This window comes from Hypanus sabinus, chromosome 19, assembly GCF_030144855.1.
Source record: "Hypanus sabinus isolate sHypSab1 chromosome 19, sHypSab1.hap1, whole genome shotgun sequence".
Lineage (NCBI taxonomy): Eukaryota > Metazoa > Chordata > Chondrichthyes > Myliobatiformes > Dasyatidae > Hypanus > Hypanus sabinus.
Window position 1 is genome coordinate 24,605,588 of NC_082724.1, and position 288,358 is coordinate 24,893,945.

Sequence of the window (288,358 nt, forward strand, 5' to 3'; positions counted from 1 at the left end):
TCAGACATGGGTTTGTAAAAATTAGACGAAGTTTGTACATTGCCACGATAGCAAATTTCTGAAAGTCTCTATTGATTCTTCTCATTCTTGTGTCACTTTTCCATATCAGCTTTTTCAAATAAAATTAAGACTTAGACGACAGCTTTTGATTATTGGAGTAGTGGAAAACGAGATTTAACGGCGATTGTATTCCGCAGACACCCTCCGAAAGCAGCATTGTAAATAGTCACATGGCCGCCTCCTGGGATGTGGGAGTGTCGGGGTGTGGGGATGGATTGTCAGTTTACCTATGCGTTTTAGACTGTCTAGTGCCATCTGCTGGGAGTAGTTGGCAGTACAGAATTGCACCCTGCTATGACTTGGGTAAACCGCATAGCAGACGCCACGAATAATCGCTTGGGCAAGGTATTTGAAGTGCCGAGGATCATAAGCGGTCACTGAAAATCCCACCACAAATACTAATCACATTTCGTGCAGGCAAGAAGTAGCCACTTAATAACACGGTTCATGGCGTTAAACAACGCGCCTTTTGACACGCTCTCCCCTCGCATAGTTTTTGTTGGAATGTCTTAATGCAGTTCATAAACTTGTTAAAGAAAGAGTACATTTTATTGGAAAGATTATTTGTGATTGCTGCCACCAAATTTTATTATTGTGTGAAAGGTATCGTTAAACAAGCCGTGAAGCAAAAAACTCTCCTGGCACCAATAACTTCAGGTTGACCTTAACATGATCTTGGTAACAATTCATTTACTTTAATTAGTCGTTAACACAAGAGTGAGACTTTTGTGGCTGTTTATATTTCAGTGGGTGCACTCTCAATATTCTTTTAATATATGTATATATAAACAAACACAAATAGAGACATTCGTTAACACTTGCTTCCATTCCCAAACAGGATCTGTGCACAGCGGTGTGAGTTTCACGCCCGCGATCCCGGAAGTGGACAGATTATAAAAGGGGAGGCGACAGTATGAGTACGCATGTGCAGAGGAGGGAGCCGGAGCTGCAGCACCAGCCCCAGCCTCAGGAGGACAAAGACGCCGAAATGCCGGTGACCGAGAAGGACCTGGCCGAGGACGCGCCATGGAAAAAGATACAGCAGAACACGTTCACCCGTTGGTGCAACGAGCACCTGAAGTGCGTGAACAAGCGCATCCACAACCTACAGAGCGACTTGGCGGACGGGCTGCGGCTCATCGCCCTGCTCGAGGTCCTGAGCCAAAAGAAAATGTATCGCAAGTATCACCAGCGACCCACCTTCAGGCAAATGCAGCTGGAGAACGTGTCCGTTGCACTCGAGTTCCTCGAAAAGGAGAACATCAAGCTGGTATCTATCGGTGAGTGTCGTTGTGTTGCGAAGCTCTCTTCGCCTTTCTGCACTCTGTCTGGGCTCTGTTGAAGAGTTTTTAAACTTTGCCTTCAAATGAATCGCGACAAGGTGTGGCTCCTGACCCGGGATGTTGTCTCGCACTCCCGTAACTAACTTTTTCTCGCCACTTTAATCTTGTTCTAAATGCTTGCTAACCATGGTAACTAACATAACCTGAGGGTTTACATTAGTTAGATCAGAAACGTCACGGCGCATTGGAGATGTCAGTTTTTGTTGTGTGTATTTGCTGTTAAAAGTGCTCGGTGAACCAGTGGTGGATGTGATGTTTATGAATGTTGCTTCTGTTTGAAGTAACCAGCTGCCAAGTCCGATTGTCCCAGTTAAACAGCCCTGGCAGTCCAAAGTATAAATTAACAAGGTCAGGGCTTTTTCCTCGTTGATCTGTATGGAAAGCAGTTTTTCAACCCAGACGCATCAACAAATGAGCACCAATTTTGAATTAGAACATTTGTGTTTCTTGTTTGTCGTATAAATCCGGTACTGTACAGGTTCTCTCTAATCTGCAGCCTTTGATCGGGAGTAGGGTGTGGTACCTTTGGGTTCCGACGCAGACGGAGGGAGGGTTCCTCACGCCCTGGTGGGTTCGGCCGCCCGTACTCAGAACTCGTACTTCCAATTGTGTAACTGCATTAAAAAAACCCCTGTATTTTCCACCCTCGGTGATCCCTTCGCATCTTGTGTTGTGAGGATTATTTTCCGGGGTATTAATTTTGGCGGGAGCCCCTGGCTTAGGTGGGGGCTGAACTTTCGTTTTAACAGACGAGTTCGAGCCTTAGTTTGTTTCTGTTTGCTGTAATCCTGGCTGGAATGGGGTTTTTTAAATGCCCCGTTGAGCAATATGAATGTTCAGTTAAACATTAGTTGGCGGGCGTACCCTGGAAAGCTGTGCTCTTTCACTGAGGTTCAAAACCTAGAGTTCCGAGATGTCTGTAGGTCTGCACACAAAATACCAGAACCTGGTCTGATTGGTGAGTGGGATCAATTTCTGGTACTTTGGATCAGTTGATACAAAACAAAGTTTACACCATTCTGGCTCAATTCTTTACCTGTTTGAGGTGCTTTACTTTCAGCAGCCTTCCATGTTCACGCAGCACGTGAAAAGCGTCATTACCATCCTCATTTGAACCTGAGGGGGCTTTACTTTTTACATCTTACATTTTACCAGGGAGCTAGGGCTTCTCTCTTTGGAGAGGAGGATGAGAGGAGACATGATAGAGGTGTACAAGATATTAGAAGGAATAGATAGAGCGGACAGCCAGCGCCTCTTCCCCAGGGCACCACAGCTCAATTCAAAAGGACATGGCTTTAAGATATAAAGGGTGGGAAGTTCAAGGGGGATATTAGAGGAAGGTTGGTGTGTGGAATGCACTGCCTGTGTCAGTGGTGGATGGAGGCAGATACACTAGTGAAATTTAACAGACTACTAGACAGGTATATGGAGGAATTTTAGGTGGGGCAGTAGGAGCCTCCTATTTATAGGAGGCAGGGTTTAAGGACGGCACAACATTGTGAGCCGAAGGGCCTGCGCTGTGCTGTACTATACTATGTTCTATGTCTACCACTCAACTGACTTGCAGCTTTGCACCTATTGAAGGGACTGGCATATCAATATTACTCAAAACTTGATTTGCTTGAAAGGCAGCAATAAACACTATTTTATTAATCAGCTGGAACACATGCCACTTGTATCTATTCAGTGCCTTGAGCTGCAGGTGCCGAGGGTAAAACAAAGCTGCTCCATTTTGCCTAATCCAGCTTTTTCATAACAAGCGTATGGCAGTGCTTGTGTGCAGTTTTTGGAACGCACTTGGATCTGGTCGTGCCAGGAAGCATTTGTGGAACGTGAGGGTTTGTATTTAGTGTGGATACACGTTTCATGGGGATCTGTAACTGCTGTTCATCCTGCTGATGTACATCTGTCCTTAAAAGGATAAAGTAATTGTAGTGTTCCTCTAATTAGTGGCTATGATTCAGAGCTATGTAGCAAACTTAACATGACAGCCACTCCACTCCCTCTGATCTTTCAGTTTCAGGATCTCCCTTGTTGTACTGCATTTCACTTGATAGTGATTTTCCTTTCAGGGTGTTCTCAGTCTATGAATTCATCTTTCTGGTTTGTAGTATGCTCTTTGTTACACAAATAACATCTACTTTTTTGGGATTAGCTATCTGTAGCTTTGTCATTTGCCTTTGCTATTGGTCAATTGAGAAACCAATTGTGAACGTCACCCGTACAATGAAAAAAGTGTTGTCTGATTAGTGTATTGCATTTTTTCCCCCACATCTAGGGGACAGGTGTGTATTCATGTGGAACTTTTGCAGTAAGCATTTCATGAGCAGCGGAGAACAAATCAGATTGTCTCCTTTAAGACCCCTCCCAAACTTTCAGCATGTTGAATCTTGAATTCTGTTTTTGTGCTCGAACCCCATTGGTGGTCCCAAAGGGTTGGAAATGCTAAACAGGCCAGGCAGCATCTGTGGAGTGAGAGACAGTTAATGATTAATTGCTCTGATGTACTTTGTTTCTGTTTGGTATAGATGTTGCTTGGTTACCTGCATAGTTGCATGGTTTCTAGTGAAATCATTGACAATTAATTTCTTTCATAGAATCTGCTTGATCTATTGAGTACCTGTGCATTTTGCTGCATCTTCACATTATCCCCACCACATGAATACTATTTCAAGCTGAAAGTGGGGTAAAAGTAATTTTTCCAACTTTGCTTCTTAACTCTCGTAGCCCATGACAAGGTTTCGACCTGCTATTTGATAGCTCATATGGGATACATAATGTTTCTGTTGTAAAGGGGCGGGGGAACAACATTTTATTGAAGAATATCCATGTATTATTGGGTCTAGCCTGTAATATGAATGCATGGTTTAGAGTTGGTCACATTAAGTGCATGTTTTAAACTGCACTCATTAAAAGAAGCGATTTAGAAACTTTTGAAATGTTCTTTTGAACCTATAAATGTAATTTTACTCAGGGGTAGGACTTTAGAGCCTTAATTAATATAGTTCCACTTCCCTAGATTTCAATCGAAGGTGATACAGACTAAGCAATGAATTAGCTGGATGTGTTTTGATCAAAAAGGAGTCAGGAGAGCTGATTAAAGTTTGAGCTGGACCTGGTGTGTGAGAGTTGAAATGAAGTCCCCTGAGTTACAAATGCCTAACGTGTGCAGCTCATTCACACGAACACTTGGGATGTGGCATTTGTTGGTTGCTGCAGGGTTCCAGCCACCTTCTGCTGCGAGGGAACTGTTTGCAGCCGTATCGTTGGCACCTTGCAGAGAAATCGAAATGGCTGAGTTGGACACCGTGGTTTAACTATGCCTTGGCCTATGATTTAGTTAAAAATGTTGCCAGGTAGCTGCATTTCTGACTTGCAAAACTGTTCGGGTTATGAGCAGTTCACAGAAAAGGGGCCCTGTCATAACCTAGAGAGGACCTGTAACCCTGGCTTGAACCATATAACCGCAGATGTAATCTGACACCTGGTTAATTTGATCACATGTTGGTCTGCCATCAGCAACATTTTTCATACGTTATGAATGTGCCACCGCTCTGAGGGGCCGAAGGGTGTGGGGTAGCCCCCTCCTTTGTGAGAATCGCAAGATCACTATTAAGTCAGTTCAGGAGACCAGGAAATGAGAGAAAGACATGCAGAATCCACAAGGAGTTTGGAATGTGTCCTGGCCTCCGAAAAGCAGAGCCATTGATAACGGCTATTGTCTCTTGGAGCCGGGATTGTGTATTGAATACTGTACGATGCATCGAAGCCCCCAGGCAATGAACTGAGGGGGGGAGGTTGGTGGAGGGATTGCATCATCCCAACCTGATTGACATCTGAGACCCTGTGAGTCAGGATAAAAAGAGGGTCTGTGGGAACAGCCCCTCAGATGCACCAGAAGAAACGCTAGAGATCCCGTAATAGCGAAAGCCGGTGGGAAGGCCACGTGCGTCCGTTTCCATCTGCCCTGGAATCGGTAGTCCTTTACCACGGAAGAATGGTTTTTAAGCTAACAACGGGGAAATCAACTCCCAACGACTCTCGAAGGATTGGCATCATAAAAGGAATGGGCAAGTTTTAACCAGTCTTTCTCTCCAACCAGAAAGCTGTAGCTTGAATGAACTGAGTGACTTTTTATATTTCCATCAGACAATACATTAGCCCCTAGACAACGATAGAGCTACTCCTTATTGATTATTGCTTTTAGATTTAGTATTGATGATGTATATTTGTATGTTTGCATTGATATTATTTTTGTATTTTTATCAATAAATACTGCTAAAAATAGTACCATCAGACTTCAACGGACCTCTCTATCTTTGCTGGTAAGTGACCCAGTTACGGGGTACGTAACACATAGAATTGTAGAAATCTAAAGCACATTACAGGCCCTTTGGCCCACAATGTTGTGCCAACCATTTAACCTACTCTAGAAACTGCCTAGAATAGCCCTGTACTTTTCTAAGCTCCATGTACCTACCCAAGAGTCTCTTAAAAGACCCTATTGTATCCACTTCCACCACTGTCTCTGACAGTGCATTCCACGCACCCACCACTCTGTATGGGGAAAAACTTGCCTTTGACATCCCCCGTACCTACTTCCAAACATCTTAAAACTATGCCCCCTCATATTTCACATTACTGTCTGCCTCAAATAAGGTTACCATTGTACTTGGTGTGGAATTACTTTATCTAGTACAAACTAAATTGGAAGGTGGGGGGAGACACCACCGAACATTTGTACATTTCGGAGCAACCCACCTGTTAGGATCACTTTGAGGTTACAAAAAGATGGGCTTTAGTCTGGAGATGTGACTTTTAAGAGGTGAATATCTGCAAGATTCTAATCACTCTTTATGTGGAAAGCACAAGGGCAGGGAATCTAGTCTGTAAATCCGTTGTTGCGTTTTGTCATTGATGAAGTGGCTGGCTGAGTATCCCTGGTTGAGATTATAATGTTGGGTGTTCAACAAACCACTGAGTATGAGCTCTAGTTTATCCAGCTGAAATCTGGAAAGCAGTGCATGTTGAATGACGCTATTTGCTGCATCTGCAAGTTGTGCAGGTGTAAATTCCAAAGCATTGATGTGGCAACTGGTCCCAAGTCAGGGTTATAAATTTGATGTCTCCTTGTTGGGAAAGAATCAGGCTTATTATTGACGTGAGTCATGAAATTTGCTTTGTGGCAGTACAGTGCAAGGCAAAAGTTACTGCAAGTTAGAACAATAGTGCAAATGAGGAATAATGAGGTAGTGGTCATGGAATGTTCATAAATTTGATGGCAGCGTGGTTGAAGCTGTTGCTAAAATGTTGTGTGTGTCTTGTGGCTCCTGTACCACCACCTCCCTAATGGTAGTAATCAGAAGAGGGCATGCCTGAGATGGAGAGGGTCCTTAATGGATGCCTTTTCTTGAAGCACTGCCTCTTGAAGACACTCTCTGGCTGAGTCTGTAACCCTCTACAGCCTTTTGTAGTCCTGTGCATTGTCATCTCCGTACCAGACTGTAATGCAGTCAGAATACTGTAGGATTTTGAAAGCCTTTATACTAAATCTGTTCAAGCTTCTAATGAATTGGAGCCACTGGAGTGCTTCCTTAGTGATCTCATTAATGTATAGGACCCAAGAGAACTTCTGATGTTGACACCCGGGATGTTGAAGCTGCTTCTCCTTTTGCCCTGCTGACCCCTCAGTGAGGGCTGGTGTACGTTCTCCCAACTTCTCCTTTCCCAACTCCACAGTTAGTTCCTTGGTCTTGCTGACTTTCAGTGTGAGGTTTTTGTGACACTCTTTGACCAGTTGATCGGTCTCACTTTTGTATGCCTCCTTGTTGCCATCTGAGATTCTACTAGCAACAGTTGTCATTGGTAAGTTTATAGTTGGTGTTTAACTCCACCTAGCCACGCAATCATGAGTAGAACAGCTGGCGAAGCACACATCCTTCTAATTGTCAGCAAGGAGATGTAATTACTGATTCTCTGACTGCGGTCCCCCATTAAGGAAGTTCAAGAGGGAGGTGCAAAGGTCCAGCTTTTAAAGCATCTTGAGTAGTACTGAGGTGGCAGCCTGATATATCTTTTGCTTTTGTCTGTGCTCCAAAGCAGAGTGAAGAGCCAGTGAGATTGTCTGCTGTAGAACTATTGCTGCAGGTCCAGGATCTTGCTGAGGCAGTTCATTCTAGCCATGACCAACCTCTCAAAGCACTTCATCACAGTAGACCCGACTGCTACTGGGTAATGGCTTGCCCTCCTCCTGGCGATAGTAGGGTTCCTGCTCTCTTGAGGCAACTGGAAAACTCCAACTGCAGCAGTGAGAAGTTGCAGATGTCTTTGAGTACTGAGATTTTCAGTACCCTCTCTGGTGCTTCATTGGGGCATGATGCCTTGCACGAGTTCTTGCACTGGCCTTCAAGACAGATTACAGGGTTGCCAGAGTCTATGGGCATTTGTATAGGTGTAGTATTATTCTCCCTTTTAAAGCATGCTTAAAATTTGTAGAGTTCATACAACTGAAGTTTTGTTTTTCTAAATTTTCCTTGCATACAAAGTAGGATTCTGAAGATGCAGTTTAAGTGGTCTAATGTACTTTGAACATGGACTAAAAAGGAATATTAATATTTGGATCTTTGGTTAAATGAAAGCAGTCTGTGGCTTTTGAGTGTAATACTATATGCTCATTAGTCGGTTAAGTAAACAATGAAGGCGGGTACACTTCCTTATTTTTTTCGATTGCTAGATACACAGTGCTTCCATTAATTAGCACCTTCCTCTTTTTGAGTGATTCATCCCAGTGTGGACTCTTGGTTTCTTGCGTTGGGTATGCATGGAGTGGTTTGCTGTTCCATCAGGCAGACACTTGAGTATCTTGCATTATACTTTTAAAGAACAGCCTTGCCGCAAGATAAAATCTGGCCCAATTATCTTTGTACTTGATCGTCACTGAAGACTGATGCATTCTAAGAGTGGTCTATGTAAAAATATAATACATGATTGTATTCTTAAAAAAATTCATTTGCCTTTGAGGGGAAGCTTTTAAGGGTGAATTACTATAGAGTATTTAAAACCTATCCAGTGTTGCTGCATATTGAGTCTGCTATCACAGGTTGTAGTAATATTAAAGTGTAGGATTTCAATCTTGTACTGTGGCTTCTGTCTTTGGGTAGAGAAGGCTTGGGGTGGAAGAACGGGCATCCAGATATCAAAACATTGGACTGTTTTGATATGCTCAAATGGGCACATGGTTTCTGCTGGCCTTAAAAGTAAATGCAGCTAGGTTGATGAATATCAATCTGTTAAAACATTTGAAATATGGCAATGGATTTGTCTGGTGTTCTAAATGCTATCTGATCTGATTTTTGATTTACACTCAACATTTTAGCTCTTCTTATCCAAAATTCCATTTTTTCTAGCCTTAAACTTAATAGCTATTATTTATGACCCTTGAACTTCAGTCATCAATGTACATGGCAGTCTCTTATTCCAACGTTGCCTCCAGGTTCTAAGTATTTGCTTGGCATTTGCCCTGTCAATTCTTGTTCTTCCTTCCTTTCACCTACCTCCACCTACCAGCTTCAACATTTATTTAACTCCCGTGAGTGTAGGCTTGGCTGTCTCAAGCTTTCTCCACAAGATGACCCCTTGATGCCAAGAATCAATCCGTTGAACTTTCTCTGCGCTTCTGCCAAGTGAAGTGAAGGGGACTAGTGAGGGAGGCCACCAAGCGACCTATGACAACTCTGGAAGAGTTCAGCAGCTGAGATAGGAGAGATTGTATGTAACAATTGTTGCTTGGGTGCTTCACCAGTTGCATTTGCATAGGAGAGCGGCAAAGTGAAAGCTGCTTTTGAGGGGGAAAAAGAACTCGCGTGAAATCTTGGCTAGTGTTTGCTAGAAGGTATGGGTGAGACTCTAAAGTCTGCTGGGAGAAGGTTCTGTGGTCTGATGAAACCAAAATGGAGCTTTTTGGCCATCAGACAATTGTTACGTTTGGTGCAAGCTGAACATCATCTCTACCATGAAGCACGGTGGTGGTTGCATTGTGCTGTGGAGATGCTTCACTGCAGCAGGCTGTGGAAGGCTTGTGATAGTAGAAGGTAAAATGAATGCAGCAAAATACAGGGAAATCCTGGAGGAAAACCTGGTGAAGTCTGCAAGAAAACTGCAACTTGAGAGAAGGTTTGATTCCAGCAAGGCAATGATCCCAAGCATAAAGCTGAAGCTATACAGGAATGGCTTAAAAACAACAAAGCTAATGTCCTGGAGTGACCAAGTCAGAGTCCAGACTGCAACGCAATTGAGAATTTGTGGCCGGAAAAGAGCTGTTCACTCAATCTGCCAGAGCTTGAGCAGTTTTGCAGAGAAGAATGGGGAAAATTGTTGCGTCCAAATGTGCAAAGCTGAGAGAGACTTAACCACAAGGCTGTAATTGCTGCCAAAGTTGCATCTACTAAGCACTGACTTGAAGAGGGTGAATACTTGTGCAATCAATTATTTTGTTTTATTTGTAATTAATTTAGATCACTTTGTAGAGATCTGTTTTCACTTTGACACAATTTCTGTTGGCCAGTGTCAAAAGAGCCAAATAAAATCCATTGTGATTCAATGCTGTAAAACATGAAAACTTGCGGGGGGGGGGGGGGGTGGTGTGTGAATACTTTTTATAGGCACTGTACCCTATCTATGCCCCTCACAACTCTGTATACCTTTATCAAATCTCCCCTCATTCTTCAACACTTCAGGGAATAAAGTCCTAACCTATTCAACCTTTTCCTTTAAATCGGGTCCTCAAGTCCTAGCAACATCCTTTGTAAATTTTCTCTGCACTCTTTCAATCTTAGTGACATCTTCCCCCTGTTGGTAGGTGACCAAAAATGCACACCATACTCAAATCTTGCCTCAACAATGTCTTGTAGAACTTCATAATATCCTATCTCCTGTACTCAGTGTATTGATTTATGAAGGCCTGTGTGCCAAAAGCTTTCTTTACGACCCTATTTACCTGTGATGCCACTTTCAAGGAATTGTGGATCTGTGTTCCCAGATCCCTCTGTTCTATTGCACTCCTCAGTGTCCTACTGCATATGTAAGACTTACTTGTGACGCCACCTTGGAGCCTTGTGAAATATGTTGCTAAAGTCTACCTAGACGACATCTACTGCCTTGCCTTTGTCAGCTTTCCTGGTAACTTCCTGGAAAAACGCTATAACATTGGTTAGACACGACCTACAACACAAAGCCATGTTGACTATCCCTAAACTGTCCCTGTCTACCCAAATACTTGTGTATCCAGTCCCTAGAAATCCCTTCCAATAACTTTCCCACTATTGATGTCAGGCACACCACCTATAATTCCCTGGTTTATTCTTGGAGCCTTTCTAAAGCAATGGAAAAACATTAGCTGTCTTACTGTCCTCTGACACCTCACCCTTGGTTGAGGATACTTTAAATTGCCCCTGCAGTTTCTGTACTTGCCCTCCATAGGGTCCGTGGGAACATCTTGTCAGGTCCTGGGGATTTATCTACCCTAATTTTCCTCAAGACAGCAAACACCACCTCCTCTAAGTGCATATGGCTTATGAACTCACTGCTGCTTCGTCTCTATTCTAGAGTCTGTCAGTCTCCTGATTAAGTACTGGTTTGGGGGGGGGAGGGGTAATGTCAATTTAAGAAGTCCCCCATTTCTTTTTGGCTCTAATTTCTGCACTGATTTCCAGTGGTCTCTTGCTGTCCTTCTGTTCTTAATATATCTGCAGAAGCCCATGGGATTCTCCTTCCCCTTTTCTGCTCGAGCACCCTCATGCCTTCATTTAGCCTCCTGATTTCCTTAAGTGTTCCCATTCATTTCTTGTGCTCCTCAAATACACACTTGCTCTTTCCGCCTATACTGCTATACGCCTTGTTTTTCTTTACAGGGGTCTCAATATATCTCATACCATGGTTCCCTTTTATTCTAACAAGAACATAAAACTCTGCCTTCTTAAAATTTTAAAGGCCTCCCACTTACCATGTATACCTTTTTGCCAGGAAACAGACTGTTCCAATCCACACTTGCCAGATCCTCTCTGATACTATCAAATTTCTCCAATTTAGAATCTCAGACCAGACCTATCCTCTTTCATAATTATCTTGAAATTCACTAGCTGCAAAGTGTTCCCCTATACAAGCCTCTGTCACCTGCTGAGTCATTCCCTATCAGGAGATCTAGTATCACACCTTCTCTGGTTGTAATCTCTATGTGCTGATTAAGGAAACTTTCCAGGGCACATTTGACAAAACTCAAACCCATGAAACCCTTTTACAGTTTTTTTTTGCTGCAACAGTCTGCAATCTCTGTACAAACTTGCTCCTCTAAATTCTATGGGCTATTGAGTGGTCTGTAATATCTATTAACAGGGTCATCCCTTGCTGATACTTCAGTTCTACCCAGACGGCCTCACTAGACAAGCACTTCATTCTGTCCTGTCTGAGTACTGCCGTGACATTTTCCCTAACTCCCTTCCCTTTAATCCCTTCCGCTCCATTGCATTTAAAACAGCGGAATCCCAGAACAATGAGCTGCGAGTCCTGCTCCTCCTGCAACCAGGTTTTACTAATGGCTACAGTGTTATAATTCCGCGTGCTGATTATGCCCTAAGCTTAGCTTTTCTGCCTTTCCTACAGTACTCCATGCACTGGAGTATACACAACTCAACATTAGATCCACCATGCTCAGCCTTTCGATTCCTGACCCAACATTCTAATATGTTGGAAGATTGTACCAAATGCATCCACTTTCTGCGTCACTAAAGTGCACAGAATTGGATTCAAAATATTTGTTACCCTTTTTCTCAGTAATTACCTGCTTCCAAGGCATCTTGAAGCACTAAAAGATGACTGATGCTGTCTCTAAAATCTACCAAATTTCGCTGGATCTTTTGAAAAACGTTAGATAACTCCTTGGGACCGGATGGCATTGACCCTGGGTTACTATAGGAAGCGAGGGAAGAGATTGTTGCACGTTTGGCAGCGATCTTTGCATCCCCACAGGCCACAGGAGTAGCAGCAGAAGATAGGAGGGTGGCAGATGTTATTCCTTTTGCTCAAGAACAATGATGGGGATAACCCTGGGAATTGTAGACTAGTGAGTCTTGCGTCAGTGGTGGGCAAACTATTGGAGAGGCTTCTTAGAGGCAGGGATTATGAGCGCTTGGAGCAGCAGAGTCTGATTAGGGATAGTCAGCATGGCTTTGTGAGCTCAGGTTGTGTTTCATGAGGCTGAGCGGTGTCTTTGAGGTTGTGACAAATCGCTCTGAGTATAAATGGTATTTATTAAAGCATTTGACAGGTTTCCTCTCAGAAACTCAGAAGGCATGGGATCTATGAACATTTTGCTGTATGGATTCTGAACTGGCTGCCCACAGAAAGCGGAAGGTGATAGAGGTAGCATGTTCGATCGAGAGGTTTGTGATCAGTGGAGTGAGTTCTGCAGGGCTCTGTTCTACGAGCTCCGTTCTTGCATGAGGCAGTGAATGGCTGGCTGGTAATTTTACAGATGATATGAAGGTCGTCCATGTTATGGTGTAGAATGGTTTAGGTTACAACAGGACATAGACAGGATGCAGAGCTGGACTGAGAAGAGCCAGATGGATTTCAGTTAGGACAATTATGAAGTGGTATACTTTAAGTGATCTTGAGGGCAGTATAAGGTTAATGGCATGTTTGCAGTGTTTTGGAACAGGGGGATCTTGTACCCACATCCATAGATATCTCAAAGTTCCAGCGCAAGTTGATGGGGTCGTTAAGGAGGACTGTGGTGTGTTGCTCTTCATTAGTTGGGGAAATTGAGTTCCAGAGCCATGAGGTAATGTTACAGCTCCATAAAGCTCTGGTTACATCGCACTTGGAATATTCTGTTCAGTTCTCATAATAAGAATGATCTGGAACCTTTAGGGAGTGCGGAGCAGATTTACCAGGATACTATCTGGACTAGAGAATGTGTCTTATGAGGAAAGGTTGAATGAGATAAGGCTATGGAAGATGAGAGGTGGTTTGACAGAGGTGTCCAAGATGAGAAGCATAGAATGGACAGCCAGAGGGGAAATGACCAACACAAGGGGCCGTAATCTTAAGGTGATCGGAGGAAGTGTATGGGAATGGCAGACATGGTTTTTTTATTCATATAGTGGTAGCTGCGTGGAATGTGCTATCAGGCTGGCCGTAGCAGCAGATACTTTAGGGATATTTAAGAGACATAGATGGAAGAAAAGTGGAGGGCTATTGGGGAAGGATTAGACTGATCTTAAGAGCAGGTTAAAAGATTGTCACAAGATCATGGGGAACAGGTCCTGTGCTGTGCTGCTCTAGTCTGTTCTAAACAGATTTGATGGACAAGAAAGCCAGTATCCTCATTCCAAGTGTTAATGCACTCATCAGCCTACCATTCATTGGCCTACTGTCAGAGGTTGGAGACACTATGCTGAGACATGGAGAAAAGTTTGGTGAAACTGCTCAAATATATCAATGGCATTCCCCATTCTTGTGACTACCATAACACTCTGAATTTTAGATCCTATATTTTTGACTGCTTCAGTCTGATGTGCTTTGTGCTATTCAGAATGAAGACATGAAATCCATTTCCTAGTTCCTTATGGTTTGTGCAGTCATTATTAATGGAGTGTTATATGGCATTTGTTGATGTGGTTTCACCCCCCTCCACCCCCACAAGGTTATAGAGGAGTGTATTGTTAACGCTGCTGCTCCAGGAACGAGAGTTCCAAGATTATATGGTTGTTTAATATGTACTATATGCATTTGCTTTCCCTGTGATCTTTGAATATCCCATTTGATTTGATTTCATCCCACATCCCAAAGGGCAAATTGACTGCTGTGAGATTATGCCACGATATAATCGGTGTTAATGGACGTAGTTACAGAGATGCATGAAAATGAGGAAAAGGGCAATGGGATTGCTCTGTTGGGAGCCAACATGGTTGTAATGGGCTGAATAGTCTAATAATGTAATGAAGTATTTGTAGAAGTGCTGCATCTCAATATGGTATGGGGTGGCTACTGCACAGGACCAAAAAAGCTACTGAAAGTTGTAAAATTGTTTAGCCTCCCTAGTATCCAGGACATCTTCAAGGAGTGGTGCCTGAAGGATGATGTCCATTAGTAAGGACTCCCATCACCCAGGACATACCCTCTTCTCATTATTGCGGTCAGGTAGGAGGTACAGAAGCCTGAAGGCACGCACTCAACACATCAGGAACGGCTTCTTCCCCTCTGCCATCCGATTCCTAAATGGACACTGAACACTGCCTCACTTTTTATTCAATATTATTCCTGTTTTTCATTATTTTTGATCTATTTGTATACATAATGTAATTGATTTGCTTTTTCTCTCCACGTATTGTGCTGCTGCTAAGCTGACAAGTTTCATGACACACTGGTGATAAAATCTGATTCTGATTAATTGCTTAAATAATCTGCTGGTGTCACCTTCAGTATTTGTGGGGGTTTCTGCTTGCATTTTTTTGGTACCAACTAAATTTTTGTTTCAGTTTCTAACATGTATTTCCCCCAAACATAAGATTTATGATTTAACTGATGTAATATTTAAAGCTGAAGTGAAGTCTCGTCAGTACTATGTGGAGAAGAACATCCTAATCCATGAAATTAATGCTATTATCAAGTTTATGTACTTGAGCAATGCTGAATAGTACACACAGACACACACACATCCCTGCCTCTTGCTGTGCATGGGGGGGGGGGGGGAGGAGTCACCTGATTTATCCTGCAGTTTTCTTAAATGGCTGGTTTGAAAGTCAGCTTTTTGGTTTACTGTGACCTGTTTTTGTGTAATGTTTCTTTGTCCCTTGCGGAGAACTTTCAACTTGCAGAGAAATTAACATTCATGTGATCTTATTTCCATTTTAAATACCTGTCCTTTGCTTATTGACGTAACTAGTGCAACCAAGGGTGCCATTTACCATATTTCCTAATTTCTCTCTGCTGGATGACTTTTATGACATATGCCAGTGATAGTGATTCTGATTCAGGAATAGCCTTAATTACTGAATGCCAATCTTTTCAATACTAATTTGAATGCTAGATAAACCTGGTTTCAAGGAATGTAGTTCCCATTTTGCTGCTTTAGATTATATTTTCTTGCAACTTGCATGTAAGATCTCTTGTTAGGTGCGAGAAAGGTCTCCATTCCTACTTGCACCATAATTAGAATTTGATCTTGTAGCATATTACAGGCTTGGTACTTTAATTATACTCTAGTACTGCTAAAACTCCCACTTGCTGCAAACACCACAATTTGCAGCATTTTACATACAGTTTGAGTCTGTCCTGGAGGTTAAAGAATGGTTTTCTGTTCTGGTAAAAGTATTTTTATTACTCCTTTGCATGTGTTCAATTTTTTTTGTAAATTGATCTTTTAAGGACACCATGAATCAGCACTGATCCATCACTGTCTTCTTGCTATGGGTATTCCTACAATGTTGTTTGACTTGCTCTCTACTTTGTCAGAGTTGACCTGGTTTGGATTGAGTGGCAAATGGAATTTGTCTGCTTTCTTTTTCTCCCCACCTCTGCCTGTAAAACTAACTCTGCGTTTTTTCACGTGGCTAACATTGCCAAAATGCTGTAATATAATACCTTGTGTAACTCGTCGTTGCAGCAAAGAGTAAGTGGGTCACACTGAGATTTGCAGGAAGATGTTTGCTGGTTGGTGTTGCTTAAGCTTGCTTTATCCAACTGAGATTACCAGGTATTTACTCCCCCCGCTCCTGCGCCCCACCCCATTTAAGTAAAATCCCTGTCTGGAGAAGTGGATGCTGTGTGACTCACTTAAGGTGTGACACTCCTCGTCTGTCTCAACTAAAGGTGGTATTTGCCTCTCTGCTACACCAGAGCTTTTAAAGTTGACAGACTGAAGTTGACTCTTTAAATTGTTTTGCTAACTATTCCCCGATTTCACCAATCCTGCTTTCACGATCATTGCCATAATCCAGTTCCATGGGTATTTTTTAATCTAATGCTTGTGTGATAGCATCCAGTAGGAGAGATGGCTTTTAACAAAGTATTCCTATTTAAAGTTGCCTCTGGTTTCTAAATAGGCTTCCTAAGCAGCTGAGGTTAAGTAGTAAATACCAATGCTCAGCTATTGGCTCTCTGGAGATGAAACTAAATACAGTACATGCTAAAACCAAAGTACTCTTTCCTGAAATGTGCATATTTGCCAGAGTTGGTCCCAACTTCATTAAATTCCGTTTCACATTCCACCAGACTGCCCTTCAGAATAATTGAACAAAAACAAATTTTAACCTGGTTGATTTATGATCTGCCTTTGTGCTTGGCGAAGCTTGATGGTTTGTGGATTATTAGTGAAGCCAGTGGCATTCTGCATATTTAGGATGCAGATGTTAAATTCTCAGCTTTCCTTTTTTACACTTTGGTCAGTTTCAGTGGAATGCTACTTGGACCTGTCAAATACCTGTCTTAAAGCTGGTGTTGGGACTCAAACTGAAAAGAGCTATTGTCCTCAACACCCACTCATTCTCATCTTTTAATTTATGATTTGCTGCTGGCAGAACTCTTAACTACTACTGTTGAAAAGTTTGCATGACTTTCTTTTGTGAGATAAAGGGTAAACGGAGCTTTTGCTTTGTCTTTCAATGTGCAAGTTGGCTTTAAAGAGCACCCCACCCCCCCACCCCAACTCCCAGCCATGCCAACAAATCTATAGTACATTGGATTCGGGTTAATTGGGCCATCGGTTAATCAGGCAGCTGCTTATTTGGGATAACTTAAAGAACAAAAACTAATTGAGAAAATAGCTGGGATTTCCTTTGTTTATTTGGTACACTATGCGGAGCGGTTTCTAACTAGCGTCAGTCATGTGCAATTGTGCAGCCGTTAGGTTCACACTCTCTGCTTAGAGTGAAGAGTTTTTAAGCAGTATCAGTTGCATGTGTTTATATATTTTTTAAAGTTTTTTTGGTCACTAGTTGGTGAGAAATAGCAGTAAGATGATTCAGAACTGATTGCTCCCCGTGGTTTCACGCATTGAGGCTTAGAGATACCAGAAACAGCTGGACGTGAAAATGAAACTATTTCACTATTTCAGGTTAGGAATTTTGAAGGATTTGAAGGTATCGACAAGCATCTTAAGTATTACAATGAAGATTTGGAGGACGCAATCATCGAAAGTATTGTATGAAGGCAGTCCATTATCTGTACTCGGTGTCTGCGCTGATTTTGTTCATTTACAGTCAATCAAGAATACGGCAGCGTACATGAGATGAATTTCTCCGTCATTGATTATTAGGATTATTACCAGTTTTATTGTGCTGCAGTATTCTTTTCTGCATTTCATTTAAATATATTTTGTTACTTGGTCAAGTGGTAGTTTGCCTTTTCTATACAGTTCTACCTATTTCCATGAAACTTGGCTAATTGGGCCAGAATGTACTGGTTGTGACGTGTCCCAACTAACTGGCATCCATTGTATTTGGAATCTTGGTGTATTAAGAATCTGCTATGCAATGAATCAAGCATTACTCTGAGACACTACATAATCATTTTTTTAAATTTAGGATGCTTATTATATCGAAATATTATGTGATTAGAGAAAAATAATAGCTTCTAACCCCAACATTAATGGGAGATTCAGGTTCTCCTTGTTTACCTTTAATTTATCTTCTGCATTTTCTGTTGCCTTGTGTATGTTTGTGAAAAAAGACTTTGACAGGAGTTGTGTAAAAGACAATAATCTTGGGCCATTCTTCATGGGATCGACATGCATTGACTAGTTTAACTACCTGGTTAAACTTAGTTGGTGCATTGGTGCACCCCCCCTCAATGTTCTGCTGATGTAATGAGCTACAGTATTGGTTACTGAGCTCTGGTAGCGGATTTCTTCCTAAAATGTGTAACTGCCTCTGAGTGGCATCTGCTCAATCCAGGTTCCGACAGTCCAATTGTTTGAACTGGTTATGTCGATCATTATTTCCTATAGAAGTTCATCATTCTGCCATTGAGCATTTTGGCAATTCTCCTCAGAACTTGTAGTTCTGTGACATTGTGGCTTCGGTTGACTGTGATCACATTGTGTTCAAGCAGGTCAAATCAGCTGCAACTTTTGTGTCAAGTATAGGCTGGACTCTTCGGCTTTTTAAAAATATTTTGAGTTTGGAAATTGTGGTGGGTAGTCAAGTTCTTCAAATTTGTGACTCGAGTAGCAACATGGATCATCAGTATGCATGCATGTTGTATTTAAGGAAATCTGGCTTCAGTAAACCTCTGCCAGTTTTCACTCATCCAGCTGTTTTGGCATCCGTTGGAATTCGGTTACTAAACGTCACATGTTTCAAAGGCTCGGCCATCTGGAGGTGTTTTGATAAACATTAGCATCCAAAGTTGCTGGGGCCTGTGGTTCTTTGCAACCCTTCAACCACCTGTAACATTGCTAAAGCATGCCACAACTTGTGTCTCTGAAACTGCCTTTGAAATGCTGTCTTTGCATGTTCAGTTAGTGTTGTACTTGGTCAAATCTAATTGGTTAAAATAGATTGTGTAATTGGTACTAGGCAGGTAATATAACAAGAAAGCATCTGCAGTACCGTCCAAATTGTACTGTAATTATCAAATCTTTGAGACTAAGTAGATTCTTTGGCTAGGTTACAAAGTTCAGTTACGATAAGCTGCTATTTTTAGTTGCTTTCCACCTGGGAATTGTTTGAAACTACGTGAAGTGGCACTTTGAACATTTTGTTTACTCTCTAGGTGCAAAAAGTCCAGAAATTAAGCCTAAATATGAAGTATTTTCGATTTGCTTAGAGTGAGTACATTGCTGCTTGGGCAGTACTGCAGAGAAATTTATGTTTTGCCCCATACTAACCTTGGTCTTAACTTGGAAATGAAGTTCTAACTTTTTTAGTGACTTGTTGATTGACAGTTTTTCACGTCTTGTTCTTGAGGAAAACTAGCATTCCATCAAAGCAAAAAATATACGTTCCTTGTTTTTTTAAAACCATTTTAGATGCCGTAAAACTAAAAATGTGGGATGGACCAGGTTGTACAGTGCATTGTGCTAAAGAAGCCAATATTTTGATCTGTTTTGTAATACTCTAATTCTGCTTTGATTTTTGGGGAAGAGATGCTTATGAACACTTCCATACTCAGCCATTTGGTGGATATCAGTACTTTATCATTTGTGAATGGCTTTAAACATTGCAGATTAGACAGTAAATCAGAAGAACACTTGAACATTGGTTCTATTTGGTTACGAGCTGTCTCCAAGTTGCCATGTTTACAATCAGTTCTGCTTGTCCCTGCTGAAATTTTAATTGTTATGCAAGCAAATATTAATAAAACATTTCCTAAATTGTACAGAGATTCTGGAGAGGAGGCTACTTCTAAGTGATACATGGAGAAATTACTACTGTGGAGTGATCAGAGCTTTCATTCACTGCAAAATCTCTGGCTTGTAACGCCAGACGGTTTGAACTTGAGTGAAAACCAGTCACACTAGTTTTCTCCTGACCAGTGTCCTGCCCTGTTGCTGAATATGGGTGAGGGTAATTCTGTTTCTTTTCATTGGTTTGCTGTTAGACTGGGGCCTGTGTATGGGCTTGTAGTCAAATCTCTGGTTGACTACTCCTGCCAGGTACAATGCTGCCTTTCTTGGGAGGCTCTTAACTGCAATGAAACAATTTATCTTGGGTCTGAACGTTTGAACATTTTGGGTGGACTGGTCACAAATGAACAGTTCATGAATTGGCCGTTGAATATTTCATCTCTCTTGCTATTGGAATGTTAATACAAACTCCACCTGCTGTGCCAACATTGGAATGGTTTTGAAGTAACTGTGCAAGCTGGAGTTTGAGATAAAACTGTATTAAAGTCGCTTTGCACAATTGTCATTATTGCATGTAGTCTCCACCCTACAGCCACAATTTGAATTTCAGTTTGATTTCTACTGTTACGAAATCCCGTAACTGGATCACTTACCAGCAAAGATAGAGAGGTCTGTTGAAGTCTGATGGTACTATTTTTTTTACAAATCTTTATTTATGAAGGGGCACAAAAATAAGATTAGTACAAACATTCAGATAATATACGTCATCACTACTCAATCTAAAAGCGCGAGTCTAATAATAACCATCAATAAGAAACAGCTCGATCGTTTGTCTAGGGGATAATATATATTGTCCAATAGAAATATAAAAGTCACTCAGTTCCGGCAGGCTTCAGCCTTTTGTTGGGGTGGGGTGGGGGGAGAACTGCTGGGTTTTCACTTGTTGGAGAGAGAGAGAGAGATTGGTGAGAAAAGAAACTTGCCTAGGTCTTTTATGAAGCAAATCCGTTGAATCGGGAAAGTTGGTTCCCCGTTGTGAGTTCAAGAACATTGATTCTGTGGTACTGGCCACTGGCTCCCAAGCAAAAGGGGAACCGAACGCACGTGGCTTCCTTCCAATGGCTCCCCGCTACTACGGGATCGATAGCGTTTCTTCTGGTGCGTCTGAAGGGGTTGTTCCCCCAGACCCTCTTTTATACTTCCTCACGGGGTCTCAGATGTCAATCAGGTTGGGATGATGCAATCTCTCTCTCAACCAGCCCACTTTGCCCGAGGGCTTGCACATAGCATAGTCCCCAATCCACAAACGTGGTCTCCAGGAGACAATGGTCAATGTTGTATTATTTTGCATCGCGGTGGAACGAGGTATTCGGCACGTCTCTCTCCCATTTCCTGGGTCTACTGACCCCCCCCCCCCCAACTAGTGCTCTTGCGATTCTCACAAAGGAGGGGGTTGCGGACATAACACTACCAAGTGATCCTAATGGGTTCCCTTTTTTCACACAATTATCAGTCACAAAATAAGTTTGTTTTTGTTTTGCAAAACTACCTGCAATAAAGAACCTCTGCCATCAGATTTATTGAATAACTGGGTATCTCTGCCAGCATGTGCTTTATATTTGAAACCCTTGCATGTGACTATCATCTTACAACCCATCCCTAGCAACTGTAAATTTGCATTTGTCCAATTTGTTTTGTAGTTGCCCTCTAAGTATACAGTTGGGGAGTATCTTGCTTGTGTGTTATTCAGCTCCAGGCAATATTTTCAAGGGAATAACTGGTTTTAAACCCTCATCTGTTTGTGTCATTCCTAACATGGGAAGCCATTTTAGACCATTTAGTCTATACTAAGAGGATTCCCAGTTTTCCCTATCCCCCCCCACCCCCGACCTATTGTCCACATTGGCATCAATCTACACAATAAGGGTAATTTGAAGTAGCTGATTTTAATGTACAACTTGCAAAACCTTTGGATGTTGGAGGATATCCATTTGATCATAGACAATGTGTAAACTCCACACCTCTATAACATGGGGGGGGGGGAGTGGTGGTGGTGCATGTTTAGTGTAAAACTTGGATTACTTCAACTGTGCATTGGCTGGTGTGCTGTAAGAACCAAAAGACTAAATATCAAATTACTTCAATTTAATTAGAAGCAGAAAGGCACCTGCTTGAAGATATTTTACTGTTTATCAATTGTGTTTCAATTAGCTTGTATCTGGTCTGTCTTTGTTTTCCAAATCAAACACAGCAAATTGCCTGGAATCTTACCAGCAAAGATTCTGAAAGTTGTATGGAGAAGAGTAGAGGGAGAAACAAAAAAGTTAGAATCCACAGGTAAGAGGTCAGTTTAATTGTCCCAGAACTGCAGAATTGGCATGGTCAGTGTGCAGCTTACCGTCTATCAAAGGAAGTCCTTGGAGTAAATATTAGACACAAGGTTAACATGAGAAATTAGATTCTATAATACCCTCAATACTCAGAGCCTGGACTGACACCTTACTGCCCTTTGTCTTGTTTATTATTTATTGTAATGCCTGCACTGTTTTGTGCACTTTATGCAGTCCTGGGTAGGTTTGTAGACTAGTGTAGTTTTTTTCTGTTGTTTTTTGCGTAGTTCAGTCTAGTTTTTGTACTGTGTCATGTAACACCGTAGTCCTGAAAAACGTCTCATTTCTACTATGTACTGTACCAGCAGTTATGGTCAAAATGACAATAAAAATGACTTGACATTGGCACACATTTTTTGCTAAAGCAAAGCTTAGGAAAAGTGAATGTCTTCTTGTTTGTATTTCTTTCTACCTGTTGGTCTGGTGGAATCTTTGGTGCCTGTCAACTCTGCAGCCATCTGAAGCTCTTGAAAGCTCAGTGAGTCATTGCCAACCTCTGGCTAGTTGTGTTTCATTGGCTATTATTGTCTTGCTGATTCTAAGTTGTTTACAATTTATTCTTGATCTCAAACGGGCGCAGCATCACCCAGATGGACAGCTATCATTGTCATATACTGATGTCCAGCTCTATTTTGGTCCCTCAACTACAGCACTGGACAAACAGATTTGAACAGTGTTTTTTGTTTTCGATTTAACATTGGGTGATGGAGCAATGGTTCATTCCCTCATGCACACCATGGATTCATTGTCTTCCTTAGCTACTCTTCCCCAGTGCCCTGTTCCCAGGGTGGCAAGAGAACACAGTGGACATCTGTTTAACGTCAATGGAGGGAAGTTTAGGCGAGATGTCAGACATGGGTTCTCAGAGTTTTATGTGGCTGTTGTGCATTGTCGGGGGTGGTGGTATAGGCTAATAAAATAGGGATAGTTTAAGAGACTCTTGGCACATGGACGAGAGAAAAATGGAGGATTATGTGCTGTGTAGGAGGGAAGGGTTAGATTGATGGTGGAGTAGATCCCTCTAGGTTGGCATGACATGGGCCAAAGGACTCACGCTGGGCTGTACTATGTGTGCTGTTAATACAGATGCTCTGTGCTCTTAGCACCTTGTTGGACAGGAACTATCTTGCATCTCTCTCTGCTTGTCTCCACCAGCATCTGCTAAAGCACTTGCTTTGTCTGTGGCATGCAGATAGGGGAATGTCATTGAACTGTGCAGCATAATGGACTGCAAAGCCTGGAAACCTATGTTAGTGGCAAGTGACTAGTGCATAAATGTGAGATGTACTGTGGGAAGGGTTCGGTGTGGAGCAAGCGCAGCTCAGAGTGAAACAAGGAAAACAAATTATTCAAAGCTGCAGGCCAGCCAAGCAATTAATCTGGTCAAAGTACTGGTTTCTAGGAGCCTGGAATTCAAAGTAGTGACATTGTACAATGTTCAGCATGAGTATAGAATAAAGTTTGTGCTTGCAATATTTTTTTGGAGCACCGGCATGCTTTTATGGTGGAACTGAGATTTACAGATAAAAGAGCAAACAAGTTTAAATGTTAAGAAATCAAAAGGTTATTGTGTCGGAATATCAAGCTCCAAATAGTTTAAGCAAATGGCCTTTTGAAAGGAAAAGCATTCAGTTCATGGGAATAAAATTTTGAAGGCTAGCATCGGGGGCGGGGGTGAAATAGGAGGTGTCCTTGCCAGGCTGATTGAGCTGTGTCATCATTGGGTGCTGTATTCAGTTCAATTATTTCCCTGCCTCCAGGCTTGGCCATTCTCTTATTTTCCTTATAGTGATCCATATTGGAAACCAGCTCTCTGACTGCCGTGCATTTGACTTTGATATCCTCTTCCTCATGTTTAAAATTTAAAATATTTAAGTGCTGCTAATATTGCTGCAATCTCCTTGTCCCAAAATTCCAGAATTTGGGGCATCTCCCCACCCCATCACATTATGACTTTGCTAATAGTAAATGAAGTCAGGTGGAACTGCATGTCCTTGTTTAAGACATAGAATTGTACAGCAAAGCAACAGCCCCTCTGGTCCATAATAGCTGTACCGATTTAAAGTACACGTTGTCTATGTCCTTTCATTCCTCACATGCTTGTGTGTTTATCTAAATGCCTCTTAAATGTTGCTATTTGACTATCAAACTCCTCCAGTTGAAGTTGAAGCCAACTAACTGTATTTGCCTTTCTGGATAATTGCTGTTTTGTTTATAAAGTACCTTTTTTTTTGGAGATTTGTTAGATTTGTACAGAAACAAGATACTAAACCTGTAAGTACCACTGTGTGGTTTTAGTTCTTGACACAACCAATATATCTCCAGGTCTATTGGAAAACAAATTGCAAGTAGTTTTATTACACACATCTACCCTTTTATTTCATTTCCCTCTTGCAGGAAAAGTGACTTCACCGATATGGAATGCATTTAGCTAGGTACAAAGAGTTTCACTCACAGCTGCTTTTGTCGAATGGTTGGCAGAAATATTATGTGGCAGAATCAAATTCTGGCAACTTTCGTAGCAGTAAATTTTAAGTTTGGGATGCTTTCTGTTTCTTCAGCCCAGGCTTGTTTAACCAGGGCGATGGAGAATTTGAACAGGAGGTTCCAAGAAATGCAAATAATTTTCTTCACATACTTGGGACATGCTGGCAAATAGGTGACTAATTCCTTGGAGAAAATGTGAGTAGGTTGTGACTGCTGATGTTCTGAGTTGTCTGGGTAAATCAGTTGTTGAGATTAGCCTCCCGTAGCTGAATAGTTGAACTAAAGTTGCACTTCCCTCCATTATGAATCCATCATGTCAACTTGATTTTAGTTGTATTAAGGTCACTGTTAGTTATGAAATGGGATATGTTAGCTCTATATAATCAGATGGTTTTTAAGATTTACTTGTGCAACAATCCTTTGAAGACTCGTGCATTCTGTGCTGGGGCAGCTTTTCCTGTTTTCAGGAAGCAGCATCCTGTGTTCGGTGTGCTTTGTCCTGATGGTGAGGGCAGTGGGAAGCAGTTGCTCCTGCTGTTTGACTTCTCTGCCCAGCTAACAGTAGCAGTCTTTGCCAACAATTGATTGATTTCTCATAAATAAATACACACTGGCTGGATAGTGTAAGAATTATTTTCTCGTGTGCAGAATGAAATAATGAAGTGTGTGTTTAAAGCTTCCTACTATATAACAAAGCTGTTTTTATTGGATAGTTACTGGAGAAGTTTTATTTGGAGAAAGTGACCTGCTAGTCTCTTGTAGAAGAGGCGGGACAAGAGGAATGATTGTAGCTGGTGGTGTGAATTTTCTCATAACCGCATTCAATGTGGTTTTCAGAAATAACTTCTCCACGTTGGTGGGAAGTTTCAGCCCTGACTTGGTAGGGAAATAATACATGCCATCTGAACAAAGCTTTTTGATTGTGCAATTTGAAATTAATTTCTGAACAATTTTTTAAGAACTGAATTGAGTTACCTTTGTATGTCTCCTTAATTAAGCTTTCCCTTTCTTTTTAAAAAAAAAACACTGATGTTCCAGCACTGTCTATTGGTACTCACTGAGACATGTTTTTTTTTAAATGTTGTCTTTCCTGATACCAACATAATGAACTTCACTACAAGCAGTTATATATTGGGAACCATGGTAACTGAGATGACGCACACAGAACTCAGCAGGCTGGGCAGCATCTATGAAAAACTTCCCAGCTCTTTATTTCACTCCTCCTCCCCTTCCTGGTTTTACCCATCACCTTGTGTTTCTCTCTCCCCTCCCCTCACCTTCCTACTCCGACGACTCCTCTCGTGTGTGCATATGTGTGTGTGTGTGTGTGTGTGTGTGTACACGTACGTGTACGCTGATTGAATTTCCAACATCTGCACACTTACTCTTGTTTATGATAAATAATGAGCTGTTAAGGACTGGCCAAAGGGAGATAGAACAATTTATTTTAATTGGATATCTAGGTGAACTTATCGCAGTGATAATCTACTTCAAAGAATCAAAAATCATTTTTTAGGTGTGAGGCTCTTGTTTCTTTCAGATCTATTGACTATTAGTGAATCACTACTTTTTGCTAATTGCTCTATTGTCTTATTTCTCAAAGTTCAAAGTAAATTTGTTATCAAAGTGCGCATGTTACCATATATTACCTTGAGATTCATTTTCTTGTGGGTTTTCACAGGAAAATAAAGAAATCCAACTGAATTTAATGGAAAAATTGTGCATAAAGACTGAGAAACTGCCGAAGAGAAACTGTACAAATAAGAAATGATACTGAGAATGAGTTACAAAGAGTCCTTGAAAGTGAGTTTGAAGGTCATAGGATCAGTTGATTGTGGTGATGAGAGGGTGATTCATGCCATGATGGTTGTAGGGCGGGGGTGTCAAACTCATTTTAGGTCATGGGCCGGATTGAGAAAAATGTGACTTCATGCGGGCCGGATCAGTTGTGCACGCGCGAATGCACGCACGCGTGCTCCCACAGCTTTCGTTGCCTTCATTTTTTCAACCTGCTCTCGTGTCTCAGTCTCAACTATATCTAAAATTGTTTCACTTTACAAATTTCGTTTTTTTATGAAGCAGATTGCCTAGCAAGCATTCTTTTTATGATTGGTATTAACTTACAGATTACAAGAAAGTAGGCAACGAGAAAGAAACGATGCTATTTTGGCATTGTTTTGGGAGCCATACCTTTTCCATTAATAAACCGTTTGAAATCTAGCATTAGCAAACACAAATGTAGACATAAGGCAAGCACGAGCAATTGTGCATTGTGGGATTTGTAGTATTAGTGGTGCATGCAATATACCGGCGGGCCAGCTCTAATAGAGAAAAAAATTATTCATTAATGATATTCAGGAAATAAACCAGGGAAACCAAATAAACACTAAAAGCCCTGAAAACCTGGTACCTGAATAAACTCAGCATTAGCCATATCATATGCCATAGGGCTTCGATTACAGGGGCCAGCTTTAATAGTAGTTAGATATTATCTCACAGGCCAAAGATAATTCCACCGCGGGCTGGATTTGGCCCGCGGGCCTTGAGTTTGACATATGTAGGGTGACAACTGTACCAGACCTCGCAGTGTGGGACCTAAGGCTCCTATACCTCCTGCCTGATGGGAGTAATGTGAAGAGAATGCGGCCTGGATGGTAGGTGTCTTTAGATGTGGTGTTATTGTGACAGCCCTCCATGTAAATCCTCTAGTTGGTGGGGAGGACTTTGCCTGTGATAGACTGGGCTACATCCTGCACTTTCTGTGGTTTTGAGGCATTGGTGTTTCAGCGCCAGGCCATAGTGCAACCACTTAGAGCTCTACACTGTGTATTTATAGAAGTTTGTCAACGTTTTTCATGATGTGCCAAAATTTCAGACACTTCTACATAGCAATAATAGTAATAATACTTTATTGATCCCGAATGGGAAATTCTTTTAAGTAGAGGTGCTTGCATACTGGTTCCAAGACAGATCCTCTGGACATCTGGCTGCTTCCTGTAGTCAATAATCAGTTCTTTGCTTTTGCTGATGTTGAGTGAGGAGTTGTTTTAGTTGCACCACTCAACCAGATTTTCTATTTCCCTCGTATATACTGATGTGTCACCACCTTTGATTTGCTGATGGTGGTGAAAACCAATTGCTAATCTCAGGCCTGAATAAATCTGGAAATGTGGTAAATGCCAATGAGCTCCCTCCCAGAATGCACTCCCGCAGCCCTTGGTGCTAATATTAATGCAAGAATATGAAATAGTGGCAATTCCTCACTTTACAACTGAGAGGGTTTGAGGAGGCTGAGGGTCTGAGTCTTACTTATAAGTAAGACTTTTAACGTGTGCTACAAAATGGTTATTTTAATTTTTTGGGAAATATTTTGAAATTTGATATTGCTCTTTATATTCTGGCACAGATGCATTCTAGTCAAAATTCTTTACTGGATTAGGTGTTTGAAGTTCAGCTATCCATCCTAAAAATCCAAGTAAACCTTGAAGTAAATGTTAGAAGTGAACAGACACTTTCTTTCGTTCTGTAACTTTCTCCAGACCACTGTTTAAAAGTATAATAGCAAATCCTAAATTTCCAGTAAAACAGTTTTGCATACTGCACAGGATGTGCTATGTTTGTGACTCTGGGCAGGAACATCTGGTCTTTAGAGGCTTTAAAGTCCATTCTTGTGATTACTCGTATATTGTTGAAACCCTATCGAACAGTCCAGGAATAAGACTTGAGTGAGCTGGAAAAAATTAATTCTGATGGCTGGGTAGTAGAAGCCACTATCTGCAATAAAGTTGGACACATTCTTTCTGCAGTTTGCATTGCTTGAGTGAGTAAGGATTGTTATGTGGATTGATGGAGGAAAATACAAGCAAAGAGAGCCAGGTTACAGGAGAAGCTTTTGCAGTTTTTCGGGTCTATTGAATAAGGAATTGTTGACAGATTTGGTTGTGTATGGCTACAGTGGTAAAGAGCACAAATGATTGCAATAGCCATCTTTCCACAAGCATTATTAAATGAGAATTTATACTTCATCAATGTCAGGGTCATACCATACCCACTTCATTTTGTATTTATCTTGAGTGGAAGTATGTTGTTTAACATCTGTACAAGGTGGGATATCATATATTATCCCGAGCAAGAGTTACAGCAATACTCAGCAAGTCGGGTAGCATCTGTGGAAATGAGTGAACAGTTGACGTTTCAGGCCACGACCCTTCTTCAGGGCTGAGGAGGAAAGTGATAGACACCAGAATAAAAAGTTTGGGAGAGGGAAGGAGGACCAGCTAGAAGGTGATAGATGAAGCCTGGTGGGTGGGAAAGGTCAAGGATGGAGAAGGAATCTTACAGGAGAGGAGAGTGGACACCATAGGAGAAAGGGAAGGGGGAAATGATGGGCAGGTGAGAAGAAGGAAAGGTCAGTGAGGAAGGTGGGGGGGGGGGTGGAAGAATTTTTCTTAACTGGAAGAAGAAATCAATATTAATGCCATCAATCTGGGCAGCTGCCAACCTGAATATAAAGTGTTGCTCCTGTTTGTTCTAACTTGACAGCTGCATTGGTTCTATTGGTCAATCCTGCCTCAGCCCAGCACTTTTTATCCATTGCCACTTCGAGGAACAAAGGAGGCTATGGCACATAGCACAGTAATGAACATAAAACATTTTTGAGGTGTTTAGATAGGCACGTGAATGTGAGGAAAGTGGAAGGATGTGGACATTGTGTAAGCAGAAGAGATTAGTTACCCATTTGTTTGATTGGTTTGGTACAGCATTGTGGGCTGAAGGGCCTGTTCCTATGCTGTTCTGTTCTATGTGTTGGAGATGGATGAAGATGAGTTACCTCATGCACATCCACAAATTGTAAATAACCAGGCTTTGTATTCACTGGTGAATGGTCACGAGGAGTATATGGACCTGTGCAATATTTTTGTCTCGCCTGTTTATAGAGATTAAGTTTGAAATGATGCCTGCATGTTCCAGATATTCAGTGATCAATAATATCTAGTACTGTGACTTGAGAACCATGAAAACTTCACTTTTATCACCTTTTTTCATGCACCCGCAAAGGTTTTGGGGAAGTATCTAATTAACAGCTGGCTACTTAAGGCCAAATGTTCCACAGTAAAGCTTCAGGTTTAGATGTGGGCTTATGTAATCAAATAAAGGGTAACTAGCTGACTTGCTGAGATTCTTTAGCATTTGTACTGTGGAATCTGGTTACTAATCCAGGTAATGTTTCATTCCAGATCCAATAATTCATTCATGATTTTTCAAAAGAATTGTTCTTTTGTTTAAATCCAGAAGTTTTGGATGTTGGAGCTACTCCAAAAGCTTCAGCGTTGACAACGGCTTATGGTTTTCTCATAGCTTTGGGTGCGGTTTGATTTAGCTCATGCTTGTAACTTGATTTGCATCGTAGGCTTAGCCCTGTATGGAGTCTTGTTAATTAGGCCTAGAACACGTGAGCTTTGCACTGTGGAAGTCCATGGCAAAGGTGAATCTGAGCAGGGTATTGGCCTCACTTGATCAAAATGCAAGATGTGACTTAATAATGTTCAGTAGTTCCAGGGAAAAGATGGAACAGCTATAGAAAAGGTATTGATCCAGATTCTATTGTCGTCATGCCTCATCTTCAGTTGGTTGCTAATTTTACTCTTAACCTTTACCCTTGTGCACTGTAAATGTAGTTCATTTTACCACTAAGCATTAAAGCACACTCGTATTGGAGAATTGATTGAGGAAGGCAGCCTATAGTATTTCTTGGTTGTTGGATGAATGGTGGGTTGGATTGCAAGTGGGAAGCAGAATATTGGTTATATTGGATAAAGTGAGAAGCGGCAGAATCTCTTTTCCTTCTGTTATTGAAAGTTTGCAACTTCACAAGGGTGGCAACTTGCTTGGGGTGGAGGGGGAAAATTGAACAGAATGCAGAATTTCTTTGATTATGCCAATGCTGGAAATCCAAAGCAACACACAAAATGCTGGAGGAATCCAGCAGGTCAGGCAGTACCTGTGAAAAGGAATAAACGGTCAGTGTTTTGGGTTGCAACCCTTCAGGACTGAAAAGGAAGGGGGGAAGATACCAGTATAAAAAGGCAGGGGGAGAGGAACGATGCCTAGCAAGAAGGTGATGGGTGAAGCCACGTGGGCTGGAGAGGAAGGAATCTGATAGAGGAGAATGGACCATGGGAGAAAGGGAAGTCGGGGTACCGGGGCAGATGTTGGTTAAGTGAGAAGAGGCCAAAGTGGGAATAGAAAAAAGGGGGAAGGGGAGGGAAAACCTTCTTTACTAGAAGGAGAAATCTATGTTCATGTCATCACGTTGAAGGCTACCTAGATGAAATAAGTGGTGTTGCTCTTCCACCCTGAGAGTGGCCGTGGCACAAGAGGAGGCCATGGACCAACATGTCAGAATGGGAATAGGAAAGGTTGGCCGATGGGGAAATTCTACTTTTGGTGGGTAGACCAGAGGTGCTCAACAAAGTGGTCCCCCAATTTATGACAGATCTCATCAATATAGAGGAGGCTGCATTGGGAACATTGGATACAATAGACGACCCCAACAGAATTGTAGGTGAAGTGCTCCCTCACCTGGAAAGACTGTTTGGGGTCCTGAACGGAGGTGAGGGAGGAGGCTAATGGGCAGGTGTAGCAGTCTGGCCGCTTGCAGGAATAAGTGCCAGAAGGGAGATTAGTGGGGAAGGATGAATGGACATAGAGTGAGTGATCCCTGCAGAAAGCAAAGAGTGAAGGAGTGGGGTTTGGTAAAAATGTGTTTGGTGGGATCCCTTTGGAGATGGGGGGGAGGTGGAAATTGCAGAGAATATTATTATTGGATAGGGAGGTAGGTTAGGATAGGAGGAACGCTATTTTTGTTAAGGTGGGATATGATTTGTGGGAAAGGGAGGAGATGCAGGTGAGGGCAGCGTCAATGGTGGAGAAAAGGAAACCCAGTTACTTGAAGGAGGACATGAAAGTCTTATCTCTGCCGTATCTGTTCCCAGGATAAAGGAACTGAGAAGGGGATACCATTTTTACAGGATACAGGGTCGGAAAAGGTATAGTTAAGAGAGCTATGGGAATTGCTGAGTTTATAAAAGATGTCAGTAGGCAATTTGTTTCCAGAGATTAAATATGGGGAGGGAGGTGTCACGGTGGAAACATAAGGCAAAGTTGATGAAATTGATGAGCTCAGCATGGGTGTATGAATCGGCTTCGACGGATTCATTAACATAGCGAAGAAAGAGTTGGGGAGCATTACCAGGGAAGGTTTCAAGCATTGATTTTTCTACATAGACTATGAAAAGACCAGAGTAGCTGGGGCCAATGCGGGGGCCATGACTACGCCTCTAGTCTGGAGAAAGTGGGAGGAACCAAAGGAGAAATTGTTGTGGGTGAGGACTGGTTTTGCCAAATGGAGGTTGGTGGTGGAGGGGAACTGGTTGGCTCTTTTGTTGAGAGGTGGGGGAGTAAAAGCTTTAAAGCATTTTTGATGGGGGCATAGCCTGGTGGTCAGGGCCAGGGAAAGGAGAGTTGCTGAGATTGAGAGCCTGTGAAGTCTCATAGATGTCGGTGGTAAGGGACTGAATCAAGGGGGATAGAACGAAGTCAAGGTATGAGGACACTAGTTCCGTGGGACAGAACGTTGGGCCTACCTGGGTAGTCAGGTTTGTGGATCTTCAGAAAGAGGTAGAAACGAGCAGAGTGAGGTAAGGGAACTGAGTTTGACATACTGAGCTGGTTGATGTTTCCTCAGCAGTTAGAGATGAAAAGATCGAGGGTAGGCAGGGAACCCGAGTAGACCTCCAGGAGGAGGGTTTGGGATGGGAGAAGGGGTCATCAGTGTGGGGTGGGGAATTCTTGCTAAAGGAGTGGGCTTGGAGATGGAAGAAGAGATCAGTGTCGTGGCAGGTGCAGATGAAGGGGGACAAAGACCAGGCCCTTGCTGAGGACAGCACATTCTGCCTCAATGGAAGTAAGAAGGAATGGTGAATACACGGCTGGGATTAGAACTGCCCCCCCCTCCCCCACCTCTGATGCATCAAGCTCTTTTCTTCTTCCCCATCCCTGCTCTCATCCCTGTCATGTCTTCACCATTCCTTCTGACCTTCCCCTCCCTGAGTGGAATCGCACCATGACCTCTATCTGTTATGCTCAATGCCCTGACATCGTGCCAAAATCTGACTTCACTGCCCTTTCTACCTGTGACACCCCTTTCAGTGGTACAAGGTACTGTGCATTTGTACTTTGCTTTTCACTGTGCAAGTCCACCCTGTTTTTGACTTCTCAATAAAATGCATCACCTTGCACTTTATTAGAATTAAACTCCATTTGCCAACACACTGCCCAGTAACTCAGCTGATAAGATCCCCCTGTAATTTTTGAAAATCAACCTTCATTGTCTACTGTACAATCTATTTTAGTATCATTATCAAACTTGACTATGATTGTGCGTAGGTCTCCAGTCAGAGAAGCTGCTTTCTACCGCCACCGTCTGCTTTCTACCGCCACCGTCTGCTTTCTACCGCCACCCTCTGCTTTCTACCGCCACCCTCTGCTTTCTACCGCCACCCTCTGCTTTCTACCGCCACCCTCTGCTTTCTACCGCCACCCTCTGCTTTCTACCGCCACCCTCTGCTTTCTACCATCAGGCCAATTGAGTATCCAACCAGCCTCCATGCAATCTAACCTTCCAGAGTGGCCTGCCATGGAGAACATTATCAGAGACGAGACATTGCTGGCTCATAGATCCCAGGTTTTCTTTGCTGCCCTTAAATGCACAACATTCACTATTCTCCTGTCAACCAGCATCTCACCCAGTGATGCAAATATCTTATTCAGGGCTCCTGAGATTTCTTCTCTCACCTCCCCTGGCATTTTTGGATAAACCTTGTCAGATTCTATGATTTGACTTGCTCCGCCTTTACTGTAATGTAGACTGTTCCTAAGACCTTCTAGTTACAAAGTATTAATCTCTTCAGTGTTTTGACAGTTAGGGACCTTGCCCATCTCCTGTAGCTCCACACAAAAGTGTCTCCTTTTGGTCCTTGAGGTCCCTATTCTTTCCTAGCTTTAGTGATGCAGTAAGGTCTGTAAGTGTACCTTCCAGTCTGAATGTCTTGCGTAATCCCATTTTCATAAATATTAAACTTTCCTTGGAGTTGTGATCTAGAACTCTCTTGCAATGTTTGGCTCTTAATTTTATTGAAGCTTCTTTACTTGAATTGTAACTTTATGGATACTGAGTTTGAAGGACCTTTGAAGCATTTTGCAGATGAGAAAGATATGACCGCAAATATCACTCTGCTCTTTAAGAAGGGAAGAAGGCAAAAGAAAGGAAATTACAGACCAGTTAGCCTAACCTCAGCAGTTGGGAAAGTGTTGGACTCTATATTCAGGATGAGTTTTTGGGGTACTGTACTTGGAAACTAATGATAAAATAAGTTAAAGTCAGCATGGTTTCTGTAAAGGGAAATCTTGCTTGACAAATCTGTTAAAGTTCTTTGAGGAAGTAAGAAGCAGGGTTGGTACAGGAGAGGCTGTGGATGTCATTTACTTGGATTTTCAGAAGGCGTTTGATAAGGTGCCACACATGAGGCTGCTCAGCAAGATAAAATCCTGTGGCATTACAGTAAAGATACTGGCATGGAAAGTGGAATGGCTGACAGGCAGGAGGTACTCAGGAATAAGTAAATCTGAAATGCTCTGCCACAGACCGTGTGGAGGCCAAGTCTGTGCATATGTTTAAGATGGAAGTTGATCATTTTCGGATCAGCCATGATGGAATAGTGGAGTAGACTCAATGGGCTGAATGGCCTAATTCTGCTCCTGTGCCTTACGGACTTGCAAGGTTTTATCTTAAATAGTTGGGGGTATGACCTGTTTTATGTAATTGCAGTTTGAATCTTCTCAAACTCCAGCTACAATAACTTTTATATTTAATAAAAATGCTGGATAGGAGAGGGCCAGTCAGATTTAAAGGAAATATCAGAATTTCTAGTTTTGGGATGGGGCAAATTCATACACGAATGATCAGTTCTCCCTTTCCCCATGATGCCTGACCTTTTGCACAGTTTTGGAATTATGAATTTTGTTCTAAGATAGTACCATGTGTTATCAGTTAGCACTACAGCATGAAAGATTAACTTTGCTCTAAAATTAGAATAGGGAGCACTGCAGAAATGGCAAGCTGTCTACACGTGGCTCATCCAATAGTTAATGGCTTTATGATCTGTGGAGGAATGGGAATATGCTGAAAGTTGTCATATTCTCAGTGATCTGAATGGCTTGCGTTGTTAGAAAACTCTTTGCCATTGGGCTGATTAAATCTTCCCCCACCAAATTACCTACCATTATATTTAAAGGCACATTTTTCTTCCAGTATTGTGTAGAGTTTAATCTGCATTTGTTCTTGGAGTAAACAGTGGAGGGTGGAGAAAGGACTTTGAGCTGATAGAGGGAGGTGCAGTGAATGAGGGGATGTTCTCTGCTAACATGGGAATCTTCTCTTTGACTTTTGAGGTCATGGGCGTTTAAAATCTAACTTGGTCTTTTGTGTTTGCAATTGGCACACTTAAATGTTAACGCCTTTAAAGCTGCAAGCACACCATGGGGCCTGTTCAGATTCTGGTGATTCTGGCTGTGACAAAACGGTTGAAAGGTCTGCCCCATTTTTGAATTGAATTCATTCTGGAGCTGGGCCCGCAAATAAATTGAACATCCCAAGTTTTCTGATTAATCTGCTTGCAAAAGCACAAAGCCTAAACTTGCAATGAAATTGCTGTATCCTGCCTAGTTACCCACTGTCCTTGATTTATGAAAGTTATCTTGAGGTGAATCCATTATGCAATCTGGAGGGTAAACATCATGCTTGCTATGGCTACAATATTCAGCCAAAGTCTTTGAACTGCTGGGATGATGAGTTGGAAATGTAATGCAAGTTCTCAAGCCTTCAAAATTGTCCCTAGCATTGATGAACAATAGGTTAAATTAGTGCAATATTGTGGAATTTCATCAATTTTAAGACTGCATAAATGTTGTACAAAGTTTAAGAGTTTTGCTTAAGTTTTCATGTGTTTGGAATTGGATATTTAATTTTGACCAAATGTTTATCTGTTTTAACATGTTCATATGTGAGGAAGGGTGGTGGGTGGTGAAATGGATCAGTGCCAGTTGAATTTTGCAGTGGATTACATAATCACCTGAGTTATGATTTTTAAATTGTTGGAAATTTGTTACTGAAGTGATTTTTTGTTTGAAATTTCCCAACTAGTTTTACTGTATATTAAAATGCCTGTAATCAGAGGTCTAGTTGGTTCAGACTTAATGCAATGCTTAATTTTTCATAGTTGGGAAATGTATTGTATATTAAAGTGTTTAAATAGATTTTAAACATATGAAACTGCTGTGTTCTTTTTGAAATTTTAAAGTTCGAAGTAAATTTATTACCAAAGTACATATGTCACACATACAACTCTGAGATTAATTTTTCTTGCGGGCGTATAATAGCCATAATAAAATCAATGAAAGACTGTATCAATAGGGCAGACAACCAGTGTGCAAAAGACAAACTGCAAATACAAAAAGAAGAGGAAAAAGTAGTCAGTAAGTAAACAATAAATGTAAAGAATTTGGGATGAGCGTCCTTGAAAATGAACCTATAGCTTGTGGGAACAGTTCAATATCTCATTTAAAACTTGTATGTGACACAGGCTCTTGCGTCAGTATTTCCACTTGCAGATTAACTATGGCATGATTAATCCTGTCACGTACCCTTCCCCTTGTCCCAAACTACTTGTAGCCTGTCATCTGTGTGCTTTAATCTTGGCCATAATGGTTGCAACTCAGGCAAGGCACCTGTGGATTTGAAGATTTTTGTTCTTCCTGCATGTCGATCTGCTCAACTTTTAATTCCAGTAGCACAGTCCTCATGATAGTGTGGGTTTCCTTTGGGTGCTGTGGCTTGCCCTCGCATTACGAACATTTGTGGTTATGGCCAGCGACTGGTGGACATGCCGTGTTGGAGGCATGGCCACACTTTTGAGCTGCACCCAGCACAACCTACTGACTGTTGGTTGCTGACACATTGCACAGTATTACAGTGTACAAGTGACAAAGCTAATCTAGCTTTGCAATTTGTACCTATCAGTTCAGAAGTGGTTTTGGTTGTGCTGAGTTGGTCTGTGGTGCAACTTCATGTCCCAGTTTCTTGCAGTTTATAGGTTTAAGGCATCAGTTTTCCAAACTATTTCTGCTTAATTACATCAAAGTTGTTATTTAAAGTGTCATCTTAATCTTTCCCAAACATTCTGAAAGACTGTGGCATTGGAGAAATTATACTGAACGGGCTTAATCTTCTGAGTAATGTACTAATCAAACCATTTGATATCAGCATTCCGTAGGTTGTATCTTCTATATCAACTGGCTTGTGATAACATTTTTAAAGTACAGTGACATTTTTAGATGATTTTTATCCCTAATTTGGATCTAGTGTGTTTGATTTGTTAAATTAGCAGTCTGTGACGTGACTAGTGTCATTGACTAGGTGAAAGTTCTTCCGTTAAGGAAGAGGGGGAGAAGTGTTAAAGGCCGATCGCTAGTTGATCTGGATCAACGGACCATGGACACCGACAGCACATTCCAGGCCATTCGGCCCACAGTGTTGTGCTGACCATGTAATCTACTCCAGAAACTGCCTAGAGTTTCCCTACCGCATAGCCCTCTATTTTCCTAAACTCCACGCGCTCCATCTAAGCGTCTCGTAAAAGACCCTATTGTATCCGCCTCAACCACCTTCATTGGCAGAGCATTCCACACACCCACCACTCTGTGTGATAATATAGATGGACGCATCTTGCCACAGATTTGAGCGCACGGTTTAGTTTGAAGAGAAAGCTAAATTCTAATCGTTATCCCATCCCTGATGGCTGCTGTCTGGACATGTCACCGCTCTAAAAGTGTTGCTCTGAATTGTTGCATTTCTTTTATTTTGGCCGGTTGATTAACCTTGAGGCACTTTCGATTTCTACGACGACTTGCTGGATGAAGGTACAAAATGATTTCTGGTAAAGAGTATGGTTGCAAAAAACCTTGTATAATTTTGTTTCTTTTTTAAACTCTGGCTACTTACGTACATATAACACGTTGGAAGGTTACTTTCTGTCTAGTTTGGCAAGGTTGGTAAATTTACTTGGGTTCATTGAAATGATGCTTTTTTTCCCTATAGACATGACTCATTAATCATTGCACATCTTTCAAGTGCTAGAAATTTACAACGATGTTGTCCCAAGGGTGGTGTTAAATCTACATTAAGTGTGGTATAATTGCAAGTACCAATTATAATTTCTGTTGTGAATCAAGAAGAACTGTGCATGTTCATCACTGCTGGGTTGTGTGACCACCTAATTCACTCTTGGGATAGAATGTTTAAAAGGTAGGTAGTCCACTGATTCCTGTGCTAGTCCATCCAGTTCTCCAATGAACCAAAATGGAGTTCTTCCCTGGTACAGTAACATTTGTTTTGAGCATGTCAAGTAACTTAGAAATCAAGATTCTATATTTATGTGGTTCCCTCCCACAACACCACCACCCAACCCCACCATTTAACCTTAGGCCAATCATGGGCCACTCTTGCAATAGTGAATTAACCTACTAATTAGTATGTCTTTGGACTGTGGGTGGAAACCCCTGCCTTCCATGGGGAAGATGTAGACTCCTTGGAGGATATCAGAACTGAAATCTGAATTCCAATGCCCTATGCTATAATGGGATCATGCCTGCCACTACACTACTGTGTGGCACCCAGTGTGTAAACATCCTTTAACTAATGCTCATATCAATACTTTAAAGCCACGAGGCATTTTCTGTTTTTAAATACTTTATTGATCCCAAAGGAAATTACAGTGTCACAGAAGCATTGTGCGTGCACAGATATAAATATTAGAAGTAGAAAGAATAAAAATAAGTTACCACAAACATTCCAACAGGAGGGAGTCATCACTTTCTTGGCTCATTAGAGTCTAATGGCCGAGGGTAAAAATGACCTCATAGTGTTCTCTTGGAGCAGCGTAGTTGTCTTAATCTATCACTAAAAGTGCTCCTTTGCTCAGCCAAGGTGGCATGCAGAGGGTGAGAAACGTTGTCCAGAATTGCCAGGATTTTCCAGAGGGTTCTTTGTTCTAACACAGCCTCCAGTATGTCCAGTTTGACTCCTATAACAGAGCCAGCCTTTCTAATCCGTTTATTGAGGCTGGTGGCATCACCCAGGTTGATGTCATTGCCCCAGCACACCACAGCATAGAAGAGTGTACTGGTGATAACAGACTTGTGGAACATGTGAAGGAGAGGCCGGCTTACTCCGAAGGGTCTCGGTCTCCTCAGGAAGTAGAGGCAACTGTCTCTGTGCTCCACTCAAGTCTGTCATCCAGGGCCCCCCACCTCCCCCACCCCAGGTGCTTGTAGTACCACACCACATCCATATCCTCACCATCAATAGTAACGGGACAATGCAGGCTTGGTCTTCCTAAAGTCCATCACCATCTCCTTTTGTCTTGCCGATTGTTGAGCTGCAGATGATTCAGCTTGCACAATTTGACAAGGTCCTCCACCAGGGCCCCTTATTCATCCTCCTGTCTTATTGCTGAGTTATCAGAATTTCTGCAGATGACATGACTCAGTGTTGTATCTAAAGTCCGACGTATACAGGGTAAACAGGAAGGGAGCCAATACAGTCCCCTGTAGGGCCCCAGGGCTGCCTATAGTCATGTCTGACACGCAGCTCTGAAGCCTCATGTCTCTCTAAATATCCTACAACTAACTTAATAGATTCCAGCTTTTCCCCAATGGGACATTAGACTAACTACTCAATCACCCTCCCTGTTCTCTCTTGCATTCCAAATTTGATCAGATTCAGTTTGTTATTGGACTGTTTAAAGTGTGGAAAAACAGAAGGGTGTCTCTGCGTGAATGCCATGCTTGAATGCTGGACTAGCCATGACCTTCCACGTTTGCTCTGCATATCACTCCCTTCATCTTGGCATTCATGATTCAAGATTTGAAATTTTGTGCCATAAATTGCGCCCAGAATTTTAATGCTCTGTACTCGAATCTACATTCATTAAATGCTGAAATATTGAGTTGATGCTTGAGGTAATGTCTCAGTTACAAGGCTGAAATATAATCTGAGCTCCTGCAAGAGCTGGTGCAGCTTACGATGTCATTCACCGACTTTCGGATCTGCCTGTCCCACTACGGACTGCAGGAGCTGCATGAATTTCTTGATGATCCCAGATCCTTGTCTACTCCATTGAACATTTGCCATGGACTTGAAGTTTGTAATTCAAGCACTGGAGTAAGATTCTACTTCCTAGGACCATGTGAATATTCACATCTTGTTTTGATTTGAGGTGGCTGTGAAGAGCTTAACATTAATAACTTGTATATCGGTTTTTAGGTTATTTAGGAAGTTAAAATGCCACTAAATCTTTGAGCAGGAGGAGAGCCAGTGATCAGCAGTCTTGCTGTTGAGACTCCTATTGCCCTTTTGTTTTTGAACAGTTTTTCTTCAGTGAACACAGAACAGTACAGCACGGATCCTTCAGCCCATGTTATGCTAACCTTGTAGCCTACTCCAAGATCAATCTAATGCTTCCCTCCTTTTTGGCCCTGTATTTTTTCTTTCTTCTCTGTACCTATCTAAGAGTCTCTTAAATATCTTTGTGCCTCTACCATCACCGCTAGGTGCGTGTTCCATGTGCCCTTCACTGTTTTCTTTTTTAAAAAAAACTACCTCTTGCATCCCTCCTATATGTTCTTTCAATCACGCTTAAAATTATGCCCTCCTCTGTTACACCCTAGGGAAAATGCCTCTGGCTGTTCACTCTGTCTCATGTACACCTCTATCAAGTCACATCTCTTGCTCCAAAGAGAAGAGCTCATTTGCCACCCTCCAATCTTCTGGTACTGTTCCTGTGGCCAGTGAGGATACAAAGATCATTAGCAAAGTAGTATCTTCCCTCATTTCCTGTAGTAATCTGGGCCCACTATCCTAATGATTTTCCAAATTTTCAGCACCTGCTCTTCCTTCACATCAACGTGTTCCAGCTTACTAAACCGTTCTAAGTTGATCTCACATTTGTTGAGGTCCCTTTCAAGGCCAAATAATAAAGCAAAATATTCATTAAGGACCTCTCCTACCACCTCCAATTCCAGGTGCATTTCATCTTATCCCTGATCAGGCCTGCCCTCACTCAAGTCCACTTCCTGTTGTTCATGTGTGTGTAGAACTCCTTGGGTGTTCTTAATCCTACTTGCCAAGGCTTCCTCGTGTGCCGTGCCAACTCTCCTGTACCCCTTAAGTTTCTTCCTGGCTACCTTGAAGCTCCCAAAGTGCCCTGTTTTCTGTCCTTCTAAATCTGAAGTATGCTTCTTTGTCCCTCTTGATAAGATGTCCCCCATCTCTTGCCAACCATAGCTCCTTCACCCTACCATCCTTTTCCTGTCGCAAATAGGGCAAGCTATCCAGAACCCCATGTATGTGCCCATTGAACAAGCTCCTCATTCTTACTGTGCAGTGATGATCCAAAATTTGTAGTGCTGTTTTTAAGTAATCTTGAATTGATAATTATTGTTCAAGCTGTCCTCCAGATCCTTTACAGTTACTACGTTTGTACATTAAGTTTGCTCTTGATCAGCTTTTGGTCCAAATGAACGCTGAATGTCAGATGTGAAGGCTGGTTAATTGTTTATTTTACAGGTAGTATTCAGCTTCTGTGAAACATGAAGCAGCCACACCTGGTTTTCGCAAAAGCTCCTCCTTGGATCAGTTGTAACAGGCCCAGATATCACTGCCAGATCTGTGGTGAATGACTTCATTTCCTTTTTAGGAGATGTGCTGTCTTGTAGGGTGGAGATTCAACTCCTCCAAAGGAGGTGCACGGTGCTTCTTCCCTCTGCTAGTCTGCAGGTCACCCTTGGGCAAGGTGTAGCACCTGCTTAGCCCCTTGATCAGGGCTGTGTGAAGCCATGGGAACAGGTGGTGGATGGTTGTAAAAGCCATTGATGCATATAACAATCTCTGAAGAGTATTGATAACGGCTGGGGTTACCCATCTTGTAAAGACACTGCCCAGAAGAAGGCAAAAGCAAACTACTGTAGAAAATTTGCCACGAGCGATCATGGTTCTTTGAACGACCATGATCGCCCAAGTCATACGACATGGCACTTAACGGAATGAGCGAGCTTTCATATAATGGTGAGGAATTAATTGGTTGACAAATTTTGGTTACATATCAAATGAATAGCACCATCATTGAGTCACACCAACCTTAATCTGACCATGGGGTGATTACTATTCTAATAAACACTCAGTAATCTTCATCTCCTGTTGTCACTGAGTCAAATATCCTTGGAAGAAGTAAAATGTTGCAATGGCAATAAACAAAAGCTTGGTTCAAAAGCATTTCCTGTTGCATAACATGCCAAGAGGGAGGATGATATCACCAGAGGACATCTTTCCAACTGCAAACTGATTTGAACGTATTTTGCTGTTGAAACAGCGGTGAGCCTTAAAGTGTACCGAAGGCCCATCGTGTACCCGATAAAATGGCTTTATCGTCATTTTGCATTGGGTGCAAGTTTTAAAAGATGGGTGAAGGTTTGGGATGCAGTAGTAGAGTATTTGCTTCAAAGTTATTTGGAGACCATGGAAAATTTTGATGATAAATACCTACCTCATCTATAGAACACTAAACATGATAGCAACATTTTGTTGTGCTTTACATGAAGCTACAGATTTAGTTTGGTTTCAGATGCAAAGTAAGAAATGCCAACTGTGCTGCTTTTGAACAATGATACAAGTTGTGTATAGTATAGTTATGCTTAATACTTCGACTCTAGGGCTTCCTTTTAAATATTTGCAAATGTGGTGCATTGTATTCTTCCAAATGTTAGTTTACTGCCATATCAAACAAGAGTAAATGCACCTGTTAATATTACGACTATGCCAATTGTATTATATTTCACCTCTGTACATGGCTATCTCCCAAAATAACCTTTTATCGTATCAAGTATTAATTTCTTAAACCGAAACTGATGTTGCTTGTTCCTGTACATAGCATCTTGGGGCTTTAGGTAAGGAATCGATCACATGCAATAGTGTGGTCATTGGAGACCCACGCAATGCTTCAAGCAATCGTGTTTGAGTTCAGAAAGCAGTGGCTAGTCATTATTATAACAGTAATGAGCAGTAAGGCAATTCAAATCTGTTCTTCAGGCACATGCTGGAAATCCAAGTAACACGTAAAGGGTCTCGGCCCAGAATGTCGACTGTACCTTTTCCCATAGACGCTGCCTGGCCTGCTGAGTTCCTCCAGCGTTTTATGTGTGTTACTTGTCAGAACTGTTCTGCTCATTGCAGCTTCAGGCATTCAGGCTTGGAGATGCCAGAAATGGCTGGGAGTGAAGAGACAATTTAGGAGTTAGGAGCTTCGAAACATTTGAAGGTAGCAACAATCATCTTGAATATTACAATGAAAATGAAGATTTGGAGGATGCGATCATCAGCAGCATTGTAGGAAGACAGTTCATTATCTGCACTAGGTGTCTGTTGATCAGTCAAAAGAACACTATGTGAATAAATTCCTCCATCCATAAGTATTAGGAACTAGAATTTTACGGTACTGTAGTAATATTGTTCTATATTTCATTTAAATACATGTTTTGTTACTCATTTCATGACGGCCAATCAGGGTAGCGCTTAATTGGGCCATAATGTGCTGGTCCCAATGTGTCTCAATTAACCAGGATCCACTGTATTCAAGCTGAGTTTATTGGTCTTTTTTTAATATTCTTAATTCCTGTGCTGAAATAGCACTTTGTAATGGGGGTGGCTGTGATTACTTTTGGCATTAAAGTACTACTGTATAAGTTAGACATAATTGTGTAGTGCTTAAATCATCTGGAGGCCTGAATGAGGTTTAAATTTCACCACGATACTTAGGAAACTTAAGTTAATGAGTTTGTTTTTTTTTAAAGGAAAAGATCTGTTAAGTATCCATAATGTGGCTGTATAATAGTTCAATATTTGTATTATCTGCAATCAGATATCAGCAACAAGGTCATTTATGGATTACACACAAATGGCAGGTTAGGCTGCATCTATGGAGGGAATAAAGAGTCGACGGTTCGGACTGTCTTTTCCCCCTCCATAGATGCTGCCTGACCTGCACAGTTCCTCCAGCATTTTGTGTTACTCTGGATTTGCAGAATCTGCAAAACCTCTTGTGGAGTATTTTTGATCAACATTTTGTGGAATAGAAATTAAGAAATGGCTTTGTTATACAAGTTTTTTCCTCCACTGTCCTTACACCAACTAATGAATTTTTTGTTTTGTTTTTCAGATAGCAAAGCAATTGTGGATGGGAATCTGAAACTCATTCTCGGACTGATATGGACTTTGATTCTTCATTACTCCATTTCTATGCCAGTTTGGGATGATGAAGGAGCGGATGATGTAAAGAATCAGACACCCAAACAAAGACTACTGGGATGGATTCAGAACAAGCTACCTGATTTGCCAATCACCAACTTCAGCAAAGACTGGAAAGATGGAAAAGCCCTGGGTGCCCTTGTTGATAGCTGTGCCCCGGGTAAGCAGCTCGACAAGTCTTATTTGAAGACAAGTGTGCAATCTTTGGCATAACAGTGCCTGGTATGGATATAGCTGTTGAACTGATTGTTTCTGACATTGGGCAGTAGTTCTTTCAACTAAGTGAAAAATGTGGGAAATGTCTAGTTCTCCTTTATTCATCCTTCAGTGGGAAGTTAAACTACCAGTCCAGAAATGTGGCAGAAACTGCCCTGAATACTTCTACGGACCATCAGTACTTAACATCATGGGGATGGATTTTTGATTCCTGATGGCAGTGTTTCTTTCCTGCATTGCCACAGGCCATCGAAACGAGTCTTATCTTTAAATTTTGGGTCTTAACTTTATTTTACATTTGACCTTTTATTAGTGACTTTGGGGTAAGGGTATGATTTAATTCTTTCTTTGAAATAATCCAATGATTTTGTTGTCAGCTTGTTGGCAGCTTTCAAGAGATGACTTGTATAATGATTTTCAAATTATTTCTAGTGCCAGTTCTAGGTATAGGAATTTTGCTTTATACACATACTGATGTAACATTATGTCTGAATATATGATGGTGTCAATAATGCTCTAATGATTTGCTGGGTTTCAGGCTTGTGCCCTGACTGGGAAATTTGGGACACTAGTAAACCAGTGGAAAATGCACGAGAAGCTATGCAACAGGCAGATGACTGGCTTGGAGTACCACAGGTAAGTTAACACCTTTTTGTTAATTAACTTTGTATCCGTTTCTAGTGTAGAGTCATTTACTTGGGAATTACTTGGAATGAGCATAATTACTTAATATTTTGGGTCTAGTCTTTTTGAGCAGAGCTAGGCAGATCAGAAGTTTCGAGGTGCAAAAGATTATGAAGGAACAGAATATAAAAGTTCTCATGGGGAGCCGAGTAGAGGAGACTAAATGACAAGGGTGTTGGGAGCAGGGAAAAGCAAAAGGGTGGAAGTGAGATTATATGAAACGTTAATTCCCAGTTGGAAAACCAATCGAAACGTGAGCCTTGAGGATTGAAAGATGAATGACAGGAGTGGATTTTGCCTTGCCTTCCCTTAACCAAGCCGTTGAAGATGTGCCTTAAAGTTTGCTGCTTAATATCAGATATTAAAACACTCTAGTTTCTGTGTTTTTAAATAGGAAAGTTAAAGTTAATTGTCTTCAATATTGCAGACTTCAGTGAAGTAGTTAAACGGATGACAATTGGCAGTGTTTGCATCCCATCTTCAATTTGGTGCCTTTTCAGACAAAAACTCCAGACCTTACAGTTTATGAAGTATCATTTGTTTTAAACAAAATTTCTGTTTTTGTATTGAAGCTATTCACAGAGGCTTTCTGAATCTGAGCTAAGAACTTTTACAGCCTTCATTGGCTGCCTTCCAGTTTGGATATTGATCCAGTAGTGTATTTCACCAGTAAAATAACTGAAATTAAACTGAAAATAACTGAAGCACTCCTGTGCTTAGTGACATGGTGCAGGTATAAATCAGCAGTGCTGAAACAATGGTTTCTTTTTCCATTCATTTTTCAGATTGTATATTTTGCCCTTAGTATGATACACCACTTGAACTTGCGCTGGCCAAATGAGTCATTCCCTCAGGGTGGGGTTTGGGGCGGTTGGTGGGGGCAGTGCAGGGAGCTGAGCAACATAAGTTTTGTTTAAATTATGTTATGCAATGTGGTGCATCTTTTTCTGAATGTATGAACTGAGATTATTTTCTGTAATTCTGTAGTTTAATATTTGCGTCATTAACTTTACTCATTAAGACAACTCAACTAATGCAGCTTAAGAATAAAGTCAGCTAAAAGGGTTTGCCTATCTACTACTTTGTCAGATGCTTAAAGTTAGACTTCACTGTAATTGAGCTGTCCCTTGTTTTAGTAACGATGAACCAGCTTTTACTTCAGTATGAACGTAGTTTTGTGGAAAGGCCATTCATAAATGTTACAGTCTGTGCAGGCTGAAATTCACATCCTTTTTGCAGAAGATAAAAATGGGTTTTTGAGTACTTTTAAAAAAAAAAACAACACAGCAGTATTGGAATTCCATAAATTCTGAAGCGGAGCTCAATGTTCCTGTCATAGCATGAATATTTAGCCTGGTGGTTACACAACAGGGAAAGGGTCCTGTTATTTTCCCTCTTTCTACTCTGTCTGGAAATATTACTGGAAGCTGAGTGCCTGAGCAAAACGCATTTCAGTTTTTGAAGGATAATGATATTGCTGATTCAACTTTCACTTTGTTCCTGGTCACACTTTGTATGGAGAATTTTACAGATTTTGTAGTAAAATGATCCGGGAGTTTTTGATAACATTTTGTATCACCAAGTTGTAACCAGTAAGCTAAAATACTGTTTGGAAAGTAGCTCCAGTTTGGAAGTGGAATTGCTTTCTGTAATGTACTAAGATAGAATGGACATCAGATGTGACGCAGTGACTTGAGACAGAACTAGATAAAACAATAATGCAGAATAAAGTGTAATGGCTACAGAGTACAGTGCAGCTAAACATTATGGTGCAATTTCATAAGTAGGTATATTCTGAGGTCAAGAATCCGATCGTACTGGGGGCCATTTAATAGAATTATACAGAAATAGAACCAAAACAAAAGCACAAATATGAGAAAATCTGCTGATTCTGGAAATCCAAAACAACACAAAAAGTGCTGGAGAAACTCAGCAGGTCAGGCAGCATCTGTGAGAAAAGAGTAGATGTATGGTGTATCAGGCCGAGACCCTTCAGGGCTAAGTACTTTTAAATGCATTTTGTTTTAACCTCGTGCCTTTGATTTAAATGTTTATTTTTGGAACCTGTACAGTGATGGGTAAATGAAAACAAGAAATCCTACTGGAAATGTGAACATTCTTTCTTAAAAGTCAATGGTGTAGATTTGCCTTGAACAATTAGTGTTTATAATTACAACCAAGTTTTGCTGCCGGTTCGAGGGTGAATTGAAATGTAACTGTCTAATTTATCTTCCAGGTCATTGCTCCAGAAGAAATCATAGACCAAGATGTGGATGAGCAGTCTGTAATGACCTATCTGTCACAGTTCCCCAAGGCTAAACTGAAGCCTGGAGCCCCCTTAAAACCCAAACTGAATCCCAAGAAAGCAAGGGCATATGGTCCAGGTAGGTCTAAATCTCAAGCACATTAACAGCTTCTGTGGGTGTTCAGTTTGAAAGTGCAAACTCTTATTGTTTTATCCCACAGTCTTAACCCAGATTTGGTGTTTGCAATAAAAAAAAATTTGCTATAAAAATATATTTCAATGCAGTTATTTATTGACACTTAATGTATCCATAGGAATCGAAGCTGTGGGTAACGTCGTGATGCGTCCCGCAGTGTTCACTGTTGAAACCATCAGTGCTGGCCAGGGTGAAGTGATGGTCTTTGTGGATGACCCAGAAGGTCAACGAGAAGAGGTAAATGAAATCTCTGTCCAGTGATTGAGCTAGTAAATGTTGCAAAGGCTTATTGAAATTGTAGTGCCATTTTCAAATTATTTTGGTTTTGCACTCTCCTACCTGTTTTCACTAACAATATTTTCAGTACATTTAATAATTCAACCTCTGTAGTGGTCTGGTATGGCATTTTTTTAAAAAAAAATAAGTCGCGTCCTTCTAATTCTTCAGTCTTGATCTGAAACAATGCCCATTAATTCCAGGTTTCTCCATACGGGAAAACTTCGGCATATACCCCGCTAGTTGCTGTTTTTGGTTTCATTAGGACTACCACTTGCTCTTGATCTCACTGAGGATGGGCGTAGACATTCTCAGAAGGCTGCTATTTTGTACCAAAAATTGGCAGGTGAATCTTTGAATTCCAGCGCTAATTCCCACCTACAAGTTGGTGCTGGTGAAACACGGCAGCATTGCAAGCAGTTTACCAAAGTTCCAGTGTACTTCTGCAGCCTGTAGTTTCCCTTTAACATACTTTTGAACCATCTTAACGAGCTAGTGACCTCACGATTTTCTGAAGAACTTAGCAGACTTAGCTGTCAAACATGCTGGTATAGCACCACGAAGAGGATGAAGGTGCACCGCCACAGCCGAGAGGGAGGGAGGAGAGGATTCCAAGCCAGACTGAAATGCCAAGGTATGAAACTTCCTCTACCCAGCATCTTGTTACCAAATGTACAGTCACTGGAGAACAAGATTGAGGACCCAAGGATTACTGAATCAGAGGAAATTGAAGAATTGCAGCCTTCTGTGTTTTGTGATGACGTGGCTCACCAGGTATGTTAGTAAGACCTGAAGACTTCTGTATACACCAAATGGACTGGACTACTGATTCAGAGAAGGCAAAAGGTGGGGCCTGTGTCTGATGAAACTCTTGGTTACTCACCCGATCTGAAACATCTAATGATTAAGTGCTGACAGTTCCACTTGCCAAAAGAGTTCTTCTCCATGATCTTGACCGCACCAAATGCTGATGTTAATGCAGGCACGCGAGGGATTGAATGCCACCATCAGCAGACGAGAAACAGCCTAGTCTGACGCCATTCAAATTGTTGTTGGGGACTTCAGTCGGGCTTGTTTGAAGAAACCTGCTCAGTTGTCACTGATTTGTCTGGAAGCCCTGGATGAACCATGAGATCTTCAATCTGCTGAGGCCAGATCCTTGACAATTCAGGTCTGGCAACCAAATTAAATACAGGAGGTCCAAGTATGATCTCCGGAAAGCCATCATGCGTGTGAAGCGGCAATTCCAGACCAAACTTGAATCGATGAGGAATGCTCAGCAGTGTTGGCAGGCCTTGAGTGCTATCACCTCTTAGTGATATCAAGTGACATAGATAACGACAGGGCTTCACTTCCAGATGAGCTCTATCTTCTATGCTTGCTTTGACTTTCAAAACATGGAGGCATGCCAGTGTTATTAAACCTGATTCTGAAACAGTAACAATGTAATTGTGTGAATAGGCACTGTAGAAAATCAGAAAACATTGAAGCATATAATCGCATGAAGAAGTATCAGTATTAAGTGCACATTTAAAAATAAAACTAGCTTTTTAGGCAGTAGTTTCAAATAATTGAGACAAATATATTTTTGACTGCTATTATAAATGCAAATTCTGTGGCAATAAAGAGTGTGCCCTCTCCAAGAAGTGAATTAAATTTCCTTTCAAAATATGAGTAAGTATCAGGTATTTAATGGAAGTTGTAGTGGTAGATAGTGATGCAGTGGTACAGCATGTTTAGGCATTTCAGAGAGATGACCCCACTGCAGTAACTGCAGCCATTATGTCATATTTTATTAATATTACAAGACCATGAGATGTAGGAGCAGAATTAGGCCATTTGGCCCATCGAGTCTGCTCTGCCATTTCATCATGGCTGATCCAATTTTCCCCTCAGCCCCATTCTCCTGCCTTCCCCCTGTATCCTGACCTATCAAGAATCTATCTACCTCCACCGTAAATATACTTAAAACTTGGTCTGCACAGCTGCCAGGGGCAACAGACTCCACCAATTCTGCACTCTCCGGTTAAAGAAGTTCCTCCTCATCACCATAATGAAAGGACGCCCATCTGTTCTGAGGCTGTGTCCTCTGGTCCTAGACTCTCCCACCATAGGAAGCATCCTCTCCATACCCACTCTAGTGAGGCCTTTCAACATTCAATAGGTTTCAAATAGGTCTCCCCTCATTCTTCTGAATTCTAATGAATACAGGCCTGTGCAAGTACCTTTGGTTAGTTCAGTGATATGGGCCATTCCCCCCCTCCCCCCACCCCCCGGGGACTATGCCGGATTTCACAGGGGCCACTGGAGCTTCTGAGTGGGCCATGATAAGTTTATTGTTTTCAAAATAAATTTACATAAAATGCATTATTTTGATACTTCAAGTTATTGCTGTAAATGCAAATGCAGTAGCTTGGTTCACTTTTTAAAATTTATCCTGCTCTTCATTGTAATAGTTTGCAAGTTTGGCAGTGCTTTTCCTTTCATAAAGAGAACATTCATTGCTTGATTGGATGTTGTATATTTGGACTTTCAGAAGGCCTTTGACAAGGTGCCATACGAGGCTGCTTACCAAGTTAAGAGCCCATAGTATTGTAGGAAAGTTACTAACATGGTTACAGCATTGGCTGATTGGTAGGAGGCAGTGAGTGGGAATAAAAGGATCCTGTTTGGTTGGCACCAGTGACTAGTAGGGTTCCGCAGGGGTTGGTGTTGGGACCACCTCTTTTTATGCTGTATATAAATGATTTAAATGATGGAATAGATGGCTTTGTGGCCAAGCTTGCAGATGGAGGGGCGGGTAGCATTGAGGAAACAGGTAGGATGCAGAAGGACTTAAATAGATTAGGAGAATGGGCAAGAACATGACAAATGAAATACAATGTTGGAAAATGCATGGTTATGCACTTTGATAGTTGAAATAAATGTGCAAACTATTTTCTAAACGGGGAGAAACTACAGGAATCTGAGATGCAGAGGGACTTGTGCAGAACACCCTAAAGGTTAATTTGTAGGTTGAGTCGGTGGTGAGGAAGGTAAATGCCATGTTAGCATTAATTCAAGAGGTCTAGAATACAAGAGCAAGGATGTGATGCTGAAGCTTTATAAGGCTGAGGCCTCACCTTGAGTATTGTGAACAGGTTTGAGCCCCTCATCTTAGAAAAGATGAGCTGGCATTGGAGAGGGTCCAGAGGAGGTTCACAGGATGATTCCAGGAATGAAAGGGTTATACGAGGAATGTTTGTTGGCTCTGGGTCTGTACTCATTGGAATTCAGAAGGATGAGGGGGGAAGATCTCATTGAAAACTTTCAAATGATAAAAAGCCTAGACAGTAGATGTGGAAAGGATGTTTCCCATGGTGGGAAGTCTAGGACAAGTGGGCACAGCCCCTTTCACAACAGATGTGGAGAAATTTCTTTAGCCAAAGGATGGTGATTTTGTGGAATTTGTTGACGCATGCAGCTGTGTAGGCCAGGTCATTGGGTGTATTTAAGGTAGAGATTGATAGGTTTTTAATTGGACAGGGCATCAAAGGTTACCGGGAGAAGGCCAGGAACTGGGGTTGAGGAGATGGAAAAAAAAGGATCAGCCATGATTGAACCGTGGAGCAGACTTGATGGGCCAGTTGCTCATATGTTTTATGGTCTTATTGTTTTGACTTAAGTATTTTTAATCATGGAATCTTGTTTATTACAATTTGGTATATTGCTCTCTAAAATGAGGTTTTTGTGCAAATCTAGTTGTTACATGTCAGCATCCATCGGAGTCCAAGTGGGTTCAAGACTAAATGGAATGAGTGCTTCACTTCAGTAATAATGTTCAGGCAACACAATATCTATCACCAGAGCTATTCATAAAACTGCATTGCAGCCTCTGGAACAAGGGAGTCTTCCTAGTATTAGTGCTAATATTCACACAACAATTGCTCAATTATTGCATGTGAAATTGGTGACTCTTGTGACCGAATCTGGTGAGAAGAACTAGGTTGGCCTGAAAGCTGCTTCAGTTCATATAACAGCATATACAACATCAAAAGATTTCACAACACATGCCAGTGATAATGAACCTGACTCTGATTCTGATGTGCTTTCAGATCCTTTTTTAATATTGCACTTCTGAAATAATATTGCTATAAGGTGATCAGTGAAGACTTTGTGGTTCTAATACTTTAAATTTCAACAGGCAAAGGTGACCAACAACAATGACAAGAACAAGACCTACTCTGTAGTTTATGTGCCAAAGGTTGCAGGCCCTCATAAGGTGAGTGCCAAACTTGTGACTATTGTTGTGGCTCTTTATTGGAGTATTTATCTGAACTGACCTTGTTATCAGGGCTGTTCTGTTAATCTTGCCTTTCTGACCCTCCCTCCCTCCTGCCGCAGTCTGAAGAGATGATAAGGCACCACTTTGTTTCTCTTGTAGAGGCCTGATTGTGATTACTTGCAAATGGTGTAGGAAGCTGAAACTGTTGGTGGTTGTCATGGTGATAGCCTGTGCTTTGACTGGCCCAAATTCATACTGATTTTTGTGGTCAGAACAGTAAGAAAGTTGTAATACACTAAGAAACTGTTGTAGGAAATAATGAAGGATCACATCTGCTTTAAAGTTGAAAGGCTAAAGGCTGAGTGGAACAGGAATTTCTGCTGGAATGAGTCACAATAACACAGACAGCGTAAAAAAGGACACTTAAGCACATTCAGTCAGTGATGCAATCACTTTGTAAGATTACTTTACAATAATCCTACAATAATTCTCTGTTTCTTTACAGATTACAGTTCTATTTGCTGGGCAGCACATATCTAAAAGTCCTTTTGAAGTCAACATTGATAAGGCCCATGGTGATGCCAGTAAGGTAACAGCACGAGGACCTGGCTTGGAATCTTCAGGAAATTTTGCCAATAAGCCCACTTACTTTGACATTTACACAGCAGGTAAACTGATATCTGAAGACAAAGGAGCAAATAAGTACATGTCTCATTTATTCCCCCCATAAAGTAGTATGCTTCAACTCATCCTTTGTATTTTAATTGTATTGGTCAACGTGAGCATCTTGGATAGATAATACCCAAGTCAGAAACTGGATATTGTGTTTTGAATGTGGATAAAATTCTTTTAAGCTATTATACTTATTGAGATGCAGTGCAGATTAGGCTCTTTGAGCCTTGCCGTGCTCTGTACCCCAGATTTAATTGGAGACTAATCACAAGGACAATTTACAATGACCAATTAACCAACCAACTACTTGGTCTTTGGAATGTGGGAGGAAACCGGAGCACCTAGAGGAAAACCACGCAGTCACAAGGAGAACATAGCAATTCTTCACGAGCAGTGGCGGGAACTGAACTCGGGTTGCCTGCACTGTGCTAATCACTATGCCACCCTGCTGCCGCTAGTATGCCTTAGTGAGATTGGGAGCACAACTGAGTAGAGATTACTGAGCAGGTTTCTAAACTTCCTGCTTGGAATTTGCAGTTGTCTGTATCTTCTGACACCAATGTTTAAAGTCACATTGAACTTGAAGGTTTCAGCTCTTTAATCACTGTTTGAATCTTCAGGTGATTTAGAGTGCAAGTTAAAATACAAATATGCCATCTGTGTTTCTTGAAGGTGCTGGAGTTGGCAATGTTGAGGTGGTAATTGTGGATCCCCAAGGTCATAACATCGACGTGACAATGGAAGATAAGGGGAATAGTACCTACCGGTGCAGCTACAGGCCCTCACACCCAGGGCATCATACAATCCGAATAGTATTTGCTGATTCACCTATACCCAAGAGTCCATATTCTGTCAATATAGGTGAAGGTAGGTAATGTGTTTACTACTTCTAATAGAACAGTTATCCTAGTTGTAAAAGTTGATAAATGGTGAGAAGCATGCTGCCAACTTTAAAGTCTGTAAGACTGGAAGTATTTTCCTTTGGAGAAAGATGACAATTGAATATTTTTGGATGGAACAGCCACCTGTCCAGAAATTAATCAAAATTATGCTTTCTGTACCAAGTCATAAGCTGAAACTTTTTAAAATTTCTGAACCATTTATTATTCCTTGAAGTATCCTGGAGGCAAGGTTCTGAAGAAAATACGGAGTCGATCACTTTCCCTACTGAAAGTCCAGTGTTTTTGTTAACCTGGAATTCCAGATCAGAATGACATCTGCAGTATGATTTTTGCCAATGCACAGTGACTTTGATTTCAATTCTTGGTTGTAATTTACAATAACATTAAAGGCATTATTCAATTCCCATCTTTGCCCCGGATCCCAGTTCCCTGAATGTATTTACTGCAAACAAAACTTCTATCAGTGATGTACTGCCATCTCCATGCTGAGTTGAATAGAAGTTCTATAGGGTTGTAGGTAATTATGCTTGTATAGAAAAGGGGCTCCTGGGCTTGTTTCAATCAGATATTGCTGTTAACTTGTTTGATATACAAGTGGTAGCTATTTCCTAGTATTTTTGATCTGTGACACTTTTTATTTTTAAGCTTGTAACCCTGGTGCCTGTCGTGCTACTGGGCGAGGACTGCAACCGAAAGGACTGCGAATTCGCCAAGTTGCTGACTTCAAAGTCTTTACGAAAGGGGCTGGGAGTGGTGACCTGAAAGTAGCGGTGAAAGGCCCAAGTAAGCTCTCGGTTTTGTGTTCTTTCATTATAAAGGGGTTTACGAATCACTTGACTTTTCCTGCTCAAACTATTGAAAGAGTTGTGGAGGTGGTAAATAAATATACCCCTCACCCTACCAGGTCAGTGCTGAACATGAACCACCATTGACACTAATCCTATAGAGATTGTGAAGTGTACAGTTCTGATAGCCTCACGACAGAAAAGTTGTGATTGCATGAGGGGATAAAGTGAAGATTTAATGATGATCAAGAATGGAAAATTTGTAGCTCTGTGGAGAAGATTGGGTAAGGTGTTTTTTTTTACTGGGAATTGAAGTGTGACGTGATGTGTGTAAAAACTGCAAAAATGCCAGAGAAAATAGAAATATTGGTTTTCCTCAGTAGAGGGATAAACTAAGCAGGAGATTAGGTAAAAGGCTGGAGGTCATATGAGATTTTATGAGGTAGAGGCAGACACCTCTTTAGTTTTGAAAAGTACCAAAGCAGGGTTAGTGGTGCATCTGATACAGCTGCCGCTTCGTAGAGCCAGAAACGCAGGTGCTGTCTTGCATAGAGTCTGCGCATTCTCTCTGTCTGCATGTGGGTTTTCCCTGTGTGTTCTGGATTTTTTCCAAATACCAAAGGTGTGTGGTTTGCTAGGTAGCTGTGGGCAAAGTTTGCTTTCAGTCTGGAGTTACAGTATCTCTTCATGATGTTTTTAAATGGAGCTCTGGAGCACCATTTAACTTTACATTGTACTACAATCTATTAGTTATTTCTCATTTTCCTTGAAACTATTTAATAGGATTACGTTACTGTATGGTACTTGGTTATGCTGAATGAAAGTTTTGTTGGAGGCAAAGGTTTTGACAGTTAATGTCAAAATGAAGTTCAATCTTAAGACTAGAATTGGATTCTGAGGCTTCTACAAATTAAATTTAACGCTTTATGGGAAATCAGTGGAGCTTCTGTGAGTTTTAAATTTACCTTGAAAGGATGAAATAAAATGAAGGACACAAACCTGTAATAGGAAGCCAGTGTAGAAACTGACAAATCAGTATCAAATCCTCTTGATTATGGCTTTGGCTTCTAGAAATAAGGTTTCCTGGTGTTCCTGCTCTTTCAAAGAACCCTTGGGTTGTGCAGATCGGGATCAGTAAAGTGGCAGATTGTTGCTCCCCCTCTGGGTTTTGTTAGTTTTGCAAGGCAGCTGTGTTTAGTTGTAGGTGCATTTGAGTGGGAAGTATTGTCTTTTTTTGAGAATGGTGTAATTCAGTTCGTTTTTGGGTTCCCAAGTGGAGAGATGAAAGTCTGTGTATCATCATGACTATCTGGCAAGAATGTGTTGTAACAAACCTTGCTGGTTTGTCCAAACGTGCTGTGTTTTTCTGTGAGACTGAACTTCTTTCTGTTGATCTGTCTCCTTTGACAGAAGGCGTGGAGCATCCTGTGAAGCAAAAGAACGTTCTGGATGGAGACGATGTCTTCTCTTATGAATACTATCCTGTTACACCTGGAAAACACATCGTTACTATCACTTGGGGTGGCCATAACATTCCTAGGAGGTGAGAGCAGATAGCTGATGCATTGGTCGATTGCTTCAGCCTTCAGAACTGAGTCTTCCGCATTGTGGGTGCATTTAATTCCCAGATTTTATATTTGGGAGCACTCGCTCTTGTCGTGTTACTTGTTCTGTGCCATTGTGACTTGAAATACAGTACATTCAGTGGAATGGAAGCTGTTACAGAATCCATTTCTCCATGTTCAAATGGAACCTCCCGTGATGCTGGGCACCAAACTTGTAAAACTACTTTGGCTTCAAACAAAAATTTATCCCCCTCCATACTTCCAGTCTAACTATGAGTGTGGTAAACAGGAAACATTTTGAGATTGGATTCTAGCTTGGCTAACGGATGCCCTGGTTTCAACTTGCATGCTATTCTCATCTGATGCTCAGGTGACTTTCAGTTACCATAAACCCAAATTTGAGCAGCTGTGGAAATGTGAATTCTTAAGACAACTTTAAAAGAAATAACCTGGTTGAATGTAAAATGGAATGAAATGTTTTAACACTATCTTGTTTTTTGCCTAAAATAACCAGGTTTGACAATTTCAATGACAATTCCTGCCTGTGTTGACATAAAATCACAAATCTCTCGATGGTGCGGTTTACAGGGTTGACCGTCGTAGTTGGGATGTGCTTCGTTGATATTATGTTTATTCTATATATTTATTTATTATGCCCGCAAGAAAATTAATCTCAGGGTTGTATATGGTGACCTGTATTTACTTTGATAAACTTGCCTTGAATTTGATTGGAGTAGACCTGATTGCTGCTCCAATTTCACTTTACACTCTCTTCCTTTAGTCCATTTGAAATTGATATTGGTCCTGAAGCGGGTCCTCAGAAGATCAGAGCCTGGGGGCCAGGTCTTGATGGAGGAATTGTTGGCAAGTCGGCAGATTTTGTAGTGGAGACCATTGGAACAGAAGTTGGTGTGTTGGGTAAGGATGTTGACCACTAGTTCCTTACAATTATTGCTAAATTTTGAGACTAAGGTTGTGTTCTCTCATGTCAATTGGCTGAATATTTTTTAGTAAATTGATTAAAGACACAAGATCAAACTTTTAAAAGGCTGTTTGTCAATCTAGACTTTGACCAAAGTATTAGATTGCCAAAGTTGCATCAAATAGGGGAATGGGTGAGTTTATAGATCACAACTAAAACAAAAAAAAATTCACCCACTTAAATTTAGCTAACTTGTTTGTCTTAATGAAATAATTAGAATTGGTTTGTATCCTGAGATGATCAGGAATGTGGAAGTAACAATGAATCAAGGTAACTGGGCTCAAGTACTGTAAATGTTTCGCAGGTTTTGCTGTCGAAGGACCTTCTCAGGCCAAGATTGAATGCGACGATAAGAGTGATGGCTCTTGTGATGTCCGTTACTGGCCTACAGAACCTGGTGAATATGCTGTCCATGTTATGTGTGACGATGAGGACATTGTGGATAGTCCTTTCATGGCCAATATCCAGCCTACGTCAAAAGCCTTTAATCCTGATAAGGCAAGTATAATGAATGCTAAGCATTTGATTTTAGAAATGCATAACTTGCTCTCCGTCTTGTTCAGTGTAATCATGTTCCTGGCTAATTCGATTAACCAGCTTGCCTGACACATGAAATGCAGTGAGTGCGTATGTAGGGTTATTTACTCTGTGGTTGAGCCTGGATTCTGGGGTAGTATATGATGTGTGGGTCCTTCAAGCACTGATCGAGGCTCTTGATCGAATTCCAGTATTTGGGCTGAAGTTTATTTGGATTAACTAGGATTTGTTGCAGAAATGTGGAACTCCGAATATAAGAGAATACAACACATTGCAGGCCCTCTGGCCCACAACGTTGTAGCAACCTTATAACCTACTCTGTGATCAATCTAGCCCTCCTTTCCTGCATAGCTCTCCGTTTTTCTAGCATCCGTATGCCTACCTAAGTCTCTTAAATGTCCCTAGTGCATATGCCTCTATCAACACCACCCCTGGCAGGACAACTCATACCTCCCCCATGTATTAAAAAAAGTTAACTCTTGACACCTTCCTTAAACTTTTCTCCAATAATCTTAATATGCCACCTTATATTAGCCATTTCCATACGGGGCATAAAGTCACTGAGTCTCCACACAATCGATGCTTCTTATCATCTTGTGCAAGTCTATCAAGTCATATCTGACCCTCTTTTGCTCCAAAGAGGAAAGGGCTAGCTCGTTCAACCTCAATATGTGTGTGCTCTCTAATCCACACAGCGTCCTGGTAAATCTCTTCTGCACCCTCTCTAAATCTTGCATATTCCTCCTATAATGAGGTGGCCAGAATTGAACACAAGTATTCCAATTCTGAATACGTATTCAGAAATGATGAGATGAGTTGTGCATTTTTGGTGACTGTCTGGGGACACTTCAAGGATGGCTGGAGGTTGTACTGGGTAACACTTTGTTTTCCTCCTTCCAGGTTAAAGCTTATGGTCCAGGGTTGGAGAAATCTGGCTGCATTGTTCATAAACCAGCAGAATTCACAGTAGATGCCAAAGATGCTGGGAAGGCTCCACTGAAAATATATGCACAAGTGAGGAATTTGTTTTGTGACTTTTGTTGTTCTGCAAATGAGTTGACATTAGCTCTACTGCCCAGCTATTTTTCTGGAAATATACTAATTATGTAAGCTATGCGATCAATCTGAAAATCTGCTTGAAATATGAGAGAAATGTGAATAATCCTTTGATATTTGAAGAATGATTGGGCTATAGTTAGCATTTCAAAGATTGCAGTAGCATTAGTGGCAGTGAATATCTAAATATTTTGTAACTTTTGAATTTGATTATTGAAAATATTCAGTTAGATAATTTAAAATGGGGCTGTGTGGAAAATGGAGCAATTTGATTGTAATGAATATTGCCTAATAGCATATTAGAATTAGATTTTGGCTTGGCCAGCTGCTTGTGTGTTTGAATTTACAAGCTTGAACAATGTTGGCTATGCTCCGGTGTTTTGAATTAAAACTCCACAAGAGAACACTTTTGTTACCTTGAATACCAAATGTAATTTGCAGAATTACTCGCATTCATTAAATCCTTTTAATAAGAGAATCCCGCAGAACGAAAGGTTTTTGATTGATGCCTGTCTTTTGTATTTGCTCTCAGGATTCAGAGGGTATTCCTGTCAACGTTCAAATAAAGAATAAAAGTGATGGAACATCAGTCTGCTCTTACACTCCGACCAAACCAATCAAACACACGATTGCAATCGCTTGGGGAGGAGTCAACATTCCAAACAGCCCATTTAGAGTAAGTGAATTTCCTTGCACTATGTCTGTCTTATTCCAAGGGTCTTGCCTTTAGTGAGGACACTTTGACCTTTAGCCTGTGTCCAAATTTCAGAATGCCGTGAATTGTAATCATTTCCGATTTTCAGGATCTGAGGTTAAATTCCTCTTCAGTATTTTCTCTTGTACAGGTGTTGATGGTAAAACTTAGCAAGACTGCCTTAATCATATTTGACTTCAGAGATATCAATATCCTGTTTTTGTTATTGAATGACCCTGTACAATTACTCATGGTGCGGGAGCAGGAGAAGTCAGTGGAATAGGTTATGAACCCATTGGAATCCTTTACCTCCAGTGTTCATTTACAAGTACGCTTAACAAGTCTGCCGTATTTAAACAGTGGCTTAATGTTTTCTACATTGGTTTTCTTTCAAGGTTAACATTGGCCAAGGGAGCCATCCGCAAAAGGTGAAAGTGTTTGGTCCTGGTGTTGAAAGAACTGGCTTGAAAGCTAATGAGCCAACTCATTTTACTGTAGATTGTTCTGAAGCTGGGGAAGGTAAGGAAGGTTTGATACTACTATCTTAAGCATTCCATAGTGTTGTTCTCAGTTGCAGTCATGCTCTAGAATTTGCGGAATATTTCTTTGCTCTCCTCATCCTGAAAGTCATATCTATGGCTATAGGACTGGGTGAGAAACCTAGTACAGTGGATTCCGGTTAGTTGGGACAGCTGTTAAAGAACAAAAGTTAATCAAGAAAATAGTTGTGGTTCCCTTTATTTATTTGGGACATTATGTCACTTAATTGAGACAGGAGATCTTTGCCAAAAAGTTTCTGCCATCAGTCACATGCAATTGCTCTGAATGTTAAGACACTACCCAGTGCTTATAGCGAACAGATTTTAAATGGCGTCAGTTGAATGTGTTTATGTTCAAAAGGCAGTGATTTTTGTTACTGATAGATGGCAAGAAATAAGCACAAAGTCAATTTAGAACTTTTTTTGCTTACTGCGGTTTCAAGCATTCAGGCTTGGAGATGCCAGAAATGGCTGGGAGTGAAAATAAAGCGATTTCACTTCAAGTTAGGAACTCCAAGGAGTTTGAAGATATCAACAATCAGAATCGGGTTCAATATCACCGGCATGTGTCGTGAAATTTGTTGTTTTGTAGCAGCAATACTTCGTAACACATTATAGTAATGAATTATGATTTTTAAAAAAGTATATATAAAAATTAAGTAGTGCGGGGGGGGGGGGGAACAAAGTACTGAGAAACACTCATGGGTTCAGTGTCCACTCAGAACCTGATGGAGATGAAGAACCATCTTGAATGTTACAATGAATAATAAGCTTTAGAGGATGCAATCATCAAAGCATTGGGCTTGAGGAATTGAGGTGGTGCATTGAATAGTTCAGTTGTCATATCACTCTTGCCCCTTATCAATTATCGAAGACAACTATCCTAGCAGAGGAGCCCACGGGAATAGAAAAATCCCCTGGATTTGATTGCTTTTTGGTGGTCTATTTGCAGAGTAAAGGGTAATAGAGGAAACTGTTTAGACCAGCCTTTACTAGGGAAGTCTTGAATGTTTTTCTATTTTCAGGTGATGTCAGTGTCGGTATAAAGTGTGACGCTCGTGTAGTCAGTGACTCTGAGGAGGATATTGAATTTGATATAATTACAAACCCGAATGATACCTTCACAGTGAAGTATACACCACCAGCAGCTGGACGTTACACTATTAAAGTTCTGTTTGCTGGCCAGGTTTGTACCCCGAGACTAAAATTACTGTACTCTAAAGGTTGGTTCTACCCGTTTGTTGAGTAATCAGCTAACCTACTCCTTCTCCATAGGAAATTCCCATTGGCTCTTTTAGAGTAAGAGTGGACCCATCTCACGATGCCAGCAAAGTTAAGGCTGAAGGCCCAGGATTAAGTAAAACTGGTAAGAGTTGATGATTACTCTTAGTTCCCTGGGAGGCGCGAGTCAGTTGCTCTGACCTAATCGCAACTTCCAGCTCGGTGACTGCTGAATGATGCACGAGTTTGGGTCAAGCATTTCACCAACGTTAACAACTGCAAAATCATACTTCAGTAATATGCTGTAGCAATCTTGTAAACAGCTGAATAGACCCAATTATAGTAAAATATTACAAAGTTCTTTAAATGAAGTAAGGTACAGAGGCTTGCTTGTATCTTGTGACAATGCACTTAATTTAAAATTTTGTTTAAAGGTGACTGAGACTGATTAGACTTGTGCATTTCTATTAGCAGTGTTTCTAGTATGTAGTTTCTTCTTTTCTGACCTGGTGTTTTTGAGCAGTTTCTGTACTGTCTCCGTTTGGGTTAAACTTTCTTTAGCTTGACTAATGCATTTGTAAGCGAAGAAACCCGCTCTACTACTAGAAAAGATTTAAGGCTCTGCTACAGAATCTCCTTTTGTTCAACAGCAGCCTTCACTGAGTAATGGTCAGTTAACTACTTTAAACACTGCTTCATTGTTTTACAAAGCACTAGTTATTTAAGAAGAAATGGCAACCACGCTTCAGTACTTTGGGGCGAAGGGTATTTCTGTGTTGTGATGTAATATTAAGCTTTGGGTCAGCCACAAATACGATGCAGTGGAAAATGTGGTTAAAAGTCAATTAATGCCATTGCATAACTTGATTATCCAAAGTGGTTAGTTCTGTACCCTTCTGTTGTCAAAGGTATAAATCTGTCAAGGGTCCTGAACCCGTGGTCTCCCTGTTTCAGAAGTATCTTTGGTCTTGCCTCCAACAATCTTTCTGCCACTAACCTTCCTCCACAAAATCGACATAAGATGTGCCAAAACCCATCTGTCTGTCTTTCGTTTGCCTGGTGCACTCTTTTTTTTGGAGGAGAAAGTTCTCCATGTAATGCCTACTAAATAAGCAAGTTACTATTTTATTCCAAGCAACTCTGAATAATTATACTTGCAACTCAGCAGATGTGCTGTTTAAATAGGCATTTAATGTTAACAAGCTGTTGTACACTGTTCTTGATCCTAAGAAAACAGGAAACCCATTTTTAAAGAAATTCTAACCAAGTTGAAGCAGTCATAGAAAATCCTAAATGGTGCAGCTAGTTGGTGAGGATTGTGAAATATTTTGATCTAGGATTCTAGGAATTTTAACATGAGTAGTTTAACTTAATGTTCAAAGCAGCGATGATTCACCTTCTGTTTGTACATGAAGTTGGAGACTTGGCTGGCACGTTTTAATTCAGTTGAGGAATATCCATTCCATCCTGGATTGGTACTTGTTGGAAATGTGGTTTTTGATTAGTTTTGTCTGAGACCAATTGTCAGAATTGAAGAGGGTTTTCAGTTTGAAATGATGCAGGGTCTTTTGGTCTAGATGGCATTTGTTCCTCTCTGCCTAACGCAAGTTTCCAGCACTTTCTATCTGATTTCTAGCATCTGGAATTGTTTTTTCATTTACTGTTTGTTTGCAAGTTATATTGGTTTTAAGGCTGGGGGCACTGTTGCTGTTATTGCTGTTGAGGCTCCCTCATTTGTGCTTAGTTTTTCCTGGTCCTGGGTTGGATCATTTTGATGGGGGAGGAAGTATAGGTTATTGGTGTTAAAATGCTTGTTCAATGGAAAGTTTGAGTTGCATGCTGCATTTTTTTTTTCAAAAGGGTGGAATACTCATGGAATACCTGACCTCACTTTCTCGGTTAAATAACTTTCTTTTCAATGGCAGGAGTGGAACTTGGAAAGCCAACTCATTTCACGGTGTTTACAAAGGGTGCTGGGAAGGCTCCACTAAACGCCCATTTCACCGGACCTTCGAAAGGAGATGCTGTTAGTGACTTCGAAATAATTGACAATTATGACTATTCTCAGACAGTCAAGTACACACCTCTACAGCAGGTGAGCTATCATTTCTTTTTCCCAGGCAAGAATTTGTGAATAGTCTTCAAGGACATGCTGCACAATGACTTGAATGCTTCTCTAAATGTGTGTGTGTTTTGGCAGGGTAACATGAACATTGCTGTGACCTATGGTGGTGATTCAATTCCCAAGAGTCCCTTCAACATCGAAGTAGCATATCCACTTGACATGAGCAAAGTGTTGGTCAATGGCCTTGAAAATAGTACGTATCTTTTTCTGTCTTGATGTCATGTATTTGCACTTTTAGTCCAGTGAACTTTGAACAGATGTGTCTTGGATTAGCTTTGGTGCTTAAATCCTTCCATGATGACACTCTCGGAGGTGGAGCTTTCAGCATCTGAAAACTGAGCCTGGTGAGAATTTAAAGCAGTATGTGATATAGTCGGTCATGTGCTTTAATGCGATCTCTGCACCTGACACTCAGCCCACTTACTAGTTCCCACTGGAGTTCCCTTGCTCCATTTTACCCCGACCCTCTTTTAATCAGCTGAATTGCCAACAAATTTGTGTTCACTAAAAGTTGCATGAGTTGCCATTGTGAATCAAGACTGACTGCTATTTGAATCAAAACACTTATTAGAGTGCATTACAAAAATTATATTTAAAAGAACCTGCACTAAGGTGGTTCTTTAGTGCACCTTAAGAAGTAAAGGTTCTTAAGTTCCTTTAGAACCTAAAGGAACCTAAAAATTCCCAAGTGGATTTTTTTTTTATTGTTGGCACCAAGATACAAAGGAAAACTTTATTTTTGCTTATCATCCATTCGGATAATTTGAAAGCAAGTATATTGAGTTGAAAATTTTAACAAAATTCTCTTCCTGGACTTGTTGAACATTGCTGTACATTGATTTGGAATCTTTAAATTTTTAATAGGTGCATTTCAAAATTATGTTTCTGCTTGAGCGCTGTGGTTTTGGGGATCATCAGAATTGTTGGGTGGGGGGGGGGCATTAATTCCCTGCTTGTGTACTTGGGAGCAATCTGGTTCATCTTCCTCCATTAAACCACACAATTTTCTCTTGTGTGTCCGTTTCCTTTTAAAAGTCCTTTTCTGAGTCTCTGAGCAAATTCCAGCTCTTTCCCATCTCTTACATCGCCCCCACTCCTCCCTCATGCATTTTGCCCTTTATTGTGGTGTAACTTGGTAAATGTTAAGTTATTTTACTGTGCCTTTTATGGGTTTGCTTGTTACTCCTTTGCCACAGAAAAAAACAATTGGTAATCATGTCCATGAGCAGAATTGTATCGTGCAAGATTTAATTAATACAAGAGTAAAGTGGTGATGGAAATGCAAACTGATAGAATAAAACCAAATCTGATACTGATACTCCATTCTGATATTTCCCCCCCCCCCCCACCCATTACTAGGAGTGGAAGTTGGCAAAGATCAGCAGTTCCTCATTAATACAAAAGGAGCTGGCGGGCAAGGTAAAGTGGATGTGAAGATCTCCAGCCCATCTCGGAAATCTGTGACTTGCGTTGTGGAGCCCGCTGCCAGTAAGGATGCATGTGTTGCTAAGTATATCCCCAGGGAAGAGGGGCCGCATACAGTAGATGTGATGTATGATGGAAATCCGATTCTGGGTAGTCCGTTCACTGTGGAAGCTGCACTGCCCCCTGATCCTTCCAAGGTAAATCAGTTGCCAATGGTTGAAGTATTTTTGTCTTGATGCTTTGCAAGTTTGAATCCAGGAAAGCAGTCGTTAACAACAAAATTGCATGGCACTGGTAATAACAGTGGAAATTCAATTAGCTGAGCTAATGTCAAACATGTGTAAAAGCAGTAAGTCCTATAAGGCAAACAGTGAAAAATATCAATTTGAAATTGAACTAGCGTGTAGAGATGAGCACAAGTTGTCACTTTTACACTATTTAAAGTTTGCTATGTAGACCTTGATATCAGAGCAAAGCACACAAAATGCTGGAGGAACTCAGCAGGTCAGGCAGCATTTGTTTGAGAGGAATAAACTGTTCACCTTGCCATGGATGTCTGTGGAGGCCAGGCCGTTGGGTATATTTAAATCAGAGCTTGATACTGAGTAAGGCAGACAAAGATAATGGACAGAAGGCAGGAGAATGGGGCCGAGAGGGAAAATAAAACAGCCATGATTGAATGGTGGAGCAAACTAGATGGGCTGAATGGCCCAATTCTGCTACTATGTCTTGTGGATGTTTCAGGCTGTGACACTTCAATTCAGCTGCTGTTTGTACTCCTTCCTGCCCCTCCCCCACTTCATGCTGGCTCCTTCTCTCTTCCTTCCAGTCCTGATGATGGGTCTTGGTTTAAAATATTGGCTGTTTATTCCACTCAATAGGTGCTGCCTGGTGTGCTGAATTCTTCCAGTGTTTTGCTTTGGATTTCCAGCATCTGCAGAATCTCTTGGGTTAACACTTCAATATCAGATTTGTGCTTGCTTTACTCTGGCGCAGAACAAGGGAAATCTTTCACTATTTCAGAAATTGTGAATATCCAGCTTCCCTGACCTGCTGTTTTCTGTTAGTGATATTTCCTGAGATTTGTTCCAGTTTGGCTCCCAGAGGAGTTGGTTTCTGAGGCAATCTATAATCTTGTTCACTGTTAAAGCATTGAAGTCAAAAGTTAAGCATTATCTTGACCACAGAGCAGGGTTACTAATGAGATGAACAAAAGCCTGTCTTAATTACTTAAGAATTTCTTGATCTTTTGCATTCTATTTAAAATCTTCAACTTTGGTTTGTGCTAATTAGCCACTCTACCAGTTGTGTTGTTGGACAATTTTAGAGTGACTGTAATGGGAATTATTCCATGATCGATAACCAATGAATATTTCTGTGTGCAGGTGAAGGCATTTGGGCCAGGCCTCAAAGGCGGCCTTGTGGGCAAATCTGCTGATTTCACCATTGACACCAAAGGAGCTGGTACTGGTGGTTTGGGTCTCACTGTGGAAGGCCCATGTGAAGCCAAGATTGAGTGCTCAGATAACGGCGATGGAACCTGCTCAGTCTCTTACTTACCAAGTGAAGCTGGAGAGTATCTTGTCAATATTTTGTTTGAAGAAGTTCACATTCCAGGCTCGCCATTCAAGGTAGACGTGACGTTGCCTTTTGATCCCACCAAAGTTACAGCCTCTGGTCCTGGCTTGGAACATGGCAAAGTTGGGGAAGCGGGGCTATTCAACGTCGACTGTTCGAAGGCCGGTCCAGGAGAGCTGACCGTGGAGCTGGTGTCAGATACAGGGCTTAAAGCTGAAAGCCATATTCAGGACAACGGTGATGGCACTCATACAGTCAGCTACATACCCCTTCAGCATGGTCTACATACAATAACACTGAAATATGGTGGAAAGTCTGTGCCCAACTTTCCTTCACGGCTACATGTAGACCCAGCTGTAGACACGAGTGGTGTGAAGGTTTATGGACCTGGAGTTGAGGAACGAGGTAATGGCTTTTTGTATCTCTTTCACTGGAAGATTTTATAATGATTGTATTGTATCCATAACATTTTTCCTCTTCGTGTCACAACGCTGAAAGCAATGGCATTTATTAACCTCCGTTTCAGTGGAAGCTGCTGCCACCTGGAAAGAACTTTTCAATAATCTGGACAATATGATCTGTATCAAACATTTACTCAGATTGCTTTAAAATATTTCTGCTGTAATGAGCAGATTTGTTAGTGGCCATGAAACACATGGCCAGTAGGGACTGGACATCCATTGCATGCCACCTCCTTCAAATACTAAAATACTTGGGTAGATTCTGTAGAGAGAGTCAACAGTGCAAGTCAGTGACTCTTCTGAAGCTGTTAGCTCTGGACTACAGAATGTTTCCAGCGTTTTGTTTTGGTTTGACTTGCCAAATGTCGGAAGTTAGTTAATGTGAACAATCAGTGAGTCGGCGGCCACACGGTTGCTCCTGAGTCCTGATGGTTGCCGGGTAAAGTTTCTACTAACCCCTGGAATCTGGTATTCTCAGCCAGCACTGCATGATGGGGATTGTCTGAAAATTTTTTTTTTAATGATTTATAACCAATTTTTAAACTGAGCCAGCTTTTAAACCATTGAATCAAACAAAGATCATTGGTGTAGTAATGAACTCACCATCTTGCCTAAATAGTTTTAAAATACTGTTTTCCCCCCTCCCCCTTATTTGTTAAATTAACAAGGGCACAGTAAGTGCCCTTAGGAAATCCCCAAACTGGAGTATCCTGAAACTCACTGAGAAGATGAATATTTGGTGGACTGTAACTGGAGAAACAGCATAATTCTGCTCATTAACCTGTTGCACTTTTTGACTCTGGTCACAAGGTATCTTGTGGAGAGTATAGAAAATGTAGCGTCTGATTTTAAGATTTTTTTGTTTTGTTTTTCCTCAGCCATCAGGAAAACCAATGGATGAATACATGTTCTGTTAGTTGAATGTTGAAAGGCTTGGACAAAGTTGGCTCAAAACACATTGGGGGGGGGTGGGGGGAGGCTTATCAGTGAAGGATGAAGAAAGCTGCAGTGTCTTGGTGAATTCCTAGTGGATAATTTCCAAAGGGTAAAGCTTCAAACAAACAAGTCCAGCTCCAGCTTTAAAAGACCAAGTAATTTGCAGCTTCGGAAATTATCTGAATCTTGTGGTGATCTCTAAGGAGTTTATCCAAAATTGTAGTTAGCATTTCAGTATAATTCTACATATGGCAATGTCCAATGGATGTGTTAATTGTAAATGGCATCTTTGCTTTCCTTATTAACAACTTTTAACTGTTTTGAGAATTATTAATTAAAAATGTTTAAATTGGTTAAATTTCAACATGTGAGCGTATTGGAAATTTATAGCTCCTCTTGTTGAAAACATTTGGGGAAATGAATAACTACCTGACTTTCTTTAAAATGTGGCCATTTTTCCATGTTTATCTGCAAAGATTAAATATGGATGAAAATGTTTCTCCTTCAATATTTTGCTAAAGCAGCTTTTCTAATGCATATGGAGTCATCTCAGTTGATCCACCTAGGCTCTTGGGGACTATTGAACTGGTCTGTGGAAACAGGTAATTCAGGGAAACTGGGGAGCTTCAGAGACTTGGCATTACCCATTTAAGATTGGTTATTTTGATACAAGTTGAAAATTTCAAGATTGGTAACTTACTAAGTAGTGTATAGCCATATGCATCAGATTACTGCTTCTGAAAATAATACTTTTTTCGTTCGTTATAGGAGTGTTTTGTGACGCCACAACAGACTTTACGGTGGATGCTAGTTCATTGACTAAGGTTGGAGGAAATCATATCAAAACAAACATTACAAATCCTTCAGGAGCCCGAACAGATTGTCTAATTAAGGATAATGGCAATGGGACATACGCAGTGGAATATACTCCATATGAAAAGGGTATGGTGGAAGTTCATCTTGTGTTAATGTTGGAATTATGAACAATTGGCCTTGAATCCTTTTCATTTAATGTGTCTCCCCATAACTTTTTTGCTGTTAATGAAAGAACTTAATAAGTAATTTAAATATTTATGGAAATATACTTGGACTAAAGACTGCAATTTTAGGTCGCCATTATAGTAATAAGATAAAATTCTGACTCTGAACTTGTGGTAGTTTCCAGATTGACAAGTCACCAGAAGACCAAACTGGTTTTATTAGGAATCGGTATTCCTTTTTTAATGTTAGAAAATTGATTAATATAATTTATACTTCATCACCCATAATCCCAGAATGTGTTATTTCATTAGATGCTGAAAAAGCTTTTGATAGAGTTGAATGGACATACTTATTTAACGCTTTGAGATATTTTAATTTTAGTCCTAATTTTATATCATGGATCAAACTAATATATTATAAACCTGTTGCTTCTGTTCTTACAAATAATTACAGATCCTCTTTTTTTTTTCAATTATCTCGTGGTACGAGATAAGGTTGTCCCTTAAGTCCTTTATTATTTAATATCGCATTAGAACCTTTAGCCATTGCTATTCGTGAATCTCCTAATATTTTTGGTATTACCCGTAATGAGAAGTTATACAAGTTATCACTTTATGCTGATGACTTGTTGTTATATATTTCTGATCCTGACAGGTCTATTCCCGCTATTTTATCCTTGTTGGCTCAATTTGGTAATTTTTCTGGTTATAAACTAAACTTGGATAAGAGTGATTTATTCAAACTTTATTGAACGATAGGATACCATTTAAAATTGTTACTGATAACTATCTATTTAGGTATAAAATTTACCAAGAAATATAAAGATTTATTTAGACTGAATTTTTTACCTAAGCTCCATCAAATTCAACAACTTACTACAAGATGGTCTCCCCTATCCTTATCATTAGTTGGTCGGATTAATGCTATTAAAATGATGATTTTACCGAAATTTTTATATTTATTTCAAGCTTTACCAATTTTTATTCCTAAATCTTTTTTTGATAACATTGATTCAAAAATTTCCTTATTTGTGTGGCAAAATAAAAACCCCAGGTTAAGTAAAAGGCAATTACAAAAATCTAAAAAAGATGGTGGTTTAGCTCTACCTAACTTTAGATTTTACTATTGGGCGAATAATATCCGTAACCTAATATATTGGAAATTAGATTTGGATTCACCATTGTGCCCACAGTGGGTAAATTTAGAATGCAATGAGGCACAGGGATATTCTCTATTCTCCGTTCTTGGTTCTTCTCTTCCTGCTGATTTAGTTAAATTCAATAAACAGATAACTAATCCTGTTGTCAAACATACATTACGAATTTGGTTTCAATTTTGTAAGTTTTTTACTCTGAAAAACTTTGTTCTTGATAGCCCTATTTTACTTAATTTTTTTTTCAAAACTTCTTTGACAGATCAAGCTTTTAGCATATGGAAAAGGAAAGGTATAAAATGTTTTCATGATCTTTTTTTTTGAAGGTAGTTTGATGTCTTTCGACCAACTTTCCAACAAATTTAAATTACCTAAATCTAATTTTTTTAAATATTTACAAATCAGAAATTTTTTACATAAAGTTCTACCATCTTTCCCCAATTCAACTTCAATGGATTTCTCAGATTTGATTTTTACCTTAAATCCTTGTCAGAAGGGATTAGTGGCTTTTATTTATAATATGATTATGAAGATACAACCAGAAATATCAGGTAGAATTAAACAAGAATGGGAAAAAGAACTTCAATATAATATATCAACAGAAAAATGGGAAAAAATTTTACAAATGGTTAATTCTTCTTCTATATGTGCTAAACATGCTTTAATACAATTTAAAATTGTACATAGAGCTCATATGTCTAAAGATAAGCTTGCTCGATTCTATTCTCATATTAACCCTCAATGTGACAGATGTCATTCAGATGTGGCTTCATTGACCCACATGTTTTGGTCATGTCCCACTTTACATAACTATTGGAAGGACATATTTGCTACCATTTCCTCAATTTGGAATATCGATTTACAACCTCATTTTATTACTGCAATTTTTGGTATACCAAATGAGGATGGTAATCGGTTTTCCCCTTCAATTAGACGAACGATTGCTTTTGTAACATTAATGGCCAGAAGGTCTATATTACAAAATTGGAAAGAAGTAAATCCTCCTACCACGTTTCAGTGGTTCTCTCAAACTATTTCTTACCTGAGCTTGGAAAAAATTAGAAGCACTATTTTTGACTCATCAATTAAATTTGAAGAAACTTGGGGACCGTTCATTCGACATTTTCATATGAATTAATTTGGCCCCTTCCAGACCTCCTCTTTACTTATTCTTGTTCAGGTATGGAGTTTCGGAGTTTTTGACACTATCATATACAAATAAACTGTTATTATTGCCCATGTTAGTTTAGTTTAGTGTTTTTTTTCTCAATATATATTTTTTCTTGTATTTAATTTTTTTTTCTTTTGATTGTTTTTATTTTTTTCATATATAATTATTATAGGCTTGATTGATTAATGTACTATTTTTGTTGATATTTAATAGGATATTGTTATCTTATTATTAATGCAATTTCAAGTCTATTGCACTTATAACCTATTCATTATTATGTTATGTTTTTTTTATATATGAAACTTAATAAAGAGATTGAAAAAAAAAGAAAAGAAAAGACAAGTCACCAACTTGTAAATAAAGATTCTGTTCTCTTTTGTTAGCCCAGCACACTCAGTTTTCAGTCTCTGGGAAAGTAATTTCTCATCTGTAGTAAATGGACTTCAGTTTTGTAGCACAGCAAAACACTTCAACATTCATGTATAGCAAGCAACTGAGAAAGCAAGTATTGGTTTTCATTGCTGAAGGCTCTGAGACCAGGAGTATGTGTTTTACTACAAATTGTACACAGGACCTTGCTGAGACGATGCCTGGCATAGCACATACAGTTTAGGTTTCTTTACCTAAGAAAGGCTATACCTTCCACTGGAGCGCAGTGAAGGTTCACCAGGAGGGACTGTTTTATGAGGAGATGAAGTGGACTCTCATTATGCATCAGAGTTTTGGGGGGAGAAAAGAAAGATCTGTCTGAAACTCTTAATTCTGATGGGCTTTGATACATTGGATCCAGGAAGGGTCTTTACCCTGAGAGCAGCTTCTAGAGGAAGGGATTAAAGTCTCATGTTGAGTAGGGCAGAACGGAGATGAGTCGTCAATTTGTGGAACCAGAGACAGTAGAGGCAAAGCCGTGGCATATTTGAGATTGCTAGCTCAAGGGATTTGGGGAAGGAACAGGAAGGTAATCTCAAGATGGGGCACATGCCATGATGGTATTGAGCATGTCCTGCCAATCAAAAGGCCATATTTATTTCTTCTGTTAAATGTGTAAAATAGTAAACTCTCCTGCTCAAGTGTTTCTGTTTGTGAAATGCCTTTTTATGCAGGGATGCATACTATTGATGTAACCTATGATGATGCACCAGTTGCTAATAGCCCATTCGCAGTAGGAGTCACAGAAGGATGTGATGCTTCACGTGTATCTGCAACAGGACCTGGACTTCAGGAAGGCTTGACCAATAAGGTCAATAAATTCTCTGTAGTAACAAGGTAATCTTGCATTTCTCAGCTGTTGTTGGATAAGATTCTGAAGTTAGTTTATCCAGATTCAAAAGCATATCAATACAAATAAGTTCTGTTCCATAAAATGCATGATTTACCTCCCCCGCCCCCCCCCCCCCCAACTAAACTCTTTGTTTATCAGAGTTTCTTGACTCCTGGAAAATTGCTTGTCAGTCATTTTCTCTTTATATAGGCTTAGACTAGGTTGTAAATCTACGTGATCCACATTGGTATAAGTGCAGCTTTTCGACATCTTCAGATTCTCTTATCTCTTTGTCTAGCAATTACACAATTTTGGAACAAAGCTATACATTACAGCTTGCCTGTTAACTACCATAGATTTTCGGCCGTATAATGGAGCAACATTGCAAGTGTCTTTAAGTAGATCAATTGTAATTCACATCACATACCACTTGACAATACAAAAAAAATCCATTATAACTAATTGATTTTGAAACCAGCTCATAACTAGAAAATCTTGTGATCCAGAGGGGCAGGTATCGGTGGTCTTGGAATTACTGTTGAAGGACCTTCAGAAGCAAAGATGTCTTGTAAGGATAACAAGGATGGCAGCTGCAGTGTTGAATACATCCCCTACACTCCTGGAGACTATGATTTAAATATTACCTATGGAGGACATCACATTCCTGGTAACATCTTTTAGTCTGTTTCAATCTGGTTCCTTCAGTTTTGATTATGGCATTTTCCAAGATCATAAATAGCTAAATCACTTCCAGTAATTGGAAGCTAATTTCACAAGTTCTTGTTGGAGGATTGTTGAGTCATCATGACACTCAATACTGTTACTACTTTTAAAAGTTTGAGTGGTCTTGCTGTTTCAAATGGAGATTGTTGAATACCAGTATGTGTAGGTTACAATACATTATGTGAGCAACAGACATTTTAGAAGCTTTTTTAAAATCTTGATGTAATCAGATTCTACTTTTTTAAATTATTTTAACTTTCAATTATGTTTGGACTATAAAACTAATTTTTTTAAGAACTAATGCTCAATGTCAGTCTTCAATGTGAGATCGACTGGAATGTGGCTTGAGCATTTGTTGAGTGTAGAAATTGTTGAATCTGATGTCAAATATGATTTTCCCATTAAGCTTTCGATTTCAGTCCCTCATTTTGTATATTGCTCACCATTCCAAAAGCCATTGAATAAGTTCCAAAGACTGAAATGTCCCCTCTCCTGCAGGCAGTCCATTCAAGGTACCAGTGAAGGATGAAGTGAACCCCAGCAAGGTACAATGCAATGGACCTGGTCTAAGTTCAGGTGTACGAGCCAAAGTTCCCCAACAGTTCACTGTGGACTGTAGCAAGGCTGGAAAGGCTCCTCTTCAAGTAGCTGTGTTAGGACCTAAAGGTAAGGTCATAACATCGAGCGCGCTCTGCTTTCCCTTTGATTAGTAAACTAGATCGTTGTGTAAGCTGGCCTGTAGGTGGATGTACCCACAGGACGGTGAGGAGCATTGGTCTTAAACAGTAACGATTGAAGTACTGGTTAGTCAAGTGAATCACTTGTCAACTTCCAGTGACAAAGCTCGTATTTACTGCAAGTAAAAGGTTTTCTATTCTAGTTTATGAGAGACAGCACCAACCATGGCACAGTCCTTTGAAAGTGATTGCAGACTTCTTTAAAGGAGAGACCAAGGGCGATGTCAGTGAGCCAGGTTTGCATTTGAGTTTGATAATTTCAGCAAGGCAAGAAAGGTGGTGGGTGTCCATTGCACTGGTCTTATCTGCTTTTGTACTAAGAGCCAAAGTAGAATTTGCTATGCCTAATGCTTCAAATCGTTTGTGTTGTCACTCTTAACTTACCTTTCTAATAAGCTTGACTTTTTAAAAATAAATCTATTTATTTAGATTTAACTTGTTCCAAGACTAGAGCCACTAAGAAATGCATGTACTGTACACCTTACAATGTTGACATTTCTGCACAGCCCAGTAAAAGAATTAATTCTGGCTATGCTTCTGAATTGGAAGTAATCTGAAATTTTGAGCAGATTTCTTCAGCTTATAGTGTTATAGTTATGATAAAAAATTTTAAAAACATTTTTGCTCATTGAAAGTTTTAGGTTTGTGTTTGCTTCAATGTGTTCTATTTACTAGTTGAAGAAATGTTAACTTGGCCCACACTAGCTTTAACATGAAATTTCTCATAATCTGTTCCGCTTCCTGCATTTAAATCTGTTGCTGTGTGGACATAGGACAGTGCAACATAGGAACACAGCTTTTGTTCCACCTTGTACTGAGTGTAATGCCAATCTAAACTAATGCCATATGCCCACACGTTCTGTGTCTCTTTGACTCGCTGCTACTTCACGTCTGTCTAAATGCCTCCTTAACTGCCATTAATATCTGCTTCCAAGGCCCATGGCAGCACACTCTTCTGTGCCTCTCTCTACTTTTTTATCTTTTGGGTTTCTATTCGACCTCTGCTCCAGGGAAAACAATTGTAAGTTTTTCCAGCCTCTCCTTTGCAGCTAGTGCATGCCAAGCAGGGTGACATCCTGATAAATCTCTTCTATGCCCTCTCTAATGTCTCCACGTTCTTCCTATGTAGTGGCAATCAGAACTGCGCACAATCTTCTAAATGTGGCCTAACCAAAGTTCTTTATTTGCAGCTGCAACAAGTCTTGCCAACTTTGATATTTAATATCCCAACTCACGAAGGCGAAGATACTGTATGCCTTTACCACCGTATCCACTTGTGTTGCTCTTTCAGGGAGCTATGGACTTGCCCCCCCCCCCCCCCCCAACATCCCTCTGCTCGTCATTGCCACTAAGTATCCTGCCATTTACTGTGTCCTTTTGCCTTTGACCAGGTTAAAGTCTGTCTGCCATTTCTCCACCCAAGTTTCCAGCTGATCTATATCCTGCTGTCTTCACTATTCACAGCTCCAGTAATCTTCCTGTTGTCTGAAAATTTGCCAATTGAGCAACCTCCAAGGGGTTCCAGCACTGATTTTTGCAGAACACCACTGGACACAGATCTGCAGCCAGAGAAATGTCCCTCCATCATTATTGGCTTCTATTAGCAAGTCATCTTTGTACTCAATTTGCAAACAAATTGTGGAACCCATGTTATTTACTCCCCTTTGGATAGAGGGACATTTCAAATGTTTTAAAATCCAAGTAGATAACATTCACTGTCCTAGTTGTTATTTTTGTCATTTTCTCAAAACGACTCAGTCAAATTTTGAGACATGGCCTCCACTGCCTGAACAATACTGTCTTTAAGTAAATACTTTGCCAAATACAAGTGAGAGTCTCCAATATTTTCCCCTACCACTGCTGTAAGAGATTGTACTAATCCCACAGTTTATTATGAATCCATGTTGATACTCAAAATTTTGAATTAAAATGTTGGCTGAGTACATCTATCTTTGCTAGTTTTTGAAACTTTCTGCAGATTGTTGCCAGGAGCTGAATGTTGGTAATAGGCGTAGAATATTTTAACATAATGACTTAAAGTAACTTCAGATTTTATAAAGATTGAAGTATTTATTAGACAGTAAATTTGAATGGGTAGGGATAAGACTGATGTAGATAGATAATTGAGAAGTTCATATGAAGTACATCACCAGTTTGAGTGTTGCTAGTTTTAATAGCAAACTCTTAATATTTGCATAAAACTTTGAATGAGTAATACAGTAATGTTAAAAGAAGTGAAGCAGTAAAATAGCTGATTTAGGATATTAAATCTACCAGACACCAACTGTCTTGTCCTGCACCCATTTTCTTGGGTTTGTATTAAACATTTTAAGCTAACAATATTCCTCACTTACAACTACTTCTGATGTTTGCTTATTTGCACCACTAGGAACTGATGGAGTAATACCTTGTGATAAACTAATACTTGAGCACCTGCAGCAATGCAATGGAACTTTTAACATTTCCAGTGTATCCAATAGTTTGATTTCATCTTTTCTCAGGCATAAGCGAGCCCATTGAGGTAATTGACAATGGTGACGGAACTCACACCGTCAGCTACACCCCCTCAGTTGAAGGAGTATATTCTGTTTCTGTCCAATATGGTGGCGAGAACATTCCTCGCAGGTAATTTGAATTGCTTTTGGTTTTGAGTTGATGTTCTAGTGTATGATGTCATTCTCTATTCAGAATTTAAATATTGAAGAAGAATTGGAATACATTGATTTTAAAAATAAACCATGTTTCCAGAGTCAAGTAATTTTCCCATCTCTCTTTATCTTGCTGGCTTGTCCCTCTTATGTTACCTTGATCTAATGGGAAGTAACTGGTCTACTTTGAATTGAGATCAATTTTTCATTGCCATATCTTCAGTTTATGGACAGATTTTTGAAGTAAATCCTGTTGGCCTCATTTTTAGTCAAGGATGTACATGTTGACAGATCACAGGCTTCTGCTTTGTCCTTCTACTGGTTTATTTACAATCTATGATGTATTTAGTTGGCAAAATTGCCTTGCAGGTTTGCTGTAATTGTAGCAATATTTATAAATTTAGGTTGAGTAGATGCATAAATTCTGGAACCATAAATCTAGCTTAAATCTCAACCAACCTTACTTTTATATAATGTGAGTGTCTTTAGACACCTATATTAATGAATTAGTATGTACATATTTTAGCTATTATTTTTCCCTTAACTATATTTCTTAACCCATTTGTAGATCTTGGAGCTTTAATGCAAGTTCATATTATTCTTGCAAGTACATGCTAAATTAATGAGTATTTGTTTTCAGTCCTTTTAGGGTTAAGGTTCTGCCAACTCATGATGCCAGCAAAGTGAAAGCCAGCGGGCCAGGCCTGAATTCTTCTGGTGTTCAAGCCAGTCTACCTGTGGAGTTTACTATTGACGCCAAAGATGCTGGAGAAGGGCTCCTTTCTGTGCATGTGACAGTACGTTTTGAGTTATTTATGCTTCCTATAAAGTGTGTCATGACAAAATTCATTTTAAACTGTCAGGCGGCTACTTGCCAGTTGGAATGGGGATAAATAAGTTTCATTAAGTGTTTTTGAGATTTGGCATATCTGTTGATCTTGAAGATTCTACTTCAGAATCTTGGGTGTTAAATCTAATATTTTACTAGAGAAGGTTTGACTTGCCCACTTTCATAAGAAATAGATCATATTGATTCTTAGTTCAGGATATTACTTGGGTTGCAACAGGTGTCCTCTCTGTTCCCACCAATGAAAGGTCGAGGGCTTGAATCTTGAGCCTTCTGAGGGAAAAAATGCAGTGTCAGTACAAGGAAATTTTTGCCTCAAGCATTTGCTGAACAGAAATTGAGAAGATAGTTTACAGTGAATAACTGGATTTGTCTTGGCGCTGCTGGGATGTTCAACCAACAGCTAGATGCCTGCTCTAAGTTTTTTAATGCTGACAGTAAAAATTGACCAAATGCCAACCCATTATCTGATTATTCAGCACCTTAATGTTGAAGTATTGCAGAATCTCTCTTTAAGCATGTCACATTTTGGCTTAATGGGCTGAAAAGCTATTCCCCCCACTTTATATGACTCATCCATTATTTTAAAATGGAAGGGAAAGATCCTCTTTGGTTACTGTTTTTTTTTCTCTCTTTCTCTCCCCCCCCCCGCAAACCCAGCCTCAGGAATGTGCTCCTGAAAAGTGCTTCAGCTGGCCTAGCAAGTGCATGATTTCCTTTTTTCCCTGCCCCCCCCACCCCCAAGGCTAAAAACCTAAAGTTTGCTACTGTCAAGGGTTCCCAACTTGGGGTCCACGGACCTCCCAGTTAATGGTAAGGCTCCATGGCATAAAAAAATGTTGGGAACCCCTGGTCTGCATATAATTCTCCGTTTTAGCTAATTCTGCAAACGAGTTTGTAATGTTAAATCAATAACTTAATGTCAGTGGATTCCAGTTAATTGGATCATGGTTTAATCAGTGCCGTGTCTAACACCTACACAAGCAGATGCATCTGAAGCTAGTTAGAAACTTCTGCAACAGTTTCCTGCCTCTTAAGCAGCTTAGTGTCCCAAGTAAACAAAGGGAATCCCAGCCATTTTCTTGATTAGTTTTTGTTTGCGAGTTGTCCCGAATAAGTGGCTGCCCTGATTAAACCATGACCCAATTAAATGGAATCCACTGACATTAAGCTTTTGATTTAACGTTATAAACTCGTTTGCAGAATTAGCTAAAACGGAGAATTATATATAAAAGGTGCTCAGAACAAATGAATTTTCTTAAAGCATTAGTTATGTGTGATTGTGTTCAAAAAGCAGTGACGCTTTTGATGGTTGGTGAGAAGTAAGCAGCAAGACAGTTTAGAACTGCTTTAATCTCTGCGGTTTCAAGCCCTTAGGCTTTTGGAGAAGCTAGACATGGCCGCAAGTGAAACTAAGTATTTCACTACAAGTTAGCAACTACAAAAATTTGAAGATATCAACAATCATCTTGAATGTTACAATGAAAATGAAGATTTTGCAGTTGCAATAATCAAAAGCATTGTATGAAGGCAGTCCATGTTCTGCACTAGTTGTTTGTGCTGATTTTGTTCACATACGTTCCAATCAAAAGAACATGGTAAGGTGCACCGGGTAAATTTCTCCATTGATAAGTATTTGGAACTAGGACACAGATATATAGTATTGTAGTAGTATTAATAGTGTTCTAATTTGTTCTGTACTTCACTTAAATACATAATTACCCAGTTTGGTACCTTTCTAGCTATATCCATGAAACTTCAGCTGATTGACACTTATTGGGCTAAAATGTATTGGTGTCAGTAACAGGAATCAACTGTATTTCACACTAAGAAATTGGGAATGGGTTTACTATGATTATTTAACACAAAAAAATTAAAATATTTTGTCTCTAGAGAATATTAATAACACTTGGGGATGTCAATTCATTCACAGGATCATGAAGGAAAGCCAAAGAAAGCCAATATTTATAACAATAATGATGGCACCTACAGGGTTTCCTATATACCGGATAAAACAGGGCGTTACACCATTGTCATTAAATATGGTGGTGATGAAATTCCAGCATCCCCTTATCGGATCCGTGCTGCCGCTGTTGGTGATGCCAGCAAGTGTACAATGTCCGGTAAGTAAAGGACTTGTGGACAAGTTTACTTGTGAAGTTTAAAAAGTGGAAAAATTGATCTTTGTGTAAGTGGCTAATAATTTCCATGTGTAGCTTGACGCAATGCAGTTGTACTTGAATACTGCATTAATAACATGAGGAACTAGATTATGTGCCTGATTAGTAACCTTTGTGAAAACTGCAGATTTGGGTAACACTTAGATAGTGACAGAATAATAGAGCGTAGAAATGGGCGCTTTGTCCCACAATATCTGTGAGGTCCATGATGCCATATAAAACTAAATCTCTCCTGCCAGCACATTTTCCATATCTCAATCTTCTTCCCTCATTGTTGTAGGCATCTTAAAAGTCTTTGAACAACACAGCTTCACCACTATACCTGAAAACTTGTTCTTGGCCACCTAAGACTGTATTTTTACTAGGAAAAATGTGACTGGCACATTACAATTAAATGTTCCCCTCACTATAAATACATCCTCTCATACTTTGCAATCTCAGCCAACAGTGTCTCTGATTTATGGAAACTTCAGGTTATGGGCAGGTGTTGAAACCAGTTGGTGACATAGGGGGAAGAGCAGTTCTCCTGCTCAGAAGATGAGGAACAATGTCTGTGGTCTGTTATGCCCCAGTTGAGTCCCAAGGGTGCTGGACTATCTTTAGAAAGCAACATAGCATATCTACTACACAGCACCTAATGTTGGAATGTACATTGTTTATGTGCACTTTGGAGGAATAGATAGGTAATTTAGTGTTTAGAAATTCCATTCCACAGTAGGTAGATTTCATTTGAGCATAGTAAACTGCAACTTCCCAATTATGTTGAAGGTTCTGGCCTTGGACCAACCGTTCAGTTGGGAGAAGAACTGGGAGTGAAGGTCGATGCGAAAGCTGCAGGAAAAGGCAAAGTCACCTGCACAATCTGTGCCCCTGATGGTACTGAAGTGGAAGCCGATGTTATTGAAAATGATGATGGAACCTACAATATCTACTACACTGCACCTGAAGCTGGAACGTACATTGTTTATGTGCGCTTTGGAGGAGTAGATGTTGCCAACAGCCCATTCCATGTTGTGGTGAGCTTTGCTGAATTTGATGTCTTTTAAATTGGGAAGGAGGTAAAATTTGGATTGACTGAATCTGTAATTAAAGGTGAACCCTTTTCAGACTCTTCAAAGGACAACTGTGTAGGAACTTGGTTACTTTTTGGTCAATTATTCGCTCTTGGAATATTATTTTGATTTGGAAAATCAATATTGCACTCTCAGAAGCTTGATATAATTGTAGAATATTCTTTATTATGTCCTTTAAGTGATTCTTTCCATCACGACTGGTGGAAACTTCCATTATACAGGTTAGCTTTCTTTCAGAGCAGTTGTGTGATTTTTTTTCAAATTGAAGAATTTGGCATCTTACCTGCATTTGATGAAAATGTTAGTTCAGTACTGGAGAATTGTGGAGGAAAATATTTGAATGCCTTGTAAACGTAGCATTTCTCACTTGTGTTTATAAAATAGTGTATACTCCAGCTTATGGTCAATATCACCCATCGGAGGTTTCCTGAATTACAAATGCCTTTTTTGGAATAAGCAAGAAAATTGATTTCCAAATTGTATGCAACCTGAAGTTAGCCATCCTAAACTCTCCCAATATAGTTCAGTTTTAAGATTCCAATATTGGATATGTGATTTTGTTAAACTTGGTAAACATCTGTCCTGTTTTTTAAATCTCCATTTAAAAAAAATGTACTTGGCATGCCAAGATGTCTTGGACATTATATTCAGGAAACCCCTTTCAGATTCCCCTGCTTTTAAACAAGAGTGTTAACTTTTTCCCCCTTTTGATGTTGTAGCTGCTCATCATTGCAGACGGCTTTTAATCCCTGATTTGGGATTTGATTAGCTTTCACCTTAATTTGTCACGCTTCAAGATTCAAATTTATTTATCATGTGTAAATTGAAACATATGTTTGTGTTAATTATATTCTCAAACATGCATTGTTTGTGTTAATTATTCTCATTGGCCCTGACTACAAAGATCAGTTGAGGTGAATCCATGTAAATAGAAAAGGCTGTTTGATGCCTACATTTTTGTTGAGCTGATTGATGATGAACTGGGACTCTAAACTTGATTGCAGCTAGAAAAAGTGAATTGATAGTTCTCACAGTTGAATAAAAGTAGTTTTTAAAAGATGTCTTGGTTCAAAGCCAGGTTGTGGAAATTGTGAACAGAATTTGCTGCTGCTTCCATGAAGAGTTTGTAGTGGAGCTCAAATTTGACCTTTCAGGGCAGCTTAGTAGATATAAAAACACCCCTGAAGATGGGGTGGCACAGTAGCATAGTGGCTAGCACAACACTTTATAGCACAGGTGACAAGGGTTCAATTCCCGCCACTGCCTGTAAGTAGTTTGTACGTTCTCCCTGTGATCCCATGGGTGTCTTTCCCTGGGCTTCTTCTCTGGTTTCCTCCCACAGTCCGAAGACTTGCGGTTTTATTGGTTAATTGGTCATTAGACAGACTGAGTTGGGGGATTGCTGGATGGTTGTATCTCAATAATAATGGCAGTTTGCAGGCTAGATACTGGATCACCCATAGCATTGACTGGATGCTGGAGAATACACTGCTTTATAACCACAATGCTATCTTACTGGAGTAATAGCAACTGATACTGCATGCCAATTAATTTAATCATGTTATACACTTGCATAAACCGGGCAAAATTATTTGATGAGAACCTTCTTTCATTTGTGAAAAATGTGATATTTTTTTTTAAACTTGCAGGTGAAACAGTTGGATTGAATTTACATGTGTTTCAAAACTAACTTGCTATTTACCATCCACCAGGCCACAGATGAAGCTCCAATAGTGCCACAGCAGCTGGTACAACAGCAGCAGCAATCTCTAAATGCTTATCCCCCTGGCTTCCAACCCTGGGTACAGATTTTAATATATTAAATTTTCTATTAGTCTCTTCTTCCTTATCTAGTGTTCACAGCTTGCTGGGATCTGCCGTCTGGACTGCTTGATTTCTTCCCTTTCTATCCAATTTTAGCTATTAAGACTTTTTATTTTCATTAGCTGATGGATAAGCTCTCAATTTTGCACAGGTGGAACTGTATTTGCAGCTTATTTAACAGGAACTCTAAAGCTGGCTACATAAAAATAACTTTTTATTTCTGCAAGTACAGTCCCTACTCCTTTGCAGGAAAGAGGTTAATGATTTGCCTCTAGCACACGTTTGGAAATGTAAATCTGGAACCAAATTGCAGCAAATCACTACATGTATTGCCCCCGCCCCCAAGTCATTGGTACACCAAGAATCTGGACATAAAGAACTTATGAGCCATTTTACACACTGTGAGAACTATATAAAGCACTGACATGGAAAATTACATTTTGCCAGTTTTAAATGTTATGCTTTGAGTTGTGACTGTATTTGAAAATGCATCTTGCTTCTTTTCAACTCTTCCACGTTGTGCCTGCTAAATATGGATTGAGTTGGTTGGTTGGTTGCTCAGAATCTTAATACTTGAACAAATCGAATATATTATTAATGCTCCTATATGCTGTGTGTTTCTAAAATATAGCATTCAACAAACTAAACCTATTATAACTTTATGCAGTGAGTTTCTCATAATATGAAGCAGCTGATCTGATAGCAGACCAGCGGTTTCTTTTCTCCATAGATGCTGCCCGGTCTGCTGAGTTCCTCCAACATTTTGTGTGTTGCTTTGATTTGCAGAATCCGCAGAGTTTCTCTTGTCAGTGGTTCTTCAATGCCTCACGTTACTCATGGCTATGAGATTTTTGTGAACATTATCTTTAATACTAAATCCTTGGTTATAAGATAAAAATTGGGGCTCTATTTTGAATCTGTGTTAAATGAAGCATCAATTAGATATCTTTTGATATTTTGGAAATGCATTGATACGGGTGAGAAACAAATCTGCAGATGCTGGAGATCTGAAACAACAGTAGAAAAAGTGGAAGCATTCAGCAGCTCGGGTAAAACCTGAGGAAAAGGTTAACAATCCGGGTTGAAGGCACTCTTCAGTTTTCAGTGAAGTCTTTAGCCTGAAAGGTTTATTATTCCTTTTTCTTCAGATGCTGCCTGATCGTATCTTTCAAGCATTTTCTTTTTTTTAGTGTTACTTCGCTGAATTGGTATAAAGTAATAAAAATAGATGCATAATATGGCACAAATCAGACATCCCACCTACTAAAAGACTTAGAAACAAAAGCTATAGTGCTAAAACAAACCCTTTGGTCAGTCATGTCTGTGCTGATCATGATGCTAAATTAAACTTCGTTCCATTTTCCTGCACAGTCTTTATCCCTCTACCTTCACTGTTCATGTTTGTCTAAATGTCTCTCAAAGGTTGCTATGATATCCGCTTCAATTTCCTTCCGTCTAGCAAGTTCTTTCCGGACACTTGCCATTCTGTAAGCGACATGCCTTAACTCTGCTTTTTAACATTCTCCTCTCAAATGTATGCCCTCAAATGACATTTCCATCCCTGTGGGGTGGGGGGGGGGGGTTAGGTGGGGGAAAGAAGATTCTATTTACTGTACAATAGCCTTTCAAATTTGTAGTATAATTCCATCTGGTTGTCCTTGGCCTCTATTCCAGAGAAAACGTTCCAGGTTTTGCCCAACACCTCCTTTTATAGCTTATTTACTCCCAACCTCTTGGTGCTCCCTCCCCCAGGCCTCTATTCTTACCTGGTGTGGTAACCAAAACTGCACAGCATGTTCATGTTTTGGCCTAATTAAAGTTTTGTACACTTGCGACATGACCTCCTGACTTTATACTCAGTGTACTGGCATGACATACACCTTTTCTGCCCACCACTTTCAAAGAGCAATGAACATGCACCAATTATCTCTCTCCTTCAATACCTCCATGAGGCCCGTCATTTACTGTGTACCTTCCTCTTGACCTACTAAAGTGCAGTGCCTCACACTTGTGCTGATTAGTTTTATCTGCCATTTCTCTACTCAAACTTCCAACTGATCTATACCTTCGGTCGTCTTTTACACCCTTCCTCATTCTCCACAACTCCACCATTTTTTGTGTCAAATAAATACAACATTCTTACTCCAGTGAACATTAAGTACCGATAAAACTTATTGAATAATTATAAATATTTAACTCTTGTTCAATAGCTGTTTGTTATTTGCTTATACTAGTTTGCACCAACACAGCTTGTACCCTTTTGGCTTTAAAACCAATTGCTGGAAATGTGCAGTTGTACAGCATGACTATTCTTGCTGTACACTTCAGAAATTATGATTAAGCAAAGTGTGCGTAAAAGGAACAGGAAAACAAGTAATGGGGCACAAAAAATGGGTGAAAATCTTGAGCCATTTTGGGAATAGAATGGTCATGAAATAGTGCTGTGTTTTGGGATTGGGGTGGGTCTCGACGTGTGCAGGATGGGGTCAAGAAATTTCTTGAGCAGTGCTCAAGATTTTTCAAGATTGAATCCCGTGACTCTGAAAGGCTTTAATGTGTGTCACATTGAGGTGCTGAATTCCCAGCCTTCGTTGGAGCAGATGTGGAGATGGGAGAAAAGGTAGCGAATTATAACATCTAAAATGTTTGTCTACTAGGCATGGTGGTCATTCTCAGCTCAGGAGGAACTGTGTTGTGTGCTGTGAATGTAGCTTATAGGATTGAAGGAAGTACTAAATCTGCCTTTCACCTTTATTGGGGGTGCCATGAATGCAGAAAAGGGAAGAGATGGAAGTTCTTCATCTCTGGTTAAACTGAAAGAGATGTGGGTAATTCGAGAAACGGTGCAGAGTTGTGTGGGTCCTGACCCTTGCTCTGCTCAGGTTATTGGTGGCACTAAGAACCTGTTGTGAGAAACCACTTTGTGAATGGTACAGCAGGATAGTTGAATTGAAATCTTGACCACACATCCCCGCCACTCTGATACGATGTTTGGGAAATTTGCATTTAATCTAAATGTTAATGGGCTTTAAAACTGGTTTCTGGCTAAATGACTAGTCTCCAAGACCTGCAGTTTCTAATCTTGGGTATAAAAAGCAGAGGGTGATATTAATGCTGATATTCAAAGCATAAACACTTTGTATTTAAGAGCCACTTCAGATTGCTAGAAGGTGGAATGACAATGCAGTTTTAATTTCCATTTGGTGCTGTAACTAATACAAGTTGATAAGACATAGGTCATGGCATCAGACCTGTGAGTTTTGAGGTCTCAAGATTTCAGAATCTTACTTAATGGAATTTCAGGAGGGACACCAACTCTTCAAGTAACTGGTTAAAACCATTGAGTTTGGGCTGCTATAGAAAATGGTTTGGATAGAATACTTTCATTTGTACCTGGACGGTTGAAGTATGGGATGGAAGCTTGCTTGAACTTCTTCAGAACCCTGAATTAATTAATATTTCTGGACTGCATACATTGGGGAAAGATTTCCTTGTAGTATAGGTGTTGAAGAATATTAAATTGAGATGGAATATGCGATTGGTGGCGGGGGGGGGGGGGGGTGGAATTGTTGGTGGGAAAGGTGGGCCTGACAGGACAATGGAGTTCTATTAAATTGTGATGCAGAGTCTGCAGGTGTGTGGTCTTTATTATGTAGATTATGTGATCCACAGTTTTTCCCAGGCTGCTGCCCACTTGATCAGCTGCTCCAAAGTCTTATTGTCTGTTGTCTTTATCCACCTAAAGCAGATAACAGCAATCAATGTAGTGAATGCAGAGTAGTATCCTGTGCTTGAATTTCTCCTACATTTACGGTGTCTTGCCAGAAGGTCGTTTGGAGTGGAACTTTGTTGGGAACTAAAGCTGTTGTTCTGGTTAGAGTCCAGGAAAATCTAGAAATTAAATCTGGACCTTGCTTCCATTAAGAACATGTACCTGGAATACAGTGAAGATTCATCAGACTGATTCCTGGGATAAGAGATTGAGTTGACCGGAGCTGTATTTACTGAAGTTTAGAAGAATGAGTGGAGATCTCATCAAAATGTATAATATTCTGCCAGGGCAAAACAGACTTGATCTAGGAAGGATATTTCTCCCAGTTGGGGTGGGGGGGGGGGGGAAGAGGTCAAGAACAAGGTCAGTCTTAGGATATGGATCAAGACAGTTATGAGTGAAATGAGGAAATTGCTTCAGTCAATGAACCTGTGGAATTTCCTGTCACAGAAGGGAGCAGAGTCCAAGTGACTGAATATGCTTGAGGTAGTTGGAAGTTTAGGCAGGGCATCAGAGGGGGTATTGAGACAAGTTCAGCTGCAATTATATTGAAAAGCAGAGCACACAAAATATCTAGTTGACCATCTCTGAATGAAGGTGGGTGACATTTTTAAGAATTTGGGCTCAATTTCACAAAAGGCAATTTTATTCTGTATCAGTCTCAGATCTAAAACTGTATATTTTAGCGTGATGAAGAACGCTAGGAAAGAGACTGAATTCAGGAGGTTGTGTTAGGGTAGTTAAGGTCTCCCGAGAGCACCTGCCCATAAATTCAGCATTTTAAGAATGTGAGCAGAATTCATTTTTAACATGAGCCAGATTTTTGCAGTGCGGTTCAACAAAACATTCAAATGTGTTGCACCAAGTTGATAGGAGAAATGAGCACAATTATTTAATTGCGTTTCCATTCTGACCATCTTTGCTGCTTTAATATTCTTTCCAGGCACAAGTCAACTGGAACCCTTCCTAACTGGATTAGCACCTTGAGGACTTTCCCCACCCCTCGCCGCCTCCCCCCTCCCACCTGTTCTACACATATTGCACACCATAAATCAGAGGTCTCTTGATACCTGGCAATTAACAGGAGAAAACTCTCATTACAGCTGAATTCAGGCCAGTAGGAGCTCAACCTGTACAGAGAGTGTACCTGCTCCGGCACTAACACCAGGACCACTTCTGGGCTTTTTTTGTTGCTTCAGGTTTGGTGACTGCAGTTTGCCGCTGGCAGGATCTGGTCACATGCTCGCAACAACTAAACATGGAAATTGAAGGGAGTTATCAGGAGGCCAGACTGCATATGACCTGGCTGCTGTGTTCCAGTCATTTTGGACTTTTTGCATTGGTTATTCATTCTATTTTGCTTTCTCAGAACAGGGTGAAATTGCGGGTAAATTTACTTTGAAACACAAGGTCTTTGCAATTGAGATGTTTAGTCCAAAAACTCCTCGAAGGAATTTTATCCTTACCTGTACTAGAACCATTTTTTCCTCCCCTGCTCCCATCCACTGTCATTGATTTCTGGGAATGGAACATTTTGGTTTACAAATCCTTGTATCACCGATTCAGCACAATAACAGCGATTTATGTGCCTGGTGTTGGCAGTCTTGCAGATTTAATTGTTGGAGTCTAGGGTTTTATCTGTAATAGTTGCAATACTTGGTGATATTTACAATGAGAATTCGAACTCTGCAACCATACAATTAAATACTGAGGACATTTGCAGTTTTCAGTTTGTCCTACTTGTCCCCGAATGGGAATTGACAAGGAATTGGGCAAACTGAAAAAGTGCAATTTTTACAAGTTTTGTTTGTAAACAGAAATATAGTGTTTTCCATAGATAGTCAATACAGCAAATGTTTGGACAGTGCTGTGAAGTATTGATTGTTAAAATACCTCTGAATTCTTCAATGCCTTTATCAAGGTGCACGATGGCGCTTATGTGGGAGCTGATGAAATAGATCGATTGGGCTTGAGACCTTTTGATATTGTTATTCCCTTTGCTCTTAGGACTGGAGAGATTACAGGTAAGGTTTATTTCATAAATCAGGTAACAGATTTCTGCCTTGAATGAAATACTTAGTTTGAAAAGTTTGGAGCCAGCAAGTTACTTTGGTAGTGAGCTGGTGTGGACAAATTAGGACAAAGATGGCCTCTTGTGCTTTAATGATTCTATGAAACATTTTGAAATTTGTATTCTGAGGTTGATTTATGATCTGGATCAAATCAACTAATCTCCAAATCCCTCCCACTTGGCCATTTTGAAAGAAAAATTGAGTTGTATTTGCAGTGTAGTGTTTGTTTTGCTCCTAAGGGTGGATTATTTTTATAATTCCAACAGAACTGAATTTTATTTGGAAGTGCTGCAATTGCATGTGCAGGTAGCTTTTGTAATGAAACAGTTAATGTTTTGGCTCAATGTCCTTGTAACTCTGCTGCTCTGCAGAAGCTGCCTGATCTGGGTGTTTCTGGTATTTTCTTTCATATTCACGTTTTAAACTTGGCTTAAAAAAAAATTGAGGCCTAACTTCTGATCCGGTGTCAACCATTGATCAGAAATTATATTGGGTTGTGTTCACCATGCTGCTATGTTTCTGGACTGAAGTTTCAATGCCTCCAAATTAAATTCCCATTCGTAGAACTGTGCTTTAAAGGATTAACTTGTGCAATTGTTTTGATTAGCAATATTTCTAATATTGCAACTCGTTTCGTGCCTCCAGCTGGATTAGCAATGCTTTATTCATTAAAGCTGATGTGAAGACCATGCTTCGATAATTCTGCTCTGCACTGTAATGAGGGCAACGCAAATTTTCATTTTGAGTTCCATTTACCATGACAGTTTTGCTTATCGTTCACTTTGGACAATTGAATTATTTTGGAAGCTGTTTTAATGATGCTTGTTTTTTTTTACTTGTAACAAGTTGCAAAGCCAATCATTTTTATTTGAAAGTGCAGAAGCCAACTTTTTTTCTGTATGAAAGCCAATAGCATTTCAGTTGCAATGCAAAGGATGCCTTCCATTGCCATTTTTGTAGTTGGTGCGGGGTGAAACGTATCCAAATCCGGAAGTGTCACATTTCTCAATCCTGTGTCAAATGAACATTTTTGAAAGAAAGAATTTTAGTTCTAGTTGGGCCAGACTGATGAGTAAATTAGACATGGTGATCCTTCAATGAATTAAAGCCTTTACTTCAGAACTATGTAATGGGGTAATTTAATTGTTGTAAACACGGAACCAAATATGTTATGTAATTCATTAAATTTGCATCTTTAAACTTAATCTGGAATTTTCAACTGGTTTGGTTACCTCTGTGTATTTAGGTGAAGTTCACATGCCTTCAAACAAAACTGCCAAACCAGAAATAATTGATAATCATGATGGTACAGTAACAGTCAAGTACGCTCCAACTGAAGCTGGACTGCATGAAATGCACATAAAGTATAATGGAAATCATATTCCAGGTATGTTTCTCTTTCGAGGTCTATGTAGTAGAACTACTTTGAATGTAGGGAGCCATGAGATTTTATCTATAGATGACGTTGAACTATTTTAACCTTATTACTAATCTCATCCTATTGTGCCTGGATGTGAAAGCTAGTTAATATCTAATCCATCTTAACACTCAGCTGCAATTTTAATCATTCTGCAAACCTAGCTTGTATTTTTAAAGTGATACACTACGTTCGCTGTTGTAAATTCTACAGTCTCCAAGAAAAGAGCAAAATTGTAAACCCTGTCATACCTATAATCTGAAGCTAAAATGCTGCATTGCAAACTTGCTAGTTAATTATTCTCAGCAGAAAGGAAGAACTGCAGAAATTGAGGTGTGTATTGCTAGCAAGGCAAGCCTGAGCCTGAACTGCTGCTGCTGTAAAATGAAGCCTCTCTTGTGGAGCCTGACAGGACTAGATTGTTTCGGGTTGGGGTCAGGTATCAATATAACCTGTCAGATTTAGAGTGGCCATGCTTGCTTGGGGTTTTATTTTCTACAGATAAATGAGGGTCTAATCTCAGTGAAGCTGTTAAAAGACAATGCAGATTCAGATTTTTGGCCCAGATAAAACAATACTTATAGATGGGTTGATACTTGCCATTTCCATGTATCTACTCTCAACTAATTAAAACAATAGACATTGGTTGCTAAGGAAACCGACATGTTGATGCAATGTTTCTTCAAACTCCTTGCACCTACAGTGAGGTAATGGTGGCAGAGGTAATTAATATTCATTAGTGGAGTGTGATTTAATCAAATGGGATTCCTTGATCCAGATGTTTGAGTTGGAACTCAACTGGTGGTTTTTTTTTTCCCCCATCTTGCTCCTTCTTGGGCCTGGTAAACCAGGAGAAGTTTAGGAGCTGGGTGGATCACTTTCCACAATTGCATAGATAGAGTGGACAGCCGGAGACTTACTAGAGAGTGGAAATTACTGATAGGCAAGAGTGGTGGGTCGAAGAACACACTGCCAGGTGTGAAGGTAGATGCAGGTACATTAGAGCCCTCTAAGACTTGTAGATGGGCACGTGGCTAAAAGAAAAATGGAGGACTATGTCAGAGGGTAGCATTAAGATTGATCTTTCAGTAGGTTAAAAGGTTGGCACAGCATTGTAGTCTGAAAGGACTTACTGTGCCTGTATTGTGTACGTTCTTGGGCAGGGGTTCCCAACTTCTTTAACGTCACGGATCCCTGCTGGGACCCGCTGGTCTACAATCTAATACTTCTGACTACTAGCCCCTGACTTCCTCTTGCTGCCTTGAACGTTCCTGGTCAGCGTGAACCCTATCCCCAGGTAGACGGTGACTTGACGCTAGTAGATTTAGCACTATTGTCTCAGTCATTACGGTTAAATAAATGCAAGCATTTAACCAAGCTATACTTCAACTTTAGATCTTTGGTCTTCATTGTATTGTGGTGGCCATTTTTTTTTGTATGCTTAAAGCTGAATGTACAGATGATGTGAGCATTGTGTTTGATTATTTTCAGAGAGCCCACTTCAGTTCTATGTTAACTATGGAGGCAGTGGACAGGTGTCTGCCTATGGCCCGGGACTAGTCTATGGCGTTGCCAACAAGCTGGCCACTTTCACAATTATAACGGAAGATGCTGGAGAGGGTGAGAATCCTTGCAAAATGGAACCAAATGCTGTGCACCCTTGTGGGGTTGAGGATATTGGGCTGATCTGTACATTTGTCATTTTTGAATAAAAATGCCCTGCACATAGAATTGTGAAAAGACAACACAGAAAGGAGTCTCTTGGCCCATTTGAGTTGGGTATCAGCACTGACCAAGCACCCATTTGTAACATACTAAATTCCACCCAACTCTTTACTTTCTCCACACTCCCTTCAACTTTATCTCAACCCCCCCCCCCCACCCCCATGCCAAACTAAGTTCTCCCACTCACTGTAAACTAAAGGTGATTTAGAGGGCCATTGAACCTGATAACCCAGAGGTAAGCCACGAGGGTGTGGAAGAACATGCAGATAGTGTCATGGCCAGTCCAGTGGAGCAGTGAGGCAGCAGCTCTGTCATTCAGTACACCTAAACTGTTTACTTCATTTGCGCTTGACCACTGAACATTACAACTTGAACCAGTTGTGCTTGCACACTGAACTTGTCAAAAATGGTGAAGCACGTTGCTGTATTTGCAGTGGTACCAGTCCTAGTGCATCTCCCAGTGAATACCTTGCATTGCACCCGTCAACAATTTTCTAAAGCAAATTTGTACCAACTCTAGTTTCGGGTTTCAAAGGTACATTTTAATGTCAGAGAAATACATACAACATACATCCTGAACTTTTTTTTACTTCGCAACCATCCACAAAAACAGGAGTGCCCCCGAAGAATGAATGGCGGTTTAATGTTAGAACCCCAAGGCCTCCCTCCCACACTTGAGCAGCAACAAGCAATGATTTCCCCCCTCCCCCACCAGCAAAAAAAGCATTGGTAACCCCCACCGAGCACTCAAGCGTGAGCAAGCATCAATAGACACAGAGTTGCAGTACCCCAAGGACTACTTGTTCACCTGGTAATTTGACATACCACAGGTTCTCTGTCTCTCCTTAAGGGAGGAAGAGGTGTCTCCATTTCACAGTGAGAGGGGAGACATAACAAACAACTTGCTGATTTATGATGTTAAAAGTCCGTTGTGTCGCTTTTTTCCGAGCTCTGTACCCAAAGAACCCGGGTCTCTGGGCACACAGCCAGCTCGCTGCTTTCGATCTTCCTTCTCCCACGACACACCAGTCTCCAGCAGCGGCACCGACCTAGAGTCCGCCTGCCTCCAGAGCCGTGAAATCCCAGAACCTTGAAGGCATGCTAGTCTTCTGGGCCGCGTCCTTGGTATGTCGAAAAGTGGCCAGTCGTAAGACCCCCGAGAGTGGGTCCCATCCTGCAAAGAACCGAAGTCAGCGTGTAACTCCAGGTCAGGGTCCTCAAAAGAACCCTGAAAGGGGAAAATAGAGATACTAAATATAGAAATAGAGCTGTTTCTGAAGATGCGAGCAAAGGATTCGCCACTAGGCGCCATTGTCCACCTGAGCTCCTCACTAGTTTAGGGAAGGTAAAATGAGAAGTCATCTGATTTGTATGCCTAAGATAAATGCTGCCGTTAACTGCGGTTATTGGTCCGCCATATTTTGTAGAAGATGTATATTGTTTACTAAATAGATTGCTTCAGTACTTGTTTCTCCCCTCTTGTAGGTGGTCTGGACTTGGCTATCGAAGGACCTTCCAAGGCAGAAATCAGCTGCGTAGATAATAAGGATGGGACATGTACAGTGTCCTACTTTCCAACCCTGCCGGGTGACTACAGTATCCTTGTCAGATATAATGAGAAGCACATCCCTGGAAGTCCTTTCACTGCCAAAATCACAGGTAACGCAGGTTTCGTGTATGAAGGAATTGTAAGCAGGCTGGAACATTTCTGTTAGGGTAGATGTCATGTTTTGGATTTCCATTACGAAAACCATTATTCAATTTGCAGGGTATAGAGACAGTTGACCACAACTCGCTCCAACAGAATAATCATGTCCAATGATCTTGGGACTTTGGGGAAAGTTTGCTGCATTACGAGATCTGTTCCTCTCCTCTTGCTCCCTCACCCCCTCCGAGATCCTATTATCTCTTCAGCTGCGGATTTAACTGTTTTGTTGCTGAAGAGCTCTTCGGATTATAACATCTGGTTTGCAGGATTCTCCAAATAGCTGGAATGTGGGGTTGAAGTGGGATCTGGGATCAGCCACGATCCCGGAACAGACTTGATGGGCCAAATGGCCTAATTCTGCTCCTGTGTCTTATTGTTAACATTACTTCAAGGATCTACTATCAACCACTTCATGGCATTGGCAGTGAACTGGTATTTTGTATGTTAAATCATTTGGCCTCAAGAGTAGAATGGGAATTGAGTGTCAATCTGCTTTTCCTGATCTATCCAAGATTAAATTTAGAGAGTAGAGTTCAAGTAAGTTCACAAGTATGAAAAACTCTGCAGATGCTGGAGGTCCAAAGCAACACACACAAAATGCTGGAGGAACTCAGCAGGCCAGGCAGCATGTAGGGAAAAGAGTACAGTCAAAGTTTCAGGCTGAGACCTTTCATGGGGACTGAGAAGGAAGGGGGGAGATGCCTGAATCAAATGGTGGGGGGGAGGGCAATGAGGCTAAATGGAAGGTAGTAGGTGAAGATTGGTTCATGGGAAAGGTCAAGGACTGGAGAAGAAAGAATCTGAGAGTGGACAATAGGAGAAAGGGAAGGAGGAGGGGTCTCAGTGGAGAAGTTATAGGCAGGTAGAAAAAGTAAAATGTTAGAGGTGAGGGGGATTTTGTTCACCAGTAGAAGAAATCAATATTCATAACATCAAGTTGGAGGGTCCCCAGGTGGAATATAAAAGTTTTGCTCCTCCACACTGAGTATGGCCTCCTCTTGGCACATGAGAGGGTATGGATCGACACGTAGGATTGGGAATGGGAAAGGGAATTAAAATGTTTCCCCACTGGGAAGTCCTGCTTGTGGTGGGATGACGTGGAGGCGCCCGTCAGAGTGGCCCCCTAATTTACCACAGGTCTCACCAATGTCGAGGGGGCCGCTTCGGGATCACTGGACACAACAGATAACCCCAGCAGATAGGCAGATGAGGTGTTGCCTCACCTGGAAGGTCAGTTTGGGGCCCTGAATGGAAGCAAGTTTGTTGTTTGTTTTTCTCCCCTGGTTTATTACATTGAGAAGATGTATTTTTTAAGCAGCTACAACTAAGTTGAAAACTATTAAAAAAATAATCTAATCCATTACACATTACACATCTTGCATTACACATTAGAAATGAGACGTGTAAGGGTATTTCAGGGAAACAAGTTGAGTTATCATTCAGTACTTTATAAGTTATGGAAGAAGTTCAAAGTGTAGAAAGTGGATATTGCACATGGCAAATTCTAACCATTTCTTTTACTCTAGTGAAATTTGAAATTCAATAATATTCATGGGGGGACATGAAAATGAACGTGTTTGGTGTGAATGGGGGCTTCACTGAACCTGAAGCACCTGAATTGTTGGAAATTTTCCTTCAGGGATGGGGGAAAAATGTATCCAAAACAATTACAAAAAGATGGATTGAAAATCGCCTTGTTTCTCCCCCCCCCCCAGAGGACAGCAGGCAAAAGTCACAAGTCAAGGTTGGCTCGGCTGCTGACATCTCCTTGGATATCAATGAAAGTGATCTCAGCCTGCTGGTCGTCAGTATAAAATCTCCATGTGGCCAAGATGAGCCATGCCTGCTAAAGCGATTACCTAACAACCATATCGGTAAGTCCAATTCAGTGCCCCGTCACTGGAACCAAAGGAACTGAACTCTTCAGAGCACCTAAAGCATGTTGCAGACGCTATAAACCTGAACTTAAAACACCCCAAAATGCTTGAAATGCCTCGGTCTCGGAGTTTCTATGGATTTTAGTGGAGCTTCTGTGTCATAAGTAGATATGAGAAATATTGAGGGGGGAAAAAGGTCAGAAAACATCAGTGGATAGCAAGTTAACATTTTGAGCAGCCAACCCAAAATGTTAAGCACTCTGTCTGACAGACATTGCTGTGACAAAGCACCTTTTGTTTAAGAACTTGAAGTTTACCCATTCAGTTTGCCTTTTGACTTGCAAAGTAAAAATGTGGCAAGTTCTGGATCTGAGCACATTCATGCTTAAGTTGTACACTGAGGTTGTTGGAAATCCATCCCCAGTCAAATGCAATGCAGGGGATGCTAATTAGCTGGGATACATCAGGACCTGTACATTTTGCTCCAATTAAGCGGCTGCCCCAATTTGACTGAAGTTTCATAGAAATAGTTGAAATGATATATTTTTTAAAAAAAGACAAAATACTGTTTAACTGAGTAACAAACTCTGTATTTAAATGAAATACAGAACAAAGTAGAACATCAATACGAGGACAGTACCGTAAAACTGTATTAGTTCCTAACTGGTATTGACGGAGGAATTGATCTGCCGTGTTCTTTTGAACAAAATCAGCGCAGACACCTTATGTACGGTAGATAATGGTTTGTCTTCGTACAATTCTATCAATGATTGTATCCTCCAAATCTTCGTTATCATTGTAACATTCAAAATGATTAGACTGTAGATGGCTTTGTATTCTTCATAGTTTCTAGCTTGAAGTGAAGTTATTTCATTTTCACTGCTGGCCTTATTTGGGGTCTATGCATCAGAACACTTGAAACTCCAGTGAACAAAACAGTTCTGAATTGTCGTCTTGTTCTTGCCAACTGTGACAAAAATTACTACTTTTGAACACAAGTACCTGTAACCTACACTACTCCAAAAACGTGTTTGCTCTCAGCACAGTTTAGTGCCCAGCGGCCACACAAGCGTGCGTGCCTGACGCTATTTAGAAACTGATCAGCACCAGCCTCCTGCCTCAATTAATGGGCATAGTCTCTGTATCAATGAAGGGAATCCCAGCTAATTTCTTTTTTTTTGTTAAGACTTGTCCCAAGTAAGAACTGGCCCAGTTAATTGGAATCCTCTATATTTTGTAACCTCAGTAGTCTTTAGGGTTCAGATACAGTAGATACAGTGTGCGTATGTGTCTATTGACAAGAGATTAATATTTCACATTTCACGTTAAGCACATATTTCATGGCATATTTATTCAAAACTTTTCAGTTGCCTGGAGAAATTTTGCTGTACCCAGATTCTGGTGAAAAGGGGTCAAATTGCCAACTATTGAGCAAGGAGACTGAAGGGAATTTTACAGTGGATTTAAGAGGAGATGAAGATGCACATCGCAAACATTACTTCAGACTGAAGTTACACTTTTACTAGTGGTGGCTGTTGGTTTAGAGGACGTGAACGATTTTTACAAATCCTAAGCTAGAAGTTGAGGATGGATAAAGATAGTTGTATTAACAATGTTCTTTACTACCAGGTATCTCCTTCATCCCACGAGAAGTTGGTAAACACCTTGTAAGCATCATGAAAAATGGGAGGCATGTGGAAAATAGTCCAATTGCCATTATGGTAGGTCAGTCTGAAATTGGAGATGCCAGTAGAGTCCGGGTCTCTGGAGAAGGATTGAAGGCAGGACGTACGTTTGAAATGTCTGACTTCATTGTGGACACTAGAGATGCAGGTAAGATTAGGAAAGGGCTATTTCCAGAAAGCAAAATGATTTTCTAACGTGTATTTCCAATAATTTATAATTCAGAAATGCATTGCAGGAAAAAGGCCATTGACATGGTTTAACTTGTTTGGCCATCTACCTCCCCTTCGGGCCACAATCTGTTTAACCCCATTTCCAAATTTACTTTAAATGTTACCAAATCCCACGTGAAACTGTCAAGTCCTTTTTTTTTTTGCTGCTTGGGAAGAATTGCTTTTGGCCTTGAAAGTGCTTTCACACAGTATTAAATAACAAAGGTAATAAATATCTATTTTTTAAACTTGGACTTTTTATGATCTCATGAAGAAACAACAAGAAGCTGGGGTAAGTGGATTATAATGGTGCTTTCTGCTAGAATGCTCTACTCTTATATTGTATTGCTTTAAGTATCTGGGTAGATTTTTGAATATTCAAAATCAAAACATCCTGAAATGTATTCCCTTTGTATGTAACCATTGCTCTCACTTATAGGTTATGGTGGGCTTGCATTATCAGTTGAAGGCCCAAGTAAGGTGGATATTAACACAGAGGAGACAGAGGAAGGTACCTGCAAAGTTTTGTATTGTCCAACTGAGCCTGGCACCTACATAATTTACATCAAGTTTGCTGAACAGCATGTACCAGGTATGAGAAGCAAGCTACAAAATTAGCATCCTAATCTCTTGTGTTGATGGCTTATAGACAAAACAATCGATCGTCTACTTAACAATGTTATTTAACCATATGATTTAAGTTTAATGAGGAATCTCACACTTAACTAAATAAAATACTTGTACTTCAAAAATTAGTGTATATCAATTTACACCATATTTTTTTGAAATGAGGACTAATTTCATGACTGATTTTTTTTTTGTACGATACTCCAGACAGTAAGATTAGATTTTTATTCATTATTCAAGCGTTGCTGCATTATGTAGAAATTCAGTGAATTAAAACAAAACCGCAGTGCTGTCTGTGTGTCGGAATAATGGTGGAATTGGAGATGAATGTAAAGAAGAGACTTGTATTCTTTGCAGGGAGTCCATTCACGGTCAAGGTAACCGGTGAAGGCAGAGTAAGAGAGAGTATCACTAGCCGGCGACGGGCTGCGTCTGAGGCAACGGTTGGAAGCATCTGTGATTTGAATCTGAAGATTCCTGGTAAGACTGGAAGAATTGTTTGGAATTTACTATCAGTAAAGCTATTTGGACTGTATTGGCATAACTGACTGTATTGGCATAATTGACTGTAATTTGTGTAATTGGCATAACAGGGCATTTACTGTATAACCAAGGACCCTTAATGAAAGTTGGGTGCCGATGTACCATTTTAAACACCATCAAAGCAGTATGAATGGTGGAAAATACCATCCAATCTCTTTAAATCTTTGCATAAAGAATAACTTTAAAGCAAAGCTGTGAGATTTTCTAATCCTCCAACGCTAGTTCTAATAATCCAGCCCAAGGTTAAATGAATTAATCAGATAAATTGCTTTTGCTTCTGAATACAGTGCATTGAATTCTTTCTAAAGGGCACAAATGTGAAGAATTAGTTCGTGTTTACAGTTTTGAGGAATGTGCTGTGGCAGCATTTTGATTCTGAAGACTTTCCAGCCTTTTGTTTTCCTTTTCCACTGATTTGAATGTCATTTCAGTTTTATGGTAAAGTAAGACCAAGTATGTTTCAGAAGCTGAAGCTTGCAAAGCAGTAGCTTTGCTAATGTAATGGCTAATATTAATAATACCATCGATTACCTGAACTGAAGCACAAACTCTGTTGAAACTTTATTTGTGTTGAAGATCACAGCAGCTGAAATTTAGTTGCCCCTAGTTCCTAATGAAACCAAATCAAAGGGTGGGAGTGAAAGAAGGGAGATTATTAGAAAACTATTCAAAATATGTAATCCGCCTAGAGTCAAGTTTAATCTATTTTGGTAACTTAATTTTGGATATTATGAAATCATATTCATAATGATTAATGACCTTTATTGCATTCATGTGACAACTGCCCTGAAATGTTTACAAGTCTGATATACAAAATTCTGCATTCCCCTCATTCATAGCATTGTATGTGGGTAGAGCAAATTAACTATCATCAGCATTGCCTTTTCGGCTATTCTAGGCTAGTCAAAGCTGTATGATTGTAGAGCATGTAATTATAGAATTTTATCTAGGTCAAAATCATATGATCTGTATTAGACAAGCTTAAAAGTTAATGCATGAAAACTGAAATGCAGCTGTGCTCTTCTAAAATACAACTTGTTTCCTGTCTTTCCTTTCCAATTCTTCTTAGTGACTTGGTTCCAACTAACGGTGGCTCGGGAGCAGCTCTGTCACATGCATTCAGACTTTTTCAGACAACTTGTACTTTCTTGTGTGTTGAAAGTATGGATATTCACCAGATTCAGTGTGAAAAACCTGAGGACCCAACTAGCGTCCAAAGTCGACCTTTGCCCTCCTTGCTTGGCCAACTTGGCCAGGAAGAACCTAACCTGTTCAGTGCAAGGGCATTAAGGTCGGAGGGTGCGTTTCGGCACTGGGCATGTGGATTCTGAGGTCGGCAGAATGTGCTCATTTTTAAATTAGCCAGCATGTTTCCGTCAGTGGTTGTTGCATGAATGAGAATTTCCTTTCCTTAACATGGCATGTTACACAAATATGCTTGCAGTCTCATTTTTCTAAATGCAGGGTCCTTAAGGAAGTTGTGGGACAATTGCATGTGGAAGAGGGTTCTTAACTTTTGCCCTCTACCAAGATTATTACTTGCCTCTCTGTCTTTCGCTCTTTATTTTAGTTAGCCTCTTGCCTGCAGTGTCAATTTTAGAAATACTTAGTTTTGGTTCTTCATCTGAGTTTCCAAGTGATGAACTGCTTGTTGCTAGGATGGCTTTTTTTTGTGTGGTCAAATCAAAACCTTTACTAAATTCAGCCATTTGTTTGCTGTGATCTATTAATAAGGGTTATAATTTACTAACATTTCTAGATTCAAGGAAGATGCAATTTTAGAGGACAGTTTTTGTCCATGGAAGCAATTTCCTTCTCGGCATTGTCCTCCATTTAACTGTTTTGAACAACCTCACATGATTTGTTCAGCCTAAATCAGGAACCCAAGTGCAGACTGGGGTTAGAAGCTGGCTACAGGGTCTCTCAAGGTGCTCCTGACTGATCTGAGAAACACTTCAGCTCTTCACTCCTGTACTCCCAGTAAACTTTCACCATCTTCTCCATTTGCTTATCAGGAATCTGTCGTCTTCAGCCTTAATGTTCTGACTCTGCCTCAGTTCCCCATTGGAAGAGTTTCAGAATGTTTTCACATTGTCAAATTTAAATGGGTGACCTTTTTTTTTTAAAAATGTTAATCCAGCTCCAGAACTTCCCACAAGGGCAGATGTCTTCTCCACGCCCATCCTTCAGTATCTTTTGGGATCTGGTCAAGATGGCACCAAGCTGTGACATCCTTCAGGGTCTTGGCTGGTAGTTTTAATAGGTTTGTAGGGTTGGTTTGTGGAGAGATAGGAGTCAGGTTAAGGTTTAGGGATAAGAATAAGGGTTGGAGGTCGGCGGTAGTAAATGAAAATCCGAACAGGATCCAGTGTTTGAAATCCAGGTCAGAGCGCTCAGCGATCAGAAACAGGTGATCCCGGAAGCCGGGTGGGCTGGCACAGAGGAGACTAGTGATTTCCCCCAGATTGTGGAGTCCCTGGTCCGAACTCCATGCAAGCAGCAGTCATGAGGACAGGGACCACCCCTCCCCCCCCCCCCCCACTCCCCCAGTCACTAGGATCAAAGATCCAGGAGTCCGGAAGTCAGTGCCTTCAAATCCTTGATCGACAAGTCCTGGGGTGGATACCCAGCAGCTGGCAAAGTCTGGAGGGCAAAGCCAAAAGTCTAGTTGGGAATAGAGGGTGGAAAAGGGGCTTGTTTTGTTATTATTCGGTGATCGTATCCTGCTGAACATGGCGGGTATGCCATGTTGCTGCTGGCATGTGTGGTGACACTGGCAGCTCCCCTCGGCCTAGTCTTCGGGTATGTTGAATGTTAATGCAAATAATGCATTTCACTCGTTTCAGTTTACGTGTGGTATATCTGAATCTGCCAGGATCTTGATACAAACTTACAAAATTTGAGAGGCATTATTGGAGAGTTAGTATCCTCCAACTGCCCTCTTTCTCTACCCCCCCCCCCAACCCCCTCTCAAAAAACCTGAAATGTCTAATACTAGAGGGCCAACATTGAAGGTTAAGGGAAGGTAAGTTCAGAGGATATATGTGGAGCAAATTTGACACGGTGATGGGTATCTGGAATATTGCCAGAGATGGTGGCAGGAGCTGATACGACTCTGGAACAGGCAATGAATATGCAGGCACTGGAGAGATGCAGATTGCACAGGGGTGAGGTGTCAGTAGTCGAACTAGTTGCCGTAACATCATGGGCCCACAGACCTGTTCCTGTGCTGTACTGTTCTATGTTCAATCTTTTGGATCTTGGTAGACCATGAGAAGGGTGGAGAATGTGTGGTTTGCATCTCATTGCATTCAGAACTTTTTGTATCCCTCGTTGGAGAAGTTCTTAACCCTTTAGGGAAGTTTGGTTTTCTAGTCTGGCAGGATTTGTTGGTTAGGAATTTGGCTCTTCCTTGTCCTCTCCTTTGTCCTAAGCCATATTCCTGACATCTAAAGAGGATTTGCTGTAACCATGATGGGAGTAACAGTTGTTGCTGTATCAATAACAGAATAACATCCCAAGAGGCTTTCAGACTTGCAGTTTCCCAAAGGTTGTTAGTGATCTAGGCAACAACTGGGAGATTTCCTGTCTCCTTCCAAAAGTAACACTTCTGGCAGTGGCAGCTGCAAACCCGATGTGCAGAGCTCAGTAGGCAGAGGATGGAAACTTGCAATGGAACGGGCTATCCCTTCCGGCAGCACATTGCTTTCACGTTAGAGGGTGGAGGTTAGGATGATCAAAATCTGGTTCAGGGTAATGTGCTTGCAGCAACCTCATCTCAGTTGACTTTGGCTGTGATCATGTATTGTGGTTGGAAATGGTGCTGAGACATTTTCCCTCCATAGTTGCTAGTCAGCACTTGAATGCAGTGGAATGTAGTTTTGAAGCTTGGCATCTTCACTTAGAGAGGAAGTGATCATTTCACTACCTGGAGAATCCCTATGGTCATGGGTGAACTGGTGACAACTTGGCCCCTGTCCTAGAGAGGTGCTGAAAAATTCTGAGTGTTTCTATGTGGCACGGATGTGGGCTTTAGTTTTGCAAAACACGATTCTGCAGAGTCCAGATAAATTTGCAAATGATTTGAGTAAAACCTCATTCTCCCCGTCTCCTGTCTCCAGTTGACCACTAGAAATTAGTTGAAGGTTAGACTTGTCCTCGGTCTTTTTCACCATTGACTGTGCAGGTTTGTATCGCAATCATAGAGCTTTCTAAACTTGTTGAAACTTGGCCAATAAGATTAGTGTTAAGTTTGTCATCTTGAACCCCAATTCTGCCTATTTGATTTGGACCACCTATTCTCAATAGAGAAACACTTGCTTGGACTTCTAGCAGTTATAGTCATGGCGTTCTCATGCCAGAGGAACTCAGGCTGTTTGGACTATAAAACCTCTAAGATTCCACACTGATTTTTGTCAACTTTTTGTTTTGTTTTATGGCAAACGTGTCCTTCATGGCAAATCATTAGGCTTCAGTTAGTTTGGCAGCAAGTGCCATCTTTTAGTTCCACTTAACCCATTTTGTTCCTCCTCCATAGAAATTGATGTCCACGACATGTCTGCTCAAGTGACCAGTCCCTCTGGAAAGATTAACGAAGCAGAGATCACGGAAAGTAGCAACCACATCTACTGTGTCAGATTTGTGCCACAAGAGATGGGTGTGCACACGGTCAGTGTAAAATATCGAAATCGGCATGTCCCTGGCAGTCCTTTCCAATTCACGGTGGGACCACTTGGTGAAGGAGGAGCTCGAAAAGTGCGAGCCGGTGGCCCAGGGCTTGAACGAGGCGTAGTAGGAGTCCCAGGTGAGTTCCTGATGTCGCCTCTGGTTATGATGTAGTTTGTTACTTCTGGTTGAAAGATTTCTCTTGGTTTGTTACAAAAGACCACGTGAACGGCATACTAAGTGTTTCCATGTGGAACAATATTTGAACATGGCAAGTACATATTAACAATCCTGGTGCACAAAGTTTGTTTGGTGATCATTGTCAAGTTTTTCCTTTGACATTTTTTTTAAGACGCTAATATTGACTCTCTAGTTTATTTTTATCCACATGTTCTGCTCGGGTTTGGGTTCACCAGGTCAATCCTCCCTTTGCTCCTTCTGGTTTATTCGCTGTGTTAATTAGGACAATGTTAACAGTATTGGTTCAAGAGCTCTCGTCTCACACATACGTAATCTTGTGTGAAGCTGAATTTTTTTGGAAGAGGAACTTGCCCAATTGTTTGCCAAAGCTCCCAAGTACCAGCACCACATTGTACTTTCTAGGTGGGTCTGCCACCTGCCCAAACACTGGGATCATTTGTCTATGTTGATGCAACTTGACTATAATTCCAACTGAGAAACTTGAAGGGGAAGCAGGATGGTTATCCTGTGCTGATGGCAGTAGTGCCCAATGGATCAGGAATTAGTGTCTCGAAGCTTAAGGTTTCTTCCATCAGGTGTTGCATAGCTCTCTCTTAGTTAGACCGCTGCCGTTTAGGACACCCAATTTCTAGTTTGCTGTTTCCGTAATTTTTTTTTTGGACCAGTCATGGTTGTTAGCCCTGAGCTGAATCCCCAAACTCGGAGGAATGGTGGACCACTCTTGGTCTGGCCTTCTATCCTTTGACTTGATTGGCATAGGTGCCCCTACCAGGAGTCAAAGCACAAAGTCCTGACTCTAGGCTACATAGCTCTCCAGGTCATTGAGGCACACAAGCCTCCAAACCATGACAAGGTTGTGGTCCTCTTGAAGGAAATGGGTGGAATTTGAAATGAGCCTGGCCTCCTGAGAGTAATAAAATTTAACTCCTTGCTAATTAGTCAGTCAGGGACTTGAATATAAACCTTCTACTTTGCATGGCAGTTCATATCTTTAAAAGAGGACTAAACATAATTCAAATAGTCCATCAGTTAAACTAGAAGTTGAAGTGTACAAGAAATGCTAAAAGATTGAAATTATTTCTTGCAATACTTGTTCACAGCTGAATTCAGTATCTGGACACGAGAAGCTGGCGCAGGTGGACTGTCCATCGCTGTGGAAGGACCCAGCAGAGCAGAGATATCCTTTGAAGACAGAAAGGATGGATCTTGTGGTGTGTCATACATTACACAGGAGTCTGGTGAGTAAGTCTGTAGATGTTTGTAATCCAGAATTGTTTTTTCAAGGGTGGATAGATTCATCTGAATTTAGATTTTTTTTGCCTTTTGTCATGAGACCTAATCCACAATGTGCATCATCAGCTTCTGAAGAAAATGCCTTCACTCTGACTGTGCATCGTTTTGGTCACTTTGCCCTTCTGGGCTCACACACGAAATGCTGGAGGGACTCAGCAGGCCAGGCAGCATCCATGGAAAAGAGTACACAGTCGACATTTCAGACCGAGACCAGTCATCAGGACTGGTGAAGGGTCTCAGCCCCAAACATGGGCTGTTTACTTTTCCTCAGATTGCTACCTCTCCAACATTTTGTGTGTTGCTTTGGATTTCTAGCATCTGCAGAGTTTCTCATGTTCAGAATTCTCTCTCTCCAGATTTCTTTACCATTTTGGCTGGGCTTGCTGATTTATAAATATAACATTAAAATGCACCAGCCAATAAAAGGCATTGACTTAGTTGTGATATTCAGTTTTATCCTTTTAACCCTAATTAACAACCACGGCAGAAAACATAACTGAACCAAAACTCTGTCATAAGACTATAAGACATAGAAGAATTAAGCCATTTGGCCCATCAAGACCCCTCCACCATTACATCATGGCTGATTTTTTTATACCCCTTAACTCCACTATGCCACCTTCCATAACCTTTGATGCCTTGACTAATTGAGAACCTAATCACAGATTCACCATCCTCTGACTAAAGAAATCTTTCCTCACCTCTGATCTAAAGAAGGGAGATGAGGAGAGATTTATTTATGCCTCTTTCTCTACTTGTGTAAAATTATGCATCTTTCTTTGGACAGCCCCTCCTTTGGATGATGACTTCCACTCCAGTTTTGTGGGTTCAAAGGCTAATGTGGGAATTCGCCCATGTAGGGCAGGAAGAATTTGATAGGATATGAGGGTAGATAGTTTAATAAAGAGTCCTGTACCTGAAACATTACTGTTTCTCTTTCCACTATTGCTGGACCTGAACTTTGCCAGCATTTTCTATTCTGATTTATACCATGTTTGCTCCTTCATCCTTGTTTTCAAATCATTCAATACTCTTGCTTCTCCTTTGCAATCTTACACTCTACCTCTACATTTGAGGTTCTTGATTATTAGGCCATAAGACAACGGGGCAGAATCTGGCCATTCTGCCCATCAGGTCTGCTCCACCATTCCATCATGGGTGACTTACTTTCCCTCTCAACTGTATTCTCCTGCCTTCTCCCCGTAACTTGTTGTTGTTGATTATATCATTGCCAAAGGATTAAACTCTTGGAATTCCCCACTCTATCTCTTCATAACTGTCAGCCCCGGCCAAAAGAATTAAATACTCCCTCAAGTTAAGCTAGCCGGCTGGTGGAGTAGTGGCATCAGTGCCGGACTCCAGAGCGAAGGCTCCCGAGTTCAAATCCAGCCGGCCCCCTTTCACACTCTCCATCCGTGTTGGGTGTCAAGCTAGCAACTTGGCCTCGTAAAGATAAGAAAGCCTGCTAAAAAAAAATGCCATCGCCAAGGTGTCCCGATGATTCCACTCGAAGTTAAGGGCTGCCTTTCTTCAAGTTAAGCTTTTCTTTGGTCCTTATTTTTTGGCTGTTGACTTTGGTTTGACCTGGTAAAGTTTTGGACTTGTACAGAGTTACTGAAGCTATGCAAGCATTTATGGTATAAACCTAATTTTATAATTCTGTATTAATTGCATCAACGTCACAATCAGTAGCATTTGGCAATGCAGAACTTGTACATTATAATAGCAGGTTTGAGATCCCGTGTCAAGCAGAAACCATCCAGTAGAGAGTCACCTATTAATGAACTAATAAGTTGATGCCTTTATGCATTTTATATTCATAAAAATGGTAAACTGAATATTCTGCAAACAGTTAATCTGTCTGAATAAGATAAATGGTTAAATCCTCAAAGATGAATGTATTGTTCAGTACATTCCTATGTATCCTAACTCATTCATTATGTGCTTTATTGTATAATGTGGGTGATCATGATCTTTCCATGACCATGATCATTTTTGGTGAATCTTTTCTACAGAAGTGGTTTGCCATTGCCCTCTGGGCAGTGTCTTTATAAGATGGGTGACCTCAGCCGTTCTCAATACTCTTCCGAGATTGTCTGCTTGGCATCGGTGTTCACACAACCAGGATTTGTGATATGCACCAGCAGCTCCCATAGCTTCATGTGACCCTGATCAGGGTGCTACATTTTGTCCGAGGATGACCCGTAGGCTAGTGGAGGGAAGGAGCTCCTTACACCTCCTTTCGATAGAGACATATCTCCAGCCCACCATTCCTAACAAACATGAAGAATATTAAATGTGATTAAGATCTGTTATACACCTTGCATGATTTCTATATTTTAAGGTAGTTACTTGTCTGTTTTGTTACAGGTGACTATGAAGTGTCCATCAAGTTCAACGATGAGTACATCCCTGACAGCCCCTTCATTGTCCCCATCACTGCTTCGTCAGAAGATGCAAGCAGACTTACTGTTACTAGTCTTCAGGTGAGACATAAGAAAATATCTGCTCCCTGGCTGTGGCCCCCTACTGCACATCCAGAGGTCACAAATGGGTGTGATATTAGGTCATCACGTTTAAATATGAAATGGTGTAGAGAATAAGGGAGTAAATTAATGCAAATAATTGATTGCATAGCCTATTTTGAATTTCAGAACAGAACTGCCTGCAGGATACTGTTGAGGTTTTAATTTAGCACTTCTAGTGTAAATATCTGTAGTTCTGGTATACTACTTGCAGAAGTTGTGCTTAAGTGTGAATAGCGATCATCCTGTAGGCTTCCCCTTTTTGGTCAAATTGTGCTTTTTCGGGGGTTAAAAGAATGGTTCAATTTAATTAACATTGAAAGGGTAAAAATTTAACGCTAGCAGAGAAGTTCTTCTGGAAAATGAGATCAGTCACGCTTGTATACACTTCTCTCATTGTAGCCAGCTAATCTAATTTGATCTTGACATTTGAGGATGTTTTGTATAGAAGATGGTGTTTGCAGACTGAAATGTATCTCAAGGGAAAGATTTAAAGTAATGATAAGCTGAAATTCAACTAAACAATTTTGTAAAGTCTTTTGGGAAATGAAACTTCAAAATAATTTCAAATCACAGTACATTCGGTTTGTCCGTTTCTTTGAATATAAAATACTATAATAGGATCAGTGAGGTCATTAACGTGATCCTCTGCTTGATAGTTTCTGCTTGGCACTAGTTCTCAAACTTGTCCAGTAGATCACTGTTCTTGCTTTGTAGGAGTTTTTCGGTTAATAATATGCCATGATGCAGGTTTGAACTTGGTTCAGTTGTGGGTGTCTGCAGCAAAATAGAAGCTTTACATAGATGTGACCTTTTAATGTATGTGTAAGAAGGGGTTCACTGTCTGCCGTTTAACATTCTAGATGTTTTCCTTGTGTCTCATTTAAAGGTTTTTAACAGCATACCTGCAAGATGCATATCAGTAACAAGCTAAAAGGTTGAAGAGAATTAAGAGCTCACAAATGTTGATTAAGTTGTGTAATACACATTGGAAGCTAAAACTGAAATTGCTGCTGCTAGGGTTTGAGTGCACAACTTTAAACCAAATGAAGCTAACAATAAGTAGTTTCAAACTGATTACCAAACAAGGTAACTCCTCTTCAACCATTTAGCAACAACTAATAGTAACAGGTAATGTGAAGTTGACTTTGTGTACCCTGGCTTGAATTTGAACCGGATCTTGAATACTGCTTGAACACATTTTGGTTTAAGTGTAACGCCATATTGAAATATGGAAATGCATTGGCTTGGATATTGTAACCAGTAATTTAAGACTTGCACTAGCAATTAATCAAAGACTACACACCCAGCTTTCTGCCTCACATGGAAGTTGTTAGAGACTTTTCAGTGCTTTGTTTTCTTTGTAGGGAAGTTGTTGCGTATCTGTAGATGGAAAACACATTGCATCTTCTAGCTAACAAACTGAAGAATCCCAAATCTATCATTTCAAAGGAATAAGATATCATACTTGTGTTTTCAGAAGTTTTGGCAATAATTGTTAAAATACAAGTGCAGGTTATAACCATTTTCACATGAAAGGGCAAGCTCAACTCTTTAACCACATTTAATCTGTAGGTTCCCCAACGCAACTTCATTCTTCCCTGTTTTAACACAAAATACAGTATTTCAAGGAATTGTGGTGTAGCAAAGCTTACGACATGTTTCCACGACTGAGTAGTGTGATGGCTGACTTTAGCTGTCACACGTGCTTGGTGCTGATGGACTCTGGGTTCCTACTGTTGAGTACAAAACTTTTTTTAAAAAATAATGTGTGGCAACGTTCAGCCCTAAACCGAAATACAAGTAAACTGCTTTTGACATGCAGTATTCCTTTTCTAAATTAAAATGTGTGCTTACTTGCTCATTGCTTGTCCAATTTGGCATGGGTAAGGGAAGTAATTGCTTTCTTGATTTCTGAATTCATCAGTCTTGAGAACTGTAAGCTTTCGTTTCGCAATATTTCAAAACTCAACATGGACCTGAAATTTGCACAGTTTCCTATTCTTGCTCTACTCAAATTAATTCCATAACTTAACCTAGCAGAACACGATAGATTTTTGGCTGCAGCCAACCCCAGCTGTTTAACATTATGAACTTGGGATGCCAAATTGTTCTGTCAAAAAAATTGCTCTTGAACCAAGTTCTCTACTCATTACCACATAATACTACCTGCTGAACTAGAAGCTGAATCATTGTTTTTACATTTCATTTACACAGCCCACATTAAACTCTAATTTAAAGTTGTCATTTATTCAGCAAGACAGCAAATCTGTTAACTTAGACTTCATCGTGCAATATACTGTTTAACTTAAGTTCTATCAACCTTACCTCCCAACTTCCACCCTGCACTCAAATTTACCTGGTCCATTTCCGACAATTTCCTCTGCTTTCTCAATCTGTCTGTCTCTATCTTTGGAGACAGTTCATCTACTGATTTTTTTTTATATATATATAAACCCACTGACTCACAGCTATCTGGACTATACCTCTTCCCAGCTTGTCACTTTTTCTTTTTAAAAAAAAAGCCACCCCCTTCTCTCAGTTCATCGGTCTCCACCACATCTGCTGTCAGGATGAGGCTTTTCATTCCAGAAAAACTGAGATGTCGTCGTCCTCCTTCAAAGAAAGGGGCTTCCCTTCCTCCACCATCAATGCTGCCTTCACCCGCAAGTCTTGCATTTAACCACACACCTGCCCTCACCCCATCCTCACGACGCCACACTGGTGATAGGGTTCCTCTTGTCCTCGTCTACCACCTGCTAGCCTCCACATCTATCATACGTCCCTGAAACTTCTGCCATCTCCACCACCAAGCATGTCTTTTCCTGTTCTCCCCGTGCCCCCCCCTTTCTACTTCCTGCTGGGATCACTCCCTACGAGGCTCTCTTGTCCAATAGTTCCTCCCCACTGATCTCCCTCCTGGCACTTAACCTTGCAACTGGAACAAGTGCTACAACTGCCCCTGCACCTTCTCCCTCACTACCATTCAGGGCCCCGAACAGTCCTTTCAGGTGAGGCAACACCTCACCTCTGAATCCGTTGGGGTCATCTACTGTATCCGGTGCTCCCAGTGTGCCCTCCTGTACATCGGTGAGACCCGACGTAGAACAGGAGACCGCTTCACCAAGCATCTGCACTCTGTCCACCAGAAAAAGTGAGATTTTCCGGTGGCCACCTATTTCAGTACTACTCCCCATTCCCTTTCCGTTGTTTCAGTCCATGGTCTTCTCTACTGCTGTCAGGTTTTAGGAGCAATAACCCCCCATCCTCGCCATTCCCCATTCCTGTTTCCCTCTCCTTATCTCCGTACGTGTCCATCACCTCCCTAGGGTGCTCCTCCTTCCCTTTCCTCCATGGTCTTCTGTCCTCTTCTATCAGATCCTCCTTCTCCAGCACCTTACTCTTTCACCAATCAACTTCCCAGCTCTTTACTTCACCGCTCCCCGCACCTTCCTAACCTGTCTTCTCTCCTCCCTTTCCAGTCCTGGTGACGGGGTCTCAGCCTGAAATGTCGACTGTTTACTCTTTTCCACAGATGCTGCCTGGCCTGCCGAGTTCCTCCAGCATTTTGTTTGTGTGTGTGTGTGTCTTTGTCTTTAATGTTGGTCTTTGTGAAGTGATTTGTCACTGGCTTCTGATCATGGTATTTCTTTAGCAGGCTGTAGTCTTTTATCTTCAAACTCTCAAGTGGGTTAAAGATCTAAAACAGTCACATTGCTGACATTTCGATCCCATATTTTGAGTTGAGATCTTTCATTACTTATTCCATTACCAAAGTATCTACACTGCACAAGTTACTAACAATACTCTACAGGTTTGTTCATCTCTGCATGCCTCTATGTACCTTTTTAGTGGTTGGGGTTATAACTTAAAACTCATTGGTTGCCTGCAGGACTTCTGTTCAAAAACAGGCAGCTATAGCTTTCTTTTCCATGAACTTTTTTCTGTCAAGGACTTTTCCTTCCTAGGAGGAAACTAAGGCAAGTTAAGAAACCCTGTCTTGCTCTGGCCATTTTGGATGCTCTACGTGCATTTTTAGTATGTGGTTGAATTAGTCCTATCGTTCATTACGATGAAGTAAATGGCAGAGAGTCAAGTGGGTAGCAGATGCGACTATGCTGTGTTGTTCTATGTGTTTTGTAAGAGTGCAATGAAGTGTTTGCGATTCACCTCCAGGAGTCAGGTTTAAAAGTTAATCAACCCGTGTCGTTTGCTGTGCGGCTGAATGGTGCTAAGGGTTTAATTGATGCCAAAGTTCATAGTCCATCTGGGGCCGTGGAGGATACACATGTCTCGCAGATAGAACCAGGTAAGACATTATGAACAGCTTTTGATTATTTTTGCATGAGGTCTGTTCCATTCTTCTCTCCAGTGCTGAGCGGCTCTCCTTCACAGCCCACTCCTCATGGTAATGCTGTGGGGGGAGGGAGGGGAGGGTTGGACAAGGGGTGAAAACATAGCACATGGTTCTCAACTACTGCCAAGGCTACGACAACTCCCCTGTGTACTGGAGGTATGATATGAATATTGAATGATTAAGCTTGATTTTTGACTGTTTTACTTGGAAGCTGAGCATGTTACCTTTTTCATGAAATGTATATTTTATGGAGCATGTATTGAGTTCCTCTCTATAGTGTTTGCCTCTGGAATATAAATATTGGTCACATTGCTAAATGTTTGGTTTAAAAATTCATTTCTTAATGGTGTTTGTTACAGACAAGTATGCTATTCGATTCCTCCCTCACGAGAATGGTGTTCATTCTATTGATGTCAAATTCAATGGGAAGCACATCACAGGTAGTCCATTCAAGGTTCGAGTTGGAGAACCCGGGCAGACAGGAGATCCAGGTCTAGTTACAGCTTATGGATCAGGTCTTGAACGAGGAAGCACTGGTAAGACACTCATGCTGCTACATGGGTTAAAATGTCTCGTACCTTTTTTGTTTTTTGTCTTTGGTCTGGTATATACTATTGTGAAATGCAGTACTTTTTTGGCAGTGAAATAATGCTATTTCTTTGTACTTGGATCAGAATACACAGCTGTAAAGGTGGTACAGTGTTAGAGTACGCTTGCAGAGAATTAGTGAACTTTAAGCCAAGTTATGACCAAACTTTTTGTGTCATCTCAGTGTCAGTGAGTGACACATCAACAGGACCACATGCTTGTTCACAGTGAAGGCTGCTTTTAACAAAACCTGAGGCTTCAAGCAGCAAAGTTCAGTGCAATTATTTGGGGTATTAGGCTCAGTGGAGGAACATGCTTAAATAGACATGTGCAATCACTGATGTCATCTCCCTTCTTGGTACATTTATCAAGACTTTTACTCCAGAAATTCTTCCGACAATCTCACTTTCAATCTAGAGGCTTGCGCGTAAGTCAAGTGCAACCTGAATGCCTTTTGAATTGCAGGCTCCATCTGCCAACTTGGGCGGTCAAAAATCTCACGCAGCTGTATGCAGGAGAGCAGCAGGTTTATTCACAGTGTACTAGGGTATCTTTAACTTGATCAATGTCAGTAAAATCTTCTGGCAGCTCATATTGTCCATGGAGCACTTTTGCTTCCAGTACTTACACTCTATTTCTGAAAGTAGTCGTTAAAAACACTCAGGAAAAAAAACTGAGCTCATGAATGGTCCAGTACCAATATATTGTAATTGCCTCATTCAAGGAAGTTTTACACCTGAAACTTCACTCTCCCATGCTATGTAAACTTTTAATATTAATAAATTTGCAATAATCAGTCTTTGCTGGACAGTGGTCAGGATATGAGACTAATTACAGTATGTTTTTAATCAAATTGGTACACAATTGAGAGCTTTGAGATGTTGTGCATTGTGTTGTAGCATTTATTTATAAAATAATCCATTAAGCACTTTAAACAAATGTCAAGCCTTCAACTTGATTTTCTACTGAATTCCATCTGTTTCCTTCTCCCGACACCAACCATCCGTGCTGCTTCAGAAACTATAAACTTGTTCTGTATTGAGCCATGTTGTTCTATTTTTTTTTGTCCCCTTTTTAAAAGGAGCCCTTTCTTTCATTTCTTTAACCCAGACTGAATTTGTACCTGGAGGGGAACCTGCAGCCACACAGTTCCCTATAAATTAACTACTAACAGCTTCAGTATTCTCTTGAAGAAATAAGGCTGTGACTCATTGGGGGGGGGGGGGAAATGGTAAGATGCTGATCCAAGATTTTCTTTTGCAATGTGAGCATTGGTTATTTTGCCTCCTGCCAGTCACTCTTTGCTATTGCCTTATTCTCTATTCATACCTTGGTTTTGCATAAATAGCTCCAGTCTTCTAAACAGGAAAGTATCTTGACGCTGATTAATTACTGAGAAAGAACCATATATGGGAAGCCAAGGTATAGCTCTTTCGGGGAAGAAAGATATTTGCAAGGTTGGGAACTTTGTAGCTTTAGTTGCCCTATATTTTATGTGAGGTATTTTTAAGATTTTTATCATAATGGTTCAATGCGTTGTCCAACCAGGACTTCACAGGGTTTAAAATTACACAGGATCCCCTTGATGTTAATTTCCACCTTCTGCATGGAGATCTCCTGGCAGATCTGAATAAGTTTAACGTTATTCTATTGAGAGTCTGATTGCTGTTTCTACTTTAAAATGGAACTCTGATTGCAATTCATTTGCCCTCCAGTTAACACATTTACTAGACGAGTTTCAGCCGTAGAATTACCACTTCTATGGCAGTTTACATACAAAATGCTGGAGGAACTCCGCAGGCCAGGCAGCATCTATTGGCGGGAGGGGAATACTGTTGACATAGCTGCACGAGACCCTTGTTTATCTATGTCAGTATTTTCTTGATGGATGAAGGCTGAGCTATGTCTACTTTGACCTGATGTCTGCTCTCCCAAATGGACATGCATGCCCTTCCAGAGAGCAGTAGGGAGAGTATAGTGCCAATTTTAGTTTTAGTATCTCAATGAAAATTGCTTTTGTAGGATTCGCTTTTTGCAGGTTTACTGCTGTTTCCTACACTTTGGCAGTACTCTGTCAGGCTATCCTGAGAACAATGTGAAAGGTCCTTGCACTTAATCAGTTTTTATCTCATTTGTAAATGTCTTCACTTGTTTATCCACCCTGCCCAGGTTTCTCTGCTTGTTTTATCTTCCATGTGTCTTAAATGGAAAAATTGGAGTGGAAATTTAGTGTGTACCTAAAGCAGGATTAAAATAGTTTTTTTCTGGAGTCTCTATTGGGAATTGCATCAAATGATACAGCATCCATAGCACTAAGATAGATCATTGGTCCATTGTTCCCTGCTGAAGCCTATACTCAAGCTCCCAGCTTCACAAACTTTATAACTTCCGCCCTTCCCTGTAGAAACTCCAGCCTCCCTTTTCAATACACCAGGGTTGTGGTTTAGCAGTGAGTTTTACAATCTTGCTGCCCCCTACCACCCCCATCGTTATTTTTCTATTAGTTCTCAAACTGTATATTTGAGTTTTTATTCGACTTTTTCCTCATAAAAGCATTTTTTTTTCAAACCAATAAATCTTAATTTTTAATGTTACTGAGTCACCACTGGCCTTTGAGCAGTTTAAAGTTTATTCCAGGTGAATTTATTTTATACTCATTGTTGCATTCTCACTATTGGCAAAGTTGCATTTTTCTCTGCTTGCTGTGTCTATCTTTCACATATATTTGCAGGTCGGAACTTAAGTTGCCAATTGTGATCTCTAACTGGGGTACTATACAGTAAATCAGAGACACAAGGTTCTGTAAATGCTGGAAATATTGAGCAACATACACAAAATGCTGGAGGAACTCGGAGGGTCAGGCAGCATTGATGGAGAGAAATGAACAGGCAGCATTTCGGGCCAGGTCCCTTCAGGATCTGATCAAGAGTCTGATAAAGGGTCTTGGCCAAAACATCAGCAGTTTATTTTGTTCCATAATTGCTGCCTGTCATGCTCAGTTCCTTCGCTATTTTGTATGGTGCCACAGAATAAAATTTTCTGTACTTTGGAAATGAATCCTCTGTGCTTCACATTATTGCCTGACCAAACTGCTTCCTTAGTCCTCCTGCAATTGAATTGTCATGGACTGTTTGCAGTGAACCGATGCATTTGGATAGCACATTACGCAGAGTGCCAAATTTGGTTTGCAATCTGTCATGATATGGTCAGTTAGTAATATGCCTAGAGCCCCATCTGTATTGTTGATTAAGGATTAGATACTGGGTAAAATGGTAGGTAGTATCTTTATCTGAGCCATTGACTGTGTGTTTCTCTCTATCTTGGATGATTCTGCGTCATTGGTATTGCCAAATTAGTATTTAAAGTTTCATTAAGAAACTGTCTAGAATGGAACAGTACAGCCCAGGAAGAGGCCATTCAGCCCACAATGTTGTGCCAAACCAATTAAATTGGTGATCAAGTTGACAAATAAACCGATCCCTGTTGCAGAACAATGTCCATTTCCTTGAGTTTCCTCACATTCATGTGCCAATATAAGCATCTCTTGAGTGTCTGATTTTTCTGCGTAACTGCTTTTCCACCATCATTTTGAAACAAATAAATGTCCCTGGCATCTCCTTCGAAATTACCCTTTTGACCTCAAATGCATGCCCTGTGGTATTGTAAATCTCAGCCCTGGGAAAGAGATAGTCTGTCTCTGCCTCTCTGAAACAATCCTCTTATCAGATCTCCCCTCAGCCTCTGCCACTCCAGAGAAAACAACCCAAGTTTGTCTATGCCCTCCAATCCGGGCATCATTCGGGTAAGCCTGTTCTGCACCCTCCCCAAAGCCTCGACATCCTTCCTATAATGGGGTGACCAGAAGTGGAGGCAGTACTCCAGATCAGGGATTTCCAACCTGGGGTCCACCCACCTCTCTGTGAGTTGTAGGGGTCCATGGCATAAATAAATGTCGGGAGCCCCTGCTCCAGTTGCAACCTAACTAGAGTTTTATAAAGCAGCAACATAACGTCCTGACTTTGAAACTCAGTGCTTTGACTATTAAAGGCAAGCAGGTTATATGCCGCCTTAACCACCCTATCAACCGATGTAGACACTTTCAGGGAGCTGTGAACTAGGATGCCGAGTTCCCTCTGTTCATCAACACTAAGACTTTCACCCTTAACAGTGTACTGTCTCTTCACATTTGACCTACCAATGTGCAACACTTCACATTTGACCAGGTTAAAATCTGTCTGCCCATATCTGCAACTGATTTATATCCCACTGTATTCTCTGCTAGTCTTCTGCAAACATCAGGGGTCCCAGTGCAGATCCCTGCAGATCTCCAACTAGAATAAATCCCTTTGACCACTACCCCCTCTCTTCTATGGGGCAAGCTGGTTCTGAACCCAAGTGGCTAATTCACCATTGATCCCATGCATCTTAATCTTCTGGATGTGCCTCCCATGGGGGACCTCATCAAGCACCCTACCAAAGCCCATGTAGACAACATCCTTTCTTTTTCAATCTTTTTATTGAGTTTCATATATACATATAAAAAAAACATAACATAATAATGAGTAAATTATGAATACAATAGACTTGAAGTCGCATTAATAATAAGATAACAATATCCTATTAAACATCAACAGAAGAAAATACCTTAATCAGTCAAGTCCATATGATTATATATGAAAAAAAAACAAAAATAATCGTTAAAAGAAGAAAAAATTTGAAAATATGTGAAAAAAATATATATAAGAAAAAAACACTAAACTAAACTAACATGGGCAATAATAATAGTTTACAAGTATATGATAGTGTCAAAAAACTCCAGAACTCCATACTTGAACATGAATAAGCAGAAAGAAGGTCTGGAAAAGGCCAAATTAATTCATATGAAAATGTCGAATGAGCGGTCTCCAAGTTACTTCAAATTTAATTGATGAGTCAAAAATAGTACTTCTAATTTTTTCCAGGCTCAGATAAGAAATAGTTTGAGAAAACCACTGGAACGTGGTAGGAGGATTTACTTCTTTCCAGTTTTGTAATATAGACCTTCTGGCCATTAATGTTACAAAAGCAATCATTCGTCTAATTGAAGGGGAAAACTGATTACCATCTTCATTTGGTATACCAAAAATTGCAGTGATAAAATGAGGTTGTAAATCTATATTCCAAATTGAGGAAATTGTAGCAAATATGTCCTTCCAATAGTTATGTAAAGTGGGACATGACCAAAACATGTGGGTCAATGAAGCCACTTCTGAATGACATCTGTCACATTGAGGGTTAATATGAGAATAGAATCGAGCAAGTTTATCTTTAGACATATGAGCTCTATGTACAATTTTAAATTGTATTAAAGCATGTTTAGCACATATAGAAGAGGAATTAACCATTTGTAAAATTTTTTCCCATTTATCTGTTGATATATTATATCGAAGTTCTTTTTCCCATTCTTGTTTAATTCTAACTGATATTTCTGGTTGTATCTTCATAATCATATTATAAATAAAAGCTACTAATCCCTTCTGACAAGGGTAAAAATCAAATCTACAAAATCCACTAAAGTTGAATTAGGAAAAGATGGTAAAACTTTATGTAAGAAATTTCTAATTTGTAAATATCTGAAAAAAATTGGATTTAGGTAATTCAAATTTGTTGGAAAGTTGGTCAAAGGACATCAAAGTATCTTTCCTTTTCCATATGTTAAAAGCTTGTTCGTAAACAAGATGGTAATTTAACTACTGATCATAAAGAAATCAATAATACTTCAAGATTTTTATAAATCTTTATATCAATCAGAATTTGATGGTGACCAGTTCATGATGGATAATTTTTTTTAACAATTTGAATATTCCTAAACTGATAGATGAAGACCATAGCCTGTTAGATGCTCCTATCTCTATGGTTGAAATAGGAGAGGCTATCTCATCAATGAATTCAGGGAAAGCTCCTGGTCCTGATGGTTATATAGTAGAATTTTTTAAAACTTTTTCTTCTTTGCTCTCTCCTTGGTTATGTGAAATTTTTAATGATGCGTTTGCTAAGAAGAGATTACCTCAATCTTTTTATGAAGCTAATATCTCTCTAATTCTTAAAAAAGATAAAGATCCTACTTTATGTACATCTTATCACCCTATATCACTATTAAATGTAGATTCTAAGATTCTTACAAAAATTTTAGCCATTAGATTAGAAAAAGTACTATCACAGATTATTTCAGAAGATCAAACTGGATTTATGAGGAATCGGTATTCCTTTTTTAATGTTAGAAAATTGATTAATATAATTTATACTTCATCACCCACAATCCCAGAATGTGTTATCTCATTAGATGCTGAAAAAGCTTTTGATAGAGTTGAATGGACATACTTATTTAATACATTGAGAAATTTTAATTTTAGTCCCAACTTTATATCATGGATTAAATTAATATATTATAAACCTGTTGCTTCTGTTCTTACAAATAACTATAGATCCTCTTTTTTTCAATTATCTTGTGGTACGAGACAAGGCTGTCCCTTAAGTCCTTTATTATTTAATATCGCATTAGAACCTTTAGCCATTGCTATTCGTGAATCTCCTAATATTTTTGGTATTACCCGTAATGAGAAGTTATACAAATTATCACTTTATGCTGATGACTTGCTGTTATATATTTCTGACCCTAATAGGTCTATTCCCGCTATTTTATCCTTGTTGTTTCAATTTGGTAGTTTTTCTGGTTATAAACTAAACTTAGATAAAAGAGTGAATTATTTCTCTTAAATGCACAAACTTTATTGAGTGATAGGATACCATTTAAAGTTGTTACTGATAACTTTACCTATTTAGGTATAAAAATTACCAAGAAATATAAAGATTTATTTAGACTGAATTTTTTACCTATGCTTCATCAAATCCAACAACTTACTACAAGATGGTCTCCTTTATTTTTATCATTAATTGGTCGGATTAATGCTATTAAAATGATGATTTTACCGAAATTTTTATACTTATTTCAAGCCTTACCAATTTTTATTCCTAAATCTTTTTTTGATAACATTGATTCAAAAATTTCCTCATTTGTGTGGCAAAATAAAAACCCTAGGTTAAGTAAAAGGCAATTACAAAAATCTAAAGAAGATGGTGGTTTAGCTTTACCTAACTTTAGATTTTATTATTGGGCAAATAATATTCGTAACTTAATGTATTGGAAACTAGATTTGGATTCACCATTGTGCCCACAGTGGGTAAATTTGGAATGTAATGAGGTAAAGGAATATTCTCTATTCTCTGTTCTTGGTTCTTGTCTTCCTGCTGATTTAGTTAAATTTAATAAACAAATATCTAATCCTGTTATTAAACGTACATTATGAATTTGGTTTCAATTTCGTAAGTTTTTTACTTTGAAAAACTTTGTCCTTGAAAGCCCCATCTTACTTAATTTCTTTTTCAAACCTTCATGTAGACAACATCCACAGCCCTACCTTTATCAATCACATTCACCACCTCACCGGACAACTCAGTCAAATTCGTCAGAAACATAAAGCCATTCTGGCTCTCTCCAATTAGGCCATGGTTTTCCAAATGCTCATAAATCCTCTCCCAAAGAATTCTCTCCAGTAACTTCATTACCACTGACTTGAGGCTCACTGTTCTATACTTTCGAGAATTATCCCTGGCTCTCTTCTTGAATAATGGAGCAACATTAGCGACTCGCTTGTCCTCCAGGACATTGCCTGTGGCTAGAGAGGACACCACTAGAGAGAAGGCCCCAGCAGTCTCTTCTCTTGCCCCTCACAATTACCTGGTGAATATCCCATCAGGCCCTGGGGACTTATCCAGCTTAATTCTCTTTAAGAGACTCAACACTACCTCCTCCTTTACCTCAATGTCCAGCATACCAATATGCTCGGGACTAATCTCCCTGTCTTCCATGTCCTGCTCCATGATGTACTTATTAAGGACCTTGTACACACCCTCTACATCCAGGAAAAAGTTTTCCCTCCCTCCTTTATACCTGAGTGGTCCTACTCTCTCTCTAGTTATCCTCTTGCTCTTGATGCCTTGGGATTGTCTTTAATCCTACTTGCCAAAAACTTTTCGTGGCCCTTACTGGCTTTCATAATCCCCTTGAGTGATTTTTCTGGCTTCTACATAATTCATAAAAGTTCTGTTTGATTTCAGCTTCCTAAATTCAACACCTCTCTTGCCATCTAAGGTTCTCTTACCTTGCCAGCCTTGTCCTGACTGGAACATGCCTGTCCTGTGTTCAGTGCAGTAGATCTTTAAAGACCCTCCACATGTCCGCAATCAGTTGTTCCCAATTTACTCTGCAATTCCAGCTCTCGTAATTTGAGCTGCTCCCATTTAATACTCTCCTGCAAGGTCCATACTTGATCTTATCGATAGCAATCTCAAGGAGTTGTCACTGTTCCCCAACTGCTCAGCCATTGAAAGGTCGGTCACCTGGCCAGGCTCATTACCCCACACCAGGTCCAGTCCAGCCGACTGGTGGCGTAGTGAGTGGCATCACTGCCAGACCTCGGAGTGAAAGCTCCCGAGTTGGAATCCAGCCGGCTAGCAACTCGGTTTTGTAAAAACAAGAAAGCCTGCTTAAAAAAAACGCTGTCATGATGGCGTCCTGATGACTCCACTCTTCTTCTTCAGGTCCAGTACAATGCCTCTTGTTGGACTATCTACATGTTGATACTGAATGTACTGAACAAATTCTGTCCCATCTAAACCTCCTGCACTAAGTATTTCCCAGTTAATATTAGGGAAGTTGAAGTGTCCCATCACGACAACCCTATTGGTTCTACGCCTGCCGCCTACCTGTTCCTCAATGTCCCTGAGGCTATTGTTGGGTCTGTAGTACAGTCCCATCAGCGCGAGTGCACCCTTCCCATGTTTGAGTTCCACCCATATAGACTCAGTGGATGAGCCTTCCATTATGTCCCTTCTGAGTGCAGCTGTGATGTTGTCCCCAAATGATAGTTCAGCTCCCCCCCCATGTCTTTTCTAAAACATAGAAACCCTGGGGCATTAAGCAAGCACCCATTGCTGTTCCCCTCTCAACCAAGTCTTCGCAATGGCCACAACATCGCAGTTCCCTGTATTGATCCGTGCTGTAAGTTCATCACCTTTACCTATAATGCTCCTAGCATTAAAATACACACACTTCAAAACTATTCACCCTATCAAATCTATTGTTTTGCTCCTGCCTGTATTTACTGACATCGACCCTGCTGTCCATCTCTCCCTTTCTGGCCTAGACCTCATTTGCAAGTAGCAATTGTATGTAAACTGGCAGCCTTTCAAGTTTGGATGCTAGTTGCTTACAGATCACCTTGATTTTTGAAAATATACATTGAAAACAGCAGCTGGCTTGAAGGCTAATGCATTTTGCACATTGTAGTCATCTTTGCCCTGTCCCCCTGACTTATCTCTGGAAAACAGATTGTTGTTCCCATGACTAAACTGATAGTGTAGCTTCCTCTCTAATGATTGGTTTAGCTCAATCAAGAAGCATTGTATAGTTGTTTATAAACGTTAAGAGTTCAGAGCTGACAGAACAAAAGAGCTTTAGAGTGACACAAAGCCACTTTGAATTTTTAAAGCTATTTTTCTGAGAACATCAGCATCTACAGTGGAGGCTTTGAATTGCTTCCTATCTTTAAAGGCTATTTCTGACTGTTAGAAATCTAATGCCACACAGTAATATGGGGATAGTCGACTATGTTTCAAAACTGCTGTACTTAGCTTTCAATCTTTTAAGTGAGTTACTGTGTGTCACTTGTAAATCTTAAAATTGCTGTACAATTAGCTTGAAGCTGGTCAGCAGTTTGGTGTTGACAAAACTTCCAAAGCGTAATTTTGTTTTAAATGACCTTTTGCAAAAGTTATTGTTTGTTGTTAAGTTAAATTGAACTGCCCACACTTGTTGGCTTGTGTTGTCAACAGGAAATCCGTGCTAGTGTCCCTCTTGGGAGCGGAAATGGGATGGAGACCAGATGGAGCCTTTTCCTGTTGCAATTGTAATGAATCCTATGTATTATTGAACTAGATTATCAAGTTAGCATGTGTTTCAGGACCACAGTGAAGGCAAACTTCACTTTTTAATTTTATAGCAAGACCGCTACAAAGATTTATGCTAATTTTTGCACACCTACACTAATGTACTAGATGCATCAGTAGTAGCATAATAGTTGGGGTACGTTACTCTTAAAATGTAGGCGTTGTGTTTTGGATGGAACTTGGATTGTGCTGCTGAGAGTAGGCTACGTTCTTGGTCTCTAACAAATCACATACTTTGATTATAGGTGTCCAGTCTGAATTTATTGTTAAAACTGCCAATGCCAGCCCAGGCTCACTTACAGTCGCGATTGATGGCCCGTCAAAGGTGAAAATGGAATGCCAAGAATGCCCTGAAGGATATAAGGTCCTATATACGCCAATGGCACCAGGGGACTACCAAATTGGAATTAAATATGGTGGACCGTACCACATTGTGGGTAGTCCTTTCAAGGCCAAAGTAACAGGTAATGAAACCAGGACATGAGACATTTGTCAAACCAGTTGGCTCCCAAGCATTCTGCATTGGAATTTACTGGCAATGATACATGTATATTATCTTGACTCTTCTATGAGCATGGCTTAGTAGCATGGTTTGTGTGAATGGAGCACTTTGTTCCAGGACTCTGGCGGGGGAGGGGTGGAAAAGAAGTACTTTGATTTCAAGTTTCTTAGTGCAGACTTGTCATTTTAAAAACCACTCGTTCTGCGAGAGTTAACTAACTCTCTGAAACTGGTCGGTAATTTATTGTTCAGCTGAGTTAAGAGCCTAGAGGGACCTTTGTAGTGCTTTAATGTGTGTGTGTGTTTTTTTTTCTCTCTCTTAGTACCATTGCCATTACAGTGTACTATTGATTTCACATTACAGTGTTTTATTGATCTCATTTGAATTATAGTTTACAATTGTGGTGAAACCTAGAGCACTGTTTAAATACCAATAATATTAATAACTTGTTTATAGAGCATTTTTCATACAAGTTATATGGTGATGAAACAGTATTTGTTATCAATATTAGATGGGATATGAGTATTTTATTGTTTTAGAATTTCATAGCTGAGATTTCTGAGCTGGTCCACCCAAGGCAAAGGCTTCAGATAAATGGGTAGCCACCAGGAAAAGTGAAGGAAGAAATATTAAAAACATAAAAATCTACAGCACATTACAGGCCCTGTAGCCCGAAATGTTGAGCCGGCCATCTGACCTACTCTAGACACTGCCTGCGATTTCCCTGCCGCGTAGCCCTCTACTTGTCTAAACTCCATGTACCTATCTAAGAGTCTTTTTGAAGACTCTATTGTATTCACCTCTACCACCATAGCTGACAGTACCATTCCACACACCCACCACTCTGGAAAAACTTGCCTCTGACATCCCCCTTGTACCTACTTCCAAACACCTTAAAACTACACCCCCTTGTATCAGCCATTTCAGCCCTGGAAAAAAAGTCTCCAGCTATCTACACGATCAATTATCCACATGATGCAAACATCTTGTACACCTCTCCAGGTCACCTCGCATCCTCTGTCGCTCCAAGGAGAAAAGGCCAAGTTCACTCAACCTATTCTCATAAGGCATACTCTCCAATCCAGGAAACATCCCTGTAAATCTGCTCTGCACCCTCTCTATAGTATTCACACTCTGGTGAGGTGACCAGAACTGAACACAGTACTCCCAAGTGGGGTCCAACTAAGGCCTTGTAGCTATAACATTACCTCACAGTTCTTGAACTCAATCCCACAGTTGAAGGCCAACACATCATACGCCTTAACAGCACTGTCAACCCGTGCAGCAGCTTTTGAGTGTCTTATGGTCACAGACCCCAAGATCTCGCTGATCCTCCGCACTGCCAAGAGACTTACCATTAATATTATATTGCCTTCAAATTTGACCTACCAAAAAGAACCACTTCATACTTATCTAGGTAAGCAGTGCAGGGTTCCTCAGTGAAGGTTGCCCTCATTAATTTGTATATCCCCTCTGATATTGTTCAGGCAGGTGTACTTTCAGGAGTTAGCAGCAGTAGTCAGGTGTCTGGCTCAGTGATGACTTGTAAGGCCCAGAGGGAAAGTGTACAATAGTATTAGGAGATGCAATAGAGGGGGACAGACTGGAGATTCGGTGGCTGCAGAAGAGGTGCCAGGATGGTGTGTTGTCTCCTGGGTGCCAGGGTCAAGGATATTCTGAGTAGTTGCAGAACGTCCCTGAGGGGGGAGGGTGAATGGCCAGCCGTTGTACATGCTGGTTCAAATGACACAGTTAAAACAAGGGTTGAGGTCCTGCAGACTGAGTAGAGGGAGTTGAGAAAGAAGTTAAGCGGGACTTTGAGGATAGTGATCTCAGGATTGCATCTGGGGCCATGTGCTTCTGGGGTCAGAAATGGAAATTGTACCAGGTGAATTTGTGGCTGATGCAGGGGAAGAAGGCTTGAGGGTCTCCTCTGGGGTAGTGATAATGTGTATAAGAGGCACTGGTTACACTTGAACCACAGAGGCACAAATATCCTCTCAGGAAAGTTTGCTAGTGCTACATGGGTGCGGGGTGGCTATGTAAACTAGATTGGCATAGGGTGGGACTCTGACAACTTGTTCCATGATTTGTTCTTGGTCAGAATATGTCTAGTTGTTATAATCTACTTTTGAAAGACTAAATAGTCTATTTTTACATTCCTTTCTAGGTCCTCGGCTAGTAAGTGGTGGCAGCCCCCATGAAAGCTCCTCCATTATATTAGAATCTGTGACGAAATCAACAACCGTCAGTTCCTACAGCTGTCTTGCCAAGTTTTCCTCTGACAGCAGCAAGGTGGTCTCCAGTGGGTCGGGTCTCAGCACTGCCACTGTCAGCCAGAAGAGCTGCTTTTCAGTGGATTGCAGCAGAGCAGGTAACCTTGCAGTGTAACACTCCTAATCTCTCTGCACTTAGCTGTTGGGATTTTACAAGGTCCAGGTTTGCTCTGTGTTCAGTTTACTCTTGTAAATAATTAGCCTGAAAACCTTCCTGCTTATGTTTAGTTTAAGATTTGAATTGAATCAACTCGTGCAGCATTTATACTCAAAGCTAATGTTCATTCAACTGAACGTTAACTCTAAATAACTGTTTAATAAACTAGCTTAATTAATACACTGCTGCCTTTAGACAATCCCTTTGGCTTCGTCTCACTGGTATTGAAACGGTCGTATGACAACACTTTAGAGATTCAGCCAGGTTCATCCAATAAAATACTGAAGCAAGTTCTTCAAACACGGGGAAAAACTAAATAATGTAAAATTAAATTCATATAATTTGGCTTGGCTGTTAATTGAAGGCTGAAGCTTTGATTTTGCTAAGGATACAGGAGAATGGATGCGGTTTAGATGAGTTCTTGATGGTGGAAATGGGCTGTTTTGGTACTTTGAGTCTAAATAGGAATACTAATTGCAAGTTTAGATGGAAATTTTCAGATCCTGGGGACTCAAAGCTGAAGGCAATAGAGTCAACACTCAGGAGGTTTTGTGATTTCAGGTGGCCAAAGTGCACAGATTTGTGTGCAGTAGGAAAGGTGAAGGATAATTGGGGAGAGAAATTCATAAAAGGATTGGTCAGTGGCTGAGCATAGGATTGGATCCTTTGGTCCATTTTATCCATGCTAGCTATGTATGTTGTCTATCTGAGCAATTCCCATTCCGTCCACATCTTTTGGAACCTTTTCCTATGCCTGTACATGTCTAAATGTCTTTTAAATGTTAAAAGACTACCAAGCTCCCAGGATAGGAGAGGAATTTCACTATCACTTTTTTTGGTATCTCAATACATATACCCACCATTCTCTTGGGGGTGTGGGGCGGGGGGGAGCTTACCCCTTTAAGTCCCCTTTATATCTTTCCCCTCACCTTAAACTTGTGCCCTCTAGTTTTAGATTTTCTTGTCCTGGGGTGGGGAGGGGGAGATTGACCATTCAGTTTTTATATACCTCCTGGAAGTTCCTGCTTGGCCTCCTGCCTCCCACCCTCTATGGAAAATAGTCTCAGCTTGTCCAGCTTCTCCTTGCAACTTGAGCCCTGTTGTCCTCAGAACATCCTTATGAATCTTTTCTGCATCCTTGTAGCTTAATGGCATCTTTCCCAAAGCTAGGCAACCAGAACATCACACAGTGCACCCAAGGGTGCACTCAACAGCAACTTGTACAGTTGTAATGTGACATCTCAACTCTTGTACTCAGTGCCTTGACTGATGAAAGCATGTGCACCAAGCACTGGCCTTCCCACCCTGTCTCCACTTCCATGGAACAATGTACCTATAACACACACAAAATGCTGGTGGAACACAGCAGGCCAGGCAGCATCTATAAGGAGAAGCACTGTCAACGTTTCGGGTCGGGACTCACAACGAAGGGTCTTGGCCCGAAACATCGACAGTGCTTCTCCTTATCGATGCTGCCTGGCCTGCTGTGTTCCACCAGCATTTTGTGTGTGTTGTTGTTTGAATTTCCAGCATCTGCAGATGTCCTCGTGTTTGCTATGTACCTATACCCAGGTCTCTTTGTTCTATAACACTTTTCAGGCCTCAACCACATATTGTGCAAATCCTGCCCTGGTTTAACATGTCAGAAGTGCAATATCTTCCAATTGTTTGGGTTAAATTCTATCTGACATTCTTTGGCCCATTTACCATTTGATTTAGATGGCTGTTGAAATCTTTATCTACTAAGACACCAATTTTTGTTGTCCACAAACTTAACCATGCCAGCTCCATTCTGATGCAAGTCATTGATATTGATGTGGCCCTACCATGGATCTCTGTGCCATACCATTGGTCACAGACCTTCAACCTGAAAAGCATCCCTCCACTAACACCCACTGTCTCCTTGTGCCAAGTCAAACTTGTAACCAGTTGGCCCATTCACCTCGATTCCCTGTGATCTAATCTTCCAGATCAGCTTCTTTGGTGAGACCTTGTCAAAGGACATGTCAAAATCCACATAGACATGGTTCACTCAGTCCTCTGTTATCTTTTCAAAAAAAACCTCAATTAAACTTGAGACGATATTTACCACTCTCAAAACCATGCTGACTATCGTTGGTCCTTGCCTTTCCAAACGCTGGTAGATCATTTACCTCAGAATCCCCTCCAGTAACTTTCTCGTCATTGAAGTAGCTCCCACCTTTTTAAATAAGGTATAATATTTTCCACCCTCTAGTTTGTGGCTAAAGATGCAGATATCTTTGCCAGGGCCTCTGCAATTTCTTCCCTACCTTTCTACAATGTCCATGTTTAACTTGGTCAGACCTTGGGGATTCACCTACCTTAATAAGCCTTAAGCCTGCCAGCAGTTCCCTTGTAATGCAAACATGATCTCAAAACATTACTATTCATTTCTTTTAAATCGTTAGCTTCCATGACCTCAGCAACTACAAATGAAAAATATCCATTTAAGTATTTGCATATCTCCTGTGGTTCCACAAGTAAATTACTACATCGATAAAGGGGCCTATTCTTTCCCTAGTTGCCCCTTTTCTCTTATTATCCTTATTAAACCAGGGAGAAAAAATCCAGATCAGATTAACAGCAAATGTAGTGAATAAGCCAATTGATTTTTGGAACATTCAACACCCAGCAAACCAGATTTTGCATGATGTTACTCAGAAATGAGTCGAGAGTTAGAAGCCAGGCAATAATTGAGAGGAAAAAGTGCAACAAATTGGATGAGGGAGGACAGATGGGGATTATACTGTGGAAGTAAAGATTATTTTCTGGGCCTCTGATCTGCTGAGGAATTCATTGTCACCCACTCTTCTGTAACATCGACTAGCAGTGGGTGTTCTATTGGATATTTGGCACTCTGCCATACATGCTCTTTAAAGAGGAGTGTGAGTGAGCAGCATTATGAAATGTGATCATTGCTCACGCTTCAGTGACATCCAAACCCTTGGAGTGGTTTTTAGTTGAAAGTGTATGCTAGTGAACTTAAAGGTGAAGGACCTGCTTTCTTCACATTGTTTCACCACTAAGAAATGCTACATTTGATTTGCAAGTTTTAATAGCTTTTAATTTGAACTGTTCTCAAGCTGGCAAAGGTTTTAAGTTGCACTGGGGGGTTTTTTGCTCTTAGGTCAGCAGTTTATTTAGTCCTGATGAAAATTGCCTTAATGGCAGGACAGGAATGGATAAAAATACAAATGCATAAAGCAACTTTTAAACTTTGAAATTTAAGATTTGCTGCTGGCCTCTGTGATTCTGCCTGTTTTCTTTGATGTTTGGTCATTATAACTGTGCTGCTTAGATTTAAATATGGCCGTGCACTGTTGCATTGGAATAAGCCAGGACCAATATGATATTAATTTAGCTTTATGGATCGGGATGTGGTTTGGAATCTTTGCAAGTGGAATGAAAGGAACTTTAACTTTTATCTCCAAGTGAGTATGTTGAGGATTGGGCAGTACAGCCGGCAGAGCAGCCGACTTGTCTTCCGGGATGCGGGTTCGAACCTGACCGTCTTTGTCCGTGTGTTCACTCCGCCTGCACGAGTTTCCTCTCCTATGCTGGGGGTTGGTAGCTAAATTGTGTAGATGAGAGGAGAATCTTGTCGAGATTTCGTGACGAAGTGGGGAGAATAGAAATGGGGAGAATAGAAATGGGTGTTGAAGGTCTGCCTGGATTTGATGAACCAAATGGGCCTCTTTCTCTGCTGTCTGGCTCCATAAGAGAATGATCAAATTAATAACCTCTGTCAGTGTTCCTCCTGAGGTTGATTTTGCTTAAGTTCTGTCCTATTGTATCCTTTAATTTGAACATGTTAATATAATTTGTACTGAATAATTGTACTGGAAACTAGTATTTGTAATCTTATTGGTAATTTCCTCTCCTAGGCTCAAATATACTTCTGGTTGGTGTGCATGGGTGTACTATTCCATGTGAAGAGGTTTCCGTGAAGCACATTGGAAATGAGCAATATAATGTTGCCTATGTAGTGAAGGAGAAGGGGAACTATACACTGGTTGTGAAATGGGGCGATGAGCATATTCCAGGAAGCCCATTCCATGTCACAGTTCCTTAGGCGAGCTCTCCAACTTGGTTCCTTCAAATGAGATGTTTCAATTCAGTACAAGCTTTCAGAGAACATTTACAACTGCATGACAACTTCAGCTGCAAAATGGACATCTTTTTCAAATGCTGTTGAACCAGCAGTGTCAAAGAATGGATTGGGTGATGGCTCGAATGTCATAGTTATATGTAGAAACTGAAGATTGTATGAATTATATATAAAGAACTTAAACAGACGATTGTAAAACTGGATTATTATAACGGGATTTTTGCCTTCAGTAGCTTGGCTGAAGTCATAGTTGCTTGGGCTTTAGGTGGACTTAAGCACTATCATAAAATAAGAAACTCCCATTCTGAATGGCTTATTTCTTGTAGAGGATAGATTCTAATACATTCACTCAATATAACAACACTGGAACCAGATGTGCTACTGGTCCAATGGCTTGGTGGGTGGCGGTGTAGGAGAAACTTTTCTGGTCACGGGGAGGGAGGCATTCTTTTTGTTTGAAAAGGAATATGCAAACTGCTTAAAAGATTCTTACAATTGCATTGTCTACCCAGTGGAGACGAGCTCTGGCCTCTTAAGTTTGTGCATATGTGTCCATATATAAATTCAGAGCTTAAATAATTTACTGGTGGGGAAATACTTGCTGCTGTGTTCATTCCAACCCATGTTCTGTCCGCTGCTTGTTTTATGCATACTTTGTAATTTAAGTGGAGGACAGAGTGGAATAAGACTGCAGAGAAGACAATAGTTTAGAGCACATTGCATCTGGCCCTACCTCTGTTAAAGCCAGTGCTGCTTTGATGATGGATAAATTGAGGATAACAAGCAAACCTTCCCTAATTTTTGCAGTTTTTCTGTGTCTCGCTGATCAGAGTGTTTCCATTTTAAATCTGTTTGGATTTGTTATTTCAGTGAAAATTAACTTTGTGCTTAAGGTTCAATGTTGTTTACCTAATTCTCGTGCATATTTGAGTAAAACCGGATAGTTAATTGTACAATTGAACATTTTTGTATTATCTAAGATTAGAAGCTACTAAATTGCACAACTGTCTTTTAAAACTGTACTTAGAATCTATTTATACTCTGGCCATAATGAATATTGTTTTTTTCCCTGTTGGAGCTGTCTTTGTAATTGAATATTGTATCTCTGAGTAGGGATGGTTGTCACTCTTGCAGTGCTTTGTGCCTTAATGTGAAAAGCTTAATGTAACTAGCAACTGACAAACTTCAATAAAGGTGTAATTTCCAACTGTTTTGAAATCTTCTGTAGTTACTGGTTGGAGATTTAATTGAGTCAATCTGTTAATAAATCTCCAGAGTTTTCTGAAACGTGCAGACATGTCTGTTCAAGATTCATTTTTGTGGTTTCTCTGGGTTGCTTAGCAACAAAACATGACCCCAATGCAATCATAACTAGAAACTCATTTACTTATCACCCACTTAATACTAAAGCTCCCAATTCAGTGCTTCTAAAAACAAAACGGCTAAAATATTGTACCCAACCTTCCAATTGCAATTTTGACTTTTCAGTGATTCAAGTTCATAGTAGCATGTATAGGATTATTACCACATTTGGGCAGTATCTTCTGATTTGTCCCATGGTGCTATCCTCATGAAAAGAACTGGACTCACCCTATTCTAGTCCAGTTAGGAAATGGTATTTGTCAACCTGGTATTGATGGGAAGCTGTAATAATTAAATCCTCTAGAAAGGCAACATTTTACTTTTACACACTCGTCCATGGCAAATAAATTAACTAGACATGTGCAGGCCAATCCTTAAGGCTGCAAATACTTCTAGTGTTGTAGTGTCGATGCTCTGGACGAATGGCTAACTGGGCGCAATTCTGAACAACCTGATCCTCTTCCTCATCTGATAATAATTCTAAAACCAATTTGAGGCATTGGTGAACATGGTCTTCCAGAAGTGAAACATTTTAGTGGCCTGTCTCTACTTCCTCCTGATATTCTCAACCATGATATCAAATGGCCAAGAGCACTGGGACCAGAGAGCACTGTGGCTTTTGAAGTCCTGCTCCTGATTCCGCCATCCTTCTAGTCTAGCTGTTCCAGTACAGTTCCCACTCCAGTGGCAGCACAGCAACACAGTCGTCAATGCGTCACTTTACAGCACCAGCAAGCACTGACTGGGGTTCAATTCCTGCCGCTACCAGTAAAGAGGTTGTTTATTCTCCCTGTGGTCATGTGGGTTTCCGGTCTCCTCACAAAGGCGCACAGTGACGGATAGTGAGTTGTGGTCGTGCGACCCGGTCTCCTCACAAAGGCGCACAGTGACAGATAGTGAGTTGTGGTCGTGCAACCCAGTCTCCTCACAAAGGCGCACAGTGACGGATAGTGAGTTGTGGTCGTGCGACCTGGTCTCCTCACAAAGGCGCACAATGACGGATAGTGAGTTGTGGTCGTGCGATCTGGAGCCAGATCACATTTGCTGCCAGTGCAACCATCACAGATTTGACACAAGCAAATGTTTCAATGTACACATGACAAATAAAAACTAATCTAAGCATCTATCCAATGTGGAAATTTGCCTAAATATTCTAGTTACAAAAATGCAGGACAAATCCAATCTGGCTAGCTGCTGCCCGATCTTGGGCAAAGTGTTGGAAGTTCAGTGCCAAGCTGTATTTTTGCCAGGGTACTCTGCTCTTGAACCTTGCCGAAAATGTGGACCAAAAATAGTGAATTCCAGAGATGAAATGAAGAGTGCCTGTCCTTTACAACAAGATAGTATTTGACTCTGTGGAATCAAGGAGCCCGTGTAAAATGAAAGCAGATGTGAATGAAGAAGAGGTCAGAATTGTGTTTGATGCAAAAGGAAGACATTGGTTGGTTATCCCAGCGTAATTGCTGGAGTTCTTCATGGCAATGTTTCAGTTCCAAACATTTTCAGCGACTGATTCAATAACTCACATTATAAGGCCAAGTGAGGATGTTCTCTGGTTGCAAATATTCAGCTTTATCTGCAGTTGTCAATGGCTGAGGCATTTTAGACAGCAATACTTTAGTTTGGCCACTGTTAGCAATTTAATAAACACACTTTCTTGAGGGCATTTATGAATATACAATAAACACCCAGCAATGTCCAGGTCCTGAAAAACCAATTAGAACAACGCTGTCTCATCCTTTCTAAGACTAAAGTGCATGACGTGGATTTTAATACAGAAAAATGCGATTTGAATTAAGTGCTGTACTTTGGTTCTTTTACCCACACAGCCTACAAAGACATTGTCACACTTAAATGGAATGGAAGACCAAAAGCCAAATGCTTATGGTTTCAATGCTGAATACAACTGCCCAATGTCTCTATTGACCCCCCCAGCAAACAAGCAGAATGCAGGTAACAGTCTGACCTATTACCCTCCCGGTATGATGATAAACTCCAGCTTTGGCTGATTATGAAAGACACCATGTACTCCTTAGAAAAGCAGGTGGGCTTTTTTTTTGGTAACTCTTCATCCTTCACTTGGCTTTAGCGAAAGAAATTACCTTGTGTGTTTTACAAGAGCTTTTTATTGGAATTTGTACATCCTCCCGGTGACCGTGTGGGTTTCCTCCAGGTGTTCCGGTTTCCTCCCACATTCCAAAGATGTAGTGATTGGTAAGTTAATCGATCATTCTAAATAGTCCCGTGATTAGGCGAAGGTGAATTTGGGGGATTGCTAGGTGGCACAGCTCGAAGGGTCTACTCTGCGCTGTATGACAATAAATAAGTAAGTTAGCTGTCAAGTTTCATTAAATATAAATTATATACTTCAGTTGTGCCAGGGGTGGTTCTTAGTAAAATGATAAATAGGCTGGGCTCAAGAGGGGTGGACATTTGCATCAGATTTTAAAGCAAATTAACAGGATGTGAAGGGAAGCTCAAGAACTGTCTTGTTCAAGATCAGGAGCCATTCTGAATTTCATTTTTACTTCTCATAATGAATGCACGTTGATTTAGATTTTGTACTCCCTTATTTTCCATTGTGTTTCCTACATAGGATTGGCTGTGTAAAATTAATTCAGAACCACGCCCCTGCTTTGTTTTGGATTTTGACCACTCCACATTTTTGCCTTTGTTTTTATTTGGGTTCCCGTCCTATTACCCTTCAGCTTCATGACCCAGCCAGAGAGATTCACATTGGACACAACTGGAGGGAATGTCTTCTGCGAACTGTCCACTGTCTCATGTTTTTGGAGTACTAACGCATTTCTAAGGCCAAAGTAGTTATTTGCATTTTAGTTTGCTTTTTTTCCCCTCTCTTAAAACATCTAAAACTGCAACAAGCTACTAAAACACAGTTAAATATTAATTAAAACACAAAATGCTGGTGGAACGCAGCAGGCCAGGCAGCATCTATAGGGAGAAGCGCTGTCGACCTTTCGGGCCTGACGAAGGGTCTTGGCCCAAAACTTCGACAGTGTTTCTTCCTATAGATGCTGCCTGGCCTGCTGCGTTTCACCAGCATTTTGTGTGTGTTGCTTGAACTTACAGCATCTGTAGATTTCCTCGTGTTTGCTTTTTGAATATTAATTGTACAGGCTTGTACTTTTGTTACGTACCCCGTAACTGGGTCACTTACCAGCAAAGAGAGAGGTCTGTTGAAGTCTGATGGTACTATTTTTAACAGTATTTATTAGTAAAAATACACAAAAATAATATCAATGCAAACATACAGATAATATACTTCATCAATACTAAATCTAAAAGTGCGGGTATAATAATAATCAATAAGAAATAAGCTCTATCGTTGTCTAGGGGATAATGTATTGTCCGATGGAAATATAAAAGTCACTCAGTTCATTCAGGCTGCAGCCTTTGGTTGGAGTCAAGAGAGATTTTTAGAAGCTTGCCAGCTTTTCCTTTTTATGATTTCGATCCTTCGAGAGTTCCGTAGGTGTAGCCGGTCCTTTAGCTAAAGCCGTTCTTCCATGGCGAGGCCCCAATCCCAGACAACGGGAAAGGACGCACGCGAGCCCCCCACTGGCTGTCGCTATTAAACGCTGTCACGGGATTCCTAGAGTTTCTCCTGATGTGTCTGAAGGGGTTGTTCCCCAGACCCTCTTTTATCCTTACTCACGGGGTCTCAGATGTCAATCAAGTTGGGATGATGCAATCCCTCAACCAGCCTGCTCTGGTCGTCCCCTGAGGGGCTTCAATGAATAGTACAGTACTCAATACACAATTCCATCTCCAAGAGACAATGACCGTTATCAGTGGTTCCGTCTTGCGGAGGCCAGGACACATTCCAAGCCTTGTGTATTCTGGACGTCTCTCTCTCATTTCCTGGGTCCCAGACCCGAATTAATAACGATCTTGCGATTCTCAAAAAGGAGGGGGCTACTTTGTACCCTTCGGCCCCTCAGAGTTGTGGCACATTCGTAACACTTTCATGAATAATATGTTGGAAGTAAGACAATCTCTCTCGTGCACTGAATTCACCCTTAATGTTACTTGAAGAATATTAGAGCTCACAGATGGGAAGTGGTCAGGTAGAATTGTAGTCATAGAGCACTGCACCATGGATACAGGCACTTTGGCCCATCTAGTCCATTCTGAACTATTATTCTGCCTTGTCCTATCAATCTGTCATGTCAGTCATTGGGATATGGTAGAGAACCAGGCCTTTCGGCACACCTCAGTCTGTATTTGACTACCCATCACACATTTAAATAAACCCTGTGTTAATCCCATCTTTATTTTTCCTGCATCCTCACCAGCACGCCCCCTCAGGTTCTACCGCTCATTGGCATACTAGTGGACATTTAAAGTGGCTGATCAACCTACCAACCCGCACATCTTTGAAATATGGGAGGGAGGGAGCAGCATACGTCTTCTGCAAGAAGTGAAGATCTCACATGTAGCAAGCTCCCTGTCCCTGATTCTCCACTTCTGAATGAATTATCCTTTTTTAAAAATCATAAGTACTATTTTTTTAAAGTAGATTCCAAAATATTACTAGAAGAAAGGGATCTAGCTGTAAATATGTTCTTAATATTTTTGGCAATCTATAAATATGGACATGGAAAATTAACTGTTGTGAAACTGCGTGTGTAGTTTCCATCCAAAGTACTTGGAAAGAAAAATTTGCCTGTATATGTGGCTGAGATTGGAGCAGGGAGGATGGGTGTGTGTAAGCACAGACCCAACAGATTGTGGAAGCCAGGAAGGGGCTGGGTTTAACAGTGTTTTTGCCAGGAACCGGTTGAAGAACAAACCCTGAAAAGTGGAGATTTTAAACATCATTAATATACCGTACCTCTTCTAACAAAATGATTTCGGAAAAGAAATGTAGATTGGGCCAAAACAGAAGTAGAGGGATTGGAGCAGGGGTAAAGCAAAATATTCTCAGAAGGCTTTTCTCACTGGAAAGCAGGAGGGAAAGGGAATTTTGGAGAATAATTTTGAGATAAGCAATTGAAGGCATTTAATAATTAGAGCAAAAAGATTAGGAGGATTGGTGATCTGAGTGAAGGGTATATGAGAGATTGAATTGATTCTGGTGTCAGTTGGATTTGAACTTCGAAGGTAGTGTAATATACACAAGACGTTGATGTATTTGCACCAAAGTCAGAAGTTTCTGCATTTCCAATGAGGTTGGGGCTAACCAAGAAATTAGTGTGAAGGATTTCTTTTCATGATGTCAGCTGGTATTGAATTGCATGTGGTATATCATAGTCCACTTTTGGAGCAGCACAGTTCTTTGACCATGTTGGCCAATTTTCTGGTACACCTGGGGATCCAAGGAATACATCTCCTCAGGCAAATCTCCTCAGTTTCCCTTTCTGATGTTGGCTGCTCATTTAACAGCTGAAAGGAAGCTGCTTCGTCTTCAACAATTTTCTGATTTTAAGAACACTGTTTGTCAAGTGTATTGAGTTAGTCTGTTACTTTTTAATTCCAAAATTCCTTTAATGTCTAATAAATACAGAGAATACTGGGGATAGCAGATCAGACAGCATCAATGAGAAAGAAACACGATTAAAGCTTCAGGTCAATGAGCTTTAATCAGAACATTTGATGTATATTGTTTTGCCAGTGGCCAAATGGACTAAATTAAGTTATGTGCAAGCATGAACGCGTCAGAAACACAAGTTGCCAAGAGACTACTTAAGTAAGGTATATTGAATGGTGATTTCTAATACACCTGTCAGTGGTGAAGTTCTCCAAGAAATTTGTGACTCTGTATGTTCATGTGGATAAAAGTGAATTTTGGACTAATCCCATCTCCCTGCTCTTAGTTCCCAGCCCTTTAGGTAACCACTCTTTAATCACTCATCTTTTTAAATGAAGTAAATGTTTCTGCCTCCACCAGCAAAGGTGCTGATCTGCAATTGTCCACATTCCCCTCACCCACTTCATTCAGTATTCCTTTCTCATGCCCTGTGATCATTCCACCCAATTAAATTCAACCTAGGCCATCTCTTGGCTGACCAGTTTGTATTACCCTGCCTCACTCTGAGACTTAAGCCCCTCAGAATTAATAATCTCCCTCAATGAAATCACCCTTTTGTCTCTGCTTTTAAAGGCTCCAAGCATGGGCCATCTCTCCACATGACTATAATTTCCAGCCCTATAGCTTCCTTGTAAATCCGGACCCTTTTCAGAACCATCACATCCTTCCTGTTATGCGGTGACCAAAATTTTGCATTGAGTTCCAGATGTGTTCAAATACTTCATACAGTTCAAAGCTGCAAAATAGTGCTCTTAGAAATTGTGTGCAGAAAGAGATGATCTTTCTTTGTTTTACAAGTAATTGTTAACATGTTTTATAAGTTTCACATTTTGGAAAAGCTCAAAAGTAACTAAGATATTTTTTGAGAAAATGCAATAGTTGAATCTACAGCTGAAATGATCTGGAATTGTGATTGATAAGGTAATCAGGATGTATTAATTAGGTAACATCTGGTTTGCGATTTTTACAATTCTGAGTCCTTTTGTAAAATATTAGACTTCCAAACTGGAGGCTGCATCCTGACAGGTGCAGGAAGTTTTGATTGGAATTGGTTTTAAAGTTAAAACTTGAGTTAAAAGTTGCTTAAGGGAAATTCAAGGTAGTTTTTCCAAGTGTGTTCTTTCTTTCCAGATTGTATAACTCATTCCAAATATCTAATACAAAATCCTGTACTGTTAATACAGGATAAAGGAGGGAAGAAGTTTTTGTTGAAGCTGCAAAGCAAATTTCTCAACAATGGGTGATTAGTGATGCAAGAGCTTTGGTGTTAGTTTATTATTCCCACATGTACCAAGATACAGTGAAAAGATTGTCTTGCGTACTTTTATACAGTATGCTGAGGAAGAATGAGGTAAAACAATAACAATACAGAATAAAGTGCGAATGCTACAGAAAGGTGCAATGTGATAAAGTGCAAGATGATGAGGTAGATTTTGAGGCCAAGGGGCCATCTTATCACACACAAGGCCTGTTCCAGAGTCAGGTAACAGTGGGGGAGAAGCTATCCCTGAGCCTGGGCTTTCAGGCTTTTGTATCTGCTGCTCCATGGAGGAGGGAAGAAGGGAGATGTCTGAGATGGGTGTGATCTTTGAATATGCTGGCTGCTTTACTGAGGTATAGACCAGAATCTATAGAAGGTAGGCTGGTCCTTTGTGCCAGCAATTATCTGCAGTACTTTGCAGTCATGTGCAAAAATAGTTGATATACCAAGCTAGTATACAGGCCGACAGAATACTTTCTGCGGATCAAAGGGGACATGCTAAATTCTTTATAGCCTCCTGAGGAAGCAGTGGAGTAAGTCAGCTTCCTTGGCGGTGAAATCAACGACTGTTATGCGTTTCCACTCAGAATCCTGAACCTCTCAACCCCAGCACCGTTGATGTAGCCATGTGCACCACCCCCCTTTCTGAAATCAATAAACAGCTGCTTTGTTGAATTTGAGGGAAGTGTTGTTGCCATGCCATTAAATTGTCTGTCCCCTTCCGGCACTCTGACTCACTGTCGAGATGCGACTCGCTACGGTGGACGATGTAGTTGGACTCAGAGCTATTTTAATTCTGGGAAAATACAGCGACGGCACTTCAAGATGTACTTTAATGTTGCGGTGTCCGCCGAGCTTGGCAATGAACTTGCAGACGTTTCATCACCAGTCGAGGCGGCTTCCTCAGAGCCCAGTTAACACACTCACCACTATTAAAACGCACTTTGGTATGCTTACTTCCAGTTGCTAATTAAAATAATGACTCAAGTTTAAGAGGTAAAACTTCTTTCACACTCAACGATTACTTTAAAACCAAAAGTGAGCATTTGTCACGCCAAATGGTGGATGTCAATTGAGTACAGTGACAATTAAATCTCAAGATAGGTATTAGATAATATTGAACAGTGGAAGATGAAAAACATTAATATTATGTATCCGTAGCAGCACACGTTCCGCTAAAGTAAATTCTACTCCAAACAATTGTCCGTACATGGAAAGATAGTTAATTTGGTGTTAATTTTCGACCTATATGATGAAAATCCTACTTGTATTTTTGGAATAAATAGTAGACACTTTTCCCCAATGTCCATAGTCAGCAAGCGCTCATAATTAGTACATTTTAAGAGCCGGAGGGAAATTCCTGTAAAATTTCACCAGAATGCCTCAGGGTTCCCTTTCTCACGTCAACCAAGAATTGTCTCTAAGCGCACGGCAATGCTTCCCTCTGCTGGTTACCGTTTTCACGGGCACTACAATGCAATTCATTTTTTAAAAAATGATTTATAATGAAATGACGTTCCTCCGGTTAAAACACAAGTCAAGATAAATTGATACTTGCCACAATCCAAATTTTTGTACTTAACTAGAAATGAGAACTTTTTACATGCCAGGTTTCTGTGCGTGTCAGATTTTTTTTAAAAAACGACAGGATTGCTTATTGAGATAATAATCCGCAGTAGCCACACACCAGAAGTTTCATTCTGTGAATCACCTTTTATCTCTAACATTCCAGTCTCCTAACATCAGCCATTTAGACAAGAGACAATGTAATCTTCTATGCAAACCACAAAACAAATCTGTCTTCTCCCATGGCTCACATAACCTCAATGATCCAATTTATCTCCACCCAAACCCAGCGGATGACTGTATAAATTCACAGATTACTCCAATGCTAGCGCCGAACGCACCAGTCAGTGTTTACTCAAACTCACTGAAAGTGTTGAGTTTTCATTTGGCATTTATTCTTTTCACCATATGCTTCATCATTTCCATGTAATCTGGCTCAAATCAATTAGGTACCAAAAAGATTGTATTTCAGAATATAGTAATTAATAGTGTAAGCTTCAATGTATACCTTGAATTAATTTTAACATACTCGAATGTCCTTGAAAATGATACGCACATTTCTTTAACACTAATGGATAATTTTCTGTAACTTCGCACTTCTGATGTCATCGCCTATTGTGTTGTAGCATCTGGGAGATCACACAGGAAATGCTCATCGCAGCTGCTTGACTTGTGTACTTTTTGTGATGTGATGACAAACCATCTCTTTGAATAAGGACAAAAGGAAAACCTGACTTCTATGAGGCACACAGGATAACAGATGGCCAACAATAAATGATTAATGTCAATTTATTTGTTTTTGTAGCCATTGTCAACATGGAAAAGGGCTCACAGCCACAGTTCCAGTCTTGCATTGAAGTTGTTAAATCTATTTTCGAAGAGCCATCAGGGTCGCCGCAGAGCCGCCAGATAGCTATGGATCGGGAGGTGTGACCTGTAGGCCCACTGCTGTTGGGACGAGAGCCAGGGCCTGCTCAACGGTGGCTGAGTCACTTGGGCGAGACTGATGCTGAAAGACCCGAAACACTCGATGACCTCAGCTTACATCACCAATGATGTGACCCAGCACATTCGAGGCTGTATCTCAGCATCACAATATTAACATTTAAAACATGATTAAGCAACCAAAACTTTGGTGGCTTGAGAAGCAGAATTGTTAGGGCCTAGGAGGTGCAAAACCGGGGATAGGCTGATCTAATTTCCACATAAGCAGATGCTATTGTAAGTTAGATATAAGATATTTAATAACCATATAACAATTACAGCACAGAAACAGGCCATCTCGGCCCTTCTAGTCCGTGCCGAATGCTTACTCTCACCTAGTCCCATCTACCTGCACTCAGCCCATAACCCTCCATTCCTTTCCTGTCCATATACCTATCCAATTTTTTTTTAATGACAAAATCAAACCTGCCTCTACTACTTCTACTGGAAGCTCGTTCCACACAGCTACCACTCTGAATAAAGAAGTTTCCCCTTGTGTTACCCCTAAACTTTTGCCCCTTGACTCTCAACTCATGTCCCCTTGTTTGAATCTCCCGTACTCTCAATGGAAAAAGCCTATTCACGTCAACTCTATCTATCCCCCTCATAATTTTAAATACCTCTATCAAGTCCCCCCCTCAACCTTCTACGCTCCAAAGAATAAAGACCTAACTTGTTCAACCTTTCCCTGTAACTTGGGTGCTGAAACCCAAGTAACATTCTAGTAAATCTCCTCTGTACTCTCTCTATTTTTTGACATCTTTCCTATAATTTGGTGACCAGAACTGTACACAATACTCCAAATTCGGCCTTACCAATGCCTTGTACAATTTTAGCATTACATCCCAACTCTGATACTCAATGCTCTGACTTATTTTAATGGGAAAAGTTGTTACAGGTCCATAACAAAAAACCCAACAAGATTTTGGAAGCAAATGAAAATATGGAAAACTGCATTCCTAAACTAAACTTACAAATTTCTTCTCTATTTATAAAATTTAATATTTCAAATCTGGGCTACTACATGATCTCTCCTCCCTGCTATTTCCGAATTGCATTTGGAGAACTTTCCTGCTCTTCTTACTCCTGTGGGATAATGTCTTTCCCAACGAGGGGGATCACTCTCTGCTTGGCTGGTGATACTTGTGGCTGTAAAACAATCTTGGGTTCTGGGCCCTCATCCATGGAGGATGTAGGAGTTGACTCTGGGTCTGCAGAAAGTGGTTCTGACAGCTCAGAACTGACTCTGCTCTCCTCAACCTATTGATTTATCATCTCCAGCTGGTGTCAAGCACAATCTCCACTATGCAGGAGAATGGTCCAGTTCTGTCCTTAATCTTTCCGAGTACCCATTTTGAAATACCTCTGAAGTTCCTCACAAGAACCACTTGTCCAGGAGTGAAACATTGAATCTCCTCGTTTGAGGAGATTTCAATTAGCTTCAACTGTTTGTCTGCGCACTTCTTCAGAGATCCAGGTGCGAACTCAAGGAATGACCCAGGGGCAGCATAGTTAGTGAGTTGTCGGCTTTGCAGTGTGCTGCATTGCGATATGCAAGGAGGGTATTGGCAAGCTTCTAATTAAGTGTTAGTGTGGTGTGTTCTGCTGACATTGTTTTCAGTGCATTCTTTAGACTGTGGGCAAACTTTTCCATTAAGCCATTTGTAGCTGGGTGGTACGGTGCAGATGCAATGTGTCTTATTCCATTCATTTTCAGGAATGACTGAAATTGTTCTGCAACAAACTGTGGCCCATTGTCACTGATGAAGTGATCTGGAACTCCAGTCCTTCTCAACACGTCAACGTTGTGCGAGGCTTAATGGAGATTATTGGGAACACCTCTGACCACTTTGACCAAGAAATCTGTGCCCATGAACGGTCTGGCAAAATCTACATGAATTCTGTGCGATGCATCCCTGGCCATTCCCAGGGATGGAGAGGTGCTGCTCTTGGCATCTTCTGAACGTGTTGGCATCTCAAACAGTGCATGGCAAGCTGCTCGATCTGCGGATCCGTTTCAAGCCATCAAGCAAAACCTCAAATCGACGCTTGCATTCTGACCGTGCCAAGATGACCAGCATGTAACTCTTTAGCTCTCATCTTGGTTGGTACAACAACTCTCAATCCTTGCATTGGGCAACCATTGTCAAGGGCAAGTTTGTCATAGTGCTGGTAAAAGTGGGAGAACTGGAATTTCTGCTGCATGTTCCAGCCATTTTGGGTTGCCATGATGACCTGAGACACTGTGGGGTCATTACTGGTTTCCCTTTGGATCATCCTTGCTATGTTAAGGAGACTTTCAATTTGCATTAGGGAGAATACACCGAGAGGAATGTCCTTTTTTGTAAAATTTTCAGGTGTTTCCCTTTCCAAGGGTAAAGAGAACAATCCATCAGCGTAATTAGTCATCCTCTTGAATTTGATCTTGTAATTGTGTCCCATCTCTGCATTCATGCTGCTGCTGTCAGTGGAACACCCTTCTGTGGATTGAAAATGGACACCAGTGGTTGATGATCAATAATGAGGGTGAACTCTCCCAGACAAATACTGTTTGAAAGGTTTTGCACTCCATAGCAAACTCACGGCCTCTATCAATCTGTGTTTGATTTTTCTCTGCAGTGGTAAGGGAACGTGATGCAAAGGCTATGGGGTGTTCACATCCATTACTCATAACTTGTGACATTACTGTACCTATGCCAAAAGGTGAGGCATCACAGACAAGTTTCACTGGACGATGTGGATCATAATGTGTGAGTACAGTGTCTGATGTCACCATTTCCTTTTCCTTTTGGAAAGCCCCCTTGCAATGCTTCGTCCATTACCATTTCTTCCCGATCTGTAGTAACGAGTTCAAAAGAGGTGGAGCACAGTCACAAGTTTTGGCAGGAACCTTCTGTAGTAATTGACAAATCCTAAAAAGGACAGCAATTGTTACACATCCTTTGGTTTTGCAACATCTGTCGCTGTTTGAATTTTCTCAGCAAACTGAGCAAATAATCTTCTAGCCTTTTTAACACTGTCTGGAGATTTTGGAGATGTTCTTGTCATCTTTGCTGGTAAAATGATGCCATCCAGGTAACACTGAGTGCCCGGACAGCCTTGCCCCACCTGGTCCATAGCTTCCTGTCAGAGTGCAGAATGTACTCCAAGTTAAGCCTATTATAACGACCAAGTCCTTTGAGTGTTGATGGTGAGAAACACTTAGGATTTGTCTTCCATCTTCATCTGTAGGTAGGCCTCACTAAGTTCACTTTGCTGAAGTGCTTCCCTCCAGAAAAGAGATATTAAATTCAATCAAAACTTCGAGTGGACAGCTGATGATATTTTGAAGTTAGTAAAGGTGTTGGGTACGTTTCACATCCTTCTGTTATCTCATCTGTCTCTGGCTCCCCCTACTGTGCAAAGGGAAGCTATTTTTCAGAAGACCTTTGCAGAGGCCTCACTCATTTGGCTTAAGTACACACAAACTCATCTGTAATAAGCAGAGGTGTGTGTGTGTGTCACTTTAAAGGTCTTGCTTGACTACAACTTCCCCAGGCTTCCTTTGTCTTCCTCTAACTTCCACACTTCCTTCTCTTTGCCCTGTAGAGGACAATATAAACTTTACTGAATTTCAGTAGCACAGAGTCTCTGAAACCTGTGACGTTTTCATCAGAGGCCATTGGCTGCTGTATCATGATGGAGGCGGATGCTCTGTGGGCTAACATTCAGGCCAGAGACTGAAAGCAACATGGCGGCTAACAAGAAAATGGCTCCCATTGCCCACTGTACAATGGAGTTGCCTCAGCCGCCCAGGAGAGAATGAAGTCAGTGAAAGGGGCCACGAGATGAGGATGGCAGCTCTTTCTCAATTGCCCTAACCTTATCAGTTTCCACTTGGATGTGCACAGCTAAATTGGTAATATTCTCAGATATATCAGGATGTACATGCAACACTCCTGGCCAATGATGGCACAAGTTCCGCCCTTTTTGGCCAACAAACAGTCTGATGATAATGGATTTGAAGGGCCACAGTGCAGATTGGCATGTCTTTGGTGGTGATGACACTGATGACCTGCCTCATATCATGTAGCACTAAGGCTGTATTGTTGGCCAATTTCTCCAGTGTTGTGGCAATTTTGATGCTGTTGCAAGCAAGAGAAAATCTGCAGAGGCTGGAAATCCAATTAACAGTCCTGCCGAAGGGTTTCGGTCCGAAACGTCGGTTGAACTGTTTTTTCTATAGATGCTGCCTGGCCTGCTGAGTTCCTCCAGCATTTAGTGTTTGATGCTGTTGTGAGTGAGTCTGGCAGGCCTCCAGAATGGGGCTGCTGTTATCCAGGAACATTCAGTTTCTGTAAGGTTCCTTCGACAGGAACCTGCACAGTGGGGCGTAGAGAGAGTGCAGGCACGTGGTACTTAAATTAACAACAACCCCTCCACGGCTTTGTTTCAGGCCAAGGATGCCATTTTTGTTTGAGACTCAGGTAGCCAGTGATAGGCCTGGCAGCCACACACCAAATAACAGGATTTGGAGGGTCACCAGTGGTATAGGCGTCACATACGCTGTTACCTAAGCCTAGTCGCATCCCTTGCTGGTTAAAATAACGTGCTTCATCTCAACCCCATGAAGCAGCTTCGGCACAGGGGTGTTAGTGTAGGTAGGCCGATAGCAACCCTTGAAACAGTTGCATCAGCAAGAGTCATTCCTATGGGTAGTGTGGTTCCCTGCTCCCTTTAGTTTTAGTTTGAGTTTCAAAGTAAAACAGAATCAAATTCACCATGATTCAGGAGTATAGCCACATTGGCAATCCTTAAATGATAAGGACTGCTGGCAATCTCTTGATCTTTGCTTCTCTTAGATTACTAATATGCATTATATGTTTTGGGTAATTTGCATTGGCAATTCACCTTCCCTCTAGAGCACACCCACCAGCCTGAACACAGAAATCTGCAGCACATTACAGGCCCTTCGGCCCACAATGTTGTGCCGACCATCTAACCTACTCTAGAAACCGCCTAGAATTTCCCTACCACGTAGCCCCCTATTCTGCTAAGGAAAAACAGACACATATTCACAACCAAGGCCAAGAAAAGAATAAGAAGTATTGGAGTAATGAAATTCTTCAGCATTTAGGCAGAAAATAGATTTCCAGATTACTCAAAATGGATAGCACGTATTAGTTACTTAAGATGGCAAACAGCAAAGATCAAGAGCTCCGTCCAACAGTCCTTAGCATCAAGATTCTGTTGGCCACATGTTCCCTGGTCAGGTGGCACTGATGGTTTAACAAGCGCTACATGTATCCACGTCAGCTTTCCTTAGACCTTTAAAGAGCTATATGTGGTTAGCAACACTAGGAATGGCCCTCCCAGCATGGCTCCAAGCAGTTCTCCCTTACTACCTCTTCTTTCAGTTAGTCATGATGAAGGGTCTCGGCCCAAAACGTCGACTGTGCTTCTTCCTGTAGATGCTGCCTGGCCTGCTGCGTTCCACCAGCATTTTGTGTGTGTTGCAGTTCTGTCATCGGTTGACTCTCACCAATACATATTCTCTGCAGTTGTGATGGAACTCTTTAAGAGTTCTCATTAATGCCACATGCTACTGTACCACGTTTTCACTCACGGTTTGTTCATCTGTTTTACCGAAAAGGATAGAGTGACCGGCAAGTGTAGGGGACGTCCCAATAGCACCTCATGCGGAGATAGTCCTGTTACCCGGTCTGGAGCGCACCCTATTGCCATGAGGACCAATGAAAGTGCCTCTGGCCCACTTAGTCCAGTTTCCTCACACAGTTGAGCCAGCCCTTTTCAGGGGAGCATTCTGCCTTTCAGCTGCCCCGGTAGATTGAGGGTGGTAGGACAGGTGAAATGGTGCTTGCAATCTCATTAGTTCCTCTATCACCTTGCCTGTGAAGTGTGGGCCGTCATACATCGAGGATTCCAAACCCAGGACCAAATTCTGATAGACGGGCTTAGCAACAGTTCTACAGCTGAACACGTTTCTACCCAGCCTGAAAACACACATACAATGACAAGCGCATCATTGTAACCATACTTTTGGGTAAATTGCATGAAGTCCATTTGGAGATGGACGAGTGGCTGGGTTTATCAGCAGTCTTTTGCCAGGACCTTGCTAAGGCGCAGGTGATTTAGTCCATGAAACTTTTTCAGCCTTGGGTACATCATGCGGAATGTTTGTCAATAGAATTTGAAAAATAATTGGCAGTCTGAACACATTGCCCATAAGGTTCCACAGCGGCTGCCTTGGCAGCGAAATCAGTCCGTTTATTTCCTGTAGACATTCATCACTTCCGTTAGGGTGAGCAGTACACTTAATAGCTGCGATAGCAGAAGGTAATTGAATAGCAGAGAGAAGATTGGTAAACAACCTGCTATATTTTATTGGAGTTGAGAAATCCAAGTAGCTTTCATAATTGTCCATAGTCAGATGCCACTTGGGGGCATAACAAGAGTCTGTATAAATATTCACAGTAATACCGGCTGCAAGGATACAAGCTCTCATTAAACTGGGATTGGAAAAAAAGCGCCCCACGTACATCAATAATGTATAGTATTTAGTGTTTGCCAGAATACAGCTGAGGATTGTAGCTGGGTCCGGAACTATGCGATATAGGTTAGTATCACAGATACGTCAGGTATCCTTTCCCGGCGTCTGCACTGGCAGTACAGCTGGATTCTGTTGGAATGACAACTGGAAATGCTTCCAATACAGGCTTAAGTCAAGTTTATTGTCAGTTAACTATATACATGTATATAACCATATAATGTAGAATAAACATATACTGTAATGTATATAGAAATGAGACAATGTTTCTTCAAACCAGTAAAGCACTTCATAAGTTCACGATAACTTATGAAGGTCCGGATTGTGGTGAACTACATATACCTGCCTGGACACACCCCCTGCTGACTGCTCCTGTGGCTCCTCCCACTGACCGTGGCTCCTCCCACAGACCCCGGTATAAAGGCGATTGGAGACACAGCCCCGGCCTCAGTCTCCAGGATGTAGTGTGGTGATCACTTGCTGCTTGTTCTTTCTTCCAGCCAATAAAAGCCTATATCTTGCCTCACGTCTCCGAGAGTTATTGCTGGTCCATCACGGATAAAATCTACCGATGAATCACACCTAAATAACAAACTAAAATCCTGCTCAAACTAGAAGAATAACAAGATATTCCCTGACAATAAATAACCATTACAATAGCCAGATACAAGTGGCAAGACACCTGCTGCAGAAGTTTCTAACTAAGAAGTTTCTCAAAAAAATACGGAATCAGTTATCCTACAATACTGGAGAATTCACTGACAATTACACATATCTAGGTGATTATAACAAAAATACAAGCAAGTCAATGAAAAGTTAAAGGTCAAGAAAATTAATTTTATACTCGAATCCAACATTAGATTCTGACTCTGATTTTGAAATAATATTAAAAGTCCAACGGTGGGGGCGTGGGGGTGGTGGGACACGGGGTTAATCATCTGTTTCTTGCAAAGAGTTTATTTTGACATGCCTGGGTGATGACATCACCCTGCAAATGCCCCTCCAGTTAAGATCAGAATGGCCCCTGCACAGCAAGGTCATAGTAGCTGACTGGCAAAGCCATCTCTGCCTATGAAGGTCAAAGGTGAGTCTGGACAGCTTGCTGCTGAGAGCAAATTCTGGCCTACGGTAAATTGCTTCCAACAGTAGATCCCAAATTACCGATGGACTCCATCTGGCATTATTTTACAATTATTGTAGCGTTCCTTGCAATTATATTGCCTTCTACATTAGGGTAATATCTTTTGCTATATCTTTGTATCTTATTTGGTGTACTATTTCAAGAAGTGGTTTTTGAAGGTCCATAAAATGGGCATCAATTTATCTACCAACTCAAAAATTAGTAACAGATGACTGTAAAACAGTATCTTTAACATTTAACTTACCACAGCTCTCTCTGGTCTATAAATAGAAAGAAAGACCTGTGCTTTCAATAGCAAATACAGTTCAATTTCTTTTAGCATGCATCTTCTACAACGCAGTACCAGGACAATAACATTAATTATTTCTGGTGAAATTGTTGCCTTGTGTAAACAGGATACTTTTTTCTCTCAGTATAAAGCATTTATCTTTTTGTTATCAAATATCTACAGATTTTCAGAGTTCCATGATATATGTGCATTCCTAAATGTTAGATTGCCATGTAAATTGCTTGTAAATGTAGAAGCTTGATAATAAATTGGTTAGCTAAAAATGCCACAGTAAGGCCTGTGGTTTAGCAAATCCCCTAGAAATATTCCGCAAAGGTTCATTAGCAGCGCTACCGGTTCCCATGTGTAGAGCTTGCAGCGCAAGTCATTTTTGATCGTTCAAAACTTCAAATGCTTGGTCACTGAAATGACACACATAATACACACTCCTTCCAGCAGAGGCCCCCTTGGATTTAAGAGTGTAATGTTTGAACTCCGAAGCTTCTTGGAAATGTATCGACTGTAACCAGGGCTGTTGCTCTGGCGACGCACATAATCTTGTTGCAATGACAGCGCAGGAGCAAACCCAAAGCTAGTTCTGGACGGATTTAAATTGTTTCTTTATCAAATTAATTCAAAGAAATGAAAAACCTGATTGATGCTCGAAGTCAGAAATGCTGGGCAGAACTTATTGACAAAGAATCTTCTACTCGGGTAGTATGGAGAGAGAAGTATTGGGATAAACAACTCATTGTTCCCGACACTACTGCTAAGAAACAGTCCAAGTTGTTCAAACTTCCCGCGAAGGATAACATTCTTCCAGCAATTCACACTCCAAAGCAACAGGAAGGAAGAAAGAAACCAGTTCAGGGAACACCTGTAAAAATTGAGCCGATTCAGGAGATGCGACCGGTAACTCCTCAGATTCGAAGTCTGCTGTATGACGGCTTTACTAAGGAGCAGAAGGGCAGGCACTTGTACCTGAAAAAGAGAATGGCAAAACCCCCCGAGGAAAAGTTTCACTATCCTCTTCTATCATCCTGGACATACGGCTGGAGGCTGGGTGAGTGCAGTCAGTTTGTGACCCAGTTCATCCTATTTGATCAATTCAGTCACTCATTTATCAACTTCAGAACGTAGGGTCCCCAACCCTTTCTATTTTGTGCTCTATAGAGGAGAGATGACGAGGTCAGAAATTTGTTCACGAAGCTTCGATGTAACATAGATCTCCTCAAGTTGAGAACATTTTTGAACCTATTAACATCTTCTTCAATGCTAGCAATGATTTTCCTATTTTTATATATAGGAGGACACAGCCTATCAATTCTGTGCTGGCACACAGAATAATCCCTTTCATATTTTCCCTTTCTTTCCATCCCACTTTCCCATGAACTGCCCCCAGATTCCATCACTTGCCTAAAACATGAGAAGCAATTTGACAGAGGCCACTTAACCTCCTTAGAGGGTCTATAGCTTATAGCAAGTGTGACTTCATCTGCAGGCTGAACAGAAACAACTTTTTAAAGCTTCTCAATCATTTTAACATAAACAAAATAAAGATTGCTGTGTGCACCTAGTATTAAGATGCATGATTAAATATCATAATTTTTTAAAAAGATTTTTATTATTTTGGAATCCTTAGATTGTCCTCAGGCCAAGCACTTTACAAATATACAATAAGCTTATCAGGACCATGTTGGTGTATGGCCAAGTGGTTAAGATGATGGTCTAGTGATCTGAAGGTCATTAGTTTGAGCCTCAGCTAAGGAAATCGGGGGCTCATCTGGGATTTGAACCCAGACCTTGAGCAAGGCACTTAACCACACATTGCTCTGTAACGACACTGGTGCCAAGCTGTATCAGCCCTCTCCCTTCCCTTGGACAACATCAGTGGCGTGGAGAGGGGATGCTTGCAGCATGGGCAACTGCCAGTCTCCCTGGAATTGTTCAAAGATGCAAATCCATGGTCTCTCGAGACTAACAGATGCCTATTTATCTATTTATCAGGACCAGGGAGGTCGTTTAAAAAATGTTTAGGACTTAGTTCACTCCTACACAATGTCAAATACCATTCAACTAAATAACAATTTCTGCTCCATAAGAATACAGTCATCTGGACTTAACTTCTAATCCATTCCAAATTCTTTATAGTGGCATTAGTGTATACATTTTGAAGTTAATATTATAACATCTAACTTTATTACAGCATTGTGTACTAACAGTAATATTGATATTGTAGCGGTGTGCTACACGCAGCGCTAAAATTACGACACGGAGTCGGTAACTGCAGTCGAAGGTAAAAACTTTATTCGAAATCCTCAGCCTCACTTTTAAGCCTCCCTCAACCTGCCCCCCCCGTGGTGCAGAGGCTCCAAAGCTCTGTGCTCGCAAACCCCCGTAGGCTATCTAATTGTGAGCCGGTTCAGATGTGCCAGGAAATAGGTCGCCACAATATATTGATTAATGCACCAATAAAGTTGCAGCATTATCAACAATATTGGGGCGGTACAGTGGTAAAGCAGTTAGCATAACAGCAGCACAGTGCCAGTGACCTGAGCTCAGTTCCATCATTGTAAGGCATTCCCATGACTGTGTGGGTTTCCTCCTGCAGCTCTGATTTCCTCCCACATTCTAAAGCCATGGGGGTTAGTAGGTTGGGGTGTAATTGGACAGTGCAGGCTTGTTGGGCCAGAAGGGCCATGCTGTAGTTCTAATATAAATCAACTTATGATAATAACTCATGAGATCAATATTTTCTTATCCTGAAGTGTGTTGGGTAATATAGAAGGGATTTCCAAGCTGACTGACTTTCAATAATGTACCTATTTTTACCTTTTCCATAAACTGCCAGGGAATAACATTAAAACCTAACCTATGGTCCATCCAAATCTGCCCAATCCCATATATAAAACCGTCTCCGAGCACACACTATGCATCCGCAAGTCAGTAAAGCACCTACTAGAATGTGACCAGAGCAGTCTAGCAAAGAGAGCTCGAAGTCCCAATCCACCCGCAAAGCTAACAACATTGTGAAGGACCCCACGCAACCCTCATACAAACTCTTCTCCCTCCTGCCATCTGGCAAAAGGTACCAAAGCATTCGGGCTCTCACAACCAGACTGTGCAGCAGTTTCTTCCCCCAAGCCATCAGACTCCTCAATACCCAGAGTCTAGACTGACATCTACATCATTATTATTATATGTATTGAAATTTGCCTTCTACTGTGCCTATTGTCTTGCTTATACAATTATTGTACTGCCCTGCACTGTTTCGTGCACTTTTTGTGGTCCTGCGCAGATCTGTAGTCTAGTGCAGTTTTTTATGTTGTTTTATGTAGTCTAGTGTAGCCTTGTGCTGTCTCACATAGTCTAGTGTAGTTTTGTGTTTCATGTAGCACCAGGGTCCTGGAGGAACATTGTTTTATTTTTACTGTGTACTGTACCAGCAGTTTATGATCAAAATGACAATAAACTTGACTTGACTTGACACCAGGACCCAAGCCCAAGGATGTACCATTTCTTTCATGTCAGTCTCTTCCTGAACCTGATACATGAGGTACCTTGATACTCTTCAGCTCAAGCTGAGATACCTCACTTAGTAAATTCTGGTAAGTGACTGGTCCCATTTTAGACATACAGATCAATCGTTTACTTTTGAAATCTAACTAACAGTCTGGACCATATGGTTGAATTTTCTTGTAAGATATGTATATAGTCATTTTCCAAACTTGTTTGCCCAGGTGATGTTATGGAGGAACTCCGGTTGCCAGCTCATGGTCGACTGAGAACTCTGAATGACACTTTCTATTCGAGAAACGGTATCTTCTACAAGCAATCTGCAACTGATGCACTTGCTCAGCTAAACTGAAGAATGGGACAGCAACTCTCCAATGATATTTTAAGTAATGCTCTACTCTTTTATTTTCTCTTTTCAAAATGTTGATAAAATCCCACAAAGCTTCTGATTAGTGGCATTTTCAGCAATATTTCTGTTTTTCATAACAAACCTTTGGTTTTTGTAAATTTCCTTACGATATACTTAGTAACACATATCCTTAGCAGGCTTCAAATGGTGCAGTCTTATGGATATTCAATATCACTTATGTTTAATATTGTTAATTATATATTTTTTTAAATCAAAAGTATGTATATTCTGGGATTTTTGACTCACAAGAATAAGTTCATAAAAATGATTTATCAGAACAAAATAGATTAGTATGATAAATAGCAATGACACTGTCCTTTTGCATAAGAATGGAGCAACGAAACAGTTTGCGTTGCTCACCCCTTTTGGATAAGGAATTTTACATTGCTCTTGTGATTTGTAGAAGGATGTGTCTTCTACACAAAATGGCTTATTAACTTAGAAACTGCCCACAAGTTGGAGACAGTGATTGAACTGAAAGTTCCTGAATGAAAAAGCCTCTAATACTAAAGGATTGTGCTCTCAATGAGGATATTCTTTGCTAATCTGGGAGATTTTTAAGCAGATGAATCTTGAAGTTTCCATAAATTTTAATGCCTCTTCTGATCCTGTGTGGAAATCAAAAATATGGCACGGGGGAACATGTGATGATATTCCACGGGTATGTGTCAGCAGATTTGATGGACATAAAAGGTGAGTTGTAAAATAGAGCCCAGAATATTCACTACCACAGAGTGTGAGCTCCAGCATTGGTAATGGACCTTCAGAAGTAATAGTCGGCTTGAAGTTACATAATAATCAAATTGATCAAGGAGGCATGAACAGATTTTTTTCAGCTATATAAAAGGGGTAGTTGAAGACTTCCAGACGTCTTTTATTCTGTAGATTGTATTAACAAAAAGTTTTTTTAACTTCCTTAGAGTATCTTTTTAGTTACAAGATTTTCTTTTCCATATTCTTTTGCCTTGCAGATGGAAGAAGGTGGATTAATAAGTCAAAAGTAACTGGGGTTGAAAATCAAGAGTAGAGTTTAAATTGGAGAATTGCATCATCTAATTTCAGATAGGAGTAACTATATTCCTACTGATTTCTATCTCCCAATGAAGGAATGATGTTGAATCAGCCACGCCTCTCACAAGAGAGCTATGGAAACAATACAAACACCAGCAAACATTGATCTTTCCAGCTCACCTGCTGTTAAATTGTTATTAATATCAATAATCTAATGAGTCAATAATAAATTAGTACTTAGTAATAGTAGAATGTTGCTTTAAATGCCCAGATATAGTGAGTCATAATAATGGACATGATTGACTTTTTACCTGTTACATATGTTGTTAAATGATTCTGACTATTAATTATTCATGATGCAAACTGCTACATAGCATTGATAAGTCCGTTGTATCGACATGTTACTTATACACAGAAATGTTTACTTTGGTGTTGTGATTCAATAAATGGCTCTGAGCATACCTTGTCCTGTGATCAATTGAATCAATGAAAAGTGGCTAATCCTTTCACTGTCATTGGCAGGTAGAGGGTCGATGGAGCAAGCACAAACACAATGACAACTGGTTAAAGTAAGATGATGTGTAAACCACTTGAGCATCATATAAAGCGGAAATGCAACTCAGATGATTTTTTTGGAGAGGAATGCTTGGCTGCTTGGCATAGAACTCAGTAGAATTATTGGCACTAAAGTGACTAATGGATATCCAGGGACACTGAGATGGAAGATCAGCCATGAAATGATGAATGTTCTATGGATGTAATCATTAGGGCGTATTCTGGAATTGTGGAATATAGCAAATATTCATTTCAGCAGCAACCCGTCTGAATGTGGATTATAGATTGGGTTTAAGATACAGCTCAGAACAATGATTTGCAGACTGGGGGTGATTGTGAGCCAAGAAACACTCATTGATGTGAGAGGTCTGCATGTGCATGAATGTAGCTCAGGGACAATTGTGATTAGCATTTATTTTGGGTGTCTGGCATGCTGGTGTGGAGATTTGGGTGTTTGAAAATGATACACAATTCAAAGGAAGATTTGCGGATACATTTTAACTATAGAATTTCCTGCTATTACCTTTGGTGTTGAGCATATAAAAATGTCATGTAATGTCGGATCAGGGAGCCTCTTCTTCTGAGCGTTATTCTACTTCCTTTGACATATACACATTGAATAAAATTCATTAAAAATGAGTTGTGATTTCAGCCAATTATTCCAGATACAGAACTTACGCCGCAGGTAACCAGTCTGTGTTCATCTTTTTGAAATTAAAAGTGCTTACATCCACTTCCAATCTCTTCCTTTTCAATGTGGTCAACTAAATGAACTGAAGGTTATTTCTTTTAATAATTATAGAAAACTTATGTCCATAGCAAGTAAATATAATTGATTTGCATGTAATTTATTCAGAATCTGATTCAAAAGTGGAAGTGCCTAATATACATTACGATAAAGCAGTGCTAATGCAGAATGTTCACATTTTGCATTGACAAACCATCAACAATTTTTTAATTTTAATAGCTCATGGTCAATCATAATTATATACATTTTTTAAAAGCAATTTCTTTCTGAAACATGACATGTTGCATTAACTTACAAGTAGGAAGTTAAAATGGAAATTTTTTGATATTATGCCTAATATAGAATTCCTCTCCTATCACTGAACATGGTCCATGCCATGTCAAGTTAACCACACTTTCCTTTCTGTGTTAGTTGAAATTAACATCCTGTTCTGTGAACTTTCCAGTGCTAACCTAAGCATTTTAGATGATGTTGCAAGAAAACTCTTCCACTTTGTCCAGATTTCCCCTGGCTTGCTATCGCTTTCCATCTGTTCTAGGTTAGTGGTTAATAGTTGGCTTACAATTGAGGTAAGAGAGTTAACAGTGCTTACAGTTCTCTCCGCAGAGCCCAATACATTTGAATGCCTGAACTTTGCTCCATTAGAATTGAGGCTGCAGTAACTGGAAAATAGGGTCAGCCTGTGTATGGAGTCAGAATACTCTGGAGCTCTGAGAATTCAATGTTGGCACATATCATCACAGAGGGATGATTTAGATAAAATGGAGTGAAACAATGAAGTAATAGAGATCTTACTGAGAACTTGCAAAACCCTAATGCTAGGATATAGTTAGTGAAAAAGATCAAGGAATTGGAGTTTTCTAAGACTTTGCATGAAATTGGGCCCTGATGTGTTTCTGGAACAATAAGGGAATGTCTGGGGGAGAAAAAGTTTGTATTTAAATAACCTCTTCTATGACCTCAGGATGCAACCCCTCTCCTCACCCCAAGGCCCCATAAAAGAAGCTTACAGTGAGTAAAACATTTCAAACAGATTGTCCCTGTTGTGATGTTAGAAACAAAGGAGCCAAATGCTTACCCAAGAAATCAATTTTTTGAGATGATATTGGGTGTTGATTGGAAGGAAATCGTTCCTCTGGAATCGGCTCTGAATGACTCTTTTGAGTTATACAAATTTTGTGTATTGCTTATAATAAATTCTTGAGCTGGCAACTTAAGAGTTAAAGCAAATAATAAGTTACCGTGAAGCTTAAAACTGATAATAGATGGAATATGCTCTCATTCCACAGAGAGGTGAAGTAGCCGTTATGTGAGTCGCTTTCTACCCTTTTTGACCTTTGTGAGACTTCAGCCAGCTATAAAAGCCATAGGACTCCAGCAGATCAACTTCCACGGGAAAGTGGTCACTCACGTTCAGAGCCTGACAAATGGGAGAAACAAGACACTTTGTCTAATTTTGTCAGAGACACATGTCCAATATTTACATTTATGTAATAATCTTGGCTTGCATAATGGATCAAATGATCTCGTTGAAACTTAAATGCACGTTGGAACTCCAATGGGCACTTCTGCAATAGTGTAAATGGATTGGGTTTTACCTACAGGCCACTTATTTCCTTACCTCAGTCCTGCTCCTCTAAGGAGATACAAAGTGGAAGATAGACATTTGCTATAGGAGAGGAAGAGCAATTTACAGAAAGAGAAACCGTTTGTGGAAACATAAGTTTTATACAAGGGAAATTCTGCAGTAAGTCTCTACATGCTGGAAGGAGTGGCTTTTACTCATACGTGAGCTGATGTTACATCGAGGACATCAGAGCCAACAACAATCCTGTTTTTGATTTAGTATCTTCACATGTGCAGTTGCTGTAGTGGAGGATTACAGTAAAAATTTTTATCTCCGCTCTTCCCACTGGCCATTCCATCCTAAACATTTACTACTGTTGTCATATGTGGTCTATCACAGCTCTCCTACCTCCTCAGTTGACTGACAGAGGTGAAGAGGACTGCAGTGGTGGTAGGAGATTCCATATGAAGAGGAATAGAGAAATGATTCTGTGGCTGTGATAGAGACACTGGATGGTACATAGCCTCCAAGGTCCGTGGCATTCTAAAGAAGTCTTGGTATGTATTGGCACCAACGACATAGGTAAGGAGGCCCTGAACAGAGATTTGAGGGAGCTGGGTGGAAAGCTGAAAATCAGGACCCCGAGGGTAGTAATTTCTGGAATGCTACCCATGCCACACCCCAGTGTGGGTAAGAATAGAATGATTTAGCAGATGAATGCATGGCTGAGGAACTGATGCAAGGGGCAGAGTTTCACATTTATGGATCATTGGGATCTCTTCTGGGGAAGGTACGGCCCGTACAGAAGGGATGGGTTACACCTGAACCCGAAGGGGGCCGGTATCATTATTGGCAGGTTTAAACTAATTTGGCAGAGGAATGGGAACTGGAGTGATAGGACTGAGGATGGGGTAATTTGGTTTACAAACACAGGCAATGCATAGTGAGGAGAGACTATTGATAGAGCAAAATTACAGTCAACAGGATGAGTTGCTACATAAAAGCAGGACAAAATCGAAAAGGGTGAATACAGGACTGAAGTTGTTATATTTGAATGTGTTCAGTATATGGAATAAGGTAGATGAACTCTTAGCACAGTTACAGATTGGCATTTATGACATTTGTAGGAGTCTCTGAATCATGGCTGAAAGCTTAATGTCCAAGGATGCACATTGTGTCAAAAGGACAGGCAGAGAGGAAGAGGGATTGGTGTTGCTCTGTTGGTAAAAAATAAAATCAAACCGTTAGAGGTGACATAGGATCAGAAGGTGTCGAATTGTTGTGGATAGAATTAAGAAACTACAAGGATAAAAAGACCTTGATGGGAATTATATACAGACATTCAAGCAGTACTAAAGATGTGGTCTACAAATTACAACGGGGAAATAGAAAATGCATGTCAAAATGGCAGGTTACAATAGTCATGAGTATTTCAATATGCAGGTAGATTGGGAAAATCAGGTTGGCGCTGGATCCCAAGAATTCTAGAATTCCTACAAGATGGCTTTTTTAGAGGGGATCAGCTGTTCTGAATTGGGTGTTGTGCAATGAACTGGAATTGACTAGAGAGTTTTAGATAAAGGAACCCTTAGGGGTCAGTGATCATACTCTGATAGGATTCACCCTGCAATCTGAGAAGGAGAAGCTGAAGTTGGATGTGTCAGTATTAGAGTGGCGTAAAGGGAATTACAGAGGCAGGAGGCATTCCTAATTCGGCCAAAGTTGATTAGAAAGGATCACTATTAGGAATGATGGCAGAGTAGCCATGGCTGGAAATTCTGGGAGCAATTCAAAAGGCACAGGATAGGTACATTCCAAAGAAAAAGAAGTATTCTAAAGGCAGGATGACACAATCATGGCTGGTAAAATAAGCAACATAAAAGCTGAAAAGAGGACATATAATAGAGAAAAAATTAGTGGGACGTTAGAGAGTTGGAAAACTTTTAAAAACCAATAGAAGTCAACTAAAAAAAAGTCATAAAGAAGAAAAAGATTGAATACGAAGGTAAGCTAGCCAATAATATTAAAGAGGATACCAAAGGTTTCTTCAGGTATATAAGGTGTAAAAGAGAGGCAAGAGTAGATAGTGAACCGTTGGAAAATGATGCTGGAGAGGTTGGGATACTAGGAAATGGCGGACAAACTGAATAAGTATTTTGCACCAGTCTTTGCTGTGCAAGATTTGAGCAATATTCTGGATGATCAAGAGTGTCTGGCGGCAGATGTGTGTGAGGTTACCATTACTAGGGAGAGATTCTTTCAAAACTGAAAGGTCTGAAGGTAGGTAAGTCACCTAGACCAGATGGTATGCACCTAGGATTCTGAAAAAGGTGGCTGAAGAGATTGTGGAGGCATTAGTAATGATCTTTCAAGAATCAATTGATTTTGGCATGGTCGGGGAAGACTGGAAAATTGCAAATGTCACTCCACTCTTCAAGAAGGGAAAGAGAGAGAAGAAAGGAAATTATAGGCCAGTTAGTCTAACCTCAGTAGTTGGGAGGAAGTTGTAATGGATTGTTAAAGATGTGGTTTTGTGGTATTTGGAGGCAGATGATAAAATAGGCCAAAGTCAGCGTGGTTTCCTTAAGGGAAAATCTTGCCAGACATATCTGTTGGAATTCTTTGAAGAAACAACAAGCAGGATAGACAAAAGAGAGTCAGTGGATTTTGTGTACTTGGATTTTCAGAAGGCCTTTGACAAGGCGCCTCACATGAGGCTGCTTAACAAGAGTTAAGAAAGATACTTTCATGGACAGAGCATTGCCTGATTGGCAGGAGGCAAAGAGTGAGAATAAGGGTTTCTGGTTGGCTGCCAATGAGTAGTGGTGTTCCACAGGGGACTGGGTTGTGTAAGCGATTTGAATGATGGAAGCAATAAGTTTGTGGACAATATAAAGATAAGTGGAGGGGCAGTTAGTTTTGAGGAAGCAAGGAGGTTACAGAAGGATCTAGACAGATTAGGAGAATGGGCAATGAAGTGGCAGATGGAATACAGTGTCGGGAAGTGTATGGTCATGCATTTTGGTAGAAGAAATAAAAGTCTGGACTATTTTCTAAATGGAGAAAATTCAAAAATCTAAGGTGCATAGAGACTTGGTATTCTTTGTGCAGGATTCCCTGAAGGTTAAATTATAGATTGAGTTGGTGGTGGGGAAGGCAAACACGATGTTAGCATTCCTTTAAGGAGGACAAGAATATAAAAGCATGGATGTAATGTTGAGGCTTTAAAAAGCCCGAGTTGGAGTATTGTGAGCAGCTTTGGGCCCCTTATCTAAGAAAGGATGTACAGACATTGGAGGGGGTTCAAAGGAGGTTCATGAAAATGCTTCTGGGATTGAAACACTTGTCATATGAGGAATGTTTGATGGTTTTGAGGCTCTACTCACCAGAATTCAGAAGAAAGAGGGGCAACCTCATTGAAAGCCATTGAATGTTGAAAGGCCTTGTTAGAGAGGATGTGGAGAGGATGTTTCCTGTGGTGGGGGAGCCTAAGACCAGAGGACACTCTCAGAATAGAGGGATGTCTTTTTAGAATGGCAATGAGGAGGAATTTACTTTAGCCAGGCAGTGGTACATCTGTGGAATTCATTGCCATAGGTGACTGTGTTGGCCAAGTTGTTACTTATACTTAAGACAGAAGTTGTTCAGTTCTTGATTGGTCAGGGTATGAAGGGATATGGGGAGAAGGCAGGAGATTGGGACTGGGAGGGAAAATGAATCAGCCATGATGAAATGATGGAGCAGACGCAATGGGCCAAATGGCCTAATTCTGCTCCAATATCTTATGGTTTTATGGACATATTTATGTATTCCTCTTAGCCATTCAGACTCATCTTCCTGGTTCCTTTGTGACCTGTATGACTCAGGGAATATATATTTTCACTCTCAACTAAAGCATTTGTAGGAAAATAATAGTAGGTGTTGTGAACAATTTGACTCATGTTAAAATGAGAAAATGTGAAATGTAAATTACTTGCATTTTCAAAATGAAATTACACAATTAGATTAATGTGCCTCTAAGCATGATCAAGTACTCATAATACTGAACAGTCTAATACCATTATTGCCACACAATTGCGATTTAAAGCATCATTTTTTTGCTTTTTTTTGGTTTTGTTTGTGTATCTACCAAGATCCTAAACTGCAGCAGTATATGTTCATTTTTGATAAGGATCATTGTGGCATCTCTCTTACTGAGGTAACGTCGATTATACACTGCAAACAACCTGTGTGTCTGTCATTCTGGCAGTGTGGCTTCCATCATTCGGCCCTCCATGGCCTCCTGAGCATCTCATACTGTAGTACACATTTCATTCTCTCTCTAAATCTCTTTAGTACCAGACATTCATTATCATCCACCAGTTTCTGCTTGTGAGAACCTGCTGTAAAAATAATGGTTCCTACATTTATATAAGTAATAACGAAAAGTAAATATTTATGCTTTCCTAATGTTTGAGTGTATAATTCTGACTCAAATCCTGTCATTGACAGACTCTCCTCTCCACATTGCAATAAAACTTAACCATGCTACTTAATTCTAACCTCACTTAGCTTCTCTTATGATTCCTTTAAGTCTGGTTTCCAAATTATAGGTACCTTCGATGTTCCTTGTCATGCCTGATTTCTCAAAAATTTGTCCACTTTATCATTTACTCTGATTCCCAGGGCCATGTTCTTGCACAGTTCCAATCCCCGTGCTACACTGGCTGCTCCTCCCAATCTTACACAGTCACAATAGGCAGTCTATCTTCATCTTTACTTCGCTGTTGACATCCAACTGTCATCATTCCTAGTGACAGAGCTGGTTTTATATTTATCCTGCAGCATCCAAAGATAATTTCCCACTTTTCCCACATTGTTTGATCACCATCTCGATGGACAATGAAGCATTTTCTTCCACCTAGTCCTCTTCAATTATTGTGGGGAAAGATTGGTGAATTTCCCTGTGTCACTGTCCTGCTTTCTGATCAATCACTGAGGTGTGTTCAGTTTTGGTGCCCTGATTAAGCTGAGCTTCAAACACTGCATATTAACTCCCTATATCTACCTCTGACCACACACTGCACTTACATAACTGTGACTGCCACTGCATCCTTTACTCGTGTCTTTCCCGCCACGTTGAATTGTAATTCTTTCAAAGCCCTAACACTCTCATACTGTTCTGTTCTAACTCCCACTGGTTATAATCTTAAGTGGCTTCCTTTCTCAGAATTCAAAAATCTCGGTCTTCATGAAGCAGGTCATGCCTCACCTTCCACACCTCAAAAACACACCTGCCTCTGTGTCTCCTAGGTACACTTTGTCCCCTTTATTCTGCCTTCCCTTGCACCATCCTCTGCTTTTAACAAGGTCTTTTACAATCGCAACCGCACACTCCGGTATGGTTCGCCTGTAACGTTCCATCTTCTTATATTAAAGCCTAACTTTAAAATAATCTTTAGCTAACATATTCCAAAGTGCTTCCCATGCCACACCTCTGTGAAGCACTTTGGAACATTGCACTATGTTGGGATTTTGAATGGTTATTTTTAATAGAGTTACACATAGAGATCTTGGTCTGTGTTTAAAATTTTCATGGCATCACCTTTATCCATTCAGTAGCCACTAATTCACCTCTGCCAATCTTGTGTTACTCAATGCAATTACTAGGGAGTCAAGAAAGCTTTGAATTACCTGTTTTTCAGTCAAGCCGTAAGCTTCCATGAAATTAAATACTTTGGATGAATTTGGAACGACTGCATTTACTAACTTTCCACCACGAAATACAATCCTGTTTTATAAAATAATGAAAAAGGTAATTGTACAAATTCTAAGATGAGCCAATAGAAACAATTAACAATTGTAGTTACACCTGAAACAACATGTTTAGTTAACTAGTGACTGGTTGGGCATCTAAGAAAGTCATTCAGCAGACCCAAACCAGTCCAAAAATAATTGAGGTGCCAAATGCGTGATGCAAAATGAGTCTGATCACTACTTGTACATGTGAAGTAAATCTTATTATACGTACGACAGCAAGAACTTGTCTGATTACTGATCTGTAAAGTGAAAATAATTTGGCCAGGTGTGACTGAGTGTGAAACTGATCTCATTACCTGTGAGCATGATGCCAGTCTGATTCTGCTGGTGCGTGAAAGCAACCTGTTCACTTATATACCTATCGGCAAAATACCAGAATGATAGTGGTGCTTTCACAGGTTTGTTCATTCAGTACGAAATACAAGAGGTTCTGTCGATGCTGGAAATCTTGAGCAACACACACTAAGAAGACCCGATGAAGGGTAATGGCCCAAAATATCGACTGTTTATTTCCCTCTATAGATGTTGTCTGACCTGCTGACTTCCTCTGGCACTTTGTGTGTGTTGTATATTCATTCATTAATGCATTTTCTTTATTTTAAACGTAGGACGAGGAATTACAGCAGGGATCAGTTGAACTGTTTGCTTCACGTGCATGGGAAATCCTGCATCTTAACTCTACCTTCTTTATTTCACTTGGTACCAAAAACTTTGTCAATCCTCTGCCTTGAATGTATTTTTTGACTCAGCATTCATGGATTCTATTGAATTTTAAATGTCTGTGGTTAATGCTTCAGTGTAGATCTGATAAATAAGATTCTATCAATTGCTGACGGGTATTTTCTCATTTTGTATGTAAATTATTGAAGATTAATTGATTTTGGTTATGTGTATTTGACTTTTGTTATTATTTTTACACAACTACAAGGAGAGGAGGTAGGTTTCTTTTGAAAGCTGGCTGTCTGTGATCACAGTTTAGCAAATTGAAGCTCTTTTGAACAATTGGAAGGGGAAATAATGTATGAAACTCATTCAGATTTTCATTTCTTGACTTTAGTGAAGTTACTCATACCCGCATTGTAAGGTTTCTGTGGTGAGATGGTTGCTTCCCTCTGTCCCTAATATCTGTTACGTCAGTCAGACTGTGATTACTCTGTTCTCCTTCCACACTTCTGATTCTGTTTCATTTTGAACCTCTCCCAAGTGATGAGATGGTAAAATCTGTTATTTTGGTGTAATGGGATCCCAGGTTTCCTGTTTTTCCAGATATATATACAACACGAGGTGTTGCTTTAGTTTCTTTAAACTCTCTTACCTTTTGCCTTGTTGGAGGACTTCTGTTGGTTTTTTTTAGGGGAAATTTAAACTCTCTTACCTTTTGCCTTGTTGGAGGACTTCTGTTGGTTTTTTTTAGGAGAAATTAATATGAGTTGTAATCGTGCCTTAGAAATTCTAACAATGTCTTATGCACAATTTTAACATTCTTTGTCACTAATATGATCACTAATTGAAACCACGTCATGTCAGCTGAGCAGCTTCAAGGAATTGAATCATGGTCATAAGCTTACGTATGATGCGCTGGGACATAGAGGTCGGCGGGTGTGCAGTCAGCTGGCAGTGCACATACGAGGTCACTGATGAGATATTCTGACGCGAACATCCACTTTGCAACTGGATTGGGTTTTGTGCATTGGAACAGGGGAGTCATTTTGTAGAGTTTGATAAAGGGTCCGTTCCCATCTGCTCTGTTATCAGCAGTCAGTGTGGTAACATCTGGAATCATTCGGATGGTCCTGATATTGTCCACTTTTATTGCGATTTTGCAGGTATCCCTGCACTTGCTAAGTATTTGCATTGGCTGATGAAGACCTTCTTTGATTGAAACTGATTCAGAAGTGCTTGAAAATTCCGTCCAGTCAACATTTTATGTTTTTGGTTCAGATCCCAGCACCTGAGTTTAACTTGTTTCCCATTGTGACTGACCTTGTCACATTAACAGCACTTAAAGGAAAGCATCACTTTAAGAACTCCTGTCATTGTGAGAGATTGTACCCCAAAGTTCACATTTACATCTTGACTTTTCAAGTATTTTTGTTATCTGCACACGCAATGTTGTGGGTTTTAAATTATGGTTCCCACATAGATTCTCGTGAGACTGGCGTGAATCTCCTGATTGGGATTGTTTAACATGCAGAATCCCTCAATGATTCACTTTGCTTTTAGTGAAAACAAAATAAATGAAAAAAAGTCTTTTCACTCACGTTGTAGGGAGTTCTCAAAGACAAGACTATGTTTTATTACAACAGGCCATCTTTGATCCAGATCACATTTGAACCATTTCCACAAAAACTAAGAATTCCCTTGTTGTTTACTCCTTTCCAGCATCATTTAACTTCTCACCTGTCATACGCACAGTTTGTGCTTTCCTTTACTGTTGTATCAGTTTCATCTCCAATTAGCCAGACAAAATTGGTATCATTTCGCAGTCTGATATTTTTCCATGCCTTCTTGGGGACGTAGCCACAGTCTGCATTGAAGTCTCCCATAATTATGAAGTACTATTCAAGGCAAAAGGCAATGGTAATACAAGAACACAGCAACATCAAGGGCAGGGAAAAACAATCTTTTTCTAGATATTCGCGGTCTTTGATAAATCCTAATATCAATAATTCTGAGGGTATAGAATTAAACATTAAAAAAAACCTTGCTCTGCCCTATTAGTGTATCTGTAAAAAAGCATCATTAGTTTAAATTTAAATTTACCCATTTTAAATTTACAGATTTTCTGCAGCAATAACAATTGATATTCTTGCACAAAGCAGTTTTGGAGAATGCTAAAAGGTTTTAGGCTTATATTTCATCATTTCTTCTCACTCTATCATATCTTAAATGTATTATATTTTAAGTATTTCCTTTCAGTTGGATCCAATAGGGTCTTTTAAGAGATTCTTATATAGGTACATGGAGCTGAGAAATATAGAGGGTTATGTGGTAGGGAAATCCTAGGCAGTTTCTGGAGTAGGTTAATGGTTGGTACAACATTGTGGGCTGAAAGGCCTGTAATGTGCTGTAGATTTCTATGTTCCATGTTCTCTAGTATCTATTTTGAGTCGATACCTCTATTGGAATATGTTGGAATGTATATGTATTCCTTGATTTACTAAATGTTCCATTTACAAATTTATGCTGTACTTTCATTCTCTTTGCATACGTGCCTTGATTTACAAATCCATTTTTCACAGTAGTGAATAGTGTCAATTCCCCACCTATACGTAAGGAAACACCATACTAAAATGTCTATAATTTTATAATGCGCTTTTCTATTTACAAAATTTTGCTTAACAAAATGTAATTTCAGGGACTCAGTCCTGTTGTAATTTGCAGTATACCAAGAATCACAATACAGTCTGCTCTGTCCATCTCCATGGATCCTATTTATCTTGCAGATGAAAAGGGAAGCTGAGTGAAACCTGATTGGTTAATTCACACATATTGAGAAGTTTAAGTTCACACATTAAATTTTTGTTCAAAATCATTTTGGTTTCCAGCTGTTAGAGATTGTCATGGTGATTCCACAAGACTAATATTGGACCAAATGAAATTAAGAACACCTACTCAGTTACCCTTTTGGCAATACTCATAATTCTTTGGTAATAATTGTGAATAGCTGGCCGGTGGTTAGTGGAATCCGCACCAGACTTTGAGGCGAGTGGTCCCAGGTTCGAATCCAGCCAGCTCCCTCCATGCTTTCCTTCTTTGCTGGGTTGAGTGTCAAGCTAGCTGCTCAGCCTTGTAAAAAAATGGTCAAAAATGCTCAAGAAACAGTAAAGTTGCTGCCCAATGTGCCACAAGGCTTGGAACAACAAGAATACTGGTGAATAATGAGGCTTCCTTTTACTTGAAATGGGAATTTTTGTAGGAAACTAGCACTGTTGTAATTGTAGTTTATGAGCATCAATTTCCTCTTTGTGATTAGGATCATGAAGCACGCTAAGCTGAGGAAAGCAGCACAAGGCTAAAGCACTAATGGCTGGTTAAAAGACATACAAGGAAGCGAGGTCTAGGTTAAGCAAAAGTATGGTGTTCTGCTTTTTGGTTGCTGGAGTTCAGAGCCTTGGGCAGTTAGAGGTGTTCAGGTAGTTGTGATTGAGGACAGAAATAAGAAGGGCCTTAGAAATGGTGACAGGAGAGGCGATGCCCAAGGAATTAGGCCAAGTGTGTGTAAGCTCTTCGGGAAGATCTGTTGCTGAGGCTGATCCGTCCACTTTCTGTACATCTTAAAGTTTGATTAGCACTGCTGTTGTTAGTCCAATCACAAAGTCCATCCAATCTATGTAATTTGAGATGTTTAAAAGCTCAGATTTATCTTTGCCATTTTCAATGCTGGCACCAGGTTTTTCAAAAATATTGAAAAAGAATTTAGAGGCTCACTTTTTGTCATTTCCATTATTCCCTGAGGCTTACTGATTATTAATTAGTAGCTACTGTGTATATATCTTTAAGAATGATCAGGTTTACATTGACACTTATTTTGTGTTTATTTGTGTGTTCCCTTCCTGCATATTCAAATATAATGTGATTCTCGGTATGACACAACCATTCACATTGCTTGGTTAAATCTGTCATCCTGGACACACTGAGGAATGACAAGCTATGACAGAGAAGAGATATCTTAAGAATATAGAATAGACACAGTACTTTTGTACTCCTGTCAGCCCAATATATTCTGTCCACGTGGTGGAGCAGGTATTGCTCATGCCTCAGAGCTCCGTGATCAAATTAATTCCTTATCCCTGGTGCTGTCTGCGTTGGATTTATATGCCATGTGGATTTCTATCAGGTACCCCATTTCCTTCCACATTCCCAAGGATTTCTCATTGCCGTTCAATTGGATACTCTAAACTGCCCCCTAGTGGATGACAGGAGCATCAGTGTGGAGTTGACAAACATGTTAGAAAGAATATATTAGCAGGAAATGGGATTGCACTGTGAGCTAAAATAGATTCATGGGGTTGGATGGCATTTTTCCATGCTAAAAAGAAACATGGATGGAATACTAAATTAGGTTTAATTTTCTGTTTGCAACTGATATTCACATAGCTCCGTGCAAGGAGTTTTGAAAGTTCATCTATTCAATGTGAGTACCATCTTTTATTAACAGCTAGTGACTCTTTTTATAACCTAATGAAATTAAAAAACAATTAAATTTTGGAATGTGGGAGCTGAAACAGAAAGAGATGAGAATGATGCTCAATAGGATTTTCTTTGCTCATTTTCCAGAACTCATGAGTTGAGTTAAGAAACAGAGTCCCTACGGGTTGAGTTAAGACATGACAAGGGTAAAAGGACACTCATGGCAGTTGTATACAGGCCTCCAAACATCAGCCGGGAGATAGTAAAGGCATGTCAGAAGGGCAAAGTCATGATAATCGTAGGAGATTTTAACATGAAAGTGGATTGGGAGAACTAGGCCAGTACTGGACCTCAAGAGAGTGAATTTGTAGAATGAATAAGGGATGGCTTTTTAGAACAGCTTGTTGTTGAGCCCATTAGGGGATCGGCTGTGCTGGATTGGGTGTTGTGCAATGATCACATAACAACAAATTAACAAATGTTGGGTGATAAGAGAGCTTAAGGTTAAGGAACCCTTAGGGAACAGTGCTCACAATATGGTTGAGTTCACTTTGAAATTTGAGAAGGAGAAACTAAATTCCAATGTGTCAGTATTTCAGTGGAATAAAGGAAATTATGATGGAATGAGAGGGAACTGGCCAAGGTTGACTGGAAAGGGACACCAGCAGGAAGGACAGAAGAGCAGCAATGGCTGGAGTTTCTGTGAAAAATGAGGGAAGTGCAAGACAGATATTATTCCAAATAAGAAATTTTCGAATGTAAGATGGACACCACTGTGGCTGACAAGTGAAGTCAGAGCCAAAGTAAAAGCAAAAGAGAGGGCATACAAGGAAGTTAAACTTTTAAAAACTTGCAGGAGGAAATTAAGGAGGTCATTAGGTGGGAAAAGGTGAATTATGAAAGGAAGGCTATATTAAAGAAGATACTAAAAGAATTTTTATATAAAGGGTAAAAGAGTGTTGAGGGTAGATATAGGATCAATAGAAAATGACGTTGGAGATACTTTAATGAAAGACACAGAGATGGCAGAGGAACTGAATGCGTATTTTGCATCAGTCTTCACAGTGGAAGACATCTGCAGTGTACTAGATATTCAAGAGTGTAAGGGAAGTGAAGTATGTGCAGTGAAAAATACAACTGAGAAGCTTAATGGTCTGAGGGTGTATAAACCTGGAGCTGATGGAATGCATCCTTGGATTTTGACAGAAGTAGCTGGAGAGATTGCGGAGGCGTTAATGATGATCTTTCAAGAATCAATAGGTTCTGTAATTGTACCGGATAACTGGAAAATTGCAAATGTTACTCTGCTATTTAAGAAGAGTGGGAGGTAGTGAAAAGGAAACTATAGACCTGTTAGCCTGACATCAGTGGTTGGGAAGTTGTTGGAATTGATTGTTAGGGATGAGATTATGGAATACCTGGAGGCACATGACAAGATTGGCCAAAGCCAGCATGGTTTCCTGAAAGGAAAATCCTGCCCGACGAGCCTACTGCAATTTTTTGAGGAAATTACAAGCACGGTGGACAAAAGAGATGCAGTAGATGTTGTGTACTTGGATTTTCAGAGGCCTTTGTCAAGATGCCACACATGAGGCTGCTTAGCAAGATAAGATCTCATGAAATTACAGGGGAGTTACTGGCATGGGTGGAGCATTGGCTGACTGGCAGAAAGTAGAGAGTGGGAATAAAGGGATCCTATTCTGGCTGGCTGCCCATTACCAGTGGAATTCCACAGAGGTCGGTGTTGGGACTGATGCTTTTTACAATGTATGTCAATTATTTGGACTATGGGATTAATGGATTTGTGGCTAAATTTGCTGATGATACAAAGATAGGTGGAGGAGTGGGTAGTGTTGAGGAAACAGAGAGCTTGCACAGAGACTTCGATAGTTTAGGGGAATGGGCAAGGAAGTGGCAAATGAAATACAATGTTGGAAAGTGCATGGTCATGCACCTTGGTGGAAGAAATAAAGGGGCAGACTACTATTTATATGAGGAGAAAATTCAAAATGCAGAGATGCAAAAGGTATTGGGAGTCCTTGTGCAGAATACCCTAAAAGTTAATGTCCAGGTTGGGTTGGTGGTGAAGAAGGCGAATGCAATGTTTGTATTCATTTCTAGAGGTACAGAATACAAGAGCTGGGATGTGATGTTGAGGCTCTATAAGGCACTCGTGAGACCACACTTAGAGTATTGTGTGCAGTTTTGGGCTCCTTATTTTAGAAAGAATAGACTGACATTGGAGAGGGTTCAGAGAAGATTCACGAGACTGATTCCAGGAATGAAAGGGTTACTGTGTGGGGAATGTCTGGCAGCTCTTGGGCTGTATTCCCTGGAATTCAGGAGAATGAGGGGAGATCTCATAGAAACATTCTGAATGTTAAAAGGCCTGAACAGATTAGATATGACAAAGTTGTTTCCCATGGTAGGGGAATCTAGGACAAGAGGGCACAATTTCGGGATTGAAGGACGTCCTTTTAGAACAGAGATGTGGAGAAATTACTTTAGTCGGAGGGTGGTAAATCTGTGGAATTTGTTGCCGGAAGCGGCTGTTGAGACCAAGTCATTGGGTATATTTAAGGCAGAGATAGATAGGTTCTTGATTAGCCAGGGCATCAAAGGGTATGGGGAGAAGGCAGGGGAGTGGGGATGACTGGAAGAATTGGATCAGTCCATGATTGCATGGTGGAGCAGACTCAATGGGCTGAATGGCCTACTTCTGCTCCTATATCTTATGGTCTTATAGTTTTACGATTATATAGCATTATTCCTCCAAGGACATCTTAAATGTTCCCTTTGCTTGTTCGTCCTTTCTCATTGGCTTTGTTCAGAAAGGTTGTAGAATGTGTACATTTGTGCACAGATGGCTTTGTTCAAACTACAGATTTCACAAAGTAGGCAGTTGTTTCTTTCCTTCCAAGACATGAGAGAGGAATACCAAGACCAAGTGTGTGTGTGGGGGGGGAGGGGAAAGAGAGAGAGAGAGAGAGAGAGGGAATAATAACAAGTATAAAAGCAAGTATTTTCATTTATCTGTTTAAAACTTTGTAAATTTAGCCTGATGGTCTGTTTCCATGATTCTAGACAAAACTTCTGTATCTAGTTTCTCACCATCCATTGTTCAGGAAACATTTAAGATTAGTGTAGATTAATGGCAGGGTTTTTGCATCAAAGCAATGAGCCAATTACTAGAATTTTTTTGTTACTTGAGCCCACCCTGCATGAGTAAAATCCTTTTGCTTTCTTATCACTTTTATAATACAAGCTGTATGTATTTGATAAAGCACCTTATTCCCAGGAGCAATGCCAAGCCAAATCTAACAGCAACCCACGTGTGACCCAAAGCTTGTTGTACATAACTTGAATGCCCTAATATAATTAATTTTGTAATAGAACATAAAACTAGCAACTAACATTTTGAAAAATGGAGACATTTAAAGTCAAGAACTTTCATCTGGACTAAAAGATAGATGGGAATTAGCCAGTGTAAGAAGGTGGAGGGATGAGGAAGAGCAGGTGGTGGCAGATGATAGGTATATCCTGGCCTTGGGGATCATAGGCTGTTGAGGAAGTGAGGCGGAGTAAGAATGCTGTCAGAAGCTGTGAGGTGATAGGTGGAAATGACAAAGGACTGAAGAAGATGGAATCTGATAGGAAAGGAAGGTGGAGCATGGAATAAAGGGTGTGAGGTGTGGAGGGGAACCAGTGGGAGGAGTCAGCAGATGATGGGCAGCTGGAAAGCATAGGGGAATGGAAAGAGACAAGGAGACGAGGCCCAATTAGATCAGGAAGAGTGAGAAAAGGGAAAAGGAGCTTCTCTCTCCCCCTTGCCTTTGAAGGGCCTGTTTGCTCTGATAGCACTGAATTTCTCAATGACTCTATTACTATAATAATCCAGTTTAGAAACAGCGTCTCCTGTACCTTTGCTCTCCAGCGTTGCTTCATCGCCAAGTAAACATCGTACAATGCATCAATTTCACAGACGGCGGCGAGCGGCACCGAGTGCAGAGGAATAATGACAAAATCTTTCACAGCTTAAGAAACGAAAGGAAATAAATTATTACAGAACCCCTCAAACTTCAAATGCATGAAAAATAGATATATTAAATAATGGAGTAACATTTGCCCAAGCACAACACGAAGGAATTCTATAACCCGGTGATGTGGTAAGTCATTCATCTATTGTAAGGAAAATAGAAAGAACTACAGTATGCAAGCACAGTAATAGTAAAGAAGTTTTTCAAATATTCAAATGGTACATGCTAATTTTATGTTTTGTTGATTTCCACTATGCATGCAAATCTGTCTACTTCCTTGCTTTCAATGTAGCTTTTTGGCAAATATATATCATATCACTTATTTCATTTGTATTTCAATATATTCATTGTTGAATCACACCAAGAGTATAAATATAGAAAATAAGGGAAGATAAATGGCAGTATTTATTCCTGACTTCCAGTATCTACAATAATTTGTTTCATTTTTTTATTTAAAAAAAACTTCTACAGATGTACTGTTGAAAGAATCCTTAACAGTTGCTTATGGACTAGTAGAGCAACTAAATTGGACAGGAACATAAGAAACTGTAAAGAATATTGGACTCTGTGCAGTACATAAAAGGCACCTGTGCATATGACAGTAAACAGAACTATGACTATAAAAGTGTTGGTAGTACTTTAAAGTGTATCATATGAAATAGAAATGCATGATATTCTAATAGGACTTCAAAATTGACAAAACTTTGAAACCTAACAAAGCAAACTAAATGTCTTAATAACCTTATTACAACCTTGCTACAGGCAACACAAGTAGTGTAGTACACCGCTTTGCAGTACAGTTCAATTCCCGTTGCTGTCTGTATGTTCTCCCCATGAACACATGTGTTTCCAGGTGCTCCAGTTGCCTGCCACAGTCCAAAAGTGGACCAGTTGTTAGGTTAACTGGTCATAATAAATTGTCCTGTGATTAGGATAGGATGAAATCAGGGATTGTTGTGCCGTGTGTCTCGAATGGCTGGAAGGGCCTAGTCCATGCTGTATCACAATAAGTAAATCAATACCCAATTGTTCATGGCTAAATCTGAACTTTGTGCTGTAGCCTGGCTCTGCAGAACCAGAAGCTCCTATCTTTCTATTCCGAATCCTGATTGGATCAGCTGAAATTGGGCTAGTTGGCAGCAGGGATGCTCCTCTGGTTTGGGAACCTGGGAGGAGTTTGCTCCTCATTAAGCTTATTTCTGCTGGAGAATGAGTGCACTGGGACAATGGGTGAGGAGTGGTTTTCATAGCTGCCCTTCTCTCCCCAAACCAGTAATCTTGGCAATTTTGAATTATTTTCCAAATCTGAATTGGACAAATCTATTAATTTTCAAATCAATATTTAGTCCTTGAATCAAAACTCTTCCTTATCTGAATAGCTGGTATATCCAGAGATGACACTAAAGAGGAACAGCTCAACATGGGAAACAGATTATCAACTATCTGTATTCATGAGTAAAATTAGTTTTTGTGCCAATTGACCTCACCCTGCTTTGGGATTTTTTTTGTGACTACATAAGACCATAAGACATAGGAGCAGAATTAGGCCATCTGGCCCATCGAGTCTGCTCTGCCATTCAATCATGGCTGATCCTTTTTTTCCTATCTCCTCCTCAATCCCAGTTCCTGGCCTTCTCCCTGTAACCTTTGATGCCATGTCCAAACAAGAATCTATCAATCTCTGCCTTAAATATGCCCAGCGACCTGGCCTCCACAGCTGTATGTGGCAACAAATTCCACAAATTCACCAACCTTTGGCTAAAGAAATGTCTCCACATTTCTGTTTTGAAAGGGTGTTTCTCTATCCTGAGGCTGTGCCCTCTTGTCCTAGACTCTCCCACCATGAGAAACATCCTTTCCGCATCTACTCTGTCTAGACCTTTCAACATTTGAATGGTCTCAATGAGATCCCCCCCTCATCCTTCTGAATTCCAGCGAGTACAGACCCAGAGTCATCAAACATTCCTCGTATGATAACCCTTTCATTCCAGGAATCATCCTGTGAACCTCCTCTGGACCCTCTCCAATGCCAGCACATCTTTTCTAAGATGAGGGGCACAAAACTGTTCACAATACTCAAGGTGAGGTCTCACCAGTGCCTTATAAAGCCTCAGCATCACATCCTTGCTCTTGTATTCTAGACCACTTGAAATGAATGCTAACATGGCATTTCATTTACACTCAGGTGTATATTTGGTGAAAAAAATGGAGCAACTCACAGGTATAGCGTGATGAAAACCATACCACAAATGGTTCTCTCGCAAAAACATCCCCAGTTTCTGCTGAGGAATCTGGATATTGATAGCTGTTTTTCAGTGATAATAGTTTAGACCTAAAATAGAGACAGAAACGTGTACAAAACAGGCTATACAGTCAACAAGTCATTAGCTCAGGTTAAACACCAGACTAAGAAATAACTTAAAGTTTTTTTGTGTGTTTATTAATTGTACAGACAGTTTCACTTCATCTCCTGAATTGGATTCCTGTATATGAAAAATGTAAGACATTTGCTTGCTTGAATGGTTGCTCTATTTGACTGATGATTTCTCAGAGCACATCACAGTAACAACAATGCTGGAGTGTGCTACCTGAGCAGCGCACTGGTCCAATTGAAGGTTCCACAAGTTTTTCCATATAGGTGATGTTCTTGTTATGCAATAGAAAATTACCCAATTGGAAGCAAAGGCAGTTTGGTGATATATTCTCCAAAGCTGTCTCTACATTTCCAGAATTGCTGCTGTGAAAAAATTGGGAGAAGTTGGTCCAAAGTTTTGAATGGATGCAAGGAGTGGAAAAAAATGTCTTAATAAGCAAGACTTTTTCTACCAGTTGTGATAATATTCCTCTGACCATTAGTATTTGGCATTAGATCGCCAATTCCTTTCTCAATCAGTTCTCAACACAACTTGCATCTGCTGCATGGGAGACGGTGCTAGTGTGGAACGCTCGAAACAGGAGACTGAGTCATTGTGGACCCTCAGTTTGGTTGTCTGGGTCAGGCTGAATCCCTCAGTGTGGAAGACTGGGTCAGTGTAAGAAACCCAGAGTGGAAGACTGAGTCAGTCTGAGACCCCTAGAGTGGCAGTCTACGTCAGTGTGGAGCCCTTAGTGTCAGACACTGGGTCAGTGTGAGACCCTCAGTGTGGGAGTTTAGGTCCATGTAAGACTTTTGAAAGCCATGTAAATCAACTTACCTATATTTATATTTTTAAAGTTACATTGTTCAAGAATATTCTAAATAAGAAATACATGGGACAATATTTTGTGTTCAATATCATTAAGATAGTACACGTATTCCTGTTTTTGCAGATATTCAAGCAGTGAATTTATTTTGAGAATTGGGAAGTAAGTCTAGGTCGCTAGCAACATGACAAGTTTTGAGTGTAGATTTCTAACATTTTTCAAAGTGTCAAAGAAATTTTCAGAAGAATTAAGTTTGCAATTGAGATAATCAATCACTTATCCTCAGAAGAAAATGTGAAAAGATAAATCTCACTCTGAAACTTGCAGTAAGTGAAGAGATCAAATGTATTAAAAAGTCAGGCTACATACTGAAGTGTCTTCTGCTTATTAACTGTTTTATGCATGGATCGTAGAATCCTGACATTTTTTCCGTATTATTCACTTCCCTTGTAAGTATGCGCACAAACAAAATTTAAACATGAGAAAAAGAATGACTACCTGTAAATAAATGCATACTGTTCTTTGTAGCTTCCCATCCCCAGACGTTTACTCATAATAACTTCATATTCATTTCTGTTGCCTTGACTAAAGTAAAAGATTTATAATATTAGTTAGAGCAAGTAATCGTTAAAAACATATTTATTTTACAATAGAATAGAAATTTTCAAACTAAATAGTGATTAGTGCTCAGGGCATAGACTTCCTATTTTCTGAATCCAATTGTTTCCCACTTCCTGTTCTGAGTTAAAAAGTGATGTTAATTATTTTTTGGAAAGAATGTCAGTCATGGTCTTGACATTGATACTGTGACTGTGAACGAGGTCTGACCTAGATTTTCTGCGAAAACAATCACCCATTTATGATCTACATTTATGATTTATGATGAAGGGCAGTGCTAACCCTTGTCTCTTGCAGTTCTTCTCCATTTGAATGAATGGAGATATTGTCCCTGTACAAGTTTACACTTTGTTTTGGTTTATTGGATAGATTTCTGGCTATGAATCATGGACGACTGGTGCAACTTTTCAGTCTGCTATTAGGGCCCATGATCATAACCGTGAAAGAAACACCAGCTAAGAACTGCTGGCAAGCTGGAAATTCTTGCAATCACACAGCCCCCTCTGTGAAAGTCCAGAATTTATTTGCATTTATGCTGGGAAATGCCTGTTTTTAAGTTTCAAAAATAAACTTTGTTCATAATAAAAAATATATATCCTATACTGTAAATAACACAAGCTCAGAAATTACTACAAGGACATTGCTAAAGAGAAAAGGATAATCCATATATAGATCTGCATTGCTTAAGGAAACAAAACTAAGATCTTACTTGTTCAGTTTTTCCATGAGTGCAGGAATAGATTTGTTACTTCTATCCTTGATTTCCATCATCAACAATAGATCACAACGAGATATTATCTGCAGAAAATGATAGGAATTCCAACTGATTGAGTTATAAATATCTCTAAAAGGAATATGGAGCATAAACTGCAAACAACGCAAGATCATTTTCAGAAACGTTTATAAACCCAGCCTTAATTTTCAGCGGTCTCTGAGACAAAGCAGAGGACGTGGCTAATTGGTTTAATTGTTTTCTCTATTTAAGTTATAAGCATGTTCCACAGGGCATTACAGCAAAAAGCTTTATTTAGAAGATACTGTATTTTTCATGAAATATTTGGGATGAATATATTTTAATCTGTAAACACTATTACATTAAAACAAAGAACCCTGGCTGGAAATTACAGCAGAGTGGAAAGGATATGTGATACGACATGTTTCAATGCTTCAGTTCAATTCTGATGGTAAATGTGAAGCCACGTTCCCTCAGGCCATCCTCTTTCTGTCTCGAAGACTCATTCTGACACCTTCATCTTCAGTCTTCAGCTTTTTGTTCACTGCTATTTATCTCTCTTATCTGAACATCAGCTCAACTGAATTATTTCATTAATTTCCTGTTTTCTCCTTTGTATGCTAATTACTGTCTTTAATGCTGGGCAGGAGGCTAAATAGAATCCACGGCAGGACCATCAGACTCAAAAACAGCTCCATTCCCCAAGCAGAGACTGATTAACACCTCCACCCACTAAACTACCCCTCACCTCCACTACTTCATCATTTCCAGTCACCGTCAGCTTATGTGCAGGCACTCCTGTGTCTGGCATCACTTTATGGACATACAATCAATGTATATAAGATCTCTTATGTATTTATATTTATTGTGTTTCTTTGAAATTATTGTGTTCTTTATCTCATTGTGATTTTGCTGTGCTGCATCGGATCTGGAGTAACAATTACTTTGTTCTCCTTTACACTTGCGAACCGGAAGTGACATTACACAATCGTGAGTCTTCAACACTTCTGCATCTTTTCAGGTCTTATTGACGGACAATTAAACCCATCAGCAGCACCTTTGTTGCTGTGTGAGAATGTAACTTCCAACTTTGTTATTGTTTGTAAACCTCATACTCAACATTGCTCCAGATTCATTACATTGAGATTCCATACGGATAACTAACTGGAAATTATGTGGTCTAAAGTAAAGTTATAGTGAGATGACTGGAGATGTGGAGATCAGAATTACTCATGCACAAACATGACAGAAACTTCAGTGGGGGAATGGGTTCTGTTGTGAGCTTCACAGAAAATCTTACCGCTTACAATACTGAAGATTAACTAATGAAATTGTGGAGTCTCATTTTTAATTTTTGAACATCTAAATAAATGTACAATCTGGATTTAAATCTTTTAGTATTACTCGGGTGGCGGGGTGGAGCTACGTCTCTACCAAAGGAGGTGTAAGGCGCTCCTTCCCTCCACTAGCCTGCAGGTCACCTCTGGGCAAGGTGCAGCACCTGCTTAGTCCCCCTGATCAGGGTCACATGAAGCCATGGGAGCTGGTGGTGGATGGTCATGTGAGCAGCTGGTGCACATTGCAAATCCTAGTTTTGCGACCACTGATGCCAAACAGACAGACTCTGAAGAGTATTGATAGTGGCAGGGGTCACCCGTCTTGTAAAGACACTGCCCAGAAGAAGGCAATGGCAAATCCTTTCTGTAGAAATATTTGCCAAGTACAATCAGGGTCCTGGATAGAGCAACAACTCGAAGGAAGTCTTCCCCATAGGCAATGACCCTTGCTCAGAAGACAGATTAAAGACAAATGGAAGACCATGATCGCCATGTCGTATGACAATAAGTGTTGTCATACCTTTCCTTCATTTTTACTATTTACCATGGCTTTGAGTTCTCAGACTTTTTGAGTGGAGTCATTAGAATTGCAGCCATAACTCAGAAGTGTGACTGAATCTAAACTCGGAGTAAGGTTGATCAAACTGTTTCAAAATAGTAAACGCGGAAACAAAATTTGCCAGTATGCCACTGAAATTACGGGGCTTATTTTAAAATCGCTTTTCTATGTTAATTCTGTTTGAATTTCCTAATCTTCCTGTTGTTGCCCCCAGATGCCTCAGCAGGGACATTTCATCAAATAAACAATGCATGAACAAGGTTACAAATCTCCAGACTCCCGATGTGGCAAAGCTTTCTCTGTGTCTTGCCACAGATTGCATAAACTTTTCTAACTGTGTAATTGAATCTGCACGCAGGATAACGTAGGATTGAAAGTTATCACATTCTGACAAGAAGGGTGGATGTTGGCTGGAGGCAGGTTCACTTGCACAATTGAAGCATTAGAATTGCTCTGAGTCCTGAAACTGAAAAAGAAAATAAATATATCTGGGATTCCCAGTTGCAAAGTAGTGAATGGAGACGGATGAATTAGTACGGGATTGGAATTGACTGTGGAATTGACTTTCAGCCACAGTGGACGGTTCAGAAACTTCCCACCACCTACTTATGAAGAAAGGCAACTTCGTTAAAACACTGGACTGGGCAAACGCTGAACTGCAGGAACAAGTCCAGACAAGAGCTGAAATTTCAAGTGAATAGGATAGAAACTTCAGTGGAAGTAACAATAAAAATCATTTCGCATTTCAAAATCAGCTGCTCTTAGAGCAGGGGTTCCCACCCATTTTTATGCCAATAGCCTTACCAGTGACAGAGGGGCCATGGTCCCCAAGTTGGAAACCCCTGTTTTAGAGGATTATTAACTGTTAAGGATATTGAGGCACTAACATTCACTAGTGTGATTGTATTTTATGGCTCATAAGAACGATAAAAGGTTTTAGTTACAACAAATTGTCACTCTGATATTTCATCCCAACTTTCATCACACTGATGCATAGGAAGCTTTCACTGTTTTCTACTAATATGTATGTGATACTTCTGGGGAAATAACTGGACCACATCATATTTCTCCATTCACAGTTCAGCCTGTGCTTTGGAATCTGACTCCGCACGGAAGATCCTTGTGCCTTCTTTCAACGGTGTACTGGGATTCTACCCTGTCACAGGCACACAAGTGATTGAATCTGACTCAGTCACAGTCACCAATAAAAATACTTCACACAATTACGTGGTTTTAAAATACCAGGCAACTTTACAAAACACAAGGATCTCGGAAGCGAATGTCAGTGACTTACCTTCACAAGCACATCCAGGACCCCTTCTTTGAGTGCCTTTGATTTTCCGAATGACCTCACGTTAAAGGAACAGATTTTAAGAGAATGAATCCCATGAAGACTGGCAAAGAAGAGGGCACCGCAGATGAAGAGCTGATTTACCATCTTCACCTCTCAGGGATAGATACTAACTGGTTAACTATTCCCTTCAGAATGCAGTGTGTTACTGCGATGGGACCTCCTATATTTAATTCCACTGATGGTGCTGGCAGATGCCTTCCCCTATTTGCTATGTCAGCCAATGAGAAGAGGTAATCAGAAGCAAGTAGTGTAAGTTTGGAATGAGGAAGTGACTTTCAAACAGTATATTCTGACAACTTCCACCATATCCGGTTTTAATGCAACATAAATAGGAAAAGGCAAGCTGCATCATGTAATGAGAATAATTACAAGAACTGTAAACTATTTTGCTGGAACAAGTTGACATTGACATTTTGAGGTATGTCTAAGTAGGAACAATGTAAATAGAAGCCCTCATGCATGGATGCGGAGAGAATTCTCGTCATTCCAATCAGTAATAAAATAAAACAGCTGCTTTTTTCATACGCACTTTAGAGTTTTAAGCTTCTTGACGAAAACCTCTGCATGTGGCATTGAATTTTCACTTGCTGGAGATGCAAATCAGAACTTTCTTGTCATCTCTGTTACGTACCCTGTAACTGGGTCACTTACCAGCAAAGATAGAGAGGTCCGTTGAAGTCTGATGGTACTATTTTTAACAGTATTTATTGATAAAAATACACAAAAGTAATATCAATGCGAACATACAGATAATATACGTCATCAATACTAAATCTAAAAGCGTGGGTATAATAATAATCAATAAGAAATAGCTCTATTGTTGTCTAGGGGATAATGTATTGTCCGATGGAAATATAAAAGTCACTCAAGTTCATTCAAGCTGCAGCTTTTGGTTGGAGAGAGAGACGAATTAAAACTTGCCCATTCCTTTCATGATGTCGATCCTTTGAGAGTCGTTGGGGCTGATTTCTCATTTGTTGTTAGCTAAAGCCGTTCTTCTGTAGCAAGGGCCACCAATTCCAAGCCAAATGGAAAAGGACGCACGTGGCTTTCCACCGGCTTTCGCTATTATGCTGTTTCAGGATTTCTAGCGTTTCTTCTGGTGCGTCTCTAGGGCTGTTCCCCAGACCCTCTTTTATCCTGACTCACAGGGTCTCAGATGTCAATCAGGGTGGAATGATGCCATCCCCCAACCAGCCCACGTTGCCTGAGGGCTTCCATGAAGTACAGTATTCAATACACAATTCCGTCTCCAAGAGACAATGACCTGTTCCGTGGCTTTGTATCGCTGGGGGCCAGGACATTCCAAACGTCTCTCTCGTTTCCTGGGTCTCCTGACCTGACTTAATAGCGATCTTGCGATTCTCAAAAAGGAGGGGGGGCACAGGTGTAACACCCCCTTTCTTCAACGCGTTTTTTACCATCGGAAAAAAACAAAGTAATACAGAGTCTTACAGGATTTTAGAACCTAACACCATACAGAAGTTTTTTTTTCTACAGGGTAATACAGTTATACATTCAATTCAGTATCTAGATGGTTACCAATTACATTGTCACTTCCTTTAGTATCTTAACATCTTGCACCTTACTAAAGTCTTGTAGCATCAGACTCCAATTTAATAACCACCTATTTTTAGGTCTTATTTTTCTTTAGCCAACAAAAACTAAAGAGTTGTGATATTAGCTTACGGGTATACTACAAAAGTTCATGCAAATACTAATCTTTATGTTGCTTTCAAACTTAACAGACAGGCTTCCATGGGGGTTGTCTTTTATTATTCGCATGCTTTGTCGAAATCCCTTAAAACCGGCTTCTGCCATTTAAAAATGTCGTCCCATTAACCCTCGCCTCTTTTCCGGTTAATTCCCACATGGGGAGCTTGTGCACCCTGGCGAAATAGGCTTTCGTCCGCTCCTTCCGTAGGAGTTACTTTATCAACAATGTGTTCCAAACTTAGACCATCTTCTGAATTTCCACCCAATTCTTTAATTTTACGCAAGTTGCCAGTTTTCTCTTCAGGACCCTTCAGGCTATTAGTTTTCAGTTTAAACTCTTTGTTCAAACAGCATTTCAAATTCTGCTGTTTTACACCACGCTCTGGAATAACAATAGTGTGTGGGGCCCCTTTACCTTCCAACTCAACCTGTAATTGAGTCACAGGCTGTGTGGTACCAAGCCATTGTCTCTGTAGCCTGGTTGTTGTTTTTGATATCAGTCCAGCCTTTAAATTTTCTTCATTCAATTTGGGAACTACATATTTCCCTTCTCCTTCAATAATAATATTCATCTCCCCACTTTTGACCTTCTCACTAACTTTTAACACACCTTTGAGCACAAACACCTGGGAACTCTCACTTCCCACTATTACCAAGGTTAACCCTTTCTTCACTGAACCAAGTCTATCTGACACACAAGGACTGCATTCCTTTTCAACTGAATCAAATACCTCAGACTTTTTCTGAGCTCCATTACTAGGTTCAGAACCACGTGCATCCACATCTTGGACACACTCAAATGGGACATTTGTCTCTTCCAGGCTTTCAATACCCGTACCCGGTCCAAATTCTAAATTCCCCTGATTCTCCCAGCTACTCTCTGGGCAACTCCCTTCCGGAGTAAACTCAACCCCATGGGCTGAAACAACCTCATCTGCCAACCCAGCAGACTTCTTCAAGGTAAGGGCACCCTTTTCATCTAGGACTGCCCTCATTTCATTATCAGGAACACCTCTAGCATTTTCAACTTCTTCAAACAGTTCTGCCAAACCAGACAGATCATCCATGGCCAACTCTGGACCTTTTAACAGCTCTATCTGTTTCTCATCTTTATTTCTTGCCTCTAGAACTTTTCTCCTCGCTAAGGGCAGGTCTACCCCCTCTCCCTTACTCTCTTTCGCTTTCCTATTCTCCATTCCCCCCCCCCCCCCCCCACTCTTGGTACAGGGTCGGTAAAAACGTCTCGGCCAAATCGATACTGGCCTGATTTAAAATGCTCCCTTTCTCAGCTGCCTCTCTCGACATGCAGCAAGTGATCGCGCATGCGGGATAGATCTTGGAATCTAGGGGCGGGTCCTCAACACTCACCAGCCGGCTTGTCAGCGTCATTGCTGACCAAACCTTCCCACCGGCTAAATCGTTACTGAGAAGGACGTCCGCGTCAGTTCTCGGGAAGTCTGATTGCACCCCTATTTCAACTGGTCCAGATACCAGCTCACAATCCATATCCTATGTAAGGGCACCATTTCCGTCCCTTTTCCTATTCCTTTTACAGCTACCATTCCCATTTTGCGACCAAAATCCAGTACCTTACTGCTAATCAATGATAGTTCAGCTCCTGTGTCTCTCCAGATCCGTACTGGAACTGGTGTGTCTCCCTCCCTCACAGACATGGTTCCGTGTGACAGACAAGTCTCAGACCCTTCTCGTACTCTGTCTACCCGGGGCTCTCTTGTCGATTTACTGATTACCACGGCACATCCAATAGGGACTGCTGCTTTCCCTTTTCCTGTCTCTTTCCTCGGAGCAAAGCACCTAGATGCAATATGCCCCCCCCCTTCCACAATTAAAACAGGTCAAGCCCAGAAATCTCTGGCCGTCTGGCCTTTCCCTCTCACCCTTACCACTAGCTCCCAGCGGGACCTCTGCCTCAGCCAGCGGGCTTTCTCTATCATTCCCACAGTCACTCTGGGAACTTTTATTCGAGGAAAACTTTGTCTTGTGGGTTAGGGCATATTCATCTGCGAACCTAGCAAATTCTGAGATGGACTTATTCAGCTTCTCATTCAAATACATCCGGATATCCTCCGAAACACAACCTTTAAATTCCTCAATCAGAATTAACTCCCTGAGTTGCCAAAAATCCTCTCCCACTATTTCTGTTGTGCACCAATGATCCAAGAACACACCCTTCTCATAGGCAAACTCAGTATACGTCTGATTCCACCCTTTCTTTAAATTTCTGAACTTTTGTCTATACGCTTCAGGTACCAATTCATAACTCCAGAGAATGGCTGCTTTTACTTTGTCATAACTCTCCGCCTCTTCCTCCTCCGTGGACAACACCGTATATGCTCGTTGTGCCTTCCCTTTTAACACACTTTGTAACAGCGCCACTCACTGATCTCTGGGCCACTTCTGATTCACTGCCACCTTCTCAAAAAGCAAGAAATAACTATCAACATCTGTCTCCTTGAACGGAGGTACTAACCTCAAATCCCAACTAACATTAAACCGCTCCTCTCAGTCTGACCCCTGATCTGGTGCTGATCAAGTCCGATTTGATGGCCGCCTCTAGCACCTCTAGAGTCAGGTTTACGATAAATTCATCCATGTCCATCTTTGCTGGTTTCCTGTCTGGCTACCCGCGTAACCAGATCCAAGTTTGGACTTACAAGCCCGATTCACTGGCCTCCCAATTTGGTGTCAAATCCCAAGACGAGAACCCCAATTGTTACGCACCCCATAACTGGGTCACTTACCAGCAAAGATAGAGAGGTCCATTGAAGTCTGATGGTACTATTTTTAACAGTATTTATTGATAAAAATACACAAAAATAATATCAATGCAAACATACAGATAATATACGTCATCAATACTAAATCTAAAAGCGCGGGTTTAATAATAATCAATAAGAAATAGCTCTATTGTTGTCTAGGGGATAATGTATTGTCCTATGGAAATATAAAAGTCACTCAAGTTCATTCAAGCTGCAGCTTTTGGTTGGAGAGAGAGACGAATTAAAACTTGCCCATTCCTTTCATGATGTCGATCCTTCGAGAGTCGTTGGGGCTGATTTCTCATTTGTTGTTAGCTAAAGCCGTTCTTCTGTAGCAAGGGCCACCAATTCCAAGCCAAATGGAAAAGGACGCACGTGGCTTTCCACCGGCTTTCGCTATTATGCTGTTTCAGGATTTCTAGCGTTTCTTCTGGTGCGTCTCTAGGGCTGTTCCCCAGACCCTCTTTTATCCTGACTCACAGGGTCTCAGATGTCAATCAGGGTGGAATGATGCCATCCCCCAACCAGCCCACGTTGCCTGAGGGCTTCCATGAAGTACAGTATTCAATACACAATTCCGTCTCCAAGAAACAATGACCTGTTCCGTGGCTTTGTATCACTGGGGGCCAGGACATTCCAAACGTCTCTCTCGTTTCCTGGGTCTCCTGACCTGACTTAATAGCGATCTTGTGATTCTCAAAAAGGAGGGGGGGGGCACAGGTGTAACATCTCTAAAAGAGGTGATTGTTGCAGAGTTCATTTCTTTTCACCGAGCTCATTAGAGATGGACATTTACCTCTACAGATTGTGCACTCAGGTTAATTAATTGAGTTGTCAGACTGAACCTTGACTGTGGTTGATGAGGATATCAGCCTCTTCGATAGAACAGAATCCCTTTCCTAGAATAAAAGGTGCATTTGCAATTTTCCTTAGAGGGTGGTCTCGTGTGTCTCACTCGTCTCAACAGTTAATGATGGAGTTCGATTGTTAGAACACACTAGAGCTTGTTCACAAACAGTCAGTGGACACTTTAGGTATGGAAGGTACCTACTAAGTGTGTATGTTCATGGCCACCTGCTGCTGTAGCCAATCCACTTCAAGGTTCAACGTGTTGTGCATTTAGAGATGCTCTTGTAATGTGTTGTAATGCTCTTGTAATGTGTTGTAATGCTCTTGTAACTGTTGTAATATGTGGTTATTTGAGTTACCGTTGACTTCCTGTCAGCTTGAACCAATCTGACCTTTTTCATTAACAAGGCATTTTCCCCCACAGAACTGCTGCTCACTGGATGTTTTTTTTATCTTTTTCGCACCACTCTGCATGAAAATCCCTGAAAATTTGAGATACTCAAAGCAGCCGGATTGGCACCAAAATTCATTCCACTGTCAAAGTCCCTTAGATCACATTTCTTCCCCAATCTGATGTTTGGTCTGAACTCCCCACTGTTGTATCATTATACACTCCCTAGTTAAACACACATGCTATGTCCTCAGATACAGCTTAAGGTCTATAACAGAAACAGTGTTGTTAAATACTTGTACCATCATTCAAGCACACCAAACACTTTTTTCCCAGAAAGTCTTCCTCCACCATTCCATGCACATACGAGTCAGCACGACCCCATATAGTACTATGGGCATTAAAATCCCCACACCAATATGACCTGTTTTTCCCATTTCCACCCACACTTTACAATATATCAGGAACGAACCTTGCACAAGGATTATAAACTGGCAGTTGTAGTTCGCTTCAACTGTTTGCATGATTGTATTTTACCCCTTTCTCTTGCACATTGGGTGTTGGTCTTTTATTTTTCTTAATTGGACTCTTTCCGGTTGCTTGCTTTGTGGCTAACCTGTAAGAAAACAAACAAACCTCAAGATTGTGTAATTTATACAGAAAACCCAGTTGAACTCTTGTCCAAGTTGATACAAATCATGATCTGAAAATGGATAATGGAGAAGCCACTCCCTTTGTCAAAAATGAGATAGAACATAGAGTTATGAAAACTGGGTGCCTGAGTCGATTGTGGTTGAAATTTCTTGGTAAATCTTAATAAAATTTCTTAAATTCTTGACCAATAGCTAACTGGATTCTGGCATTCCATTGTAAAATTAGAAAAACCATTACCAATCCTCCTTTGAAGTCTGAACATTATTTAGTCTTCCTTACAAGTACATCAAAGGTGCATTGATCAAGGTGGCTTTTACAGACTACAGCTCAGCATTCAATACCATCATCTCCTCAAAACTAATCAATAATCTCCAAGACCTTAGGCTCAATAGCTCCTTGTGCTAATGACAAATTTCAGCTTATCAGCAATCAGAGAATCTTTTGTAATACAATCATGCACTTTACACACTGTCTTTAATCTATCTGTACTCTGGATTTTAACACGTCCCATCAACTGAATTGACTTTATTACATACATCCTTCATAAACGTGAGTAAAGATCTTTACGTCACGTCTCCGTCTAAATCTGCAATGTGCAATTTATAGTAATTTATAATAAAAAGTATGTACAACAGGACAATAGATATAACAATAGAAATACAACTGTATCAGCATGAATCCCGGAGCCATTTGGCCCTGGCTGTGGTACCATTTCCCGGATGGTAGCAGCTGGAACAGTTTGTGGTTGGGGTGACTCAGGTCCCCAATGCTCTTTCAGGCCCCTTTTACACACCTGTCTTTGTAAAAGTCATGAATAGTTGGAAGTTCACATCTACAGATGCGCTGGACTGTGTGCACCACTCTCTGCAGAGTCTTGCGATTGAGGGTAGTACAGTTCCCATACCAGGCAGTGATGCAGCCAGTCAGGGTGCTCTCAATTGTGCCCCTGTAGAAAGGATTTGGGGTCCCATGCCACAAAGACACTGTCTTTGGTACTTTCTGCAGAGTGTCTGCATATGATATTTCTATTTCTACCTGAACATGCTACTCTTCCACAGCTTTATGTACAGGCACCCTGAATAAGCGGAGTTATGTTCTTCTCCACAGATGTCACATTTTAGCCTAATGTCTTCTCCACAATTACCAGGATCATGTTCTTCACCAGATCTACCACACCCCGTTTTACCCTTACACACAGATGCTACATGCCCAAACTTCTGAAATTGAAAACATCTCAGAGGGGACAGAACATAGACTCAAACTATATAATACATATAACCTAAATTAACCCTATCCGGCAACTTTTGTCTGTCAAATGTAATCAACACCGATAAGCTATCTGTTCTTACTCCATCACAAAACCCTTTAAAATGTTTAGCATCCATAACTTTTCTCACGATTAATTTATTTTTAAATGGTCCATGGATACATCTAGGAGCACTCCAGAGATTACTCTCCAAAGCCATTGTTATTCAACGTCTTTCCTTGGCTTTACTCCTTCCTCCCCACAGCTTTGAACCCCAAGAAGTCACCATCTTGACAAAATGCCAGGAGTGCCACCTCTTAAAGGTTAGTTAGTTAGTCTAATAGGATTGATATCAGAAACAGGTCCACATTCAATACTCAATTAAACCTCAAACTCTTCCTTCCTTCTTTCATTTAAATCCTGTCTACTTCCTTCATCACTGGATGGTAAGCTCCTACCATCGTCATTTGGCGGTTCATTTTTCCGTTTCCCAGAAACCTGTCATTTGCCTTCCTCTATAAAACTCCTATCGTGTAATACCACCTCCCATTCACTCCCTTCGCTCTCTCCTTCACTTCCTGCCATCTCTCCCTCCCTTCCTGACTGGTAATTGCTGGATGACAGGGTTAGTGGGTTGTACATGTGGTGATCTATAATGGCCTCTGGCGTTAAACTCAAAGTGCGGCCTTGCACAGAATGTTAAGGAAACAGAAATACATGTGCTTCTTCTCCCTTGCACCCTTTGGAGTGGCCCAGGAATCCAGGGAATAGACTGTTTCTTAGATTATGCTGGACTGCCTAAAACAAGCTGGAGGCTGATGATGGCCTGGCCTGAGGTTGGAGGACTGCACATGTGTGTGCATTGGTGGGTAGGTGAGAGGAAGGCAAAGGGCTTATTTTGTTACTTTGTTGCTGTGGTAGTCATTCAAAGTACATTTATTATCAAAGTATGTTTACATTCCCCAACCTTCAGATTTTTCTCCTTACAGGCAGCCCAGCCACAAAACAAAGAAACTCCAAAAGCACATTAAAAAAAAGATCATCAAACACCCAATGTGCAGAGAGAGAGTGAAAATTGTGCAAACAATAAACCTAAGCAAATAGTATTCAGAACTGAAGTTTTGCAAAAGACATGAAGCCAGGCATCATTGAAGGTGGAGCAGCCCACAGCCTCAGTTCATTGCAGAGCCAAGTAAATATTATGGAACCACCGATGTGGAGCCAGGCATCACAACGGTCCAAGCAGGCCACAACCTCAGTTCAGCACAGAGCTGAGTAAGTGCCCCAGGGCAGTGAGCAGAACCAAGCAGAACCGGCCTGTCCCTCACCTCCAGTCCCACCACCCTGACCTCTTCAATCTGGCCTGGTGCTTAAATCATCCAAACCGGGTTATTCCTCGCTCGTGGACAGCTCTGGGTCCTGGACCCTGCCACCATGATTCAGCCTGTACCCAACGTTTCCAATTCAGCTTGGGGCTTAAATTGATCAGAATTCATACCTTTGCTCACTCCCACCTCCACTTGTCTCCATTGTGCCTCAACTCTGCCTCTGCCTCCACTCACCTAGCCTTGCCTCTGCTTGCCTCTCCATTGTTAGTGGCGATTGTCATTAATAAAGTGTTTTTAATAAGGTATTTACTAGTTTTCTTTGTTTTGAATTTTGTCACTGATAAGTAGTCCCTGGGCATCACCAGTGCAATCTTAAACTGGTTTACCACCATATTTGGAATGTCATCGTTCCATGATTGCATTTATGGGCATTACCGTACTATTTACTACAGTTCTGACCTCCCAGTTCCATGAAATGAAGGCAGTGCCTCAAATAGTTTCCATACAAGTTCAAGCATAATCTTGAGAATATTTGATAATTAAATTGTGTTCAAAGCTAAGTACCATGGAAACTCAGATGCTCTCGGTCATCTTCTGTTGCCAGACACTGCTGATTTAAGAGTACAGGGCCCTGGCGAAAATGCCATGGTAAGACCATAGTCAACGGCCTCGAATTCCTTTGGAACTGAGTGTATGAAATGGATGCATCATGTGGGAGGCTAGAAACAACTGAATCAGGTACACCTGGTGATTGCTGGATGACAGGGTTCGCCGGGTTGTACATGCGGTGATCTATAATGGACTCCAGCATTAAACACAAAGTGCATCCTTGCACAGAATGTTGAGGAAACAGAAATACATCCACTTCTGCTCCCATGTCCTTGGGAGTGGCCCAGGAATCCCGGGAATAGACTCTAACTTTGATTATGTTGGTCCTGTCTTAGGAAAAATGTTTTTCCCTAAATATTTCACGAAATGCATAAATCATATATCTTCTCCATTTTTTCCTTCCTCCAATGGAATAGCAGCGAGAGCTGTTTATACTTGCAAAGGAGGAACAAAATAATGTGAGATAAGAACACTTTTGCTGAAGTCTCTCAGTTCCAATTCAGTTACCGCATTGCACTGCAGTCTACAACTAGACCATCTCCAGCAGAGTCGTTCTTGGCAAGGAAATTCAGGCTGACTTTGGATTTCATCATTCCCAACATGAAAACTAAAATGCAAAATTTAAAAAAAATCAGAAAATAAATACAACAAAGTGTTCTTGTACCTAGAGCAGAACTATTTACTCACAACCTTAGCTTTGGACCTTAACAGGTTCTTCCCTTGTTTAAGGAGTGTATTGGGCTGTTATCACACTTGGTCATTCTGGTATATAGGCAGGACATCAGCCAACACGGAGATCAAAGGTGAATAATTCTTGCTAGATTTCTACAGGTCTCCAAGCATGATCCAGACCCTGAAGTATCGCTGGATAATTTCATAGAATTGAGAAGATGTTGTGAGGATCACCTTGGAACAACATCTCCTGGGTCAGACGAGGTTCTGCTGTGGACTAATGAAGTCAGAGATTCTACCAGGGAGAGGAGACCTCAGTGTATTTGAAGGATTTTGTTAAATAATTTCAAATTAGCTTGAGTGGATAGAGTACATTGAATGTAGTAAGACATATTGTATGATTTAAGTAATAATCAATATTTAGAAGAGTGAATTTATATATTGAATGTGTGTAGCTGATGTTTGTTTTCCTCCAAGCTAATAGGGATCATATTGCTTAAGGATTTATTTTGTGTCAGTGCTGTCTTTTGCAAACAGCACTTTAATCAATGACTCTACAAGATGTCTTTGTAGATATGTAACACTCAGCAGGCTTGAATAAAGCAAGTTAACTTTCATAAGGGTGAAACATGGCCTGCAGGATTCTTGTGTTCAACTGTACAAGGTTCGGTGAAGGCAGTAGAAGGGATAATGCATCTACATGCAAGCTCTGCTTTCAAATCCGTTTTGTTCAAACACCATCACCAATGTGGGAGCTAGCACAACTCACAAAAAATGTGCATATACAATGAATAACTTAACGGAACCGATGGGCTAGATTTGGAAGGTTATTATTTCCAATGCTGAAATGAAATAAAGTTTACAAGTAGGTTAAAAAGATAAGGAAGTTATTTTTGGTTAATTCTGTGCCATTTTAGCCAATAACTGGATTATTGAAACATTTTACCATAAATGTAAGAAGCCCAAAGTAACTTTCTCATTCATGAAATTTCTATCAGCACAGATTGTTCAAAAGGGACTTGTGAAAGTGCCGATTATTGTTAAGCTTTGCTGTTGAAAGTGTTTCATTGTTGTGGCAATATAATGTTTTTTTTTGCAACAAATAACATTGAAGTAATTGTAACACTTTTTTGTGATATTGTTGCTTCTGGTTTTCAGCATGACTTTTAATCTTACTCATCACTCACCTTATTAATAATTTACCCAGCTTGGAGACAGCAAGAATCTTTTTAAGTTCATGAGTAAATGATAGATATGGTACACCTTAGGTCTAAGTGTTCTGACTTTTCTCTGTTTAAATCATGTGTAGTGGACAATACTTTGTAACATTGGGTGTCATATATTGTTTAGGACAACTTAATACATGTAATGGTATATTTCAGTGTTGTTATGACAATTTATGTGCAATGATAAAACCTAACATCAAGAATAACCAACAACACACACAAAATGCTGGTGGAACGCAGCAGGCCAGGCAGCATCTATAGGGAGGAGCGCTGTCGACATTTCGGGCCAAAACCCTTCGTCAGGACTAACTGAAAGGAAAGATAGTAAGAGATTTGAAAGTAGGAGGGGGGAGGGGGAAATGCAAAATGATAGCAGAAGACCGGAGGGGGTGGGCTGAAGCTGAGAGCCAGAAAGGTGATTGGCAAAAGGGATACAGAGCTAGAGAAGGGAAAGGATCATGGGACGGGAGGCCTAGGGAAAAAGCAAGAGGGAGGGGAGCACCAGAGGGAGATGGAGAACAGGCAGAGTGATGGGCAGAAAGAGAGAAAAAAAAGGAGGGGGATAAAAACTAAATATATCAGGGATGGGGTAAGAAGGGGAGGAGGGGCATTAACAGAAGTAAGAGAATTCAATGTTCATGCCATCAGGTTGGAGGCTACCCAGCCGGTATATAAAGTGTTGTTCCTCCAACCTGAGCGTGGCTTTATCTTGACAGTAGAGGAAGCCATGGATAGACATATCAGAATGGCAATGGGACGTGGAATTAAAATGTGTGGCCACTGGGAGATCCTGCTTTCTCTGGCAGACAGAGCGTAGGTGTTCAGCGAAATGGTCTCCAAGTCTGCGTCAGGTCCCAATAACCAATGTTTAAGGTATGGGAAGTGTATTAAACTGACAGTATCACAGCTTATAGTTATAACTACATGTATATGTATTTAATTGTTTGACCTGGATTAAGAAATTGGCCACCATGGTGTTGGAACCCCATCAATAGAAAGGCACCCAAGGAGGCACCACAGTACAATTGAAATTAAAAGAGTTATTTCTTACCCACGTACTGTGACCATGTTCAGACGGCTGCACAGGTGATAGTTATTTGACAATTTAAAAAATAGTGGAATGCCACAAGACAAAATTGTAATAGGTTGCTTTTATGAAGGGAATAGAGCTGATTAAGTGTTTGTGACATTGCTAAGCACAAAACAAGCATGATGAAAAGTCTCTTTGGAATGAAAAGCAGCAAAAACAAGCTATGTTAACTTATAGGAAAGTTGAGAAACATGCACAAGCATTAACACTGTACAATAAAGGATAATTGAACAAAGATTTCCTGTTTTTTTTAACGATCTCATAGATGTCAAAGGCACCATTAAAAGCTGGAACTATGGTAGATCTTGTGCTGGAGTTCATGGTTGTGCCAAGCAGTTTACTTGAATAGGAAAGCACCTGAAGAAGGATGCCTGAGCCCCACCATCAAGTAGAATAACTGATTCATAAAGGACTGAGTTACTCTGAGCCAAGGATGAAACTGAGATGACAAAGGGACAGGAACTAATACAGTAACACAGTTGAGGATTATTCCTAAGGTAATCTTGTATAGATGTAAACTTCAAATCAGGTAAAATATGGTAATTATTTGTTAAATAAAATTTATCATTATTTAGCAGTCAATTAATAATTACGAATAATAAAAATCATACTTCTAATAATATTTCCCACAAAAATAATGAATTGCAGTCATGAATTACATACAGTAGAACGTATGTGGCCTAGTAAACCTTATGTGTTATTTCACTGAACTAAGAGCTGCTGGAAAAAGACGTGGTTAAATGCTACTTGTGCCATTTTTATTGAAAACTGTTAAATTTTATAACTCTAAAACATAAAAATAATCAAAAGAAAAACACAGGAGCCCTGGGGGATAACTGGTGTATGTTTAGTTTCATTTTTATTTTAGCGAGGTAAGTTTGATTTCTCTAACTTCTGTTAATGCCCCTCCTCCCCTTCTTACCCTGTCCCTCATTTATTCATTTATTCCCCCCTTTTTTCTCTCTCCCTTTTTTTCTCTCTCTGTCCTTCTCACATTCACTCCTTGCCTGTTCTCCATCTCCCTCTGGTGCTCCCCTCCCCCTTTCTTTCTTGCCAGGCCTCCCATCCCATGATCCTCTCCCTTCTCCAGCTCTGTATCCCTTTTGCCAATCACCTTTCCAGCTCTTAGCTTCATCCCTCCCCTTCCTGTCTTCTCCTATCATTTCGCATTTCCCCCTCCCCCTCCCACTTTCAAATCTCTTACTATCTTTTCTTTCAGTTAGTCCTGACGAAGGGTCTCGGCCCGAAACGTCGACAGTGCTTCTCCTTATAGATGCTGCCTGGCCTGCTGTGTTCCACCAGCATTTTGTGTGTGTTGTTTGAATTTCCAGCATCTGCAGAGTTCCTCATATTAGTGTATTATTTCTGTTTTGTACAATTTTAGAGTGAAAAAAAAATGGAAAGGAGCACGATGTACAAGTTTGGGCACTCCACGAGATTTGAGCTCTCAGATAACTTTTACCAAGGTCTCAGACATCAATTAGCTTGTTAGGGCTATGGCTTGCTCACAGTCATCGTTAGAAAAGGCCATGTGATGCAAATTTCAAAGCTTTATAAACACCCTGACTCCTCAAACCTTGTCCCAACAATCAGCAGCCATGGGCTCCTCTAATTAGCTGCCTAGCACTCTGAAAATGAAAATAAATGATGCCCACAAAGCAAGAGAAGTCTATAAGAAGATAGCAAAGCATTTTCAGATAGCCATTTCCTCAGTTCGTAATGTAATTAAGAAATGGCAGTTAACAGGAACGGTGGAGGTCAAGTTGAGGTCAGGAAGACCAAGAGAACTTTCCAAGAGAACTGCTCGTAGGATTGCTAGAAAGGCAAATCAAAACCCCCGTTTGACTGCAAAATACCTTCAGGAAGATTTAGCAGACTCTGGAGTGGTGGTGCACTGTTCCACTGTGCAGTGACACCTGCACAAATATGACCTTCATGGAAGAGTCATCAGAAGAAAACCTTTCCTGCGTCCTCACCACAAAATTCAGCATCAGAAGTTTGCAAAGGAAAATTTATACAAGCCTGATGCATTTGACTGATATGGACTGATGAGGTTAAAGTAGAACTTTTTGGCCACAATGAGCAAAGGTATATTTGGAGAAAAAAGGGTGCAGAATTTCAGGAAAAGAACACCTCTCCAACTGTTAAGCACGGGGGTGGATCAATCATGCTTTGGGCTCGTATTGCAGTCAGTTGCACGGGGAACATTTCACTGGTAGCAGGAAGAATGAATTCAATTAAATTCCAGCAAATTCTGGAAGCAAACATCACACCGTCTGTAAAAAAGCTGAAGATGACAAGAGGATGGCTTCTACAACAGGATAATGATCCTAAACACACGTCAAAGTCCACAATGGACTACCTTAAGAGGCACAAGCTGAGGGTTTTGCCATGGCCCTCACAGTCCCCTGACCTAAACGTCATCAAAAATCTGTGGATAGACCTTAAAAGAGCAGTGCCTGCAAGACGGCCCAAGAATCTCACAGAAGTAGAAGCCTTTTGCAAGGAAGAATGGGCGGAAATCCCCCAAAAAGAATTGAAAGACTCTTAGCTGGCTACAGAGAGTGTTTACAAGCTGCGATACTTGCCAAAGGGGGTGTTACTAAGTACTGATCATGCAGGGTGCCCAAGCGTTTGCTTCAGGCCATTTTCCTTTTTTGTTATTTTGAAACTGTAAAAGATGGAAATAAAAAAGTAATCTTGCTTAAAATATTAAAGAAATGTGTCATCTCTAATTTTATGCCTTTTGGAAATCAGGTCATCTTTTACTCACATAGCTATTCACAGTAACAGAAATTTTGACCAGGGGTGCCCGAACTTTTGCAAGCCACTGTGTATATGAGGCTTTCTTCTTCAGTCTCATTTCCCCATTCTTTTCTCTTGGTTGTGAAAACTGGTTCACTGGAAATGCCTACACAAATCCTTTCAAAAGCTCCAGTTAACAGAATCGGATCTCATACTGAAAGTGGAAATTTTAGCATTATTTAGCAGGGCAATTTTAGTTTATTTTCAGTTCAGTTTTTTTAAAGTATACCTGACAATCAGAAATGCAGTTTCCTTAGAAATGGATATCATTGACGTATCAAACAGGATCCAGCAGAAAACCACATACCAACAAATTTCATGTCATATATAAGATAGTGATAATAAATCTTATTCTAGTTCTGATTCAGATATAAATATTTGATGATGACAACATGATGTAACCCTGAAGGTACTTATAACTGCATAATAAAGATTTTGTTCCTGTGGGCCCTTACATCCTTCCGTTTAACAACCATAAAGCACCTGTGGACCTGGTGGGGAAGTTAAAGCATCCATTGTCCATTTACATGAAACCATAAGGCATAGGAGCAGAATTAGGCCATTTGGCCCATCAGGTCCCCTCCACCATTTCATCATGGCTGATCCACTTCCCTCTCAACCCCATTCTCCCGCCGTCTCCCTATTAACATTCACACCCTGTCTAATGAAGAGCCTATAGAAACATAGAAAATAGGTGCAGGAGTAGGCCATTTGGCCCTTCGAGCCTGCAACACCATTCAGTATGATCATAGCTGATCATCCAACTCAGAACCCTATCATCTTCTGCCTTTTATACACCCAATGACCTGGCCTCCATTGCCACCCGTGGCAATGAATTCCACAGGTTCATCGCCATCTGCCTAAAGAAATTCCTCCTCATCTCCGTTCTAAATGGATGTCCGTCTATTCGGAGGCTGCACCTTTTGAACTTTGAACTTTGGTCCTAGATTCCCCCAGCATAGGAAACATCTTCTCCACAACCACTCTATCTAGGCCTTTCAATATTTGATAGGTTTCAATGAAATCCCCCTTCGTTCATCTAGATTTCAGCATGTAAAGGCCCAGAACCATCAATTGTTTCTCACGCAATAAGCCTTTCATTCCTGGAATCATTCTCATGAACCTCCTCTGAATCCTCTCCAAAGATAACATATCCTTTCTTAGATAAGGGGCCCAAAACTACTCACAATACTCTAAGTGAGGCCTCGACAGTGTTTTAGAAAGCCTCAGCATTACATCCTTACTTCTGTATTCTAGTCCTCTTGAAATGAATGCTCACGTTTCATTAGCCTTCCTCAGCACAGACTCAGCCTGTAAGTTAAGCTTTAGAGAATCCTGCGCAAGGACCCCTAAGTCCACTTGTACCTCAATTTTTAAAATTCTATCCGTTTAGAAAATAGTTATGCTTGAAAGGGGAAATCCCTTCTGCCAAAGTGCATGACCATTCACTTTCCGACACTGTATTCCATCTGCCACTTCTTTGCCCATTTGCCTAACCTGTCTGTCTTTCTGCCACCTTGTTGCTTGTTGCTCCCTCAACACTATCCCTCCACCAATATTCATATCACCTGCAAAGTTTACCTCAAAACCATCAATTCCACCATCCAAATCATTGACATACAATGTAAAAAGAAGTGTTCCCAACACTGAACCCTGCGGGACAGTCCTAGTCACCAGCAGCCAATCAGAAAAAGCTGCCTTCATTCTCATCCTTTGCCTGCTACTAATCAACCAATGCTTTATCCATGCTAGTATCTTTCCTGTATTACCATGGGCTCTTATATTGTTAGGCAGCCTCATATGTGGCACCTTGTCAAAGGCCTTCTGAAAATCTAAAATCCACCAGTTCTTCTTTGTCTGTCCTGTTTGTTATTTCCTCAACAAATTTCAACAGATTTGTCAGGCAAGATTTTCCCTTAAGGAAATCATGCCAACCGTGGCCTAATTTATCATGTGCCTCCAAGTACTTCAAAATCTTGTCCTTAGCAATTAACTCCAACATCTTCCCAAGCTAACTGGTCATCTTCCCAAGCTAACAAGGGTCAAGCTAACTGGTCATCTTCCCAAGCTAACAAGGGTCAAGCTAATTTCCTTTCTCCTACTTCCTACTCGAGTAACATTTGCAATTTTTCAGTCCTCCAAAACCATATCAGAATCTATTGATTTTTGAACTATCATTACTAATGCCTCCACGATCTCTTCAGGTACCTCTTCCTGAACCCTGAGGTGTGTTCATCTGGTTCAGATGACTTATCTACCTTCAGCCCTTTCAGTTTCCCAAGCACCTCCTCCCTTATAATAGCAACTGCACTCACTTCTGTCCCCTGACACTCTTGAACATCTAGCATACTGCTAGTGTCCTCCACAAAGAAGACTTATGCAAAATAATTATTCAGCTTGTCCACCGTTTCCTTGTGCCCCATCACTACCTCTCCAGCATCATTTTCCATCTGTCCAATACCTACGCTCACACATCAATTACTCATTATATATCAGAGAAAACAGCTGGTATCCCCATTTATATTATTAGCTAGCTTACCTTCATATTTCATTCCCCCCCCCATGGCTTTTTTGTTGCTTTCTATTGGTTTTTAGAAGTTTCCCAATCCTCTTCCTCACACTAATTTTGGCTCTACTATATGCCATCTTTTGCTTTTATGTTTGGTTTGACTTATCTTGTTAGCTACGGTTGTGTTATACTTCCTTTGGAATGTTTCTTCTTTGAGATGTATCTATTCTGCACCATTTGAATTCCTCCCAGAAATGCCTCCTTCCAGAGAATCCAGCCATTACAGCTCTGCTGTCATCACTGCTAGTTGTCCCTTTCAATCCAGCTGCTTTCTCATGCACCTACTGTTCCCTTTATTCCACTGTAATGGTGATATACCTGACTTTAGCTTTTTCCTCTCAAATTGCAGAGTGAATTTTATCATATTGTGATCACTGCCTCCTCAAGGTTCCTTGACCTTAAGCTCCCTAATCAAATCCAGTTCTTTATATCCAATTCAGAATAGCCGATCCCCTAGTGTCATCACAAGCTGCTCTAAACTAGCTATCTTGTAGGAAATCTACAAGTTTTCTCTTTTGGGATCTAGCACTAATCTGATTTCCTTAATCTACCTGCATATCCAAATCTCCCATGACTATAACAACATTGGCCCTTTCATTCTCTTTTCCTATCTACTATTGTCATTTGTAGCCCATAAACTGGCTACTGTTCAGAGGCCTGTATATAACTCCCATCAGGATCTTTTTACCCTTGCAATTTCTTAACTCTACTCACAAGGATTCCACATCTTTCTAAGTCACCTCTTTCTAAAGATTTGATTTCATTTTTTTAACAACAGCGTCATGCCACCCCCACTACCTGTCCTTTCAATGCAACGTGTGCCTTTGGATGCTAAACTCCCAAATACAGTCTCCTTTCAGCCATGACTCAGTGGAGCCTACAATATCATACCTGCCAGTCTCTAACTGCACTACAAAAATCATCTACTTTATTCTGTATACTGCGTGCATTCAAATATAACATCCTCAGTCCTGTATCCATCACCTTTTTCGATTTTGTCCCCGTTATTCTGCAATTCATCCCACTAACTGCGATTTTGCCCTGTCATCTGTGTGTCCTTCATGACAATCTCACTATACACTGTCTCTGCTTGTAAGCTAGTAGCTCCATTCTCAGCCCTGTCACTTCTGATCCTATCCCCCTGCCAAGCTAGTTTAAACCCTCCCCTAGAGCTCGAGCAAACTTGACTGTAACGATATTGGTTCCCTTTGGGTTCAGGTGTAACCTGTCCCTTTTGTACAGATCATACCTTCTTCAGAAGAGATCCCAATGATGCAGAAATCTGAAACACTACTCCACCTTCATCTGCCGATTCTTACCCTTACTGGCGCGCGGCACAGGCAGCAATCCAGAGGCTGCTACGCTGGAAGTTCTGCTTCTCAGATTTTCACCTAGGTCCCGAAATTCAGTCTTCACACAAGATGCTGGAGGGAGTCAGCAAGCCAGGCAGTACCTATGGAGAAGAGTACAGTCAACATTTTGGGCTGAACTCTTCATCAGGACTGGGAAGTAAAGACGAGGAGCCAGAGTAAGAAAGTGGGGGGAGAGGGGACAAAGAAGCACGAGGTGACAGGTGAAACCAGGAGGTTGGGGAGGAGTGAAGTAAAGAGCAGGAAGTTGATTGGTGAACGAGATACAAGGCTGGAGAAGGGGGAATCTGATAGGAGAGGACCGAAGGCCATGGAAGAAGCTCCCCCAACCTGAGTAGAGGAAGCCATGGACTGACATGTTGGAATGGAATGGGAAGAGGAATTAAAACAGGAGGCTGCTGGGAAATCTTGCCTTTTCTGACGGACGGAGCATAAGTGATTGGTCTCCCAATCTGCGTTGGATCTCACCAATATATAGGAGGTCACACTGGGAGCTCCGAACACAGTGTGTGACCCCCAACAGACTCACAGGTGAAGTGTCACCTCACCTGGAAGGACTGTTTAGGGCCATGAGGGAGGAGGTGTAGGGGCAGGAGTTGCTTTTCCTACTTATGAAGAAAGCTGGTCTACCTGAACAGATGCTGGTGACCTTTTACTGCTGCACCATAGAGAGTATTTTAACATACTGCATCTCTGTGTGGTATCTCAGGTGTACAGCAGCTGATAGGAAAGCACTTCAGTGGGTCGTCTCTAGCGCACAGAAGATCATCGGGACATAGCTCCCAGCCCTGGAGGATACCTACAGCTCACGCTGCCTAAGGAAAGCTACAAGCATCTGTAAGGACAATACACACCCATGCAATCATCTGTTCGAACTTCTTCCATCTGGCAGAGGTTATAAGATTTTCTATGCCCGCACTTCCAGACTGTAAAATAGCTTTTTCCCCAGAGCTATAATTGCTCTGAACCAATCGATCAAGCATCATCATAAATTTATTATATTGCTACTTTCAATACTGGCTTTATGGCTGTCATGCATGTGAGTTGCACTTTTGTACTGCTGGACGTCGCTTGTACTGGCTGGTTACTTGATTTTATTTATTGTTTATTTATTTTATTTATTGTTTTATAGCATTAAGTACGAGAATTGCAAACTCATTTTCGCTGTATCGGTGCAGGACAAATTGTACTATGCAATGACAATAAAGATATTTCAAATTCAGTTTTTGATTATGTCTTTGGTGTCAATATGTCTGAAGACCTGGTTGCTCACCCCATTTAGACTGTTGTAGACCTGATCCAAGATGAACCCGACCTCGGCACCTGGGAGGCGACATACTATCCGGGTGTCTCTATCACATCCACAGAATCTCTTGTCTACTCCTCTAACTATGGAATTCCCTATCACTACTGCGGTTCTCTCCATGTCTCTTCTCTTCTGAGCCACAGCATCAGACTCAATGCCAGGGACCTGGTCACTGTGGCTTCCCCCGGTAGGTTGTCCTTCTCAACTGTATTCAAAATGGTAAACTTATTACGAAGGGAACAGCCACAGGGATACTCTCCTACTTTGCAACACAGACGATATACTCTAATATCCAAGTTTGATAAAACATTGGGTAAATTATCACTGAAGCTACTTTCCTTAATTGTTTGGAACTAATATTTTACTGGATTGGCAGCGTCAAATCAACCGCCAACATATTAGACTAATAATTAGAAAAGAAAATGTTGCCACCAAAGGAGTAGTGTTTTCATAATCAATTTTGGTATATGGAACAAATGTATTCCCTCATTCCCTCCACTCTCTACCCACCTTTTCCACTGCTGATGTTGGGAAGTTTGCATTCAGCATTTTCTTGAACAACCCAGATAATTCTGAGCAATCGTCTTTCCAATCATCTCAGCCAATCTAAAACATGGAGATGGAACTGTGGTAGGTCCTGCATTTGGGTTTGTGTAGGGAATAGTACGCACTTACATCACTGGTTAGGCCTCAGCTGGTGTATTGTGGCCCTGTCTGGAATTATTTTACTTTAGCTGTTGTCGTTTCGTATGTCAGATATATGGCATAAAGTGATTACAGTGAAAACTGAAACTACATGGGCTGCTCAAGTTCAAAGAGGCTGTGGAAATGTTAAAATCTTAGAAATCTGGCACAGAAGGAGGCCATTCAGCCCATTGTGTCCATGGGAGATGGAAAAGGGCTCAACAGAGCTGTGGCAGCTCCCAGGCCTCAGTTTGGAGCTCAGTCTGGCGTGTGACACTGTTAAATATATTTCTGCCTCATTACCCTTTTAAACCACGGGTTCTGGTCCCCAGCCATCTTTCCAGCGGAATAATCTTTTTCATAAACGCTCATTGTTCAAACTTGTATTTATTTTACTGACAAGCAGAAACAGCGTAACAGTAATGACTGATAGTGTGATTTTATACAGTAAAAGCTGAATAGATATAAAACATATTGGCCTTGACAGTATCTCAGTTAATGAACAGCAGGCAGTCCAAAGGTTAAAATACACAATCAACATTTAAATCCATTTCCTGAAAGCTTTGAAAATTGACATCTTCACTCCGCTCAAAAAGTAAACAATGAGAACTGATCTCAAAAGCAAATGTAGCTTTAATATATCCACAGAAAAACTGCCCCTCAGTCTATGATTATTCAGTTTCCAAATTTAGCAATGATGTTATATATACCAGTCGATTGAAATATACACATAGGTTGAAACTGGGAAAGAAATTAGTCATTAGATTAATTCTGCACAATGTTGCTTCTTTAACTGAGGTTGTTCAAAATCAAATGCTGATAAAGCATCTGCCAGATCGGAAGAAAACTGCTAACAAGAAGTTAGAAGTAATTCCCTTATATCTTGTGATTTGTTTAGTTCAGAAGGAACTTCAGAGCAAGCTTCCTATGTACTGATAATTATAACTAAATCATTGTCAGCAAAGGCATACCACTGTCATGAAAAAATTAGTGAACTGTACACTTCCTCCTTGATAAGTCATTGTGAAAAATTATTGCATCATGCGCGATCACACATAATTTTCAGTAGAAACTTTTGTCTTTACCATCAACTGCCTTATCATTGAGTGTGGGCACAAGAAACGAACAGTGGTTCTACACTTGGCACAAGCTGGCTGGTGGTGTAGTGGCATCAGCTGCGGACGACCAGGCGAGAGGTCTCAGGTTCAACTCTGGCCGGCTCCTTGCGTGATTTCCATCTGTGCTGGGTTGAGCATTGAGCTAGCAACTCAGTCGCATAAAGAACAGACAAAATGCTAAAGAAACAGCAAGGTCATCGCCCGATGCACCACAAGGCATGGATGTTGATTACATAACACACTTGACACAGAGAAAGAACAAGAAGGGACTTTGAGCGATAGGGTGTAATTGAGACAATATTGAGAGATTATAGTTTTGGAGTCATAGAGAGATGGAGCAGTGAAACACATTGGCGCATTGAGTTCTCACCTACTTACACAAACCCCATTTATTATTCCTCTTCCCTCCCCCCACCTTCCAACAACTCTGCCAGATTCTATCCACTATGGACAATTCACAAAGGCCAATTAACTCACAAACCTCTTCTTCTTTGAGATGTGGGTGTTAATTGGAGCACCAGTGAGAAATCACACAGTTGCAGGGATAACAGACAAGTTGGAGTCAGAGGTCAGGAATGAATCCAGTGTTTCCTAGCTACGACGCAGTTAGGTTAGGATGAGGTGAAGTTGGTGTGCCAAGAGAGTGTGCCATCAAAGGAGGTGTCACTGAACCAGGATAGACATTATGATCATACAGAATTCCTCTCACTGGCCATCTGAACTTACTTCAAGCTCCCCTGTCCTCCAAATTCTATCTTCAGATTAACTCCTGGAGTTAAGATCATAACGTAAGTATTCTAACCCAATAGCTACCATCAATATTAATGCTGAAAATAAAATAACAAAGTGTTAGTAATATTAAAAAGTTATAAGGATATATACTATATTTTCTTCTGGATTTCTCTATACTCTAGAACCCCTCAAGAGCAGGGGTTCCCAAACTTTTATACGCTGTGGACCAATGCCATTAAATGGTCCATGGACCCCAGGTTGGGAACGCTGCTCTAGAAGTAATGAGTAACACCTACTCTCAACATGTAACAGAGACCCATAATACCAGTTCCACTTTCAGTCATTTAATTATGCATCAAGGCTGTTCATCAACCATATGCACGCCTACATCAAATAATTAATGTGAACTTGAATTCTGAATATCTAGCCATTCAAAAGAAAGTATAAAATAGCTCTCTGTTCTACAAAACGCATCAAATAATACCATTTGATTGCCTTTATAATTGTTACAATTTGCACTGAGTCACAATTTTGTTAGGTACACCAGTATACTTGCTCATTAATACAAATACCTAATCAGCCAATCATGTGCAGTAACATAATACTTCACAGCATGGTCAAGAGATTCGGTCGTCGTTCAGACCGACGATCAGAATGGGGAAGTAATGTGATCTGAGTGACTTTGACCGTGAATGACTGTTGGTGCCAGAAGGGGTGGTTTGAATAACTCAGAAGCTGCTGATCTCCTGGGATTTTCATGCATAACAGCCGCTAGAGTTTACAGAGAATGGTACGAAAAACAAAAAAACAAATCCAGCAGTTTTATGGGCGAAAATGCCTTGTTAATGAGAGAGGTCAGAGGAGAATGGCCAGACTGGTTCAAGTCGACAGGAAGGCAACAGTAAGTCATATACCCACATGTTACAACAGTGGCTTGCAGAAGAGCAGCTCCGAATGCACAGCACATCAAACCCTGAGGTGCATGGGTCACAGTAGCAGAAGACCACCAGCATACTAAAGTGGTCACATGGTGCAGGGTTTCTGCGATTTGTTTTAACTTTGATCGTGAATTGAATGATGTTTGAAAAGGGCCGGGATAAATTCCCAGCTTTGGCAGAAGTTCCAGACAAGCCGTTGCTGATCAGCTTTCCACATGATTTTCCTCTCTTCAACTTGAAACCGAGGTAAGTTGGCAGAGTTGCCATAGACCTCAAAGCTCAACTAAAGTTGAATTCCATCACACATCTCTTAAAATTAATCTTCCTGCTTTTCAAGGAAACACATTTATTTTAAAGTTCAAAGTAAATTTATTATCTGAGTACATATATATATATATATATATATATATATATATATATATCATCATATAGAACCCTGAGATTTGTTTTCTTGCAGGCATATACAAGAATCCAAGAAACACAATAGACTGCACCCAACAGGATGGACACACAAGCAATGTGCAAAGGATAACAAACTGCAAATAAGAAAGAGAAAACAATAATAATAAATAAATAAGCAATGAATATGTAGAACCTGAGATGAAGAGTCCTTAAAAGTGAGTCCATAGGCTATGGGAACAGTTCAGTAATGGAACAAGTGAAGTTATCCCTTCTGGTTCAAAAGCCTGATGGTTGAGGGATAGTAAATGTTCCTGAAACTGGTGGTGTGGGTCCTGTACCTTTCTCCTGCCTGAAAAGTGACTTGGATCCACTCCAATTTGCCTACTGGAGCAACAAGTCCATAGCAGATGCTGTCTCATTGAGTCTTCACTCAACCCTGGAACATCTGGACAGCAAAGATGCATGCATCAGGATGCTCTTTATTGACTACAGCTCAGCATTCAACACCATCATCCTCTCAAAACTAATCAATAAGATTCAAGACCTTGACCTCAATACTTCCTTGTGCAACTGGATCCTTGATTTCCTCACTTGCAGACCCCAATCATTTTGGATTGGCAACAACATCTCCACAACCTACACCAGAACAGGATACCACAGGGTTGTGTGCTTAGCCCCCTACTCTACTTGTTTTACACTTATGACTGTGAGGTTAAGCACAGCTCCAATGCCATATTCCAATTTGCTGATAGCACCACTGTCGTTGGCTGAATCAAAGGTGGTGACAGAGTATATAGGAGGGAGATTGAAAATCTGGCTGAGTGTTGCCACAGCAACAATGTCTCACTCAATGTCAGCAAGACCAAGGAGCTGATTATTGACTTGAGGAAGAGGAAACCATAGGTGAATGAGCCAGTCCTCATCAGAGGATCAGAAGTAGAGACTATCCACAACTTTAAATTACTTGCTGTTTTCATTTCAGGGGACCTATCCAGGGCCCAGAACATACTGTAGGTGTAATTATGAAGAAAGCGTGGCAGTGCCTTTACTTCCTTCAGAGTTTGCAAAGATTCGGCATGACATTTAAAACTTCGACAAGTTTCTTTCTATCCATGTTTGAGAGTATATTGACTGGCTTCCTTGCCAATGCTCTTGAATGGAAAATCCTACAAAATGTAATGGATACAGCCTAGTCCATCACGGGTAAAGTTCTTGTCACAATTGAGCACATCTACATGAAATGGATAGCAGCCTCAATGATCAGGGACACCCATCACCCAGGCTCTGCTCTCTTCTTGTTGCTGCCATCAGGAAGAAGGTACAGGAGCCTCAGGACTCACACCAGCAAATTCAGGAAGTTATTACTCCTCAGCCATCAGGCTCTTGAACCAAAGGGGATAACTTCACTCAATTTCACTTGCCCCATTATTGAAATGTTCTCCCAGCCTATGGATTCGGTTTCACTGATTCTTCATCTCATGCTCTTTATTTATTTATTTATTTATCTATCTATCTATCTATCTATCTATCTATTTAATTATTTTTGTATTTGCACAGTTTGTTGTCTTTTGCAGTCTGGTTGAATGGTGCTGTCTTTCATTGATTCAATTATGGTTATTGTTCTATTACGGATTTATTGAGTATGCCCACAAGAAAGTGAATCTTGGGGTTGTATATGGTGACATATATGTACCTTTATAATAAGTTTAGTTTGAACTTTACTGTATGGTTTGATTAAACATTCTTTGTTTGCTTATATAATTCATTACAGGTTCTATGTAAGAAGTATATGAATGGCTCATGTCATAATTGAATGCCTTACTAAAAAAAAGGAAAAAATAAGTAGACTAATATCCTGGCTCCTCGGTTTTTCTTTCGATTAGTTTCTGCAGTTACAAAACATAACAGAAGGGTTTAAAGGGGTCCTGGGAAGTAAGTTTTCCACACAGAGGAGCATGGGTGTATGGAATGAGCTTCCTAGGAAGCAGAAATGGATACAATTGCAACATTTGAAGGACAATTGGACTGGTGCTTGGATAGGAAAGGTTTGGAGGGGCATGGGCCAAATGCAGGTAAGTGGGACTAGCTCTGGAACAGGTGTTGTGAACATAATGGGCTGAAGAACCTATTTCCATGCAGTGTAGCTCTGTGAATCTATTAATGATCTTGATGGGACACATCCTGGTGCAGGGTCACGTTGACCTTCACAGATGTTGCCCGACTGGCGTACTTGCTGCAGAAGTTTGTTTATTACTCCTGGGTGTGTATTGAACTATTGAGCAGCCTTGAACCGCTGAACGGTCTATTGTTTTCAATGGAATTCATTTTTAGGAGGATTGACAATGATGTAAGGGAAGTCATTGTTTTGAAGAGACAGGATACACCGTCCTCCCTTTCCCGTGTAAGTATGCATCCCGGGAGTAGTTTGCCCAAAAGGCGTATTTGACACAATTTTGAACCTCGAAGTGCTTCAAGACACTTTAATGGCGGTCCTTGCGGCACTGAAATGTAAAAGTGGGAAGATCCGGCACATCGGAAAAAAATGAACATGTCACTCGTTTGCAGTAATCTGTTCACTTTACTGAAAACGGTCTTCGTTAGATTGAAACATAAGTGAATGAAACAGGTTTGTAAAGTGTGTCAGAGGGAAACACAGCGCCAGGCTGATTGACAGGGGCTCAGCCAAGGAACGGAGACTGGAAAGGCAGTCGGGAGCCAACCAGGTCGAGCTGAAGCACAGACGTAGCGCGCCGCAAACAGCAACCGGCACCGTGTGTTGTCAACCCCGTGGCAAGTGGTTGCATTTGAACACATTAGCCCTGCCCGGAAGTGTCTTGAAATTATTGCAAGACTTCGTGTACCGGGGGCAATTAATTTGACCGATATTCGGAACCTGGAGCCGGGTTCGCTGCAGTGACCACCTGCTGGAGAGCGGTTAGTTCCATTCGGTTATTGACATCAACCATTACCGATCACACACAGTTGTTGCCTTTACATAACTGCGCACAACACTGCTGCCTGGAAATGTTGCGGCACGGCGCTGTGGCGTGCATCGCCCAGGCGATGGGTTCAAATCCAGCATCACTTGGGAGTTGCTGGGCATCGGTCTTGTCCGTTCTGGTTGTGTAACAGAGGATCTGTTACTTCCGTGTGTTGACAGCGTTGTGTCAGGCTGGCGTGTCCGAATGCCGGCCGGCCTCCGGTACTTGCGTGCCGGATCGCACAGTATAATTGTTGGAGGGAGCTGGTGTTGCATCGAAGGAAGACCCACTTGCCCTTAGAATTTAAGGCGGCGTAGTTTGCATCCTAATGTGAAATTCGTTGCCTTTGGTGTGTGCAGTTCCATCCATTTCTGTAAGATGAATTCCTGCCTCCCCGAGCGCATTGTGCTCAGGGCAGTTTAGCCGTCCAGGCCTTGTGAGAAGTACTGTAGCAACCAACTCCATAGTTACACTGAAACTGCTCTTGAAATTTCCTGCTCCGGTTTGTGGTGCGTCCTTTGATCAGGGCCCAAAGATTATTTAGTTTTCTGTGCGCAACACCCCCTCCCCCAGCTGCATTTTGAGGTTCTATTGTGCCAGAAATTGCTGTGTTCTGGGATTATCCTACACTGTAAAACAGTCTTTGTTTTGCTTCACTAGAGTCGGGAGAGAATTGCAGCGCAGAAACAGCTCCTTCGGCCCATCTAGTCCACCTGCGCCGGGACCATAGCCCTCCATACTCCTATCACTCATTTACCCATCCAAACTTCTCTTAAACGTTGAAATCGAGCTCACATGCGCCACTCATCCCACACTCCCACTGCCGCCTGAGTGAAGAAGTTTCCCCTTAAGCTCCTCACCTTTCGCTCTTAACCCATGACCTCTGGTTGTAGTCCTAAACTCAGTGGAAAAAGCTTGCTTGCATTTACCTATCTATACCCCTTAGAATTTTCTATACTAGTATTAAATAATTCTCTGTCCCTTTCCAAACAGCACCAGTAGCTTTCTACCAAACTGGTTCTGCCATTTTTCTGATTTCAGCTCACTAGGCCGGATGTGCTGCAGAACTTTCCTGTACATGGCCTTGGACTCCTGTCTCTAGTTTCTTCCTTATCTCTTATGTGATTGGACCCACACCCTCCTCTCTTATTGTATTCCCACTAAACTGCTGAACCTGAATTCCTTTCCTGACGATAATATTCACAGAATAATGGCTTTTATATCCTTCCTTTAGATCTACCCATCTTCACCCTTTCTGGCCATACAAGCTACTTCCCAAGTTCAACCATTATTTCCAGCACAAATCAGTGGCCCTCCCAAACCTAACCTGTCATGACAAAGATTTCCTTATTCAATGTCAACTATGAAGTTTCTAACCCTGCAGCATTACCAAAATGCTATTAAAGTCACAAACATCCTTCATGATAGATGAATGTAAACCATACATCACCCTGTCTGCATCTTTAATTTGGGCAGCTTCACTGTCTTATTCCTGTGCCTGAGTATGCGTCAGTCATCCAGGGGTTTTCCTTCAATGGTTACTGTCAATTCTGATGCACATCCATTCCCTCTTCGATCCCTGCTTTTCATCCACAGACTGCATTGGAAACAGTATCTGAAAACACATTGTGCATTTTCCCCGAGTGGTGAGGATACCAACTTCATCTCACCTCTGTACATCTCTCAGTCCCTCCATTGCCTCTGCGAGTTCTGTTTCCAATATCCAGTTCTGAATGAGCAGTAGTTTCCTCCAGTGATTTGGAAGGCTGAATCCATTGTCTTTTGCTTTTCTGCTACAAATTCCATTCTATGTCCACCAACTCCGTCTATCTACCAATGTCCCAAGGTAGAAACAGAGTATTCACAATTTGATGTCACCTTTCATGCTGGGTTTAGCTTCACGAGGGCCATCTATTTCCTGTGCTGTAAAGGTGCTTGACTCAATTTCTTCCTCAGTTTTCTGTGTTGAAAGCTTCATTCATGTGTCTGTTAGCTCTGCTCTAGTCTTTCCCTGATTACACCTAAATAGCTTTTCTTGTTCTACCTACCCATTGCTAAAGTAAACATCATATGCTAACTTGCACTGTGTTGTTCATCTGCACATGCTGTCGTACATTGACTTCTGTTGTGTGCACATGAATTTGAAAATTCTTATTAATGTTTTCAAATTTCTCTATCTCTCTGGCCAATCCTTTTCTTCATAGTTTCCTCATACCTTCAAACTTCCAATATATCTGCATTCCTCCAATTCTAGCCTTCTGTAATTTGAGCATAAAACATAGGAGCAGAATTAGGCCATTCAGCCCATTAAGTCTGCTACACCATTCTATCATGGCTGATTTATTATCCCTCTCCACCACATTCCCCTGCCTTTCCCCTGTAACCTTTGACTCTCCTACTGACCTCAACCTCCACTTTAAATATACCCAGTGACTTGGCCTCCAAAGCCTCCTATGGCAATGAGTTCCCCAGATCCATCACCACCCACCTAAAGAAATTCCTTCTCAACTCTGTTCTGAAGGGATGTATGGCACTTGTATTCTGAGGCCGTGCCCTCTAGTCCAGACTCCCCCACTTTCAGAAACTTCCTCACCACATTCACTCTATCTAGGTCTTTCAATATTCGATAGGTTTCAATGAGATCCCTGCTCGTTCTTCTAAGTTCCAGTAAGTACAGGCCCCAGATCCATCAAATGCTTCATTCAATCTAATCTCATGAATCTTCTGTGAATCCTCTTCAGTATCAGCTGCACAGGTTGACTCTGTGGTTAAGAAGACGTACGGTGTATTGGCCTTCATCAATCATGGAATTGAATTTAGGAGCTGAGAGGTAATGTTGCAGCTGTATAGGACCCTGGTCAGACCCCACTTGGAGTACTGTGCTCAGTTCTGGTTGCCTCATTACAGGAAAGATGTGGAAGCCATAGAAAGGGTGCAGAGGATACTTACAAGGATGTTGCCTGGATTGGGGAGCATGCCTTATGAAAACAGGTTGAGTGAACTCGGCCTTTTCTCCTTGGAGCGAAGGAGGATGACCTGATAGAGGAGTACAAGCTGATAGGCATTGATCGTGTGGATAGTCAGAGGCTTTTTCCCAGGGCTGAAATGGTTGCCACAAGGGGACACAGGATTAGGGTCCTGGGGAGTAGGTACGGAGGAGATGTCCAGGTAAGTTTTTTACTCAGAGAGTGGTGAGTGCGTGGAATGGGCTACTGGTAACAGTGGTGGAGGTGGATATGATAAGGTCTTTTAAGAGGCCTTTAGATAGGTACATGGAGCTTAGTTAAATAGAGGGATATAGGTAAGCCTAGTAATTTCTAAGGTAGGGACGTGTTTGGCACAACTTTGTGGGCTGAAGGGCCTGTATTGTGCTGTTGGTTTTCTATGTTTTTATGTTTCTATCTTTTCTTAGATAAGAAACCCAAAACTGCTTGCAATACTTCAAGTGTGGTCTGATCAATGCCTTAAAGCATCAGCATTACATCCATGCATTTATATTCTAGTCCTCTTGAAATGAATGCATTTGTCTTCCTCACCATCAACTTAACTTGCAAGTTAGGCCTTAAGGGATCCTGCACAAGGACTCCCAAGTCCCTTTGCAATCTGATTTCTGAATTTGCTCCCTATTTTGAAAACACTCTGTGCCTTTATTCCTTCTATCAAAGTGCGTAATCATACACTTTCCTATTCTGTAAACAGATTAATGATTGTGTATTGCTGGCTTCCTTTGCACAAGGATCAGTAATCTCAGATTTCACTTACAGGAAATTATATCCATCAGTTACATGTGTTCACAATATAATAATATACATAAAATGAAACATTTAGAAAAGTAAGAAAGAATACAGTTCTCCTATTGAGAATTTTACCTATACCTTTAATTTTAAATTCCAGGGAAAAAAAATCGATGTCAGAACATAGTGGTTGGTTATGTTCCCCCCAAGGGAGTGAACACCCATTGGTGTGCTGTAATTTAACATTCTGACACCAGTCATACCATCTGCATAAGTTTCTTCCCATTTTCATGATTCTGGACTCTTAAATATATTTATTCTGTCTTCCTGCTTTACTGGGCTTGACCGAGAAGAATTGACGCATCTTCCCAATGGTCTGTGTTTTCCCAGAAAACTTTAACTGAGCAAGGCTACTCTGTCTGTTCTGTCAAATATTGGGATTTCTCAAGGCTACTCTGTCTGTTCTGTCAAATATTGGGATTTTATCAACCCCATACGTTGGACTCTGGTTAATTGGGCCATCATTTAATTGGGGCATTCACTTTTTTGGAACAACTCTTGGAGAACAGAAACAAGTTGAGAAAGTAGCCTTTGTTTATTTGGGACACTATGCTGCTTAAATGGGGCAGGAGACTGTTACCGAATATTTTCTAACTATCGTCAGTCACGTGCACATCATGTGGCCATTAGACATTACACTGTCCTTTGAGCGGACAGTTTTTAAATGGTGTCACTTGCATGTTTGTGTTTTAAAAAAATAATGATTTCTGTCACTGATAGTTGGCATGTAATAAACAGTAAGGGAATTCAGAACTTTTTGGCTCACTACGGTTTCAAGCATTCAGGCTTGGAGATGCCAGAAATGGCAGGAGTGGAAATTAAACAACTTCACTACTTCAGCAAGTTAAAAACTGCAAAGAATTTGAAGGTATTGACAGTCGCCTTGAATGTTACAATGAAAATGAAGATTTGGAAAATGCAATTGTCGAAAGCATTGTTTGAAGGCAGTCCACTACCTGCACGAGATAGCTATGCTGATTTTGTTCATTTGCTGTCAGCAGCATATATTGAATGAATTACTCTGTCATAACTATTAGGAACTCATACAGTTTTATAGTGCTGTAGTAGATTTGTTATAGTGTTCTAATTTATACTTCACTTAAATGCACAGTTTGTTAAACAGTATGTTAAACAATTTGTTTATACCATGACATTACTCATGGATTCTACTTCCATGAAATTTTGGCTAATTGGGGCAGCTACTTAATCGGGCCAAAGGGTATTGCTTGCGATGTGTCCCAAATAACCAGAATCCATTGTATACAGATTGTTCTAGTAACATTTAATATAACACGAAAAGCTTAGGCATAGTGGTACTCCTTGTTGCATTGTAGGAGTACCACATAAGCAATATACTATATACTTACACCCAAATAATAAGTAAAACATTGAAGCATTTCTACCTTGTGACAAGCTGTGTTAACCTCGGAGGCCCTCGGATTTTAGCTCCATTCTGAAGAAATCACAAGAGAGTAGGTAAAAAGGTTATTAGGAGCACAGCATTTCTCAGAGATAGCTACAGAACCTCTCTCCTCCTGGTAAGTCTTTTATAACATAACACACAAAGTATAGAACGATAGATGCCTTTTAAAAGTCAAAGATGTAAGCCATGATAGTATAATATTATCAACCTCTTTCTGTGGGATTGTGTCATTAGACCAATTATTAGCGACAGGCACATCCCAACACCCCCCCCCCCCCCACCCAAGATGAGGCAAGAAATGTGCGTGATCATGTGCAAAGTTAGTGATCAGGACTATGAAAAGGAGAGGAGAAAGGATAACATGATCACGGCTCTTTACTCTTCCGAGGCTGAGGATGAACCAGAGGAAGTAAAGAGGTGGGTACGAGGCAGTGTCTATCAAAGTAATCACACATGAGATAATCCTTTGTAGTGCAGGTTAGGTATTGGAGTTAATGAAGTCTTAGGAGTGGAGCTGATATATGGAAAGCAGATGTCACCAAGCTTTCATCCTTCGCAGACTTCGACCTCTCAGTAAAAGATAACTACAAAAACAGTAACTACAATGGCCAGGGGTAAAGCCCACTGGGAAAAGAGCCAATAAAATATCTTCAGCCCAATGTAAAGTAGAGCCATTCCACCCGGAAACTGTACGCACTGCTGCAGAAGCTAAATTAACAACAACTGGAAAAGGCTTGGCTGTAGTTTCAGCTCGAGCATTAAGCCAGTCAGGGGCTTAGTATGGGTCTGCAAAGAAAACTTGTGAAAGGAGGTGCCTTGCTCATCTACCTGATTGTGTCAGTAGTTACTCTTGTAATGCACAGAGAAATATTTACTTAATTTGACTTTAGCCATTGTTAACGAATATAAAATTTTTCTAGAACATTCTTTGTTGCATCCATCCTAAATCATTCCTTAAAGCTGGACTTCCATTTCTGTTTTGAGATGCGCAATTATCAAATTACTCCAGGAGTCGTTTCCTCTATAAACCTTAAAAAGTGAGTGATCCTCTGATAGTAGTATATCTGAACAACTTTTGTCCTCAGAAATTTCTACCTTCCGAGCAAACCAAAGGATCACGTCAGTACTGTTATGAGGGTGATCAGATCACTGATGAAGCAATGCTGTGCAGGTGGTGACTTTTTAAAAAAATCATGAAAACTTTTCAGGTGGCAAAATGGTGTTTTTCTTTCTGCTTGCTGAGATAAACAACATGCGACCGAATACACTGTTGTAATTGAAGGCTTGTTTGTGTAAGTAACGTTGTCTATTTGGGAAGTAAGGTTAATTGTGTAACCCCAAAATTTTGCATTATCATTTGGTCTCCAACAGTAAAATTTGTCACAGGCTTGTTTCACCATTTTCCTTTTGTAGTTGAAGTCTATCTGAGATATAATTGAATTCATAAGGATAACAATAATTCTGAACTCCTTTTGTTGCAAGGGCTTATTCGCATCATAGCACGAACGAGTCATAACTATTTGATTAAGGGCACATAGGAAATCTGGGTAGATACAATGGTCCATAGGACTAAAATCTCTAAAAAGCTTATTGGATTTATTAGTTTCTGTTGACCAGGGAGGAAAACATTTTCATTTTATTTTAGCTTTTGCTTCAGTGCATCTTTTCATCTTGTCTTTCCATGCAAAAAATCAGATCAAGGGGTTTTCAGAACCATTTTGAACATAACTGAGAAATGCAGAAAAATTGTCATATTACAGTGACATTTAACAATAGAGTGGAGTGGAGTGGCCATAATTGTAGAAAGGGAACCATCTTAAAATCTTCATAGTAATTATGTTCATATATTTGTTGGCCGTAAAGGGAACGTGCAATAAGATACCTGTCTGATGGAGAAGTCTTCATTTTAAATAATGATATTTGTCACAGTGTTTTCACAGTGGGATCATTCAGTTACATAAAATGTCTATACTTTTCAAGAATAGAGGGATTCATGTTAAAGGATTCCTCTCACAAGGGTTGCCAATCCACAGACCCCTCAGTTAATGGTAGTGGTCCATGGCATAAAAAAAGGTTGGGAACAGTTTACCTTCAATATCTAGGCTGAAATCTTTCAGTTTTGTTAGGGTGCGATTAATCATTTCTGCAAGTGTTTATTTGCCTTCCGATGTATCCATGTTCATTTTACCTGCAATGCGGTCAGAGAGAATGTTTACATGGATGGGAACAATCCCTTTGCATCAAGGGCTCTAGTGTACTAATTCACGTAAGACCGGGAGGTAAGGGCCATTTAGTGACATTTAAATTAGAATCATTATTGCTCGCAGGTTCCCTTAATATGATCTTTTCTGAGTCATTAAGTTTTAAGGGTGTTTGAGCTAGATGAGACAATTTCTGTAGTTAATACGACTTGGTCTGCAAAAAAGCAAATGGCAGGTAAGGCAGCACTGAACAATGTTAGTATAAACACAAAAGTGAAATACGGCAAAAGCAACATTTCTTCCTAGATTCTGAGTTTGCCTTACTCTGAAAACAACAGCGCATTCTGGATGTATTGGGCAGTGTATCTATGAGATCTTCGTCAAGTGAACAGGAATTTTTTTTTTGTTTCTTTTTGGATCTTAACAAGTGCCTTCTCTTTTCAATATATCTCAAACCTTTCCCGTCAAGGTGTAGAGATTCAGTGCTCGACCCATGTACGGATCTAATGTAAGAGTCCCACTCGTTCTGTGGGGATAACTCCTGCTGGAGCAGGTTTGATGTTTCCTATAGAGACAGTCTTGTTTCCCCTCCCAGTCTCAATTGATTACCTCGGTAATGAGATGAGGTTTCCGTTTTGGAATTATTTTTATGGAATTGCTTTTCTTGGATCCAGTCACTTTCTTTTGGTCTCCAAACCACCTTGTCGGGTTCCTTTGCTTTCTCTTGAACTCCCAGAGACTTGATCCCTTGTGGAGAGTTTTATTGGGTGTAAGCAATGGTTGGACTGAGTTAGCAATTGGGTGTATTTAGGTGGACATTGTACATTAAGAAATGAGGTGAAACATTCTTGAATACTCCTAATTTTTGTAAATGGCACTTTGTTTATGGGCATTTCCACTTCAGGGACAAGTGCTGCCTACTTTGCCTCCGGTGTTGACCGGCTTTGCTAGGCCTCCTTAATCTCTTTATTCTTTTACCCCAGCATGTCACTCGATTGTGGTGGAATGGAGCACTGTCCTCCATTTGGATGTCTGTTTGTTCACATGTGGCTCGAAAGCCTTTAGCACTGAAGGAAAACAGTCTTTTGGTGTATCTGCAGGTAGGGGTGCCAGCATATGGGAATATGGAGATTTGGAGTGCTGCGATGGTTACTGTCCCACCACAAGAAGCTGTGGTGACTAGCCACATATATCCCGTACAAAGATCAATTGTCACAAGAATATACTTACTAGGTTTCCGATAAGTTGAACTGCCTTGTGATACCAGAAATGGGCCCATATATAATCAATTTGCCGCACCTGCGTGGGTACAGTTGGTTTTGTTTGCCTTTTTGGAGGTGAACTGCGACTGCTCCTTTGTTATAAGCCCGACATTCTTTACTATTTGCAATAAGTCGCTTACAGTCACACAACATGTACAGCCACCATTATAACGTGATGAATTTCGCACGAGTGGCTTGTCCACCACCATGATTGTGTCTGAATCCCTGGTGGGCATCTCAAATTGGTGCTTCTTGCTTGTGGGCTGGAGCTATTTGTTTCTGATCTTCTTTAGGGTGACAAACCCAAACCATCACCATCAGCTTCTTGTTTGTACCCTGTTGGAAATTCTTTGGAATTGGGTTTAGTAATATCTAGGAGAATTCCTAAAACATCAGCCTGATTATTTTCTATCTGTTACTTAGTTACTATCGAGATCCTGGCCTCCCTGTCCATCCCAACAGCTTGTTTATTACTTAGTTTATTATCATAGCTGTGTAAGGGGCTTGCCGTATGTCCTGGGATGTGGAACATCTGTACTGATGGTCTAGCCAATAATAATTGGTAAATATTCCACACAGTTTACCTCTGTGAGTTCGCTCTCCAGTAGCTGACCAGATTGGTAGATCTCATTCTGCCACATTCTAGCATAATTAGAGTCTCTACATATCAGAATCAGAATCAGAATCAGACTTTAATCGCCAAGTACCTGTGCACATACAAGGAATTTACTTCCGGCAGATGTTGTCTCTTTGCTCATAACAGATGATAAATATAAATGAAAATATAGATTATACAAATAGGTAGTGCAATCCAAGTAATAGTTAGCCGACAGTTAACCGGCAGTTAACTGTTCAGCAAAGTGACCGCAGTAGGGAAAAAACTTCTCCAGTGCCTATTAGTCTTAGTCTGGAGGGATCTGAAGCGCCTACCAGACGGAAGCAGTTCAAACAGTCTGTGCGCAGGATGGGAGGAGTCCTTTATGATGTTCCCCACCCTCTTCTTCAACCTGGAAGAGTACAGGTCCACAATAGAGGGCAGGGAGGCTCCAATGATGCGCTCGGCAGTCCTCACTGTGCGCTGTAGTCTGGTTCTATCCTGCTTGGTGGCGGCTCCAAACCACACAGTGATGGAGGTGCACAGGACAGACTCAATGACTGCAGTATAGAACTGCAGCAGCAATTCCTGAGGCAGACCATATTTCCTCAAGAGCCGCAGGAAGTACATCCACTGCTGGGCCTTCTTCAGGATGGAGCTGATGTTCTGCTCGCACTTCAGATCCTGAGAGATGGTGGTTCCCAGGAACCTGAAGTTCTCCACGGTTCCAGACTGATTCAGCTGTATGTACTTGTTTTTGACACCATTCTAATTTGCCTGTGCAAATTCCGCCGTATGATTCTCTAAACGATGTGCTTGCAACCCATGCGGTTCTAATTCAATTTCTGATTTTTTTTTTAATCCTTTTTTAAAATCAAGAGCAAGGATTACAATTAAGAGGATCCATTTTTCTGGATTTTCATAACTGACCCACTACAGTATCGCATTTGAGAATAGTGCTGTAAAGCATTTCGTGTTACGTTGGGTTGTAGAGAAGATGGTTCTGCATCTGCCATGACCAGTAAGAGTTATAAGTCATAACTCTCAGGAACATATTCTCAATTTAAGGTGTTGTCTTGTAAAAGTGTTTATTAGTCCCCAAATCAACTTATTTCTCTTGTCTGGGGGTCTATTGTTTGCTAAACTGCATTTGTCAATTTCTCTAATGCCTCAAAGGATAAAGTGGTGACATTATAGAATGAAAAGGTGCCAGACTGCCCTTTTAGTTTGCTCACCAATTTTATAAACTGTTATTAAGCCCTGGCATCTGACTATTGTACTCAATACTGTACCAAGTCCTCCTCGTACACCTCCACCATTTATTTCTGTATAGATCCACATGATATCTGAAATGGATTTCCACACTTTTGTGTATGTGCTACCAAAGCTATGGGAAATGATATTAATAAGAATTGCTGAACATGTTGGGGAGTATCACCTGCCTAGAAGGTCTATAACCTCCCGGCATTCTGAAGTAGCCGCTTTAAATTCCTTCAGAATCATCAGGAGATGCGGCACATACTGCCTGCAAACTTTGAGTAGTCAAAGCCCAAAAACTGTACAGGAAGTTTGTACTGGGAAAGCTGCAGCAGCTCCTTACACAGGACCCTACCCCATGTTCTTCTTTTGCTGGCTGTAGACGGTCTTTTTGGTAATTCTACTGCATGTTCCCAAGCATCTGTTCTCCAGACTTCATTAGAACCTCTAGGGTTTACTGGGGTGGCTGCTGCCTCATGTGCTCCTGGAAGGGATACATGATATCCCCATGCATTGGGATTAAGATACAGATCACCGGGTTCTATCATATAAGCCTGTGGCCCCCACCAGGGTACTTGATTTCTATCTGAAAAGGGGCCAATATATTATCTTCAGGCAGGAATTATTGCGACATTATTGGGATCAGGTACAAATTGTGGTGATCTGATTCCAGCAGGTCGAACAGCGGGGTTTGGTCTCTCTAATCTGCTTCCTACTCACATGTTCTATACTTTATCATTCCAGTAACTGACTTGAAAAATAAAATATTCATCATGTTCAGTCTTAGTAACAGTTGAGGTATAATCCAACATCTTTGCTATATTATTAATACATTCATAATATCGACTGGCACAACTACTGGGAATCAGGATGTCGACCATTTTATAGCATTTGTCAAGAGCACTCTGATTTGGACAATTGCTAAGTAATAATGCTTTCTAAAATAGTATTTTTTGGTATAACATGACTACGTTGGGACCAACTGTGATGGTATTGGGTTTGCAGACTGAAGTTCTAAACTTAAGCAAAAACCTTAAGCCCTATCAGATATAAATTACCACAAGTATTCTCATTATAGGATTGTAATGTAACAGCTCAATCTTCAAAGACTCATTTCCTTCCCGTTTATCCTCTATGACAATCACTACTCGAGTGACATGTCCCCTCTCACTATCATGGAGAAGATAATTCCAGCTAACAAATTAGTTTAAAACAGTTTATTTATTTTCACTGATACTTGTTTAAATCCAAACAACATTCCTAAAACACATTTGTAACTCAGAGTATTTCTAGCTTAAACATTTCCAAATTACAAACCATTTCTAAAACATAAAGCATTTCCAAAACACAAAGCATTTCTAAAATGCAAAGAACAAAGAATTTCTAAAACATGGGTACATTTTCTATAAACTAAAAAGACACCATGAGTTGCAGCCAAACGAATAGTCCATTGCAGAAACCAAAGCTGGAGGAATGGATTCTTGTTCACCTCGTGATTCTTCCAAGTTTCCTGATGTTCTTTACCTCATTCCTAATAAGCCTGAACTACTCTACAAATATCTACCCCCTTTTCTATACCACTTGAGTGACTTCACACACATATGATATTTCATCAGATACCCTTTTAACATGAAAGGTCTAACATCATCTTGGAGACACAGTTCCACAGTTACTGCTGTGAAGTTAACTTCCTTGAGTACATAAAATTTTCAACATTAATAGATCTGTTATTTATATGCTAAATTACATTATCCATCTGATCTGGTTTACTTGAACTAAGCAACTTAGAGGCAGCTTGTCTGTTGAAACAAGCCAAATTAAACACCCATTGTCTCCTACTACACCTTGAGAAACAACAAGGCAGGTGCAGTGAGCTACATCTTAAATCTCACAGTGTGTCTATTATAAACAGAGCTTGTTTGCAAAGCTGTTCAATAGACAATACTTTGTTTTAACTTCAGACTGATTACTGCTTGAAATTTACATTTAAAGAACTGTAGACTGACCCACGTTTACAACCGAAACTAAACAAATTGGAAATTTACTTTCAACTGTTTGTGATCATACATGTGGCAGCTGCTGTGTTTAGAAGGTTGAGATTAGCGAACAATGAAGGGGCCCATGAGCCAAAAAGTTATCATCCATCACAGGTGTTGTTCCTCGTATAGTCAGTAATGCCTTGATGCCCAGTCACATACATCAGGGATCGTTATCGAACAGATGCTTCTGAAATTTTTTTTTTGTCTATAGGCTGTCTTTGCCCTCTTGATGCCTAAGCTGATGCCTGCAAGCTGTCATGTCCCCAGACTTGAAGGCAGCTCCCCAGGCTTTTAGTAGCGTTCAACCAGGGCTTCTGGTTGGGCCATGAAATGACTTCATGAAGTACCAATGTTGTTTGCACATTTACTGATGTAGCCAGTGACAGATAAGACATATTCCTTGAGGCCTGTGTCTCCTCCATTTGTGGTGGCCACCTTAAACAGTTGCCATTGAGTCTACTAAAAACAGTACTGAAGCATAAAGATTGCCTCATTAGTCCATACAGTGATGGTCCTCTTGATTGGCTTTTCCATTTGAATCAGTGGTCAGTGTGCTGAGAATAACATTATGGAGATGTGATCAGAGAGGTCAAGATGAGGGCATGGGATCCTTCGTAAGCAACATATCTGTGTATAAACATGCTCCAGTCTTGGTCCCCAGCAGATATTGCGATGTGTTGGTGCAACTTGGATAAAACATCCTGTAGGTTAACACGATTGAAGTCATTGTAAGTGTTTTAGAACTTAGAAGGGTGTAATGAAGATCAGGTCTGATTCAATTGATGATGGAGGGAGGCTGTGTTGGTCAAATGAGATTAAAGTGTGGCTCTGTCTGTTCTCTTAGATAGGTGTAAAAGACCACTCTTTTGCTGGAAGAAGTGACGTGGTAGCTACCCCCATCCAGTGCCTGAAATGCTCTTTCCGTTTTGGGCGGTTCTGTGCATAAGGGTGATTGAAGGTAGATTGGTTTGCAGAACACCTCTGTTCAGTCTGCTGCATGATCCATTCTAATTATGACCTTTCAAGCAATTTGTGACTAGGGGAAAGACCATTGCAATCGCTTGCCTGCAGCCGTCCACCTAGTGGGAACTCCATGTTGTAACATTTGTATGTTGAGTCAAATCACCAACAGCCTTAGTGTTGTGTTGGACCTGGAGCTGAGTTTTAACCCACAGCCACTATTCAGATACTCTGCCTAATTCCACCTCTGTAATCTAACTCAGATCCTGATTCAGCACATTTGGACCACCACGCTTCATTCTTTCATTGTTTTTCTGGGTCAGCCTTCCCTCTTCTGCCAGACATTCATGGTTATTCAAAACTCTGCTGCTCCTATCGTAATGTATCTAAAATTATGCTTCATACGCTAAGATGTTGTTCATCAACTTCAGCTGTCATTCACCTATAACCCTTACACTTGTTGATAAATGAGCCTTGCTCGGAAAACCCTTTAGCTTTATTTTGTCCTTGTTTCATGTGCAATTGGCTACAGGTGATGCTCTCTTCCCAACACCTTTCTGCAAAACCCTGCAGTTGCACGAGCCTTCTCAATCATTCTACTTGTTGGATCTGGAGATAATATTGTCCAGAAGATTCTTCAGAAGTCAAGAATGAAGTGTAAATCTTGTGCTTGCTGTTTGATTTACTTCTTGTTTTGAGTGCCTAATTAAACTACTGTAAGTAAGAACTGAAGAAAATGACAAAGAACAAAAGTCATGGTTATCTTTTACTGAAAACTAGCTCAAGCTATACAGATATGGAAATTCTTTGATAAAAACAGCCATTGTAGCGCCCATGAAAGTTAGCCCTTTACTTCTCTGTGTTTTATTTTTCGGGCAGGTGGGGCTCGTCAGCCTTTGAAAGCAGCCCGCCTAGGAGAAGGAAAACTCTGATTTTAAACCTCCGATTCCTTGCGGGCATACCCACCTATGGGAAAGGCTTTGGGAGTAAACCCCCGAGGAAGAAATCCGGAACCGGGGTCCTAAGGCAGTTTGATGTTGTTTACAACTTCACTCTGGCAACCTCTGCAACGACACTGGTGCCAAGTTGTATCGGCATTTGCCCTTCCCTTGGACTACATCAGTGACGTGGAGAGCGGGAGCCCGCTGCATGACAACAGCCGGTTCTTCAAATCTTCCCACCCAGGCTTGTGCCCTGGAGAGGACTCAATCCACCAGAGGCGCAAACCCGCGCTCCCCTAGGATCTACAGCAGCCTACTGATTATTATTTAAAACACTGGAAGGAGGAGATGGTAATATTTTCCATAAATTGAATCTACTGTACTGAAAATCGAACTCAGTAGAAGAAAATTTAGGGAAAATATTAGCAAATAACAAAGTTCAAATTCATCGATTTGAAAATTGATTTTCAAAATACCTGAAGTGATAACAACAAATAAAACTGATACTGTTTAATTGAGGATTTGCTGAAGCATAAAGACTTGGCTGGAGTGTAGTCGCAGACGGAAATATAATAGCTGACATGATGTTGCAGTGGATGTAACTGCACAGACTGGGAATGTTTTGGGTTTGATTCCAAATCCATGCTGCATTAGCTGTGGTCAGCCAAGCTGACAGTTTGGGTGGTACAGAGAGTTCCAACACTATAAAATCTGCACTCTATTTGTCTTAAAAGATATGCACACTCTAAATGCAAATTTCATGACATATGTCAGTGATATTAAACCTGATGCTGGTTATAGATTGCAGGAAATTTTCCAGCCATAATAATCAAGAAAGACCGTGAGAAAGGAACATCATTTGGCAAATGGACTAAATAGACCTTGCAGCAGCTTGATAGGTGGTTCTTCAAGGATATTCTTACTCAAACAATTTCTGCTTTGTATGCTTTTGTTCACCAGTTAATGAATCAATTGTTGGTGTGTGCTGTGTTGCTGAATTTATGACACCTTGAATTTTTTATAAGGAGGTATTCTTTAAGCTGCCCTAATGAGCTCAATCAATGTGACCATTTTCTGAAATGGCCCGTCTATTTATCCTTGAATTAGCAACGGAATCTGTATTCTTTTGCTAATGTAGTGGTAGTTAATAGTGTTATTCCTATACCGCTCAGCTAGCCCTCTCCCACACAGGAGTTCAGATACTGTACAAGCAGGGTTATCTGTAAAGTTCAGTTGAGTATCCTGCATGCAGGGTGTGCTCTGCACACTCCCTCAATAATGGACACAACAGCTACTCTCTTTTTTTTTCAAAATAATAAGTAGTGAAACATTGACAGACCGAAATTCGTCCCGGACACTGTGTTAATTGGATTCTCAGTTCGTCTGGGTGTCATCGACCTCCTATCACTCTTTTCATGTTCCACTCTGCCAAGATTCTTGTACATTTTTAATTTAGGAGACCATATGCATAATTTTTCCCTTTTATTTAAGAATATTCTACTAATTTACATATTTAGACACATCACTGAGGATTTCCAACCCCATTTAGCTTCTTGTCCTTCTCCTGAAGCCACCTCTTTTCATCCTCTTGTGCTTGTCTAATAGTTCTCTAAACTACACAATGATCTCTGCATAAACTGTTCCACAATCCTAACCTATCCAATGAAGTGTCTTGACCCAAAATATTGACTGTCCATCTCCTTCAGAGATGTTGCCTGACCCACTTGAGTTCCTCTAACACTGTTTTTTATGTTGTAGGCTCCTACCATTAACCGAGGGGTCCATGGACCCCAGGTTGGCAACCCCTACTCTTTTTGTGTGCGCTCCAGTTTTCCAGCATCTGTAGTATCTCTTGTGTCTCCGTAATCCTAACAACCCTTTTGGCTCAAAGTATTAGCAGTGTGATCACTTGAGTGAAGTATGGTCTCTGAAGGAGCTATTCTCTTAACGGGAAAGGCCTGTTTGTGACTTTGTTTAGTGTGGGAGGCTGATGCACAGGTAGCCACCACACGGCCCTTGACAGATTGAGGTCAGTGTCCAGTGGTGTGGAATGCAGGATGACTGCAGCCTTCCTCCACCTTCGCTGCCATGGTAATGTGCCATCATCTTCTGCTAGCTCCACCGATGATGTCTTGGGTGGATCATTCTTTCTCTAGAATCTCCGCCTTGACCTAATCACCACGGGTGACCCTACCAGGAGCTTGGCTTCACCACGACAGGCTGACGTTCCTTGGAAAAAGGCCAAAAGTATATCTAACTAACATCTACCCATGCCCCCTCAATGCCAAACTTTCCTGACCCTCAGTAACTCACTCCACAGAAATCACTCAGTCACAGATGGCTGCTTTTGCTGGAAAATCAGGAGCTTTCAGTCAGGCCGCAGCTGATGTTGGCCTTTGAGGCCCCAGGAACAGTTCTTATAATTCAGGCAGCTGTGTTACTGAATATTAGGGAACAACAACAAATTTTAATCCTTCTCAGCTAATTTATCACCACTCTGGGTTTTCTCTACTACTGACAGTCAGTCAGCATGACCTGTGACTGAACTTGGCCTTTTGGACAAATATAGCTCCTTTCCTCGTAGCTGCTGTGTCTTGGTTTGTTCCCTCTTTCAGTTTGGCAAACTATGAAATTTAACTCTTACAAGATGCCGTACAGCGTTTCCACCTTTCGATAGAAAGCGTTGCCATAATCACCGTTTCTGGAAGTTTCTTTGCTTACCTTGTCATGTTGGAGTACTGTTAGCCAATCTGCATCTTGTAATTGTTGTTGTTGATTTTCCCAGTGGAAGGGGACTGCAGAAGGACCTGCTCCATTCCCAGACAGAGTCTGTGTCTGTAAGCACTATGCACAAGGAGAGAGAGAGTATCCTGGAGAGTTGGGGTCATTTTCTGTAGGTTTGAGACATTTGATGTTGAACTTACAAAATAGCTGTAGACATCTTTAACATCCCTTTGCAATAGTCCACTGCCCCTGCAGGCTTAGAGGCAGTTACCATCGTTCTGCTGCCCAAGACTGGCCTAAGCTATTACTGCCCAGTGGTACTGACCTCAATAATCATGAAGTGCTTTTTTAAAATTTATTCACAGGGTGTGGGCATTGCCAGCTAAGCCAGCAATGCCCATGTCCTGTCCCTAATTGCCCTTGAGAAGGTGGTGATGAGCTGCCTTCTTGATCCACTGATACACCTGAGGTGTAGGTACACTCAAAGTGCTGTTAGGGAGAGAATTCCATGATTTTGGGAGATTAGTAATTACCACTGGATCAGTAATCCAGAGACCGAGTTATACACTGGGATATGGGTTCGAATCCCACCATGGCAGATTCGAATTCAATAAAAATATCTGATGGCCTTGGAACCGTGTCAATTGTTGTAAAAACCCATCTGGTTCACTAATCCTGCCGTCCTTATTGATCTGGCCTGTATGTGACTCCAGACCCATTGCAGTGGGGCTGACTCTTAAATGCCCTCTGAAATGGCCAAGCAAGCCATTCAGTTGTATCCAACTGCTTTGAGCAGCTGGTAATGGATCACATCTACACTGGACCCTTGCCAGTTCGCCTGTCGCTCAAAGTGGCTCACTGATGATGTCATAGCTTTGGCTCTCCACGCTGTCCTGTCCCACCCAGAAAATTATGCTTCATATGCCAAGATGTTGTTCATAAACTTCAGCTCTGCATTTAACAAAATCATCCGTCAGTGGCTGGTGGGTAAACACCCCTCTCTGTAACTGGGTCTTGGACTTTTTGATGGAAAAGCCCAGTTAGTCCAAGTTGGCAGCAATATCTCAAGCTCTATCACACTGAGCACTGGTGCCCTCAGGGCTGCGTGTTCAGCCTGCTGATATAGTGTTGGTTGGCCTCATCAGCAACAACGATGAGCCTCAATGTGGATAAGACAAAGGAGACAATGGTGGACTTGAGGAAGACGTAGTTTGCCACGTCAGTGGTCTCCCATGGAAGAGTGAGGAGTACAAAGAACAATCTAACCTGGATCTTCAACACCTCGTAAGTCATGGAGGGACAGTAGCATTCACACTTTCTGGGGAGTTTGAGGCGTGCAAAGCTCCCCTCCCCCATCCTGACAACTTTCTACAGCAGCACCATCAAGAGTCTGGCTGCATCGTTGTGTGGTATGGAAGCTGCAAGGCATTGGACTGTAAAACCCTCAGAGGATAATTTAAAAACCACCAAGAGGATCACCGGGTCTCCCTGCCCTGTTTGTGATATTTACTAGGAGTGTCGTATGTGAAGGACACAAAACATTGTTCCCCAGCCCACAATCTTTATGACCCACTACCATCAGGAAAAAGTTACAGAAGATCAGGTCCAGGACTGTCTGTCAGACTAGGTAGCAACTTCCTTCCCAGGCAGTGGTCTCACCACTGGGACAGCGAGCGGTGTCCTGTACTGCTTACGGTTTATCTGTGCTGCACACTTCACACACATTTTGAACTCTATTTCATTAACTTATTTGTGATAATGTTTTGCTTTATGTGCTGTGTGTGATATATGTATTGTGGATGCACAGTAGTCTGGAGGGACATTGTTTCGTTTGGTTGTATATATGTACAGTCAGATGACAACAAACTTGAACTTACATTTGAGGTCACATCAGAAGTGTTTCAACCCTGGCATTCTACAGAAAAATCTTTTTTATTGGTCATGTGCAGTTCAATTTTTGTAGCCGGGCAAACAAACACATCTGCTGACAAGAAGTCCAGTGTAGCAGTTTGCATTACCAGGGCTTGTTGTGGTCACTAAGAAACAAGGCAATGCAGGTCTCTTCTGCACTGCTGCAGTGAAATTTAGAGCTGCCTTTGCTAAATTCTATAAGACGGTGTCACCAAAACTTAGAGATTTTGATTCCAATCACAGACCAGTAACCTCGATAACATTTTAGGCATTGAGGTATATTCTTAACGTTAATTGTTACATCTGAAAACTGAATGTTCTTTTAGAATTACAACCAAATTTCATTTCATTGTTTTCTGTCAGACATGTGCAGTTCCAAATGCATCACAAGAGACTCGTTACAAAACACTAATAATTACCCATTTTTAACTTTGGATTTCGTGCCAATAATGTAACTGGATTACAATAATTTAAAGTAACATGCTAGTTCAAATTAAATTTGAGACTTCATGACTACCCTTAAAAAGGATTAAAAAGATCCTTGGGATGTAACTTAATGCGGTTTGTAGTAACGTTTGGTTTAGTAATTTAGTGCATAATGCACACTTTTCGTGGCTGGTTAAAGACGGGTCGTACAATTGTCTTCAGAGCTGGAACCTAAGAATGAGCACAAGGAGTTAGATGGAGAATGGCAGCCTGTTAATGAAGCCTTAATCATTCAGGTCTACACAGGGAAAGAAATACATCAAAATACATTTATTAATGGCACTTTTTCTGTGGGAAATTTGTGGTAAGTGATCAATGCAAACAGTGAAGACGCACGCGAGGTCGAGGCTGACTCAAAGGTCGAAGCGTGCGATGTGAAGTTGGAGTGAGGTCATGTCATGTTCGAGGAGATGGAGTCAGGGTGTGTGAAGTGGAAAAAAGAGCAGAGGAGTTTCAGGGGCCTAAGCTGGATCAATCCAAGTGCTGGACCAACTTGGAAAAGTCAGGTACGAGGTGGAATGTGGCAGCAGGCTCCAGACCCGGAGCGGATCGATGCGATCGAGTCTGGAGGTGAATGGTCTGGAGGTGAATGTCGACCGGTTCTGCTTGCTGCTGTGCAATATTTGCTCTATTCTTCATCGCACTGCTCCGGCTTTGTGACTGAGCTCCGCGGTGTTTTGCTCTGCTGAGTGACGGAAGTGAGTCTGAGGCTGGGGGCCTGGTCCGGCTGCTCCTGGCTGTGTGACTATGGACTCACTTTCATTCTGAATTCTGTTGCTAGCTTTTATTCTTTGTATAATTTCTCTTTGCATTGGGTGTTTGTTGGTTTTATTTTTAATGGGATTGTTTGAGCTTCTTGCTTTCTGGCTGCCTGTGAGGAGATGAATCTCAAGGTTGTACAATTCATACTGTATAAATGAGGGATGATTGATAAGTTCATGGCCTAAGGTAGAAGGTGTCAATTTTAGAAAACCTAGCACATTTATCTTTCAATATATAGTAGTCCCCTCCTACATTTACACGCTTAGTCCAGCAGTTGTGGGGCATACGGATCTTGGACCTCCAGAAAGTGTCCACAGCAGGGGTGATTGATAAGTTCATGGCCTAAAGTAGAAGGAGATGAGTTTTACAGCTCTCGATACATGCGCATGCAGTTCAACGCTGAGTGATTTTGCAGAAAGTTTGAAGTTAATAAATTAACAATTAATAACTCATCCGGGTGATTGATAAGTTTGTGGCCTAAGATAGAAGGAGATGGGTTATTAACTTTCTGCACAATCACTTAAAGAGTTGAACTGCACGTGCATATAATGAGAGCTGTATAACTCATCTCCTTCTACCTTAGGCCACGAACTTATCAATCACCTCTCAAACTTTGATAATAAACGTACTTTGAACTTTAAGGTTACTTTGAAAGACTGCCTGTTTTGTTTACTGTCTGACGTTACCTGCAGCCGCTATAACTAGACTCTCGTATCAGTGGATGGATGCTGCTTTTTCTGATTGTCAAAGTCACTGTAGCTCTCATGAATTTTTTGCAGTCAGCAACAACTCCAACTTGCAGAACACCAAGTTATTGGAGAGGACTTCCCATGAGAAAAAGTACCTTCATCGCGTCTTTCTGTCTATTGCTGTAGTTCAGAACACTCCCACAACTTCATCAGTTCCATCTCCACTAGTTTGTTAAAACCCAGACGGGTTGTTATTCAAGGGGATCTTCACGTAAATTGGCTGTTTTAGTTCTCAGGATACTAGTGTGTCAAATTCTTTACCAAACTGACACTATCCAATTACTTCCCCAGGGAAGATGACTAGACTTTTTTTTAAGGCAAGCATTCCTTCTCCAGTTCATTACTTCTAAAGCATCTTTGTCCCTCTCAGTGTTGTTTGCCGCATCTCTGCTTCAGCAGCCAAACTGCATTCCTCTTTAAAGAATGCTGTTTGGGTTTAAGCAGGTTCATCAGTGTGAACCATCTGTACGTGCAGGCAGCCATTCAGTCTCATGGTTGCAGACCTCAGTGGGGTGCTCGACAGCACAAATTTTGACGTACTGAAGCGAATCTCTTTATCGCTCCTTCCAGTTTAAAAGTCATTGTAAGTTGTTTGATTTTAGTGTATTCATTTACACTAAACCACAGGCAATTACAGGGGGAATGATGTAAAATAATGCAGGCAAGAGGAACAATTAGCTGCCAGAAGTGTTCTGTAAGACATATGTCAATCATTTCCTTGGGTCTGCTCCACCATTCCATCATGGCTGATTTATTATTTCTTTCAACCCCATTCTCCTGCCTTCTTCCCATAACATTTGATACTCTTACTAATCAACAGCTTCTTAACATATACCAAATGACTTGGGCTCCACAGCTGTTTGTGGCAACGAATTCCACAGATTCATCACCCTCTGGCTGAAGAAGTTTCTCCTCATCCCTGTTCTAAATGGACGTCCCTTGATGTTGTAACCTCCGGTCCCAGAATCCCCCACTATATGAAACCTCCTCTCAATATCCACTCTATCTAGGCCTTTAGACTTCAATGAGGACCCTCCTTCATTCTTTTAAACTCCAGTGAGCACAGGCCCAAAGTTATCAAACGTACATTAACCCCTTCATTCCTGGAATCATTCTCATGAACCTTCTCTGGACCTTCTCTGGACCTTCTCTAATACTAGCACATCTCTGTGTAGGTAAGGGGCCCAAAACTGCTCACAATACTCCAAATATGGTTTGACCAACGCCTGATAAGGCCTCAGCATTGCATCCTTGCTTTTATATTCTAGTCGTCTTGACGAGAATGCTAACATTTGCATTTGCCACTAACTCAACCTGTAAGTTAACCCTAAGGGAATCCTGCACAAGGACTTCCATAGGCATATAAGTAGCAGTAGAGGAATGGTGCCCATTTAGATCAAAATAGGAACTTCCACAACTTTGTTAAGGCGTTAACTGTATTGCTTATTATTGTCATGTGTCCTCATTGGGTCTCTACACCTCTCTCTCTCTCTAAATGGATCCTGACCTTTTTGACAGAAAAACATCTGTTGGCAGAAACATCTCCAGTTCCATTGTACTGAGCACCGGCAGTTCACGTTGCTGACATGTGACTGCATTGCTAGATCCAGTTCAAACTGAATCATCAAGTTCCCTAACGAAACAACAATAGACAATAGGTGCAGGAGTAGGCCATTTGGCCTTTCTAGCCAGCACTGCTATTCACTGTGATCATGGCTGATCATACACAATCAGTACCCCGTTCATGCCCTGTCCCCATATCCCTTGACCCCGCTATCTATAAGAGCTCTATCTAACTCCCTCTTGAATGCATCCAGAGACTTGGCCTCCACTGCTTTCTGGGGCAGAGCATTCCACATATCCACCTCTCTCTGGGTGAAAAAGTTTTTCCGCATCTCTGTTCTAAATGGCCTACCCCTTATTCTTAAACTGTGGCCTCTAGTTCTGGACTCACCCATCAGCGGGAACATGCTTCCTGCCTACAGTGTGTCCAATCCCTTAATAATCTTATATGCTTCAATCAGATCCCCTCTCATCCTTCTAAATTCCAGTGTATACAAGCCCAGTCACTCCAATCTTTCAACATATGACAGTCCCGCCATTCCGGGAATTAACCTTGTGAACCTACGCTGCACTCCCTCAATAGCAAGAATGTCCTTCCTCAAATTTGGAGACCAAAACTGTACACAGTCCTCCAGGTGGGGTCTCACCAGGGTCCTGTACAGCTGTAGAAGGACCTCTTTACTCCTATACTCAATTCCTCTTGTTATAAAAGCCAGCATGCCATTAGCTTTCTTCACTGCCTGCTGTACCTGCGTGCTTGCTTTCATTGACTGATGTACAAGAACACCTAGATCTCATTGTACTTCCCCTTTTCCTAACTTGACTCCATTTAGATAGTAATCTGCCTTCCTGTTCTTGCCAGCAGTGGATAACCTCACATTTATCCACATTAAACTGCATCTGCCATACATTTGCCCACTCACCCAACCTGTCCAAGTCACCCTGCATTCTCATAACATCCTCCTGACATTTCACACTGCCACCCAGCTTTATGTCATCAGCAAATTTGCTAATGTTACTTTTAATCCCTTCATCTAAATCATTAATGTATATTGTAAACAGCTGTGGTCCCAGCACCAAACCTTGCGGTACCCGACTGGTCACAGCCTGCCATTCCGAAAGGGACCCGTTAATCACTACTCTTTGTTTCCTGTCAGCCAGCCAATTTTCAATCCATGTCAGTAGTCTGCCCCCAATACCATGTGCCCTAATTTTGCCCACTAATCTCCTATGTGGGACTTTATCAAAAGCTTTCTGGAAGTCCAGGTACACTACATCCATTGGCTCTCCCTTGTCCATTTCATAGTTACATCCTCAAAAAACTCCAGAAGATTAGTCAAGCATGATTTTCCCTTCATAAATCCATGCTGACTTGGACTGATCCTTCTACTGCTATCCAAATGTGTTGTAATTTCCTCTTTTATAATTGACTCCAGCATCTTTCCCACCACTGACGTCAGGCTAACCAGTCTATAATTCCCTGTTTTCTCTCTCCCTCCTTTCTTGAAAAGTGGGACAACATTAGCCACCCTCCAATCAGCAGGAACAGTTCCTGAATCTATAGAACATTGGAAAATGATTACCAATGCGTCCACGATTTCTAGAGCCACCTCTTTAAGTACCCTGGGATGCAGACCATCAGGTCCCAGGGACTTATCAGCCTTCAGACTCAACAGTCTATCCAACACCGTTTCTTGCCTAATATAAATTTCCTTCAGTTCATCCTTTACCCTAGTTCCTTTGGTCACTATTACATCTGGGAGATTGTTTGTGTCTTCCCTAGTGAAGACAGATCCGAAGTACCTGTTCAACTCATCTGCCATTTCCTTGTTCCCCATAATAAATTCACCCGTTCCTGTCTTCAACAGTGGTTGGTGTCCTTGGCAATGACAACGAGGAGGGGAGGGCGGCTGGTGGAATGGTGCAAGCACGACTTTGAGTCTCATCGTGCACGAGACCAAAGAGATGATTGTGGACTTTAGGAAGGTGTGGGTTAACCACTCCTCTGCGGAGAGAGTTAAGAGCACCAACTTTCCGGGAGTACACACAATGGACAATCTCGCCTGTTCCCTCAACACCACCTCTGGTCAAGGAAGCTCAGCAGCAACCTCACTTCCTGAGCAGATTGAGGCGAGTGAGGCTCCAACCCCCCCCCCCCCCCATTTTAACCAATGTCCTGACTAGCTGCCTCTCCATCTCCAACTGGTACAGGAATCGCAAGGCATCTGACCACAAATCCCCACAAAGGGCTGTGAGGACTGGTGAGAAGATCGTCAGGTCTCTGCCTTCCGCACATTAGAGCTGTTTACCAGGAGTGCTGTGTACTCAGGGCTCTTAGCGTAGTCAACGATCCCTCCCATCCGTCCAATAATCACTTTGATCTCTTACCATCAGGCAGGAGGTACCATAGCGTTAGGACAAGGACTGTTAGCACGGAAAGCAGCTTCTTTCCCCAGGCTACAAGACTACTGAATTCCGTGTCTCATTACGTGCAAAGCACCAGCAGTGCTATACTGTTTACTTATTAACTGGTGTTATATATGAACCTTATCAATTGTTAATTGATTTATGGTAATACTACTTTTTGTGTTACACGTGTGAGTTTGATGTACTATATTGTGCACCTTGGTCCGGAGGAACATTGTCTTGTTTGGTGGTACACCCGTGTACTGGTCGAATGACAATACACTGAACGTGAAGGTACAGGGAAAAGCTTGCCTTTACATGCTGTCCGTACAGATCACATCATTACACGGTTTGTTGGGGCAGAACAGGTTAAAATACTAACAATGCAGAATAAAGACTACAGGGAGAGTGGAGCAAAACAGTAAGGTGAAAGTTCAAGTTCACAATGAGGTCAATTGTGAGGTCAAGAGACCATTTTATCATTAAAAAAAAGGAATGTTCAACAGTCTTATAACAACAGGAGAGAAACTGTCCTTGTAGCTGGTGGAATGTGGCTTCAGGCTTTGTATTTTCTACCCAGTGGGAGAGGGGAGAAGAGTGAATGGGTGGGATGGGTGATTACGCTGCCTGCTTTACTGAGGCAGCAGTAAGTATAGACAGAGTCCACAGAGGAGAGGCTCCTGTCTGTGATGTGCTGAGCTGTGTCCACACCTCTCTGCAGGTTCTTGTCACGTGCAGAGCAGTTGCCGTACCAAGCTACTTTCATCTGTCTTCAAGGGAAGAGGTGATTTCAAAGCAATAATGGAGGAGGCAGTTGGGATTTTAATATTTGCATAAAAAGTATTATTAAAAATATTAGTATAAAGATATTAGAAAACTTGGCTGGTCATAAAGTAAGTAAGTCATTTGGACCAAATGGGATAGTTGCTTGGATTTTGATGGAAGCATTTTAGATGGACTGAATACGTTCTGGTGTACTTGGGATACAAGAGTGTGAATATTACTTTGTCATTCAAGATGGAAGCAAGGATAAGCTCAGATTCTATTGGCTTGTATTTCTAACCTTGCCAGTGGGAGAGCTTTTAGAAACACAGACCAGTATAGGAGTAAGTAGTCACCTGGAGAGAAATATCTCCACCTTCTTGTTGGGTTTGGAGGCTTGCGTGTCTCAATGAGCCAGAGAGCTATGTTGGCTGGAATCAGGGTTTTATGCTTTGGCTGTTGGTAGAATCACCCATGCCAAGCAGGTCAAAGGGCAGAGGCCAGACTAAGAATGGTCTACCAGACTTCCAGATTCAGGGGTTCATCTTGGGGCTTACAATCCTGACTGGTCAAAGAAACTGTTACAGAATCAGCAATGAAGAATCCTTCATCTGAGTGTGATGGTATTCCTGAGTCTCCACCTGCATGACTGACAGTAGTGAAAACCGAGTGGAAGATATTGACATGATGAAAGAAGTCCTGAACACCACCAGAGATGGAGAACCTTCATTGCTGCCCTAAACGCCAGTGGCATAATGTGTAATAAGTAAGTAAGGAGAGAAATAGATTTATTAAGGCAACTGACATGGATTCATTTTGAACCAATTTGATAGAATTGCTTTTGAAAACAATGGATAGAGCTAATGAGGTTAATGCAGTCAGTGTGCTGGACGTGGTCTTTAATAAGCTGCTGCATTATAGCTTATTAGCAAATTTAAACCTCATGACATAATAGAAACATTGCTGACATGGATGCCAAGTTGGCGAAGTGACTATCAGTTAGATAGTTGTTGTGAATGTTAGTTTTTTTTTCTAGGAGTGACAGGCACGTCTGGGATTGAGTGTGTTGTGGACAGTAATAACTATATTATAATTTGAAACTCTAAATAGTGGGTATTATAAAATTTTGTTATAATGTTGTGTTACTGTGAAATTGTAATCATTTGAATAAACTTCTGTTCTAAAAAAAAAGAAATGCTGGTTTCTCAGTCCGGAGTAAAGTGAGTGGCAGTACTGCAACCTTTGCTCTTTCGGATTTGTGCTAATGACCTGGACTTGGGAATGCAAACCAAAATTTCTAAATCTGCCCATGACACAAGACTTGGCAGTGTAGTGTTTGCAGTTGGGTATACAGAGGCTGATTGAATAGACAGACCAAGAGACTGCAGGTACCAGGGCCAGATTAACCTAGTAGCAAAAGTAGCATACGTTATGGGCCCCGCATTTTCGAGGGCCCCGCCCGCACTAAATGCTTGCAAACTGCAGTCTGGTGAAATCAGCATCACACTGCATTCTCAGGACTTAGAGTGAGTTTTGGGTAGACGATTCATTTACACTTAATAAGTGACTTCAGCCATCAGTCTTTTGTTCTTTAACAAAGTACTGTGGATTGAGTTCATAACAATGCATTTCCTAAAAGCGGTGAACCCAGTTTCATTTGTAACATGCATCTCTGGCGCCTCTGAGACAAGAATGCTAAGTTTACAGGTAGTTGCAAAGACACCATATCTATGCTTTTTGAATATGAATTGTCCCCTATGTTAGCACGCAACATACCAAGTAGTGTATTATGGATTTTAACTTGCATTCCTAAAGGCCATGAATGCCAGTTTAGGCATACTGGCGCTAGTAGAATAAATTTAATCAAAAGATGTGAAAACTTCAAAGAATTGTCCATAACTATGAACTGTCCTTAGTGTTTAGCTAATAAATATTGAGCCTCAATGACAAGGCGGTTAAACCTGTTCTGCCAGGGGTCTCTGCCTTGCTGTCAAATAAAGAAACTGCCTTGTACCTACCGGTAAGGCAACGCTCTGTAATTTCATCTACGCCACAACGACAACGATCTGGCAACACTGTTGTTTTCATGTAGATAGCAATGAGCAATAGATCCAGAGAAATTGGTCGCCATTATGCTTCTGGAAGTGCAAAACGTAAAGCAAAGGAAGAAAAAGAAAGAAGAGATCAACTTGTGATATCAAAAACACGCAAGTTGACAGAATATTTTGATGTTCCTGGAGGTGGTGATGGTGCTACAACGGCTGAAGCTGGAAATATAGAAACAACTAGTATTAGTGAGGCAGAAGGCATGATACAACAACAGCCAGCATCCATTGAATGTGAGAGAACAAGTGAAAAGAACAAGTACTCTAATGATATTGGTGAATGGCCAAGCAATCTAGACGATTGCAATCGTGAATATTGGATAGCCAAGGGAAGTGGTGAATGTCAACATGCTGAGAGTGATTTCTCTTCATCCCGTGCGATTGTATGACAATGAAAAGAAACCTCGGCACTGTCAGAAGTCTTATTTCACATATGTTCATAAACCTACAAACAAGCAACATGCATGAATTTGGTAATGATATTCAGAAAGCAAACGAAGCCTATTCTGCTTCCCATGCAAGGTTATGACTTCAGGATGTTCATCAAAGTTTAGTGAAGAGGGGTTTAATGACTGGAAAAATGCAAGCAGTCTATTACGTCGACATGGAGGAAGTTCCTCACAGAGACAAGCTTTAATTTCAGCGTTGATGCGCAAAAACAAAGCTAACCGTGTCGATTCCCAGCTTGTGAAAGAAATGGAGTCTGAACAAAAGTATTGGCGCACACTTCTAGAGCGAATAATTGAAGTTGTAAAGTTTTTGGCAGAACGAGGCCTTTCATTTTGTGGTAGTGACTGTTGGCTCTCCTCATAATGGAAATTACTTGGTTGTTAGAGTTACTAGCCAAGTTTGACCCTTTTCTGACAGAGTTGATAAATGCTCATGCAAACCCAAGGAAGGGGGCATAAATCAAACCTATCTGAAACAACATGTGAGGAATTCATCAGTCTGTTTGGATCCAGCATACTGGATCACGTTGTCAGTGAAGTGAAGAAATACAAGTATTATTCTGTTTCATTGGATTCTACTCCAGATATATCTAATGTGGACCCGCTGAGTTTGACTGTGCGCTATGTTTCGCTGTCTGGACCAGTTGAAAGATTTCTGAAGTTTTTGGATGTGGAAGGTCATAGTGCTGAACAGCTCACTCAAAGTTTACTTGACTTTTTAAAGGAAAATGGCATTGATATAAAAGACTGCTGTGGTCAAAGTTATGACAGTGCCAGCAACATGAGTGGCAAGTATAGTGGTTTACAAGCACGAATTAAAGAGCTGAATGAGTTTGCGGATTACATTCCACGTTTTGCACATTCACTAAATTTGGTTGGAAAATGTGCTGCTGAATGTTGTCAAGAAGCATTAATTTTCTTTCAATTTGTAGAAAGCCTGTACACGTTTTTTTCTGCTTCTACTTATTGGTGGGATCTCCTTTCTGCTGCATTATCTGATGGTGGTGCTCATTTGCCCATTGTGAAAAGAATGTCAGGTACCAGGTGGTCAGCTCGTGCAGATGCAACAAAAGCACTTTTACACAGCTTTCCTGCAATAAAACATGTTTTGGATGACATTTTAAATAACAATGATCAGAAGGCAGAGTGTTGACAACAGGCTCATGGACTACTTTCAGCCATGATGAAGTTGGAAACAGGAATAATGGTCATATTGTGGGATCAAGTATTACAGTGTTTTCAAATGACCAGTGTTTCTTTGCAATCTTCTGGCCAAGACTTGAACACAGCTTGTGCACTCTATGAATCCTTGCATGGATATATTCAAGCTATGCAGTCTACTTTTTTAGGCATTGAGCAAAAAGCCAAGGATCTGACTAAGTGTGAAGATTATCAACAGCAAACTCGAAGAAAACACAAGCAAAATTGCGCATATGATGACTTCAGTGGTTCCAGCACTCTTGATCACTTGTTGAATCTCAAATGCCTTCTCAGAAGTTTAAAAGCCCAACATTTCTTGCCATTATTGACAATTTGCTTTCTGCCCTGTCAAAAAGGCAGAAAGCTTATCTAAAGGTGAATGGTGTTTTTGGATTCCTTCATCAGTTACAGTTGTTTACACCTGAAGAGATCGTAAAGAGGTCATCAAATCTTATTAAATTATATCCGGAAGATCTGGAAGAAAGTCTTAACGAAGAATTTGTGCAGTTTACTGAATTGGTGAAAACTGATCTTGCTTCTCATATTGGCACCAAACAAGACCTTGTAGAGTTACAGTTCTACCGTTTGATAACTGACTTTGGAGTCATGTTTTCCAAATGTAGAAATTGCCTTGTTCATCTATTTGTCACTCATGGTTACCAACTGCAGTGGAGAACGCTCACGTTCAAAACTGAAAAGTATTAAAAATGAACTAAGAAGCACCATGGGTCAAAACAGATTGAACAATCTCACTCTAATGAGCATTGAACATGAACTTCTGTGTGAAATAGACATTTCCAGTATCATCAACAAATTTGCTTATGCTATATCTAGAAAATCTAACTTTTAAATTGTAGTTTTGTTACTTTTGGCATTTGAAATTGATACCTACATGTAAGTAATACTATTACTGAAGTGTCAGACATTTGTCATATTATCTGGCAGTATAGCAAATGAATTACTTTACTATGCAAGTAAATAATTTATGTTTTAAAATTTAGGGCCCCTTTATAACATATGTTACAAGCCCTGCACTAGCTTAATCCGGCCCTGGCAGATACTGGAATCAAGGTCAAAGACTCAACCACTGGAGAAACCCGAATGAGTTGAGGAACATCTGTGGAGACAAAGCGATGGTCAACACTTCAGTCTGAGGCCCTGCATATCCAGATAAACACTGGGATTTATGTTTAGGTAATGAAATAAACTGAGAAAATTAAAAACTCTTCTAACATCTCATGACATTGAGGGATGGAAAAATCCCATCCTTTCCTAGTTTGTCTGAGGCCCTAGTTACATCAATGTGGTTGATTTTTAATTTCCTGAGAACTGAAAGGTATTTAGAAGTGGACAGTAAGTGCTGACATTTCCAGCAATGCTTGCATCTTACCATTACTCATCAACCATCAGGCTCTTGAACCAAAGGGGATAACTTCACTTGCCCCATCATTGAAACGTTCCCACAACCTATGGATTAACTTTCAAGGACTCTTCATCTTATGTTCTTGATATTTATTGCATATTTTTTAAATATTATTATATCTTTTTGCATTTGCACAGTTTGTTGTCTTTTTCACATTGGTTGGATGCACATGTTGATGTTGTCTTTCATTAATTCTATTATGGTTATTATTTTGTTATGGATGTATTGAGTCTTGCTACAAGAAAAAATCTCAGGGTTGTATATGTTCATATATATGTGCTTTCATAATAAATTTACTTTTAACTTTTGATCTTGTGAATGAGGAAAAAAAAATAAAACTTTGTACTCATTTGCAGTAAAGCAGACAACAAAAACAATTACTGCTAGCTTTGTTGACTGTATTTCTTCCACTTTAGTGTGTGCTGGTGGAAACTTCATCCATTGACGCTGCCTGGCCTGCTGAGTTCCTCCAGCATTTTGTGAATATTATTTGAAAGGTGTATTCATTCACAGAATGTAAGCATTGCTGTAAATATCAGCACTTATTGTCCATTTCATTCAAAACATATGGGTTTTGAGTTTGTGAAATAAAGACATGTGGCAGTTCAATTCAGAGCTCTTGGTCAAGGAGTTGTCAAGGGAGGTTGAGCCCTTGTGGACAATGTTGTGCCTCAGCAAGAAGGGAAGAATGCAGACTCAAAGACTGTATTCAGATGTACCATGGTAAAATAGATGCCAACATCTGCCTTCCAAGCTCAGTGTGCGAGTGGACAGTTGGGTGAGAAATGCACCGATTGTTTAGAAACATTCTCAGCATCTCAAGAGGAAGGTGGGGGGAAGTAGATTAGGGACGCTGGTGACGTTAAGGAAATAATCTGCACTTGTTAAAATTTTCTGTAAGTCGTTTAGTTTTGTGGATCCTGTTCAATTCATTTAAGCTCCTAGGATAAAGATTGGCAAGGGATTCCTAGTTCTCTGAAGGCAGATGTGGAAAACATAAGATTGTTTATTCAACATGCCAATTTGCATTGTTGTAAGTTTTATTGCTTTTTCCAGTATCCTAAAATGCAGAGGCCATATTCCTGTTAAAGGAAAATGTTTGCATCTGTTATCAAAATATATGAAGCACACGTGAAATCACGACAATAGATCAAGGGTATGTGATTCTGGAGAAGTCAACAGTCTGGTGTAGTGACACTATCATCTCCAACATCTTTTGAGCAGCTCTTAAACCACAGAACTTGTCTGGTTGTATGGTTTTATTTTTCTGATCAGTTTAGGAATATCTACTTATAAAGCAACAGTTTGCCCTTTACCAAACAAGGTCCCTTATAGAGGGTAACAGGAACTCAGGAGCAAGAGCAGGCAGTTTAGCTATCAAATCCGTTTTGTAATCCTTCACACTGTGGCTGATCTATGACCCAACACAGACTGGGAGACCGTTTCGCTGAACACCTACGCTCTGTCTGCCAGAGAAAGCAGGATCTTCCAGTGGCCACACATTTCAATTCCACATCCCATTCCTATTCTGATATGTCAATCCATGGCCTTCTCTCTCTCTTTTCTCTCTCTGTCCCTCTCACAATCACCTTGTCTGTTCTCCAACTTCCTCTGGTGCTCCCCTCCCACTTTCTTTCTCCCCATGCCTCCCATCCCATGATCCTCTCCCTTCTCCAGCTCTGTATCCCTTTTGCCAATCATCTTTCCAGCTCTTAGCTTCATCCCTACCCCTCCTGTCTTCTCCTATCATTTCAGGTTTCCCCCTCCTACTTTCAAATCCCTTACTATCTCTTCTTTCAGTTAGTCCTGACGAAGGGTCTCGGCCCGAAACGTCGACTATACTTCTTCCTCTAGATGCTGCCTGGCCTGCTGTGTTCCACCAGTGTTTTGTGTGTGATGCTTGACTGCAGATTTCCTCATGTTTGTGACCTTCTCCATTTAGCTCCCCTTTTCACTGTTCTGTGATACTCATGATAGACATTTGCTTACCAATCCCTGATTCTAAATCAATAATTGCCCCAGTATCATCTGATCTTTACAGGGGTGAATTCTAAATTAGTGCCAGTCTGTATGTGGATATGTTTACTAATTTCATTAAAGACCTGGTCTTAAGTTTTAATCATATATTCAACAAGAATATATATGGACAGGAAAGGAATGGAGGGTTATGGACTGAGTGCAGGTTGGTGGGACTAGGTGAGAGTAAGCATTCGGCCCGGACTAGAAGGGTCGAGTTGGCCTGTTTCCGTGCTGTAATTGTTATATGGTTATATGGTCATAAGAATAAATGGAAAGAAATAATTACTTGTCAATAAAGTCACACCTTAACCTTCTAAATTTTAGAGAATACATCTCATATTTGTTTATTAGCCCTAAATATGATGAATTCCGGCTCATCGGAACCAGTATCTTTTGGCCCAATTAAGCGGCTGCCCCAATTAGTAGAAGTTACATGGAAATAAAAAAGACAAACTTCCATTTAACTGAGGAACAACTTATGTATTTAAATGAAATAAAGAACAAAAAGGAATACTACCAATGTGACCACAGTAGGATAAAATTGTGCATTAGTTCCTAATATTTATTGACTGAGAAATTCATCCAGTGTACTCTGCCGTGTTCTTTTGGTTGTAAGTGAGCAAAATCAGCGCAGACACCTAGTGCAGATAATGGACTGGCTTCAGAAATGCTTTTGATGATTGGAGCCTCCAAATCTTTTTCATCGTAACATTCAAAATGTTGAATGTAGCATTTTGATATCTTCAAATTCTTTGTAGTCCCTAACTTGTTGAAGTTGTGAAATCCTTTCATTTTCCTTCTCGGCCATTACTGGCATTTCCAAGTCTGAATCTTTGAAACTTCAGTGAGCAAACTGACTTAATATTTATTTCTTGCCAACTATCGGTGACAAAAATCACTGCTATTTTGAACACACACATGCACTTGACACTATTTTAAATTGTTCATTGTAGGCACGGTGTAATATCTAATGGCCACACAAGTTCACTAAACCGATGCTAGTTAGAAACTGTCGGCAAGTCTCCAGTCCCAATTAAGCAGCAGTGACCCAAATAAACAAAGGAAATCCTGGCTATTTTCTCGATTTGTTTTTTTGTCCTTCAAGCGTTATCCCAAATAAGTGGCTGCCCCAATTAACTGATGGCCAAATTAACCAAGTCATGTCATCTACAGAAATTCTGTGATGACTCAGCATTAGTTGGGTGTATAAATGAAGGAGAGGAGGATGAACACAAGGCCCTATTGGAAGAGTTCGTCAAATGATACAAGCCGAATCATCTGCAGCTGAACATTAGTAAGACAAAGGAGATGGTGATAGACTTTAGGAAGACCAAGCCTGCACTGCTCCGTTACTCTCGATTGCAAGGACCTACAGGTACCTGGGGGGTGCACATGGATTACACACTTGAGTGGAGCACCAACTCAGTGTACAAGAAAGGCCAGAGTCACCTCTACTTCCCGAGGAGGCTGGGGTCCTTTGGAGTATGCAGGCCTCTCCTTCACACGTTCTACCAGTCTGTTGTTGCTCATACAGTCTTCTGTGCGGTGGTGTGCTGGGGCAATGGCATCAATGCGGGTGATGCCAGCAGGCTCTATAAACTGATTAGAAAGGCTGGCTCTGTTACAGGAGTCAAGTTGGACACACCAGAGGTTGTGGTTGAACAAAGGACCCTCTGGAAAACCCTCTGGACAATGTTTCTCACCTTTTTCATGTCACTTTGGCTGAACAGAGGAGCATTTTTAGTAATAGACTAAGACGACTACAAACCACTATATGAGGTCATTCTTACCCTCGGCCATTAGACTCTATATTGAGTCAGCCAGGGAAATGATGACCCCCCCCCCCCCCCTCCTGTTACTGTTTCAGGAAACTTATTTCTTACTTCTCTTCTAATATTTGTATATCTGTGCACTTGTAATGGTACTGTGACACTGTAATTTCCTTTGGGATCAATATCTATCTCGGAGAGCCGTGGAGCACATCAATCCTGCAGGTTGCTCACAGTAACCATTCTTTCTCTCCTGCCACAAGTCTCCAGCGTTGCTATGGTTCTGCCTTTGAGATTGATGATGTAATAAATCCTGCACTGTTTCAAATGTGGATGATTCTAGAAGCTGGTGCTTAGTGCTGTTAAATGTGGCGTTGCCAAGACATAAGTTCCATGCAGTTAGATTTTTCTTGAAACAATTTTTTTTAAGACAATCTGCTTGAGATGATGGGAGGATCTGTTTAGTGATTTTTTTTTGTTCCCTCAACTGTTTTCCATTTTCTCAGTACTTCTGTGTTCATGCCTTAATGAGGAACAATTGATCACAGAACACCAAGGAGAGTTGTGAACATAGGGCCTTTTTCATGTTTTATGCATCTGCTTGGTTTTACTAAACTGTCTGTGAGGACTCTTGTGTAAGTACATCCGAATATGTAGCTGTTCTATCTGGCTAACATTCAAGAAATTGTCATTTGTACCCTCAAGACCAAAGGACAATAACTCATTTATATGGCAATAACTCCAGTTTACAATTTATTTGTTTCTTGACGAATATATACAACTAAACATTAAATCCGTATTAAAAGGGCTTTGCATTTTTATGAAGAACTTTATTAAGTCTTTGAAGAGGGGAGATCAGAGAACTAATGACCATCATTGTGAATTGATATAGTGTGGCAAAAGCAATGAAGTTATTCATTTCAACACATGTTTTGAGCTGTAAGATATTTGAAATATCTTGAGTTATTCACAGACTTCTTTAAAACTTAGAAGGTCCATATTAATTTCTGGGAATTTTGTGTTGGTGACATTGGCAAAGGTACATCATTCCCTCTTAACCAGCTAGTGATGTATAATACGTGAAGGGGCAGGTAGAGGACAGAAAGAAGTATCTGCCACCCATCTAGATCTGTGCTAGTTGTCAAAGAGACTGCACCTTTTCTAAAGCCCATTAGCCATTTTTATTGGTACTTAGTTCATTTACTGCCCTGAATGCATTCCTGGGAACAAGAGCACTAACTGACTCGGTGTCATGATATTTCATGTAGAGAAATGGACTACTGACAGTGCTGCCACACTGGGATCCTGTCATGAATTCCTGTCCTTTCTGCTGCTGTGCTCTGGAATCTGGAGCAAGTGGCTTTTTTTAAAGTATACTGGGAATGGGGGATGAGGGGCAACTATGGGGTGACCTGATAGAGGTGTACAAGATGACGAGAGGCATTGATCGTATGGATAGAGGCTTTTTCCCAGGGCTGAAATGGTCGCCACAAGAGGACACAGGTTTAAGGTGCTGGGGAGTAGGCACACAGGAGATGTCAGGGGTAAGTTTTTTACACAGAGAATGGTGATTGCGTGGAATAGGCTGCCGGCAAAGGTGGTGGAATTGAATATGATAGGGTCTCTTAAGAGGCTTTTAGATAGGTACATGGAGCTTAGTAAAATAGAGGGCTATAGGTAAGCCTAGTAATTTAGACGTGTAATAGACATGTTCGGCACAACTTTGTGAGCCGAAGGGCCTTATTGTGCTGTAGGTTTTCTATGTTACTATGTTTCTATTACCTGTGACTGTGCAGGGTGGAGGTGCAAGAGAATTATAATGAATCACTGGTGTCCAGGGTAGCGTTTACATAGCGTGTGAACACGGTTGCTAGAAATGACAAAATACTAAGTCACTTATGTAGGAAGTGAGGTAAAACTTCTTTGATACATCTTCATTCCTTGGGTCAGTGCTTGTATTGTACTCAAAGGGTCACTGTACAATAAGGGTGATGCTGTGGTGTAGCATTTAATGCAGTGCTGTACGGTGTGGTGAACGCTGACCGAGGTTCAGTTCCCACCGCGGCCTGTCAGGACTTGGTACCTTCTCCCCTTTTCCTGTGTGGGTTCTCTCCGGTTTCCTCCCACACTCCTAAGAAGAACGAGTTAGGACTAGGTTTAGGAAGTTGTGGGCATTCTATGTTGGCGCTAGAAGCATGGCAGCACTTGTGGGCTGCCCCCAGCACATCCTCGTGCCTTGTTGGGCGTGGACGCAGAACAACGCGTTTCACTGTATGTTTGTATATTTGATGCACTTGTGACAACTACACTATAGCTAATATTTTTAGGGGCCCGTTGGGAGCTTGCTCTGCAGTACATTTGGTTGGAAAATACATTGAGATAATTCCAGGAGATATTTTGGTGGATCTTGAAACCAGAATTTGCTCCAGTGCGAGCACCCCGAGCAGAATGATTTTCTGTGTTCTGCTTTTTTTTCACTTTTTATGTTTTCCTTTCACTTCAGGCTGGACAGTGAGACAATGGATTTGGATTTGGTGAATATGTTTGTTTTAGCAGGAGGCACGCTGGCCATACCCATCCTGGCGTTTGTAGCCTCTTTCCTCCTGTGCCCTGCAGCACTCATCCGATTCTATTACTGGTAAGTGCCGCGTTTTTCAGCACTGGTAAACTCACTATCTCCATGTTCATTTGGTTCATTTAGAGTAAGCAAACAACTGTCTAATTGTCATTTCTGTAAATGTATGCTCACCTCAACCCATTGCAGAGGATGTGTAGCTGAAGTAATGCTGAGCTCGAAGTTTGCAGACTGTTCTCCACCAGCATTCCTTTGGGAGGGGTGGGAGTGAAGCCTCTCAGCGTAAGAATCTATGATTTAATTGTGCTGGCTAGCTGAGAAGGGTGTCCACTTCTCTTTGGCGGAGGAGAATTCTAGTCCCCTTTAAAGCCCTCTTCATGCATGATACGTTATGGCAGAAAGCAGGAGAGACACTGAAAGCAGGGCAGATCACGCAGACATCTCGCCAGTGGGTCAATAGAGAACTTAGCTCACTGATGTCTGTGTGTCAGCATTTTATATATTTGCCCGTGCCCTGCAACGTGGGGCCACAGAATGAATAGAGGGTTAAATACGGATGAGTCTGACCTCCTATTGAGTACCCCTTCAGTTTTATGCCGTTTGTAGTTGGCCCTCTTCAAATAAGTAATCATCATTAATTATGTAAGTGATCTCTGATTTTTTTATTTAAACTTTATTTTACTTAATAAAAACCCTTCAATTGACAATGGTTAATTGTTTCATGTGAATTACTTTAAATTAATGAATTGTAATCATTTTTTTTTGACTCTGTTATTTGGAAATTATGGAAGGGTGACGGGATGTGAAAGAGTACATGCCTGTGAAACTTACTGTACACTCCCAAACCAAGATCCGTGGGTGAACCAGGAAGTTGCTTGGGGCTGGATCTATGGCATTTAAGTCTGGCGTTCCAGGTCCGTATAAGAAAACCAGGTATGACTTAGGGAGGGCTGTTTCAAGAGCCAAGAAACAATTCTGGGAAAGGTTGGAAGCGACATCAGATACACATCAACTCTGGCAGCGTTTGCAGGATTTACTTTCTACACAACAAAACCGAGCATTGTGAATGGCAGCGATGCCTCACTCCCAGATGAGCTCAACACCTTTTGTGTTCACTTTGAAAGGGAGAATAAAAACACAGCTATGAGTATCCCTGCTGCATCCAATGACCCTGTCATCTCTGTCTCGGAGGCAGACGTCAGGCTGTTTTTCAAGAGAGTGAACCCTCACAAGGCAGCAGGACCCAATGGAGTATCTGGTAAGGCTCTGAAAATTTGTGCCAACCAACCGGCAGGAGGATTCAAAGACATTTTCAGTCCCTCCCTGCTGCAGTCGGAACTTCCCACATGCTTCAAAAGGGCAAAAAATTATACCAGTGCTAAGAAAAGCAGGGTGAGCAAGCTGAACCACTATCGTCCAGTAGCTTTCACATCCACCATGATAAATGCTTTGAGAGATTGGTCATGGCTAGAATCGACTCCTGCCTCAGCAAGGACCTGGACCCACTGCAATTTGCCTATCGCTACAATAGGTCAACAGCAGACACAGTCCCAGTGGCTCTCCAAGTGGCCTTGGAACCCCTGGACTATGAAAATACGAATGTTAGGATGCTGTTTATTGTCTATAGTTCAGCATTTAACACCATCATTCCTTCAGTCCTGATCAGAAAGCTACAGAATCTGGGCCTCTGTACCTCCCTCTGCAAGTGGCTCCTCAACTTCCCAACTGGAAGATCACCATCTGCGTGGATCAGAAATAACACCTCCACCTCGCTGACAGTCAGCACTGGCACTCCCCAGTGGGACGTGTGCTTAGCCCACTGCTCTACTCTCTCTGTGTGGCTCAGTGTAGCTCAAAAGGCATCTATAGATTTACTATTTTGCGATACAACCATTATTGACAGAATTTCAGATGGTGAAGAGAGTGTGTACAGGAGCGAGATATACCAGTTAGTTGAGTGGTGTCACAGCAACAACCTTGCTGTCAACATCAGCAAGACCAAAGGAGCTGATTGTGGACTTCAGGATGGGTAAGACAAGGGAACACAAACCAGTCCTCATAGAAGGATCAGAAGTGGAGAGAGTGATCAAGTTCATGGGTGTCAATATATCTGAGGATCTAACCTAGACACAACATATTGACGCAGCTATAGAGAAGGCAAGACAGTGGCTGTATCTCATAAGGATTTTGAGGAGATTTTGTTTTGTCAACAAAAATCTCAAACTTCTACAAATGTACCTTGGAGAACATTCTGACTGGTTGCATCACTGTCTGGTATGGTGGTGGTGGGGGGGGGGGGTGGCTCAAAATCAGTTGCAGAAACTTGTAAACTTACTCATTAGTCCATCATGGGTACGAGCCTCCGTAGCATCCAAGACATCCTCAAGGAGCATCGCCTTAGGAAGGTGGCATCCATCATTAAGGACTCCCACCAGCCAGGAGATGTTTCTTCACACTCTTACTGTCAGAAAGGAGGTACAGAAGCCTGAAGGCACACTCTCAGCGATTCAGGAGCAGCCTGTTCCCCTCTGCCATCTGATTTCTGAATGGATATTGAACCCGATGAACACTACCTCACTATATTTTTTGTTTCTCTTATTTTGCAGTACTTATTTTAACTTAATCATTTAATTGACATATATATATATGTAATGCAACTCTTTTTTTCTCTATATTTATTTATTTCGTATTTCATTGTACTGCTGCCATAAAGTTAACAAAATTCACTCTATGTGCCAGTGATATTAATTCTGGTTCTAATATGGGCTGTCAGAAGACCATCGTGGTGGTCCATGAGTGGGCTGCTATTTGTCTTGCTGGAAGCTTAGTCAGCTTTCTATAGCCAAGATCTAGCACTGAGGTTGCAGGCAGTCTCATTAGAGTCCCATTAGAGTCTAAATGGCAAGTTCTAAAAGTGTACATGAACAGAAAGACCCATAAGATTGAGAGAAAAGTCGATAAAAGGGTAGAAGATCATGACTGGCTTAGACAGTGCAAATGGAGGAAAGCCGTTCCCATTAGCAGAAAGTTCAACAGTCATTGAGTCCAGGTTTAAAGTGACACGGAGACTCTCAGCTGAGTTGTGCTTGATTCACAGGAGTATTTGGGGATGAAGAAATATTAATGAACAATAACAATAATATTTAATTTAGCTGGGTTTATCCAAATGTCCTCATGGATTGGCCCTCAAAATCAAAGCTGCTTTTTCTGTAATACCTTGCTTGAATTCTCATCATAAAGAAATATTGATAATTTAAAACAAGATACACTTGACCACTTTAGTTATGCATAGTAAAATTACATTGAAAATTATGTAAGAAATAACCAAAAAACATCTATTGCGTTTGATAGACATGGATAAACTACTTTTTTTTTCTTTATAGGTACTGGCGAACAACATTAGGTATGCAAATTAAAAATGCTGATTATGGGAACTATCGATTCTGCTATTCAACCCGTGGAAAACCTGGTAGTAAACCTTCCATTTTGATGTTGCATGGATTTTCAGCTCACAAGGACATGTGGCTATCTGTAGTGAAGGTTGGTCATTCTCTATTTCCTCTTAAAATGACTCTATAATTAAATGATGATTTAAATCTATCATGGATTTCAATAAATGATCGTGATGAGCATCTTTCCTGATACTACTGTCAAAAAGGTTTTTTTTTACATTTATTTCAGACAAATGTGTGCCTTGTCCCAGTATGTATGAGTTATTCAAATAAGGTCTAAAGTTAGAAGTTGGTTGGGTAGAATGTAAGGACTCGCCTCTTGGTCTATAAATGTAAGTTTAATGGATTTATGTGGCCCCACAAATGGAAAAAGAAATATTGTTTTATTAATAAGAATACTTGCACTGCATTTTCTTGAAGTATTCTTGTAGCAGCAATAGATTAGTTAATCTAACATATACAAACTCTAGAGATTGAAGTTACCAATTCTGAATGAGACCAGCTGCAAACTGTGGATTGTCAGAGGCTTTTTCCCAGGGCTGAAATGGCTGCCACAAGAGGACACAAGTTTAAGGTGCTTGAGAGTAGGTACAGAGGAGATGTCAGGGGTAAGTTTTTTACACAGAGAGTGGTGAGTGAGTGAAATGGGCTGCCGGCAACAGTGGTAGAGGCAGATACGATATGGTATTTTAAGAGACTTTTGGATAGGTACATGGAGCTTAGAAAAATAGAGGGCTATAGGTAACCCTAGTAATTTCTAAGGTAGGGACATGTTTGGCACAACTTTGTGGGCCAAAGGGCCTGTATTGTGCTGTAGGTTTTCTTTGTTTCTAAACAATACAAGCAGCTCAGTCTTTTCACTGTAGAATTAAGGAACTGAGTTGAATTTTGGTTTGATTTAATTTTATGCATATGCATTTAACATATAATACTTGTTACTAAAACAAGTTTGCTTTATTCTTATTCTCCATGCTTAATTATTTAAGTATCCTGAAATGTTTTGAAGGTTTGTTAGATTTTAGAAAAACTCTCCAACTAAGAATTTTGTTTTTTTGTATTTATATGTAGTATTGACCACCAGAGATAATTTGGAATGGTCTACGGTTCAAAAGGCAATAAATAGCATGCTATCACATCATGCTAATAATTGTAAGAGTAATCATTACATTGATTTACAAATAATTTGCACTAAGTTAAACCATTTGTAATTGGATTGGATTCTTGCATGCTGCTTCTTCCAAGGTCAAGGATGCAATGAAGTGAGTGGTTAGTATGTACTTCATGGAATAGTACAAAACAAATGAATACATTTCCCGTCTTCTTCTTGAATTGGTGTTTCATCGTAACATGCAAATTTGTGTCGGCTCTCGAGCATCCCAGTGTGAGGGTTTATTAGTTCATTACTGAGTATAATTGATGTATTGCCCAGTTTTGTCTGCAATCCTTGCATATCTAGAAAGTCAGAGGACTTATGAAGGGGATTATTGGAGGGTGTGTCTCTTTACCCAGGTACAAACTAATTCTAGTTTTGCAGCTCAGTTTGCTGGTACCATTCAACTTTAACTATTTTTGTGAATTTTAGCTAGCACCAAGTGCGTGTTCGTTGTTAAGATCTGTTTTAATCATTCTATTGTAGATAAAACACAACAAAGACAAACATTGATGTAGAAAATAGGTGATGTTTCTGTCATTCTCTTTGCTAGCCCATGTATAACATCTTTACATTCTGTTCTCGTTGGAGACAGCGACCTAACAGTCCAGAAAAACTCATCTCCACCAAAAGATTTTCAAGTGACTTCTTCCACATGCGATTTTTAAAGCCAGAACCTTGCTTCTGGAACCTTGTCCAATATTAAGCCACTTTGCCCCGCTTGTAACCTGCTACCTGCCTCTTCGTGGGTCTAACCAACATTTACTAAAATGAAAGCACAACCATCATTGTGTCCAATTTCCTTAAATCACTTTTGAAATTCTTATGGGATAAAATAGAATGGAAGAGCATGTCATAGTCAGCTGGAGCTGACAGAGAAATGAAGTTTCAGCTGATGTTATGTCTTTGGGATGATACTTGGGAGAACTCTATTGAATTAACTGAGAAGTTTTAAACATAAAGTGCGGTCTTCTCAATAGTGTCTTTGATGTTCAGGTGGAGGAGGATACAGCAACTGATATTGTCAGTTCCCCTTTCTTTTTTTCTTTTGGTGTAAAGCTGTTGTCTCTCCTGTCCGAGGCACATCCGTAAGGAAAATGATACAAATTCATATAAGTATTCCGGTGCAGACCCCTGCTTCATTTCAGTGCTGCTCTCCCTGCCTGTCGAATCTTTGGCCATCTAAAAAAACTGCTCTCAAATTTCCATGCACTTCTACATATTGCCGTATTTTACACAAAATCTGAGTTAAGAAGATGCAAATGAGCTGAACTGAGGGATTCTGACAAATTCAGCACTGAGAGGGGAATAGTTAAGATGAACTGACATAAACATCAAAATTAAAAATAAATATATTATCAAAGTACATTTATTTTGCCCGCGATTCACTTTCTTCGAGCATTCACAGCAGAATAAAGAAATTACATGAAAAGCTACACCCAAAGACTGATAAACAAACAACATGCAAAAGACAAACTGTGCAAATGTAAACAAATAATATTTTTTAGTAAGTAAGTAATACTAGGAACATTGATCTAGAGTACTTGAAAGTGAGACCATAGGTTGTGGAATCAGTTCAGTGTTGAGGGGAGTGAAGTTACCCACATGGTTGAAGGCTGCTGGTTGAAGGTGAGGGGTAATAACTGTTCCTGAACCTGGTGATGTGTGAGCTAAGGCTCAGAATCTCCTTCCTGATGGCAGCAGCGAGAAGAGACCATGGCCTGGATAGTGGAGCTCCTTGATGACGGATGCTGCTTTCTTCTGGCAGTGATCCTCGTAGTTGTGCTGAATGGTGAGGACAGTTTTTTCTGGGATGGACTGGTCTGCATCCACCACTCTTTTGTAGGCTTTTAAGTTTTTGGGCATAACTGTTTCCATACCAAGCTATGATGCATCCAGTGATGATACTGTGCAACTATAGAAGTTTGTCGAAGTTTTAAATGACATGCCAGAGCAATGCTGGCCATTCCAAGGGATGGAGAGGTGCTACTCCTTGCCATCTTCTATACATGGTGGAATCCTGAATAGTGCATGGCAAACTACTCGATCAGCTGGTCCATCCCAGGCCACCGGACAAAGCTTTGAGCCAGCACTTCCATTTTCACCACGCCTAGCTGAGCAGGATGTAGCTCCTCCAACGCGTTAGGTCTCAGCTAGGATGGTATAACTCTCACTCCCCACATAAGGCAACCTCTGTCAAAGGCAAGTTCATCCCAGCGCAGGTAAAAATGGAGGATCTGGGATTTCTGTTGCACATTCCAAACAGTTTGTGTTGCCATGAGGACCTGAGACAGTGTGGGGTCTTTTTTGGTTTCCCTTTGGATCATAGCAGGGTGACTTTCAACTTGCATTAGGGAGAGTACATCAGGAGGAGTGTCCTCTTTTGTAAGTTTTTCAGGTATTTCCTTTTCCAAGGGATGCATACTGAGGGGAAGTCAAGTATTGCTGGGAGATTACCAACTTGGTGAGAGGTGCAGATTGGGCGCTTGAAATGTGTTAGTTTTCCAGTACAGTGAGATGCTCAAAAGGGAATTATGCTGCTTGGCACGTTTCAGGCTGCAAGCATTGCCAAGACTTAGTGGGGAAGGATTGCAGTCTGTGATTATTGTGCCGCTGGACGTTAAGCAGCTGTGCTATATGGATGGCAATGGTTCACTGCATACAGTATTTGCTCACAATACAAATGTACAGAATAGATAACATTATGAATAATAAACAATGACAGTACAATTGTAGAGAACTCATGTAATTATATTTTACTGCATATTTTATGAATAATTATTTTGAAATTTTTTTAAGATGTCTTGTCCTTGGGTGTGGCTGAATTGGAACGAGCCTTGCCCAAATTACTTTCTTTCTCCTGAACAGAGGTAACCTGGCTTGTGCATTGTTCTTTCACACAGTTTCTGCCCAAGAACCTGCACTTGATCTGTGTGGACATGCCAGGCCATGAGGGCACAACGCGCACTGGCGTAGATGATTACTCCATAGTGGGCCAAGTAAAAAGAATTCACCAGGTGGGTTGTTTTTCTCCTCTTCACACTTTGATGAACTGTGCCTCTGGAATTGGAATTCCAAAACGTTGTGGCTCAGTTGAAATGCCACCTCTTTCAGGATGTCCTTATATCTGACACTTGGCAGCAATCACCTTGCTGCAGAGCGTACGTTCCACATGTAAATTTAAATGTTCTCAATCTTTGGCTTTTCTTACTGAGAATTTCTAATGTCCATGGTTGATTGTAAATCAAAATCACTTCAAGTGCATTTTGATTAGATTTCCTTAAAGTCCATGAAAAGTATTCAGTCATTGGTGCTTGAATTGATATGCAAACAAAGATATTAAATTAAGGTCAGAATATGAACTTGGTGTAGCATCCATAGGTAGAAAGAAGCACTTACGCTTGTATAGTATCAGAATCAGGTTTATTATCACCAGCATGTGATGTGAAATTTGTTAGCAGCAGCAGTTCAATGCGATACATAATCTAGCAGAGAGAAAAAAATAATAAATAAAATAAAAATAATAATCAATAATCAAGTATATCAATTGCATATAGTGAATAGATTTTTTTTTAAAGTTCAACAACAGAAGTATCACATATTTTAACAAAAGTGAGGTAGTGTCCAAAGATTCAATGTCCATTTAGGAATCGGATGGCAGAGGGGAAGAAGCTGTTCCTGAATCGCTGAGTGTGTGCCTTCAGGCTTCTGTACCTCCTACCTGATGGTAACAGTGAGAAAAAGGCATGTCCTGGGTGCTGGAGGTCCTTAATAATGGACGCTGCCTTTCTGAGACACCACTCCCTACAGATGTCCTGGGTACTTCATAGGCTAGTGCCCAAGATGGAGCTGACTAGATTTACAACCCTCTGCAGCTTCTTTTGGTCCTATGCAGTAGCCAGCGCCCCCCCACCCCACCCCATACCAGACAGTGATGCAGCCTGTCAGAATGTTCTCCTGGTACAACTATAGAAGTTTTTGTGTTTATCTCGCAATTTGAGAATGTTCCGAAGCTTTATCCCTTCAGTAATGTACAGAAACATAGTAGCTAATACTTGTTCATCGTATTTAAATTAAATGAATAGAAAATTAATCTGTATTGATTCTTTGAAGGATAAATGTTGACAAGAACATAGGGAGAACTTCTCCGTTCTTCTTTGAATAATGCCGTGAGATTCTTCAGAGTAACAGAGAAGTGTGGACAGTGCCTTATTTACAGGTTATTGAAACATTAATAACTAGTTTCTTTGAAAGCCTAAGAAAAATAACAGATTATATTCTGCACTCCATCAACATTTTCCCTTTTGAACAACCTTGATGTACTTACGCCTGGAATGATCTGTCTGGGTGCTGCGGGAGCCAAGGCAGCACAGTGGCTAACGTGAGACTGTTTCGGCTCTGGTTGTTCCAGAGTTCAGAATTTAATTCTGGTGCCGTCTGTAAGGAATCTGTACATTCTCCCCGTAAACCACAGTCCAAAGCCGAACTGGTTAGTGGGCTGATTGGTCATTGTAAATTGTCCTGCAATTAGGCTAGGGTTAAATTGGGGATTGCTTGGCTTGTGGCTCGTTGGGCCGGAAGGGCCTGTATCTCTAAACAAAATAAAAAGCTTTTCACTGTATCTCGGTAAATGTGACAATATAAACCAATTACCAATTGTCAAATCACAGTAAAAAAAATGGAGACACAGAATACTTAACTCTTATGAAACGTATCTTTAAAAAGTAAACACAAATTGTATATGGAGTACTGAACTAGTTTACCTCCGACATTGATTGCAGGCAGTTCATGGTGTAGTGTTTTTAATATGGCAGTAATATCTGAATAATATTGTAAATATATTGTTTGATTAAGCATTCTTACATAATTCAATACAGATTATACGTAAGAAGTATGTGAATGGCATACATCATTATGCCACCATGTCATATGTGAGCGCCCCACTTTTGAAAAAAAAGGAAACTAAAACTAAGCCGACAAGTGTCCAGGCTCCTGTGTTTTTCTTTTGATTAGTTTTTGAAGTTACAAAACATAACAGTGGCAACAAGTAATTTTTAAAATAAACCCAAGATGACGACTGACCTGTTGAAACACAGCATGTTTGTCTTCAGAAGGAGCGAGAGATATTTAAGTTCAAAAATAGGCAGAAAATGGATGAAATTAACAAGCAATGAGTATGTTCTTGGGCTCAAATAGTGAGTACCGAGTAATGATAATAATAACAAATTAGTGAGAGCAGAAATGGCTGGCTACATCAGATAGATGGTTTAATTGCACGACAGATAACTGGATGATGTATACTGAATGAATTGAGCAGTATTCTGAAGCAAATAAAATAGTTGGTGAAAAATGGGTGCCAGTGTTGCTAGATGCATTGGGAGGAAAAGCATACAGTTTGCTTAGAGGTTCAACTGCTCCAACCAAACCAGCTTTCCTGCTATCATAAGTGTAATGCAGGAACATTTAGGACCAAAACCATTGTTGATTGCAGAACGCTTTAGCTTTCATAAGTGGATTCGAAAGTAAGGGGAATCCAAACAAAACTTACATTTTGTGTGTGTGTTGCTCACATTTAAAAGAGCAGTTGAAATCACAGTATCAATGGAAACTGCAGCCAGAGGTGCAATTGAGTTGCAGTCATGAATGAAAATGAGGCGTGAACAAAATGCAATGTCTAAACAGAAACCTGCCTGACCGAACAAATTGTGTTACTGCTGTGGTAGGGGCTCACATAAATCAGACCAATGCAGGTTTAAAGGCAAAACTTACAGAAAATGCAACAAAGTAGGGCACCTACAAAAAGTATGTCAGGTAGACAAAAATAAATGTGGAAGAGAAAGGGATAAAAAGTCAAGTTGCAGTTTGAAAAAGAGCACTAATCGGCATGCTGTAGATAAAAAATCTGATAATGATGAGAATGATTTAGGACTAGGTAACCTTGAGATTTATAATGTGAAAAGTTAACAAGAGACAAGCAATATGGTTTACACCAGAAGTGAGTGGCAAATTAATTAAATTGGAATTTGACTCTGGTTCTGCTGTTTCAGTCATTCCACAAAATAAGTTTGAACCACATTTCAACGATTTTGAACTCAAGCCTCAAATATCCAACTAAGAACTTGTTCTGTGGGAATGACATTTATAACAGTGAAATACAACAACTACATTGAGTTGTATGTGGTAAAAACAGGAAGGCCAGCAATGTGGGGCTGTGATTTGCTCAGACTGGAGATCCATCCACCACTTGCATGCCACATCCCCTGCAACAGAGTCATCTACATTTGTAAAAGTGAATTAAGAAAGGTGCCACAGCAATATTCAAAGATGACATTGGAAAACTCAAACATATCGAGGGTAAAGTAGTGATAACGCCACACCCAAGTTTTACAAAGCTTTTCCGGTTCCTTGCTATACTAGAGGATGTGCTGGAGCTTTTGGAAAACATCAAGTTGGATAAGTCACTGGGACTGTGGGAGGTGAGGGAGGAGATTGCTGAGCCTCTGGTGATGACCTTTGCATCATCAATGGGGACGGGAGAGGATCCAGAGGGTTGCAGTTGTTGTTCCCTTATTCAAGAAAAGGAGTAGAGATAGCCTGGAAATTATAGACCAGTGAGTCTTACTTCAGTGGTTGGTAAGTTGATGGAAAAGATCCTGAGGGGCAGGATTTATGAACATTTGAAGAGACATAATATGATTGGGAGTAGTCAGCATGGATTTGTCAAAGGCAGGTTGTGCCTTAAGAGTCTGCTTGAATTTTTTGAGGATGTGACTAAACACATTGATGAGGGTAGAGCAGTAGATGTAGTGTCTATGGATTTCAGCAAGGTATTTGATAAGGTACCCCATGCAAGGCTTATTGAGAAAGTAAGGAGGCATGGGATCCAAGGGGACATTGCTTTGTGGATCCAGAACTTGCTTGCTCACAGAATGCAAAGTGTGGTTGTAGACAGGACATATTCTGCGTGGAGGTTGGTGACCAGTGATGTGCCTCAGGGATCTGTTCTGGGACCCCTTCTCTTTGTGATTTTTATAAATGACCTGGATGAGGAAGTGGAGGAAACACGAGCAGATCTGCAGATGCTGGAAATTCAAACAACACACACAAAATGCTGGTGGAACACAACAGGCCAGGCAGCATCTATAGGGAGAAGTGCTGTCGATGTTTCAGGCCGAGATCCTTTGTCAGGGTCTCGGCCTGAAACGTCGACAGTGCTTCTCCCTATAGATGCTGCCTGGCCTGCTGTGTTCCACCAGCATTTTGTGTGTGTTGAGGAAGTGGAGGGATGGGTTAGTAAATTTGCGGATGACCCAAAAGTTGGGGGTGTTGTGGATAGTATGGAGGGCTGTTAGAGGTTACATCGGGACATTGATAGGATGCAAAACTGGGCTGAGAAGTGGCAGATGGAGTTCAACACAGATAAACGTGAAGTGGTTCATTTTGCTAGGTCAAGTATGATGGCAGAATGTAGTATTAAGGGCAAGGCTTTTGGCAGTGTGGAGGATCAGAGCAATCTTGGGGTCCGAGTCCTTAGGACTCTCAAAGCTGCTGTGCAGGTTGACTGTGTGGTTAGGAGGGCATATGGTGCATTGACCTTCATCAACTATGGGATTGAGTCAAGAGCCAAGAGGTAATGCTACAGCTATATAGGACCCTGGTCAGGCTCCACTTGGGAGTACTGTGCTTAGTTCTGGTCACCTCACTACAGGAAGGATGGGGAAACTTTCGAAAGGGTTCAGAGGAGATTTACAAAGATGTTGCCTGGATTGGGGAGCATGCCTTATGAGAATAGGTTGAGTGAACTCGGCCTTTTCTCCTCAGAGCGGCGGAGGATGAGAAGTGGCCTGATCGAGGTGTACAAGATGATGACAGGCATTGATCATGTGGATAGTCAGAGGCTTTTTCCCAGGGCTGAAAGGGCTAACATGAGAGGGCACAGTTTTAAGGTGCTTGGAAGTAGGTACAGAAGAGATGTCAGGGGTAAGTATTTTTACACAGAGAGTGGTGAGTGTGTGGAAATGGCTGCCAGCAATGGGGGTGGAGGCGGAAACGATAGGGTCTTTTAAGAGACTGCTGGATAGGTACATGGAGCTTAGAAAAATAGAAGGCTATGGGTAACCCTAGGTAACTTCTAATATAAGGACATGTTCGGCACAGCTTTGTGGGCCAAAGGGCCTGTATTGTGCTGTAGGTTTTGTATGTTTCTATAATAGGTTTATTTTTGGAGTAGCATCTGCAGCTGCACTCTGGCAGAAAACTCAGGACCAGGTGCTGCAAGGCTCCCCAGGCACTCAGATGACATCATTGTTACCGGTGAGGATGACAAGGAACGTCTCAAAGACAGTATTAAAAAAATTAGAAGATTATGGGCACAGAACACAACAGAACAAGTGTGGATTCTTCAAATCAAGCGTCACTTACTGTGCTCACACTGTTGACGCACAAAGATTACGCGAGAAAATTCAAGCTGTGGTGGAGCCCTAAGGCCAAATGACGTATCACAGCTGTGATCCTTTTAGCATTTGTCAATTACTGTAACAGCTTCCTGCCAAATCTGGCTACTGTGCTGCACCCCTTGAGCTCATTACTACAGATCGGGAAGAAAAGGCAATGGGCAAAGCAGTGTGAGGGGGCTTTCCAAAAGGAAAAGGAAATGATGGCATCAGACACTGTACTCACACATTATGATCCGCATCACCCAGTGAAGCTAACCTGTGACATCTTCACTTATGATACAGTTGCAGTCATGAGTGATGACATTCTCTTACTGCTGCAGAGAAAAATTGCGCACAGATTTACAGAGAAGCCCTGACTTTGGTTTAGGGTGTAAAACGTTTCAACAAGTATCTGTATGGGAGAGAGTCCTTACTAATCATCATCCACTAGTGTCCATTTTCAACCCACAGAATGGTGTTCCACTAATAGCATCAATGCAAATACAGAGTTGGGCTCTGTTTCTTGATGGATACAGTTACAAGATTGAATTCAAGAAGATGTCTAAGCATGGAAATGCTGATGGATTGTCTTGTTTGTGTTACTCTTGGAAAAAGAAATACATGAAAATTTTTACAAAAGAGACAAAAGAGGACACTCCTCTTGACGTATTCTCCCTTATGCAAATCATAAGTCTCCCTATTACTGCAGAGATGATCTAAGGGGAAATCTGAAAAGAACCCACACTATCTCAGGTCTACATGGCAACCCAAAATGGTTGGAATATGCAGCAGACATTCCAGTTCCCCCATTTTTACTAGTGCTAGGATGAACTTGCCATTGATGGGTATTACCTTTTGTGGGGATTGAGAGTTGTTGTACAGTCCGAACACAGAGCTAAAAGTGTTGGAGGAGCTACATGCCAGTTATCTAGGTGTGGACAAAATGAAAACATTGGCTTAAAGCTTTGTCTGGTGGCCTTGGATAGATCAGCAGATCAGTCAGCTTGCCCTGTACGCAGGTGCCACTAGAGGTTCCTGTCCATCCCTGGGAACGGCCTGCATTGCCCTGGTGGAGGATTCGTGGATTTTGCTGGACCGTTCATGGTGGATACAGCTACAAAGTGGCCAGAAGTGTTCCCAATGGTCTCTACTACAGCATCGCACGCTGTGATGTTGAGAAGCCTCTTCTCCAGAACTGGTGTTCCAAAGTCAGTGTCGTTGGACCACAATTTGTTGTGGAACAGTTTCAGTCATTCCTGAAAATGAATGGAATAAGACATACCACCCAGCTACAAATGGCTTGCTGGAAAGGTTTGTCCGGAGTCTAAAATACACACTGCGAGCAATGTCAGCAAAACACACTCTGACTCCGAATCAGAATCTCACCAATTTCCTCACTGCAGATCACAATGCAGCACGCTGCACAACTGACAGCTCACCAGCTATGCTGTCCCTCCGTCATCCCTTGGGATCTCCTCAAACCCAATCTCAGAAGGCGTACGCAGGACCAACAGCTTATACAAATTGAGGGTCCCTCAAACAAGTTGGTTCGATGTTCACTCCTGGCCAAATAGTCCAGGCGTGGGACTACATATTTGATCAAAAGAGTGTGCTTGGTAAGATTTAGGTCAGAACTGGACCGCTCTCCTACACAGTGGAGATTGTGTCTGATGTCATCTGGAGATGACACATCAATCAGTTGAGAGCAAAGTCAACTGTTGGAGAAAACAGGTGCCCAGAGCTATCACAGCTTCTTCCTGAAGTCCCAGTGTCAACTTCTACTCTGTGTGTGTGTGTGTGTGTGTGTGTGTGTGTGTGTGTGTGTGTATGTCTGTGCATGCGTGCGTGCACGTGTGGCTGCCAGTGACTAGTGGTAATCTGCAGGGGTTGGTGATGGGACCACTTTGCAAGTTATACATGAAAGATTTTGATGATGGAATTGATGGCTTTGTGGCCAAGTTTTCAGACAACATAAAGACAGATAGAGTGGCAAGTAGTGTTGTGAAAGCAAAAGAACTTGGACAAATTAGGAAAATGGGCAAAGTGGCAGATGGAATACAGTGTAGGAAGTGTATATTCATGTATTTTGGTAGAGGGAATAAAGGTGTGGACTATTTTCTGAACAGCGATCAAACTCAGAAATCAGAGTCTTGGGAATCCTTGTCAGGATTCAGTAAAGGTTAACTTGCACTGATTTCAAAAGGACTGGAATATAAAGACATTGCTGAGGCTTTTTGAGGCATTGGTCAGACCGTACTTGAAGTGTTGTGAGCAGTTTTGGGCCAAAGAAAGAATATGCTGGCATTGGAGAGGGTTTAGAGGTGATTAATGAGAATTACCCTGGGAACAAAAAGAGGAGTGTTTGATGACTCTGCCTGTACTCTCTGGAGTCTAGAAGTTACTGCATTAGTTATTGCCTGTTATGCCTCTGGCATTTAGGTTAGCAATGATGGTCCTCCATCTCTGTCTGTCCTTGGCCATCATAGTATCACACACAGATCATTGCAGTTTCAGTATCACATTTTTTTTGACCAGTCAGGGTTGTTAACCCTGAGCTGAACCTCCAAACATGGAGGACCAGTGGACCACTCTTAGTCTGGCCTCTACCCTTTGACCTGTTTGATCCTACCAAAAGTCCAAGCACAAGGCCCTGACTTCAGCCAACATAGCCCTCCAGGTCATGGAGGCACGCAAGCCTCCAAACCCTATGACAAGGTTCAGGTTCTCTTGGAGGGAGTTTTGAAGAACAAGGGGATCTGAATGAAACCTGTCGAGCATAGAGTGAATGTGGAGAGACTGTTTTCTACATTAGGGGAGTCTAGGACCAGAGGGCGCAGTCTCACAGCAGAAGGCCATTCCTTCAGAACAGAATTGAGGAGGAATTTCTTTAGCCAGGGGGTGGTGAATCTGTGGAATTCATTGCCACAGTTTGCTGTGGAGCCCAAATCATTGGTTATATTTAAAGTAGAGGTAGATAGAATTTTGATTAGTAAGAGCATTGAAGGTCACAGGGAGAAGGCAGGAAAATTGTTTTGAGGGGGATAATAAACTAACCATGATGGAATGGTGGACAGTCTGGATGGGCTGAATGCCCTAATTCTGCTTCTGTGTCTTATGGAAACAGACATGGTAATCTCTTCAAATGATATTTGCACAATACTTTATCAAACAGTGCTCCATCCATTTCTGGTTAATTAAAACGTCAGCCTTTATCTTCTTGGTACAAAACTGTTAGCATTCCCTTGCCTATAAAACAGCACACCCATGAGGGGCATTATTGTTGAGAGAAAAGCTTCCTGTAGGAACAAATCTTCACTTGGAACATGGGATTCAATGTGGGAAGAAACAAGTTCACATTATGGAAACTCACAATGCTGATGATTTTCTAGGAACACAATCCCTCAATGCAGGGGTACATTGTATTCATTACTTTGGCAGTGAATGTTAGGAGTTTCTTTTCATGGGAGAACTACAGTTTGGCTCAATAAATATTCATGTACACATAAGGAAGGATTATTGGTAAGTAATCAGAAGTAAAGTTTATATCTCTTCACTATCCAATGAGTAAACACTAAGGTAATTGAGTTTGAGTACGTATACATTAAGGAAGGGTAATTCACTAGGATTGCTGTTAATAATCTCTGTAAGTGGGTCTCTTGCTAGAAATGTTATGTGTTTAATTTATCCAGAAAGGATAACTGTAATGTCAGTGTGAAACCATCGTGATTAAATACCCTTCCTTCAAATTTATTCTTCATGGGCTCATCTAACTTTAAACACGCTGAGGACAGAGACCTTCTAATCTGTACAAGTTATGATATAAAAATTCAAAAAACTTGCAAGTAACAATGGCATTCCTGTTACCTTTGGAGAATTAGAAACTGACGATGTAAAAATTTTGGCTGACAAATAAACAGCTGCTTGGTGAAAACTGATATGGAGGTCAAATGCTTAGATTAAGTCTTCTGAGATCTCTTAGGACTAATAGCCTTCTTGTTTTCATATCAAGGAAAACTTCTTTAAATACAGCCAGTTTATAGATTTACATTTGCAAATATTCAGTGTACAATTCTGAGCCAGCTCCCTCTTTCACCTGTCATTTACTATTACAGCTAGAGCTTTATAACCATAGTGTTTCTCATCATTAGCTTAATGCTTTAATCGGGCATGAAGTGCTTGATGTTGTAAGGTTTTTAGCTGACATTCTAAATAAATGAACTTATGGTCCTGTGGTAAATGAGATTATCTCCATGGTACCATGTCTTTTTTTAATAGACTAAAATCTCTGGACTTTTTTTCATAACTTAAACTAAAGTTAATCAGCATCTGTTCCAACCTTAGCTTGACTCAGAGATACTTCTTTTTAAATCAAGAAACTACAATAATATATTAACATAAGGAAAAAGTGCATGATTATGTACCAAACATTTACCAGTGATGTCTCCCAAGTGCTTTAACTATTTGTACATTTGGACATCATCCCTGAATGCAAAACGGATTGCTTCTGAAGCAGATTAAATTCCTAAAAATGGTCTTTCTTTTCAATCACACTTAAGACAATAATCTCTGATTAATGGTCGTCTGATGGATTTTCTAAAACAGATGATGTTCTGGTCTTTGAGTAAATTTAAAAATTAAATGCATTGAATTGCCATTTAATAATCCTTTGAATTCCATGTTGTAATAAGAAGAAACTGAATTTAAGGAAGGGCAGATCGATCTGCCCTCTTAGCAAAAAGCATAATCCTTTTATTTCTCTAGGTGTAAAAAAAACCATTAATATCTGTTTATGGATTGTTCATTTCCTCACAGTTTAATTTCTTATTTTAGAGGCTGAAGATCTAGGTTAAGCTACTTCCACTGTGAACCTTGAATATTTGTTATCTATCTCTCTTTCCAGTTTGTTCAATGCATTGGATTGAATAGGAAGCCATTCCATCTGATTGGTACGTCGATGGGTGGTAATGTTGCTGGTGTTTACACTGCTCAACACCCAGATGACATCTGCGGCCTAACGCTCATCTGTCCTGCAGGTAGATGTTTACTGATTCTGACCTTCAGTCTGAGGCAGGATAATAAAGGTCTAAAATTTTATAAATGGCAGATGTCGGAAAAACAGCAATTAAAAGCAGAAAATGTTGGAAATACTCTGCGGGTCAAACAGCATTGTGGAAAAATCAACCCCTTTCAGGAGGACACTGGAAATAAAAATGTTGTCATTTTTATTGTTTAATATTAGATTCCCACTGTATCATTTTAAAATGTAATTTAGTCTTTGATTCAGTTTCCCATCAAAAGACTGCCAATCAGAAATAAAATCTCCTAACACAACTTCTGCACTTGCTAATAACAAGCATTTGGAGCCTGCCAGTAATTAGTATTGGAACTTGACAATGTAACTTGCAGTAATTACTATACAAATAAGAATTGTTGGAAATACTCTGCAAGTCAAGCAGAATCTGTGTAGAAACAGACTAACACTCGGAGCTAACCTACCAAACTATCAGAACTGGTGATGCGATGAACTTCATACAAGTGTAATGAATTGAACTGAGAAGGGATTTAGCTGGAGGAGGAGTTGTTTATTTGAAATTTCAGTAGATAAGAATATGCTTAATTAAAATCTGTGATAGAAATGAGAGCACAGTAAGGAATAGTAGGCTTTGCCTCCTCCAAGGAAATAGGCTTTTTGGATAGATGATGTATTGAGGGAATAAAATTAATTTGCAGAAAATGTCATCTGAGATCATCTAAACTCATGCTTGTAGAATTTGATGCAGATTAATAAATAATTCCAGGGGTGAGGTAAGAATTTAACAGGTTATCCATTGTATCAAAAGATGTCATTAATAGAGAAGTGTGGTTACAGAAGTTTAGGACAGTATGAAGAGCGACGATTCAAGGCATATGCCCCTTTTATGTTTGTAGAAGTGCTGTAATAATTATGTTCTAAGGTTTGAGCTGTTCAGAAACTGGTGCAGTTTGATCATTGAAATCCACCCTGCACAGTAACTTATTTTTAAAAAAACATTTTTATGAGCTGTGAAAATTAGCTGGCCAGGTCGGTATTTAATGCAGGCCTTATTTGTCCTTGAAATGACCATTTCAGAGGGCGGTCAGGAATCGACTACCCCGCTAAGGGTCTGGAATCTCATCTAGGCCACTCCATGCATTTGGCTGACAGATTTCCTTCCCTAAAGGACATTTGTGGACCAGATGGTGTTTTATATTAGTTGTGGCGACTGTTGTTGACACAAGCAGTATTATTTCAGATATTTTTATAAACTGAATTTAAATTCCTCAGCTGTAGAGGATTTGGATATGTGTTTCTGCTGACTATTTGAAAGTCCATAGCCATCAGACTAGAACAGATAGGCTGCTTTAGAAACTGAACTACGGTCCCCAGAACTGTGAGTCTAGTGTCGCTCTCCTAGGTACATCATGGCACTATTAGTGTAAGAATAATTTAAACTACAGAGGAAATCAGTGGAAAAAATCTATAATGATTGTAAAATTGGGCAATTATGCCACCTAGCTTTTTGTAGCGATTATGTTTCTATACTGTAGTTTATGACATGTGTTTGGGGGAAGGCAAAAGTATGAAAAAAAATGTAACAGAGTGACATAGTGCTAGTTACAGTTACATGGCTTCAAATTTGACAGAATATCTTGGTTTTAGTGAAATTTTTTGCAGCTCACAAATCCAGGTCATGAGATTCATTTCAGCTGTCTTTGCCTCTGGCTTATAATGAACCATCAAACCGTACAGAATGATGTCTCCACATTAACACTGCATTCGCCAGTAGCAATGAATTAATGTGAAGCTGTTTAATCTTGAAATCTTCCTTTTTGACTGTAGGTCTGCAATATCCGAGAGAAAGTAAATTTGTAAAAGAATTAAAGACCCTGGAACAAATGGGTGACGTTAGCAAAGTCCCGCTGATCCCATCTACCCCTGATGAGATGGAGGAGATGCTTAAGCTTTGTTCCTATGTTCGCTTCAAAGTACCTCAACAGGTATGTGCAGATAATTCAAACCTAGATGCATGTCATGGACGTGGTAGAGTAACATAAAACAGAAAAAGGCTCTTTGGCCCATCTGGCCCCTGCCAACCACGGCATCCTCTTTGCTAGTCCCAGTCGACTGCATTTGGCCCGTAATCAGCCAAGCCCCTCCCCTCCACATGCCCCTTACATGTTGCAATTCTTCCCACCTCAACCACTACCGGTGGCAGCTCGTTGCTGGTACTCACTACCCTCTTTGTAAAGAAGTCACCTCTCACATCTCTTAAATCTTTCCCCTTGTAGCGGCCGATTCTAACAAATGAATACCGCTGCTTCGACCCTTGTGGACTGTTATCCTTGTTTGGCGCGCCCTCCGATTAGTCTGATAATAATGTTCTAAAAGTTGAAGAAATGTATCCTATCTTAGCAACTCGCAAAGCAAACAAAGTTGAAACAATGAAACTAGTGAAACTATTAAACGTAATTAAGCGGACTTAATTGAAGTTAAGTAGAGTTAAGCATAAATTGGGCGGTCAACTAAAGATTTGACATCCATCGGTCCCCAGCTCCAAACTGCCCAGAATAAAAGACAAATACATAACATTCTCTTTCTTTTAGCACACCCGCACTAATGTGATTAGTTACCATAATACATGTATTAAACTTGCAACACAGAATATAATGCAGTTAGAAAATGGGTAGATAGCTCTTACACCCCTCTTGTCTTGTATTTGTGCCCTCTAGTTTAAGACTCCCCAACCCTGGTAAAAAGACTACAACTACCCACTTTATCCATACCCCTTGTGATTTTATAAGCTTCTATGAAGTCACCCCTCATTATCTTGAATATCCAACTTTTCCCTCTAACTCAGGCCTCTAGTCCAGGCAGCATCCTCACGAATCTCTGCTACATTCTCTCCAGGCTGGCAATGTCTTTCAGAATCAAAATCAGATTTATAATCGCTGACATATGAGGTGAAACTTGTTCTATGGCAGCTGTATGATGCAAAGCCATAAAAATTGCAAGTACAAAAATAAATAAATAGTACAAAAAAAGGAATAACAAGATCATGTTCATGGACAGTTCAGAACTCTGATGGCGGAAGGGAAGAATCTGTTCATAAATTGTTGAATATGGGTCTTAAGGCTCTTGTACCTCCTTAATGGTGGTAATGAGAAGAGAGCACACCCCAGATGGTGAATGCCTTTAATGTTGGATGTTGCCTTCTTGATACACCACCTCTTGAAGTTGTCCTCAACCAATCTATATTCCAAGTACAGCCTCACCAACGACCTGTTTAACTGCAACTTACTGTAATGTCCCCACTCCTAAACTTGATGCCCTGACCGATGAAAGTCAGCATGCCTAACCCTTTCTTCAGCATCCTGTCAACTTGCACGGCTGCTTTCAATGAACTGTACACTTGCACTCCCAGATCCTCCTGTTCCATAACACTTGTCTATGCTCTGCTATTCACTACACCGGGCCCAACCTGGTTAGAATATTCAAAATCCATCACCTCACACTTGCCCAAGTTGAAATTAATTTGCCACTCTTCAACCCAGCTCCTTAACTGATCAAGATCTCTTCGCAGTTCATTGTAACCTGCTTCACTATCAAGACACCCTCATTTCATATCAAATTTCTGGTTTCTGAACAGACAATGAACCAACCTATGATCACTATGTCACTATTTTTGTTCTCTTTTTGCACTACATATTTAGTTTAAACATTTATTTCTCATTGTAATTTGTAGGATTTTTTATTGCTGCTGCAAAACAACAAATTTCATGACAAATGTCAATGATATTAAACCTGGTTCTTCTTTTGAAACTTGCCAATCCTGCATGCACACACACTTCCGGGTCGCTTGCAGAATATTTTTATTTACTCATTTAGAGACGCCTCACAGAACAGGCCTTTCTGGCCCTCTGAGCTGCACTTCTTGGTAACCCCAAACAAACCTGATTTAATCCTGACCTTTTTGTTCTTCCTTGGCCTTCTGACCTCTCCTATTAGATTCCTCCTTCTCCATCCCTGTATCTCTTTCACCAATCAACTTCCCAACTCTTTACTTCACCCCTCCCGGTTTCACCTATCACCTTGTGTTTTTCCTCCCCTCCCCCCACCTGCTAACTCTGACTTCTCGTCTTTTTCTCTCCAGTCCTGCTGAAGGGTCTCAGCCCAAAATGTCGACTGTACGCTTTTCCATAGATGCTGCCTGGCCTGCTGAGTTCTTCCATCATTTTGTGTGTGTATCACTGGGATTTCATTCCTGGCCTCCCATAAGAGCCAAGGGTGCATTTGGTCAAGTTCTGGGGATTTGCCCATCTTAACATGCTTCAAAGCTGCTATGCTTCCTTCTTCATAATATGCATATTATCCAAGTCTACATTATTTATTACCCTAATTTCTTTGGCATCCAGGATATTTTCTTTAGTGAACACTGAGGAGAACTAGACATTGAAGATCTTGGGTGTCTCTTGTGGTTCACATATAAGCAGTCCTGACAGTCTTTAAGAGAACCTAGTCTCTCTAGTCACCCTGTTAATATAACTGGATTATCTATTACGTAAGAGGTTAATATAACCTCTTGGAATAATCTTTAACCCTACCTGCCAAATCCACCTCATACCCTCTTTTTGACCTCCTGACTTCCCACTTAAGCTGCTTATATTCAGTAAGGGATTCCTTTGTACGCAGCTGACTAAGTACAATATACGCTTCCTCCTTCTTCCATACCAGAGCCTTGACATCTTTTGTCAGCCAGTGTTGCCCAAACTTGGTATGTACTCTTCACCCTGACTGGAACATGCTGCCCCTGGACTCTTGATACAACCCTCTTAAAACCTTCCCACTTGTCAACTGTTCAGTTACATTTAAATAGCGTCACCCAGTTGACCCCAGCTATTGTCTGTTGCCATCAATGTTGCTCTGCTCCCGTTCAGAACTCTTAACCCGTGGAGCTGCTCTACCTTTTCCATAGCTATTTTAAAACTAATAGAAATGTGGTCATTGGACCTAAAGTGCTCCCCAAATGCCACTTGAGATACTTGGCCTGCTTTGTTTTGTAAGAGGAGGTCCAGTATTGTTCCTTCCCCAGTAAGTTCCTGGATATATTGTGTGAGGAAACTGTCTTGGACACATCACGCAGGTTCCTTCCCGTCCAGACCCTTTGCCCTCTGGGTGGCTGAGTTGTTACCAGGGAAATTCAAGTATCATGTTATTCTCATAAGTGTATGCAATTTCTCGAAACAGCTGCTTCTCAAGTTCCTGCTATTGGGAGGAATATATCCCTACCAAGTTGACTGTCCCCTTCTTATTTCTAAGTTCTACCCAAATGGCCTCATTAGATGATATTTCAAGAACCTTCTGCGTTATGTTCTCCCGTGTCAGAAAGGGAGCACCTCTCCACTGCTACCTGTTCCTCTGTCATACCAAAACCTCAACGTACTGAAACATTGAGCTGCCAGCCATGTTTCTGTAATGGCCACAACATCCCGGTTCCTAGAGGCAATCACTGCCCTCATTTTGTCTGCCTTAAAGAATGTTCATTGAAATAGAAAGCTGTGGTCCTGTCTGCCTTTTACTGTCAACCTGGCTGTGTTGATGTCCAGGCTTACACACTTCGGATGGTTCACTTACCCATCTTCTCACTGACTTCACTCTCCCCCCGCTGCCAATCTAGTTTAAACCCTCCCAGGTGGTAAAGACAAATTTCCCAGCTAGAATATTGGACCCTTAGAAGTAAATGGGTCAGTGTCTCAGGGGCAAGGTTCTCACTGTTTCTTTGATTTAACTGCTTAATAATGAAAAATCTGGGTGTAAGAGAATTATTTAGCTTGTTACTTCATTGTAATTTCATATTATTTATGTCCACTGACATAAATTCAGCTGATAACAACTAAATGATTTCCATGCAAACAACTATTTTATCTGAGAAAGGATCGAGTGCTTTCTCGGCATATGTAATGAATAAACTCTTCCCAGGCTTCCAGCCGAGTACAGGTGTCGATTTATCCAACAGTAAGCAGTATCCTTTACATTTCTCATTACCACGGCAGTATATAATTAAAATATTGACTGCACTTTGTTATACTCATTGATTACGACCCACATCCTCTACTGTCAGTGAGCAATCACATCTGTGGTTTAACATTGTTTGTATGCATGCTGATTTGACGCCCCAGAATTGTAAGTGTTCTCATGCCACTTATCTTAATCTAGCCAGCTTGTCCTCTATGCTTCCCCCTTCCCCCCCCCCCCCCCCGCAGGTAATCAGCAGAGGAACAGTTTCACACACAGAAAGCTTGAAGAGCAAACTGACCTGATTCCTCCTCACAAAAGCCAGGTTGTGCTGGCATCATTAATTCTGATAGCAGAGGAACTTGTGGGCCACAAACCACTCTGACCAACACTAGTCATAGAACGGTGCTGTAATAGTTTTTCTTTTTAAAGGAAAATGCGGAGATATGTCATGATAGGGGTTAACATTACTATGATTAACATTTCAGTGGCTTTACCATCGTTGAATAATAGGCCACCATTGATCAGTGGTTCATGGTGAGCCACATGAAAGCAGGTCAGAGGCTGGATGGCCTTTGCAAGTGATCAATGCACCAGAGCCTTTCCACCTTCTTTGAAGCTCACATTTGGAGTTTGGGGGGGGTTACTGTCTGCGTTTTGGGATGAGTACATCTGCAGCGACTCTCTGAAGAAGCTTGACACCATCCAGTACAAAGTAGCTAGATTGCTTGGTGACTTGTCCACCAACCAAACATCGGTTTCCTCTATCACCAGTGCACGTATCTGCCGTGTGTACAAGTACGTCTGCTGTCACATCATCTCCCAAAACTGTAACCTCTGACACCAAGAAGGGTAGCTGTCGGTTGCATGGAATTCCTTTGTGATCCCCTCTTAGTCAGGCTCCGTTCTCACTTGAGGATGCGTCACCATTCCTCATTCATTGATCTGAATGATGGAACTCCTGCCTCAATAGTAGTGACGTTAACTTTACCAGGAGGACTGCAGCTGTCTAGAAGGTGTCTCACCCTCTCCTTTCAAGAATGAGTCATTGGCAGGAATTGGCGATTTTCGCCAGTAATGCTCAAATTCCAAGAATAGACAGATCAAAATGTTTGCTTTTATATTGCAAATTTTCCTAAGCAGCTTCTTATAGTTACTTGGAACTTGAGGAACGATGATGAGGTTTAGCTGTGGGTAGTTTTATGTTAGAGTAGGTTTTATCTTTTATAAAATAACGTATAAATACTTTTGTGCTTTATTTCCTGTTGACGTGAGTCTCAGATCCCAAACTTAATTTAAAACTTAGCAGGAAGATGTGTCTGTCCACATCAGTTGTTTGTAAGTTCCTGGCATAATGGATTGAATGAGTGGCCTTAACATCAGCATTAGTAACAACAGTGGAAAATGTGAGCCTTATTTTCCCAACTTGCAGTGCCTTGTAAAAGTATTCAGCCCCAACCCTTTGTTCACACAGATGAGTGTTACAACAAGGGATTTTGATCAATTTAACTTTGTATTTTTATTTGATAATCACACGCTCCTTTTTTTCTCAGTAGAGCCCAAAAACAGAAAATTGTAAAGCATGAGAAACTAAAAATTCAAAACCGAAATGGCAGCAGTCCGAAAGTATTTATCCTGCTTTGCTTAGTACTTACTTGAACCACCTCTCACAGCTATTACAGCCGGTAGTGGATAAGTCTCTTTTAACTCTGCACAATGTGATGGAAAAAGATTCACCCAATCATCCTTGCAAAATTGCTCAAGCTGTACCACGTTTGTGGGGGAGTGGTGGTGGACAACAACCTTGAGGTCTTGCCAGAGATCTTCAATTGGGTTAAGGTCAGGACTCTGACTGGGTCACTCAAAAACATCAATTTTCTTCATTTGAAGCCACTCCATGGTTGCTCTGGCTGTGTGCTTTAGGTTGTCTTGAAAGACTAACTTTCTTCCCAGTTTAAGCTTTCTGATAGATGCTAGCAGGTTTTTATCCAGGATCTTTCTGTATTTAATAGCATTCATTTTTCTATCAATGCTGACCAGGTTTCCAGTCCCTACTGTTGAAAAGCATCCCCATAGCATGATGCTACCTCCACCATACTTCACAGTAAGTATGGTGCTACTGGGATGATGCACAGTGTTAGATTTACACTACATGTACTGCTTAGTGTTGAGGCCAAACAGTTTCACTTCAGCCTCATCCGACCACAAGCCCTTCTTCAACACCGTTACAGTATCTTCTAAGTCACCATTTGCAAAGTCTTTACAGGCAAAGATATGTTTTTTTTTCAGCCCGGGTTTCTTCCTTGCCACTCTTCCATAGAAGCCCTTTTTGTTCAAGGCCTTTGAGATTGTGGAGCCATGAACTTCATCTCCATTTGCAGCCATGGAGTTCTGTAGCTCACTCAGTGACTTGGCATCACATTCGCCTCTCTTACAAGTGCTATTCCTCTCTGACAACTGAATTTAGAGGGGTGACCTGACCTGTGGCTGTGGTTTCATACTTTTTCACAATAGACTGCACTGAGTTCTGAGGTATGTTCAGTGCCTTTGAGATGGTCCCGTTCCCTTCCTCAGTTCTGTGCTTCTCTATTATTATTTCCCTGACTTGCCTAGAAAGCTCTTTTATCATTCTGTTTTGATCTGTTAAAAATCTACTATACTGTTGGACGTTACAGAGAGAGGAGGAATTTGTTCAGGAGATCCTCCAATTTACTACATCAACAAATTGGGTGAATTGGTAAGGTGATATACAGTATTACACCTGAGAAACTTTAACAGTAGTATAAAGGGGATGAATGCTTTTTCATGCTCACAATTTTGGTTTTTAATTTTTAATAAATTGTTCACAAGTTTTGGAATTTTTCTTTTGATTTGACCTGATGCACTATGTTTTATAGCCTTGCTGAAAAATTCTGACTTCAATATGTTATAAATTTAGAAAAGAATATGGTAAAATATGAAAATAGTTTTTGGGCGGGGTGCTAAATACTTTTTGAAGGCACTGTAACAGAACAAATACCTGTAAGATTTAAAATTGAAGTGCCGATGATGTGCTCTAACTTTTATGCACATTGTTTTCTAAGTAAAATTATCCAGCACTTTTCATAACCTCTATTCTTTTATCTAAAGAGCAAAACAAGTATTCCATAAATGCAATGGAAGCTTAATAGTCAAAGCCACTAACTTACATTGCACTATTAATTCTGGCTACTAATCTGTAAATACCATGAATGGCTCCAACATCATGTAATAATAATTGAATTTATTTACAGGGTATCATGAAGATAAATTTCTTTCAGTAGAAGTGGAATGTAACATTACAGAAAACTTATTTTAAATCATAACAATGCCATCTGTAAATTTGCCTAACTCGGCCCAAGCCTGAGTTCATTTGCTGCTAAAACCATCATCTGTGTCTCAATAACAGTGAAGATGACCATTCCAAAGCAACTCCAGTTACCACTCCTCAGTTGAACATAAACTTGGGGTTATCCAAAAATGTCTTTATCCCAAATAGTCACGAGCTTATATCACTTCTGTACATGCTGGCATCCATTGATTCATGATTAAACAACAACTATTTTATACTTCCTATCCTTATTTTCACATCCACAGTGGCATGGTAGCATAGCGATTAGCGCAATCACTTTACAGCGCCAACGATCACCAATTGGGGTGTACTCCCTCCACTGCCTGTAAGGAGTTTGTGCATTCTTGCCATGTCTGTGTGGGTTTCCTCCAGGTTCTCTGGTTTCCTCAGTGAGTTGTAGGCTTGGTGCCAGAAGCATGGTCACACAATCCTTGGATTATGCTGGTTGGTGATGCAAAAATGATGTACATGTGACAAATAACATGAATCTAATTATTTAATATTTCTTGTCCTTAAACACTGCCATCTACAGTTCTAATAATGGCCTGTCAATTATTCTAAGTTTAATCATTTCACCATTGGTTGCTGTCGTTTCAGTTGCTAAGGCTCTGACCTTTGGATTTTTCAACATAAATTTCTCTGTCTTATCTCCTTGTAAGATTTTCCTTAATCTCCCACTTTCCCCATCCTTTTGGTCATCTACCTTGATGTCAATACAGATTGATAATACTACTGTGAAGTCACTTGGGACAACTTGTTAAATCATAAATGTCATACAAATATGTTGTTATTTTTGCTATAATTTGGAATAAAACAGTCAATACATTCTGCATTGCCATGAACAATGCAATTGGTGTTAATTATCTATCAAAATGAAAGCATGTAATTAAAAAATCTCACAATGTAGTCTTTGTGAAGATTGGCATTTCTTCTCGAAGCTCTGAAAAATCTTCATATAGAGCAAACACTATGCCTTCAGAGAGAAAATGGAGGATTTGAAGGTCACAGTCTGACTCAGGTTTTTGCAATAAGCTAACTATCTACAAAGAATATTTTTGAAATGTTTTAATGCAAAAAGCTGCACAACTATTGGGGAAATCGTGATCAAAGTGGCTGTGAAATATGGGATGATTTATTGAACGCTATAGGAAACAACATTTAATTATGGCTCTAAATAGAAAGGAAATGTATGCTGATGATAGCACTGGAGACGCCTTTTTCATTAGTGAGTCACAAACAGAGAAAACATCAATCCAACCTTGAGATTAAAAATAATTTATACAAAACAATGGCTATTATGGAATATTCCTTCAGGAAAATCTTGTAATTTTAGAGGTTTAAGTTTGGGATATAAACAGGAGCTCAGCAGGTTGGATAACAAAGTTAATGTCACAAATCCTTGACTTTATTTTGAACTTGATCATAGTTATTAATTGTAAATACTACTGTTCTTCAAGGAAACTTAACAGCCATTTAACTAAACGAATGAAAGTACACCGAATAAAGATAATAATGAAAGACATTAAAGCCAGGCTTACATTTGTCAGTTTCTCAAACGGATATAACTTACATATAAAATTAGGATTCAATCTTAATTGTAGAATGTACACTCAATCAATTTATTTACCTTGGTTTTCTTAGATTCTTCAGGGTCTTGTGGATGTTCGACTGCCTCACAATGACTTTTACCGTGAATGTAAGTTTTTTTTATATATAAATGCAATGTGCTATACAATAAAAATCAATTTTAAGCAACAGTTGCTCAAGGTTAGTGGAGTAAACAAGCATCAGCAATATGTCGTTATGAAATAATACTTAGGATTTTGTTGAGTGGTTATGTAGTCTGCTCTTTATGTATTGGGATAGGCCTGTATTCACTGTAACATTCTACAGTAAATATTATCCACTGTGTACTAAGAGGTCACCTATATCAGTAACTGCCACATCAACCAAGGTGATTCTCATTCATAAATGTAACAAAAATAAAACAGAATATACTTTATATATAATTATGGATTGCAGTTAATTGGGCCATTGGATAACCAGGGCAACTGCCTATTTGGGACAATTCTTAAGGGACAAAAACTAATTGAAGAAAATAGCCCAGATTCCCTTCGTTTATTTGCGACACTACGCCATATAATTAGGCCATGAGACCGGTGCCAAAGTTTCTAACTAGCATCAGTTGTACTGTGTGGGTGCTAAACACTATAACGTGCTTAGAGCAAATAGCTTTTAAGCAGCATTAGTTGCATGTGTTTGTGTTCAAAATGGAGTCATTTTTGTAACTGATAATTGTCAAGAGATAAGCAGTAAGACAATTTTAGAATCGTTTTGCTCTGCAGTTTCAAGCATTCAGGATTGGTGTGGTGAACTACATATACCTGTCTGGACACGCCCCCTGCTGACTGCTTCTGTGGCTCCTCCCACAGACCCCTGTATAAAGGCGATCGAGGCCTGAGCCCGGCCTCTCAGTCTCCAGGATGTAGTATGGTGGTCACTCACTGCTCGTTCCTTCTTCCAGTCAATAAAAGCTGATATCTCGCCTTTACGTCTCAGAGTGAGTTATTGATGGTGCATCAAAGCCGATATCTCGCCTTTACGTCTCAGAGTGAGTTATTGATGGTGCATCAATTGGAGATGCCAGAAATGGCCAGGGGGCCGGAGGAGCCAGCCTGGGTGCAGACCGTGTAGCTGCCTGCTACTCAAAGGCTTTGGAGTTGCTGCACCAAGGTAGCATGCGGTGTAACTGTGGGTTATTGTCTTGGATGTTTCTCTTGCGGTTGCAAGATGCTGTTGGATATTGACACTCTAAGATGCTGTGGGCCTGTTTCCCTTGTTTGGCAGCACAGGAGGTGGCGGGGAAGCTGCGTAGCCTCGGTTATGGCAGGATTAGGCCTCAAGCCTCAGGGTCACTGCTGCTGCAGTCCAGGAGAGGAGACACTGGAGGTGGTGCAGCATGGTGTCAGTGCTCGGCTTGGGGCTGGTTTTTCCCATCCATGCTGCCTTCCAGTGTTTAATCCATGGAATGACAGGCTGGATTGCAATAGCCGCACACTGCCAGGAACTGCAGCATCAATTTGCAGGACATGTTGCTTGGGGTTTGAGCTACATGTGTTTTTTTTTTCCATGACTTCTTGCTCACTATTTTGAACGTGCTGTGTATGTTTCGCACCTTGGCCCCAGAGGAATGCTGTTTCATTTGCTGTATTCATGTACGGTGTAATTAAACTGGAATTTCATTTGAAATAATTTCACTGTTTCATTGAGTTAGGAACTGTGAAGAATTTGAAAGTATCGACAGTCATCTTAAGTGTTACAATTAAAATGAAGATTTGGAGGACGCAATCATCAAAAGCATTGTTTGAAGGCAGTCCACTATCTGCACTAGGTGCCTGTGCTGATTTTATTCATTGACAGTCATCAAAAGAATATAGCAGTGTGTTGTCTGTCCACCATATCCGACGATGACAGTGAAGCCTGCCGAATGGGGAAGAGTTTTTAAAGTGGAAATAAGGCTGTACTGGGACAGTTCCACTCTCTTGACCTCGGAAGTTCGGATCCAGTGGTACGAGTAATCATCACAAATGGGGGTCCTCCTTGTTGCAGTGGGCGACCATGCCATTCGCTCTCCGTGAAGCATTGCAGAACTGCTTTCTTGCCTGTTGGATTTCACTGTTACTCTCATCTGTCCAGTCTACCAGAGCCGACTTCACATGCTAGACAGACATGTTGCTCTTTCAGCGGGGTATGGGACCCACTGGCTACACTCATCTGGTTTAGCCCACCTGTCGAAGCAGTGTACCAGGGTGTGGCTACTGTTGCACACAAATGGCTTCTTGGAGCTACAAGTGTCCATTGAGGACCAAGGGTAAGCTACCCTGGAATGGACACGACAAGCCCCTTCACCAGAGGTGCTGCCTCTCCCTGGACACCTGATACAGGACAGTGTACAATGGATGATTCCTACATCGATAACTGTTAGAAACTAATACATAGTTTTATAGTACTGTAGGAGCATCGGTAGTGTTCTGATTTTTCTGTACTTAAATACATAATGTGTTACTCAGTTAAACAGTTATACTTCTTTAAGTATTCCCATGAAACTTCAGCTAATTGGGGCAGCCACTTAAAATTAACCATAATCTACTTTATTTGAATGTAAGAATTTTTGCTAAGCTATCAGACTTCTATATTGTTATTTCTGGTATCTGACCCTAATTCTGCAAATGTCTCTGCCTTCCTAAAGTTGTTTACTATTTACTTTGTTCTAAGAGAAAATTTCAGTATTGTGTTCTCCACTCAGAATCATTAAATCATTTAATACTAAGAATTAAATTAAACCCTTTGGTTCTTACGTATATGGCTTCTGATGTTCCTTGGTCAGCTTAACGTGTATTAACCCTAACATGTGCTTTGCTCATCGATAAACCCTCTATCCCTGCTAGTATATTAGTCCAGCTTTAGCAAACTGTACAGCAAATGCCATCTGCTAGTAGTTAATTCTTGCTCTTGTTAGTTAATGTGTTTAACTTCTTTTGTATGGGAGTTTATAGGAATATGAGCTGGTTACAGCACAATGAGGATATCCAGGTATTCTCAGTCTTAAAGAGAATACTGGGTTCAATTGCTTGCTGTGTCAATTAACAGAATGAACAGCTGTGAAATGACCAATACAAAGACTGAATTAAGGTTTTAAGTTCGTAACTTTTTCCAATTTTGTTTCCTGTAACTATGCACAGTATTTCTGGAAATAGTTGGAGAGAACTCAAGACACACTTTACAGGAAAACATGAACCTAATCAAAGTTCCAACTCAAGTCATTTGGGGAAAGCAGGATCAGGTAAGACATATGTACATATATTGTAGCTATTTATATCTGACTACATATATCATAGTGTTAACTATTGGCATAATATCTTGGCAGCTGAAAGTCTGAATTTAAAACAAATTCTTGACCAATTTGTTTCTTCAATTTTAATATTCAAGTCACTTTCCCATTTTTGTCTTGACTTATGGACTCCTTGTTTAGTTGCCTGTTTTTGAATCAAGCTATACATACAAGAAATAAATTTAAAACAAATTCTAATGCAGAAGATACTGGAGCTTTTTTTTTTGAAGGAAGGGAAAAAACCCTCTTATTTGGCTAGCAGTTTTCACACCAAAGAGATGTTGCAAGAGTAACACACAAATGCTGGAGGAACTCGGCAGACCAGGCAGCATCTAAGGAAAAGATAAACAGTCGACATTTCAGGCCAAGACCCTTAATCAGGACTGGAAAAAAAGATGAGACGTTAGAGCAAGAAGGTGGTGGGAGTGAAGGAAGAAATACAAGGTAGTAGGTGATCGGTGAATCTGGGAGATGGGGAGGGGTGAAGTAAAGAGTTGGAAAATTACTTGGCGAAAGGGATAAAGGGCTGGAGAAGGGGGATCTGATAGCAGAGGCAGAAGGCCATGGAAGAAAGGAAAGGGGGAGTAGCACTGGAGGGAGATACCGGTCAAGTAAGGAGATATGGTGGAACGGTGAAGGTGGGGAGCATTACTGGAAATTTGAGCAATTGGTGTTCATGTTATCAGGTTGGAGGCTACCCAGATGGAATATAAGGTGTGTTGCTGCTCCAACCTGAGTGTGGCCTCATCGCAGTAGTAGAGGAGGTCATGTTACAAAAGCCACAGCCAATCTATGTTGTCGAATGTTCTAGAAACAGCACTGGGAAGACACTTCTGCCTGAGGGCCAATGAGCTTTCAGCTGTATGTCATTTAAAAAGGAGCATCTCCTGACAATACTGTACTGGAATATAAACTTAATATTTACCTAGAGCTCAACAATGACATCATTATGGACAGAATAAATGTTTGTAGGATCTGTGAAGAATCAGAGAATAACTTTGAAAGTCGATTTGGGTTAATATGTAAATAGAAGATAAGTTCTTTTGCATTACTTTGCTTTAAAGATTCTTGCTCTTTACCCCTCATGGCTAGGTACTTGATGTTTCTGGAGCCGGAGTACTTGCTGAAAATATTCCTGGTTGTAGAGTGGATTTCTTGGAAAACTGTGGTCATTCTGTGGTGATGGAGCGGCCCCGGAAAAGTGCTAAACTCATCTTGGAATTTTCAACTTTTCTGCAAAATAGAAGATCTGAAAGCAATAAGAAATTAGCTTAACATTTATACTTGAAAACTGTATTGCTGTGGATTGAAAATAAAATGTGATGCTATAACACTTCCCAAGAAACACTTATGATTGGAATGAATGTTAATAATCCCAAAGTATTAAAAGCATAATTTTATCGTGCTTGATGGTACATTCAAAATACGTTAAGCAGATTTTGAAAGATTCAGAGCATTGTTAACAAATAAAAGCATCCAGTATATAAAGATTAACTAAAATCTAAGAAAACACAAATTTGTCCAAATTTCTCTTGCTTTCTCAAAATTTCATTTCAGCATTTTAAATTATGCCAATTAACAGTAGTTACAGTAATAAAAGTTTTACATTTTTTCTGGTTTGACCTGATTTCAGAAATGCATAAAATATTATAATACATTAAATATGTTATTTATATTTGTTATAATTATTGTTATTTATTAATTTCTTTTGACTGCTTTGCATTGAAGTTTAAATCAATAGAGGTAGTTCATATAATCCTTCCAAAAGCATTGTTAAATGAACATTGCTATCAATATTATATAGTGCAGATAGTCTTGTAGTTTTAATATGGAATTGCATTGTGTTGGCAGAAATTGTTGCTAATGGCTACTACAATGACATTTTATTTCAAACATAGTGAACTTAATATTTCACATGAATATCAACCAAAACAAATGCAAAAAAAATCCAGAGAATTATAATTTATATTAATTTAGTTTTCACATTTAATAAATATTACACAAACATATTCAATTTGATGTTGAAAATTCAACTGGGCAATGACTTAAGTAGATAAAGAAACAAAAAACATTTTCAAGTTTAATCTTACTGATTTGCTTAATGTATGGTTTGTTATCAATAAGGAAGATGCTGCCCTTGTTCGTTGTCTAGACTTCAGCTATCCTCGACCTAGTTCTGCTAAGTCTGTGCTATCTCCAGAGCTTCTATTTCAGGATAATGTTTTAAGAAAGAGTATAGCTTGTGGACCTAATGCTGTGCACAATTATGAGCTGATAGGCATCTTGCAGGTGGAAAACTTTAATCATTACTCGAATAGACAATGGCTGTTTCCAGAAATTGACAATATGCTCTCATTGTTATTTGCTTTAATCTGTGAATGAATTATGAATTCTGTGAATTCTATGTTATTGTAATTATACTTAAAATGAGTAATGCATAAATATTGCATTGAGAGAATATTAATTTTTTAATCGTGGGAAAAATAGCTCCATTGTTCCAGATGTCAAATGCTAGAATCCCATTGGGGTTCAAGGATTCACCAAGGCATTTTAACCATACTCTTACTAGCCAATTAAGTTTTTCTCCAGTAATTGGAGATGATGCACTAATGTATGGATCATGGCTGTGAGTGTTTCTTAAAGGCTGAAGTAGCAATAACCATCATGCTCCATTGGAGATTACTAATGCTTAACAGTTATTCATGAATATGCTTTCTGTCCTGAACCTTGCTATTTGAAATAGTATGAGACAGATATGAAGCTAAAGAGTAGAAATCCAATTTATTGCTAATAGTTATTAATGACTCTGATATACTGTTTTCTTGTAGATATTTTAAGATCAAGGCAATCACTGCCTGGAATAATGTAAGCTTCACTATGAAAGCTACCATTATAGATGTTACCCTTTTATCTCTATAACCAAGATTTTGAATATAATACTCAGTTTTTTCCCTCCTTTTGCTTTTGAAAAGTTAAGTAAATGCCATTCACTGCTCAGTACAAATGATTACAAATATGATTGAAAGGCCTAGCCCACTTAGTCTTTGATTACATATAGCTATGGAAAAGAAAGTGTCTTGTATATATTATTCTCTAAAGTTGATGCAGATGATTGCTTGAATTGCAGAAGCTTTGCATTTTCAAGATTTGTTCTGTTTAAACTTGATTATTGGGCTTATAATCTACAAAGTAAATGCATGTTTCACTTAGTTTTATTTATAAAATTGTATAATAATTAGATTTAATAATAAAATAATTAGATTCTACTTTTAGAATTATTTCCTAGTTAAAAATGTTTTTTAAAAACCAGTTAATTGGTAGTTGTTCACAAAGTTTTACTCTATTGGTGAAGAACCATCCCATAAGGTTCTGCTGAATAGTCTCTATTGTGTATATTGTAGATTTGTGAGTGAAATCAACCATAAATTTACTTGTTCAAAAATAGCTCCACCTGCTAGAATAATCTTACAAGTGAAAAATATTTTTGTGCCAGCAGGAAATAAATGGTTCCCTGAAAACCCTGGTTCATTATTTTATCTAATATTTCAGTACATGTTGCAGCTGTTTGTGTTTTGGATATCTTAACTGACCCTTTATTTATTTAGATATACTCCATTATAGAACAAAAAAATAATTGATTATAAAGAAGGCTGTAAATAAACTTTTTTTTAACCTGTTCCATTTTGGCTGCATCCAGTAAAGATTGATGTATAGTATCCAATATGCATGTATTAGACAAATAACAGAACAAATATCTTCTGACCTTATTCTAACTATGCAGAACTCCTTATGTAATTCCCAAATTATGTCTAGTGATATCTTAATAAAGACATTCTTTCAGGACAATCTGATTCAAAGATTATCTGAAATCATGATTTCCAGTTTTTCAAGATGCACTCAGCCGCAAGCAATCTTCACGTCCTCCGTAGGTCATGCGACGTAAATGGCAGAAAGGGAATTTCTTCCCACAGATGCTGTTCGACTCGCTAAATTTCTACAGTAGGTTGCTTGTTGCTCATGCCCCAGTATTTGCTGTATCTTATGGCTCTCTGAAGTTGCACATCCTACACACCAGTTTTTTTATTCATTTGTATGCTTAGTGTCAGGTAATTCTGTTGATGACAATAACACCTATGTGAAATTACCAGCCAGTCCTTCCTGTATTGCAATATTTAAGTTGCAGGCTATGCTTTAAAAAATTCAACATAAAACTGCTTAAAAGAATGAAAGGTTGATTTCTATTGATTTCTCATGTCTATTTTAAGATGACACAAAGACTGTAAAAACACCAATAACTAGAAAAAGGCTGAGAACACTTCACATGAGACATAAGTTCAAAGTAAATTTATTACCAAAGTACATGTATGTCATTTTCTTCTGGCATTCTCAGTTAATCCACAAAACATAGTAGAATCAATGAGAAATGAGAAAATCTGCAGATGCTGGAATCCAAGCAACACACACAAAATGCTGGAGCAACTCAGCAGGCCAGGTAGCATCTATGTATAAGAGAAAACAGTCAACGTTTTGGACCCTTAGACCTGATAAAGGGTCTCTGCCTGAAACTACAACTGTTTACTCTTTTCCATGGGTACTACCTGGCCTGCTGTGTTCTTCCAGCAATTTGTGTGTGTTGCTAGAATCAATGAAAGACTGAAGACTGCATCCAACAGGACAAACATCCATTGTGCAAAAGACAAACTGCAAATACAAAATAAAATCAATAAATATTGAGAACGTGAGATGAAGAATCCCTGAAAGTAAGTCCATAGGTTGTGGGAACAGTTTAGAGATGGGGTGAGTGAAGTAGCGCAAAATTATTCCCACTGGTTCAAGAGCCTGATGATTGAGGGGTAATAAATGTCCCTGAACCAGGTGGTGTGGGTCCTGAGGCAATTGCATCTGGGAACAAAGACACTGTAGAGAAGTGTAACTAATATTTTATCTTCCTTCATAATAGAAAGCACACAAAACCTAGAAATATTGAAGCTGAACAGATATAATGTGAACGAGGAACCAAAACATATTAGCACTGGTTTCAATAATAAAAAGAATGTATTAGACAAATTAATGGAATCGAAAGATAGTAAACCCCAAGACTTGTTGATCTATTTTTCATTCCCCCCCCCCCCCCCCCAAAGATGGATGAACTGGTTGTCTCTTCCAAAATCCCATGAATTCTAGAACAGTGCCCTGAGACTGGGCAGCATTATATGTAACCTCATTATTTAGGAAAGGAGCAATAGAGAAAATGGAAAACTACAGATGTTTGCCCAATATCAGCTGTAGTGAGAAAGCTGGGCTCAAATTTTAAGGAAATTTGCAACAGGGCACTTGGAAATTAATGGAATCAACATAGATTTATGAAATGGTTATTTCATCAAAAGTAATTTAAAAATTAGAATGCATAATATTGTGAGTATATACTGATGTGGAATAAAAGTTGTTCGACCGGGTTAAGACCGCGTTTGGTGCTGGGGTCCCAGATATTCATAATCGATACTGATGTATCGAGTTTTGTCCATTATACAAAGCTTGGTGCAGCATAGGCTGTGAGAAGGATGTAAGTAGACTTCAGGGCAATGGAAGCAGATTAAATCAATGGGCAGGTGGAACTTAATGTGGAAAAATATCAGTTAATGTACTATAATAAAAGAAATATAGAAAGGTGAGGTTTTTTAAAAAAAATACTGTGAGATCTGGATGTTCTTGTACATGAACCACAAGAAATTAACATGCAGATATCCTTTTTTAATGGTAAATGATCTGGATAACATTGTACTCAAATCAATAAATGTTAACATGCAGGTTTAGCACGTAATTGGAGCTAAGCACAGCCCCAATGCCATATTCATGTTTGCTGATGACACCACTGTTGTAGGCCAAATCCAAGCTGGTGATGAATCAGCATATAGGACAGAAATTGAAAATTTGGCTGAGTGGTGTCATAACACAGTCAATGTCACCAAGACCCAAGAGAGGGAAACCAGAGCTCCATGCACCAGTCCTCATTGGAGGATCAGAGGTGGAGAGGGTCAGCAACTTTAGATTTTTAGGTGTTATGATTTCAGAGGACTTGTCCTGGGCCCAGCACGTACAATGAGTGCAATTATGAGGAAAGTATGGCAGCGCCTCTGCACCCTTAGGAGCTCGTGGAGATTCAGAATGACATATAAAACTTTGACAAACTTCTATAGATGTGTGATGGAGAGCATATTGATAAGTTCCATCACAGCCTCGTATGGAAACACCAATGCCCTTGAATGGAAAATCCTACAAAAAGTAGTGGATACAGCCCAATCAATTAAGGGTAAAGCCCTGCCCACCCTTGAGCACTTCTATATGAAATGCTTTTGCAGGAAAGTGGCATACATCATCTGGCACCAACCACCCAGGACATGCTGTCTTCTCGTTGCTGCCATCAGGAAGAATGTACCAGATCTTTAGGACTTGAACCATCAGGTTTAGGAACAGTTACTAACCATGAGCCATCAGGTGCTTGAACGAAGGGAATAATTTTCTTCGGCTTCACTTCCCACAACCAATGGACTCACTATCAAGGACTCTTAATCTCATATTCTTGATATGTATTACTAATGTATTTATATTATTGGTTTATCTTTTTGTTTTTGCATAATTTGTCATCTTTTGCACTCTGGTTGAAAGCCCTAGTGTGGTGGTTGTTCATTGATTCTTTATTGTTACTATTATATAGATTTGTTGAGTATGCCCACAAGAAAATGAATCTCAGGCCTGTATATGGTGACATATATGTACTTTGATAATAAAATTTGAACTTTAATTAGGAAGACAAACACAATGCTGGCCTTTCTGACAAGTGGATGTGAGTAATGTGAGTAGCAGACTTGTAATATCATGAGAGAGAGAGAGAGAGAGAGAGAGAGAGAGAGAGAGAGAGAGAGAGGGAGGGAGGGAGGGAGGGAGGGAGGGGGGGGAGGGGGAGGGAGAGGGAGAGGGAGAGGGAGAGGGAGAGGGAGAGGGAGAGGGAGAGAGAGAGAGAGAGAGAGAGAGAGATCTCACTCACAGGAAGTGCTGAAAAGATTTGCCAGATTGGAATGGTGCATTTGTTCTGTGAGTGCAAATGAAGTTGTTTGGACCTATGCTTTTTTTTAAGAGTTTATAAAACAGATCATCTCATCAAAACAAACAAAAGTCTTAAAGAGCTTGACAGGATAGATAAGGATCTGCTTTCCCCTCTGGGTGGGTGTCAAGATCATGAGGTGTACATTCTATGCTCCAGAAGCCGGTGGAGATCCAATTGCTGAGTTTATACAAGACAAAGATTGATGGATTTCTAAATTGTTATGGAATAACATAACTTTGATAGAAAGAATAAAAACACAGATTATTTTCTAAATGGGGAGAACATTCAAAAATCAGAGGTGCAAAGGGAATTGGAAGTGTTCATGCACAATTCCCTAAAGGTTAACTTGCAGGTTGACTTGGGAATAAGGAAGGCAAATTCAATGTTAGCATTCATTTCATGAGGACTAGAATATACCATAAAAGCAAGGATATAATGCTGAGGCTTTTTAAGGCATTGGTTGGACCCACCTGGAGTATTGTGAACAGTTGTGGGCCATTTGTCAAAGAAAAAATGAGCTGGTATTGGAGAGGGTCCAGAGGAGATTTACAAGAATGATTCTAGGAATGAAAGGCTTAATGTATAAGGAACATTTGATTGCTCTGGGCCTGTACTTGCTGGTGTTTAGAAGAATGAGGGGGATTTCACTGAAACTTAACAAATATTGAAAAGGCTAGTTGTTGATGTGGAGAAGATGTTTCCTATAGCAGGGTAGTATAGGACCAGAGGGCACAGCCCTAAAATCCAGGGACCTCCATTTAGAAAAGAGATTTGGAGAAATTTCTTTAGCCAGAGGGCAGTGAATCTGTGGAATTCATTGCCACCTCATTGCAATTATTTAAAGCAGACCTTGATAGATTCTTGATCAGTCTGGGTGCCAAAGGTTACAAGAGGGCAGGAAAATGGGGTTGAGAAGAATAATAAATCAGCCATGATGGAATGTTGAGAGAGATTTGATGGGCCGAATAGCCAAATTCTGCTGTTGTGTCTTATGTTATGAGTTCAAGGAAGAGGCACTTATGTTAAAGGTCAGTCATGAGCTTACTTAATATGCATAAGAGTCAGATGGCCTTCTCTTACTTATTACTGATCCCAGGGAACTACTAAAAAAAAGCAGCTTTTGCAAATGATGTCACAATCTGCTCCTTATAAATAGTTGTGGTTATCTTTCAGTTTGATTTTTTTCTAGAGAACTCTTGCATTTCACGTCGTTAACATAGGCATTTATGGGAACTTGCCGTGTATAAATTGGTTGCAGTGTTTCATACAACACTAACTAGAACTCACAATACTTATCTCCAGAGACGGCTTATCCACCGATCCAATGGACTCTCACAGCTACCTGGACTATACCTGCACTATACCTGCTACTTGTAAAAACGCCATCCCCTTCTCTCAATTCCTCCGTCTCCACCACATCTGCTCTCAGGATGAGGCTTTTCATTCCAGATAGATGTCCTTTTTCAAAGACAGGCAATTCCCTTCTCTCACCATTAATACTGTCTTCAACCACAACTCTTCCATTTCACGCATGTCTGCTCTTAACCTATCCTCCCACCACGCTACCAGGAATAGGGTTCCTCTTGTCCTCACCTACCAGCCTCACCGTCCAGCACAAAATTCTCTGCAATGTCTGCCACCTCCTACTGGATCCCACCACCAAACACATTTTCCCCTCGCCCCCACTTTATGCTTTTCGCAGGGATTGCTCCCTATGCGACTCCCTTATCCTTTCATCCCTCCCTGCTGATCTCCCTCCTGGCATTTATCCTTGCAAGTGGAACAAGTGCTTCACCTGCCCCTAAACCTCCACCATCACTACCATTCAGGGCCCCAAACAGACACGTACAACACACTGGAGGAACTCAGCAGGTTGGGCAGCATCCATGGAAACGAACAGACAATGTTTCGGGCTGAGACCCTTCGTCAGGACTGAAGAGAGAAGGGGAGGGTGGGAAGGAGAAAGCTGGTGGGTGTCAGGTTAAAAACCAGTAAGGGGAAAGATCAGGGGGTGGGGGAGGGGAAGCAGGGAGGGGATAGGCAGGAAAGATGAAGGAATGTGAGGTGAAAGCACTGTGAAGTAGAAGGCGGCAGAATCATGAGAAAGATGATAGGCAGCTGAAGGAGGAGGCAGAGTGAAATTGGGATGGGTGAAGGGAGAGGGAGGGAATAACCTAAAGCTGGAGAACGTTCATGCCAAGGGGCTGGAGACTACCCAGACGGTATATGAGGTGTTGCTCCTCCAACCTGAGTTTGGCCTCATCGTGTACGTGTTGCTTTGACCACAGCATCTGCAGTGTACTTTGTGTTAAGGCCCCAAACAGTCCTTCCAGGTGAAGCGACACTTCACCTGTCAGTCTGTTGGGGTCATTTACTGTGTTTGGTGCTCCCAGTGTGGCCTCTTGTATATCAGTGAGACCCGACGTTGATAGGTAGACCGCTTTGCCGAGCACCTATGCTTGTCCACCAGATCAAGCGGGATCTCCCAGTGGCCACCCATTTTAATTCCAGTTCCTATTCCCATTCCAGTTTGTCCATCCATGGCTTCCTCCACTGTTGGTTAAGGCCACACTTAGTTTAGAGGAGCAACACCTTATATTCCGTCTGGATAGCCTCCAACCTGATGGCATGAACATCGATTTCTCGAAGTTCCAGTAATACCTCCACATCCCCCCCACCCCCTTCAACATTTTCCATCCCCTTTCCCTCTCTATGTTATCTCCTCCCCATCCATTACCTTCCTCTGGCACTCCTCCCCCCTTCCCCTTTCTTCTTTCTTCCATGGCCTTTTGTTCTTTCGCCAATCAACTTCCTAGCTCTTTGCTTCATCCCACCTCCTCCAAGTCTCACTTATTGCCTGGCATTTCTTGCTCCCCCTCTCTCCACCTACGAACTCTTGACTCCTCATCTTTTTTTCTCCGGTCCTGCTGAAGGGTTTTGGCCCTAAATGTCTGGCCTGCTAAGTTCCTCCAGTATTTTGTGTGTGTTGCTCATGGTACTTTACTGGGCAAAAAGGACTTTGCAGCAGTAATTCATAACTTCAAAAAGGGGTTAAAACACCCAGTTGTCTTAAAACCTTCCTGGACCAGATGTTACTTGAAGTCCATATGGTAGCTACGGCCACCCTGCATTAAATCATGCACGGACATCTTCTAATTCTCAGAATGCTGGTGTGGGCCCAGGTCTCCATCAGCCCTGAGGTACTACATAATAGACACCAGAGTCTGCAGATGCTAAAATTTGAAATCTGGAGCAATAAACAATATGGTTGGGGCCAGGGCTTAGCAGGTCATGTATCATCGATAGAGGGAAATTGCCAAACGAAAGGTCTAGACTCGAAATGCCGACTGTCATTCTCCCTTTTCAGACACTGCCTGACCCACTGAGTTGCTCCAGGCCAGCACTGTGTTGGATGAGCTATATCAGCAGTGTGGTTTTCCCCATCTCCTATATAAGACCATAAGATATAGGAGCAGAAATAGACCATTTGGCCTATCGAGTCTGCTCCACCATTTCATCATGGCTGACCAAATTTTCCTCTCAGCCCCAATTCCTGCGTTCTCCCCATATCCCTTCAATACCAATCAAGAATCTAACAATCTCTGCCTCAAATGCACAGTCCAAAGACGCACTGCATGTTTGTGCCCTGTTGACCCCCTGCCACCAGAAATCAGCTGAGAGCCACAAGAGATTCTGCAGATGCTGGGAGAACTCAGCGGGTCAGAAAGCTTCCCGTGGGACCGCCGGTCTGACACGCTCCCTGCATTGACATGGCGCCCGGTCTGAACGAGCGGACGCCCCATTCGCGAATGGCGATTGGCTGGCTGGGGCGCAGGAAGTGACGTGAGGGGTCGGTCGGGAAGGGGCCCTAGTGCCGTGCTGAGGCCTGTGGCTGGTGCCGGTTTTCGTCGCCTGGCGGTGGGATGATCGGCGCGGGCGAGCAGCGGGCGGGCGCGGTGTACGAGAGGCGCGTTTACAAGAATGCCTCTGACTACCAGTACATGAAGGTCCGCCTGTGAGTGATAGAGGGCGAACTGAGGTGGTTCCGCTGCGCACAAAGCAAGCTCGTGGTCTTCTGGTGTGCCCCTCAACTCACTCTGTTTCTCTTTTTCTCTCAATGAAACAATAAATAGGGAATTCGAAGCCCCGGGGTTCAGGCTGAATGATGTCTCCTTTAAACAGATGATCGTCTCAGCCCTCAGGGGTTTGCACGGAGAGGTACCTCTACTGTAACGCGAGTTTACTACATACACAAATAGTGGCATGTTAAACTAGGAGTAAAATTATTCACCCTTCTCTATCGAATTTAATGTAGACAGTTTGTAATTATCTCAAGAATTTGAAGTATATACATTTTCAAATGTTCTTTGACGTTGGTTTTATATCTTCCAGTTGTCTGTACATTAAACACGAGGAAATCTGCAGGTGCTGGAAATTCAAACAACACACACAAAATGCTGGTGGAACACAGCAGGCCAGGCAGCATCTATAAGGAGAAGCACTGTCGACATTTCGGGCCAAGACCCTTCGTCAGGAGGGTTTCGTTCCTGATGAAGGGTTTCGGCCCAAAACGTCGTCACTACATCCTCCCATAGATGCTGTCTGGCCTGCTGAGTTCTGCCAGCATTTTGTGTTTTTACAAAACTACACTAGACTGTGTGAAACAACTCAAGGCAAATTTCAATACGTATAATAATAAATTATTTAGATGTCATTCTAGACTCTGGGTATTGAGGAGTCTGATGGCCTGGGGGAAGAAACTTGCACAGTCTGGTCGTGAGAGCCCGAATGCTTCGGTACCTTTTGCCAGGTGGCAGGTGGGAGAAGAATTTGTGTGAGGGGTGTGTGGGGTCCTTCACAATGTTGTTAGCTTTGTGGATGCAGCGTGTGGTGTAAATGTCCATAATGGCAGGAAGAGAGACCCCGATGATCTTCCCAGTTGACCTCACTATCTGCTGCAGGGTCTTGCGATCTGAGATGGTGCAATTCTCGAACCAGGCAGCGATGCAGCTGTTCAGGCTGCTCTCAATACAACCTCTAGAATGTGATAAAGATGGGGGGGTGGGAGATGGACTTTTCTCAACCTTCGCAGAAAGTAGAGATGCTGCTGGACTTTCTTTGCTATGGAGCTGGTGTTGAGGGACCAGGTGAGATTCTCCACTAGGTGAACACCAGGAAATTTGATGCTTTTAACAATCTCAATGGAGGAGCCGTCATTGTTCAGTAGAGAGTGGTCATTCTGTGCTCTCCTGAAGTCAACAACCATCTCTTTTGTTCACATTCAGAGACAGGTTGTTGGCTCTGCACCAGTCAGTTAGCTGCTGCACCTTCATTCTGTATGCTGACTCATCGTTCTTGCTGATGAGACCCACCATGGTCGTGTCATCGGCGAACTTGATGATGTGATTCAAGCTGTGTATTGTTGCACTAGTCATGGGTCAGCAGAGTGAACAGCAGTGGACTGAGCACACAGTGGGGGGCCCCCGTGCTCAGTGTGATGGTGTTGGAGATGCTGCCTCCAATCCGGACTGACTGAGGTCTCCCAGTCAGAGGAAGTCCAGGATCCAGGTGGAGGATGGTGGCAATGGCGTTATCTATTGAGCAGTTGGGACAATACGTGAACTGCAGGGGCTCCAGTGAGGTGGGTAGCAGGGTCTTGATGTGCCTCATGATGAGCCTCTTGAAACACTTCATGATGATGGATATAAGTGCAACAGGACGGTAGTCATTCAGGCAGGACACTGAAGACTTCTTCGGCATAGAGATGATGGTGGCAGCATTGAAGCACGTTGGAATGACGGCATTGCTCAGGGAGACGTTGAAGATGTCAGTGAGAACATCTGCCAGCTGGTCTGCACACCCTCTGAGCACTCTGCCAGGAATATTATCTGGACCAGCAGCCTTCCTTGGGTTGACCCTGAATAGAGTTTTCCTCACATTGGCCATGGTGAGTCACAGCACCTGGTCATTGGGAGGAGGAGTGGTCTTCTTCGCCACCACGTCAGTTTCCACCTCAAAATGAGCATAGAAGTTGTTCAACACATCTGGGAAGGAGGCATCACCAGCACAGGCAGGTGGTGATGTCCTGAATGCCCTTCCACATGTGCCGCGTGTTGCCGCTGTCCTGAAAGTGGCTGTGGATTCGCTGGGCATGTGCATGCTTTGCCTCTGATGCCCGGGACAGTTTGGCCCTCGCTATTGTTAGGGCTGTCTTGTCACCTGCTCTGAAGGCAGAGTCATGGGTCCTCAGCAGCACACGCACCTCCGCAGTCATCCATAGCTCCTGGTTAGAGCATGTAGTGATGGTCTTGGACACAATGATGTCATGAATGCACTTGCTCTAGGTATCACCTAACTTAGCTATTCTTGCAGAAGAGACTTTTATGAGTCCAAACATGAGGAAATCTGCA

General features: G+C 40.8%; 5 protein-coding genes across 9 annotated transcripts in view; 4 read left to right on the forward strand and 1 right to left on the reverse strand.

Annotated features, from left to right (window-relative positions):
* Positions 1–970: 970 nt before the first annotated feature.
* Positions 971–129,640, forward strand: flnbl (filamin B, like). Of its 2 annotated transcripts, XM_059944209.1 has the most exons (46): positions 972–1,340; positions 44,012–44,260; positions 44,855–44,952; positions 47,237–47,384; positions 47,560–47,678; positions 51,901–51,978; positions 52,487–52,649; positions 53,326–53,520; positions 54,201–54,338; positions 55,751–55,883; positions 56,687–56,823; positions 57,192–57,385; positions 58,325–58,438; positions 59,013–59,156; positions 59,570–59,693; positions 60,739–60,899; positions 60,989–61,079; positions 62,860–63,029; positions 63,135–63,252; positions 64,419–64,681; positions 65,870–66,467; positions 68,228–68,401; positions 71,868–72,030; positions 72,532–72,692; positions 73,247–73,414; positions 75,987–76,110; positions 76,774–76,930; positions 78,914–79,103; positions 79,929–80,176; positions 81,946–82,035; positions 87,751–87,853; positions 89,148–89,288; positions 90,810–90,938; positions 92,529–92,702; positions 94,467–94,625; positions 96,258–96,461; positions 96,963–97,115; positions 97,508–97,630; positions 102,231–102,497; positions 103,660–103,797; positions 106,223–106,338; positions 110,554–110,686; positions 111,094–111,270; positions 121,615–121,833; positions 124,042–124,245; positions 128,210–129,640. In XM_059944209.1, the coding sequence occupies exons 1-46, from the start codon at positions 974–976 to the stop codon at positions 128,395–128,397; spliced, it is 7,905 nt and encodes a 2,634-aa protein (XP_059800192.1). In that variant the 5' UTR covers positions 972–973; the 3' UTR covers positions 128,398–129,640. The 2 variants fall into 2 exon arrangements, with proteins under 2 accessions (XP_059800193.1, XP_059800192.1); XM_059944210.1 differs by lacking the exon at positions 81,946–82,035 and having other exon boundaries at positions 971–1,340.
* An 18,029-nt stretch (positions 129,641–147,669) lies between these two features.
* Positions 147,670–153,287, forward strand: LOC132377818 (protein ATP6V1FNB). Of its 2 annotated transcripts, none has more exons than XM_059944216.1 (3): positions 147,670–148,176; positions 150,854–151,015; positions 152,572–153,287. In XM_059944216.1, exons 1-2 carry the CDS (start codon positions 147,756–147,758, stop codon positions 150,979–150,981), a joined length of 549 nt encoding a protein of 182 aa, XP_059800199.1. In that variant the 5' UTR covers positions 147,670–147,755; the 3' UTR covers positions 150,982–151,015; positions 152,572–153,287. The 2 variants fall into 2 exon arrangements, with proteins under 2 accessions (XP_059800199.1, XP_059800198.1); XM_059944215.1 differs by lacking the exon at positions 152,572–153,287 and adding an exon at positions 152,010–152,508.
* Positions 153,288–153,433: 146 nt separating this feature from the next.
* Positions 153,434–177,920, reverse strand: LOC132377817 (deoxyribonuclease gamma-like). The gene is made up of 8 exons (XM_059944214.1): positions 177,613–177,920; positions 174,399–174,487; positions 173,570–173,656; positions 172,108–172,220; positions 169,773–169,885; positions 163,119–163,276; positions 160,593–160,689; positions 153,434–154,772 (listed from the first exon to the last, which is right to left on the reverse strand). The coding sequence occupies exons 1-8, from the start codon at positions 177,754–177,756 to the stop codon at positions 154,674–154,676; spliced, it is 900 nt and encodes a 299-aa protein (XP_059800197.1). The 5' UTR covers positions 177,757–177,920; the 3' UTR covers positions 153,434–154,673.
* A 26,727-nt stretch (positions 177,921–204,647) lies between these two features.
* Positions 204,648–278,519, forward strand: abhd6a (abhydrolase domain containing 6, acylglycerol lipase a). 2 transcript variants are annotated; one of them, XM_059944217.1, is made up of 9 exons: positions 204,648–205,091; positions 242,442–242,576; positions 245,897–246,053; positions 250,019–250,132; positions 260,451–260,583; positions 262,410–262,567; positions 271,594–271,648; positions 274,695–274,795; positions 275,936–278,519. In XM_059944217.1, exons 2-9 carry the CDS (start codon positions 242,458–242,460, stop codon positions 276,116–276,118), a joined length of 1,020 nt encoding a protein of 339 aa, XP_059800200.1. In that variant the 5' UTR covers positions 204,648–205,091; positions 242,442–242,457; the 3' UTR covers positions 276,119–278,519. The 2 variants fall into 2 exon arrangements, with proteins under 2 accessions (XP_059800200.1, XP_059800201.1); XM_059944218.1 differs by having other exon boundaries at positions 204,649–205,091; positions 242,495–242,576.
* Positions 278,520–285,779: 7,260 nt separating this feature from the next.
* The window catches only part of rpp14 (ribonuclease P/MRP 14 subunit), an 8,181-nt gene continuing 5,602 nt past the window's right edge, over positions 285,780–288,358 (forward strand). The window contains exons 1-2 of one of the 2 annotated variants that reach the window (XM_059944220.1): positions 285,780–285,963; positions 286,082–286,166. In XM_059944220.1, coding sequence (XP_059800203.1) covers positions 285,872–285,963; positions 286,082–286,166 — 177 coding nt within the window. In that variant the 5' untranslated portion in view covers positions 285,780–285,871. Of the gene's footprint in view, positions 286,027–286,081; positions 286,167–288,358 lie in introns of both variants that reach the window. The other variant, XM_059944219.1, reaches the window with a different exon arrangement.

Coding starts and splice junctions, on each gene's coding strand:
- flnbl (XM_059944209.1), top strand. CDS start 974: ATGAGTACGCATGTGCAGAGGAGGGAGCCGGAGCTGCAGCACCAGCCC. Junction 58,439..59,012: donor CACTGAAAATATATGCACAA/GTGAGGAATTTG, acceptor ATTTGCTCTCAG/GATTCAGAGGGTATTCCTGT. Junction 110,687..111,093: donor TGTCTCGCAGATAGAACCAG/GTAAGACATTAT, acceptor TGTTTGTTACAG/ACAAGTATGCTATTCGATTC.
- LOC132377818 (XM_059944216.1), top strand. CDS start 147,756: ATGAAAAACCTGATTGATGCTCGAAGTCAGAAATGCTGGGCAGAACTT. Junction 148,177..150,853: donor GACATACGGCTGGAGGCTGG/GTGAGTGCAGTC, acceptor TTGTTTGCCCAG/GTGATGTTATGGAGGAACTC.
- LOC132377817 (XM_059944214.1), bottom strand. CDS start 177,756: ATGGTAAATCAGCTCTTCATCTGCGGTGCCCTCTTCTTTGCCAGTCTT. Junction 172,221..173,569: donor CAGTATGCATTTATTTACAG/GTAGTCATTCTT, acceptor TCTCTATTTTAG/GTCTAAACTATTATCACTGA. Junction 154,773..160,592: donor ACGGCTTGACTGAAAAACAG/GTAATTCAAAGC, acceptor CCCATTTGTCAG/GCTCTGAACGTGAGTGACCA.
- abhd6a (XM_059944217.1), top strand. CDS start 242,458: ATGGATTTGGATTTGGTGAATATGTTTGTTTTAGCAGGAGGCACGCTG. Junction 242,577..245,896: donor CTCATCCGATTCTATTACTG/GTAAGTGCCGCG, acceptor TTTTCTTTATAG/GTACTGGCGAACAACATTAG. Junction 250,133..260,450: donor AAGTAAAAAGAATTCACCAG/GTGGGTTGTTTT, acceptor CTCTCTTTCCAG/TTTGTTCAATGCATTGGATT.